At 39.3% G+C, this 229,686-nt stretch overlaps 4 protein-coding genes across 6 annotated transcripts; 1 reads left to right on the top strand and 3 right to left on the bottom strand.

The window, feature by feature from the left end:
• Positions 1–6,634: 6,634 nt before the first annotated feature.
• FUNDC2 (FUN14 domain containing 2) lies at positions 6,635–19,382 on the bottom strand. Its single transcript, XM_053917332.1, has 5 exons — positions 19,216–19,382; positions 15,398–15,536; positions 14,369–14,444; positions 9,852–9,983; positions 6,635–7,149 (listed from the first exon to the last, which is right to left on the bottom strand). Exons 1-5 carry the CDS (start codon positions 19,346–19,348, stop codon positions 7,072–7,074), a joined length of 558 nt encoding a protein of 185 aa, XP_053773307.1. The 5' UTR covers positions 19,349–19,382; the 3' UTR covers positions 6,635–7,071.
• A 113-nt stretch (positions 19,383–19,495) lies between these two features.
• On the top strand, positions 19,496–222,242 carry F8 (coagulation factor VIII). Of its 3 annotated transcripts, XM_053917164.1 has the most exons (27): positions 19,496–19,558; positions 28,640–28,735; positions 53,048–53,169; positions 55,757–55,879; positions 61,480–61,692; positions 68,524–68,592; positions 77,939–78,055; positions 80,745–80,966; positions 99,522–99,783; positions 100,077–100,248; positions 118,267–118,360; positions 129,970–130,184; positions 131,731–131,881; positions 137,400–137,609; positions 141,948–145,077; positions 164,993–165,146; positions 166,392–166,604; positions 166,890–167,118; positions 167,334–167,516; positions 169,006–169,122; positions 169,862–169,933; positions 171,141–171,226; positions 180,615–180,770; positions 212,337–212,481; positions 212,891–213,039; positions 213,857–214,033; positions 221,029–222,242. In XM_053917164.1, exons 3-27 carry the CDS (start codon positions 53,094–53,096, stop codon positions 221,182–221,184), a joined length of 6,891 nt encoding a protein of 2,296 aa, XP_053773139.1. In that variant the 5' UTR covers positions 19,496–19,558; positions 28,640–28,735; positions 53,048–53,093; the 3' UTR covers positions 221,185–222,242. The 3 variants fall into 3 exon arrangements, with proteins under 3 accessions (XP_053773139.1, XP_024420138.2, XP_053773140.1); XM_024564370.3 differs by lacking the exon at positions 19,496–19,558 and having other exon boundaries at positions 28,417–28,735; XM_053917165.1 differs by lacking the exons at positions 19,496–19,558; positions 137,400–137,609 and having other exon boundaries at positions 28,417–28,735.
• On the bottom strand, positions 201,077–204,376 carry F8A1 (coagulation factor VIII associated 1). Its single transcript, XM_053917166.1, has one exon. The coding sequence runs from the start codon at positions 204,116–204,118 to the stop codon at positions 202,976–202,978; it is 1,143 nt and encodes a 380-aa protein (XP_053773141.1). The 5' UTR covers positions 204,119–204,376; the 3' UTR covers positions 201,077–202,975.
• On the bottom strand, positions 204,826–205,344 carry H2AB1 (H2A.B variant histone 1). Its single transcript, XM_053917167.1, has one exon. The coding sequence runs from the start codon at positions 205,342–205,344 to the stop codon at positions 204,991–204,993; it is 354 nt and encodes a 117-aa protein (XP_053773142.1). The 3' UTR covers positions 204,826–204,990.
• Positions 222,243–229,686: the final 7,444 nt, after the last annotated feature.

Here is a 229,686-nt window from a genome sequence, read left to right as displayed (position 1 = left end):
AGAATTTTGAGTTCAATCACCACTAGTCAATAATTTAATCAAATAAGGTGTCAGGTGAAAACAGTCCTCCAGTGTCACAGTCGTGACACCTTTCATAGATTAGGTGCTATATTCAAAGGTTTCTCTAACCCAACCCAATACCTGTTGTATTTCCAATAACTTAGAGCAGTGTTTTCCCAAATGCAGGTAAGAATGTTTCTGTGTTCGCATCGCCATCATGTCATACTTACTTAGTGTGTAGTAGGAAAGGCATAGAAATGATTCTTGTTTAATGACCCCTAGTCTATCAAGACAACTTTATTGGAAGTCAGGCAGGCAGCAACAGAATTAGAATTCTTAGATGGTTTATCTGTCTTTGTATCATTAAAATGAAAGCCTATTACAGCAGATCCTAATGTTAATAGAAGGCTGCCAGAGGAAACCTGTTGACAGTTGTCAGTGACTCCATGTAGTGGATGACGGATGGGGTGGGGAGTGACAGCATCAAACAGGCCATTTGCTTTCCTCTTTGCCCCTCACCAAAAAAAAGAAAAAGACTTCCTAAGCAAGAGCAGAAACAAATTCTGACAGACTCTGGTCTTAGTCCGTTCAAGCTGCTGTAACAAACTACTACAGACAAGGCATTTATTTCTCACAGTTCTGGCAGCTGAAAGGCCAAAGCCAAGGCACCACAGGTTCAGTGTCTGGTGAAAGCCTACTTCCTGGCTTGTAAATGGCTGCCTTTCTCGCTGTGTCCTCACATGGTGGAAGGGGCGAAGGAGTTCTGTGGGGTCTCTTACAAGGGTACTAACCCTTCACGAGGGCTCCACCCCCGTGAACTAATCACATGCCAAAGGTCCCACAGCCAAATACCACACCAGGATAGATGCTTCCTTGCCTCTCCAGCACACTAGAAAAAGCCTACATTGCTATGAATCGAGTGAGATAGTCGCTGATGTTCAAATACCATTATTATTTGAGACCAACTGTTCTTTAAAACAGCATTCCCCAAAGTGTTTCTAGGAATTACTATGACAGGGAAAAAAAGCCTGGTTAGATTAGTCTGGAGAATGCTAGGTTAGAAGAAAACAGGTTTCTTTCCTGTAAGATTTCAGAGCTTTTCATATGCTAATGTGAGTTAAGATTCTTTGGGGAGGATTATTGTACGCAGTACTTCCCAAAGCGTACCCAGCAAACCTACCTTGCAGACAGCATCTCTCAGGGTGAATGTTCTCCAGAGAGACTTGGAGAAATGGTGCCTGAGAGATGTTTGGTCCACATACCAGGTTAACAGTGCTACACGTTCATGAAATCATTTAAATGAACTCTTGTGTTAATGAAACAATAAAGTATTTCAAAACTATCATACACAAATCTAAACTACATTTAAAATTATCAGTTGATGCGCTGACCAGTGTGGCTCGCTTGGTGTGTCATCCAGTAAACCAAAAGGTGGTGGGTTTGACTCTGGTCAGGGCACATGCCGAGGCTGCAGGTTCAGTGCCTGGTCGGGCGCATACAAAAGGCAACCAATTTATGTTTCCCTGGCATATCAGTGTCTGTCTTCCTCTCTCTAAAAGCAGTAAGCATGTCCTCAGGAAAGGATTAAAAAAGGAAAAATAAAATTATCACTTGATAGTGGTGCTAGGATTTACATTAGGAATCACATGGTCAATAAACAGATGGCTTCCCTGTGCTTTATTACAAAATTATTTTTATTGAGTTACCTGCTCAAATTTCAGACTTTCAAAATTTTCCCTAAGGTATATTACTTTATTTAGGGCTTTTAAAGCTTCAAATCAATCATTCCTTCCTATCTTTAAATTCAGTCCTGTCTCAGTTTAAGTCAACATCTATTGGCAGACATTGATTTAAATCTTATTCTTAGCTATTATGACATACAGAAAAGTAGCCATCAGACAAGGTTAACATTTAATGATTGTTTCTATGTGTTAGGGACCATGATTGGTTCTGAATCTCAGTCTTCATGGAAGAACTGGGAAGGTAGGAACTATGATCTCATCTGCATTTTAGTGATGAAAAAGCTTGTAAGTAGGTTTTTAGTGATATTAAGTTTAATCACTTGGTTAAGTAGAGACTGACAGACCTCTTCTCTGGAAAGGTAATTTTCCCTTTGTAATGGATAATATGTGAAGTGATATGTTGGTGCCCTATATGTTGATCCCACAACCTTTCACCTAATAGCTTTGGCATCAACTGATGATAAAAGCCCCTGCTCTGCCATTATGCTACAGTGTGACAATGCTCTTCCCAGCATGCACTCCAGATTATTCCTGTAACATTTAATAAACTGTAATTCTACACTTATGTTCAGCATCTGAAGTTACATGGCACTTAAAAGGCTTTAAAAGGCCAGTTAAGCAGTCACTTTTAACAGCAGAACTATAATTTTATTAGCACTAGCTTCCAACTCTGTATTTCAGATATTCTCAACCTTGGCTACTCATTAGAAACATCTAAGGCATATTAAATACTCAGTCTGTCTCACTGGTGCCCCAGACCAGTGAATCAAGAGTCTCTAGAATGACAGCCAGGTGTCAGTAGTTTTCAAAATTCCACAGGTTGATTCCCATGTGTGCATGTGCAGGCAAGGACAAGAACCACGGCTCTCAATAATCCTAGTGACATTTCTTAGCATTTCAAATTCGGAAAGGTAGACAGTTTGTGTGAGCCATAAGCTGACTTACATTTTATATAAAAGAGAAAAAAGTGAAACACTCAGTTTTCCTTAGAAAAACAGTGATCTTAAAATTCATGATTCCTTAAGAATCAAACATCACAGATACAAGCCACACCTGGGAAATCAGGTCCAGATATATTTTCTGCCCAATTCTCCAAGAGATCTCACGAACATTTCAGAAGTGATTAAGAAGGCCCCAAACCTGGACTTCATGACAAAGAAACAAACTGGTAGGGTGGCGGAGGAAGCAGAGGGCAGCAGTCTAGTTTTCGCTACAGGGTCTAAAACTGGCCTTAAGTGAGTTTCCCTCAGAGAAGACACAGAGATCCTCATGAAAACTAATGATACTCAGAAATTTCAAATCCACCCCTATACCACTTTTTTCAACCAGAGATTTATTGTATTTTCCCAAACTATACAAAAGTAGAATTTCAAATAAGAACCCAACCATTAGTCATGTCCATTTTTCTGGCAAATGCCAAACAAAAGGATGATGGTGAAAACATTCTTATAACTACACAGTAACTATTTCAAAACCATAAGCACCCTCCCAAAGAGTTTAACTACAATTATGTAAGATTCATTCCTTCAAAAAAAAAAAAAAGAATAAGGGAAAAAGGGAGGGAAGAGAAAAGAGAGGGTGGATAAAGGTAGGGGTGGTGGAGGGAGGGGGAATGGGAGAGGGAGAGAGCATGAATATGAATAATCCAATCCTTTCTTCTATATCTGTTAAGTGATGTGAACAAATCCATATGTGAGAATAATGTTAGCTAATTTTATTATACAGTAAAACGTTTGAAACAATAATAATAATTCTCAAACTGTAACACCTCCTGTCTTCTGCCAGCATCCATGAGATGGGTCCAGTAGGGAGGGTTTTCACCCAAGTGCTAGGCCACATGGGAAGTCAAGCCCCGCCCCGCCAGTCCTGTAGTGAAATGTCCTAGGCTGAGTGGTGAGAGGTTGAAGCAGAGAGCAGCAGGAGCAAAATGTTATTAGTATGTTACAATGGCAGTGACACTCATTACAATAGGGGTGGTCAGGCAGGAATCCCGTGAACTCAAAACTGTGGAACCAATGAGGAGTCTCTCCTTAAGGAGACTGAAAACATTGGAGTATTTGTTGAACCTGAACGCAGCCATGTAAAACGAAAACCCCCCCAGCTCCCTCTCCCCTGGCACCAGGAAGAACTTTGAGGAGAAGGGAGTCAAGCATTATAGCTCTACTGCACCTGGCCCCAAATCCCCACCCTATCCGGTTCCATCGCAGGAGGGACGCTGGGTTAAAGGGTGGCCCACAGTGGCGAGGACGCCGTGGTGTGAGGAGCCAAAGGAAAGAAGAGCCTCATAGAGGTTCCAGCCACCAGTTGTGGATGGATGAATGTGTTTTGTGCCAGAGGAGATTCTCCCAATCTGGGTCAAGCTAAATAAACCGAGTCCGGCGTTACCACATCCCTGCCAGCAGGGGGCGATGAAACTCTGAACATGTTCAAAATGAAGTTGCTGGGTTAGGAACCTTACCCAGCACACTGAATCCCTCAATTTAATCAAAGTAAAACTGCTGTTTCTTCGCCCCACTCCCACCCCCACCACTCAAAAGGACGCCTAGCACATAACTGGACTCTGGAGAAAAATACGTGCCTCGCTAGTCAAATGAAAATGGTGAATTCATGGCTGCAGTAGCCTGGCCCGGTATCTTGTTTATGCATGAAGGGGTGAGAGCTCTTCTTTTGAGAGAAATCTCCCATTTCACCACCTGAAGCAAAGCTTGCTGGCAATAGGGCCTCAATTTAGAGGCTCCCCTAAAGCCCGGGCCTACTTCACTGGCGGTTCATCTCAGCTGAAACCCAGTGTGCCAGAGTACTGCCACTGTTCAACCTCAGAACCAGCCCTGCACAGCCACAAGTGGGCAGAACTCAAGGCCATTCTCATAGCAGCAGGCTGAGGCCAACATGGAATATTAACCTCAACCATTCCCCTCAGGGTCCCAGAAGCAGACACCTGGGAATAAACTTTAGGAAGGACCTACTGATCTTATTTCAGCCTATTATCTACTGTTAACAACTCACTCAAAGCAGCTTAGACCAACCTGCTAATCTTTGTTGTCATCGCCAATAATCACAAGATAAATGGACAACAGGCAACCCGCACCTTACTGGAGAGGCATTCAGTGGCAACTCTTCCCCCACATGCAACTCAAAGGTACACAGGGCACTTTAGTTAGGTTTCAGTCACCATTCCATCGGTCTAGGTGAGTCACATGAGTAGGGTCATCAAATGGCTTCAGCCTTGATTGCCATAAGGCAGGCACCCAGGCATCAGAAGCAGAATGTGGGAGATTAGGGAACCAATAAATCAGTGTCTTCAATAAATATAATGGAAGTCAAAATAAAAAGAACATATAAAAAAGAGACTTAAGAGACATATCCAAATTCAATGTGGACCTTATATGGATGTTGATTCAAACAAATCAAATGTAAAACTTAAGATAATCTTGAACACTGACTAGATATTTGATGATATTAAAGAAGTATAGGGTTTTGGTATGATAATAAGGTATTACATTTATGATTTTTAAGGAGTTCTTACCTTGTAGACATACATGCTAAATATGGTAAAATGACACATTTGGCATTTATTTCAAAATAATTGATCAAACAAGCTATAATTTGATTATCATTGTAGGTGGGTGGTGGATACATAGGGGATCACTGTGCTATTTTCTCTATTTTTGTTTATGTTTAAAAGTTTCCATAATAAAATGTGAAAAAATTTAAGTTCTTGTATAAAAATATGCAACAAAGAGGCTCATAGTATTATTGGGGACAGTTCATTAATATTATAAGCAAAATAGCTTATGCTGCCTTAAAGTACTACTGTCATGTAATGAGAAAAATGTGAATGCATGAATTCTAAAAACTTGCACAAATCCACGGGTAGCTATAATATTCACATTCACCACATCATTCCCAAGCTAAGTTAAAAGGCAAACATTTTAAAAGGCAGGCCTTAAACTTGCAAGGGATCACCTGCAAGTTTACAAATTAATTCCAAATTTTCTGCATTCTCAGAACCCATAGTCTCACTTTTTTGCATCAGTCCCTTTTCCAGGCACCTTTGTATGAGGTCATTATTCATATATTCAACAAATAGTGAGTACCCATTAAGTGCCAGCCCCGATAGATATAATGGTGAACACACAAGCCTTGCCCTCTGGAAGCACATATTCTAGATAGGGTTGCAGACGTGGTATCAGGCCACGACAGCAAAATGTGCTAAGATTCTAAGCGTATGTGTTTCTATAAACTTTTATTTTAAAGAATTAAGTCTAAGAGTCAGAGTCATCATGAGACAGGTTACAATTCATGATGTAAATAATTTATTTTACATGCGCTATTGCCACCATTCTCAATTCTGAAAACCTAAAATGCTATCTCTTTAAAACTCTGGTTCAAATGTTATGTATTTTATGCTAACTGGATAAAGAAATAGAATTTGCAGAGGAGCTATGACCATCCAATGATTTGACAAGTAAAGAATACTTCGTATTTCAAAGCTTAAAACCTTTTTTATGAAATAATCCAAAAGCTTCTTCCTTCTCCCACCTAAAAGTCACTTCTTTTACCATAAATAAACCCTTTGGGAAGAGACATGAGCACTATCCTGTGTGGTGGAAACCCCCACCTCCGGAATAATATATCTTAATGCCCTGAATGATTAAGTCTGACTATCCAACGATGCACCTATTGGTTGATTTCCCTAAAGATTTTCCCACCAAACACAGTATCTTCCGTTCAGCATATATACCTTTAGCACAAGTTCATTCTATATTCATAATTTTTCAGTTATAGTGCTTATGCCACTATTCTGTCAGGATAATTTATCAGGTATAAATATCTTTTTCTAAAATCTAAAACCAACTAAAAAGGAAAGTAGACACCAAGATACCAAAATCTTTCATGCTTAAAGGCAAATGTATTCAGTTCCTTTCCATGCAGCATATAATATGGTATCTATGCACTTGTTATGCCTTTTCCAAATCGTTTGGGACCACTTTTGAGGATCCACTCATCCTCCACCATAAGCCATCTTGCAGTATGTTCTAGTAAGTATCTTACGCAGGGGGAAAGGAACATTCTTGCTGACCTACAGACTAGTCAAATGGGGAGTGTTCTGGGAGGAGAGTTAATGTCTATTGTCTCTTCCGTTGTTGTCATGAGGCCCACAGTAGGGCCGTATCAGTTTGTACCACCACATGCCTACAGAAGCCGTTCAGATATGCTGCAGCAGGGAGGAAGGCACAGGAGAAGAGGAGGAAGAGGAGACTCGATGTCCTACGATGGAGTGAAGAGGCTGCTAGTTGGAAAAAGCAGGAACAATGAGTCGTCCTCCTTAGGATGCCATGCCAAGCAGAAAGCCTCCAAAAAATCCTCCAGTCACTAGAACGTTCTTCTTCACAAATGACACCACCTATGAACAGAAGATAGCACAATGGGCTATTTTACTAAGGATATTAGTATTAGAAACCATCCCTATTATCTCTGTAATCCTGACAATGTGGATACCCTCATGTGTTGTTTGGACTTTAGCCACAGGGCAATACTAGCCATGAACAGACTAACATGTGACAATGACCCCTGGCTGCTGTGGGGAGCCCAAAAGGAAGCAGGTGAGATGACAGGTCTTTGGATCAAGGTGGTAATGGAGCTGCTAGTACACAGCGATCAAATTCAAGTGCTGTTTTCGGGGCAGGACTCTGTGTAACCAGGTAATGGCCACATGGGGGCTGAGGAGAAGTCAAAGGCAACACAATGGATTCCCTCTTAAGTGACAGAGCTAAGAAATACGCCGAAAAGTTCATGCAGGCACAGGGAAAGACAAAGTTCTCGGGGGCAGTTATGGGGAAAGAGTAAAGCTGCATTCAATAAACTGGTTACAGAGGCGATTCATGATTTCCAATTTTACTCCTTCCATTTTCTATACCTCCTCTCCAGTGGAGGCTCTTCACTCTAAGGTCTCGCCTCCAAATTTCTCCATATATTCATCCTATCCATTCGTCTGTCCACCTATCCACCCACCCCCTCTGAGACCTCATCTCAAGTAGATGCTCTCAATTCTTATTCTCAATACTTCACATCACAGGACAATTAACAGGAGAAGTCCTTATTTTCTTAAATTCCCAAAGCCTCCAAACTCCTATAAAAGTTTCCACTCATCTGAAACTCAGAGAATATACTCAGCACCCTTTGGCTCCCATGTCCCTACTCTATAATCTTCATTTCAGAGAGAACTTTCTTCCAAGTACAACCACCACCTTAGAAGGCGTTCATAGGGACAACACATCTGGCATTCTAGCCTAATCATTTCTTCAACTCAAGTACAATGACCTCATCATCCAACCATTTAAAGCCACTCACATCCTGACCTTCCCCTGACCTTTTCCACATTCTACTCCATCCTCCTGGGAACCTCTAGCCTCCTCACTCCCACTGAGCCTCTTTCCCTCTTTCCCTCCCTCCCCTCTCTCTAAAAAAATAAGAAATATGTTTTAAAGAGAAAAGAAATACAGAAATTTGTGGAATAGACCAATTCCAAACCTTTTGGTTAGTTTATAACAAGTTCCCCCTGTGAGTCAACAGTTAGTTCTAATCAAACATTAACCTTATCATGAAAGACGTTTTCAACAATCATCTTTTACTTTTGTAACTGTTTGAATAACAAAGTTTTGGCAAAATGAGAAACGTATAACTTTTGTAACCTGAGCTTGAAGAAGATGGATAGAAGAAGGGAAGGAAGGGGAGGGACTATCTGTGATCCTGGGCCCTGAAAAATGCCACTTTCCACTCTGCGTAAAGGACCACCTTTAGCCAACCATTCGCCACCACATAAACTGTCATCCTGTACTTGGTGGAGCTCTTGTTCAGGATTTTTCTAGTCTGCTAAGTCATTTACCACTCATCTGCTTTCCAACTCCCCAATATTTGCTGACATTTGTTGTCTACTGGTATTCCTCTCCTGTGCTTTTGTTCCTTGTGGGCTTAATGAATTTTATTTTGTTTATATTTCAGAAGGAAGCAGAGATAAATGCATGTGTTTAATCTGCCATGTTTAACCTAAGTTCACCTACTAACACCTATTCTATCTGATTATACGACTTCCTCCTTTCATGGCTACTGGAGTGTGAATGCCTCAAACCAAGGGGGAGGGTGGAGGTGGGGGAGGGAGGGGGGTTCAGCTGGGGTAGGGTGGAGGGATGGGGAGAAAAGGCACACAACAGTAATGGAATAACAACAAAAATTAAAATTAAAAAAATAAAAGAACAAGGCCTATTTCAATCTACCCTTAAATCAAAAGTCCCTCCTCTTTTCTCTGTGAATCCAGAACCCCATTGCTCCGGCTATAAAAGGTGCCAGCAACCTTGATGCTGCTTTATTTCCCTCAAGTTCACGGCACTTATGTGTTTGGGACATTTGACATATTTCTAAAGGTAATAAAGCAGCAGCAAAATGCATCCTTTTAAAAAGGAAAAAATTTCCGTTTCTCCTGTGCCAGCCAATACAACCTAACTTGCTTTTTATGCATTAGACCAGGAGTTAGCAAACTACACCCCATGGGCCAAATCCAGCTGGCTGCATGTTTTTAAATAAAAGCCCACTGCAACAGAACTGCACTCAGTTGTCTACATATCATCTATGGCTATTTTCTTGCTACACAGTGTAGGTCAGTAGTTGTAAGAGACAGCACGTGGCTTATACAGCTAAAATTATTTACCATTTGGCCTTTTACAAAAAAAGGTTGCCAACCTGCGGGCTCGACATCCCACTAGTTCTATGCAGGACAAGTAAAGTACGGACATTTCAGAGATGTGTATGGATATAAAATGATCATATTGGCTATACAATCTGCATCGTTATCCTCCCGCTCGCTGCACTGTCCCCATCCCCACAAGAACCAGTTCAAGAGATGACTGACTCACATACGTGCATATATCACTCTGCATTCTCACTCATTGACAAGTCACCAAACACTTCAATTACCGAACTTTTAAAAAACATCTCTGAGGTGAAGCTGTTCTTTCCAAATCTAGCAAGTAGGTGTATCTAGCCCCATTTTTATACATACAAAATTGTCTGCACTCTTCACACACTTCACGTAAACAAAACCAGTCTCACCTCCTCGGCTTTGCTTTTCACCTCTGAGGGTAAGTGGTTGCTCTTACGGATCTTCAGCTGTTCCTTGGCTCTCTTCATGTCCTTCTCTACGCGTTGCCAGTCAACTTTGATGTACCCGGTATGGTTTGCAACCTATAGTTTCAACATCAGCAAGAAATAAGGAACATGGGCTTGTTGTTTCTTTTTGTCAGGATAAATCACTGAAGTACATTATCAAAAACCCTTCTGACTTTCCATTTTTGGAGACATTTGACATCCAGTTCTTTTGACAATGACATTACTCAACATCGTGCAAGGCCCTATGTCTGATGCCAGAAATCAATAAATTGACTCTCATTGACTGCTGACAATTCTTCTATTTTATTTATACTCTTACCCCTCTCTAAAGTTTTAAATTAGCTTTAAAAAATAAAATGATAAAAAATCAGAATTGGAAGTCAAGATGAAAGAGTGCCCTGTCTGGTGTGGCTCAGTGGACTAAACGCTGACCTAAATTCCCAGTCAGGGCACACGCTGGGGTTTCAGGCCAGGTCCCCAGGAGAGGGCGAGAGAGAGGCAACTGATTACTGTTTCTCTCGCACATCATGTTTCTCTTTCTCCCTCCTTACCCCTCTCTCTAAAAATAAATAGAATCTTTTTTAAAAGACATAAGGTTAAAAAAAAAACTTTACAGCCAACGTAAGTCTGAGTTTTTTTTTAACACAGCAAGGCTGTCAGGTAGTAATTATGACTGCTTTAGAAAATGTAGCACATGGCCCCACAGAGATTTCTCACAAACGACTTCATATAAGGGGTACTGGGAGAAGTACACCCAAATATAACTATAGAAAATGCCTATTTCCCTTGGCAAAGATGGCAGGCACAAACACTAAAATTCAGCTAAAATAATTTCATCGAGAATGTGTGAACTGGAGAAAACATTCAAATATGCAGTTTTCTGGTGGATTAGTACTATCCATGGAACCAAGAAACTGATGACAGTCTATCAATCAATCCTCCATCAATATCACTTCTCTCCACTGAATTTTTGTTAAGTCATATCTACCTAAATATCTCTAAATATCTAAAGCTCTTCTCCTGCATTGCTGCTCTTCCTCTAGTCCAGGGGTGTCAAACTCATTTTCACCAGGGGCCACATTAGCCTCCAAAGGGCTGAAATAATTTTAGGACTGTATAAATGTCACTACTCCTTAAGTGTTAAGGAGTTGAAATTACATTCGGCCCTTTGATGGCAACCACGAGGCTGATGTGGCCCCCGTGAAAATGAGTCTGACACCCCTGTGTCTAGTCTCTATTTTAGTTAATGGTACCGCCAACTAAGTTACCCGAACCAGGCTGGAGAAATTATTTGCAATATATATAATCAACAAGACATTAATATTCATACAAACAAGCTGGTAAGGAGCTTCCAGCCAAGATGGAGGCATAGGTAGACACACTGTGCCTCCTCACAACCAAAACAAGGACAACGACGATTTAAAAACAAAAAACAACCAAACTGACAGAAAATCAAACTGTATGGAAGTCCAACAACCAAGGAGTTAAAGAAGAAACATTCATCCAGACCGGTAGAGGGGGCGGAGATGGGCAGCCGGGTGGGGAGGACTCGCTGTGTGGCGGCAGCTGGCAGACCCTGCGGCCCCACATTCCCGCACAGATAAACCGGGAGGAACAGTGGGAGAGTGAAGCAGACCGTGCAACCCAGGGCTCCAACGCTGGGAAATAAAGCCTCAAACCACTGATTGAAAACACCCATGGGGGTTGGGGCGGCAGCAGGAGAGACTCCCAGCCTCACAGAAGAGGTCATTGGAGAGACCCACAGGGGCCTAGAGTGTGCACAAGCCCACGCACTCAGGAATCAGCACCAGAGGGGCCCAATTTGATTGTGGGAAGCAGAGGGAGTGACTGAAATCCACAGAGGGGAGCAGGCGCCATTGCTCCCTCTCGGACCCTCCCCCACGTACAGCGTCACAGCGCAGCCACCAGCCTTACCCCACCCCCGTGAAACCTAAGGCTCCGCCCCTTACGTAACAGGTGCGCCAAGACAAAAAAAAAAAATGGCCCAAATGGAAGAACAGATCAAAGCTCCAGAGAAAATACAACTAAGCAGCGAACAGATAGCCAACCTATCAGATGCACAGTTCAAAACACTGGTAATCAGCATGCTCACAGAATTGGTTGAATTTAGTCGCAAATTAGATGAAAAAAATGAAGGCTATGCTAAGAGAAACAAAGGAAAATGTACAGGCAACCAATAGTGATGGGAAGGAACCTGGGACTCAAATCAATGGTGTGGACCACAAGGAGGAAAGAAACATCCAACTAGAAAAGAATGAAGAAACAAGAATTCAAAAAAATGAGGAGAGGCTTAGGAACCTCCAGGACATCTTGAAACATTCCAACATCCGAATTGTAGGGGTGCCAGAAGGAGAAGAGGAAGAACAAAAACATGAAAACTTATTTGAACAAATAATGAAGGAGAACTTCCCTAATCTAGCAAAGGAAATAGACTTCCAGGAAGTCCAGGAAGCTCAGAGAGTCCCAAAGAAGCTGGACCCAAGGAGGAACACACCAAGGCACATCATAATTACATTACCCAAGATTAAAGAGAAGGAGAGAATCTTAGAAGCAGCAAGAAATAAGGACACAGTTACCTACAAAGGAGGGCCCATAAGACTGTCAGCTGATTTCTCAAAAGAATCCTTGCAGTCAAGAAGGGACTGGCAAGAAGTATTCCAAATCATGAAAGGCAAGGACCTACATCCAAGATTACTGTATCCAGCAAAGCTATCATTTAGAATGGAAAAGCAGATAAAGTGCTTCTCAGATAAGGTCAAGTTAAAGGAGTTCATCATCACCAAGCCCTTACTATATAAAACGTTAAAGGGATTTATCTAAGAAAAAAGAAGATAAAAAATATGAACAGTAAAATGACAGCCAACTCACAGTTGTTAACAACCACACCTAAAACAAAAACAAAAGCAAACTAAGCAAACAACTAGAACAGGAACAGAACCACAGAAATGGAGATCACATGAAGGGTTATCAACAGGGGAGTGGGAGGGGAAGAGAGGGGGGAAAGGTACAGAGAATAAGTAGCATAAATGGTAGGTAGAAAATAGACAGGGGGAGGGTAAGAATAGTGTAGGAAATGTAGAAGCCAAAGAACTTCTAAGTATGACCCATGGACATGAACTATAGGCGGGGAATGTGGGAGGGAGGGGGTGGGCAGAATGGAGTGGAGTGAAGGGGGGTAAATGGGACAACTGTAATAGCATAATCAATAAATATATTAAAAAACAGGGAAATGGGGGTGGGGGGAGGTAAAAGAGGGTAAAGAGGGGGATAAATGGTAATGGAATGAGACTTGACTTGGGGTAGTGAACACACAGTACAATTTAGAGAAGATGTAGTATAGAATTGTGCACTTGAAGCCTATATAATTTTATTAACCAGTCACCCCAATAAACTCAATAAAAAATTTAAAGTATAAAAAAACCCAAAACATTAATATTCATAAAAAGTGAAATTCTCCTAAAGATTGGTAAGAAAAAACCCACTAGAAAAATGGGTAAAGGAAACTAACAGAAGAAAGTGGCCAATAAAAGGAAAAGTTCAACTTCACAAGTCATTAAGGAAATTACAATTAATGTGCAACTATTAATTTTTATCAGATTGGAGGCAATTAAAAGATTGAAAATATCCAGCATTCATAAGGATGTGAGAAAATAGACACTCTTTTTTAAAAAAGATTTTATTTTATTTATTTTTACAGGGGAAGGAAGAAATAGAGGGAAAGAAATGTCAATGTGTGGTTGCCTCTTGCACACCCCAAACTGGAGCAGAAGCCATACTAGCCGGGGCAGAAAATAGACACTCTTATCCACTCTTACTGAGAGAGTTACCTATCAATTGGGAGATACCCTTAGGACTGAGGACAAGTGCACAAGGAAAGCCACGAGAGCAACTAAAGCTATCAGGTATCTAGAAATAAAATCGAAGCACAGATATACAGGAACTATATGGAAAAAAATCAATAGCCCTGGCTGGTATGGCTCAGTGGATGGAGTGCTAGCCTGTGAACCAAAGGGTCACTGGTTCGATTCCCAGTCAAGGCACAATCCTGGGTTGTGGCCAGTCCCCGGTAGGGGGCATGTTAGAGGCAACCACACATTGATGTTTCTTTTCCTCTCTCTCCCCCTCCCACCTCTCTCTCTAAAAATAAATAAAATATCCTAAAAAACAATAAAAGTCTATGCAAAGACATTAAAGAAGACCCTGTGAGGGATCTATAAGAAATATGTACTTATGTCCCCATTTTACAAATGACAAAATAAAATGCAACTAGTAATTGGTGAAGTTTGACTCAAAGGTCACTAGCATTTCAAATAGTACATGTAAACAAGTGCCAAGGCTGTTCTAGTGTAACAGACCCAGGACTGTATTACAGCTCCTCATACCACATCCCTACAGTCAAATGGAAATTCCAAACATCTAACAATGTTTCACATACAGACCTGAAGGAGAAAAAATCCTCCTCCCACAGCTGTTGCAGCCAACTTTCCAACCTTCTGGAATATGAAACCCGTACACCTACAAAAACCAAACCAACAAAAGACAAGTTGACAGGCTATCAGGTACATGGAAACAGTTGTGAGATATATGCATTAAGTATATAAATATTTTATATATATCAAATATTATTCAGCCATAAAAAAATAGAAAAAATTCTTACCATTTGCAACAACATGGATGGACCTAGAGGACATTATGTTAAGTGAAGTAAGTTAGAGAAAGGCAGATACTGTATGATCTCATTTACATGTGGAATCCTAGAAAAAGGGTTAAGAGGGCAAGGGGAGGGAGAATTGGAGGAAGGTACTCAAAAGGTAGAAACTTGCACTTATAAGACAAGTACGTACAAGGGATATAATATCCATGATATATAGGAAAGTTATTAAAAGAGCAAATCCAAATAGTTCTCATCATAAGAATTTTTTTCTTTCCTTTTCATTATGTCTATATGAAAGGATGGATGTTAACCAAATCTATTGTAATCATTTTACAATATATGTAAATCAAACCATCATGCTATATGCCTTAAAGTTATACAGTGATGTGTGCCAGTGATTTCTCAATAAAGCTGGGGTAAAATGAAAATAGATAATAACAGTACCAATCTTAGAGTTGTTGTAAGAAGAAAAAATATATATATTTTATAGATCGTATAGTATTATACACAATATTATATATTGTCACATTATGAATACATATACTATATAATATATATTATTACATATACTATATAATATTATATAGTATATGTAATAATATATATTATATAATTTTAAACAGTACTGGGCTTGTCGTAAAATCTACATGTGACCATTAAATGGCACTTAAACATGATGTTTAGATAAATGCTACACATTAAGTGATTTCACAGAAGTCAGTGTGCTTTTTATCGGTTAAAGAAAATGATTCCTATAACCGCAACACTAAACCATGTAAAAAAACAGACACTGGACATCTTTCACATTACTTACCATCCAGTGACACCTCCAATTAACAGCTGGGTTGCCACGCTATACTTTTCAGCTGAGGGCCCAGACTCCTGGCCGAACAGCTTGCGCCACCATGGCTGCTTTTTAGCAAGTTCTGCAAGGTCTAGTGAGTCAAAATTTCCTACAATAATTAAGATATTGAATAAGAAAATATTTACTTTTACAATAAATCACTACCATTCCCAACTAGATTAAGAGATTTTTTAAAAGGCAGTTATAGTAAAAACCTCCAAATATTATTCTAATTTAAATAGTAAATTAACTCTGAAATTCTGACTGGCAATTTTTAAAAATCAGACTAAAATCAACAGATAATATCTGTTCGAGGAAAAAAAAAAACCAGACAATAGAGAATCAATATTCTAGCCTTTCCTCTCAAATTTAAAAACAGCCAAGAGGATCTAGGAAAAACTGCTAGTAATTTTTAATAATACATCCTAAATGAAATGGATTTTCTTCCTTTTCTTCTCCTTTTCAGGAGTAACTCAATACTATTCCATAGCCCAGAAATTCACAAATTCTCAGTTATTATGAAGATCTCTAGTGATAATGAGGTAATGTTTCATTACGCTCTTACTAGTTACCAGAAAATGTGCTAAGCAATAAAAATGTGTATCTAATTAAATCCACAGAACAAGGTGCTATTTATTAATCCCATTATATAACTAAGAAATGGAAGCTCAGAAGTTATTCACCCAAGAAGGGAAGACTTAATAAAATAAAATGTCTAATCCCTTTTCTCTGTGGTAAGATAAAATAGGAATAAATTTAATGAAAGATGCACAAGACCCCTACACTGTAAAATAACAAAATACCAGACAGAAACTGAAAAATGACTGAATGAGATATATAATACATTTCTATGTTTTGCAAGACTCTATTTGTAAGATGTTCATTCTCTCCATATTGATCTATAGACTCAATGTCATCCCAATCAAAAAGCAGGTTTTTATCTAGAAACTGACAAACTGCTTCTAAAACTTATGGGGAGATGCAAAGGGCCTAGAGTACTGTTTCAGTTACTGTGGCTATACAACAAATTATCCCCAAAACTTCATGGAGCAAAACAATTGTTTATTATGCTCTCAGACTCGGTGGATCAGGAATTCAGACAGGATACGGCATCACAGCACGTGTTGCCTGATGTCTGGGGCTTCAACTGGAAGACTTACAGGTAGGGGTCTGGAATCATCTACCAGTCACACACACAGTCTGCCCCTGTATGTGGGTTCGTTTAGGCTTCCTTAAAGCATAGTGTCTAGGGTCAAGGGTAGCATGGTGTCTAGGGTCAACGGTGCCTGTCCCAAAGGAGGAAGTGAGAGAGCGAGGGAGTCCGAGTGGTGGGCAGAAGCTATATTACCATTTGAGACCTAGCCTCTGAAGCCAAGCAGTATTACTTCCACTGCACCCTGTTGCAGCAGTCACAAACTCCCCCTCAGATTCAAGAGGAACTCTGGACCCCATCACTCAGTGGAAGGGGTGTCAAAGCCACAATGGGAAAAAAAAAAGCATGTGGAATGGAAGATATTGCTGCAGTCATTCAGGAAAAGACAATGTGCCATAAGTAGCCAAAGCACTTTTTGGAAAAAAAGAACAAAGGTCAAGGGCTTTCAAGACTTACAAAGCTACCATATATGACACAATGTACACCTCACCTAAGGATACACAAACATATAAATGGAAGAGAACATAGAGTCTAGAAGTGGATCTATACATACAGTCATTTGATTTTCAAAACATAGCCCCCAGGTAATTCAGTGTGGGGAAAAAGTCTTTCCAAATTGAACAATGAAATAATTTTTTAAAAAAACACTTTTCAACAAATTGTGTTAGAACTATTAAGTATCTGAAAAAACAACCACCTCAATCCCCACCTTACATATATCTACAAAATATAATTCAAGAATTAATTCAAGATGTATTATAGATCCCAATTCAGCAGAATCAAAATATGAATGTAAGGAACTGGGCCTTCTATGGCCTTACAGGTAGTTAAATGAAAAAAAAATTCTAACATAATAACAAATTATATTAACAAATATTACTGCTATGTTGAAGGAACTCTCTCTGTGGGTTAAGTATCAATGAAGGGAAGAGTGAGTCTTGAGTTGTGCTTTCATGTAGTTTTACCAGGCCCCTTACTCAAAAAGAGCTCCAGTCAAAGGGGGGATCAAATTAGACATTTAGTTCACACAACTTGAGTCATTCAACAAACATACAAAGTACTATATAGACAAAAATAAGTCACTAGCCTTGCTTATGGGTATCAATGATCACAGTGTTATGTGATCATCACGAGGATGAAGATTGAAATTTCTCCAATTTCCTAGGGGCAAATACTTGGTCAACCTACACATTTTAAGTGAATAAAAGCAGTCTGTTTTGCAGGAAAATAATTATATTGTGTATTCCAACCCCTTAGTCACCTATATTCAGTGGTATGCTGGTAAATGTTTACAAACTGGTTTGGGGAGAGGGCTGATTTGTAGTGTATGCCAATTTCCATGGTGTGTTCATTCACTGTGTGACATCACTGAATTGTGACATCACTAAACAGAGTTTGGGAAGAGATGCTCAGTAGCGCTGCATACTATTGTCACCACATAGACACAATAAATGTAAATAGCCTTAAGAGTATAGTAATAGTAAAACATGGCAAACAAGTGGTGAGTTTTGAGTATTTTCACTGCTTTTTAAAAATTCCCCCCTCCCCCGACGAAATGCTTACTATTTAATTTTTCATGGTATTACAGTTGTTCCTGCTTTTTCTCCCTTTCCCCACTGCTACCCGGCCCCCCGCCAAATCAATCCCCATATTTTTGTCCGTGTCTAGGGGGTGTATGAAAATGCTCTTCGGTTAACCCCTTCACCATCTTTCATCGCGTCCCCCACTCTCCCCTCCGGCAGCTGTCCATCTGTTTCGTGTGTCTAAACATGCTTATTGATTTTAGAGAGAGAAGGCAAAGGAGGGAGAGAGAGAGGTAGAGAAACATAGATATGAGAGAGAAATATAGATGGGTTGCCTCTTGAACGCGCCCGGACCGGACCGGAACCGTATCCCATGCATGTGCCCTGACCAGGAATCAAACCCACAACCTTTCGGTTTCCCGGACGGCGCTCCAACCAACCGAACCACACCGGCCAGGGCCACTGCCTTCGTTTTAAACATAATTTATGCAATTTTAAGTTTACATAATTAAATTTTCGATGATGGCTCTGTTCAGTAATCAGTTCTTGTAAGCAAGTACTGAGTTGAATATAACCATGAAGCATTCAAAGAAGTAGGGTAAGAAGAACGATATAAACACGTGCTCCACTGCGCAATATATTATTGGAAATCTTTTGGCTAGTTAGACTAAATAAAAGACTATTTCAAAGTACCATCTAAAGTGTACTACTCTTTCAAAATCATCAATAGCGCCAGGGAAAGCGCCTCGCACGCAAACACTTGCCAGGGGTTTGTGATGAACGTCCAAAGTGATAAAGTAGCCGCCTTAGCCTCAACGTGCCAGAGCCTTCCGAGAACAGTGACGGAACGTCCCGGGGCTTAGGATTTTGGGGACGGCGCCAGAAGTCTGAGCCCAATAGGAGATAACACGCTGGGGCAGTTCGCCCCAGCCTGGCGCCTGACCTTGGCCGGACCCTGGGATCGGCAGGGCCGGGACAAAGCCTGGCCGCCCTCCCCTCCCCTGAGCTCTTTAGGTTCCCTGGGGACTCTGCGGGCGTGTGGAGCCATTCCCCGTGCGCAGCCCAGGAAGGCGCCTCCCCGCGGCGCCGGCGGCGCGCGCGCCCGTCCCTACCTTGAGTGGACACGGCCATTTCAGCGATCTCGTCTCGCGAGGACTCCCGCGGAGGCTCAGCGCCGTAGGACACTGAGTGGCGAGCCGTTTTCGCCGCAACCTGGCTTCCGGCACGTGGGGCAGATGTTTCCATTCCCAGGGCCGCAGCGGAAGAGGGCGGGCTGGACTCCCGGCAGTCACTCCCTACCCCCCCTCCCCCGCGCACAAGTGCGTCACAAGGCTCCCGGGGCGGTGTCACAAGCCCCAAGGCCCCGCCCAGCGTCTCCATCGAGACGCGCATGCGCAGAAAGCCTCTCCCGAGGAGTTTCTCCGTGGAACCTTGATGAGCCTGATACGCACTTAGGTAGGAAGTTTCATGCGCGTGGTCGTGACTCAGTCGTTCACTAGTAAATGTTATTTTACCTATTTACTAAAAATAAAGGAAACAGGCTTGTCATCTTTGTTCATGTGAACATTGAGCGGATATTTACCAGTACCGGCTCTGTGCCTAATGCTGTTGTAGTGCAGGAAGACAGTCGTTTTAAAAACATAAATGATAACAGAAGCTCTCTGAAAGAAAAGAGCTTCATTGTCTGCAGTGTCTACGGGGGTGCTTTAACTTTGTGCCAGGGCACATCTCCCCACCTTACCCCTAAACTACCCTCGCTGTCACCCTATCCCAGTTAGTGGCAACTTCACCATTCCCAAAACGTTGGTGTTATTCTGAACTCCTCTCAAAGCCCACAAATCCAATTCATGAGCAACCCCATAAACCCTACCTTTACAGTGAATCCAGCCATTTTTCACTCCCCCATTGCTACCATCTTAGCCCAGGTCACAATCATGTCTCACCCCAGTTACCAGGTTGACCTGCTCTTACTCTTGTACCCCTTTTAAAATCTATTTTCTCCACCATGACCAGAAAGATCAGTCTAAAAGGTAGTGGCGATGAAAAAGGTGAAGACATTTTTAAAAACGCATAGACAAAAGCTGGGTGAGGGGAAGGTAGAAGAGGGTAAATGGGGAATAAATGGCGAGGGAAAGACACTTGACTTTGGATGGTGAACACAATACAATATACAGATGATGTGTTATAGAATTGTACACTTGAAACCTGAACCAGTCCACAGTGCCTGAAGAGTCCCCTTTTGGGGTACTTACTAGTTGGGAGGAATTTGACCCTGAGTCCCTGAAGAATAAGGCTAATCTTTTGTAACATGGCCGGCCTGGTCTTAATATAAAGTGGGCAATGGAGAGGTTTGGCCAGTCAATGACACCATTAATTTCGATCCTATCTTACAACTGGACCTGGACAGAGGTTTCATACATTTATGCTTGTATGGCTCTCAGAAATGACCCTAAGCTATATGCTGTCAGTAAACTGGCAAAATATACCCAGATGTAAAAAGCATTTCAAATACAGGTAAATGGATTTGTCAGTTCTCTTCAAACATTTGAGTGGCCAGCCGAATGTTGAGGTATTAAAAATAACTCTTTGTTTTATGAATAAAGTCTTTACGGGGCCAGAGGTGTGGCTCCAGAACATCAAAGCCCACCAAACCCTTTTTCCTTTCCAAAGCCTACCCTCTTCACCTTGAAAAACTTACAGGTAATTGGCTTTATGAAACCAAAGTCTTCCTAGGAGAAGCTTGCTTTTCTTTCCCTACATGTGTGAAATCACACACCTGGTCTTCTTCTGGAACTCTTGTCTAGGCCACCTTTTAAAATACAAATTTGGGGGAGATAATTCTTATCAAAAGGGGAGAAACCTTAGCCATATCTGAGCAAATCAATTTAATTTATTTCAGCTATTCCTAAGTTAGTAAATTCTAATAAAAAGTTATTGAATGTCTAGGTATTTTGAAATAATGTGAAATACTGAAACATTGATTGCTAGACATGCTTTTGGCTGTTTATTACACAGAGGCTGTAAAATGGATTTGGAGCTGTAGATAAATATCTTGTGCTTTGTTGGAGGTGTATTTCTTGAAGGTGGGAATGTGTTTGCTAATAAATCAACCTATGTTTCTAAAGGTCAAAGGGTGTGTTCATGAAAGCTAATCTATGGAATGCCGGTTGCTTACTTTTTAGTCACTATTGGCAATTGAGAGTTCTAAAAGTTAAAATTAAGTTGGAAAGAAGTTTGTATGGTTTTAATAATAGAAGGCATAAGGCATGGAGATGCAATTTTGAAGGACAGGGATTGAAAGTGAGTTATTCTAAAGATGGTTATTTCTAAAGGGATAAGAAAGTGTGAAAGTTGCAGAAAGGTTTGTGAAAATTGTAGAAGTTTGTAAAAATTTGTAAAAGTTTTAAATTTGTAAAGAAAACAACCTCAGTCTGACTGCAATATCTTTCCTCCACCTAATTTCTCTCTGGTGACATTCTCTGATGACTCTGGGGGTACCTGGAGTTGTTTTCATTACACTTTCTCTTGCCCTCATCAATGTGGGGAAACCTTCCTGTCAACTGTGGAGTAAATCCTTCATCAAAATGCATTTTGTCAATGCTGAAATAGAAGGTAAGGCCACCCTCAGGGCATGGGGTAAACACATCCACGGGGAGGTGTGGAGTTGAGTCCCCTGTATGAGTGGAATAAATCCATTCCCAGGGCATCTGGCTGGTGTCCTGGTCATTGGTAAGGGCACAATCAGGGCATGGGGTAAACACATCCATGGGTCAAACAGGCTTTCTCTCTCAAACATGCTTTCACTCTCCTCCAGTGTGACTCTCTCAAATTGGCTTTCTATGGAATCCCCAGTCTGTGTGGGTTAAATCCATCCCCAGGGCATCTGGCTGGTGCTCTTGTCATTGGTGAGGTCACCCTCAGACACAGGGTAAACACATCTATCTCTTTGCATTTCTCTGCTGGTGTAGATTGTAACTCTTGGTCCTCCATCTGCAGCATATATCTTCTGTCACCAGCTTTCTGACATTTCAGGGGCCAAAGCAACCCCTCCCAGGCTCTTCGCTGCTGCTAGACTCTTGGAGCCAAGACTTTATTTCCATCACTCATTAGCAGTCCTTAAAGCTTTCATTGAAAGTCCTAATAGGTCTTCTTGCTTGGTATTTAGGACCTTCTATCCCTTTTTAAAAAAATATTTTATTTATTTATTTTTAGAGAAAGGGGAAGAGAGGGAGAAAGAGAAGTCGAAAAACATCAATGTGTAATTGCCTCTTGAGCGCCCCCTACTGGAGACCTGGCTCACAATCCGGGCATGTGCCCTGACTGGGGATGGAACTGGTGACAATTTGGTTTGCAGGCCAGCGCTCAGTCCACTGAGCCACACCATCCAGGGCCTTCCATCCCCTTTCCAGTCTTCTTAAAAGTTGTCAAAAGCAAATAAGGGAAATCTAATACTTTCTCTACAAAAATTAGTAATTCAAATTATGTATATGGTCTTTATGTGTTCAGTCTTCATGTGTGTGGTCTTTATGTGATATGTATTTGTCTGTGTGTTATATGTGGTGCGTTTTCTGACTCTGGAAGACATAACTAGGGTGTAATATTTTACTGGCCTAATATATTAAGTACTTATATAAACTAAGCAAGATCTTATGTTCTGGACCAAATATTTGATATTACAACCAGTTTTAAGTTTAATTAATGTCTTTTAGAGTTATTACAAAAAAGTGTTTTACAAAAAAATTTATATTATAATCTTTTGGTTAAGTATATTTGACAACATTCCCAAAGTTAAAATTTAAAAAAACTGAGAAATAACTTTGAGTTATTCCAATGGGCCCCTGGAATACTTCAAGGATTTGTTCCCTCCTTACAAAAGAGAAGTTTTTGAACTAATTAGGCCTATTTAATATGCTTGAAATTACATGGGAAGCTTTGCCAAACAGAATAATAAGAACTATTTTATTTGTATACATATATTTTTTTTATCAAAATAGATTTTCTAGCAATTTCAACCTACCCCAAAAAGGAGCTTGCAAAGATTCAGAACCAAGTCCAAACAGGGTGTATTCAGGGGTAGCAGGGGTCCCGTCAGTGACACTGGACAAGCCAAGAGTGATGTTCCCTGTGGGGACATCAAGCAGTGGTGCTCTGGGTGTCGTAGCCAATGCACTGGGAATGTATGAATTGTGTCCAGTGCTCGATGCGCACTTCCAGTGAGTCCTGTACAACATCTTAAAACCTTGCATACTGTTTGGTCTTTATATATATTAAGATTGTGTGTTAAATCTAAAAATATACGTTTTATATTGTTCTTCTATGTCATTTCATAGTAAGTCTTATCAAGAAACTGTTATCTTGAAATATTATATCTTACAAAGAAGCAAAGTTCTTTATCAGTTGCATTTTAATCAAATCTATAACCATGTCATTTTAAATTTGGTCATTTATAAACAGTCACTGTTTTCCTTTAATGCATTCGTGAATGTACTTTGGATAGGTTCATGAAGAAGACTGAGTTACTCTAAATTGCAGGTATCTAAGTAGGTCATATCTTTAAAGGAAATGAAGATTTATGGAATCCTTAGAATAACTGGGTTCATGGAAATACTGGCAAATAGTTAGCACAAACAAAATTGGTTATATGGGCCTGAATGAACTAAAGATAATTGTTATTCTTATTACTTTGTTCAAACTATTGCTAATTTTAAATCTTTTTGTTTTCCAGATGTAATAAAACCTGTTTCTTTCCTTAGAACAATTTGTAAGTTATACCCCTATAAACAATATTGAGAAATTTATATTTTTCTCCTACCTAATCCCTCCAGAATTCGGCAACTCTTAATGAGTGAGTATTGTTTTCATGGCAACGTGTTTGTTTGCATAAACCCAATAAGAAACTGTTCTCTTTATAATAGCACCAGTTTTCAAATGTGGTTTTATTAATCAAGTCTTTGTCTGGAATGTCATAACCAAGAGAGTCATGCCTGGACTCTGGATGTCACCAGGAAGCCTTAAAGCATTAAGATTGACTTTTGAAGCCAATAAGAGCCCCTTGGAGAAATGGCCTGGTGCCTCGCTAGGTCACGGTGGTTCATGATAGTCTTTCTAGGTAAGGAACAAAGGCTGCGTTCCTGAAAGATGGCAAAGAAGGAACCTAAAGACGTTTCAAGGACGTCAAGAATTTGAGGAATCCAACCAAACCTATAGGGATTACAGGCAAAGCCATATGTCAACTGTGTGGCTTGGCTTCTGTGCCCTGAAGGGCTGACTAAAGCTCAATCTGAAGGTTCCTTGCAAAATTCCAGCAAAGCAGATTTGAAAGAGCCTATATGGTCAATTACTATTCTTGTTGTATTCATGCAAATGATCAGGCCAAATTGAAACTGAACTTAATACAGTCTCTTTGATAAAATGAAGGTGATTTTAGGGAGAGAAATTGTGATTTGATGGAAATCACAATGTCCAATTGTCACCCACAAATGGATTGAATCTTAGTTTTCCTAGTTTTCTTCCAAGCTAATGTTTCATTTTTTTCTTTCATCCTTTGACTTGGAATTATTGGGAACTACTGATGCAGTGTCATCCATACAGAATTCACCTGCTATTCTGTCTCTCCCTTTTGGGGATTTTAAAAGTTCAATATCTGGTGTTGGTTTTCTTGGCTAATTCCCTTCCTAGGACCTATAGCAGCCTTTTCCTTTACTTTTGTTTTTAGGCCTCCTAAATATATCCTATCCTCAGATGTCTCTTATTCTCCTGTCTCCTCAAATATCTCATATCCTTCATACAACAGAGTGTCCGGGCTCTGAAAGATTCCCTCCACAAATGGCCTCCAGCCACAGCTTTCACTTTCCAGACTGTCCAATCCCACCTCTTCTCCTTAACAACCCAGAACCGGACCCCCAGGTAGGGACAGCTCTACACCCCTAGCCCATCTGAAGTAGTTACAGAAGAAGAGAGCTTTGTACCTACTCCCCAGAACCAAAACTGGGCCAGGTCATTAAGAATAAAGCCATTTTAAAACCAGAGGGGGGAAAGAAAGGACAAAGCCAGCGCCATTTGCTATCGTGGTACCATTTGCTGAGCAGGCCTGTGACCTTGTTAGACATGACTGCCGTTCTACTCTTCTCAGTTAATGTCCCCAGGACTGGAAATTACTGGAAAGCAAAAACAGACCACAACTAATTGCTCCCTACAGCCACAGGCAGGAGATAACATTGGGACACACTGCAGCCTTGTGTTACAAGTCTCAACAGCCCAGGGGCCACACAACGGCAACCTCCCACCCTTTTTAAATCCAATTATAATCCAATAAAAGCTCAAAGCCCCCACCCCTCAGTGCCGGTGTATCTCTCCACACCATGCCCTCTCCTTTCTTGGAGAGTAAATAAAATCTTTACTCCATACACTTTCTTCTTTTTGTGAATTCTTTCACAGCCCACATCATCAACCACCCTAACAAAACCTGTATAGTTTTATTAACCAATGTCACCTCAATAAATTCAATAAAAGATAAAAATAAGAGGTAATGTGATCAGATCCCTCCTGTATTCAGAACCCTACCCTGGCTCCCTCTTGCCCTCAGTGTAGAAGCCCCTTTGCTGCAAGTCCCTTTGCTGAAATGTGATCTTCTCAGCGAGATCTTCCATGACCCATCCTCATTTAAAATTGCAACCCGGTACACCCCTCCTTCTCCATCTCCTGCTTGAAGTCATCCCTTGATATCCACAGGAGGTTGGTTCCAGGGCCCCCACAGATACCAAAATCCTCAGATGCTCAATTCTCTTATGTGAAATTGTGTAGAACAATGCTTTCCATTGGCTTTCCCGCAACTGAGGATTCCCAACCCTAGGAGGCAGAACCTATGGATAAAGAAGGCTGACTGTACTTTCCTTTTGTGCATAATACTTATTTTACCTTCTAACGCAGTGTATAAGATACTCATGTATTATAAATATTACAATTATGACTTATTGTCTCTCAATTGTTTTTATTTTTCACTACTGTGCACCCAGTGCCTGGGACGGTGTCTGGCTAGGATAAATTGGTAGATGCGCGGCCTTACAGGCAAACCATTCAACCTCTCTGCACCTCAGATGATTCAACTGTACTACTCACTTTGTAGTCTCATTGTGACAATTAAATCAGATAATGTGCAAAGTATCTGGCAGAGAATTTATCACCCTGTACTGTAACTTTGGGCTACCTTTATGTCTCCCCCACTGGACTATATCTCCCAGAAGGTAGGAACTGGATTTTATCCATCTCTGAGGCATAGGGGTTAGGATCATGACTTCTGGAACCAGATTACATGGGTTTAAATGCTACCACTTACAAACTGTGTGACTGAAACCAGAAAAGCCAACATTTGTGCTGCCTGTTACTACCAGAACCAGTAAGTAGAGACAAGGATTGAATCTTTATGGGTGCTTTATTCAGATGCTGGCATTCTGAGAAGACGGTGAGTTATGTACCCTCAAAAACTGTATTAGCATCTCACTTCAAACTGACCTTTTTATAAGGAGAAGAATAGATAGATAAGGGGCTTGAAAAAAAGTTTAAATGGATAAGAGTTGCGGTTTGGCTGTGATTTTCCTAGTACCTCTTTATCTGTTGATCAGTAATTCTTTATCTGCATTGTGACCTTTTCTCCCTGGAACACAATAGCTCAGATATCATCTCCAATAGCTTGCAGACCCCCTGGAGCACAAAGGTGGAATTGCTTGTCAGCCTCCTGGAGTCACATATGTCATGCATTCCAGTTCCTGGAATCACAGCTTTCCTCACGCATTGATCACTTAAGCCTATCAACTATAATTAAGGCTAAAATCTTTAACTCTGAGTTCCCCTATCATGACAATGGCCAAGTTGCCTAACCTGTCTGTGCTTCAGTTTCAACACCTGTAAAATGAAGACAAGAATAACAGCTGCATTAGAAACCACTTAGAACTGTTCCCGGCATGTAGTACATGCCGGCTATTACCTCTGCATCCTAGTGCCTGGCAGAGAGAAGGTACAGCAAATTTTTAACAAAGCACCCTCTTCCAGCTTGTTTCCAAGCTGGACAACATTTCACTAATTGCTCCCAAACACATTCTTACTCATGTAGAACTGGACTCTCAGTGATAACATTTCTTAATGCAGTCCTGGCCAAGTTTCTTCTTATCTCCTATACTTTGAGGCCCTTGGAGAGTCCCTCACTCCTCCTGATATATATTAACCTGAGTAGGGTCTCTGCTTGAACTAAGCATGGCTACATTCTCACTTAAGGAGATACAGTATCCTATACCTGGGCCAAAGTAAACAACCTTAAGAAGCATCAAGTAACAACAATGAAAGATAAATAAAATATTAAGTCTGTATGGTTATGAGGTCTATGTAGAAGAATGAAGCCAGGAGGAATATCAGTAGTGTCAGTGCGGGTAGACAGCTTACCATGGAAGTGTGGTCCATATTTGAGCTCATTGGGAAGGCAAAATTTGAGCCAAGACTTAAAGGAAATGAGGGAGTGAAATGCGTGGAGTCTGGGGGGGGAGAAGTTTCAGGTAGAGGAAATAGCTAGTGCTAAGGTCTAGGTGCAAGAGGCCAGTAGCCAGAGTGAGATGTGACCATGGAGGTCAGAGAAAGGGACATGCAGATCATGGCAGATGCTCTAGGCCCTGGTAGAGACATAGGATTTTACTACAAGTGAGGTCAGAAGCCGGTGGAGGATTTTGAGCAAAGGAATGACAGGATCTGCTTTATAGTTTTGAAAAGTCACTTTGTGGTGGTTATGTGAGGTACAAGGGTAGAAATAGGGAGACTATTACGATACTCGTTACTCTTGCTTACGCAAGTGGATTCCAGAACCTGCTGCTACAACTAAGGAAGAGGGCTGGAGTAAGCTAAGAATATGGGTACAAAGTAAAGATCCTTGCCGTGGCTGGTGTGGCTCAATGTGTTGAGTGCTGGCCTACAAACCAGAGGGTCGCCAGTTCAATACCTAGTCAGGGCCCATGCCTGGGTTGCAGGCTCAGGTCCCCTGTTGGGGGTGTATGAGAGGCAACCACACATTGATGTTTCTCTATTTCTCCCTCCCTTCCCCTCTCTCTAAAAATAAATAAATCTATTTTTTAAAAAGATCCTCTTCACCTGGACCTCCCCCTCCCTCTCTTCTTTTCCTTAAAGGTTCCGATGAAAGCAGTGTTCTTGTGCACCTACTGCTCTCAGAGGTGAATGGGTTAAGCTTTAGCTCAGCCACCCTTTCCTATTCAGTTCTTCCTGTGGCTGCTTCCCACTGCCAAAAAGGAAGCAATCCTATCCCTTACTGTTTAGTGCTGCTGCTGTCACATCCAGCAAGTAAAGTTCCCTAAAATTCTCAGCAAAACTTTTGGAACTTTTCATTAAATCATAGAAAATTTACCTTTTCTGTCTTGGGAGCCAAAGATATTTTAGAGAAGAATTAATCTTCTTTTCTCCAGTTGAACATTTCTTAGCCTTAAGAGCCATGCAAACAGAGCTCTCCACCTGCTTCTTTTTGTGTCTTTTGCCGTTCAGCTTTAGTGCCACCAGAAGATATTACCTGGGCGCAGTTGAACTATCTTGGGACTACGTGCATAGTGAACTGCTCGGTGACCTCCACGTGGATACGAGGTAAAGACATATTCTATAGGGTCCAACCAGGATTGTGGGGATGTGACTCTAGTTGAAGGAAGGTGCAGACATTAGGTTAGAATGGCTATGATGCTAGTTAAGCCTTGAAAAGCATTTCCAGGAAGGGATGGCCATCTGTGCTATTAGCACAAACGCTAACTGCCAATCCTTTTCAAAGATCTGACCTATGCATTGATATTTTGTTCTGTTTTGTCTACAGATTTTTTCTTTTTTAAGTATATTTTATTGATTATGCTATTACAGTTTTCCCATTTTTTTCCTCCCCTTTATCCCCCTTCCACCCTGCACCACCCCACCCTCCAGCACTCTCCCCCCACCCCTTAGTTCATGTCCATGGGTTGTACATATAAGTTCTTTGGCTTCTTTATTGTCTATTGATTTTTATTGTCACATGCTGCCACTCTGGAAACTAGAGAGTGGAGTAGAGAAAGGGCAAAGAGTCAAGGAGCATAAGAGAGAACAAAGTTTCCATAGAAGGAAGCAGAGCAATGAGATCCCATCAATACTGCACACAGTTTAGTCTCTAGTTCTATTGTGTGTGTGTGCGCTATGGTTTTGATTTCTTTGCCCAATTTTGGTATAAGGATAGTGCAAGCCATGAGTTCAGAAGCTTTTCATCTTTTGGGGGCTCTGGTGCATTTTGGGAAAATAGTATTAAATAACCTTTTCAATATTATCTATGGGCATTGATTTATTCAGATTTTTGTACCTCTTCTTCAGTCAAATGGGGTTATATATATTTTCCTGGAAAGCAATTATCCCTACATTCAATAATGTATTGATATGAAGTTACATAATAGTCTTGGGATACTGTTAAACTATTCTGTGTCTGTAGTTATACCTCCTTTTTCATTTTGATTCTTTTTTTTTAAAAGGAAGGAGGTTTTTTTAAAAAAGATTTTATTTTTTTATTTTTAGAGAAAGGGAGAAAGAGAAGGAGAGAAACATCAATGTGTGCTTGCCTCTCCTGCACCCCCTACTGGGGACCTGGCCTGCAACCCAGGCATGTGCCCTGACTGGGAATTGAACCAAGGACCCTTTGGTTCACAGGCCGGCACTCAGTCCACTGAGCCACACCAGCCAGGGCTCTTTTTTCATTTTTGTATTGTGTGTATTCTCTTTCCTGCTCTTAAAAATAATCTTTCCAGGAACTTTCTCAGTTCTTTGCTGGTCTTGTCAGGAGCCATATTTTGGTTCTGTTGTTTCCTGGTTTTACCTTTATTGTTTCATTCCTTCTTCTTAAATTCCTTTGGTTCATTTTGTTGATCTATTTTTTGCTTATTAAGTTGTCTGCTGAAATCATTTATTTTAAATTTTGTTTTGTTTTCTTTAAATGTGTATTACAAAGATTTAGATTCAATACATACGTAATGACCATATAAGTATTAGATGCCATGTCATACAAACTTTATAGTCATTTTTGTTCTTTCTGTTTGGTTCTCCACCCTCCTTCTACATTAGCCCCCTTCTTGCTTATCCTCAGTCAGGTAACCTTAGTATAATAATATATATTCATGCACACACACATATACATGTATTTGCAAATAAAGGTTTTCTCAGTCATTGGGGTTTTCTCACAAATATAGTATACTACAACACTTTTATTGCTCATTAACACGTAGCGGAATTTTGTCCAAGTCATTTGGCATAGCTTCAGTTTATTCTTTTTAATGGCCGTATAAGATTCCGTATTATTCTAGGGTTTGGGGGTTTGTTTCGTTTTGTTTTGTTTTGACATTATGCCTATCTCATTACATCGTGGTGCTTTTATTCCTATGGGACAGATTCTCAAAAGTGATGTTGCTGGAATGAAGGTAATATTTCCTTTTTAGTTTTGATTTCCAAAAAGGTCAGAACTCTTCAAACATTTATGCCATCAGTGTATGGAAATGGCCCGCTCCCTGCATTTGCATCAGCAATAAGTTTTATCTTGCTTTTTAATGTTTGCCAGTCTAGTAGGTATATAATGATATTGCATCATTAATCACATTCTTTTTATTTCAGATGAGATTGAGCATCTTTTCAAATGTGTTTTGGCTATTGCATTTATATTTTGAGATTTGATTATTTATATGTTTTGTTCATTTTTCTTTGGGCTTTTCATTTTCTTAAATTATGAGAACACTTATTTTTACAAGTGTTAACTTTTTGTTCTTGACTTTGTTTATAACCTTTATGAACAAAAGTTTTTAATTTTTACAGATATATCTATATTTTCTTTCACAGCTTCAGAATTGCCAGTGTTGGCTAAACATGTTTTCTGCACATCAAGATTGTATGTGTATTCTTTCAGATTTTCTTGCAATAAAATTACTGTTTTGCTTTTTACATTTATGGCTTCAATTCACTTGATAGTTACTTTTGTGTATGGTATGGGAGTAGGGTGAGTCTAGTCTTACTTCTTTCTAGATGAATAGCCTATTACAATGGCACCATTTATCAAATAATACATCTTTTGCCACTGATCTGAATAGGCATATTCACTATATAAAATTCTCATATACATTACTCTCTATTTCTGGATTCATTGGGCTGTCTGACTGATGTACTTATATCTTGCTATGTGGATACCATACTGATTTGATTACAGTGGGTCTATAATATCTTTTAGTATCTGGTAAGTGAAATCAACCATTTCTTGGTTTTTTGGTACTTTTTCTTTTGGCATTTCTTAGGAATTTTATTTTTTCCATGTAAAAATGTTAAAATATTTTCCAATCAAAAAGAGTCAAGCCCTATTATGATTCTAATTTGTATTTCATTTCATTTACCCATAAGTTTAATAATATAATAAATGTAAGTAATTTGTAATTACATTTATTTCAATGCATTTTATAAATGTGTTTCTATCATTAATACATTGTTTTCTCCTATTTCTATTTCTTGATATTTAGTATCAGAATAGAGAAAAGCTCTTTGTTTGTATATATTCACCTTTAATCCAGCTACCTTAACTGAATTCTCTTAATAATTCTAGTAATTTTACTCTAGAGTCTCTCTGGGTATTGAATCATATCCAAAATGAGTCAGATTTTAGCTCTTTTCCAATTATTTTTTCTTATCTTACTGAATAATTAGAAATACAATAAAATGTTAAGTGATACTGGTAAAAGCAAGCATTCCTAACTTGAAATATTCTTAATATTTTGCTTTTTAGAATAGCACTTGCTGTTTTTTTTTGACAGTCTGTGTTACTTCTGTTCCCATTTGGCATGCATTTTTTACTGGAAATGACTTCTCAGCATTTAGCATCACCTGAATTTTACTCTTCAATATGTCGATACACAAATAGATTGTTCATAGATTTCCTGATATTGAATACCCTTACATTTTTGGAGTACAATCTAATGTTCATATAATGTCATTATTGCTGAGGTCTATGTCCTAATATTTCTTTAGATACTGTGTCCTTTTATTATGTGAGATTGATCTATAGCATTATTTTTTGTTATTTTTATTAGATTTTAACATTAAACGTTTATTGGGTTTATCAAATGAATTAATGAATGTTCCATCTTTTTCTATCACCTAGAATAGCTCAAATAACATTAAAAGTTAGGTAAGACTCAATTATAACTTCATGTGGTCCAAGTGACTTTGCAATATCTCTAGTCATCTCTTCAGGCTCTTCTATCATAATTAGTCCAACCAAGTTTCAAATTTTTTGACTCACCTTTAATAACTTTATACTTTTCCAAGAAATGATTTCCTTTGTTTTTCAATTTTGTTTCCCCCATGTTGCCTATAGCAGGGGTCCCCAGCCTCTGGCCCAAGGACTGGTACCAGTCTGTGGCCTATAGGACCTGGGCTGCACAGCAGGAGGCGAGCTTGGATGTAATGCACTTGAATCATCCCAAATGATTGAACCATCCCCCACCCTCAGTCCATGGAAAAATTATGTTCCACAGAACCAGTCCCTGGTGCCAAAAATGTTGAGCACCACTGGCCTATAGCACTCTCTCATGATTCTTTTACCTCACAGTATCTGTAGTTACGTGCCCTTTCTCATTCTTAAATTCCTATATCTTTGCTATTTATCTGTATCAATGAACAGTTTTGCCAAGGATTTGTCTCCTTTGTTATTGATGACGCTCTTTTGAAAACATGAGCCTTTGGGTTTCTTTGTTCTTCCTAGTTATTTTTAATATTTAATTCATTTTTTAAGATTTTTCTCTTTATCAAAGATCTCTTCTTAGTTTCTTTTGGTTTATTGAGCTGTATTTTTCTAGTACCTTAGGAAAAGTGATATGTTCTTTTCTCTTTTTTTGTCCTTTTTTCAATGGTGAAGGCACAGAATGCTATACATTTTTCTCTGAGAACAAGGTTTCCCGTAGGTTATGGTATGAAAAGTTTTCTTTTCATGTTTTTAGTATAGTTTGTAATATCCTCTTTGATTTCATTTAGAAACACGATTTTTAATTGCATTTTTAATTTACTTGTCAAGTCATTTTTAATATTTAGATCAATTTTGAGTATCCTCTTAGTTTTCTATCACTGTGTAACAAATTACCTCACATTTAGAAGCTCGCAAGAAAACCCACTTATTATCTCACAGTTTCAGTGAGTCAGAACTGGGTACTCTGCTCAGGTTCCTACAAGGCCAAAACCAAGGTGTCGACAGAGCTGTGTTCCTTACTGGAGGCTCTGGGGAGAGTCCACTTCCAGGTTTATTTAGAATTCATCTCCTTCTCTCAATTTCCATGTAATTCCCTCCATCTTCAAACTAACAAGAGTACATCAAGTCTTTCTCATGCTTTCAATCTGTCTGACTTAATTTTCCACTCCATCTCTCTGACCTTTTCTGCCTCCCTCTTCCACTTTTAAGAACCTTTGTGATTACATTGGGCCCACCCAGATAATCTCTTCTCCCAAGGTCAGCTAATTAGCAACCATAATTTCATCTGCAAAGTTGTTATGGTTTTTTTTTTTTTTTTTTGCCATGTAACATATTCATGGGCATAACAACAAAGGACAAAGGTCATTAGGGACAACATTTTGCCTACCTCAGGTATAATTTACATACAATGAAATGCACAGATTTTAAATGTGTAGTTTGGTAAGTTTTCAGAAATGCATAACCACCACCCTAATCAACATATAAAACATTTACATCAACCATCCTGCAATGTTACAGTGAGTCCCCCTACCCTGACCCAGCCCCCAGGAAACAAGCTGCTTTGTGGAATGACAGACTCATTTTGAAACCGGAAAAGTCAGTGTTTGTGCTGCCTGTCACTACCAGGACCAATAATTAGAGATTAAATCCTTATGGGCACTTTATTCAGATGCCAATGACCTGAGAAGACAGTGGGTTATGTACCCTCAAAAACCATCTTAACATCTGATCTCAAGCTGACCTTTTTCTAAAATTTATTTATTTTTATTGTATTTTTTCCATTACCATTTGTCCCCTTTATACCCTCTCCCACCTCCACCAGCCCCCCTTTCCCTGACAATCACCACACTGTTGTCCATGTCCATGAGACCTTTTTCTTTTTTGTTGGACCCCTCCACCCCCAAACCCCCCACCCACTGTTCTTAGCCCACTCTCTGTCTATGAACCTGTCTCTGTTTTGCCTGTTAGTTCAGTTTGTTCATTAGATTCCACATATGAGTGAAATCATACAATATTTGTCTTTCTCTGACTGGCTTATTTCACTTAGCATAATTTTCTCCAGATCCATCTATGCTGTTGCAAAGGGTAGATTTTTCTTTTTTATGACTGAGTAATATTCCATTGTGTAAATGTGCCATAGTTGTTTTATCCACTATCTACTGATGGACACTTGGGCTGCTTCCAAATCTTGGCTATTGTAAATGACACTGCAGTGAACATATGTGTGCTTCTTTTCTTTTCTTTTTTTAAAGGTTTTATTTATTTTTAGAGAGAGGGGAAAGGAGGGAGAGACACATCAATGTGTGAGAGAGAGAAACAATCAATTGCTTCTCACACGCCCCCAACTGGGGACCTGACCCACAACCCAGACATGTGCCCTGCCTGGGAACCGAACCAGCCATCTTTTGGTTCATAGGTGGGCCCTCAATCCACTGAGCCACACCAGCCAGGGCAGCTTGTTTTCTTTTGAATTAGTGTTGTGGGTTTCTTTGGATAAATTCCCAGAAGTGGAATCACTGGGTCATCAGGCAGTTCCATTTTTAATTTTTCAAGGTAACTGCATACTGCTTTCCACAGTGGCTACAGCAGTCTGCCTTCCCACCAGCAGTGCTAAAGGGTTCCCCTTTCCCCACATCCTCGCCAGCACTTGTTGTTTGTTGATTCACTGATGATGGCCATTCTGACAGGTGTGAGGTCATGTCTCATTGTGGTTTTAATTTGCATTTCTCTCATGATTGGTGACATTGAGCATCTTTCATTTGTCTATTTGCCATCTGTATGTCCTCTTTGGAGAAGTGTCTATTCATGTCTCCCCTGCCCATTTTTTATTTGGGTTGTTTTCTTTTTTTTGGCATTGAGTTCTTGTGTGTGGCATAAGAAGGTAGTCTAGTTTCGTTTTTCTACATTTCTCTCTCCAATTTTCCCAACACCATTTATTGAATAAGCTATCTTTTGCCCATTGTATGTGCTTGTTCCTATGTCAAATATTAATTGACTATGTAGGTGTGGGTTTATTTCTAGGCCCTCTAGTCTGTTCCATTGATCTATGTGTCTGTTTTTATGCTAATACCATGCTGTTTTCATTACATGGCCTTATAGTATAGTTTGAGAGCTTTTTATAAGGAGAAGAAAAGGATAGGTAAGGGGTTTGAAAGGAAAGGTTAATCAGATAAGAGTTGAAATTTTCCTAGCATTTCTTTATCTGATGATCAACAATTCTTTATCTGCATCAGGCCCTTCCCTCCCTGGAACACAATGGCTCAGATCCATAACTTCCAGACCCCCTGGAGCACAAAGGTTGAATTTCTTGTTCACCTCCTGGAGTCATGTATTCCAGTTCTTGAAGTAACAGCTTTCCACAGGCATTAATCATTTAAGCCTATCAATTATAACTACAACTAAAATCTTTGACTCTTGAGTTCCTCTATCAATTCTTGACTTTTCAAGACTTTTATATCAGTAAAATCATGTATGTACTCTTCAGTGTTTGGGTTTTTATATTGAGCATCATGATTTGAAAATTCATACAGGTTGTTTCATGAAGTAGTTCTATCCTTTTTGTTTAAATCCTCACCCAAGGATATGTTTATTGATTTTAGAAAGAGGGGAAGTGAGAGACAGACAGAGAGAAAGAGAGAGTGAGTGAGAGAGAGAGAGAGAGAGAGAGACCTTGACATGAGAGAGAAACATCAACGGTTGCCTTGCTTACATACCCTGACCAGGGATCAAACCTGCAGCCTAGATATATTCCCTGACTGAGGATTGAACCCACAACTTTTGGTGGACAGGACGATGCTCCAGCCAACTTAGTCATGGATCCAGGGTAATTCTGCCCTTTTTATTGCTAATTATCTCTCCATTATGGGAATATATTATAATTTGTATATCTGTTCACTGTTCACATGGACCTTTGGAGTGTTTCTGGTTTGGGTGCTAATATAAATAAACCTGCTATGAATATTCCTGCACAAGGTTTTGTGTAGACATCTGCTTTGTTTTAGTTAAATATCTAAGAGTGAAATTGCTGGATCATATGGTAAATGCGTGTTTAAGTTTATACAAGTCTGCCAGCAGATTTCCGGAACCATTGTTCCTTTTATACTCCCACGAACGTGTGAAAGTGTCAGTTTTGACACATCCTGGACAACATTTGACGTTGCCAGTATTTAATTTTCACCATTTTAATCACTGTATAGTGGTATCTTGCTGTATGTATATGGTATGAGAAAGGTTTATAAGTTCTTTCTATAGTTCATTATAGCTGGAAGTTGAGCAATGTTAATGATCTAGAAGTAGAGGTCCAGATGGTCAATAACCTCGTATCTAACTGAACATTTAGCCATGTATCCATTAATGTTGGTCTTGTTAAAAATTAATATTGAGATAACTCTACTTATACATTGTGCTTTGTTTTGTAGCTTCCATCTAACATGCAATCTGTGGCATAGTGAATAGTAGTCTGAGTGTAAAATTGAACTGAATGGAAAAAATGATTTATTTGTTATCTAGCTTTCTGTTCTTGTGTAGGCAGTCACATGTATTTACCAAGAAAAAGTTGATGCAATTTTTAATTTGATGACACCATTTTACAGTCAAGATTATTTTGATACTGATTAACAGGATAAGCTGACTCTGGACACATCCTGACAACCTCTGCCAAGGTTTGCAATAAACATCTGGGAAAATTCAGTTTCATATTATCTGTTCCTGCAGCTGCTCAATTCTTCTCAGCAAGGGTCAGGGAATATAATAGGTCTTCTGATTGGTTTTAGATAAAATGTGAAAGAACAGTTCATGTCAAGGACATTGTTGCCAAATATATTTGGCAAGTTTTATATATCAAATCCCAAAGGAAATACACACAAAAAAAAATCTCCACAAAACTTAGGAAAGAGTAAAACCTGTGAAGCATGGAACATTTTGTCACTTACTGTGTAGATTATCCTGAAACTGAGACAGGCACATAAATCACGTGTTTTTGTTCCAGTAAAAAATATTCACTCTAATGGCAGAGGTCTCAGGTCGGGGTGCTATATGATCCTGATAGGCTCATCTCTGAAGCGAATCTCACACCTGGATGGTGCTGATGCCCTTAGGAGACTCTAGTACGTCCCTTTGAATAGAGTCCTACTCTGAACCTAGTCCTGGGCCTTCTGTTTCTCTGTCTCACAACCTTGTTTCTTCATCTAGCTTCTGTTTTTTTCACTCTTCCCACAGGAGAAAAACGTGTTTCTGTGTACTCTTGATCCTGTTCCCTCCCTGCTCTTCCAAGTTCTTGTTCTAGTAAATATTTTCTATGTGTCATCTTTTCCTTTTAGTCAGAAATATTGAACTGGGATAGTGTATGTCAAAATACCTATCTTTGGGCATGGATCTGAGTCTTGTTAGAAACCAATGGAAACTTTGGAGAAACTGGCTAAGGTAGACTCAGAAGAACCTAGGAGACAAAATGGGAAAAGAGGAAAAGGAGCAAAGTAGGGATGAGTTCATATGTTTGGAAGGACATAAGTCTCAAAATGCTCAGGAGATAGGACAAATGGACAGAAGGGAGGAGTGCACACAATGATATAGGCATCAAATAATGTTGTGAAATGACTAAAAGCCATGTAGGTCTATGCCAAAGCTAGTGTCATGGAAATTTTAGAGATGGATGAATTTAGAGCACATATAAATATGAATTAATATCACTGGTTGTAATCCACGGAAGCATATGGTGAGACAGATAAATGTGCAGAAAATTTCTTTGGAGTGCTCTGAGGACCATCACTAGGGGAGAGAAGGATAGGACAGGGAAGACAGGGGTGGGCAGAGGGAAAAGCTGGGTTGCAGTGCAGGCTGACTCTACAGGGAGCTGAAATGACCCTTCTGAGTTGTCCCAAGTTGGGTCAACCTGGCAAGGACTTCATATCTCTGCACTGTTTGGTCATTAAGCACTGGTTATCCTGGGAAGGGGCATGGCATGGGCCTCCTGGTAAGGGGGCATGGCCTGCTCTCATAAGCGATGTAGCCTTCTCGGGGAAGGGCCTGTGGGCTGCTTTGGGAAAGGGAGGGGTTCTCAGGTCCTTACCCCAGGCCAGGAGGCTCTGTGAAGAAACCTCAGCTGAAGGCCATCTTCCAGTGACCTCCTCCTCGAAAGTGCCTGGGGGTCGAGTTTTTTCCTGGCCATCCCATCCCTGTCTCCATCACAGCCCTTACTCACTCACTGTCCTTACTTGTAGTGGGAGCAGCTTTTCCAGGTCCCAGTGGCTGTGGTACTGTGCCCATCAGGTGACATGGCTGTCCTTGGATGCAGTACATCCCCCATCTCTCCTGTGTGATAGTGGGCCCCCTCCTCATGATCACTCCCTTGGGGCTCCAAATCTGGCCTGACAGCTCTTTGGTACTTACGAGTAGCCCTGGGTGCCCAGGGGGCGCCCCTAGCTTCTAATTCAAAGAGACTCTTGTGTTTCTGCTGTGGGACCTTCTAACCTGCTGAGCCCAGAGCTGCAGGGAGGAGCGCAACAGACTCCCAGGTGGGACATGGGCAGTGATGGTAAGTAGAGCTTTTTTGCTGCCACTCTTTGGTTCCTAAACCCATGTGTTGGGGACACAACCATCTTTGAAATAATGCATATACAGCAACATAGAAATTACCCTTCCATCCTCACAGGGTCTTGCACAAGCTGAATCTTTACCTGTACCTTAAAGAGGTCATTCCACTGCTCTGTCTGGAAGCTTCTGGGTAGAGCAGCATGTGATAAAGCCAGTGGACACCATGGTCAGGGCCCACTCCAGCACATACTTTGCTGTACAGTTGGTCCCCTGCTCTGACAGGATGTTATATGGGATCCCACATCAGTGACTCAAACCCTCTGTAAGCCCTTAGATAATGGTGTGGGCTGAAGCTTTGTAGGCAGGGAAGGCTAACATATACCTAGAATATGTGTCTCCTCCAATCAGAATCAAGTGCTATGCCTTCTAGGGTGGAAGGGGTGGGTCCAATGCGGTCAACTTGCTGGCTGGACTCCATGATAGACAGTGCTATATTGGGAACTCAGCATTGGTTTCTCTTGCTGACAGGTTGGACTTTGGGGGGCAACACTAACTACATTCGCCTTCATCACTAGGAAGCAATGCTTTTCTTTTTTTAATTATATTTTATTGATTATACTATTACAGTCGTCCTGATTTTCCCCCTTTGTCCTCCACCCAGCAAGCCCCATTCCCTCAGGAAAACCCCACACCATTGTTCATGTCCACGGGTCATGTGTATAAGTTCTTTGACTACCACATTTCCTATACTGTACTTTACATTCCTGTGGCTGTTCTGTAACTACGTATTTGTACTTCTTATCCCCTCACCTCTTCCTCCCCTTCTCCCCACCCCCTCCCATCTGGCAACCATCAAAACACTCACTGTATCCATAACTCTGTCTCTGTCCTTGTTTGCTTAGTTTGTTTTTCAGATTCAATTGTTGATAGGTATATATTTTTACCATTATACTATAGTTTACTATACTATACTATACCATAGTTTCGATCTTTTTCTTTAAAAAATCCCTTCAACATTTAATATAATAATGGGTTGGTGATGATGAACTCCTTTAGTTTTTTCTTGTCTGAGAAGCTCTTTCTCTGCCTTTCAATTCTAAATGATAGCTTTGCTGGGTAGAGCAATCTTGGCTATAGGTCCCTGCTTTTCATGAATATTTTTTGCCAATCCCTTCTAGCCTGAAAAGTTTCTTTCTTTTTTTAAATATATTTTATTGATTATGCTATTACAGTTGTCCCATTTACCCTCCTTCACTCCACTCCATCCTACCCACCCCCTCCCTCCCACATTCCCCCCCTATAGTTCATGTCCATGGGTCATACGTATAAGTTCTTTGGCTTCCACATTTCCTACACTATTCTTACCCTCCCCCTGTCTATTTTCTACCTACCACTTATGCTACTGATTCTCTGTACCTTTCCCCCCTCTCCCCCCCTCCCACTCCCCTGTTGAAAACCCTCTGTGTGAGCTCCATTTCTGTGGTTCTGTTTCTGTTCTAGTTGTTTGCTTAGTTTTCTTTTGTTTTTGTTTTAGGTGTGGTTGTTAATAACTGTGAGTTTGCTGTCATTTTACTGTTCATATTTTTATCTTCTTTTTCTTAGATAAGTCCCTTTAACATTTCATATAATAAAGGCTTGGTGATGATGAACTCCTTTACCTTGACCTTAGCTGGGAAGCAATTTATCTACCTTTCCATTCTAAATGATAGCTTTGCTGGATAGAGTAATCTTGGATGTAGGTCCTTGCCTTTCATGACTTGGAATACTTTTTTTTTTTAATTGGTACTCAATTACAGTTGTGTGCCTTTTCTCCCCATCCCTCCACCCCATACTTCTTTCCAGCCCCTTCTTGCCTGCCAGGTCCCTTTTGAGAAATCAGCTGACAGTCTTATGGGAACTCCTTTGTAGGTAACTGTGTCCTTTTCTCTTGCTGCTTCTAAGATTCTCTCCTTATCTTTAATCTTGGATAATATAATTATGATGTGCCTTGGTGTGTTCCTCCTTGGGTCCAGCTTCTTTGGGACTCTCTGAGCTTCCTGGACTTCCTGGAAGTCTATTTCCTTTGCCAGGTTAGTGAAGTTTTCCTTCATTATTTGTTCAAATAAGTTTTCAATTTTTTGCTCTTCCTCTTCTTCCAGTACCCCTATAATTCGGTTTAAAGGTTTCCTGGAGGTTCCTCAGCCTCTCCTCATTTTTTTGAATTCTTGTTTCTTTTGAGAGGTCATCTGACGGTCTTATGGGAACTCTCCTGTAGATAACTTTTTTTCTCTTGCTGCTTTTAAGATTCTCTCTTTATCTTTAACCTTTGACATTTTAATTATGATGTGTCTTGGAGTGGGCCTCTTTGCATCTATCTTGTTTCAGGCTCTCTGTGCTTCCTGGACTTGCATGTCTATTTCCTTCACCAAATTAGGGAAGTTTTCTTTCACTATTTCTTTGAATAGATCTCTAATTTTTGATCTTTCTCTTCTCCTTCAGGAACCCCTATGATGCAAATGTTGGACCTGTTGAAGTTGTCCAAGAAGCTGCTTATACTCTCTTCATTTTGGGTTTTTTTTTTTTTTGATTCTTTTTGCTTCTAGTTGTTCTAATTGGTTGTTTTTTGCTTCCTTATGTTCCAAATCATTGATTTGATTCTCAGCTTCATCCACTCTGCTGTTGTTTCCCTGTAAATTGTTCATTTGAATTAGTGTATCCTTTGTTTCTGACTAGATCTTTTTTATGCTGCTGAGGTCCTCACTAAGTTCCTTGAGCATCCTTATAACCAGTGTTTTGAACTCTGCATCTGATAGATTGCTTATCTCCATTTTGTTTAGCTCCTTTCCTGGAGTTTTGGTCAGTTCTTTCATTTGGGCCATGTTTCTTTGTCTCCTCATTTTGGCAGCCTCCCTGTGTTTGTTTCTATGTATTCAGTAGAGCTTCTTTGACTCCTTGTCTTGGTAGTGTGGCCTATAATGTAGCAGGTGTCCTGTAGGGTTCAGTGGCACAGCCTCCCCTATCACCCAAGTTGGATACTCAAGGTGCACCCTTCATGTGGGCTGAATACACCCTCCTCTTTTAGTTGAGCCTTGGTTGATATTGACAGTACAATGGAAGGGACTTGCCCAGGTCAGTAAGCTGCAAGGATTGGCTGTGACCACTGATCACCAACCTCTGCCCTCTGTGGAGGATCAGCTGTGCAGGGGCAGAGTGGTGGTGCTCTGATGTGGTCTATAGCTGTCCACTGGGTGTGCTGGCCCTAGGGGTTTCCCAGGTGGTGCAGGCCAAGGTCAGTCCCAACGTGTGTTTTGCCCGGGACCACCCTGCTTGAGCTATAAAGCAATCTGAGATGGCTGCTATTTGTGCTGCTCTCGGAGATTCCCAGCAAAGCCAAGTTGTGAATATAGGCTGTTTGCTGCTAGTGATGGGCCTGGGGCTCATGGAGGCCAGCTGTTGCTTGTTTGAGAGAATTTACTAAGTGTGCAGTAATACCAAGAACCAGCCATTCATGTTGAAAAGCAGTTTGGGTGGGCCCGCAAATTGGATGGAGCAGAATCTCTGGGGATTTCCAAGGTGGGCCAAACAATGTTAGCCAGGTTGATGGAGTCTCAGGTATGGCACTAGCTTGCTGGCCCATTGGCTCTGTTGGGAGAGGGCTCAGAAAAGGGACAATGGACTTTGCCTGCCTTGATGCTAGACATCCCAGTTTCTCCCAGTATGCCACTGGTGCCTTTCAAGCTGATACTCTGGTGCTGGAGCTCAGAGGGAGTGAGTGTGAGTAGGTGAGTCCATGTGTGGGTTCTTTAAGAGGAACTGCTTGGGGCTTCAGAAGTTTCTTCCACTGACTCAATCCCCACTAGTTTTTGAAGTCAGAAGTTGTGGGGAGTTATCTTCCTGGCACTGGAACCCTGGCCTGGGAGTCGTGGTATGGGGCTGGGACTCCTCACTCCCAAGATATCCCTCCCAAGTTTTTATGCACTAGTAGTGGATGACACCAGCTGGTTCTATGTGTCTGCCCCTCCTACAGCCTGGATGGATGTGTTGTTGTTTTTTTTTAATTCCATAGTTGTCAGACTTCCATTCAACTCGATTTCTGACAGTTCTGAGTGATGGTTGTTCTATATTTTAAGATTTTATTTCTTTATTTTTTTAGACAGAGGGGAAAGGAGGGAGAAAGATAGGGAGAGAAACATTAAAGTATGGTTGCCTGTCACATACCCCCACTGGGGACCTGGCCTGCAATCCAGGCATGTGCCCTAGACTGGGAAACGAACCGGTGTCCCTATGGATTGCAGGCCAGTGCTTAATCCACCTAGCCACACCAGCCAGGGCATGTTCTATATTTTAGTTGTAATTTTGATGTGGTTGTACAAAGAGGTGAGCCATTTCTGCCTATGCCGACATCTTGACTGGAGGTCCAGGAAGCCATATTTTTGTGTCCATGCATAAATTCTCTCCCTGCCACCATAGACACTTAGCTCATATCTTGCTAGCACTGTGAAGGCCCATGTAGAGGCTGGCTGATGTTAATTGCTAGTCATTTTGTCCACATTACTGTTATGTGCTTCTTCCATGGTAGATGCTCTGTGATGGCATTAACATATGACATGAAGATCTTTCTATTTTGTGCCCTCTCACTAACAAGCCTTTACCAGAGATGTCCTTGTCCCTGAATATTCCCCCTTTTTTTTTTTTCTTGTAGGCTCTTGGCCAGACAGCCAAGCCATTTGCTGCTGTCCATTAGTCTGTATATATTTGAAACTTCAGCCATTTCTTTCTGCACAAAGTGGATAAAATCAACAGCAATTGCCAAAGTTTGGCCTTTTGGGGATTTACAACAGTCAATTTTTGGCTTATACCTGCATATGAAGATATAGCTCAGGATTTTTCTTACACTAGTGATTGGTAAGCAGGGATCTCCATATGGCCATGGTTGTGAATTGAAGTAGAGGTGGCAGTGTAACAGGAGTGCGCAAGATGTGCCTCTGACAACATGCTCCTGCAACATGCTTGCGCCCCCTGGTCAATGCACATCCCCATTCCTCCCTCCATAAATCAATTCCTTTTACTGGAAGAGATTTCTTATCAGTACTCTGGCCTCTGGCCCTCAGCCAGTACTGAAAGTCATTTGTTGTGGCCTTGGGTTGGCAGAGCTGCTCCTGCTACGTGCTTTCTCAGGTGCCCTGGAAACCCTGGAATGGAGTGAAATGCAAGGCTCTGTGGGAGGGGAGGGAGCCTAGAGAGATGGGAACTAAGTCATCTTCACCTTTGCCCCAGTTGCTTGGTCTCTGAGAGACGTCTACTCAAAACAATGCACGAATTCAAGAAGCCTTTTCAGCCAATCCGCCACTACATCCCTCGAAGGGTGTTCAGGTCTTCCTCTGTGACTGTACACTGGCCAGTTTCTTCATGTGCTTCCAACAGTCTTTACTTTAAGTGAGTAGATGCTGTTAGGTGTAGGCTCACCATTTTAAGGCTCACTCAACCCCTTTTGTTTTCTTCCAAGGCACTCTCCCTGGTTTCCTCAGCTAATCCTTTCTGCCTCGGTTTCATTGACATTGTCTGGGGCTCACAGAGCCTCCTCCTGGGAGCAGCTGTGTCCATCCCTGTCCTTTCACCCATTCAGTGCAGTTCGTGGTAGGTGTGACTCACGTAGAAGGGTCTGCTCTGTCTGCAACCTGATGTATTTTTACTTTTCACTAGAATAGTTCAAACATACGTCTCTGGGCCACAATCTTCATCAAAACTCCAGGGGCACAAATTCGGGGACCTATTCATGTTTCACCCTGATGTGTGCCTGGCTGCATTTTCCCACCCTTCCCACAGCGCTTGCTGGTTTGGGGGGGGGGGGCGGCGGAGGGTAGCTGTGTGCTTCACTGAAGAGGCCTTATGGCCTCACAGCTACCCTTTCCTTGTAAAGCACCTTGGTGCATTTTACGTGTTCAGTCATTCTAAGCAGTGTTCTGCTAATCACATCTGCTGACCTCGGGTGGCAGCATCTGCACAAATTTATAGCTGTCACTGAAGTGTCTGAAAGCACATCAGATGAAAAACAATGTTTCTAATCAATATTGTTCAAATATTGATATTTATTTTACCTTATTTCTTCTGTGTTCGTTACTTTGTTATATACTTATTGAATGCCTGAGGGGATGAACCAGAACAGAAATACTTGGTCCATGTGCCAAATGCGTGTTTGCCCTGGTGACACTGGCAGTCCCCTGATCATTTTGGGGGGCCCTCTACCACTCCCTGCCTATCTTGTGTGTTTGAACCTTTGAGGTTCACCCTGGGCCTCAGACTTTCTGCTCTGCCCACTGCAGAGGGGCCTGTGAGCTCTGTGAAGGGATGGTTGCTCTGATTCTTCTGTGCTCAGGGGGTATATGTTGTTATCATGCATCCCTGGGAAGGTCTTCTCCTGGTCCCTACATTTTCGCCCCCTCTGAGTACATTTCTGCTTGGCTGCCTTGTTCTGGCAACTCCTCTGCACTGAGTGGTATCCAGGCTCCTCTGACTGTTTTCAGGCCCATGTGCTTGTTGCCCTTCTTAATACCTGTGCCGCCACTGTAATCATTAATAGCACTCCCGTTTTCCCCTCAGAATCTTCCCTTAGCCCTACCCACAGCTCTGTAAACAACTCCTTCATGAAACCTTCCTCCAAGTGGCATTTCATTGCCCACCTCTGTCTCTCTTTGCCGCAACACCATCACCCTAACTTCTATCATCTCTCACTTTCCAGTCTGCCTCCATATATTCTGCCCCCTGCTGTTTGTTTTACACAACGCAACCATAATGCGTATCTGATAGCTTGCAAAACACAGATCTGATCCTTTCACCCTTCACCTAAAAGCCCTGCAGTGGCCACCCAGTATTCTTAAGAGAGTGTCCAAACTCCCAACATTGCCTTTAATTTAAGATCCTGCATTGCCTAAACCCTGTCTACTCTCCAGCTTCATCTCACTCACATTCCCCTTTGCCCTCTCTAGCAACATGGTTCCTCTTTATTCTTGGTCTGTGTCATATGCCCTTCCTGGGGCCTTTGCACATGCTGTTCTCCGACCTACAATGCTCATTCCTCTCCTCTTCTTCTCCTTATCCCTTAGATGTCCTTCATTTCTCAGCTTAACTGCTACTTTCTTCAGGAAGGCTTGCTTCCCCAGCCTCCCTGACTTGGTCAGACTCCCCTGCTTAAACACGGAGTATCCAGTACCTCTCTTTAATAGTACTTTTCACAACTTTGATTTTACATTTCTTCATGCGATTATTTGGTATGTCTCCACCCCTAGACCTGTAGACTAGACCTTCTCAGGTCATGAAGCCTGGAAACAGGTTGTTTTTGCATGTGGCTGTATCCCTCGTGCCTTGTATACTGTTTGTCAATATTTTTTCTTGAAGAGTAAGTGACTGGATCAGGAGAGAGATGGTGGAATTTATAGAACCCTAATGGGGAACTGACCTTATGCCAGAAGCCCACTTTTTCCATCTGCAATGGGAGTAGAGAATGAAAAGATGCATCCACATTCGGTCAACAAATATTATTTACTGCACGTCAAGCACTTAAGATTCATCAGTGAACAAAACGGGGGAAAAAACCCTGTCCCTGTGCACATTTGTATTCTATTGCCAGGAGACAGTCAAAACACATACAAAGAAACAAACCTATAATTTGAATAAAAATAAGTGAAGAAAAAGCATAGTGGGGGTAAAGAGACTGTTGCTAGGCACTCTTTTATGTAGGGTAGTCAAGGAAATCTCTGTTGAGGAGGGGACATTTCAGCAGAGACCAGAAACCGTGATTACATTGCTACCATCAGTGAGATTCCCTTTTTTCCCCTCTAGCTCTCAGTTTCTTTCTCTACCTTTCTCCCTCTTCTCCTTAATGTTTTACTTAAATTTATTTTACGATCATGTGATTCTTGAAGGAACCACAAATAATAAATGATTTCAAGGCCAATGTATTCTCCAAAGAGGATAGGCAATTTGGTAGTTCTTTGATCATTTTAAGAGACTTTTGCTGTTGTTTTTTATTATTTTTTATTGTTGTGCAATTACACTTGTCCCCATTTTCCCCCTAGTACTCTCCCCAACCTTACCCACCCCCACTTCCTACATTCAGTCCTCCCTCCCCGCATTGTCTTTGTCCATGGGTCCTTTGTACATGTTCCTTGACTTGACCCTTCCATTTCTGTCTCCCATTATCCCCCTCCTCCCTCCTCTCTGCTCGCTGTCAATTTTTCCTTTTTTTTCCCAGCATTTTTTAAAATTTTTTTATTGTTATTCAATTACAGTTGTATGCCTTTTCTCCCCATCCCTCCACCCCACCCAGGCCAAACCCCCCTCCCTCCCCCACCTCCACCTTCCCCCTTGATTTTGTCCATATGTCCTTTATAGTAGTTCCTGTAATCCCCTCTCCCCACTGTCCCCTCCCCACTCCCCCCCAATTTTTTCGTTATTTCAATGTCTTTTGTCCTATTTTGCTCACCTCTTTGTTTTATTGATTAGGTTCCCCTTATAGCTGAGACCATACAGTATTTGTCTTTCACCACCTGGCTTATTTCACTTACAAAAATACTCTTGGGTTCCATCCATGCTGTTGTGAAGGGTAGGAGTTCCTTCTTTCTGTCTATTCCATTGTGTAAATGTACCACAGTTTTTTGATCCACTCATTTATTGATGGGCACTTAGGTTGCTTCTAGTACTTTGCTATTGTAAATTGTGCTGCTATGAACGTTGGGGGCATAGGTACTTTTGAATTGGTGTTTCAGGGTTCTTATATAATCCCAGCAGTGGAATGGCTGGGTCAAAAGGCAGTTCCATTTTTAGTTTTCTGAGGAATTTCCATACTGTTTTCCACGGTGGCTGCACCAGTCTGCATTGCCACCAACAGTGCACTAGGGTTCCCTTTTCTCCACATCCTTGCCAACAGTTAATGTTTGTTGATTTGTTAATGATAGCCATTCTGACCGGTGTGAAGTGGTATCTCATTGTGGTTTTAATTTGCATCTCTATGATGGCTAGTGATGTTGAGCATCCTTTCGTATGTCTCCAGGACCTCTATATGTCCTCCTGGGAGAAGTATCTGTTGATGTCCATTGTCCATTTTTTTTTTCTGCTTGTTTAATTTTATTTTCATAAGCCCTTTCTATTTATTTCTTTTTTTTAATTAAACATTTTTATTGTTGTTCCATTACAGTTGTCTGCCTATTCTCCCCACCCCTCCACCCTACCCCAGCCAAACCCACCTCCCTCCCCCGCCTCCATCCTCCCCCTTGGTTTTGTCCATGTATCCTTTATAGTAGTTCCTGAAAACCCTTCTCCCCACTATCCCCTCCCCACTCCTTCTGGTTATTGTTAGATTGCTCTTAACTTCAATGTCTCTGGTTATATTTTGTTTGCTTTATTCTTTTGTTGATTAGGTTCCATTTAAAGGTGAGATCATATGGTATTTGTCCCTCACTGCCTGGCTTAGTTCACTTAGCATAATGCTCTCCAATTCCATCCATGCTGTTGCAAAGGGTAGGAGCTCCTTCTTCCTCTCTGCTGCGTAGAATTCCATTGTGTAAATATACCATAGTTTTTTGATCCACTCATTTTCTGAGGGACACTTAGGTTGCTTCCAGTACTTGGCTATTGTAAATTGTGCTGCTATGAACATTGGGGTGCATAGGTTCTTTTGGATTGGTGTTTCAGAGTTCTTAGGGTATAATCCCAGCAGTGGAATTGCTGGGTCAAAGGGCAGTTCCATTTTTAGTTTTCTGAGGAAATTCCATACTGTTTTCCACAGTAGCCTCACCAGTCTGCATTCCCACCAACAATGTACTAGGGTACCCTTTTCTCTGCATCCTCTCCAACATTTGTTTGTTGATTTGTTTATGTTGGCCACTCTGACCAGTGTGAGGTGGTACCTCATTGTGGTTCTAATTTGCATCTCTCTGATGGCTAGTGATGCTGAGCATCTTTTCATATATCTCTGGGCCCTCTGTATGTCTTCCTTGGAGAAGTGTCTGTTCAAGTCCTTTGCCCCTTTTTTAATTGGGTTGTTTGTCTTCCTTGAGTGCAGTCGTGTGAGTTCTTTATATATTTTGGGGATCAGACCCTTGTCTGGGGTATCCCTGGCAAATATGTTTTCCCATACTGTTGGTTCTCTTTTCATTTTAATGCTGTTTTATGTAGCCATGCAGAAGCTTTTTATTTTAATGAAGTCCCATTTGTTTATTCTTTCCTTTATGTCCCTTGCTTTAGGGGACGTGTCTGTGAGAATGTTGCTGCATGGAATGTCTGAGATTTTCCTGCCAATGTTTTCCTCTAGGACTTTCATGGTGTTGTGACTTATATTTAAGTCTTTTATCCACCTTGAATTTATTCTTGTGTATGGTGTAAGTTGGTGATCCAGTTACAGACCAGTAACACCTGATGAAATTGAAACAATAATCAAAAAGCTTCCGGCACACAAAAGCCCTGGACCAGACGGCTTCACAGGAGAATTCTGCAGAGCATTTAAGGGAGAGCTAACCTCCATCCTCCTCAGATTATTTCAAAAAATTCAAGCAGATGGAAGACTCCCAAACTCGTTTTACGAAGCCAACATCATCCTAATCCCAAAACCAGATAAAGACATAACAAAGAAAGAAAACTTCAGGCCAATATCACTGATGAACAGAGATGCTAAAATCCTCAACAAAATATTGGAAAACCGCATCCAGCAATACATTAAAAAGATCATACACCATGATCAAGTGGGATTCATCCCAGGGATGCAAAGATGGTACAATATTCACAAATCAATAAACATAATACACCCATAAACAAAAGAAAAGACAAAAACCACATGATCATATCAATAGATGTGGAAAAAGCATTTGATAAGATACAGCACCCATTTGTGATAAAAGAAAAACACTCAGCAAAGTGGGAATAGAGGGAGCATTCCTCAACATAATAAAAGGCCATTGCCCATTTTTTAATTGGATTGTTTGTCTTCCTGGAGTGGAGTTGTGTGAGTTCTTTCTATATTTGGGAGATCGAAGCCTTGTCTGAGGAATCATCATTTGCAAATATATTTTCCCATATGGTTGGTTTTCTTTTCATTTTCTTTTCATTTCTTTAGTTGTGCAGAAGGTTTCTAATTTGATGTAGTGCCATTTGCTTATTCTTTCTTTTATATCCCTTGCTCTAGGGAACATCGGTGAAAATATGGCTGTGTGGAATATCTGAAATTTTCCTGCCTATGTCCTCCGCTAATACTTTTATGGCGTCAAGGCTTATATTTAATTCTTTTATCTATTTTGAGTTTATTTTTGTTTATAGTGTAAGTTGGTAGTTGAGTTTCATATTTTTGCATGTAGCCGTCCAGATCTCCCAATACCATTTGTTGGAGAGGCTATTTTTACTTCATTTTATACTCCTGCCCTCTTTGTCAAATATTAGTTGGCAATAGAGACTTGGGTTTATTTCTGGGCTCTCTGTTCTGTTCCATTGATCTATGTATCTGTTCTTCTGCCAGTACCAGACTGTTTTGATTACCGTGGCCTTGTAATACAGTTTGATATCAGGTATTGTGATCCCTCCTGCTTTGTTGTTCTTTTTCAAAATGGCTGAAGGTATTCGGGGTCATTTATGGTTCCATATGAATTTTTGAAATGTTCTATATCTATGAAATGTGTCACTGGTATTTTATTTTTTAATTTTTTTTAAGATTTTATTTTATTGATTTCTAGTATATTTATTGATTATGCTGTAACAGTTGTCCCATTTTTTTCTCCCCTTTATTCTCTTCTGTCCTGCACCCCCCTCCCACCAGCATTCCCCCACCTTAGTTCATGTCCATGGGTCGTGCATATAAGTTCTTTGGCTTCTTCTCCATTTCCTGTACTATTCTTAACCTCCCCCTGTCTACTTTCTACCTACCATTTATGCTTCTTATTCCCTGTACCTTTTCCCCGCAGTCCCTCCCCACTAATAACGCTCCATGTGATCTCCATTTTTGTGATTCTGTTCCTGTTCTACTTGTTTGCTTAGTTTGTTTTTTTTCTATTTTTTTAGGTTCAGATGTTGAGAGTTGTGAGTTTGTAATCATTTTACTGTTCACATTTTTGATCATCTTGTTCTTAGATAAGTCCCATTAACATTTCATCTAATAAGAGCTTGGTGATGATAAGCACTTTATCTGCCCCTCAATTCTAAACAATAGCTTTGCTGCGTAGAGTAATCTTGGATGTAGCTCCTTGCCTTTCATGACTTCAAATACTTCTTTCCAGCCCCTTCTTGCTTGTAAGATTTCTTTTGAGAAATCAGCTGACAGTCTTACGGGCACTCCTTTGTAGGTAACTGTCTTCTTTTCTCTTGCTGCTTTTAAGATTCTCTCTTTATCCTTAACCTTGGCTAATGTAATTGTGACGTGCCCTGGTGTGTGCTTCTTTGGGTCCAACTTGTTTGGGACTGTCTGAGCTTCCTGGACTTCCTGGAAGTCTATTTCCTTTGCCAGTGTACGGAACTTTTCCTTCATTATGTTTTCAAATAAGTGTTTAATTTTTTGCTCTTCCTTCTCTCGTACTGGCACCCCTATGACTTGGATGTTGGAATGTTTGAAGTTGTCCCAGAGGTTCCTAAGCCTCTCCTCATTTTTTTGAATTCTTGTTTCTTCATTCTGTTCTGGTTGGATGTTTATTTCTTCCTTCTAGTCCAAATTTTGATTTGGGTCCCAATTTACTTCCTGCCACTGTTCGTTCCCTGTACATTTTCCTTTATTTCACTTTGCATAGCCTTCAGTTCTTCCTCCATTTTGCAACCATACTCAACCATCTCTGTGAGCATTCTGATTACCAGTGTTTTGCATTCTGCATCAGATAGTTTGGTTATCTATTCATTGCTTTGTTATATTTTTGGAGTTTTGATCTGTTCTTTCATTTAGGCCATATATATATATATATATTTTTTTTTTTTTCAGCATGCCTGTTACGTAGTAAGTGGCAGAGCCTTAGGTATTCCTCAGGGCGGGGCAACCCACATAGCAGTGTTGTCGGGCTATATGTGGGAGAGGGGTAAAAGAGTTACTCAGCTTTTGACTGGCTTTCAGTCACTTCCCCCACTACTCAGAAGCAAAGTGGGCCCTTCTGGTGCTGACTCCTGGGTGATTTGTGTACATTCTAGGTCCCTGTGGGTCTCCCCAACATACTCTCCTGTGAGGCTGGGAGTTTCTCCCACCATCACAACCCTCACAGGTTTTTATTGCCAGAGCTTTTGAGGTTTTATTTCCCTGCACTGGAGCCCTGGGTTGCGTGGTCTGTCTCGCTCCCCAGTTGTTCCTCCCAGTTTACCTACACACAAATGTGGGATCACCTGGTCCTGCAGCTACCGCCTTGCCATGAGTCCTCTCTATCCCAGCTGCCCATCTCCATCCCCTATTACTGGTCTGGATAAATGTTTCTTCTTTACTCCTTGGTTGTCAGACTTCCATACAGTTTGATTTTCTGGCAGTTCTGGTTAATTTTTGTTTTTAAATTTGTTGTTGTCTTTTTTTTGGTTTTGTGAGAAGGAAAAGTGTAATTACCTATGCCTCCATCTTGGCCAAAATTTCCCATTTTAGTCTGTTTTAAAGATGAAATTGAAGAATGCTGTAGTTATTATTTTGGTAAAAGATTTTTTTTTTTGGCTGATTCAGTGTATGGGTATCAATTTTATGATTTATCTTTTCATATGGAACCTAAGGTATCAGATGACTTTAAAAAAGAGGGTTTTGCTTTCATAGATGTTAGGGATCATATTAGTCAGTTCAGGCTACTATAACAAAATACCACAGACTGGGTTGCTTATAAGCAGCAGTCATTTATTTCACACAGTTCTGGAAGGTGGAAGTCCAAGATGAAAGTACTGATTTGGTATCTGGTAAAGGCCCTTTTCCTAGTTCATAGATGGTCATATTTTTACTGTAACTTCATATGGTGAAAGAGGTGAGAGATCTCTCTATGGTTTCTTTTATAAGGCACTAATCCCATTCATGAGTGCTCTGCACAGAAACATTCAGTCTATAGTAGGAATTCATATACAACTTCCGATTTGCTTTAACAGTCAAGGAGAGTGGGGTGGAAACATTACTTCCAGCTTCCTTTCCAAGTGGGTTCAAAGAAAGTCTACTAAATGAATGACTTTTTCCTTTCTTCACACAGGTTTCCTCCTGGAGTGCCAAAATCTTTCCCACTCAGCACCTCAGTCATGTACAAAAAGACTGTCTTTATAGAGTTCACAGATCACCTTTTCAACATTACCAAGCCCAGGCCACCATGGATGGGTAATGAAAGAAATATTGACTGCTTATTATAAAACTGAGTGTCTTATTTCCAAGAGAGGATTTATCACTCTTGGGCCTGCAGTTGAAGTGAACAGCTGCCAAAGAAAATGTTTTTCCCTACTACCACATCTCAGGGAAATACCTTGGCTGAATGTTCTCAATCTTTTTGCTGGACTCTCCTCCTCTGCTTATTCTCTATTTACTGGAGTGCTCTGGGTCTTGGACCTGAGTTTGTTTTTTTTTCTTTTCTCTCAACCTTCAATCTCTAGATGATCTTGTCCAGTCTCATAGCTTTAAAATATCTCTATGCTAATAACTCCCAAGCTTATATCTTCTGTTCAGACTGCTTGCTTGATACCTTCACTTAGATGTCAAATAAGCATGTAACAAGACATTAAGATGAGACATTTTCTACCTTAGAATTATTGCTTAAACTTATAGGTGACAAGCATCCCCAAATTCTAAAGAGAGACATCAGCCCATCTATTTAGGACTTGTTCATTCAGGTTGTGGTCCAAAATTGGTTTTGCCACCCTTTGCCTCTCATGCACCACCAGCCTATATATACAAAAGCTAGGAACTTATAAAAGCGTTTAGATTTGAGAATTTCTTTGGAAAAGATTTTTCATGTTTCGTATGTCCCCTACCCATGAGGGGAGGGAGGCTTCCCCCTCATATCAAGCTATAGTGAGGGAGGCTTCAGGAGAATTATTTAGAAGACTTGAAATAGGACCTCTGGAGTTTAGGAGAAAATGACTAGTGGACTAGTGCCTGGTTTTATTTGGAAAAACCTTTAAGGCCAGAGTCTTGAGGGAACTTCCCATAATGGCATAATAAGGAGAGTAGGCTATAGCAGAAGTTAACTGTACTTCCACTGTTAGGTGTGAAGCCAGGAAGGTCACAGGACAAGATTTGTGTCAAGAAGACCTTGTCTGAGAGGTCTTCCTTCCAGAGCTAGGTGACCCCAACAGAAAAAAGTTATACAATGTGATTGTATTGCCAGAAACAAGAAGTGAGAGGAGAGATACAAATGACAAGTGGAGAAGACATATCTCATGCCAGGGGGTGGTAGAGTGGGGTACACATATATTTGAAGGGAGAGAATCTCCAAAGAACACATGTAAGTTCCCTAAGAAAGAAAGAGCCAGAATTTTGGCATGTGCCACAACTAGGGGGTACCAAAGCCACTTTGCCACTGCTCCTTCTAAGAAAGATCTTGTCATCACACTTCTTTTTTCATCCTTGTTCTTTTTCGCACTAGCTCCAACCTTAGAGGGTCAAGAGTCAGTAAGGTGAGTGGGGGAGAAGGATTAGGAGACAAAGGTGAAAACCAGTGAAACTACCAACCAAACAACCTTTTTCCCATTAAGTTTTCTGTGCCTGTCAGAACTTAGCTGGAGGAGGGAGGAACCCTTAAATTGCAGGGGAGATCAAAAGTTTTGTATTAGACTGGACTGGACTTATTAGTACCTAAAAATTATACTGTTGATATGTAAAGGTTACTGTAAAAAATTGAGAATTTTTCAAATTGCAAGAAAGGGAAATTCCACCTAATGCAATGAAAAATAAAGCATTTCATATTTTCATCCCACTGAATTCAGTTCATTCAATAAGCCATTTCTAGGTATCTTATACTTAATATGTCTGTAAGTCAGGAGTCTGGATTTCTCTCTTAATTTTCTGTATCACAGCCTGACTACCAGTTGCACAAACCAAAATCACAGCAGTCACCCCTGGATCCTCTCTCTTTTTTTTCTATCTCCAACATCCAATCCATCAGCAAGTCTTGTCGACTCTTCCTCCAAAACAAGTCCTAAGTCTGCTTACTTCTTTGGTTTTTTTTTTTTTTTCATTTTTTTCTCTCTCTCTCTCTTTTTTTTTTTGCTTGCTTCTTATAAATTCTAAATTCCTCCAAACTCCCATGGCCTACAAAGTCCTACATGTTATGTTCCCTGCCTGCCTTATTTTCTGTTACTCCCCTGCTTGTTTCAACCACATGTATTCAACTATGTGAAGCTTATTCCTGTCTCAGGACTTTTGCATTTATTTTATCTGTGTTGAATGCTCTTCCACCAGATCTTTGCAAGTCTTGCTTTTTTTATAACTTGTATCTCTGCTAAAATGCTACATCCTCAGAGAGGTCCTTCCTGATGACTATACTTAAAGTATCTTTCACCTCCAGCCTCATCATTTTCTAGCATATCACCATATTTTCTAGTATTTATAACCTGGAACTTTCTTGTTTATTTCTTTATGTGCTTAATGTCTCTCAAATGTGATCTCCATGATGTCTTACCGACTACTGCATCTCCACTCCCTAAGACAGTTTCTAGGATATAGTAGGAACTCTAACTAGTATTAGTTAAATGAATGAATGCATTGAATGAATTGCCAGAACTCTGTCCTCAGAACAACCATGAGGTTGAGCTGATGACAGCAGTTTCTATATTAATTCATTTAACTACTTTTTATCAATAATCATAGGGGCATGCTTCTTCGCTTTGACTTTGCCCATGACTTTCATAACAATAGGTTTTCTGGAGTGACACCATCCAAGTGACCTTTGGAAACCATCTCATTCTTGCAGGTCTGCTGGGTCCTACCATCCGGGCTGAGGTTTATGACACAGTACTCATTACACTTAAAAACATGGCTTCTCATGCTGTCAGTCTTCATGCTGTCGGTGTATCCTACTGGAAAGCTTCTGAAGGTGAGTCAAATGTCCTCCTATTGTCCTGTCATCTAGATATAGAAGAATATTGAGTATAAGGTCATGCAACTAGTGAACAGTAGAATTGGAATTCAAACCTAGGCCCATTTCATGAAGTTAAGAATATTGTCATTTTAGTCTCATCCCCAAAGTTTTGATTTGGTCCTCTGTTTTCCCATAGGGAGCCAGGCAACAGATTCTAAAATGCCCACTTCATCTGCCTTCCTATGCCCAGGAAACTTCCTAGGGAACAGTCAAGACTCATGGTATAAAGTTGAAACAGAATTCTCCTTCTTCCTTAGATTCTGACTTTTCAGATATTTCCTCTCCTTCTCCTACTCCCAATTTCTAAATATGGTTGCCACCATGTGATGAGAGCCAAATAGCAGAAGCACAAGCTGACCTTGATAAAACAAATGACCTGTTTGGCCAAAGTCCCCACTTCAACTATCTACTCCTTAAATTTCATAGTTCAGGAAGGGAGTGAAGAGGGTGCCACAATTGACTATGATATTGTCCAGATAGATTATAACATATATAGATCAAGAAGATTCCAGGAAATCATTAATAAATTATTAGAGCACAGGCCCTATGTTGCACAGCCTAACTGTGCTCACATGTTGACTAATTTCTCCTTCTGAAATTGGAAGGCCTTTTCCGGATTGCACTCATGTGGCCAGGGCCGACCTGGATTGGGGGAAGGATACAGGATGGGCAGGTAATAAAGAGGAGAAGTCATCCCAGGTTCTGGCTAGAGCCTGGCTGGCTACTTCCATGAGGTTTATACACTTGGGAGCTTCTAGAACAAATCTAGGGGCATTTTAGAGAGGCCATGGTTCTCACAACTTTGCAGCTGGGGACTGAGCATAGAGATGACTCTTTTCTACCCCAATCCAGGTGAGGTCTGGGAAAATGGGTGATCTAATCTCTCACAGGGCATCTACAGTGGTTCTGCCCAGGAACAACACTGAGGTGATGGCATAATGCCCATGTGATTTATGTCCCATCACAAGCCTTTATATTTTTATGTTATGATCCACAAGCTTATGCCCTTCTTATACTAATCTGGGGGTCCCATATTGTTAAGTAAATCTGTGATGATGTTGAATATCAGTTTATATGTTTGTTGACCTTTCTAATATCTTTTGGTAAAGTATCTGATCAAGTGTTGCAGTGTTTGTCCTGTTGAAAACCAATGAGTTGTTTATCATTTTCTTCTTGATTTGTAGAGGTTCTTTATATATTCTGACTATAAATGTCATGACAGATACAAATATTTGCTTATCTTTTTCTAGTCTGAGGGTTGAATTTTCACTGTCTTTTTTTTTTTTTTTGGTAAACAGAAGTTCTTAATGAAGCATGGAAGGTTCAACATTTAATGAAACACAAAAATGTATCACATTTACCTTTTATTTTAGAGCTTTGTGTCCTGTTAAGACATTTGCCTGTCCCAAAGTCATGGAGAGTTTCTTCTGTGCTTCCCTCTAGAAGTGTTATTATTGTACCCTTCACATTGAGGTCTGTGATCCATCTCAAATTAACTTTTGTATATGACTACCTCGTAGCATTTTTAAACAGCTTTATTGAGGTACAAATTAAATACCACAAAGGTTACCCATTTAAGGTAGTTTGATGTCTTTTAGTAAATTTAGACAGTTGTGTAGTCATCAGCACAATCTAGCTTTATGATACTTCTGGCACTTCAAGAAGGTCTCCCTTTGCAGTTCAAGCCTCATTCCTGCTCCCGGTCCCAGGCAACCGCTGATATTCTTTGTATCTCTATGGCTTTGCAAGCCTGTAGTTTTTATCTCCCAAGCCAACTCTGGTAAAGTGTATTACTGTTCGGCAAATAGTCATCCCCTACCCTAGAGTAGGAGTACGTTTCCCCACCATATTGATGTTGGGCTTAATCATATGATGTGGTTTGGCTAATAGAATATAAAAGCACATGATTTAATCCAAGATAGTTCACATGAAGTGTCTGTGAAAGGAGCCAGAGCTGAAAAACTTTGAGGGAGATCTGAAGGACAGCATGCGGACACACAACTCAAGAAGTATCAACACAAAGCTGCTGAGTAGAGATCAGGCAAAGGATAAATAGCTGAAGGCACCAGAGAGTAGGGTGGAGTAGCCCCTAAAGCACAGCATTTGGATTGTGTTGGAACAGTTGTGCCCAGGGGTCACTAAGCTGTGGCCCTCCAGGACTGAGACCAACAAAAATCTCTGGCATGTGGGCTCAGAATGTGTTGCAACTCCTACTGGACACAGGAATTTGGGATGTCTGAGCAGGCTAGCATCCAGGGGCCTGGGCCAGGCCAGGGGCAAGGCTGACCCACCAGCTGCAGGGGGGTGAATAGAGGGTTATCTAGGACAGACAGTGCGGCAGAGGCAGAGGGAGGATGCAGATAAAAAGCCATAGACAGACATCAGAGGACACAAAAGGATTAGGATTGGGGTGGAAGGTGGAGACACAATTCCCATGGCCCCTAACCACAAGGTCTTTGTATAAAGTACCCAACACTCTTGGTTACTGAGAGTACGTTGATTGCTGAGACACCTGTCAACTTCAACACACAAAGGTTGCTCGTTTTCACAATGCCCTGGTGTGGTGGTTTTAAGACATGGTAGCAGGTACCTTGACACACCTCCCATCAAAAGCAAGAATCTATATTCTTCCCCTTTAGTCTGCAGTGGGCTTGTAACTGTTTTGACCAATAGTGTATGTCATGTGACTTCTGAGGCTGAGTCATAAAAAAACATGCTTCTTCTAACTTGTTTGTGGGAACATTAACTCTTGGAATCCTGAGATTCCATGTAGGAAGCCTTAGTCCCTAAGGTTTCCATACTGTGAGAAAGCAAAAGTCAAATAGAAAGGCCATGTGTAGATGCTCTGGTCAACAGTCCCAGCTGCATCCAGTTTTCAAGTCATTGCAGCCCAGTTACTAGATATGTGAGTGAAAAAAGCCTCCAGATGATTCCATTCTTCAGCTATTTGAGTTATGCCAGGTGATGCCCTGGACATCATGGAGCAGAGCAACCATCTTGCCTGTGTCCTGTCTGAATTCTTGACCCACAGAATCAGTGAGCATGATATAATAGTGGCTGTTTACACCATTACATTTACGATGGTTATTCAGTTTTCTCAACAGGAAGTCCCATGATTTCCTACTCAACTTTTCTCTTTTTATTGTGTATCTCAAACCTACAAGCACTTAAAAAGGCTTTGACTGGCTCAAGGGATAAAATGACTTCCTTTCAGAAGTGGATTTCTGTTTTTTCAGTATACTCCTTAGGTTATCTTCCATGCAAAAGGCACATTGGAAGCAGACAGTCAGACTCCCTGAAGTCTCAAATGTGTGAACAGTGTTTTTCCTTGTATAATAGAAGATGAAAATTACACAAAACACATTCTACTTAGAATTTGTAGGTGGCTGATATATAAGTTCAGAAAAGACTGATGGAGGCAGAAATATCCAAACGAAATACACATTAAGTAGGTATGTAAACTTTAAGGGCTGTGCACAGTGCTTTTTCCCAAGCACCACTTACTTCACTTGGTCTTCACAATCAACTTTGTCTTCATTAAAGGATAAACATTGTTATTAGCAGCTTGTACAGCCCCTGAAATTTCAAGTTCAAGCCTTCAACATTTTGAGTATCATCTCCTATTTTTTTCAGCTCTCATTCTCTTACTGCCCACTCCAAAAACTCTTTATTCTCATTCAGACCTACCACCCACTGATCCTTCATTTTTTTCACCATCACTTTGCCCCTTAATTTTTCATTTCCCTCCTTGCGCAGTTTAAATGCCCCGGCTCATCACAACCATGGTTCCCTTACATGCATTCTCAAGTTCCTGGCCTCCTTGATCTGAATTCTGTTCACTTGGCTAAACCTCTACCCTGGCTAAATCTGTTCATCACCTATTCTGCTAGCCATCAAAGTGAATAGCATAACTGAAATAAAAATCACACAACCAAATAGAGTTGTATCACTAAGTTCATAATATCTTACCTGAAGTGGTTCCTCAGCACTGCCTGACCGTCCTAATGCTACGTTTCTCCCAATCCATTCACTGTCCTTCTCCCCAAGAAGGCTATACTCTTTCACACATTCTTGGCCTCTCATCAAACCTCTTATACCCCTCTCCCAACCTTAGTATTAAGAAAAAGGGTATTCTTTTCTTAATTAAATATTTCAAACAAAGAAAATTATAGGAAATAATATTGCAAACAAACATGTGCTCATCACCTTACTTTGCCAAAACTTAACATTTGGCCATCTTTATTAATTTAACATTATAGATATAGTTGAAGCCCCTTCAGTACCCCTCCATGATCCCCTCCCTCCCTATTCAAACATATCCATTATCCAGAACTTCATACTGACCCACAATCACATAGACAGATGAACCACACTCTCTGTCCCCAGGTGCCACTAGGTTTTTCTAAATGTCCACCAAGCTTTTCCAAGCACAGGTATTGGTCTGCTGTTGCTTATCGATGAAACCAGTTGTCCCTAGTCCCCACTGGAGGGGGTTTCTCTATACCCCAGAGAGGCTGACTTTATAGTGGGGACCACCCATCTGGACTTTGGGGGTGGCCTTTGGCTGCTGAGAATTTGTAGTAAAAATATTGGCAGAAGAGGGGCAGTACAGGGGTCCCTTGCGCTGCTGTGTTGGAGATGGTGTACAAATATTGTGGGATAAGATGGGGTACAACTGAAGAGTACCCTGAATGCTTTTGCTGCTGTGGAACTTCAAGGACCATTATAAAGCTATGGTTAGTTACTAGTAAAATGTTTCAATAGAAGTAATAGAAGACTTAGATGCAATGACACTTCACTAGCAATGAACACATACAGTGCTCAATTTACAATAGAAGTATCAGGCTAATCCAGGGATCAAATTTAATATCGCTAAAGACAGGAAAGACAGAAGATATCTGCCCCTTATGCGATCTGCCCCTCTAGAGAGAACCAAGTTAAAAACATTTTTAAAAATGGCTGTATCTAGCCCTGAATGGTGTGGCTCAGTGGATTGAGTGACAGCCTGCAAATCAAAGGGTTGCTAGTTCAATTCCCAGTCAGGGCACATACCTGGGTTGCGGGCCAGGTCCCCAGTTGGGGACACATGAGAGGCAACCATACATTGTTTCTCCCCCTCTCTTTCTCCCTCCCTCCCTCCTCTTCTCTCTAAAAATAAATAAAATCTTTTTAAAAAATCTCTGTATCTTCTCCTTCCCTGACCCTCCCCAGTGCTTACTAAAGAGTCTGAGGCAAAGTACATACCCAATATGTGTCTGTTGAGTTAAACTGATTTCAGTTAGGTTAAAATATGCAATAATAAAAGCAAATAGTTGGTTAGAGTGTGGAGGTCTCATTGAGAAACAGTCAACCACTTATGTTTGCATTAGTGGTCTAGAACTCCCCTGGAGTACATGAGGCTTCTCCCCATTTATAGCTGCTCCTTGCTAGTCTTCTAAATTAAGTTGCAGAAAGTCTGTTTCTTGTGTAGAATCTACTGGTGACAATAAACTTGATATGTTTCCCTGAGTGGACAATGGGCATAAAAATGACAATTTTATGCATTCTTGCTTTAGGTGCTGAATATGAGGATCAGACCATGAAAAGGGAGAAGGAAGATGATAAAGTCATTCCTGGTGAAACTCACACCTACGTCTGGCAGGTCCTGAAAGAGAATGGTCCAATGGCCTCAGACCCACCGTGTCTCACCTACTCCTATTTTTCTCATGTAGACCTGGTGAAAGACCTGAATTCAGGCCTCGTTGGAACCCTGCTGGTTTGTAGAGAAGGTAAGTGTAAGAAAGGGTAGGAATGAGAGGAAATAAGGAGGGAAGTATCTGGGTCTATTAATAAAAGATAGTATTTATGTTCTTTAATGTGTAAGAGGCTCCCTTTCTCTAGCATCATGCCCATAAAAAGGAGAATAATCTAGTTTCTTAAAGGAACAAATGCCCACCCTATGTTGCCATACTGCACTTTCACGGTCAAGAAAAGCCAACTTCTTGAATTATGTCTCTCCTCTTAAACCACTGTCGCTTTCCACTTCAAATACCCTGTGGACTATCCCAGTAGTGCCTTTTATAAATTTCGTGTTAGGTTTCTTGAAAGCTGCATGAAGGTGGACATGACCAAGTGTGTGATCAATGGTGTACAGACTACTTTGGGAGGTTAGTTTGTCATCTCTAACCCAAAAGCATATAAAAATCTGAGAAAATAAGCATTTGTTTATGTTTATGTTGTTATTTTAAAAATAATCTTAATTTGAATTGTCTTCTTTTAATTTATAGTTTCATAGTATAAACTAAATTACAGAAGAAACGTTGTATAATCTATCTTAATCTTAAATTTTTAATGGTGAATTCAGCTTCACTGGACTTTATTTTGTCCCAGTTACGAATCTGGGAATTTATGGGAAGATACGGTACTACCTATCCCTGCAATTTTTAAAAATATATTTTATTGATTATGCTATTACAGTTGTCCCATTTTTTTCTCCCCTTTATTCCCTTCCACCCTGCATGCCCTGCCCCCCCCCCAGCATTCCCCCACCATGTCCACGGGTCGCACATGTAAGTTCTTTGGCTTTTCTGTTTCCCATACTATTTTTAAACTCCCCCTGTCTATTTTGTACCTATCATTTATGCTTCTTATTCCCTGTACCTTTTTCCCCATTCTGCCCCTCCCTCTTCCAACTGATAACCCTCCATGTGATCTTCATTTCTGTGATTTTGTTCCTGTTCTAGTTGTTTGCTTAGTTTGTTTTTGTCTATATTTTAGGTTCAGTTTTTGATAGTTGTGAGTTTGTAGTCACTTTACTGTTCATATTTTTGATCAGCTTCTTTTTCTTAGATAAGTCCCTTTAACATTTCATTTAATAAGGGCTTGGTGATGATGAACTCCTTTAACTTGACCTTATATGGGAAGCACTTTATCTGCCCTTCCATTCTAAACGATAGCTTTGCTGGATAGAGTCATCTTGGATGTAGGTCCTTGCCTTTCATGATTTGGAATACTTTCTTTCAGCCCGTTCTTGCCTGCAAGATTTCTTTTGAGAAATTACCTGATATTCACCTGAACTCCTTTGTAGGTAACTGTCTCCTTTTCTCTTGCTGCTTTTAAGATTCTCTCTTTATCTTTAATCTTGGGTAATGTAATTATGATGTGCCTTGGTGTGTGCTTCTTTTGGTCCATCTTCTTTGGGACTCTCTGAGCTTCCTGGACTTCCTGGAAGTCTATTTCCTTTGCCAGATTAGGGAAGTCTCCTTCATTATTTGTTCAAATAAGTTTTCAATTTTTTGCTCTTCCTCTTCTCCTTCTGGTGCCCCTATGATTTGGATGTTGGAATGTTTGAAGTTGTCCCAGAGGTTCCTAAGCCTCTCCTCATTTTTTTGAATTCTTGTTTCTTCATTCTTTTCTGGCTGGATGTTTCTTTCTTCCTTCTGCTCCAAATCGTTGATTTGCGTCCCAGTTTCCTTCCTGTCACTGTTGGTTCCCTGTACATTTTCCTATATTTCACTTTGCATAGCCTTCAGTTCTTCCTCTATTTTGCAACCATACTCAACCATTTCTCTGAGATGCTGATTACCATTGTTTTGAGCTCTGTATCTCATAGGTTGGCTATGTCTTCATCACTTAGTTCTCTTTTTGTAGTTTTGATCTGTTCTTTCATTTGGGCCATATATATATTTTTTGTCTCAGCATGTGTGTTATGTAGTAAGTGGTGGAGCCTTAGGTATTCACCAGGGTGGGGCAACCCACGTAGCTGTGTTGTGGCACTGTGTGTAGGGGAGGGCTCTGAGAGGGAACAATTCCACTCGCTTGGCTCTTGGGTGGCTTTCAGTCACTTCCCCCACTACCCACAAACAAATTGGGCCCTTCTGGTGCAGATTTCCAGGTAGGTGGGCTTGTATACCTTCTAGGACCCTGGGGGACTCTCCAACAGACTCTCCTGTGAGGCTGGGAGTTTCTCCCACCACCACAACCTTCACAGGTTTTTACTACCAGAGCTTTTGAGGCTTTATTTCCCTGTGCGGGAACTCTGGGTTGTGTGGTCTGTCTTGCTCCTCAGTTGTTTCTCCCATTTTATCCTCACCCAAATGTGAGACCGCCCAGTCTGCCAGCTGCAGCCTTGCCTGCCCTGGTCTGCCAGTCGCCACCTCACTGGCATTGGTCCACTGCCTTGCACCGTGTTCTCTCTGCCCCAGCTGTCTATCTCTGTCCCTCCTACCAATCTGGATGAATGTTTCTTCTTTAACTCCTTGGTTGTCAGACTTCCATACGGTTTGATTTTCTGGCAGTTCTGGTTGTTCTTTTGTTTTTAAATTTGTTTTTGTCCTTCTTTCAGTTGTTCGAGGTAGCAAAGCATATCTATGTACACCTCCATCTTGGCCAGAAGTTCAATAGTCTTAAATTCTCATTGAAGCAGAGAATGTAATAGTGGTTGCCAGAAGGTGGGGTAGAAGAAATGTCGAGTTGGTATTCAAAGGGTATGGTGTTTCAGTTATTTTAGATGAGTCAGTTCTAGAGATTTGCTGTACAACAGTTTGTATAGTTAACAATATGATATTGTACACTTCAAAATGTTTTAAGATGGTAGATCTCCCATTAAATGGTCTTAATACACACACACCCTCTAAGAGGCACAAAGAGACCCTGGGAGATATTGGATATGCCTATTACCTTGATTTGGTGATGGTATCATGGGGTGTTTTCCTATGTCCCAATTCATCAAAGTATACACATTAAATATGTGCAGTTCTTTGTATATCAATTATATCTCAATAATGCTGTTAAAAATAAATTGCATTCTATATACTATCAATTAGTAACTGGAAATCAAAATTTTAAAAAGAATAATATTTGCAGTAACTCAAAAAATCTAAAACTTAGGTAAATGTAACAAAACATATACATGTGTGGTAAAAACTACAACGTACTGATGAAAGAACTGAAGCGGACCTAAGTAGAAAGAAATACTGTTTTTGAACTGTAAGATTCAACATAGTGAAATCCTTAATTCTCCCCAATCTATAGATTTTTTAAATGTTTATTTATTGATTCTAGAGAAAGAAAAGGAGGAATGGAGGGAGGGAGGGAGGGGGAGAGAGAGAGAGAGATTTGTTTTTCCATTTATCTATGCATTCATTGGTTGCTTCTTGTATGTGCCCTGACTGGGGATCAAACCCTGAACCTTGGTGTATTGGGACAGTGCTCTAACCAACTGAGCTATAATTTCAATCAAAATTCCAAAATGATGGGGGGTTTTTGTAGCTATAGAAAGCTGATTCTGAAATTTATATGGGAAGGCGAAAGTACTAGATTAGTTAAAATGATTTTGCAAAAGAAGAATAAATTTAGGAGAATAATTCTACTCAATTTTACAACTTACTGCAAAGCTGCATTAATCATAACATGTATTGGTTAATGGAATAGACTCATAAATTAATGGAACAGAATAGTCTAGAAACAGATCCATATAAGTGTGCCCAATTGATTTGGTACAAAAACCATTCAATGGAGGAAGGATAGACTTTTCAACAAATGGTGTTAGAAAAATTGGACATCTATATGCAACAATTCTAAGCCTTACTACTTATACAAATTAACTCAAATGGATTGTAGATATAAATGTAACATCAAAACCATAAAATTTTTAGGAAATATAACAGAAAATGTTCATGACCTGGGGTTAGGAGAAGGGTTCTGAGAAGACACCAAAAACACCATTCATTTAAAAAATTGATAAATTTGACCTTATCAACAATAATAACTTTTGTTTTGTAAAAAAAAAAAAAACACTGGTAAAAGAATGAAAAAAACAAGCTACAGACTGAGAGAAAATATTTGCCAATCACATATCTGGCAAGGGACTTATATTCAGAATATATAATGTGCTCTCAAATCTCAACAATAAGAAAAAAACAACCTAATTTTTTAAATGAGCAAAAGATTTGAATAGATACTTTACCAAGGAAGATATACAAGTGGCAAATAAATATGTGAAAAAATGCTCAATGCCATTAACCATTATAAAAATGCATATTAAAGCCACAGCAAAATACTGCTACATACCTATTAGAATAGCTAAAATAACAATTTTTAAATTATCAAATATGCTGGCAAGAATGCAGAACAACATTGTTCATGGGAATTCACAATGGTAATGCTACTCTGGAAAACAATTTAGTGGTGTGATATATGATTTAAAATAAAAAATATGTATTTGATCTTCATCCCATTCCTGGCAGAGCTCCTAAAACTCTTGTAATGTCCTATGATGATAGCAATAAATGTTACAATAATGAGGTGACTTTTTGAAAAACACCTAAGGTTGGGAGCTGGTTGCCAGTGGAGCCAACCATGTAATTAGAGGGTTGGAACTTTCAGTCCTACTTGCTTGATGGGGGGTGGTGGTGGAGGTTGAGTCCAATTGCCAATGGCCAGTAATTTAATAAATTATGCCTATGTAATGAAGCCTCTGTAAAAACCTAAAAGGGTGGGGTTGGCGAGCTTCCTGGTTGGTGAACGCCTGAAGGTACCCTGAGAGTGATGCACCTAGAGAGGGCATGGAAACTCTCATCTCTTTTTCCAGTACCTTGCCCTATGCATATCTTCTGTCTGGCTGTTTATTTTATAATCTTTTATAATAAACTGGCAATCTAGTAAGTAACATGTGTCTCTCAGTTCTGCGAGCCAATCTAGAAAATTAATGGAACCCAAGGGAGGGTCACTGGAACCTCTGATTTACAGCTGGTTGATCAGAAGCAAAGGTAAGAACCTGGACTTGCAGTTGGCATCTGAAGTGGTGGAGAGAGGGCTGTCTTGTAGGACTGAGTTGATTTTCCTGAGTCTTCCTTGGTAAAGTATCTATTCAAATCTTTTGCCCATTTAAAACATTGATGTTTTTTTTTTTTTCCTTATTGTTGAGTCCTTAACCCGTGGGGTCTGATGCCAACTTCAGGAAAATAGGGTCAGAATTGAGTTGAATTGTATGACACCCAGTTCATGTCCCAGAATTGCTTGATGTTGGGGAAAAACCCCCACACACTGAAATTGGTGTTAGAATTGTAGTCAGTGTCTTATAAAATTAAATACAAACTTTGTTTCCATTCCTCAGTATTAACCTAGAGAAATGAAAACTTAACCTTCATACAAAATCTGTATTTGAATGCTCACAGCAGCTTTATTTGTAATAGCCAAAAAATGGAAACAACCTAAATGTCCTTCAGTAAGTGAATGGTTAACCAAATTGTGGTACATTCGTATCACAAATTACTACCTAGAAATAAAACAAATATAGTATTGATACATGCAACAAAATGGATGAATCTTAAAGGCATTATACCAAGTAAACAAGTGAGATTCAAAAGCTTATATATTGTGTGATTCAATTTATATCACATTCTCAAAAATGCAACTATATAGTGTGTGTGTGTGCATGTATACACACACACACGCACACACACTCCAGGATATACACATACACATACTAGATATATGAGTTAAAGGGATTAAAGGGATAGAAGGAGGGAGTTTGGGAAGCTTTGGGAACTGTTCTGTATGCTGGTGGTGGTAGTTTCATGAATCTATACCTGTGTTAAAACCCATAGACTTATTCACCAAAAAGTGAAAGTCAATTTTACTATTGGATAATTTAAACAATAAAATAAGAAGAATTAAAATGTTTTCAGACAGCTTTGCTTGTATTTTTAAATTTGTATGAGTGAGTAACTTTCTTTATTCAATATAACTTTTAACTTTCCAAGCATCAAGGGTACAAGAGACACAAAAGCGGACTATCATAAGCAAAAATCTTGCTACTTGAAATAAGCTTTCAAAGAAAACTTTTCAATAAAGTGAAGAAATACAATGTTAAGAAAAACAACCAACAGATTCAACCTATGAAAGCATGAAGCAAGCTCATTTTTAACGTTAACAATTTAAATATTGGTGTACATGGTGTTCATTTGAAGTGTGGCTACAGGTGTTTAATACGGACAGCTGTTATTTTGCTCATAACTTTTTGTTTATTTACAATTACAGAAGTAAAAAAATATTAAAACATAATAGAAATTCTCTATACTAATTGCTTATATGTACATTTTCCATGAACAGTGTGCATTGTTTTTATAACTTTGCTTTTCCTCTTTTATACTTACTCTGAACACATACATACATACAGGGCGGGGCAAAACTAGGTTGTAAGTATGGGAAGCACAGTTTATTCTTTTATTATTTATTATTGTATTGTTTTCCATATAAACAACTGTAAACCTACTTTTGCCCCACCCTGTAAATAAGATATGATTATATGGGCTTATATTTTGTATGTCTCTTGAATTTCATGTTTTAATAATTATTTTTATTGTATTTTACAAAAGTAGTGGTCTGCAACAAATTTGAAAATTAAAAAAAGGTCTTTACCCGAAATAGTTTTAGAAGCAATGATAAAGGAGACCTGTCATTAAAGAAATGATGTTATGGTAAAGTTAACAGAAGACAAAGGACTATATTTGTAAGGACTTACTTTTAAGCTGTTGATGAAGTAAGGTCTCCTCTTGGTGTCAATTTGCTATAAAATGATTTTTAATAGAAGATAAATGCTCTCACTTCTTTTCCAGGGAGTCTGGCCAGAGAAAGGACACAGACCTTGCATGAATTTGTACTACTTTTTGCTGTATTTGATGAAGGTTAGTGAGCTGCGATCTGAATGTTGGGCTCCTGAAAGAAAATAAATAAAATAATTTATTCTGGTATTTGAGATAAGAGCTGCAATTGTTCAGAGGAAATGATTATAAAAAGATCATAAACTACATTTCTATTCAGGAATAAAGGAGATGCAAATGATAATGAATGCCCCCTCCCCAAATGCACCCTTAGTTTCATTGGCAGCTATGAGGTAAGAAGATACAGGAGCTGGGTAACTGGTTAGCTTCATCCCCCTCATAAATCCACTAGCAAAGACTTTTTACTCAGCTTAATAAAATTTTAATAAAAGTTGTATATTGTGTATATTTAAGGTTTACAACATGATGATTTGATATACATATACATAGTGAAATGGTTGCTACAGTCAAGCTAATTAACATCTATCTCCTCAGTTACCATTTGTGTGTGACAAGTGCACCTGAAATCTACTCTCAGCTTATTTCCAGTGTTCAGCACACTATTTGTAACTATACTTATCATGCCTATACCTTAGATCCCCAGAACTTATTCACTGTAGAACTGAAAGTTTGTACTCTTTGACTAATATCTCCCAATTTCCCCCACCCCCAGCTCCTGGCAGCCACAGTTCTATTCTCATCTTCAATGAGTATACCTTCTCTTATCTTAATTTATTAACTTTTAAGTAACCTTGGCAAGTTACTTAACCTCCCTGTGTCTCAGTTTCCTCAAAATTTAAAATTGAAATATTACAGTCGACCCTTGAACAACATGGGGGTTATGCGGACTCCTTGTGCAGTCAAAAATCCACGTATAACTTTTGGCTCCCCCAAAACTTAACCATAGTCATCCCTCGGTATCTTTAAGGAATTGGTTCCAGGAGCCTCCCTCAGATACCAAAATCTGTGAATGCTCATGTCCCTTATATAAAATGGCAAACAAATGCACACAGTAGGCCCTCCACATCCAACTGTACCATTTTCAGCCCATGGTTGGTTGACTCCAAGGAGGTGAAACCCACAGATACTGAGGGCTGACTAGATATTATTGAAAAAAAAAATCTGTGTATAAGTGGATCCGCATAGTTAAAAACCTATGTTATTCAAGGCCCAACTGTATTTTTTCATAGGATATTTGTGAATGATTTCAATTAGTAGCTTAAAACACTATGTGGCACAGAGTAGGTCCTCAATAGTGTTAGTACTTCTACCACTTTCTCCTCCTAATCATCATATAACCAACAATAACACCATGATCATCTATTTTCTCATCCTCCTACACTGCCATCTTCTTTTTCATTAAAGATTTTATTTATTTATTTATAGAGAGGGGAAGGGAGGGAGAAAGGGAAAGAAACATCAATGTGTGGTTGCCTCTCGTGTACCCCCCACTGGGGACCCAACCTACAACCCAGGCACATGCCCTGACTGGGAATTGAACCAGTAACCCTTTAGTTCGTAGGCCAGCACTCAGTCCATGGAACCACATCAGCCAGGGCTCATCTTATGACTTGAGGCCCCCATAATCTCTTTCCTGACTGGTCTCCCAGTCTTTTTGCGTGTCCTGACACTCCATTATTACTATAGCAGCCAGGGGGAGCTTACTGAAATGCAAAACTGATCTTGCCACTCCAGCCTTTAAAATCCTTCCATTTTACTTCAAGGAAAAATGCAAACTTGTTAACACAAGGATGCCTAAATTTGTTCCTCTTCCTGCCTCACTCTCCAGGCTCCAGCCACACAGAACACATTTTGTATTTCACTCAAATGTGCCATGCTTTTTCTTTCATCCAGACCTTTGCTTATGTTGTTTCCTCTCCCTGGAAAGCCTGTTTCCTCCTTCACAACAAGTTAGTTTCTCCTTCTGAAACCAGAAAAGTTGGCGTCTATGCCGCCTGTCACTACCAGAACCAATGAGCAAAGACAGGGATTGAATCTTTATGTGCAGTTTATTCAGATGGCTGGAGATCTGAGAAGATGGTGAATTATGTACCCTAAAAGACCATCTTCCATTTCCTTTCAAGCCAGCCTTTTTTATAAGGAGGAAATGGTGTAGGTAAGGGGTTTGGAACTCAGGAAAGGTTAAACAAATAAAAGCTGCAGTCCAGCAATTTTCCTAGCCTCCTTTCATTTGTTCACCACTGATTCTTTATCTGTGTCCTGGGCCATTCTTTTTATCTGTGTCCTGTGTCCTGTGTCATTTTCTTTATCTGTGTCCTGGGCCATTCTTTTATCTGTGTCCTGGATGGCAGATGTCTCTCCCTGGAACACAATGGCTGAGGTACCATCTGGATAGCTTGCAGTCCCCTCTGGAGCACAAAAGTCAAATTGCTTTCAGTCTCCTGGAGTCAGGGTGAGCCATAGTGTCAGTTCCTGAAATAATAGCTTCTTACATGCATTAACTACTAAGCTTATTAACTATCACTTAAAACAAAAAAATTTCAACTGTTGAGTTCCCCCATCATTCCCCCACTGTTAGTTTAAACTATCTTATTTCTATGAGGTCAGTTTCATGTGGAAGTAATCATCTTTCTGTTGAGCAAGTATCTTAGCATTACATAGTCTGGAAGAGGGTTTAAGAATACAATTAATTGCAGATCCATATAAAACAAGCTATGATACTGAAAAAAAATGAAAAGAATAAAAACAACAAATGCCTCTCTAAGACCAGTAATACTATACTAGACAGCCAGCAGGTTAGTTTAGATAAATCAGTATCAAAGAATTCCTCTCTTTGTATTATATAGGACACTACTTCATTTACTTGCTTTACTTTATGCTTCATGAGCTGTAAATTACCAGTCAAGTTGAAACAGCAGAATTCTTTAAATTCTTCACATCTGTGATTATGTCTTAAAAGGAGGTAGTCTATAGCTGCACAATTTTCTAATACTACTTCTCTAACTTGACCTAGTTCTTGACTGATGGCATTAATGGCTGTGAGGTGGCATTCAAAGCTTCTGCCATAATGCAGGCCAGTCTACTTATTTCTATATTCAAAGAGGTAACATGGCTTGCATTAAAAATATAGTCAAGGATATATATTCAGCAGGGCTAAAAAAGTGCAAATCACTGTTACAATCAGGTGCAAGGTAGAGTTCCCATCGAGCCTGGGCGGTGTGTGGCTTTTGAAGTATAAACACCATCAGTCTTCCCAGAGAGCACAGTCCCCTTGAACTGTTTGCTGGAACATAGGAACATACAGTCCTCCCACATATTAGAAACCATCCTACCATCATAAACAAATCAACAAACAACTAGTGCTGGCGAGGTTGTACAGAAAAAGAGAACCCTAGTGCACTGTTGGTGGGAATGCAGACTGGTGCAGCCACTGTGGAAAACAGTATGGAATTTCCTCAAAAAACTAAAAACGGAACTGCCTTTTGACCCAGCGATTCCACTGCTGGGAGTATACCCCAAGAATTCCAAAACATGAATGCAAAGGAACTTATGCACCCCAATGTTCATATAAGCACAATTTACAATAGCCAAGTGCTGGAAGCAACCTAAGTGCCCATCAGTAGATGAGTGGATCAAAAAACTGTGGTACATTTACATGATGGAATATTACACAGCAGAAAGAAAGAAGGAGCTCCTACTCTTTGCAACAGCATGGATGGAACTGGAGAGCATTATGCTAAGTGAAGTAAGCCAGGTTGTGAAAGACAAATTCCATATGATTTCACCTATAAGTGGAACCTAAGCAACAAAACAAACAAGCAAGCAAAATACAACCAGAGACATTGAAATTAAGAACAAACTGACAGTAACCAGAGAGAAATGGGGAGAGGGATAATAGGGGATAATAAGGGAAGGGCCATCAAGGAACATGTATAAAGGACATATGGACAAAACCAAAGGGGGTAGATGAGAGTGGTGGGGCGTGGTGGGGTGAAAATGTAGACAACTGTACTTAACAATAAAAAATAAAGAAATCATCCTGCAAATATTAAAATATTCAGGGTCAAATTGTGACAAGTCTAGAACAGGTACCAAAGGCATTATAAACATTCCTTTAGCAGCCTCTTTTGGTGCTCAATCAGCCAGATTGTTTTCTCTAGGCACTTTGTGTCCTCTCTCTGATGCCCTGGGCAGTGCATAACTGCCACCTGTAAAGGTACCTGAACAGCTTCTAATAATTTTAAATTTTCTGCTGCATGCTTAATGTTTTTATTGAAGGCTAATAGTACTCTTCTTCCCAATGGAACCATGTGCATGCAAAATTAGGAAAGCTTACTTTGAGTCGGTGTACACATTCACTCTCTTTTCGTGCAACAATTCCAGCACCCTCATCAATGTAATCAGTTCACCTTTCTGAGCAGAGTTTCCCGGCGGCAAGGCCTTGGCCTGTACTATTCCTTCAAGAATCGCAACTGCATACCCAGTCTTTCTGTTTCCTTTGTCCATATAACTGCTTCCATCTTCATGGAGAGTCCAGTCTACCTCTTCTACATGATGGTCCTGTAAATCAATTCTGCTAGAATACACTTCATCAATTATCTCAGCACATTCATGTGTTAGCAAAGCCAAGTCAGACTCTGGGAGAAGAGAAGCAGGATTTAACTTACTTATAGTTTTGAGGAAGATTTTGGGATTGTCAAGAAGAATTGTTTGGTACATACCCACTCTTCCAGCAGTGAGCCACAACTTTCCCTTTTGCTCCAGCAGGCTCAGCACTCAGTGGGGTGCATAAACGGTTATAGGCTGTTCCAAGGAACATTTTTAGTTTCCTACAAGAGCTCACAGGTGGCTGCCACAGCTCTCAAGCAGGATGGCCACCCCTGGACAGTGTGATCTAGTTTCTTTGACAAGTGTGCAATGGGTTGAGGAATGTCACTAAGCATTCAGGTGAGGACTCCTAGGGCAATGCCCTCCCTGCCTTTTACGAACGTATAATTGAAAGGGCTTTAGTAGGTTTGGAAGTCCCAAGGCTGGTACATTCTGAACCTCCTCATTTACCTTATCCAATTCCAGCTTGCACTCATCCCCCCTAAGCAAAATATATAGTAAGGCTTGTATGAGTCTGTCCCATTGGGATGGTGGGTGACAAAAACTGATGTAACTAAGTCAGTCATTTTAGTAGGATCATCCCTATAAGAAGGATTTGAGCTTTTCCAGTTTAGCAGATCTGATGTAGAAAATGGAGTATGTGCCCAATAATATCCAGTGGGCTGGCCCTCTGGCCCTGCTCCCACTGGTGTCTTCGCAAAGGGTATTGCCCTGCCCCGGTAGGGGCTTGTCCTGCACTGAATTTGGTTCCCTGACTGGTTTGAGATAGACCAGTTCAGGCTAACTTCCCCCGGCTCCCTCAGCTGAGTAAGGAGGAAGATCCCCCAGGGCTGGACTGGCCGTGGGAACCCTGACCATGCTCACAGCAGCCATATCTAGATCTTCCTGGTCCCTCTCGTCTGAGCTTCTGCTATCTGCCACAGACTAATTCCCTTTTCTCTGGACTATTAATTTTCTTTTAATCCTGTGTCTTTATTATGTAAACTCATAAAAGCTTCCATGTAAAGCATTCCATCCCACTTCCCTGATCTTTGACAGAACAGCTCTAATTGCAGAATAATACAGTGATTTAGAGACCCATTCAGCAGCCAGCACTCTCTTGAGGCCAGATTATACATAAGCCAAACAGTATTACAATAAAAAACTATTTTCTTTTTAGTCATAGGTTTGTAAGCATAGGTTCACCAACTAGCCAAAACTCGTCCCAAAGGGCTGTTTTCTGGAACGGAGGCTTTTCCCTCCATTCTATTGGCAGATCTCTATAAGATCACACAAACCAAACAAGAAGGCACCTTAATTTCTGATGATCCAAAGTCATGATCCCAGACTGTAATCCTGGACCAGAAAGTGCAGTGATTCAATCTAAAGGTGAAGGCAACAGGTAGTGCTGAGAGTTGGATAGAGTCCCCAAGTAAAATCACTTTCAAGCTGCTAGGGAGTCTCCAAATCTGCTCCCCAGGGCTGCCCAGTCCAGGCAGCCAACAGGACTCCCCACCAAATACCCAGATTTACCAGAAAGTCCCAAAGCTTGTCCTGGAACAGAGTCACCAGAATATGAAACTGGAAAAGTCAGCATTTGTACTGCTTGTCACCACCAGAGCCAATAAGCAGAGACAGGAGTTGAATCTTTATGGGCACTTTATTCAGATGGCCAGCGATCTGAGAAGATGGTGGGTTATTTACCCTAAAAGACCATCTTCCATGTCTTTTCAAGCCAGCCTTTTTTATAAGGAGGAAAAAGTGTAGTAAGGGATTTGGAATTCAGGGAGAAAAACGTGGAGGTCGGGGATTTGGAACTCAGGAAAGAGATTAATCAGATAAAAGCTACAGTCCATCAATTTTCATAGCATCCTTTCATCCGTTGACCACTGATTCTTTATCTGTGTCCTGGGCATCTTTGACCTGGGGATTTTCTTTTCTTTTTTTAAAAGATTTTATTTTTATTTTTAGACAGAGGGGAAGGGAGGGAGATAGAGAGAGGGAAACAACAATATGTGGTTGCCTCTCACATGCCCCCTAATGGGGACCTGGCCCACAACCGAGGCATGTGCCCTGATCTGGGAATCAAACCTGCAACCTTTTGGTTCGCAGGCCAGCACTCAATCCACTGAGCCACACCAGCCAGGGCTGTCCTGGGCAATTTTCTATCTCTGTTCTGTGTCCTGTACCCTGGGTGATTTTCTTTGTCTGTGTCCTTGGAGGGAGATGTCTCTCCCTGGAATACAATGGCTGAGATACCACCTTGATTGCTTATGGTCTCTTCTGGAGCACAAAGGTCAAATTTCCTGCAGTCTCCTGGAGTTAGGGTGGACCGTACCTTCAGTTTCAGGAAAAATAGCTTTTTACATTCATTAACTACTAAGCTTATTAATTATTACTTAAAACTAAAATTTTCCAGCTTTTGAGTTCCCCCATCACTTCTAGTTGTAGGTTATGCCTCTTTATATATTTCCACAATACCTTGATTTCTTCCTTAACATACTAAATCACCTTTGCCTGCTTTATTTAATATTTATCTTCTTTGACAAAGTAGGAAGGATCATAATACCTGATATCAAACTATATTACAAGGCCACAGTAATCAAAACAGTCAACTACTGGCAAAAAAAACAAACACATAGACCAATGGAACAGAATAGAGAACCCAGAAATAAATCCAAGTCTCTATGATCAATTAATATTCTATAAAGGGAGCACAGACATAAAATGGAGTAAAAATAGCCTCTTCAACAAATGGTATTGGGAGATCTGGACAGGTACATGGAAAAAAATGAAACTCAACCACCAACTTACACCATACACAAAAATAAACTCAAGATGGATATAAGATTTAAATACAAGTTGCAACACCATAAAAGTCCTAGAGGAGAACATAGGCAGGAAAATCTCAGATATCCCACGCAGCAATATTTTCACCAATCTGTCCCTTAGAGCAAGGGATATAAAGGAAAGAATAAATAAATGGGATTACATCAAATTAAAAGGCTTCTGCATGGCTAAAGAAAATATCAGCAAAATGAAAAGGGAACCAACCGTATGGGAAAACATATTTGCAAATAAGACCTCAGACAAGGTTTTGATCTCCAAAGTATATAAAGAATTCACACAACTCCACTCCAGGAAGACAAACAATCCAATTAAAAAATGGGCAGAGGACCTGAACAGACAATTCTCTAAGGAGAACATACGAAAGGTCCAGAGACATATGAAGGGATGTTCAACATCACTAGCCATCAGAGAGATGCAAATTAAAAACACAATGACATACTACTTCACACCAATCAGAATGGCCATCATAAACAAATCAACAGACAACAAGTGCTGCTGAGGTTGTGGAGAAAAGGGAACCCTAGTGCACTGTTGGTGGGAATGCAGACTGGTGCAGCCACTGTGGAAAACAGTATGGAATTTCCTCAGAAAACTAAAAATGGAACTGCCTTTTGACCCGACAATTCCATTGCTGGGACTATACGCTAATAATCCTGAAACACCAATTCAAAAGAACCTATGCACCCCAATTGTTCATAGCAGCACAATTTAAAATAGCCAAGTGCTGGAAGCAACCTAAGTGCCCATCAGTAAATGAGTGGATCAAAAAACTATGGCACATTTACACAATGGAATACTATGCAACAGAAAGAAAGAAGGAGCTTCTACCCTTTGCAACAGCATGGAGGGAACTGGAGAGCATTATGCTAAGTGAAATAAGCCAGGTGGTAAGGGACAAATACCATATGATCTCACCTTTAAGTGGAACCTAATCAACAAAAAAAGAAAGCAAAATATAACCAGAGACATGGAAATTAAGAATAAATTGACAGTAACCAGGTGGGGGGAGGTGATAATGGGGGGAGAGGGGAAAGGGGTTTTCAGGAACATTTATAAAGGACACATGGACAAAACCAAAGCAGGGTAGGATCGATGGTGGGAGGTGGGGATGGCTGGGGTGGGGGGAGTAGTCAGGGGGGGGGAATTGGGGAAACTATACTTGAACAACAACAAAAAAAGAAAAATATATATTTATCTTTTTGACTTTATGTCCCTTTCCTTTTAAGCAAAGTGAAGTTTCTTATCCTCTCTGTTCCCATAGTACCCTGTTCTCAACTCTATCACATCACTCCTCACTTTTTATTATACTTGTCAGCTTCTCTGTCTATTCAGGCTAAATTGTAAGTACCTTGAAGGCAGAGGCTGCCTTCTCTGTTATCAGGGCCTAGCACTCAGTAGTGGTCAGTAAATATATTTGGATGAATGAACAAATTAGTGGATGAAGAGATAAATGAAGTTATGAGAATTTCCTCCTAAGACTGGGTGCTTCAGGAAGTTTCAGCATTGGCTGCCAGTCCTTCACACAAAAGGCCAACTTTAAGAACCTATTGTCCAGTAATGAGGTTTACAATGTTTTCATTCTTACTAATTTCATGGAATAGGTTGGGAGGTTTTGGGTTCTTGGGCTTTTGTTACTATGAGCTTTATGAAACAATTAGGGCAGGGACAGGAACTGACAGACCTTTCCTAGGATGATTTTACCTCCTTTCCTTTTAAATAAGCTAATGAATAGAATGAAATCCTTATGGGGCAAATATTCTCCCTTCTCCTAGTTATCATGTGTCATTATCCCTTCCCTGTCACGGGCAAATAGAGAAATCATCAGTTTGAGCCAGAAATGTCTGCCTTTTGGTAATTGTCTATTCCCTTTCTCCTACTGACTTTGAGGACAAGTCATCCATTCCTACTGTGCTGACAAAAATGCTTAAGGTGTGAGCAGTCTTTGCCCTGTGTGAGAGAGGGAAGGAGAAAGGGAGGGCCAGTCACGAGACAAACACTTAGCTAGCCCTGCATTTGCATCCTCTCTCATCAGGGAAAAGTTGGCATTCAGAAACATATGAGTCCTCCGCACAAGCTATGGATCCTGTATCTGCTTCGGCCCGGTCTGAAATGCACACAATCAATGGCTATGTAAACCGGTCTCTCCCAGGTATGTACACACTTGCTCAAGAATCCTCAGGGTCTTCAGCATTCACTACCAGAGCTCTTTTCTCCAGTTCTCCACACCAGAGGAAGGCACACTGAATCCGGGCCTCTGGTGGAGGGTCCTAAAGTACAATGGCTGATTCCTCTTCCAGATTCCTAAAAATGAAGGCCTGCCTATGTACACAAAGCTCACAGATTTCTCTTTCTTTTTGCTTAAATGACGAAGAGGTATTTTTAAAAAGTCTGAAACATAAAAAAGATATTCAAAGATAAACAAAGAAAATAATAATCCCAGAAGAAAAAGAGATAATACTTGGAACAGAAGAGAACTTTTCAAAAGCTCTAATTTGTATTTGCATAAAGATTCAATGAAATAGTGCATCAGGGAGGGGTATATAAAAGGACTAAATGGTAATGGAAAAATACATTAAAGATTAAAAAAACAAAATACTGCATCAATAAAGTAATAATAGGATTCTATAAAAAACAATCAAAACAAAAATATGCTCACAAAAATTAGGAATACAATAGTCAAAATATGAACTCAATACAAGGTAGGTAGAATAGAGAAAATCTCCCAGAAAGTAAAACAAAAAGAGATTGATAAAATATTTAAAAACAGATTTTGAAAATTAAAGGAATGTGTTAAGAATGAAAAGATTTGAGTCTTTATATTAAAATTTCCCAACAGGATAATTTTTTTAAAAAAAGATCTCAATACAAAATAATGATTGTGGAATTTCAGAGAACACAGAGAAGATATTTAAGCTTCCCCTGGGAGAAACAGGCCACATACAAAAACATGAGAATTAGACTGGCAATATAATGAAGCAATACCTTTAAAGTTCTACGGTAAAAGTAATTTTCAACCTAGACTTCAGAGCCAAATTATAAATCAGCAATGTGAGAAGAATAGAGACATTTTTAGAAATGGTAGTCCTTAGAAGCCATTGAAGATGTACTGCAGTATAACTGGAGTGTAAACCACAAAAGAGGAAGTTGGAAAATTTAGAAACACAAGAAAATAATAAAGGACAAGGATGGATATTTTCATAACTCTTTTCTGTATTTCCAATAATTCTACAATGACATGCATGATTTTAGAATTAGAAAATAAACTTTCAAATCATGCGAATCCCTGATCTCACGTTAGCTTATAGCATAATAGGCAAAGGTAGTAATCAAATAATTATAATAATAAATTCAAAATTACAAACCAAGAATTTCTTTGAAGGAAAATTACATAATTATATGTGAACATATAATAAAGGAGACTGAGCTAGACTGGGGAATCAGAGAAGGATTCCCTAAGGAAGTGCCATTTAAGTTGAGCTTTGAAACAAGATTGTTAACAGGGAAATGAGATGATATGGGATGAGACTGGAGAGGTACTAGGGATCAAGCCATTTAGGGCTTTCTAGACCTTCCTAGAAAGTTTGGACTTGATCCTATATGGAATGGTAGCCACTGAAGAGTTTTGGGCTGAAGGATGCCATAATCATCTGAAATGCAAACATATCACACTAGTTTCCTTGTGGGTGAAAAGTTTAGAAGGGAGTATGACAAGATGTGGAAAGACCTGTAAAGAAGCTATTCCAGTGGTTCAGATAAGAGTTAATGGTAGCTTGCTAGCTTGGCTCCAGATATTAGGGATTGTAATGGCAGTAAAATGTCATTTTTTTACTGTAATTACTGACAGTAATGATACACACACATATAAAAGCTGCAGGAGCCAAAATGGAAAACAGATGTGCCATGGAAGTTAACAATATGAGATCTAAACATACAGCTGCTTGGGTTCAAATTTGAGCAAGTTGCTTAACCACCCTGAGCATGAGTTTCCTCTCCTCTAAGAGAAGGATGATGATAATAATTTCTACATTCATAGGGTTGTTGTGAGGAGTGAATGAATTAAAACTTATAAAATTTTGGACAGTGCTTGAAAGAAAACAAGTAAATATTAGTGTTATTAATTACATTGTCATAACTGGTGTTAGATTAGATGTGAGAAGTGAGATTGCAGACAAGAATAACTCTCACTTGAATAATTGAATACAGGATGGTGCCACTCACTGAAATAAGGAACTCTAGAAGAAGATGAGGTAATGAATATCTCAAATTTGCTTTTTGGACATGTAGGTTTTATAAAATATCCAGGCAAAGATATTGAAAGGTTATAGTATGAGTCCGGAGTTATAGGAGATGTCTGAAACAGGAGAGTTATTAGCATATGGATGATCATTAACACCACAAGAGTGGATGATATTGTTTAGGGAGAAAATATTGGTTAACAAGAGAATAAGGCCAAAGCTGAGCACTGAGGTGATCTGTCATCTAATGGGTGAGTAGAGAAGGAAGGATCAGGGAAGGAGACAGAAGGAGTAATCTAAGCAACAGGGGAACAAAACCCAGAGAGGTGTTGGCATGGAAGCCAAGGGAGGAGAGAATTTCAAGAAGGAATGAATGGTCAACAGGTGTAAATGAAGACTAAAATTTATCCATTGGATTTAGCAGCATGATAGTCATTGATGACTTTGGCAAGAGCTGTTGCTTTCACCCCAGTGTCCTTAGAAAGTTTGGTTCCAAGTCAAGATAATAAAATATATAAGGTCAATTTGTTCATCCTACCCTAGGAAATGTTTCCCGTTTCAAATTCTCTTCATGATCATAGCTATCTTATTCCTATTTTACAGGTCTAATTGGGTGTCACAAGAAATCAATATATTGGCATGTGATTGGAATTGGCACCACCCCCGAAGTGCACTCAATTTTCCTTGAAGGTCACACATTTCTTGTGAGGAACCATCGACAGGCCTCCTTGGAGATCTCACCAATAACTTTCCTTACCGCTCAGACACTTCTAATGGAGCTTGGCCAGTTTCTACTCTATTGCCATATCTCTTCCCACCAACATGGTAATATCTGTGGATCTTAAAAACTAATAATATAAGTCTCTAACTCTTATTTATTGGAATTTCCTGTCCACTGTCCACTATAGGATTATGTTAGTTTGACCTCAACTGAGATTCCCTGGTTACCAGGTTTCAGAGTAAAGATTTTGCCTTGGGTAGAAGAGGGCTTGAATACAGGTAGGACAGATGGTTTATGGATAAATTAGGTGGCAAAAGTGAGGACAGCATATTACTGGTTTTCCAGCCAAATCCCATTAACTAGACTTTGATCCTGTGGGGAGAGAGGCAGGTCATACATAGCTGAAGAGGTGCTTTATGAGAAATTTAGGGAGATGGAAAAATACCAGCACTGCTCAGGTTGTAAACACAAGAGCTCCAGGATATCAGCAGAGATACTCAGAACAATAACTAGCAAATGTAAGAGGATACTGCAACGCTCAATATGAGACACCAGACAACTAGTGCGCATGGAGGCACGCTGCAGATACCTGGTCAGAGGTGAGAGACAGCTGGAAATCTCAGATCATGTCAGGGGATAGTGGATATTGGGAGAAGCAACATGGGAATAGAGTTGGTGAGTATACTTGAAGTACCACATGAAGCTTTTAAGGACTACATGATGGGGACTTTGCAAAGGGTCAAAGTTCCTCTGAAATCACTTTCGAACAATGGTACCTAGAGTTTCAAATTATTGTTAATATGACCTCATTTGTAGATACAGGCTGTAAAAGTTCACATTATATAATCACCTCACCCCCATTTTCCTTATATATTCATTATGCTAACTCTTAATTTTGAGTCAATCAATCAAGACTCTTTGCCTACTCCTCTGTTGTGGTCATTGGGGGCTCTTGGAGGAGAAGGTGGAGGAGGCCTAATTTCCATGTTCAATAGCACTTGTTTCTCCTATCATTCTTTTTATTTCCTTATTATTCTCTGTTCTTTTCTTTTCCCTTTTTCTCTTTTTATTGTTGTTCAGTTACAGTTGTTCCAATATTCCCCCATTGTTCTCCTCTACCCTGTCCAACCCCCCACTCCCAAAGACAATCCCCACCCCATTGTCCTTGTCCATGGGTCCTTTACGTGTTCCTTGACTTGACACTTCTTTCCCCCATTATCACCCTCCCCCCTTCCCTCTGGTCACTGTCAGTTTGTTCTTTATTTCCACATCTCTGGTTCTTTTTTGCCCATTTATTTGTTTTATGGATTAGGTTCCACTTACAGGGGAGATCATATAGTCTTTGCTTTCCACTGTCTGGCTTATTTCCACTGAGCATAATACTGTCCAGATCCATCCATGCTTGCACAAAGGGTGGGAGTTCCTTCTTTCTTTCTTTCTGCTGTATAGAATTTCATTATGCAAATGTACCACAGTTTTTGGATCCATTTGTTTACTGATGGGTACTTAGGCTATTTGCAGCACTTGGCTATTGTAAATAATGCTGCTATGAACATTGGGGTGCATAGGTTCCTTCAAATTGGTGTTTCAGGATTCTTAGGGTATAATCCCAGCAGTGGAATTGCTGGATCAAAAGGCAGTTCCATTTTTACTCTTTGGAGGAGATTACATACTATTTTCCACAGTGGCTGCACCAGTCTGCATTCCCACCAACAGTGCACTAGGGTTCCCTTTTCCCCACAATCTCACCAGCATTTTTTTGTTAGCTGATTTGTTTATGATGGCCATTCTCACTGGTGTGAAATAGTATCTCATTGTGTTTTTAATATGCATCTCTCAGATGGCTAGTGATGTTGAACATCCTTTCATATGTCTCTGGGACCCTGTATGTCCTCCTTGGAGAAGTGTCTGTTCAAGTCCTTTGCCCATATTTTAACTGGGTTGTTTGTCTTCCTGGAGTGGAGTCATGTGAGTTCTTTATATACTTTGGAGATCAAACCCTTGTCCAAGGTATCATTGGCGAATGTGTTTTCTCATGCAGTTGGTTCCCTTTTCATTTTGCTGATGTTTTCTTTAGCCATGCAGAAGCCTTTTAATTTGATGTAATCCCATTTGTTTATTCTTTCCTTTATATCTCTTGCCCTAGGGGACATATTGGTGAAAATATTGCTGCATGGGATATCTGAAATTTTCCTGCCTATGTTCACCTCTAGGAATTTTATGGTGTCATAACTTATTTCTAAGTCTTTTATCTATTTGGAGTATATTCTGGTGTATGGTATAAGTTGGTGGTCTAGTTTCATTTTTTTGCATGTACCTGTCCAGATCTCCCAACACCATTTATTGAAGAGGCTCTTTTTACTTCATTTTATGCTCCTGACCCTTCGTCAATTACTAATTGACTATAGAGACTTGGGGGTTTTTTCTAGGCTCTGTATTCTCTTCCATTGATCTATGTGTCTGTTCTCATGCCAATACCAGACTGTTTTGATTATAGTAGCTTTGTAATATAGTTTGATATCAGGTACTGTGATCCCTCCTACTTTGTTCTTCTTTCTCAAAATTGCTGAGGCTATACAGGATTGTTTACTGGTCTGTGTAAATATTTGAAATATTTGTTCTATATCTATGAAATACATCATGGTATTTTAATAGGGATTGCATTTAATCTCTCAATTGCTTTGGATAGTATGGCCATTTTGATGATGTTAATTATTCCAATCCATGAACAAATGTGCTTCCATTTATTTGTGTCTTCCCTAAGATTTTTCTTCAGTGTTCTGTAGTTTCCTCCATATAGGTCTTTTACCTCTTTGGTTAGGTTTATTCCTAGGTACATAATTTTTCTTATTGCTATGGTAAATGGGATTTTTTTCCTAATTTCTGTTTCTGACATCTCATTGTTAGTGTACAAAAATACCTTCTATTTCTGAATATTGACTTTGTATCCTGCTGTTATGCCAAATTCATTTATTAGGTTGAACAGTTTTTTGGCGGAGTCTATAGGATTTTCTATGTACACTATCATGTCATCTGCAAACAGTGACAGTTTCATTTCCTCCTTTCCAATTTGGATGCCTTTTATTTCCTTTCCTTGTCTGATTGCTGTGGCTAAAACTTCCAGTACTATGTTGAATAGAAGTGGTGAAAGCAGACATCCTTGTCTTGTGCCTGATCTTAGGAAGAAAGCTTTCAGTTTTTGCCCATTGAGTATGATGTTGGCAGTAGATTTCTCATATATGGCCTTTATTATGTTGAGGAATGCTCCCTCTACTCTCACTTTTCTGAGGGCTTTTATCATAAATGGGTGCTATATATTATCAAGTGCTTTTTCAGCACCTATTGATATAATCATGTGATCTTTGTTTTTCATTTTGTCTATGTGATATATTATGTTTACTGATTTGTGAATATTGTACCATCCTTGCATCCCTGGGATTAATCCCACTTGATCATGTTGTATGATCTTTTTAATATATTGTTGGATCCAGATTGCCAATATTTTGTCGAGGATTTTAGCATCTATGTTCATCAGTGATACTGGCCTGTAGTTTTCTTTCTTTGTTGTGTCTTTATCTGGTTTTGGAATTAGGATCATGGTGGCCTCATAAAACAAGTTTGGGAGTCTTCCCTCTTCTTGGATTTTTTGGAATAGTTTAAGCTGTATAGGGGTTAGCTCTTCCCTAAATGTTTTATAAAATTCTCCTGTAAAGCTGTCCAGTCCAGGGCTTTTGTGTGCTAGGAGTTTTTTGGTTACTGCTTCAATTCTACCAGCTGTTATTTGTCTGTTCAGGCTTTCTGCTTTTTCCTGCTTCAGTTTTGGAATATTGTATGTTTCTAGAAATTTGGCTACTTCACCCAGGTTTTCAAATTTCCTGGCCTATAGTTATTCATAGTAACTTCTTACAATCCTTTGTATTTCTGCAGTATCAGTTGTAATTTCTCCACTTTTATTTCTGATATTGTTTATTTGGTTCCTCCATCTTTTCTTCTTAATGAGTCTGGTTAAAGGCTTGCAAATTATGTTTATCTTTTCAAAGAAGCAGCTCCTGGATTCATTGGTCTTTTGGATTGTTCTTTTCATCTCTATGTCATTTAATTCTTCCCTCCTTCTACTTGCTCTGGGGTTTATTTGTTGTTGTTCCTCTAGTTCTAGTAGATGTAGGGTTAGGTTGTTTATTTGTAATGTTTCTATCTTTTTCAGGTAGGCCTGTATTGCTATGAACTTCCCTCTCAGGACTGCCTTCGCTGTGCCTAATAGCTTTTGGGCTGTTTTGTGTTCATTTTCATTTGTTTTCAGAAACTTTTTGACTTCCTTGATCTCATTGTTAACCCATTCATTGTTTAATATCATCTTATTCAGTCTCCATCAATGTGACTGTTTTTTTTTCCTCTCCTCTGACTTGGTTTTATTTTTTATTTTTTTAACAATTTTAATTATTTTATTGTCATTCAGTTAGTGTGACTGTTTTTAAGTTTTTTTTCTTTTAGGTTGGTTTCCAGTTTCAAGCCATTGTGATAAAAAAAAATGGTTGATATGATTTGAATTTTCTTGAATCCGTTGAAGCTTGTTTTGTGTCCTATCGTGTGGTCTGTCTTTGAGAATGTTCCCTATGCATTTGAAAAGAATGTGTATTTTGCTTCTTTGGGGTGAAAGGTTCTGTATATATCAGTTAAATCCATTTGATCTAGGGTGTCATTCAGTATCACAATATCCTTGTTGATTCTCTGTTTGGAAGATCTCTCCATTGTTGACAGTGGGGTGTTAAAGTTCCCTACTATAACTATGTTGCTGTCTATATCTTTCTTGAAGTCCTCCAAGATCTTCCTTATGTATTTGGGTGCTCCTATGTTGGGTGCATATATGTTTACAATGTTTAGATCTTCTTTTTTTTAATTCATTTTTTAAAAGATTTTATTTATTTACTTTTAGAGAGAGGGGAAGGGAGGGGAAAGATAGGGAGAGAAACACTGATGTGCAAGAGCTACATTAATCTGTTGCTTCTCACCTGCCCCCAACTGGGAACCTGGCCTGCAACCCAGGCATGTGCCCTGACTGGGAATCGAACTTGAGACATTTTGGTTAGCAGGCCAGCACTAAATCCACTGAGCCACACCAGCTGGGGTGTTTATGTCTTCTTGATGAATTCTTCCCTTCAGTATTATGAAGTGAATTTCTCTGTCTCTTTTTATGGACTTTGTTTGGAAATCTATTTTGTCCAATATAAGTATTGCTATGCCAGCCTTTTTCTCCTGTCCGTCTGGGAATATTTCTTTCTAACTCTTCACTTTCAGTCTGTGTAGGTCTTTTGTTCTGAGGTGGGTCTCTTATAGGCAGCATATGTGCGGGTCATGTTTTCTTATCCATTCAGCTACCCTATGTCTTTTGATTGGAGCATTTAACATTTACATTTAAGGTTATTATTGATAGGTACTTATTCATTGCTGTTTTTCCCCTTTGTATGTGTGTTCTTCTCTCTCTCTCACTCATTCTATTCATCTTCTTAAAGCAGTCCCTTTTGCATGTCTTGAAATGGTGGTTTGGTGGAGGTGTAGTCTTTCAGCCTTCTTTTGTCTGGGAAACTCCTTATTTTGCCTTCCATTTTAAATGAAAGTCTTGCTGGGCAGTGTAGTCTCGATTGCAGGCCTTTGCTTTTCATTACTTGGAACATTTATTACCATTACGTTCTGGCTTGTAGTGTTTCTGTTGAGAAATCTGCTGCTAGCCTTATTGGAACTCCCTGGTATGTTACTGTTTCTCCCTTGCTGCCTTTGAGATTCTTTGTCTTTAAATTTTGCCATTTTAATTATGATGTGTGCTCTTTGGGTTCATTTTGATTGGGACCCTCTGTGCTTCCTGGACTTGTGTGACTTTTTCTCTCATCAAGTTAGGGAAGTTTTCTGTCATTACTTTTTTTTTTTTTTTTTTTTTTTTTTTTTGGTGCAACTTACATTTATTTTTTTTTTTTTTTTAAATTTATTTATTGTTATTTAATTACAGTTGTATGCCTTTTCCCCCATCCCTTCACCCCACCCCAGGTGAACCCACTTCCCTCCCCCCTCTCCACCCTCCCCCTTGGATTTGTTCATGTGTCCTTTATAGTAGTTCCTGTAATCCCCTCTACCTACTGTCCCCGCCCCCACCCCCCACCCCCGCCCTTGCTATTGTTACATTGTTCTTAACTTCAATGTCTCTGGTTATATTTTGTTTGCTTTTTCCTTCTATTGCTTATGTTCCAGTTAAAGGTGAGATCATATGGTATTTGTCCCTCACTTCCTGGCTTATTTCACTTAGCATAATGCTCTCCAGTTTCATCCATGCTGTTGCAAAGGGTATAAGCTCCTTCTTTCTCTCTGCTGCGTAGAATTCCATTGTGTAAATATACCATAGTTTTTGGATCCACTCGTTTGCTGATGGGCACTTCGGTTGCTTCCAGTATTTGGCTATTGTAAATTGTGCTGCTATGAACATTGGGGTGCACAGATTCTTTTGGATTGGTGTTTCAGTGTTCTTAGGGTATAATCCCAGCAGCGGAATTGCTGGGTCAAAGGGCAGTTCCATTTTTAGTTTTCTGAGGAAATTCCATATTGTTTTCCACAGTGGCCTCACCAGTCTGCATTCCCACCAACAGTGCACTAGGGTTCCCTTTTCTCCGCATCCTCTCCAACATTTGTTTGTGGATTTGTTTATGTTGGCCATTCTGACTGGTGTGAGATGATACCTCATTGTGGTTTTAATTTGCATCTCTCTGATGGCTAGTGATGCTGAGCATCTTTTCATATGTCTCTGGGCCTTCTGTATGTCTTCCTTGGAGAAGTGTCTGTTCAAGTCCTTTGCCCATTTTTTAATTGGGTTGTTTGTCTTCCTGGAGTGGAGTCGTGTGAGTTCTTTATATATTTTGGAGATCAGGCCCTTGTCTGAGGTATCATTGGCAAATATGCTTTCCCATATTGTTGGTTCTCTTTGTAATTTGGTGCTGTTTTCTTTAGCCATGCAGAAGCTTTTTATTTTGATGAGGTCCCATTTGTTTATTCTTTCCTTTATGTCCCTTGCTTTAGGGGATGTGTCTGTGAGGATGTTGCTGCGTGGAATGTCTGAGATTTTCCTGCCAATGTTTTCTTCAAGGACTTTTATGGTGTTACGGCTTATATTTAAGTCTTTTATCCATCTTGAGTTTATTTTCGTGTATGGCGTAAGTTGGTGATCGAGTTTCATTTTTTTGCACGTAGCTGTCCAGATCTCCCAACACCATCTGTTGAAGAGACTGTTTTTGCTCCATTTTATGCTCCTGCCTCCTTTGTCAAATATTAGTTGATCGTATAGATTTGAGTTTATTTCTGGGCTCTCTATTCTGTTCCATTGGTCTATGAGCCTGTTTTTATGCCAGTACCAGGCTGTTTTGATTACCGTTGCCTTGTAATACAGTTTGATATCAGGTATTGTGATACCTCCTGCTTTGTCCTTCTTTCTCAAAATTGCTGCTGCTATTCGAGGTCGTTTATGGTTCCATATGAATTTCTGTAATGTTTGTTCTATATCTGTGAAATATGTCATGGGTACTCTAATAGGGATTGCATTGAATCTATAAATTGCTTTGGGTAGTATGGCCATTTTAATGATGTTAATTCTTCCAATCCATGAACATGGTACATGCTTCCATTTGTTTGTATCTTCCTTAATTTCTTTCTTCAGTGTTGTGTAGTTTTCTGAGTACAGGTCTTTTACCTCCTTGGTTAGGTTTATTCCTAGGTACTTTATTTTTCTTGTTGCTATATCGAATGGGATTTTTTTCCTGATTTGTGTTTCTGCAGTTTCGTTGTTGGTGTACAGGAATGCCTTTGATTTCTGGGTATTGACTCTGTATCCAGCTATTTTGCCAAATTCATTTATTAGGTCGAGTAGTTTTTGAGTGGAGTCTATAGGGTTTTCCATGTACACTATCATGTCGTCTGCAAACAGTGACAGTTTCATTTCCTCCTTTCCAATTTGGATGCCTTTTATTGCTTTTTCTTGTCTGATTGCTGTGGCTAGGACTTCCAATACTATGTTGAATAGGAGTGGTGAGAGAGGGCATCCTTGTCTTGTTCCTGATCTTAGTGGGAAAGCTCTAAGTTTTTGTCCATTGAATGTGATGCTGGCTGTAGGTCTCTCATATATGGCCTTAATTATGTTGAGGACTGCTCCCTTTATTCCCACTTGGCTGAGTGTTTTTATCAGAAATGGGTGCTGTATCTTATCGAATGCTTTTTCCGCATCTATTGATATGATCATGTGATTTTTGTCTTTGCTGTTGTTGATGTGATGTATTATGTTTATTGATTTGCGAATATTGTACCATCCTTGCATCCCTGGGATGAATCCCACTTGGTCATGGTGGATGATCTTTTTAATATATTGCTGGATGCGGTTTGCTAATATTTTGTTGAGAATTTTAGCGTCTATGTTCATCAGCGATATTGGCCTGAAGTTTTCTTTCTTCGTTGTGTCTTTATCTGGTTTTGGGATTAGGATGATGTTGGCTTCATAAAAAGAGTTTGGGAGTCTTCCATCAGTTTGGATTTTTTCGAATAGTCTGTGAAGGATAGGGGTTAGTTCTTCCTTAAATGCTTTGTAGAAATCTCCTGTGAAACCATCTGGTCCAGGGCTTTTGTGTGATGGGAGTTTCTTGATGACTGCTTCAATTTCCTTTGCTGATATTGGTCTGTTCAGGTTTTCTGCTTCTTCTTCAGTCAGTTTTGGAAGATTATATTTTTCTAGAAATGTGTCCATTTCATCTAGGTTTTCAAATTTCTTAGCATATAGGTCTTCATAGTAATTTCTTACGATCCTTTGTATTTCTGTGGTATCAGTTGTAATCTCTCCACTTTCATTTCTAATTCTGTTTATTTGGATCCTCTCTCTTTTTTTCTTGATAAGCCTACTTAAAGGCTTGTCGATTTTGTTTATCTTTTCAAAGAACCAGCTTCTGGATTCATTGATCCTTACAATTGTGCTTTTAGTCTCTATGTCATTTAGTTCTGCTCTGATCTTGGTTATTTCCTTCCTTCTGCTTGCTCTGGGCTGTCTTTGTTGTTGTTCCTCCAGTTCTTGTAGGCGTAGGGTTAGGTTGTTTGTGTGAACTGTTTCTAACTTCTTAAGGTAGGCCTGTATTGCTATGAACTTCCCTCTCAGGACTGCCTTAGCTGTGTCCCATAGGTTTTGGGTTGTTGTGAGTTCGTTTTCATTTGTTTCCAGGAAGTGTTTGATTTCTTCCCTAATCTCGTTCTTGACCCATTCATTGTTTAATAGCATGCTATTCAGTCTCCATGATTTTGAGTGTTTTGGGTTTTTACCCTTGGGGTTGGTTTCTAGTTTCAGACCCTTGTGGTCAGAGAAGATGCTTGATATGATTTCAATTTTCTTGAATTTGTTGAGGGTTGCTTTGTGTCCTATCATGTGGTCTATCTTTGAAAAAGATCCATGGACACTTGAAAAGAATGTGTATTTTGCTTCTTTGGGATGAAAAGCTCTGTATATATCAGTTAAGTCCATTTCCTCTAGGGTATTGTTAAGTGACACAATATCTTTGTTAATCTTTTGTTTGGAAGACCTGTCCATTTTTGATAGTGGGGTGTTAAAATCCCCTACTATAATTGTGTTGCTGTCAATATCTTTCTTGAAATCCTCCAAGATTTTCTTTATGTATTTGGGTGCTCCTATGTTGGGTGCATATATATTTATAATGTTTATGTCTTCTTGGTGGATTCTTCCTTTGAGTATTATGAAGTGACCTTCTGGGTCTCTCTTTATGGCCCTTCTTTGGAAGTCTATTTTGTCTGATATGAGTATTGCTACCCCTGCTTTTTTTTCCTGTCCGTTTGCTTGGAAAATTTGTTTCCAGCCCTTCACTTTCAGTCTGTGTGAGTCTTTTGTCCTGAGATGGGTTTCTTGTAGGCAGCATATGTGTGGGTCATGTTTTCTTATCCATTCAGCTGTTCTATGTCTTTTGATTGGAGCATTTAATCCATTTACATTTAAGGTTATTATCGATAGGTAGTTATTCATTGCCATTATTTCCTACCTGTGTTCCTCTGTCCTTCTCTTTTCCTTCCTTTCCTTAAAGCAGTCCCTTTAGCATCTCTTGCAGAGCTGGTTTGGTGGAGCTGTATTCTTTTAGACTTCTTTTGTCTGGGAAGCTCTTTATTTGGTCTTCTATCTTGATTGAGAGCCTTGCTGGGTAAAGTAGTCTTGGTTGGAGGCCTCTGGTTCTCATTACTTGGAATATTTTTTGCCATTCTCTTCTGGCTTGGAGCGTTTCCATTGAGAAGTCAGTTGCTAACCTTATTGGGGCTCCCTTGTATGTTACTTCCTTTTTCTCCCTTGCTGCCTTTAAGATCCTCTCTTTGTCTTGGAAATTTGCCATTTTAATTATGATGTGTCTTGCAGTGGGTCTCTTTGGGTTCCTCTTGTTTGGGACTCTCTGTGATTCCTGGATTTGGGTGACTTTTTCTCTCCTCAGATTAGGGAAATTTTCCATCATTACTTTTTCAAACAGGTTTTCTATCCCTTGCTCTTCTTCTTCTCCTTCTGGTATTCCTATTATACGGATGTTGTTACGTTTCATGTTGTCCTGCATTTCCCTTATTGCCTCTTCATTCTTTCTGAGCCTCTTTTCCTTTTCTTGTTCCTTCTGGGTGTTTTTTTCTACTTTATCCTCCAGCTCGCTGATCCGATCCTCTGCTTCATCAAGTCTGCTTTTAATTCCTTCTACTGTGTTCTTCAATTCAGAAATTGTATTCTTCATTTCCTCTTGGCTCTTGTTGATATTTTCTATTTCCTTTTTCATGTTGATATAGTTTGCAGTGAGTTCATTGTAGTTTCCTTGTAGTTTCTGGTAGTTCTCTTTGAGCTCAGAGAGCTCAGTGAGCTTCCTGATGACCATTGCTTTGAACTCAGTATCTGATAGTTGACTTGCCTCTTTTTCGGTTAGTATTCTTTCTGAGACTTCCTCCTTTCCTTTCATTTGGGAATTGTTTCTTTGTCTTCCCATTGTTTGTGAGGCTCTTCTTGTTGGCCTCTGCTTCTTAAATTGCTTTGTTCTGAATCCCTGGGTTTATGATATGACCTTCTATGGTAGAATGCCAATGGGATTCGGTGGTGCTGTCTCCTTACTCTCCTGTGCTCACTGGTCTTGAGCTGACGTTTATGTGTTTAACACGGTCTAACTCTAGTCTTTTCAGCACTCCAGGTTTTGTTGTCGCACCTGTGGGAAAAATAGAAAGGGGGGGAGAAAGAAAAGGAAAAAACAAACAAACAAACAAAAAAAAACCAAAGATGGGAAGGAGGGAAATAGGAAATAGGAGAGGAGGAAAGGGAGGAAGGAGGGAAGAAGGATTAAAGAAAGATCGGAGGCAAGATAAGAAGGAATTTTAACAAAAATTAAAACATAGAAATAGATAAAAGAAGGGAGGAAGAAGACATAAAAATGGTAAAGGATGGGAGGAAGAAGGAATGAAAGAAAAAAAAGAGAGAGAGAGGAAGAAGGAGTTCAGGGGGAAAGGAAAAGGGAAAAAAAAAAAAAAAAAAAAAAAAAAAAAAGAAAGAAAAGAAAAGGGAAAAAAAAAAAAAAAAATCTTCTGTTGGCTTTAAACCGTTCAGGTTATTTCTGCTGTTGTCCTGTCTGTGCAACGGGAGGCGGTGGTTGGAAGGATTGGTTTCACTTTTCTTCCTTCCTGGGTCACACTCTTCACTGTTTTGTAGGTGTGGTCCCTGGCAGGCAATCAGGCCGTTGATCAGCCAATCCAGCAGCTTTGTTCTTGGGACTCTCGAGTGGCCGCTCCAGCCGCTTTGGCTCCGGACGCGTGCGCGCGCAGCAGGGGAATCCAGCCGCTTCGGGTTTGTGACGTTATTTGGGCTCTGAGCGCGCAGCCGGCCGACCGATCGAGCCGCCCAGGCTAGGGAGGCTGGCGCGCCGCAAACTGCTGGTTCAGCCGCCTTGGTGTTACGTCTCTCGCCAGCCCCTTTGTGCTTGGGAAGTGCGCATCCAGCCGGCCCTACGCTTGGTGAGCGCGCAGCCCGCCGCCGAGCCAGAGGCTCTACGCTTGGGGGCCCGATCCAGCTGTCCGGGGCTTGAGACTCTCGGGTGGGCGGGGCCGCCCTGGGACCGAATCACGCGGTCCTCGGTTCCGAGGTTTTGGGTCTGTGGGTGGAGCAGCTAGTCTCTGCTCCAAAAGATCTCGGAGGTTTCAGGTGTGGGCGCCCCTCCGGGGTTTCATGTACGGCCCCGTTCGCTAATCTGCGCGCGCGCTACCGCGCGCAACCGGACCTCAGGTGAGCGCCGGTGCTGCTTATCCCGCGTTCCCCGTTCGCAGTCCAGGGGCGGAGGGGGGAGGGGCGCCAGGGACCTCGGCCACCACCGAGAGTTCTCTAACTAGCCCCTGAGTGTCTCTATTTTCTTTTTCTTTTTGAGAAATTCCTCCTTTTCAAGCCCCCCTGGTCCAATCAAGCACCTGGCTGCTCACAGCGCAGCCTGGCCCTCTCTCAGGACTCCTGCAGCAGCCCCTGCGCCAGGGCTGGCGCCTCTGCAGCCCTTGTACCGCGCGGTCCCGGGTCCCGGGGACCTTATTGTCCTTGAGCACTCTCCTTACCGTCAGATCTTTCAGTGTCCTCTATCTTTGGTCTCTAATCTTCGTATATGCTGGAGTACTGTTGGCTGTTCGCTCTGCTCCTCAGATCAGCTAGGTATTTCCCTGGCACTGAGGGGAAGTGAATTCTGCTCCCACCTATGTTGCCGCCATCTTCCAATCCCCTGTCATTACTTTTTCAAACAGGTTTTCTATCCCTTGTTCCTTTCCTTCCCCTTCTGGTATCCCTATTATCCAGATATTATTATGTTTCATGTTGTCCTGCAGCTCCCTTTAACCGCTCTTTGTTCTTTTTGAGTCTTTTAAAATTTTTGTCCTCTGTCTGGGAATTTTTCTCTGGCTTGTCCTCCAGCTTGCTGATTAGATCCTTTACTTCATCTAACCTGCTTTTAGTTCCTTCTACTGTGTTCTTCATTTCAGATATTGTATTTTTAATTTCCTCCCATCATCTTATTGATAATTTCTATGTACTTTTTCATGCTGGTGTAGTTCATAGTAAGTTCCTTGAAGCTTTCCTGGAGTTATTTGAAGTTCTCACTGAGCTCCTTGAGTGTCCTTATAACCATAACCATTAGTTTGAACTCAATGTCTAATAGTTAGATTGCCGCCATTTCATTTAGCAGTCTTTCTGGGAATTGCTCCTTTCCTTTCGATTGGGGGTTGTTTCTTTATCCTCTCATTTTAGGTGACTCTTCCTGTTTGTTTCTGCTTATTAGATTTATCTGCTTTGACTCCCTGTCTTCATGGTGTGATCTTCTGTGATAGGAGATCTGTGGGACTCAATGGTGCAATCTCTTTGACCACCTGTGCTTGATGTTCTTGCACTGACCTTTATGCCTTTTATGTGGTTGTAATTGGGTTTTGGTTGTTGGGTCACTCTTTGGGGGGTCCTTCCCTCTGGCTGACTGACTGAGGGTCACTCTACCCTCTACATCTTGTATGCTGTTGTACAGGTTCTGCCAGAATAAAAACCAAACAGCCCAGAAAACAGACCCACACCACAAAGATATCCCCCACCCACTGTTAGACTATCAACAGCCAATGTGTCAATAAAGGTGTAAAGAGATTAAGACTACTATAAGAAAGGAAACACAGATATGAGATGACTAACTGAAAGAATGGAGATTTTTGCAAGGGTAGAGAGAGGGACAATAATAAGAATAGGGAATAGAGACAAAGCAAAGTGGGAAATAAAATAAAATTTACTTCATAACTAAAAAAGATAGGAAGGAAGGTGGAATGGAGTAAGAGAGAAGTGTGTATTATTAGGTTAAACCCAAAATTTAAAGAAATAATATATATTTGTATATATCTAGTGAGAGAAAAAACAGAGAACCACAACAAAATATATAATTGCAGAAAAATCTGCACCACAGAGATATCGACAACCAATGAGCTAAGATTTATATAGGTGGAATGGGAATCAGAGGGCACAAGGACAGAAAGAAGAGTTTAAGAGATGTCTAGAGGAAAGAGAAGTTATTTTGAGATGATTGAGGGAGAAGGAATATTAAGAGTGTGGGATGAAAACACCGCTAACAGGAAAAAATTAACCTTTAAAATGAAAAAAGGGAAAGGCAAGAGGAAGGCAAATGGAAATATGAGATTTGAAATACAGAGATAGTCATTATCTAGAAATAAGGTTGAGGAACTGTAACAACAACCACCTTATCCACTACCTATGAGTAAAGATTGATAAAGGTGGAGAGAGAATAAGGGTATTTAAGAATGGGTGAAGGAGTGTGAGATGACTAATGACAATTACAAGTCGTTTTGAGAGGCTGGAGGGGGAGCAATAGTAATAGTGTGGAATAGAAACAAGTCGCAGCAAAAAAGAAAATAGAATTTAAAACAAATATATGAAGGAGGAGGAAGGAGGTAGTGTGGAGTAAGAGACGGGAAAAGCAATATATGAGATTTGAAATAAACTATATTAGAAAACCTGAGTTTTATGCCCAGAGTTGAAGGATATGAAACAAACGTTAAACAGCTATGCAGGAGCAAAGATAGTGTCTTGTTGTGCCTGTGTCTATTTTCTCTGCTCTGATGGGTTTAGTAAATCAGGGCCAAGGAGCTGTGTAGCATGTAGTGGCTGGTGAAGGGCCTTTTTCTTCTTTACCCTGAGGAAATGTACGCTGCAGGAAACTCCTGGGCCTGACTTTGCTGCTCTGCAGAGCCTCCCACAGGTGGGGGTTGGGTTTGCTTGTCTGTGAAAGGCTCTCTGACTGACTAGCAAATCTCAGGCATTCAGCTCCTGCCTTGGAGATCAAGCCTGCTGCTCTCTCACAAGGGGTTTGGCCTGAATTCTCCACTCTGTTCTGCCCTCTGTTTGCAAGCTGTGTTGGGTCGGATCCTCCCGTTCCTTCAGTGTATTTGTTGCCTCTGAGTTTTTTGGTTAGCAAACCTGCTGTGTGCCACTGGCATGCACAGGCCTGCGCACCCAGATCCCTACCAAGCCTCTGGTATGTCTCAGTGCCCCTTTTAAGTGTTTCCCTATGGCCCTCACGCTGCAGTGCAGATCCCAGGGGGTCCTGTTTTCCTTGTGCTCCCTCTCTCCAAAAATCACATGATCTCTTTTGGTCAGGGCCGGCCACCTCCTTACAGGGCCTCCAACAAGTTCAGGTAAAGTTTCTCTCTGAATCATTTCCAGATGGCGTTGGGGAGATTCCCTCAGCTCTACTATAGAACAAGGCAGTGACGGCCTGCTGTCCCTGCTCCCTCCAGAGGTCTCCAGCCTCAGGCCTGCCTGTTCCCACTGTGCTATTTCTTTTTTTATTTTTAATGGAGCATTAATGGTTGATTTATAAATGTAAATTGCTGACAGGAATCCCAACTGTTATAATTTAAGGATATGCTTTCATCTTAAGTTGACATTACTTTTTTTTAAATTTTTATTGTTATTCAATTACAGTTGTCTGCATTTTCTCCCCATCCCTACATCCCAACTCAGCCAATCCCACCTTCCTTCCCCGCCTCCACCCTCCCCCTTGATTTTGTCCCTGTGTCCTTTATAGTAGCTCCTGTAAACCCCTCTCCCCACTATCCCCTATGCAGCAGAGAGAAAGGAGCTTATACCCTTCGCAACAGCATGGATGGAACTGGAGAGCATTATGCTAAGTGAAATAAGCCAGGTGGTGAGGGACAAATACCCACTATGCTATTTCTGGAGCCCACACCTCCAGGCCTTCTCTCGCCGCCCTGGTAGTTCATGGGTCCTGACTGGATCTACAGCCACCCCACTCTGGGCAGCCAGCAGTGCCAGGCTGGGTAGCAGTGGCAGCCCACCTAGAAAGCCTGGGCCATCAGCCCCCACCCCCATGCACCTCGCAGGTGGACCAGTTTCTGTGTTCTCCTGCACACTCCCCATGCTGTCCTCCATGTACCCTCTCACTCATAGATGCATTCACTCACTCTCCCCTCTGTGTTCTGACTTCCAATCCAGTCCATGTCTGACAGCTGAAGAACAGAGCTGCCAGCTACCCTGCTACCATCTTGGATCTGTCCTATCACTCTTGAATTAACCCTCTCTTCAGGTTCCTTGGTTGTCTTCGATGAAAGATTTGATCCTGCTATGCAGCCAGCATTTTGTCCTTATGTTTTGTGAGTGACACAATATAGTGATGAAGAATAAGGATACCTTTTCTTCATCTGTTATATAATATTTATGGAATTTCTGACAAAACATAGGGGACAAAGTGTGTCTTACTGGGTGAGTGACAGGAAGTTGATCATATAGGCACAGAGGAATAAGTCATTCATTTGTATACAGTTTGGTCATTGTCTAGTCTGAGCCAGATTCAATTTAAGAGGAATTTGTTTTATGTCCTGTTTTATTTTATTCTTTGATAACTTGTTTTCACTGACTTTAATCCTTGTTTTTCAGAAAAAAAAAAGTTTTGCCTTATTGGACCTCAAATAAACCCTTCATTTTTAGATTTACAATAAATTATATTTAAAGCTATATGAGCCCCAGACTAGTGTTTTGCTGCTTCTGAAGTCTTCCCTGTTCCCAATCATCCAGTAAATGGATTTCCCTTGTTAGTATTGATCTTCAAAATAGCCCTATGGTATAGATAGGGTAGGAATTATTATCTACATTTTATAAAGCATAAAGATGAGATTGATAGGGCTTCCAGCTGGTCACAGGCAGATATGCTCTTCAAATATACAACAAACTTCTTTTATTTTATGTTCTACCTTTTCATGATTTTATGGACTTGGAATGCATCTTGAAATTTATATCTACCATAACATTTTTCCAGATAAGCTGTTATTAAATCAATGTTTTGTGTCATACTTCAATGGAGTAAATATATTTTGGCCAAAAGTTTTACTTGGTATTAAGTAAAAATAAAAGGCATATTTTGTACTTTCACTAATAACTTTATTGAACAATTTATTCACTATTTTGTTCCACTACCGTCTGCCATCCTTCAGTCAACTTCATAATTCCATCTTCCCCAAATTTTTTATCTTTTTGAGCAAAGAAATGTTCCAGGTGCCTTTTTCAGTCTTCCAGAGAATTGAATTTTTTTTTCCTTTAAGAGAATTTTATAAAGACTGAAATAAATGGAAATTGCAGGTGCAATGTCTGGTGAATACAGCTGATCAACCAGAACTTCCCAGCCAAGCTGTAATAGTTTTTGCCTGGTCATCAAAGAAACATGCGGTCTTGTGTTATCCTGATGGAAGATTATGCATTTTCTGTTGACTAACTCTGGAAACATTTCACCGAGTCTGCTTTCAGTTAACCTAATTGGGAGCAGTACTTGTTGGAATTATTTGTTTGGTTTTCCAGAAGGAGCTTTTAATAGAGGACTCCTTTGCAATCCCACCGTGTACACAACATCACCTTCTTTGGATGAAGACCGGCCTTTTGTGTAATTGGTGGTGGTTCATTTCACTTGCCCCTATGATCTCTTCTGTTCCACATTATTACAAAGTATCCACTTTTCATCACCCATCACAATTTGTTTTAAAAACAGAATGTTATTTTTACATTTAAGTAGAGAATCTCGTGCAGAAATATGGTCAAGAAGGTTTTTTTCACTTAGGTTGGAACCCAAACATCAAAGCAATTAACATAACCAAGCTGGTGCAAATGATCTTCAATGCTTAATTTGGATATTTTGAGTATATAGGCTATCTCCCACATGGTATAATGTTGATTGTTCTCAATTCATGTCTCAATTTGATTGCTATCAACTTCAACTGGTCTACCTGACTGTGGAGCACAGTCCAGTGAGACATCTCCAGCACGAAACTTCTTAAACCACTTTTGATATGCTCAATCAGTCACAGCACCTTCTCCATACACTGCACAAATCTTTTTCGTTTTGCATTTCAGTTGCATTTTTACCTTTCTTTAAATAATAAATCATAATATGCCAAAAATGTTGCTTATTTTCTTCCATCTTCAATAGTAAAATGGCTATACAAAAATTCACCAATTTTGATAAGTTTTTTTTAAGTACATGATGGTATGACAGCTGTCACAATACGGTGTAACAAAATTGTTTCAAATGAAGTTAAAGACAACTAAACACCACTAGAACCATTTTATAGGGAAAAAATGAACTAACTTTTTGGCCAACCCAATAGATATCATTAGGTGACAGTGGGAATGCTTAGGTTTGACCGAAGCTTCTAGGTGTTGAAAATATGTAGTTCCTCAAGTCTCCTTGTTTATAATTTGGGAGTTGTGGAGTGATAGGCTCAGAGCCAGTTCCACAAAGGAAATATTCACATGTATTACAAAAGCAAATGAGTGAGTCTTGAAAAGGGGGTAAAATGTATATTGAAGGAGAGTCAAGTAGAAGGGAAATGATAAGTGCAAAGACCACAGGAAGAAACCAGGAAGTACCAGATATGGCAAAGGTCATCCATGTGGAAGAGTGGCAAGAAAGAGTATTGCTGTGGAGAAGAGAACACTTAAGAGAGAGCCTTGAAGACCTAATGAGAGATAATAATGTCATAGAAGTTAAGGCAATAAAATTTTGTAGGAATCTGACATTGTTTGGTTTGTCTGACACCAGACGGTATGGAAGCTTATGTCAAAGTGGATAGTTGCCCAGAGGAACCCCACCTACGAATGAAGAATAATAAAAAAGAGGAATATTATGATGATGATTTTTATGACTCTGACATGGATATTGTCAGGATTGATGATGACAACTCTCCTCCATTATTCCAAATTCGCTCATCTGCCAAGAAGCATCCTAAAACTTGGGTTCACTATATTGCTGCTGAAGAGGAGGACTGGGACTATGCTCCCTCAGTCCCCACCTCCAACAATGAGTAAGTACCTTTTGACTCTTGATACTATCTCTTCCCCATACTTCAAAAGGTTCTTCCTAGTTATTCAAAAAGAGAAATCCTCAAACCACATTTAGGGAAGATGCAGGTATGGAATCAATGTCCAGACAATTGATGTTTTCAAACTAAAATAGCTAAGCATCAAGGATGCTTATATTTTTCCCACTCTTATCCTTAATTAAATCATATCAGCTGTTTTAGAGTTGGATTTTAGCCACCTATCATCTACTTTGAATTCTCCATTCCAACCTCTCATCATTTTGTGTCTCATACAGAAGTTATAAAAGTTTATATTTGAATAATGGTCCTCAGCGCATTGGCAGGAAGTACAAGAAAGTCCGATTTATGGCATACACAGATGAAACATTTAAAACTCGTGAAACTATTCAGTATGAATCAGGAATCCTAGGACCTTTACTTTATGGAGAAGTTGGAGACACACTATTGGTAAGTTGAGGAAAAGATATGAGGTTGGGTAAGATGAAAAAGTCTGGAAGGTTTTGAGTTTCTTAAAACTTTGTAATTCAGCCTTATCTCTAATGGGCATCACTTTTTATTTTTTTATTTTTATTTTTTGAGTTTTCTTATTCATGACTTTTTAAATCTTCATTATATATTTTTTAATTTTTATTGTTATTCAATTACAGTTGTCTGTATTTTCTCCCCATCCCTCCACCCCGTCCCAGCCAATCCCACCTCCCTCCCCCACCTGCACCCTCCCCCTTGATTTTGTCCATGTGTCCTTTATAGTAGCTCCTGTAAACCGATCTCCCCACTATCCCCTCCCCACTCCCCTCTGGCTATTGTCCTTTAAAAATTATGTGTTGCACAAACAAATGTGGATTATAAATTTATTTTAAAATATGAGTATATAAAATACAAATTTATTGACACCCTCTAAACCTGCCACACTTCCTTGAAATATTCATTGCTTAGACTTTGATACATATCCTTCTGAAACGTTTTCCACCAATTACATAGTACAAGAATCAGCAAATTTGGTTCATTGGCTGTTTTTGGATAGCCTATGAATTTAGAAGGATTTTACACTCTTAAAGACTCGTAAAGAAAAGAATAAGAAGGAGAAGAATATGTGACAGAGACTAGATGTGGCTCACAAAGCCTAGAGCATTTGCTGTTCAGCCATTTCCAGAAAATGTTTGTTGACCCTTGATATAAGGTATTAAGAATGCGTATGCTGCAAAGAATAAAATACTCAATGAACAGTGGTTTTAAAAAAGAGGGTTCATTTTAAAGAGGCCCACTGCAAGACACATCATAATTAAAATGGCAAAATTCCAAGACAAAGAAAGAATCTTAAAGGCAGCAAGGGAAAAACAGGAAGTAACATACAAGGAGCCCCGATAAGGTTAGCAACTGACTTCTCAATGAAAACGCTCCAAGCCAGAAGAGAATGGCAAAATATATTCCAAGTAATGAACACCAGAGGACTGCAACCAAGACTACTTTACCCAGCAAGGCTCTCAATCAAGAGAGAAGGCCAAATAAGGAGTTTCCCAGACAAAAGAAGTCTAAAAGAATATACCTCCACCAAACCAGCTCTGCAAGACATGCTAAAAAGGCTGCTGTAAGGAAAGGAAGGAAAAGAGAGAAAGAGAGAAGAACACAGGTACAAAGAATTGGCAATGAATAAATACCTATCAATAATAACCTTAAATGTAAATGGATTAAATGCTTGAGTCAAAAGACATAGAATAGCTGAATGGATAAGAAAGCATGATCCACACATATGCTGCCTACAAGAGACCCACCTCAGGACAGAAGACCTACACAGACTGAAAGGGAAGGGCTGGAAACAAATATTCCAAGCAAATGGACAGGGAAAAAAAGCAGGTGTAGCAATACTCATATCAGACAAAATAGACTTCAAAAAAAAGGGCCATAAAGAGAGACCCAGATGGTCACTTAATAATACTCAAAGGAAGAATCCACCAAGAAGACATGAACATTGTAAATATATATGCTCCCAACATAGGAGCACCCAAATACATAAAGAAAATCTTGGAGTACTTCAAGAAAGATATTGACAGCAACACAATTATAGTAGGGGATTTTAATACCCCACTGTCAAAGATGGATAGATCTTCTAAGTGAAATATCAACAAAGATACTGTGGCATTGAACAAGGCCTTGGATGAAATGGACTTAACTGATATATATAGAGCCTTTCATCCCAAAGAAACAAAAATACACATTCTTTTCAAATGCACATGGAACATTTTCAAAGATAGACCACATGATAGGATACAAAACAAGCCTCAACAAATTCAAGAAAATTGAAATCATATCAAGCATTTTCTCTGACCATAAGGGACTGAAACTAGAAACAAATCTCAACAAATCGAAGCCCAAAACACTAAAAAACATGGATATTGAATAGCATGCTATTAAACAATGAATGGGTGAAAAATGAGATTAGAGAAGAAATCAAAAAGTTTCTGGAAACAAATGAAAATGAACTCACAACAATCCAAAACCTATGGGACACAGCAAAGGCAATCCTGAGAGGGAAGTTTATAGTGATACAAGTCTACCTAAAAAGAATAGAAACAGCTCAAATAAACAACCTAACCATATGCCTACAAGAACTCAAGGAACAACAACAAAGACAACCCAGAGCAAGTAGAAGGAAGGAAATAACCAAGACCAGAGCAGAATTAAATAACATAGAGACTAAAACCACAATTGTAAGGATCAACGAATCCAGAAGCTGGTTCTTTGAAAAGATAAACAAAATGGACAAGCCCTTAAGGAGGCTCATCAAGAAAAAAAGAGAGAGGACCCAAATAAACACAATCAGAAATGAAAGAGGAGAGACTACAGTGGATACCACTGAAATACAAAAGATTGTAAGAAATTACTATGAAGAAATGTATGCCAGGAAATGTGAAAACCTAGATGAAATAGACAAATTTCTAGAAAAATATAACCTTGCAAAGCTCAGTGAAGAAGAAGGAGAAAGCCTGAACAGACCAATAACACCTGATGAAATTGAAACAGTAATGAAAAAGCTTCCGACACACAAAAGCCCTGGACCAGAGAGTTTCACAGGAGAATTCTACAGAGCATTTAAGGGGGAGCTAACCCCCATCCTCCACAGATTATTTCAAAAAATTCAAGAAGATGGAAGACTCCCAAACTCATTTTACGAAGCCAACATCATCCTAATCCCAAAACCAGATAAAGATATAACAAAGAAAGAAAACTTCAGGCCAATATCACTGATGAACATAGATGCTAAAATCCTCGACAAAATATTGGCAAACCGCATCCAGCAATACATTCAAAAGATCATACACCATGATCAAGTGGGATTCATCCCAGGGATGCAAGGATGGTACAATATTTGCAAATCAATAAACATAATACACCACATAAACAAAAGCAAAGACAAAAACCACTTGATCATATCAATAGTTGCCAAAAAAGCATTTGGTAAGAGACAGCACCCATTTCTGATAAAAACCCTCAACAAAATGGGAATAGAGGGAGCATTCCTCAACATAATAAAGGCCATATAGGAGAGACCTACAGCCAACATCATTCTAAATGGACAAAAACTTAGAGCTTTCCCACTAAGATCAGGAACAAGACAAGGATGCCCTCTCTCACCACTCCTATTCAACATAGTATTGGAAGTCCTAGCCACAGCAATCAGACAAGAAAAAGAAATAAAAGGCATCCAAATTGAAAAGGAGGAAATGAAACTGTCACTGTTTGCAGATGACATGATAGTGTACATGGAAAATCCTATAGACTCCACCAAGAAACTACTTGACCTAATAAATGAATTTGGCAAAACAGCTGGATACAAAGTCAATACTCAGAAATCAAAGGCATTCCTGTACACCAACAATGAAACATCAGAAACAGAAATCAGGAAAAAAATCCCATTTGATATAGCAACAAGAAAAATAAAGTACCTAGGAATAAACCTAACCAAAGAGGTAAAAGACCTGTACTCAAAAAACTACACAACCCTGAAGAAAGAAATTAAGGAAGACACAAACAAATGGAAGCATTGTCCCATGCTCATGGATTGGAAGAATTAACATCATCAAAATGGCCATACTACCCAAAGCAATTTATAGATTCAATGCAATCCCTATTAGAGTACCCATGACATATTTCACAGATATAGAACAAACATTTCAGAAATGTATATGGAACCATAAACGACCCTGAATAGCTGCAGCAATTTTGAGAAAGAAGAACAAAGCAGGAAGGATCACAATACCTGATATCAAACTGTATTACAAGGCCACTGTAATCAAAACAGCCTGGTACTGGCATAAAAACAGGCACATAGACCAATGGAACAGAACAGAGAACCCAGAAATAAACCCAAGTCTCTACGGTCAATTAATATTTGACAAAGGAGGCAGGAGCATAAAATGGAGCAAAAATAGCCTCTTCAACAAATGGTGTTGGGAGATCTGGACAGCTATGTGCAAAAAAAAGAAACTCGATCACCACCTTACACCATACACAAAAATAAATTCAAGATGGGTAAAAGATTTAAATATGACTCGTAACACCATAAAAGTCCTAGAGGAAAACATTGGCAGGAAGATCTCATACATCCCATGCAGCAACATCCTGACAGACACGTCCCCTAAAGCAAGGGACATAAAGGAAAGAATAAACAAATCAGACCTCATCAAAATAAAAAGCTTCTGCAGGCCTAGAGAAAACAGCATTAAAATACACAGAGAAACAACAGTATGGGAAAACATATTTGCCAATGATACCTCAGACAAGGGCCTGATCTCCAAAATATATAAAGACCTCACACGACTCCACTCCAGGAACATAAACAACCCAATCAAAAAATGGGCAAAGGACTTGAACAGACACTTCTCCAAGGAAGACATACAGAGGGCCCAGAGACATATGAAAAGATGCTCAGCATCACTAGCCATCAGAGAGATGCAAATTAAAGCCACAATGAGGTGCCATCTCACAGAAGTCAGAGTGGCCAACATAAACAAATCCACAAACAAATGTTGGAGAGGATGTGGAGAAAAGGGAACCCTAGTGCACTGTTGGTGGGAATGCAGACTGGTGCGGCCACTGTGGAAAACATTATGGAATTTCCTCAGAAAACTAAAAATGGAGCTGCCCTTTGACCCAGCAATTCCGTTGCTGAGATTATACCCTAAGAACTCTGAAACACCAAACCAGAAGAACCTATGCACCCCAATCTTCGTAGCAGCACAATTTACAATAGTCACGTACTGGAAGCAACCTAAGTGCCCATTGGCAAATGAGTGGATCCAAAAACTATGGTACATTTACACAATGGAATTCTACACAGCAGAGAGAAAGAAGGAGCTTATACCCTTTGCGATGGCATGGAGGGAACTGGAGAGCATTATGCTAAGTGAAATAAGCCAGGCGGGGAGGGACAAATACCATATGATCTCACCTTTAACTGGAACATAATCAACAAGAGAAAAAAGCAAACAAAATATAACCAGAGACATTGAAATTAAGAACATTGTAATAATAGCCAGAGGGGAGTGGGGAGGAGATAGTGGGGAGAGGGGTCTATAGGAGCTACTATAAAGGACACAAGGACAAAATCAAGGGGGAGGGTAGAGGTGGCGGAGGGAGGTGGGACTGCCTGGGGTGGGGTGGTGGGATGGGGAGAAAATGCAGACAATTGTAACTGAATAAAAATAAATAAAATTTTTTAAGTAAAAAAAGAAAAGAAAAAGAAAAAACAGGGTTCATTTTTCCACAATGACTTTGGAGCTAGATGGTTGGTTACATCAATTCAACAGCTCCGGAATGTAATGAACGCCCTGACTGGTATGGCTCAGTGGGTTGAGCGTCATCCCAGAAAACAAAAGTTCTCTGGTTTGATTCTGGTCAGGGAACATGTCTGGGTTGTGGGGTTGTCCCTGGTCAGAGCAAGTGTGAGTGGCAACGAATCAGTGTTTCTCTCCCTCCTGTTCTCCCTTCCTTCCCTTCTCTCTAAGAATAAATAAATAAAATCTTCAAAAAATAAAAAGAATGTCACAAAGGATGCTGATTATTATACATAGAGTTTTCAGCAAAACACCATGCACTAGTTATCTATGCCAGAGGAGGACTCTACATGGGGCATAGCAAATATCACTGCTATACTAGCCATCAGGAAAAAAAATTCCAGACACCTCTGTCCACTACATCTTGAAATTGGAGTAGCCAAGGTAGACACAACATAGTCAAACACTGGATGGAATAAGGCTTTTACTCACATACAGAAGAGACATATTAGAGCAAGATCAGCTCCAATAGTGTGCATGAGTTCCCATGGCTAGCGGATCTCACCTGGCAGCCAACACAGGGCAGTTTGCCTATGTGCACCCCTTTCCTACTGCAGCAGTGGGATCCCAACCACTCCCTCTTCCCCCCACCCCGTGGAGTCTAAAATACTGAAAGTTGGGGGCATGACTGAGGCCCACAGATACACATGCTTATGCAGAACAAAAGAAAATTCATTGAGACTGAAACAGAAAAAGATATACTCATACAAGGTGACAAGCCTGGAACAGGCTGTGTGGGCTCTTTATTTCCTAAGAAGTAAAAGTTCCAGGCCCAAGCCCATTTTTATGTAGCTAAGCGAGGGTCAAAAGACTGTGCACATGAGACTGCCATTCCCAATATGGAATTTTGTTAGATATTGTCAAAATGCCTTTCAACAGTTCTGTGTCAATTTATACCCTCACTGAGACTATACAAGGGCCCCTTTTCCCACATCATTGCCAACAACATATATTATAAACCTGCATAATATTTTCTAATCTGATAAGCAAAAGATTATATATTGTCTTCATTCACATTTGCTTGGTTAGTAGTGAAATTGCCAAGTGTTTCATATTTGTCGCCTATTTACATGACACCCTCCAATAAGTTTCCTTCTTTTAAGTTTTGCCCAGTTTTCTATTAGAATGGACATCTTTGCTTATATATTTGTAAAAGGCTTTATGCATATAGATATTGGCACACTATCTTTCAAGTGTTTTTCTTAGTCTGTCACTTGTACTTTAACTCCTTTATGATGTATTTTGTCCTACAAAGATTTTTGATATTAATATAGTCTTTTTTCATATTTTACATCAGGGTTCACACTTGATGTTGGACAAATGTATAATGACACGTATCCATCATTACAGTATCAGACACAGTGGTTTCACTGTCCTGAAAATCCTTTATGCTCTGCCTATTCATCTGTCCCTCTCTCCAATCCCTAGTAACCACTAATCTGTTTACTGACTTCATGGTTTTGCCTTTCCCAGAATGTCACATATTTAGAATCATATAGTATATAACATTATCAGAATGGCTTTATTGCTTATTAATGGTTAGTGATGAATAATATTCTGTTGTTTGAATGCACAAAAGTGTATTTATTCTCCTACTGAAGGACATTTTGATTGCAACAAAGGGTGGTGAGTTTTGGAGCAAGAAGGACTTGCATTTATTGCTGGTAGAAATTAAAATGGTGTAGCCAGTTTAGAAGACAAATCAGCAGATTCTTACAAAGCTAAAGATAATTTTAACAGCTTCCAGGCAAGATGGAGCTGTAGGTAGACACACTACGCCTCCTCGCACAACCAAAAGAAGGACAACAATTTAAAAACAAAAAACAACCAGAACTGACAGAAAATCAAACTACATGGAAGTCCGACAACCAAGGAGATAAAGAAGAAACATTCATCCAGACCGGTAGGAGGGGCAGAGATGGGCAGCTGGGGCAGAGAGGACTCGTGGCAAGGTGGCAGCTGGTGGACGCAGCAAGGTGGCAGATTGTGGAACGGGGCACGCAGTGTGACAGCTAGCAGACCCCACGTCCCCACATTCGTGCATAGATAAACCAGGAGGAACAGTAGGAGAGCAAAACAGACCATGCAACCCAGGGCTCCAGCTCAGGGAAGTAAAGCCTCAAACCTCTGATTGAAAACACCCATGGGGGTTGAGGCAGCAGTAGGAGAAACTCCCAGCCTCACAGGAGAGTTCGTTGGAGAGACCCACAGGGGCCTAGAGCATGCACAAGCCCACCCACTCGGGAATCAGTACCAGAGGGGCCCAATTTGATTGTGGGTAGCAGAGGGAGTAACTGAAATCCAGCAGAGAGTGGAGCAAGCGCCATTGCTCCCTCTCGGGCCCTCCCCCACGTACAGCATCACAGCACAGCAACCAGCGTTACCCCACTCCAGTGAACACCTAAGGCTCTGCCCCTTTATATAACAGGCATGCCAAAACAAAACAAAAAAAAAATGGCCCAAATGAAAGAACAGATCAAAGCTCCAGAAATAATACAACTAAGCAACGAAGAGATAGCCAACCTATCAGATGCACAGTCCAAAACACTGGTAATCAGGATGCTCAAAGAATTGGTTGAATTTGGTCACAAATTAGATGAAAAAAAAAATGAAGGCTATGCTAAGAGAAACAAAGGAAAATGTACAGGGAACCAATATTGATGGGAAGGAAACTGGGACTCAAATCAACAGTGTGTACCACAAGGAAGAAAGAAACATCCAACCAGAAAAGAATGAAGAGACAAGAATTCAGAAAAATGAGGAGAGGCTTAGGAACCTCCAGGACATCTCAAAACGTTCCAACATCTGAATTATAGGGGTGCTAGAAGGAGAAGAGGAAGAACAAAAAATGGAAAACTTATTTGAACAAATAATGAAGGAGAACTTCCCTAATCTGGCAACGGAAATAGACTTCCAGGAAGTCCAGGAAGCTCAGAGAGTCCCAAAGAAGCTGGACCCAAGGAGGAACACACCAAGGCACATCATAATTACATTACCCAAGATTAAAGATAAGGAGAGAATCTTAGAAGCAGCAAGAGAAAAAGACACAGTTACCTACAAAGGAGTTCCCATAAGACTGTCAGCTGATTTCTCAAAAGAGACCTTACAGGCAAGAAGGGACTGGCAAGAAGTATTCCAAGTCATGAAAGGCAAGGACCTACATCCAAGATTACTGTATCCAGCAAAGCTATCGTTTAGAATGGAAGGGCAGATAAAGTGCTTCTCAGATAAGATCAAGTTAAAGGAGTTCATCATCACCAAGCCATTATTATATGAAATGTTAAAGGGACTTACCTAAGAAAAAGAAGATAAAAAACATGAACAGTAAAAATGACAGCAAACTCACAGTTATTAACAACCACACCTAAAACAAAAACAAAAGCAAACTAAGCAAACAACTAGAACAGGAACAGAACCACAGAAATGAAGATCACATGAAGGGTTATCAATAGGGGAATGGGAGGGGAAGAGAGGGGGAAAGGTACAGAGAATAAGTAGCATAAATGGTAGGTAGAAAATAGACAGGGGGAGGGTAAGAATAGTGTAGGAAATGTAGAAGCCAAAGAACATATATGTATGACCCATGGACATGAACTATAGGGGGGGAATGTGGGAGAGAAGTGGTGGGCAGGACGGAGTGGAGTGAACGGGGGTAAATGGGACAACTGTAATAGCATAATCAATAAATATATTTTTTTAAAAGATACTGTTAACATATGAGCCAGCTGTTTGATATTTATGCAGAGAAGTTGAAAATTTATGTCAACACAAAAACCTGTGCACAGATGTTGTTAACAGCTTTATTTATATATAGTCAATCTTTTATTAATCTTTTCACTTATGTTTTCTGCCTAAGAATATCTTCACCACCCCCAAGAGATTAAAAAATAGACTATTATTTTTATTCTTTTACTTTTATAGTTTTATTTTTACAATAAGCAATTTAATTGCTCTGGGAGGTTCTTTTGGGTGTAGTGCCTAGTGTCAGATAAGGATCCCCCAAATGACAGCCAATTGGCCAATCAGTTCTTTCTTTGCTAATTTAAAAATTCCTTCTTCATAAAATACTAAATTGCTAAAATTTGTTCTCTTTAAGTGATCTATTATCACACTATTTTAATGACAATAACAATTTGTAATATGTCTTCATATTTTTAGGACAAGTCTTTCATCATTGTACTTCTTCAAAATTTTAATGAGCTATTCTTATACATTTTTTCTTCATAAATTTTATTTACTTATTTTTGAATTAGCCACTAAGAATAATTCAAAAGGCAAAAAAAGAGCATACAATGAAAATCAAATTATCCACTCTCTCAGACTTCCAATTCTGTAGTCTGACAAGCAATCATAGCAGTCAGTTTATATATTCTCATCCAGAAATAGTATATAAATATACAAGTGTATGTATATATATTTTACACAAAACAGGAACAGCATAGAAATTGTTCTGTACTTTGACTTTTAAAAATTTAACAATATATTTTGGATATCATTTCACATAAAGAATACAGATCTACCTCATTTGTTGCTTCATGTAAGTTACCCTCTGCACACCTTGCTGAATCCTATTGAGTTTTTATTTTAATGTAAGAATTTGAGGATTATTCTTTACACTTTATGTAGAAATTTTCAAACATATCCAGAAGTAAACAGAACGGTAAAATAAACTACTTTGAACCCATCACTCAGCTCCAAAGTTATCACCAAATGGCTGTTTTTTTAAACAACTGAGTGCCACCCAAGATGTAGGCATAGGGAGACACACTGTGCTTCCTTGCACAACCAAAAGAAGGACAACAGCAAATTTAAAAACAAAAAACAGCCAGAACTGACAGAAAATCAAACTGTATGGAAATCCGACAACCAAGGAGTTAAAGAAGAAACATTCATCCAGACCAGTAGGAGGGGTAGAGATGGGCAACTGGGCAGGGAAGACTCATGGTAAGGCAGTGGCTGGCAGACAGGGAAGTCCCACATTCACGTGCAGATAAACCAGGATGAACAACTGGGGAGTGAGACAGACCATGCAACCCAGGGTTCCAGTGCAGGGAAATAAAGCCTCAAAACCTCTGGCTGAGAAAATCTGTGAGGGTTGAGGCAACAGGAGAAACTCCAATCCTCACAGGAGAGTTTGCTGGAGAGACCCATGGGGTCCTAGAATGAACAGAAACCCACCCACAAGCAAATCAGCACCAGAAGAGCCCAATTTGCTTGTGGGCAGCCGGAGAAGTGACTGAAAACTGGCAGAGAGCAGAGCAAGCAGCGTTGTTCCCTCTCGGACCCCTCCCCCACATACAGCTCCACAACGCAGCTACATAGGTTGCCCCACCCTGGTGAAAACCTAAGGCTCCACCCCTTAACAGGCCCAACAGGTGGACCGACACACACACACACACAAACACACAAATGGCCCAAATAAAAGAACTGATCAAAGCTCCAGAAAAAATACAACTAAGTGATGAAGAGATACCCAACCTATCAGATGCACAGTTCAAAACACTCGTAATCACAAATCTCACAGAAATGGTTGAATATGGTCACAAATTAGAGGGGGAAATGAACGCTATGAAAAGTGAAATAAAGGAAAATGTACAGGGCACCAACAGTGATGGGAAGGAAATTGGGACTCAAATCAATGATTTGGAGCAGAAGGAAGAAAGAATCATTCAACCAGAACAGAATGAAGAAACAAGAATTCAAAAAAATGAGGAGAGGCTTAGGAACATCCGGGACAACCTTAATCGTTACATCTGAAGCATAGGGGGGCCAGGAGACGAGCAAGAGCAAGAAATGGAAAACTTATTTGAACAAATAATGAAGGAGAACTTCCCTAATCTGGCAAAGGAAATAGACTTCTAGGAAGTCCAGGAAGCTCAGAGAGTCCCAAACAAGCTGGACCCAAGGAAGCACACACCAAGGCACATCATCATTAAGTTACCCAAGATTAAAGATAAACAGAGAATATTAAAAGTAGCAAGAGAAAAGGAAACAATTACCTACAAAGGAGTTTCCATAAGACTGTCAGCTGACTTCTCAAAAGAATCCTTGCAGGCAAGAAGGGGCTGAAAAGAAGTATTCGAAGTCTGGGGTGGGGTGGAGGGATGGGGAGAAAAGGCATACAACTGTAATTGAATAACAAAAAAAAAAAAAAAAAAGAAGTATTTGAAGTCATGAAAGGCAAGGACCTACATCCAAGATTACTGTATCCAGCAAAGCTATCATTTAGAATGGAACGGCCAACAAAGTGCTTCTCAGATAAGGTTAAGTTAAAGTAGTTCATCATCACCCACCCTTATTCTATGAAATGTTAAAGCAACTTATTTAAGAAGATGAAGATAAAAAATATGAACAGTAAAATGACAACTCACAGCTATTGACAACTGAACCTAAAAAAATCCCAAAAAACCCCAAAACTAAGCAAACAACTAGAACAGGAACAGAATCACAGAAATGGAGATCACATGGAGGGTTATCAGTGGGGGTGTGGGACAGGAAGAGAGGGGGAAAGGTACAGAGAATAAGTAGCATAAATGGTAGGTAGAAAATAGGGGGAGGTTAAGAGTAGTATAGGAAATGTAGAAGCTAAAGAACTTATATGTATGACCCATGGACTTGATATAAATTGGGGGAAAAATGGTGGGAGGGGGTATGTAGGGTGGAGGGGAATAAAGGGGGGAAAATTGGAAAACTGTAATAGCATAATCAATAAAATATATTTAAAAAAACAACTAAGCATAACAGCCATCTATAGAAAGTTGACACAACTCCAATAGAATACACATTCTTTTCAAGTGTACATGAAACATTTTCAAGGATAAACGATACCTTACACCACAAAAAATCTCAAAACTTTTAAAGGAAACTGGAGTCTAATACCCCTTGTGAATATAGATAAAAAATTCTCTACAACACATTAGTAACCCAAATCTAGCAACATTTTTAAAAGATTATACAATGATCAAGTGGGATTTATCCCAGGAATGCAAGGGTGGTTCAATATATGAAAATTAATTAAATATATCATAATTCAATAAAAGACAAAAAGCACATAATCATATAATAAATAGGTGGATAAAGGGACTTGACAAAATTCACTACCCATTCATGATGGAAACACTCTCAGTGAACTAGCAACAGGAGTCAAGGTCTTTAAGTGATGAAGAATGTCAAAGAAAAATTTATAATATGATAAAAAACTGAAAATTTTCTCTTTGAGATTGGGAACGAGCTAAGATATCCACTCTTACCATTTTATTTAATATTGTATTAGAAGCCAATGAAATGAGTCAAAAAAGAAAAGGAATTAGAGGCATTTTAATTGGAAAGGAGGAAATAATACTGTCTTTATTTGCAGATAACATGATCTTATATGTAGAAAGTCCTACTAAAAAGCTGTTAGGACTAATAAACAAGTTTAACAAATTGTGATATACAAAATCAATATTAAAAATTAAGTTTTATTTCTATATATTTCTGTATATTCTTATCAATGAATACTCTGCAAATGAAATTAAGAAAACAATTTTATTTAATGTAACATCAAAAAGAATAAATAGAGGCTTCTCAAAATGGAGTCATAGGTAAACATGCTTAACCTTCTCACACAACCACAGAGAGAATTACAACTATTTCTCAAAACGAATAACCTGAACTGTCAGAAACTTGAACTGTATGGAAGTCCAACAACCAAGGATTTAAAGAAGCCACATTCATCCAGACAGGTAGGAGGGATGGAGTCACAGAGATGGACAGAGAGGCACAGAGACACAGTGTGGCATGGAGAGGTGGCACAAGCCAGAGGCAGTCCCACATTCATGTGTGTTGGATGAAAATCAGGAGGAATACCTTGGAAGTGAGAGATCCCAGTCCCAGGCCAGATTGCACAGCCCAGGGTTCCAGTGCCAGGAAGATAAATCCCCATATATTATGGCTGTAAAAACCAGTGGGGGTGGGGTTGGTGTAGTGGAAGAAACTGCCGGGTTTCAGGAGAGTTCATTTAAGGGCCTGCACCAACTTAGAATGCAATCCCACCCACTCTGGGATTCACCACCAGGGCAACATTTGGAAGGATGCCAGTCACATATGGGAAGTGGGCAGTGTGACTGGAAATGGGATGAATAACAGGCAAACCTCTAGAAAACAGACAGCAGCATTGTCTTCTCTCCAAGCCCTCCCCCTCCCTCACAGAGCCAAAAAGCAGTGAAGCAGGTTGAACCACCATGGTGATTACCTCAGGCTCCACCCCACACAATTACAGGTGCCTCTTACAGGGCAGAAGCTCTACCTAATACACAGAAATAAACACAGAGAGGCTACGGAATTGAGGAGACAAAGAAATATGGCCCAAATGAAAGAACAGGAAAGAAAAAAAACAAAAGAACTACACGAAACAGAAATAACCAACCTATCAGATGCAGAGTTCAAAACACTGGTGATCAGAATGCTCAAGGAACTCACTGAGTACAGCAAAAACACAAGGGAAGAAGTGAAGATTACACTAAGTGAAGTAAAGAAAAATCAACTTGGAACCAAAAGTGGAGAAGAGGAAGTTGAGAATCAAACTGATGATTTGGAACACAAGGAAGGAAAAGGCATTCAATCAGAACAGCAGAAAGAAAAAAGAATTCAAAAAAGGTGAGGATAGGCTTAGGAACTTCTGGGACAACTTTAAATGTACCAACATCCAAATCATAGGGACGACAGAAGAAGAGGAAGAGCAATAAATTGAAAACTTATTTGGAAAAATAATGAAAAAAAAAACCCTTCCCTAATTTGGCAAAGGAAATAGACATACAAGTCCAGGAAGCTCAGAGAGTCCCAAACAAGTTGGACCCAAAGAGGACCACACCAAGACATATCATAATTAAAATGCCAAAATTTAAAGATAAAGAGGGAATCTTAAAAGTAGCAAGAGAAAAGCAGTTACCTACAAAGGAGTACCCATTGTGCTTGAACAAAAATAAAAAATAAAATAAAATAAAATAATTTAAATACACTAAAATTTTTTTAAAAGACTATCAGCTGATTTCTCAAAAGAAACATTGCAGACAAGAAGCATTCAAAATGATGAAAAGCAAGGACCTACAACCAAGATTATTCTATCCAGCAAGCTATCATTTAGAATGGAAGGGCAGATAAAGTGTTTCCCAGATAAGGTCAAGTTAAAGGAGTTCATCATTGCCAAACCCTTATTATATGAAATGTTAAAGGGACTTACCTAAGAAATAGAAAAGAATAAAAAAGTATGAACAGGCTCTGGCTGATGTGGCTCAATGGATTGAGTGCCAGCCTACGAACCAAAGAGTCACCAGTTCAGTTCCCAGTCAGGGCACATGCCTGGTTTGCAGGCCAGGTCTCCAATAGGGGGCGTGCGAGAGGCAACCACACATTGATGTTTCTTTCCCTCTCTTTCTCCCTCCCTTCCCCTCTCTCTAAAAATAAATAAGTAAAATCTTTTTTAAAAAAAAGGGGAAAAAAACTATGAAAAGTAAAATGACAACAAATTCATAACTATCAACAACTGAACCTAAAAAACAAAAACAAAAACTAAGCAAACAACTAGAGCGGGAATAGAACCAGAGAAATGGAGATCACATGGAGGGTTTTCAGTGGGGAGTGGGAAGGGAAGAATGGAGGGGTAAAGGTACAGGGAATAAGAAGCATAATTGGTAGGCATAAAATAGACACGGAGAGGTTAAGAATGGTATAGAAAACAGAAAAACCAAAGAACTTATATGTACAACCCATGGACATGAACTAAGGGGATGGGGGAATGCTGGAGGGTGGGGGGATACAGAGTGGAGGGGGGATAAAGAGGAGAAAAAATTGGGAAAACTGTAATAGCATAATCAATAAGATATACTTAAAAAAGAAAATGAAATATAGTAATCTACTATATTAACACATAAAAGGGCAAAATATCATCTGTTAATCTCAATAGTTTCAGCAAAACATTTATCAAAATTCAACATCCATTCATAATTAAAACTCATAAGAAATGGGGATTGCAAAGGATGTCCTTATCCTGATAAAGATCTGCAGAATACCTATAGTCACCACCATACATGGTGGTGAAACTCGGAAATTCTTCTAAGATCAGGACAAGACACCATTTACAGGTAACACTAACTTTATTTAATATTTTACTAGAAATCCTAGCAAGTGTTCTTAGGAGAAAAATGATGGGACAATGTCAAAGTCATAGAGGAGACAACTTAAAGAACTTCTAATGTCTCAGCTGGAAGAATTTGAGCATAAAATAAATAAGTATCAGATTATACCCCAAAGTATAAAATAAATATCCCTGAGTCTGTAGTGAAATAAATAAATGATTGAATAAATAAATAGATGGGGAGTAGAGACAAATCTTACATACAAAAGAATTCCAAAAAAATTATATAGGTCTTTGATCCATTTGGGATTAATTTTATGAATGATATAAGGTCTGTAACTAGATTTTTTCTTTGCATGTGGATGTTTAGTTGTTCCAGAGCCATTTGTTAAAAAAAGACTATTTTTGCTTCATTTTCTTTTTTAATTTTTTGAATATTATATATTTTTTCAGGTGTACAGCATAGTGGTTACACAATCATATACTTTACAAAGTGTTCTCCCTGATAATTTTAATACCCATCTGGCACTATATAGTTATCACAATATTATTGCCTATATTCCCTATGCTGTACTTTACTTCCCTGTGACTATTTTGTAACTTCTTACTCCCTTCACCATTTCGACCCATTCTCACACTCTTTTCTCTTTTTTCTTGTCTTTTTTCCTTTTTAAAATTTTTAAAAGGAAAATAGTTTACAGTCAATATTTTTAAAAGATTTTATTTATTTATTTTTAGAGAACAGGGGGAGAAAAAGAGGTAGAGAAACATCAATGTGTCGTTGCCTCTCACGTGCCTCCATCTGGGGACCTGGCCTGCAGCCCAGGCATGTGCCCTGACAGGGATACAAACTGGCAACCCTTTGGTTTGCAGGCCAGTGCTCAATCCACTGAGCCACACCAGCCAAGGCCACAGTCAATATAATTTTTTATTACTTTCAAGTGTTCAGTATATACTTTACAAAATGTTCCCCCTGATATTTCCAGTAACCCAACTGGCACAATACATAATTATTACTCCTTTTTATGGTCTTCTTCGTCAAAGATCAGCTTGAGTCTATATATGCATGAGTCTATTTCTGGGCTTTCTGTTCTATTCCAATAGGAATTTTTTTCAATGGAAGATGCTACAACCTTATTGTGTACTAATACAAAAGAAGAGATGTTGGCATTAGATAGGAGCTGATTTTAACAGGAGAGAATATGGCCTGGGTAGAGGTGGGTAGATTTGATGGTAGGAAGATGAGGAATGTCTATTCTCAATGCTTCTCTTCTCAATGAAAAAAGAAACAACTGAGAATGAGAATCAGGAAGCAAATAGTCAACTAAGTAAGTGAGAAGGTGAACTTCTAAGAAAACATAATAGGATGGCTACGTAGGTTGAGTGCCCATTTGAGATTGATGATCATAATTTTTTATTATTGACACTATTACAGATGTCCCTTTTTGCCCCACTCCACCCACCCCACCCCCTGGACTTCACCACATTGTTCTCTGCCCGTGGGCTATGCATTAATGCAGAAGGTAGTTGCAGAGCTGTGTGATGTTTTTTCGACACCATTGTTCTGCTTAGGTGTAGGTAAGAAATAGGCTGTTTACTGGGTTTTACCAAATGAGTGGGTTTTAAGACAAGAATTCAAGTGGAAGTTCATTTTTAATCCTCATATCTAGAGTCTGGGATAATGTCCTCAGGGTTCTCAACCGCTGTGTCTGTGTTAATGCTTTCCACCCCTCCTCTCTTTTAAACCTCATGCAATCAGATGATGATGACTTGCTTAATGCTGTAATCAACTGTCCTTCTGGTCATGCTTGCTCATTCAGTGAATATTTTACTACCTGAATCATTGTTTCCCTCTCCACTGTATGTTTTATTTTGTGATTTATACCTCAAAAAGGTTGATTTTAAAATTTCTGTATTCTGACACAAACATTCTAGGAGCTGGGAGAACATGTTACTAACATCAGCAGGAGCCTAAGACTAAACAAAGTTCTTTTTCTTAAGTGTATTTTATACTTTACTTTTATTTAAAACGTACTCTTATTAAGAGCACAGTTCAAAAAAAAAAAAACAAACCCAAAAGCTTCTTTGCATCTACATTACAGCAGTTTGAGTATAGATAAAGCTCACATTATTTATTCTTTTCACAAGATTGCTCAGACAGCTACTTAGGTTTCTCAGTAAAGGCCCCTTTCCATTTCTTTTTTTTTTCACATTTTTTTTTATTGTTGTACTTGAACAACAGTAAGAAGCTTTTGTTTTCCAGAGCTAGGCCACATTTTTCTTCTTGATCCTAGTTGTTAAGACTTGATCTTTTTTTTAAATTACTTTATTGTTGTTCAATTACAGTTGTCTGCATTTTCCCCCCACCATTCCCCCCCACCCCAGCCAAACTCACCTCCCTGCCTTGCTTTCACCCTCCCCCTTGGTTTTGTCCATGTGTGGGGGGAAGGGTTTTCAGGAACTACTATAAAGGAGACATGGACAAGACTTGATCTTATAGTTCATTTATACTTTCAGATTATATTTAAGAATCAAGCAAGCCGACCATATAACATCTTCCCTCATGGAATCACTGATGTCAGTCCTTTGCACTCAGGGAGATTGCCAAAAGGTAAGTACATCCTGAATTTTATACTTCTTACTTACCTATAGGTACAGATGAAGTCACAGTCTCAATAATAACTAAAATTATGCTGGTGCTTTCCCTGAGTAATGTACCATGTAGGCATATTTGTCACATACCATCCTTTATACTATAATTTCTAGATGTATTATATCTATGTGATTTATAGTACCCAGAAGAAAATGCTATATTTTTTGCTTTAAAGTTAAACATACATATGTAGTCTTAGAAAATTATGACGAAAAGCATTCCTTGACATTTATCCAGCTATTTACCATTGTCAATGCATTTCACGCCTTCCTGGAGATCCAGATTTCTCTCTGGCATCACTTCCATTCAGATCATTTCCCTTCAGCCTAAAATTCTCTTTAACATTCCTTACAGTGGAAGTATGCTAGACATGAATTCTCTTAGTTTTATTTTATTTGGAAGTGTCTTTTTGTCTTCACATTTGAAGGATAATTTCACTGGACATAGAATTCTGGATGGAGAGGGTTTTTTCCTTTTAGCACTTTCAAAATATCATTTTATTGGCCTATTCAAGCTATGTCTAGATTCCATAGATTCCCCTATATGTCATTTTTCTCTGTCTGTGATTTTCTTCATATTTAATCTATTTGAGGTTCACTGATATTCTTGGGTCTATAAATTAATGTTTTTCAACAAATTTGGAAAAGTTGTCGTCCTTACTTCTTCAAATATTTTTTACTCTGTCCTCTGTCTCCTTTCCTGGGCCTACATTTACATGTATGTTGGATCTTTTGGGATTGTCCCACATACCTTAATGTTTGATCATATTTTTTCTTTCTCCTTTTCTTCTGTAGATTACATAATTTCTATTGATACATCTTCAAGTCCACTGACCTCAAACTGGAATTTCTAAGTCACAGTATTTGTATTTTTATTTTTAAAGGATAGCCAGACCTATGTTCCCAAATGAAGTAATAATTTGTACTTCTGCCAGTTGTGTATGAAAATATAATTTCCCATATCCTCGACAGCTAGACATCAATACTATTTAAATACTGCCAATCTGGTGGGTGAAAAGTGGTATCTCATTGCTGCATTAATTTGAATTCTTTTTTTTAAAAAAAGGTGTTATTTATTTATTTTCAGAGAGGGGAAGGGAGGGAGAAAGAGAGGGAGAGAAACATCAATGTTTGGTTGCTTCTCAAGCACCTGCTACTGGGGACTCGGCCCACAACCCAGGCATGTGCCCAGACTGGGAATCTAACCAGCGACCCTTTGGTTCTCAGGCCAGCACTCAGTCCACTGAGCCACACCAGCCAGGGCTCTAATTTGAATTCTTTAATTTCTTGTAGAGTTGAGCATCTTTTCACATTTTTATTGGCCATTTGGGTTTCCTGTACTACAAATTTCCTGTTTATTTCTCCTTTATCTATCTATCTAACTATCTATCTATCATTTATCTTCTTAGTTTCCTTAATTATACACATTATTTTTTCCTGGTAAATGTATATATAAGGGCATAATTTTTTTCTCTGAATACAGTTTTTTACTGCATTCCATGCTTTTGATAATTAGTACTCTCTTTACATTTCATTTTAGAATAGTTCCCAACTTTAGTTTTTATTTGTTATGTTGTTTGTTGTTTGAAGATTCATGATATATCTGTCTCATGGGTTGAAGCCTTTATCAATTACAATACCTTTCTTGGGAAGCAGAACCAAATTAAAAAAATAAGAAATGAAAGAGGAGAAATTACAACTGAAACCACAGAAATACAAAGAATTGTAAGAAATTATTATGAACTATATGCCAAAAATTTGAAAACCTGGGTGAAATGGACAAATCTCTAGAAAAATATAATCTTCCAAAACTGAATGAAGAAGCAGAAAGCCTGAACACACTGATAACAGCTGATAAAATCAAAGCAGTCATCAAAAATCTTCCGGCATCCAAAGATCTGGACCAGATGGTTTCACAGGACAATTTTACAAAACTTTTAAGGAAGAGCTAACCCCTATCCTTCTCAGATTATTCAAAAAAATCCAAGAAGAAGAAAGACTCCCACGCTCTTTTTACAAAGCCAGCATCATCCTAAATTCAAAACCAGATAAAGACACAACAAAGAAAGAAAACTACAGGCCAATGTCACTGATGAACATAGATGCTAAAATCCTCAACAAAATATTGGCAAACCGCATCCAGAAATACATTAAAAAGATCATACACCATGATCAAGTGGGATTCATCCCAGGGATGCAAGGGTGGTACAACATTCACAAATCAATAAACGTAATATATCACATAAACAAAAGGAAAGACAACAATCACATGATCATACCAATAGATGCAGAAAAAGCATTTGATAAGGCACAGCACCCATTTATAAGAAAAACTCGCAGCAAAGTGGGAGTAGAGGGAGCATTCCTCAACATAATAAAGGCCATATATGAGAAACATACAGCCAACATCATACTCAATGGGCAGAAACTAAAAGCTTTCCCACTAAGATCAGGTAATAAGACAAGGGTGTCCACTTTCACTACTTTTATTCAACATAGTATTGGAAGTCCTAGCCACAGCAATCAGACAAGAAAGAGAAATAAAAGGTCTCCAAATTGGAAAGGAGGAAATAAAACTGTCACTGTTTGCAGATAACATGATAGTTTACATAGAAAACCCTATGGACTCCACCAAAAAACTACTTGACCTAATAAGTGAATTTGGCAAAACAGCAGGATTCAAAGTCAATATTCAGAAATCAAAGGAATTTTTATTTTTTAAATTTTTTAAAGAATTTATTTATTTTTAGGGAGAGGGGAATGAAAAGGAGAAAGAGAGGGAGAGGAACATCAATGTGTGGTTGCCTCTCATGCACCTCCATCTGGGTACATGGCCCTCAACCCAGGCATGTGTCTTGACTGGGAATTGAACTCACAGCCCTTTGGTTCACATGCCCATGCTCAATCCACAGAGCTATACCAGCCAGGGCAAAAGCATTTTTATACACCAACAGTGAAAGATCAGAATCAGAAATGAGGAAAAAATTCCATTTGATATACCAACAAGAAAAATAAACTACCTAGGAATAAACCTAACCAAGGAGGTAAGAGAACTGTACTCAGAAAACTACACAACACTGAAGAAAGAAATTAAGGAAGACACAAACAAATGGAAGCATATACCGTGTTCATGGATTGGCAGAATCAACATCATCAAAATGTCCATATTACCCAAGGCAATTTATAGATTCAATGCAATCCCTATTAAAGTACCTATGACATATTTCACAGATATAGAACAAACATTCCAAAAATTTATATGGAACCATAAATGACCCCAAAAAGCAGTGGCAATTTTGAGAAAGAAGAACAAAGTAGGAGGGATCACAGTACCTGATATAAAACTGTATTACAAGGCTACTGTAATCAAAACAGCCTGGTACTAGCGTAAGAACAGACACATAGACCAATGGAACAGAATAGAGAGCTCAGAAATAAACCCAAGTCTCTATGGTCAATTAATATTTGACAAAGGGGGCAGAAGCATAAAATGGAGTAAAAATAGCCTCTTCAATAAATGATGTTGGGAAATCTGGACAGCTACATGCAAAAAAAAGAAACTCAATCACCAACTTACGCCATACACAAAAATAAATTCAAGGTGGATAAAAGAGTTAAATATAAGTCATGACACCATAAATGTCCTAGACGAGAACATAGGCAGGAAAGTCTCAGATATCCCAAGCAGCAGTATTTTCACCAATATGTCCCCTAGAGCAAGAGATATAAAGGAAAGAATAAACAAATGGGACCTCATCAAAATAAAAAGCTTCTGCATGGCTAAAGAAAATAACACTAAAAGGAAAAGACAACCAACCATATGGGAAAACATATTTGCAAATGAGACCTCAGACAAGGGTTTGATCTCCAAAATATATAAAGAACTCACATGACTGCACTCCAGGAAGACAAACAACCCAATTAAAAAATGGGCAAAGGACTTGAACAGACACTTCTCCAAGAAGGACATACAGAGGACCCAGAGACATCTGAAAAGACACTCATCATCACTAGCCATCAGAGAGATGCAAATTAAAACCACAACAAGGAGAACCAAGATGGCAGCGTAGGTAGACACACTGCGCCTCCTCGCACAACCAGAACTGACAGAGAATCAAACAGAAAGGGGGACCAACACCAAGGAAATAGAAAATAAACATTCATCCAGACTGGTAGGAGGGGCGGAGACGGGCACCAGGGTGGAGAGGACTCACGTGGCTGTGGCGGGACTGAGACTGGCGGAGTGTGGGACAAATGGCGCAGGCAGTCTGAGCACTAGCAGACCCTGCGGCCCCACATTTGCACAGATAAACCCAGAGGGCCGGACTCAGAGTGGCGGAGAACAGGGCAGGCAGAGCAGCGGGTAGCACCCTGCAGCACCACATTCGCCCACAGATAAACCGGACGAACGTCAGGGAGCGAAGCAGATCGCGTAACCCAGGGCTCCAGCTCAGGGAAATAAAGCCTCAAACCTCTGATTGAAAACCCCCGTGGGGGTTGGGGCGGCAGCAGGAGAGACTCCCAGCCTCACAGGAGAGGTTGTTGGAGAGACCCACAGGGGCCTAGAGTGTGCACAGGCCCACTTACTTGGGAACTAGCACCAGAGTGGCCCAGTTTGATTGTGGGTAGCGGAGTGAAAGATTGAAAGCCGGAGGAGAGTGAGGCGGGCGCCATTGCTCCCACTCGGCCCCTCCCCAATGTATAGCGTCACAGCGCAGCGACCAGCATTACCCCGCCCCCGGTGAACACTTAAGGCTCCGCCCCTTAAAGTAACAGATGCGCCAAGACAAAAAAAAAAAAAAAAAAAAAAAAAAAGGCCCAAATGACAGAACACTTCAAAGCTCCAGAAAAAATACAACTAAGCAAGGAAGAGATAGCCAACCTATCGGATGCACAGTTCAAAGCACTGGTTTTCAATATGCTCACAGACTTGGTTGAATCTATTCGAAAACCAGATGAAAAAATGAAGCCTATGCTAAGAGAAACAAAGGAAAATGTACAGGGAACCAATAGTGATGAGAAGGAAACTGGGACTCAAATCAATGGTGTGGACCAGAAGGAAGAAACAAACATCCAACCAGAAAAGAATGAAGAAACAAGAACTTGGAAAAATGAGGAGAGGCTTAGGAACGTCCCGGACGCCTTGAAACGTTCCAACATCCGAATTATAGGGGTGCCAGAAGGAGAAGAGGAAGAACAAAAATTGAAAACTTATTTGAACAAATAATGAAGGAGAACTTCCCCGATCTGGCAAAGGAAATAGACTTCTGGGAAGTCCAGGAAGCTCAGAGAGTCCCAAAGAAGCTGGACCCAAGGAGGAACACGCCAAGGCACATCATAATTACATTACCCAAGATTAAACGCAAGGACCTACATCCAAGATTACTCTATCCAGCAAAGCTATCACTTAGAATGGAAGGGAAGATAAAGTGCTTCTCAGATAAGGTCAAGTTAAAGAACTTCATCATCACCAAGCCCTTATTATATGAAATGTTAAAGGGAGTTACCTAAGAAAAAGAAGATCAAAAATAGGAACAGTAAAAATGACAGCAAACTCACAGTTATTAACGGCCACACATAAAACAAAAACGAGAGCAAACTAGACAAACAACTAGAACATGAGGGTTGTCATTAAGGGAGTGGGAGGGGCAGAGGTGGGGAAAGGTACAGAGAATAAGTAGCATAGATGATAGGTGGAAAATAGACAGGGGGAGGGTAAAAATAGTGTAGGAAATGTAGAAGCCAAAGAACTTATAAGTATGACCTATGGACATAAACTATAGCGGGGGAATGTGGGAGGGAGGGGGGTGGGCAAGATGGAGTGGAGTGGGGGGGTGGAATGGGACAACTGTAATAGCATAATCAATAAATATATAAAAAAAAAAAAACCACAACGAGATACCACTTCACACGGCTGAGACTGGTCATCATAAATGAATCAACAAACAAGTGTTGGAGAGGCTATGGAGAAAAGGGAACCCTAGTGCACTGTTGGTGGGAATGCAGACTGGTGCAGCCACTGTGGAAAACAGTATGGAATTTCCTCAGAAAACTAAAAATGGAACTGCCTTTTGATCCAGCAATCCACTGCTGGGATTATACCCTAAGAATCCTGAAACACGAATTCAAAAGAACCTTTGCACCCCAATGTTGAGAGCAGCACAATTTACAATAGCCAAGTGCTGGAAGCAACATAGGTGCCCATCAGTAAATGAGTGGATTAAAAATCTATAGTATATTTACACAATGGAATATTATGCAACAGAAAGAAAGAAGGAGCTCCTACCATTGTGACAGCATGGATGGTACTGCAGAGCATTATGCTAAGTGAAATAAGCCAGGTGATGATGGACAAATACCATATGATCTCACCTATAAGTGGAAACTAGTCAACAAAACAAATAAGCAAGCAAAACACAGCCAGAGACATTGCAATGAGGAACAAACTAACAGCAGCCAGAGAGGAGGGGGGAGAGGGATAATGGGGGATAATAGGAGTGGGGCCATCAAGTAGCATGTATGGAGGACACACAGACAAAGCCAAGGTGTGTGGGTTTGAGGGTGGGAGACAGTGATGGGTGTGGTGGAGCGAAAATGGAGACAACTGTACTTGAACAACAATAAAAATATAATAAACATAAATAAATACATACATTTTAAAAATTTTAAAAATATATCTTTCTTGGTTCTGTTTTATGTTCCTTAACTTAAATGCTAGTTTTCTAATTTTAGTATTGCCATACATCCTTACCTAGTTTATCTTTTCCATGCTATTATTTCTCCGTATTTTTATTTATTTTATATTAGAGCTGGCCCATGTAAAGAGCATACAAGGGTGGGAAAAAGTAGATTTACAGTTGTAATACAAATAAATAATACAAGAATTAATAAATGATAATACAAGAATAAACTCACATTTTCACAACTGTAAACCTAATTTTGCCAACCCTGGTATATCTGAGTTTTGTTTTGATACCCAATCTCCATTTTTTAATAGGGGATTTTAGCCCTATTTAACACATTTGTGTTACTACTGATATGTTTGTATGTATTACAGTAATTTTATATTTTATTTACAATTATTTTATCATTTTATTTCTTTTGTAAGAAGTTTTACTTGCTATATATTTTTTTATTTTAGTAAATTAGCTGTTATATATATTCTTTACTTTGGGGTGAATATTTACTTTATCAAAATAATAGAATGACTTCTGGCCAAGATGTTAGCATAGGTAAACATGGCACTCACCTCCTCCCACAACCACGTCAAAATTACAATGAAACTACAGAACACCATCATTCATAACTGCTTGAAATCTGACTGAATGGATGTCCCACAACTAGGGAATTAAAGAAGAAGCCCCATCAAGACTGGTAGGGAATAAAGAGACTTGGATGATCTGGTGCCACACCCACATGTGGCAGATAAAAATCTGGAGGTATAGCTCAGCTGTGGAGGTCCCTTCTGAGGAGGAGTCCTAGTGCCACACCAGGCCCCTCAGCCCAGGTTTCCACTGCCAGAAAGAGAAGTTCGCATAATCGATGGATGTAAAAACCAGATGGGATTAAGGTTGAGGGAGACCAGAGGGTTGCTGGAATCCGGGCAGTTTCTCTTAAAGGGCCCATACACAGAATTACTCAGACTCACTCCTTCTGAGCTCTGGCACAGGAGCACTAGCTCAAAATACACCAGAGACATAGATGAAAGAACTGAATTGTCTGGCATCGGGGTACGAGCTGGGGTGGGGGGAGCAGCTTTCTCTCTGACAGAAGTGCTGGCAGAGGCCATTGTTCTTTTGATGAATTCTCCCCCAACAGAGCCAGAAGACAGCAGACCAGCACCATATCTGAGACTCCATCATCCTGGCTCAAACTGTTTGCCCCACCCTAGTGATTCCCTAAGACTCTGCCCCACCCAACATTTAGGCCCACCCAAGCTATTTCCAGTGTCTTTTCCATATGAATAGCCTGTCTTGGCTCATGCTTCAGATTTTCCTAAAATCTCTCAAATAATCAGTATCTGGCCTTAGTGTGACCCATACCTCTCACTTAGTGGCTCCAGACCCAGCACTAGCAGCAGCTGACCTTGGTTCACAGCTTGGCCTCACCTGGGCACCTCCGAGCCCAGCACAAGTAGTAGCCATCTGCAGATCACTTTGTAGCTAATGCTGGATGGTTCTGGACAGAACATAGGCTGTGTCTGGCCTTGACCTGCACCTACTGGGAGGCCCCAGAACCAGCACACCCAGTAAACAGCTTCAGACCACATTGACGCATCACTCAACAACCTCCACAACTGATACACTCAAGGGGCCAACTCATGGGCATTAGAGCCCTGCTGAAGTAAGTCCTGCCCTATGGGGTGGGCCCCTGCACAGCTGATACTCCATGGTGTTTGGAGGTTGGTTGTTGCAGCCAGTCCTTCCTGCTTATCAGCCTGGGGGGAAATCCACCCCTTCCAAATGACATGCCAACAGAAATTAAGGCTCAACTACAAGAGGAGGTTGTATACAGCTTACAGAGGGGATGCGTCTTGAGGGCCCAGCTTGGATGACCAGGTAGGTTGTGCTGTTGGACCTTACAGAAATACCTACTACATTAAGCCATTCTGGGAAATGTAGCAACTCTACCTAATACATAGAAAAAAAAATAAAGAAAAGCTGCAATATGGGGAGACAAAGAAACATGTCCCAAATGAAAGAACAAAACTCCAGAAAAAGAAGAAAAAAAAAAAACAAAATGGAAACAAGCAATCTACTAGATGCTAGAGTTCAAAACACTGGTTATAATCATGCTCAATGAACTTAGTGATAAACTAAACAGAATTAAAAAAAGACCAATCAGAAATGTAGGATACACTAACTGAAGAATAATTTACAGAGAATCAACAGTAGAGTAGATGAAGCTGGGAATGAAATCAGTGATTTGGATTATAAGGAAGCAAAAAACACACAATGTAAATACCAAAAAGGGAAAACAATCCAAAAAAAGTCAGGATAGTGTAAGGAGCCTCTGGGACAACTTCAAGCATTCCAACATGCACATCATGGGGGTACCGGAAAGAGAAGAGAGAGATCAAGAAATTAAAAACCTATTTGAAAAAATAATGATAGAAAACTTTCCTAACTTAGTGAAGAAAACCACAAGTCCAGGAAATACAGAGTCTCAAACAAGGTGAACCCAAAGAGGCCTATGCCAAGACACATCATAATCAAAATGCCCAAAGTTAAAGACAGCCAGAATCTTAAAAGCAGCAAGAGAAAAGCAGTTAGTTATGTACAAGGGAGTTCCCATGAGACTGTCAGTGGATTTGTCAACAGAAACTTTGCAGGCCAGAAGGGATTGGCAAGAAATATTCAAAGTAATAAAAAGCCAGGACCTACAACCAAGGTTACGTTACCCAGCAAAGCTATCATTTAGAATTGAAGGACAGATAAGGAGCTTCCCAGACAAGAAAAAGCTTAAAGGAGTTCATCACCACCAAACCAGTATTATATGAAATGTTAATGGGTCTTCTTTAAGAAGAAAGAGATAAAACTAGGAACAATAAAATGGCAAAAATACATATGTATCAACAATTGAATCTAAAAAACAAATGAATAGCAGAACAGAAACAAACTCATTGATACAAAGAACATTTTGATGGTTCCCATATAGGACGAGGGTTGGAGGGATGGGTGAAAAAGATGAAGGAATTAAGTACAATTTGTTGTTACAGAATAGCCAAAGGGATATAAATTACAGCATAGGGAATATAGTTAACAATATTCTAATAAGTATGTATGGTATGAGATTTATCAGGATGATCACTCAGTAAGTTATGTAATGTCTAGTCACTGGAGTGTACCCTGAAACTAATATAATAATGTATGTCAACTGTAATTGAAAAATTAAAAACGATTTAAAAAATAGATACTTAAAACTACAGAGAGACTAAATCCCACTCTCTAGAGGCCTCCATTTTTAAGTATTTCTGCATTATATTTTTGATGGTCATCTCTAAAAAATTACTTATATGATAATATTTTGATTTTCAACTTTACACATTATATATTTACTTTATTTTGTGTTAAATGAGGATTTAGCATTGTGCTTCTTTCCATTCCAGTTCTTTTAGACTTTTGTCAGTGTTTTTAGTTCCTCAAATGGCCATTATTAGAACTTTAAAAATATACTAAACACCCACTTTTGTATTTTCATGATTGAATAACTCTTGGCTCTATAATTTATAAGGTAAGTGTATTAACAACAGTGCCCTTTCCCTGTCTCTCATTATTCCATTTCTCAACAGCTGCCAGCCATACCTTTACTTTTATAAAACTAAAATTGATAACACTTACTTTTGTACTGTATTGGTGAATAACTTCCTCCTTTGTCTATGTATTTATTCTAAAGTTTAAAAATTAAAAAACAGCATTGATATTATTTTAGTATGTATTTCTTATTATAAGTTTGTGAATTTAATACAGAACCATGTGATATGCTGTGATTGTTCTTTTGTCTAAAGTTCCAATGATTTTACTATTAAGGTCAAACATATTGTCCTTCCTTATTCTCTATGGGTAGTTCAAAACCATGTTACATTTTAGTTTGCTTTATATTAGAGCCATGCTGATGTCATAAGTTTTGCGTTTGTATTCCTGAAGGAAGATTTTCTTTTCTTTTATTAGAAGAAATGTATACCTGTTCACCATATTCCTTAGGTCTTCCAGATTCTTAAGCATTCTATTTATTTCTTTTTTTTTAAATTTTTATTGTTATTCAATTACAGTTGTATGCCTTTTCTCCCCATCCCTCCACCCCACCCCAGCTGAACCTACCTCCCTCCCCCACCTCCACCCTCCCCCTTGATTTTGTCCTTGTGTCCTTTATAGTAGTTCCCGTAATCCCCTCTCCTCACTGTCCCCTCCCCACTCCCCCCTGTCCATTGTTAGATTGTTCTTAACTTCAGTGTCTCTGGTTATATTTTGTTTCCTTTTTTTTTTTTCTATTTATTATGTTCCAGTTAAAGGTGAGATCATATGGTATTTGTCCCTCACCGTCTGGCTTATTTCACTTAACATAATGCTCTCCAGTTCCATCCATGCTGTTGCAAAGGGCATATACCACATCTTTTGATGCCAAATTTGAGTTAAAACTTCAGTGCACAGTCCGTTGGCACATATTCAGGCCTGAAAGTCTTATGGTCAACTGGATTATCAAGTGTAGCTTCCCCTCTGACATTGATGTCTCTATTTTAGCACTTGAGATTTTTTTTTAAAGATTTTTTTAGCTATGTATTTAAAATATACAAAATTATTATTTATTATTTCTATATATTTGTAATAGTGGGTAGACCTGCCCATGTCAACTCAAACGAACATACTAACAGAAATCTCCTGGGCTCATTTTTATTGTAAAAAATATATATAAATCTTAAACTTATGATAAGTACTAATTTAGTTTCCATTTATTGAGAAATGTCATACATACATATAGTTTTGTAGAGCTCTTGCAATACCAACATGATTACTAATATGTGTCTTGTTATACTCTAATCAAGCTATTTTGTGGTTTGGATGTGGGTAGGTGTGAAACATCTGAAAGATATGCCAATTCTGCCAGGAAAGATATTCAAATATAAATGGACAGTGACTGTAGAAGATGGGCCAACTAAATCAGATCCTCGGTGCCTGACCCGATATTACTTGAGCTCTGTTAATCTAGAGAGAGATCTAGCTTCAGGACTCATTGGCCCTCTCCTCATCTGCTACAAAGAATCTGTAGATCAAAGAGGAAACCAGGTGAGTTCTTCTCTCCCCCAAGTGCTGGATTTGAAGCTAAAAATGGAATGATGATGTATATGAACTTCCACATAATATTTCCTACTCCTTCAGTGTATGTCTCCCAGTAGCATGCATGCAGAAAATATAGTCATCTGCAATATTGACCAATAAAAGAAATGAGTTGGGTCTCTCACAGCTGTTAATTCATTTTGAGTTTGGTATAATAACCTTGCCTGCTGGATGCATAGGAGACCTGGGCCCTAGATCATTTCTATAATACTCACACCCAGTCCAAAATTCCACTCCCTGTAATAGACCTTGCCCATTTTAACATGCTCAATTATCACCTATTTTTAGATGACACAAATCTATAACACAGCCTAGACTTCTCTAGAGTTCAATGAATATTTGTTGAGCAAAATGCAAGGAAAGATATATAATATTTCAGAATATGACTAGAATTGGACCACTTCTGCTACTTTAAAACATGAAGTTAAATTCTCTGAATAAGAAAACCTTACTTACTCACAAAAACTCATTGCCATATTGCTAAGGCTTGACGACATGTCCATTTGGGCATTTATGATATATAGGATTCCTATAAGTCTGAAAACATTTCATTGGTTCAGAGACTAAAGCACATGAATTTTAATGCAGGAAAAACGTGGCACACAAACGCAGAGAGGCGTAAATTTGGCCAAGTACCTATCTTGAAAATATATTCCTAATTATAGTTTTTCCACTAATTTTGGGGGAAGGGCTAAAATGTACCTCTATATTCTTCTCTTCTCCCCAGCATTTTGGTTTCTGTAATAATAGGTTATGCAAAACAAAATTGATAAATTGATACATATTAGTGAAGTTTACACATTAAATCTTAGAAGATTCAATTATCAAGTGACTAACTCATAACTTTAGTTCATATACAAACTGCTCTTCTGAAAAATACTTTAAATTTTTTAAATAGGAAACTTAAGGTATTCATGTTAATTAACATTTTATGATTCATCTTATCTTTGTTATTTGGTCTCTGTTTTCTATTTTTAATTTTTTAATAGATTGGTAGCATTGTGGAAGGGCAGTTGGTAGATGGACATTTAGGGAAGGCATTAATCTTATTTGGCATGACTAACTTTTTAAGAAAGATACCGAATAATCAACTGAGTCTTTTAAGAGTAAAACCCCTCCATTAAGAACATAGAAAGAATGAACCTACAGCCTGTACCGAAAAATCAGCCAGCATTTGGCTTTGGGTCCAGAATAAATGAAGTTTAATGGGTCCAGTCACCCTCTTGCCCTAAGGACACATTTGGTCTAGACATACACTTACTGCTCATAGTACCCACTCCCACTCCCAGGCCCTGGTATATGCCATAATATTGACCCTATGGAGAAATGGAATTGAACTAAAGGATTGTAGGTATATCCCATGCATACCATCGTTTCTATTATAGACTGCAAATTCCTACCTGATTCTTACCTGATAATTCATAAGACTACTTATGAATTCCTACCTGGAAATTCATAAGTAGTATTTCCTTCTTTCAATGCATGTAATTAACAGATGATGTCAGACAAGAGAAATGTCATCCTGTTTTCTGTATTCGATGAGAATCGAAGCTGGTATCTCACAGAGAATATGCAGCGCTTCCTCCCCAATGCAGAAGGGGTACAGCCCCAGGATCCAGAGTTCCAAGTTTCCAACATCATGCACAGTAAGTAAAGCAGCACCTGAGTCTAATGGGTAATAGATAAAGGGAAATTGAAGCCAGCAAATTGATGCCCATATAAGGGAGTAATTCATATGCCATGCAGGAGTCATAGTTCCTTAAAAATTGTTACATATGAACATATATAATTTTATATAAATGTATATGATCATGAAATATATTTTTATTTTTTTAATATCCAGTTAACCTTATTTATTTTTTTAACATTTTTTATTGTTGTTCAAGTACAGTTGTCTCCATTTTCCCCCCACCACTCTCCTCTACCCCACACAGCCCCACCTCCCATCCTTGACCCTACCCACTTTGGCTTTGTCCATGGGTCCTTTATATGTGTTCCTTGATGACCCTTCCTCTATATTCCTCCATTATCCCTCTCCCATCTGGTTACTGTCAGTTTGTTCTTAATTTCAATGTCTCTGGTTATATTTTGCTTGCTTGTTTGTGTTGTTGATTATGTTCCAGGTAAAGGTGAGATCATATGGTATTTGTCTTTCACTGCCTGGCTTATTTCACTTAGCATAATGCTCTCCAGTTCCCTCCCTGCTGTTGCAAAGGGTAGGTGCTCCTTCCTGCAGGGGCAGAAGCATAAAGTGGAGTAAAAATAGCCTCTTTAACAAATGGTGTTGGGAAATCTGCACAGCTACATGAAAAAAAATGAAACTCGACCACCAACTTACACCATGCACAAAAATAAACTCCATATGGATAAAAGACTTAAATAAGTCACAATACCATAAAAGTCCTAGAGGAAAACAGAGGCAGGAAAATCTCAGATATTCCATGCAGCAATATTTTTCACCAATATATCCCTTAGAGCAAGGGACATAAAGGAAAGAATAAACAAGTGGGACTTCATCAAAATAAAAAGCTTCTGCATGGCTAAAGAAAACATCAGCAAAATGAAAAGGGATCCAACTGTATGGGAAAATATATTTGCAAATGATACCTTGGACAAGGGTTTGATCTCCATATTTTTTTTCTTTTAGAAAGTGTCAAATATTCAAAGAACGTTATTTTTAAAGGATAAATCAAATAAGGCACGGCTTCCATTTACACAAACATGCGTAATTCATACTTAATATAAAATACACTAAACTGGTAAATTACACATGAAATATAAAGGGAAACAATTTTACATATATAAAACAATTGCCAGCTATAGCAATTTAACAGTCAAATTAATCAAGATATTGTACATTTAAAAAAGCCAACATCTTTTTTTCCACCTTTATTGATACATAATGGACAAATAAAAAATTTATATATTTAAGGTGTATAATGTGATCCTTTTGATAATCACTTGATTGTCCCCTTCTTTTTATCTCTCCATCTCTTTCCATATTACACCTTTCTATTGACCATTCTGTATTTATGTAGCCTGTGTTAAAACATTTTCTCCATCATTATATAATTCTGTGCAAGCATGTATATATGTTGTATTACTCTGCTAGGCCTGCCATAACAAAGCCTGGCGCCACAGACTGGATGGCTTCAACAACAGAAATTTATTGCCTCACTCACAATTCTGGAAGCTAGAAGTCTGAGAGATCAAGGCGTTCTCAGGATTGGTCTGTTCTGAGGCTTTTCCTTGGCCTGTAGATGGCTGTCTTCTCCCTGGGTCCTCACATGGTCTTTTCCTCTGTGCATGAACATGCCTGTGTACAAATTTCCTCTTCATATAAGGGCATCAGTCATATAGAGTTAAAGCCCATCCTAATCACCTCATTTGAATGAATTACCTGTTTAAAGACCTATCTCTAAATGCAGCCACATGAGCCACTATGGGTTAGAACTTCAATATGTGAATTTGGGTGGGAGCACAATTCACCCTATAGCATACATACATATGTGTGTGTCTATATAAACACACAGATAGGAATGGTAAAAAATATGATAAAAATTTTCAATCTCACAGGGAAATACAAAATAGAATACCAATGTGATAGCACTTTATACCTATCAGACTGGCAAAATTATAAGACGATTATTACTCGTGGGTTTGTGAGTGAAAGGGTATTCCCATATAATGTTAGTGGAAAACAATCTTATTGAAAGCATTAAGTTAAAAATATATGCTTCTTGGGGTTCTGGTTCTGCTTAAGATGGAATAAGCATGTGTGACCCTCTGTAACCCACTGAACTTAGTTAAACATCTTTAACAGAACAGAATACAGAGCCCAGAAACAAACCCATGTCTCCCTGGTCAAATATTTGACAAAGGGGGCACGAGCATACAATTGAGTAAAAAATAGTCTCTTCAACAAACAACAAATGGTGTTGGGAGAACTGGACTAGTACATGCAAAAAAAAAAAAAAAAAGGAAACTAGACCACCAACTTACACCATCCACAAAAATAAACTCAAAATAGACAAAAGACTTAAATATAAGTCATGACACCATGAAACTCCTTAAGGAGTTTTAAAACTCCTATGTTTATAGGCAGGAAGATTTGAGCTATCCCACATAGCAATATCTTTGCCAATATATCTCCTAGGTCAAGGGAAATAAAGGAAAAATAAACAAACGGGACTACATCAATTTAAAAAGCTTCAGTCCTGGCTGGTGTGGCTCAGTGGATTGAGCACCAGCCTGCAAAAAAAAAGGGTCACCATTTCAGTTCCCAGTCAGGGCACATGCCTGGGTTGTGGGCCAGGTCCCTAGTATGAGGCGAGTGAGAGGCAACCACACATTGATGTTTCTCTCCCTCTATTTCTCCTCTCCTTCCCCTCTCTAAAAATAAATAAAATCTTTTTTTAAAAAAGCTTCAGCATGGCTAAAGAAACCATCATCAAAATGAAAAGGGAACCAACCATATGGAAAAATGTATTTGCCAATGATGCATTCGACAAGGCTTTGATCTCCAAAATATATAAAGAACTCATCTGACTCAACACCAGGAAGACAAAAAATCCAATTAAAAAAATGGGCAAAGGACCTGAGCAGACACTTCTTCAAGGAGGACATACAGATGGCCTATAGACATATGAAAACATGCTCAACATCACTAGCAGTCAAAGAGATGCAAATTAAAACCGTATTGAGATATCAACTCACACCTGTCAGAATGGCCATCATTAATAAACCAACAAACAACAAGTGCTGACAAGGCTGTGGAGAAAAGAGAACCCTAGTGAACTGTTGGTGGGAATGCAGACTGGTGCAGCCACTGTGGATAACAGTATGGAATTTCCTTAAAAAACTAAAAATGGAACTGCCTTTTGACCCAGTGATTCTACTGCTGGAAATATACCCTAAGAATCCTGAGTCACCAATTCAAAAGAATTTATGCACCCCTATATTGATAGCAGCGCTATTTACAATAGCCAAGTGCTGCAAACAACCTAAGTGCCCATCAGTAAATGAGTGGATCAAAAAACTGTGGTACATTTGCACAATGGAATACTATGCAGCAGAAAGAAGGAAATCCTACCTTCTGTGACAGCATGAATGAAACTGGAGAATATTATGCTAAGTGAAGTAATCCAGTTGGTGAAAAACAAATACCATATGACCTCACCTATAAGTGGAATCTAATGAACAAAATAAACTAACAAAATTTTAAACTTTTGCTCTCATACTGCCAAAGAGAATGAAAAGACAAGCCACAGATGGGTAGAAAATATTTGCACATCACATGTCTGAACTGGGAGACTCAACAGTAAGAATACAAACAAACTCCTAAAAATGGGCAAAAGATTTGAACAGACACATCATCAAAGAAGATATATGGAAGGCAAAGTGTTACATTGAAAAAACTCATTAGCCATTAAGGAAATGCATATTAAAACCACCATCATCACAATTGCTCCCCATGTACAAAAGTTAATTCAAAATGGATCAAAGACCTAAATATAAGATCTGAAACAATAAATTACATAGAAGAAAACATAGGTACTAATCTTATGAACCTTCATCTTAGAGAAAATTTTATGAATTTGACCCCAAAGGCAAAGGAAGTAAAGGCAAAAATAAATGAATGAGACTATATCAAACTAAAAAGCTTCTGCACAGCAAAAGAAACCACCAACAAAATCAAAAGGCAAGCAATCAAATGGGAGATGATATTTGCAAACAACAGTTCCAACAAGGGGTTAATATCCAAAATATATAAATAACTCATTGAACTCAACACCAAACAAACAATCCAATTTAAAAATGAGCAGAGGACCTGAAAAGGCACTTCTCCCATAAAGACATACAAATGGCCAACAGATATATGAAAAGGTGCTCAACTAGCTACTAGGGAAATGCAAATCAAAACTACAATGAGATTCCACCTCACATCTGTCAGAATGGCTGTTATAAACGAGACAAGTAATAACAAGTGTTGGAGAGGTTGTGGAGAAAAGGGAACCCTCATTCACTACTAGTGGGAATGTAAACAGGTACAGCCACTATGAAAAACAGTTTGAAGGTTCCTCAAAAAATTAAGAATACAGTTACCATACTGACCTAGCAATCCCTCTTTGGGGTATCTACCAAAAAAACTCAAAAATATTTATTTGCACCCTTATGTACCCTTGTGTTCATTGCAGTATTATTCGTGGTAGCCAAGAGATGCAGACAACCAAAGTGTCCTTCATTAGAGGATTGGTATTGGATAAAGAAGATGTGGTGCATATATTCTGTGGAATACTACTCAGCCATAAGAAAAGATAAAATACTGTCATTTGCAACAACATGGATGGACCTCGAGAATATTATACTAAGAGAAATAAGTCACTCAGAAAAAGCTAATATAAAAGTGGAATTCATAGACAAAGACAACAGTATGGTGATTACCAGAAGGAAGAGGGTGGGAGGGTAGTGAAAGGTAAAGGGGACCAAATATATGGTGACAGAATAAGATTTGACTTTGGGTGGTGAGTACACAATGCAATATACAGAGTATGTATCATAGAAACCTACACTTGAAACCTATATGATCTTATTAACCAATGTCACCCCAATAAATTCAAGAAAAACACAGTGAGATACCTCTATACTCCTATTTTAATAGCTAAAATAAAACAAACAGACAATATTAAATATGCTAGCAAGAGTGCAGAGAAATAGGAACCCTCGTATATTGCTGGTGGAGATTTGTAATGAATGATACATTCTGGAAGACAGTTTGACAGTTTCTTTTATAGTTGAACATATACTTACCGCATTACCACCTGATGGAGATTTGTTTGCTTTTTTTCCTGGTTTTTCCTCTGTGTGGTTACTACTTCCCCCCTTGCAACTAATAAGCAGTTTGTAGGGAGACACTTTGAGACCATACAAAAGCCCTGCTCCTTCCCATCATATAGCATCCAAAGCCATCTTTACCATGATGGTAAAGACTCTCCTCACCTTGGTATTAGGACCTAGCTGATCAAATATTAACAATCTACTTTTCTGGATGATATAATGCTCTCTCTTCTTAGGCATAATATAATCTTTTTAATCCTATTATGACAATCCAAAATAATAAATCCTGATATTGCTAAGACCTCTTGTTATCCATTTGTTTTGCAGGCATCAATGGCTATGTTTTTGATAGTTTGCAGCTGTCAGTGTGTTTACATGAGGTGGCATACTGGTACATTCTAAGTGTTGGAGCACAGACTGACTTCCTTTCTGTCTTCTTCTCTGGATATACCTTCAAACACAAAATGGTCTATGAAGACACACTTACCCTATTCCCATTCTCAGGAGAAACTGTCTTCATGTCAATGGAAAACCCAGGTTAGTTATTTATATTATTCTTTTGCTAACAGCTGTGATGGCTTCACTAGTTATTCATAAGCACTTTTTTTAGTTATTTTTTTAATTTTTTTATTGTTGTTCAATTACAGTTGTCTGCATTTTCTACCCACCCTTCCACCTCAAGCACTTTTGCCCACTAAATATATTTGGGCAGATACTAAGTAGTGTAAATGATTTTTGCTATTTGCAAGGTATTTTAATGACAGCACCACATCGAGTTTTTTGTCTGTATTAGTAACTTATTTTCTAATTATATTTTATTGACTATGCTATTAGAGTTTTCCCAATTTTTTCCCCTTTATCCCCGCTCCACAGTGCACCCCCAACCCTCCAGCATCCCCTCCCCCTTAGTTCATGTCCATGGGTCGTACATATAAGTTCTTTGAGTTCTCTGTTTCCTATACCATGTTTTATCTCTTCCTGTCTATTTTATGCCTACTAATTATGCTTCTTCTTCCCTGCACTTTCCCCCCATTCCTCCCTTCCCCTTCCCCACTGAAATCCCTCCATGTGATGTCTATTTCTCTGATTCTGTTCCTATTCTAGTTGTTTGCTAAGTTTTTGTTTTCATTGTTTTTCTTTTCTTTTAGGTTCAGTTGTCAATAGTTGTGAGTTTGTTGTCATTTTACTGTTCATATTTTTATATTATTTTTCTTAGAAAAGTCCCTTTAATATTTCATATAATAAGGGCTTGGTGATGGTGAACTCCTTTAACTTGACCTTATCTGGGAAGCACTTTATCTGCCCTTCCATCCTAAATGATAGCTTTGCTGGATACAGTAATCTTGGATGTAGGTCCTTTCCTTTCATGACTTCAAATACTTCTTTTCAGCCCCTTCTTGCCTGCAAGGTTTCTTTTCAGAAATCAGCTGATGTCCTTATGGGAACTCCTTTGTAGGTTACTGTCTCCTTTCCTCTTGCTGCTTTTAAGATTCTCTCTTTATCTTTAATCTTGGGTAATTTAAGATGATGTGCCTTTTTGTGTCCCTCCTTGGGTCCAATTTTTTGGGACTCTCTGGGCTTCCTGGACTTCCTGGAAATCTATTTCCTTCACTGGATTGGGGAAGTTTTCCTTCATTATTTGTTCAAATAAGTTTTCAATTTCTTGCTGTTGTTCTTCTCCTTCTGGCACCTTTACGATTCAGATGTTGGTGCATTTAAAGTTGTCCCAGAGGTTCCTAAGCCTCTCCTCATTTTTTTGAATTCTTGTTTCTTCATTCTGTTCCAGTTGCATGTTTATTTTTTTCCTTCTGTTCCAAATCATTGATTTGAGTCCCTGTTTCCTTCCCTTCACTTTTGGTTCCCTGTATATTTTGCTTTATTTCACTTATGGTAGCCTTCCTTTCTTCCTTCGTTTTGCAACCAAGCTCAATAAGTTCTGTGAGCATCCTGATTACCAGTGTTTTGGACTCTGCATCAGATAGGTTGTCTATCTCCTCATTGCTTAGCTATTTTTCTGGAGTTTTGATCTGTTCTTTCATTGGGGCCATATTTCTTTGTCTTGGCACACCCATTATGTTGTAAGGGGGCAGAGCCTTAGGTATTCCCCTGGGTAGGGCAACCCTCTTTGCTGCCTAGTGGCGCTGTCCGTGGGGGAGAGGTCAGAGAGGGAGCAATGCTGCTTCCTTGCTCCACTGTAGCCCCACTTTCCAACAAACTCTTGTGTGAGACTGGGAGTTTCTCCCACCATGGCAACCCCTGCAGTATTTTAAAGCTAGTTTTGAGTCTTTAGTTTCCCATTCAGCCAGCCCCACCTTACCACACATCCTCTCCACTGGGCTGCCCATCTCCCATCTCAGCCCCTCCTACCAGTCTGGGTGAATGTTTCTTTGGCTCCTTGGTTGTTGGAGTTCCATGCAGTTTGATTTTCTAACACTTCTGGTTGTTTATTGTTTTTTAATTGGTTTTTATCCTTGTTTTGGTTGTGCAAGGAAGTGAAGTGTTTTTACCTATGCCTCCATCTTGGCCAGAACTCCTGTTTATGAAGTTTCATTTCCCCTTTTCTCACTCAATTAATGTCTGCCTCAGGAAAAGGAAGGTATTACTTTTGCCTAAATTATAACAGTGATATTTTAAGAGTCAAAAACCTTGTTTAAATTACTCATCTTGGCTCTAATCCTGGTCTACTCTGACCCAACCTGATTGTATACCATCAGAAATATGCTTTAAATATCATTAAACTGTGCTTTCAGTTCCCAAACTTATGAATAATGATATCCCCATTTTTAGTGAAATCACAGTAAACTACATAAATGTTCACTGTAGAACCACATAGGATTAGATTTCCTATTTTTATAACTTGTTTAACTGAAACTTCTAATTGCTTTTCCTGTTCTTGTAATGTTTCCTGTGCTTTTCCTTTAATTATCTTTTTTTTCTATAGTTCCATCATATAAAATATTCTTTCTTGCTTAGATACTGACCTCCTAGACCCATGCATCCTCCTACTCCAGTGTGGGCTGGGTGTCTTTAGGTATGAGGCTAAGTTATCAACTTGGGACTTTTGTTCATCCTCTGTTAGGATAGGTGCCTGGTTCCTAGATCTCATGTCTTCCTATGTTTTTACTGTTGTTCAGTTATAGTTGTCCCAATTTTTCCCCTGTCACTCTCCCCACCCCACCCACTCCCCCTACCCTAACCACCCCACCCCCTACTGCCTCAGTCAATCCCCAACCTGTTGTCCATTACCATATGTGTTCCTTCATACATGTTCCTTGATTAGACCCTTCCTCCTCTTTCTCCCATTATCCCTCTCCCTCCACCCCTGTTGTCACTGTTTGTTCCTTATTTCCATGTCTCTGGTTCTATTTTGCTCATTTGTTTGTTTTGTTGGTTAGGTTCCACTTAAAGGTGAGATCATATGGTATTTGTTTTCACTGCCTGGCTTATTCACTTAGCATAATGCTCTCTAGATCCACCCATGCTGGAGGGTAGGAGCTCATTCTTTCTTTCTACTGTGTAGTATTCCATTGTGTAAAGGTACCATAGTTTTTTGACCCACTCATTTACTAATGGTCACTTAGGCTGCTTCCAGCACTTGGCTATTGTAAATAATGCTGCTAGGAATATTGGGGTACATAGGTTCTTTTGAATTGTTTTTTCAGGATTCTTAGGTTATAATCTCAGCAGTAGGATCACTGGATCAAAAGGCAGTTCCATTTTTACTTTTTGGAGGAGATTCCATACTGTTTTCCACAGTGGTTGCACCAGTCTGCACTCCCATGAACAGGACACAAGGGTTCCTTTTCCCCACATCCTTGCCAGCCCTAGAAAACATTCTCTAATCACTTCCCAAGGATGGTTGCAGTAGAGGTAGATTTTCTTAATGTTTGTGTGTTAGAAAATGTCTTTATTCTCATTTCCCATCTGATTGATTATCTGGCTGCACATAGAGTGTAGTGCGCATTAACTCCAAAATGTGTTTGACCATAGAGGCCTTTTCCATGGGGTTCCATAGTTTTCAAAGGGCTCTTTGAAGAAAGTTTTCCCTTTGAGGGAAAGCTGGATTCAGCTGATTTTGCTTGCAGATATTTTGTCAGATGATGAGACTGTTTAGGTACCTGATGGTTGTATTTTTCACTTATATTTATGAATCTATTTTACTACCATGAAATTCCTTCACTTGGATAATCCTGTCCACAGCAGAAATTAATATTGCTAACATTGTGATGGGATTTGCATGTGTATTCTAAACCTAAGTCCTGCTCTGTTGTGCTTACTTATTCTGTAAATTAGTGATGGTGGATGCTAGGCAGTGTGATATGTGATTACAATGCATTATATGATGGGCTGGATACTATTAGCCTCATTTATAAATTAGAAAACTGCAACTCAGAGAGCTCAATTGACGTGCTTGAAGTCACACAGCTGGTACATGGTAGAACTAGGATTTGAACCCAGGCAATATGACTCTAGAACCTGTGCCACTATGTTATATAGCAATAACAGCTAGTCTATATAAACTTTCCTCATTGTCATTGTCATCATCAGAGTTCTATGTGACTATTAAGACTCTCTACTATTGTGTATGTTAATTACATTTCTCCATTTTTATTCCAACATCTATTCAATTTTAATTATAGCCCTTTCTTATGGTCACAAACAGATATACCACCACAGCAGCAATGCAAACACCACTTTTGCTACCGTTGCTTAACTACTGTCATAGATTTCACCCAATTACCTGTAATTTAATGGTACCAGCTAGGGTTTTTTTTTTTTTTTCATTTATCTTGGAATAGGAGATACCCTCTAACAGAAAACTAACTTGGGATCTGGGTTATGAGTAACCAGAGTCTTATTCTTCTTCATCTCCAGGTCTGTGGGTTCTGGGATGCCACAACTCAGACTTTCGGAACAGAGGAATGACAGCCTTACTGAAGGTTTCTAGTTGTGAAAGAAACACTGGTGATTATTATGAGGAAACATATGAAGACGCTTTAACTTCCCTACTGAATGAAAACAATGTCATTGAACCCAGAAGCTTCTCCCAGAAATTAAGGCACCCCAGCACTAGGCAAAAGCAATTTGAGTCTACTACAACTCCAGAAAATGATATGGAGAAGATTGATCCTTGGTCTGGAGAAAGAACACTGGTGCATGAAGTACAAAGTGTTTCCTCTAGTGATTTGTTGATGCTCTTGGGACAGAATCCTACTCCACAGGGATTACCCTTACCTGATCTCCAAGAAGCCACATATGAGGCTGATGATCATTTACCTGGAGCAAGAGAAAGAAACAAAGGCCCACCTGAAGTGGCACATCTCAGACCAGAGACCCATAACAGTGGGGACAGAGTATTTACTCCTAAGCCAGAACTACAATTAAGATTAAATGAGAATTTAAGTTCAACTATAAAAGTAGAGTTGAAGAAACTTGATTTAACAATTTCTAGTTTATCAAACAATCTAATGACTTCACCAGCAATTCCACCAGAAGAGCTGGCAGCAGCTACTGAAAAGGCAGCTTCCTTAGGACCCCCAAATATGCCAGTTTACTTTAGTAGTCAATCGGGCACCACTGTATTTGACAAAAATGCATCTCATCTTATTGGGTCTGGTGTGCCTTTGGGTTTGAGTAAGGGAGATAATGATTCTAAGTTGTTAGAAGCAGCTTTAATGAATAGTCAAGAAAGTTCATTGGGAGAAAATGTATTATCAATGGAGAGTGATAGGTTATTTAAAGAGGAAAAATTTCATGTACCTACTTCATTGACCAAAGGTAATTTTTTATTCAAAGATAATGTGTCTTTAGTAAAGTCAAACAAGGCACCAGTTACCTCAACCACAAATAGAAAGACTCACATTGATGGCCCAACATTATTAATTGAGAATAGTACATCAGTCTTGCAAGATATTATATTAAAAAGTAATGCTGAGGTTCAAGAAGTGACTTCTTTGATTCATGATGAAATGGTTATGGACAAAAATACTACAGCTTTGGGGCTAAATTATTTGTCAAATAAAACTACTTCATCAAAAATTATGGACATGGTCCACCAAAAAAAAGAGGGCCCTGTTCCAGTAGGTGCAGAAAATCCAGATACAGCACACTTCAAGATGCTGTTCTTGCCAGATTCAGAAAATTGGATAAAAAGGACTGATGGCAAGAACTTCCTAAGCTCTGAACAAAGGCCTAGACAAAAGCAATTGACATCTTCAGGATCAGAGAAATCTGTGAAATATCATCAGAATTTCTTGTCAGAGAAGAATAAAGCAGTAGTAGAAGAGGATGAATTTACAAAGGACCCTGGACTCAAAGAGATAATTTCTGCGAACAGCAAGAGCATATTTCTTACTAACTGGACTAATATCCAAGAAAATGATACACACAATCAAGGGAAAAAATCCCAGAAAGAGATAGAAAGGAAGGAAAAATTAATCCAAGAAGATTTAGTTTTGCCTCATGTGTATACAGTGAATGACACTAAGAATTTCCTGAAGAACCTTTTCTTACTAAGCACTAAGCAAAATGTAAGTGGTTTAGATGAGGGGACATATACTCCAACACTTCAAGACATCAGGTCATTAAACAATTCAGCAAATAGAGCAGGGATTCACATGCCCCATTTCTCAAAAATAAGGGAGGAAGCAAATTTGGAAGGCTTGAGAAATCAAACAAAGCAAGTAGTAGAGAAGTATCCAAGCACTCCAAGGAGAGCTCCTCCTAATCCAAGTCAGCAGAATGTTATTGCTCAACGTGGTAAGCGGGCTTTAGCTTTAAAACTATTCAGACTCCCAAAAGAAGAAATCAAGCTTGAAGTGGGGGTGATATTGAATGACACCTCAACACAGTGGCCCCAAAACATGAAGTATTTGACCCAGGGCACCATCACACAGATAGAGTACAATGAGAAGGAGAAAAGGACCATTACTCAGTCCCTCTTATCAGATTGTTCTACAAGAAGTCATGGCATCATTCAAACAGATGGCTCTGCAATACCCATGGCAAAGTTATCGGAATTTCCGTCAATTAGACCTACAGATCTGACCAAGACCCCACCCCAAGACAACTCTTCTCATCTTCTAGCATCAGCTAGTAGTTATGCCTTTAAAGAGAGCAGTTCTGGGGTCCAAGAAAGCAGTCATTTCTTACAAGGAGCCAAAAGAAATCTTTCTTTAGCCTCCCTAATCTTAGAAATGATTGGAGATCAAGAAAAGATTAGCTCCCCAGGGGAAAGTGGCATAATCTCACTCATTTACAAGAAACTTGAGAACACTGGTCTCTTGAAACCGAGTTTATCTGAAGCAACTGGAAAAGTTGAAGTAATTCCTAAAGTTCATGTTCATCAGATAGACTCTTTCCCTACAAAAATTAGCAATAGATCTTCTGGCCACCTGGATCTAAGAGAAGAGATCTTCCTTCAGAAAACACAGGACACTATTAAATTTAATAAAGTAAATAGACCTGGAAAATTGCCCTTTCTGAAAAGGGCAACCAAAACCTCTGAAAAGACTCCCTCTAAGCTGATAGGTCTCCTTGCTGCAGATAATCAATATGCTACCCAGACACCAAGAGAAGAGGGGAAATCCCAAGAGAAGTCACAAAAAAACGTAGTTTTTAAGACAAAAGACACCATTTCACCCCTAGACCCTTATGAAAACAATCATTTGATAGCAGCAATAAATGAAAGACAAGATAAGCCCCGAAAAGAAGCCACTTGGGCAAAGCGAGGATGGACTGGAAAGTTGTTCTTTCAAAACCCACCAGTCTTGAAACGCTATGAAAGGGAAATAACCCTTCCTTCTCTTCAGACAGAAGAAGACAAAAGTGATTATTATGATGCCTTTTCAGTTGAAATGAAGAGAGAAGATTTTGACATATATGGTGAGGAAGAAAATCAAAGCCCCCGCAGCTTTCAGAAGAGAACACGACACTATTTTATTGCTGCAGTGGAGCGGCTCTGGGATTATGGAATGAGTAAATCCCCCCATGTACTGAGAAACAGGTATGGGTACATTGATTATTCTTTTGTCCTGCTCTTGTGACCTTTGACTTTACCAGGTGTTGAAACAATAGGAAAGGCACAGCCAATCTGTAGCAGTGAGACTCCAAAGAATGCTTTATAGAAGAACCCTGAGAACTAGATGGCAAAATCTAGATGAATCTGCAGAGTAAAGGGAAAGTTGGAGGATGACACCAACAACGAAAGTTAGAGGATGGTAAATCCAGATGGCATGAAACTCTTACTCTGGTGGGTTGGAGGAGGACAGGATCTTACAAAAGGGTAGGAGTCAGAGTGAAGAAGCAGCAGTGGAGAGTGGGAAAAAAGTCAACTTTACCTATTAGCCTTAAGAGCTGCAGTAGAAGGCATAGTGACATGAGAGAGCCCTGAAGAGACAGGAGGAAGAAGAGAAGTGTGTAGTAAGAACATTGAGGATATAGGAAACATTGTTTTCTGTGGTACTAGGGGTACAGAGGGCAAAGTCAGGGGAGCAGAAGGAGGTTGGGCAGGGGAGAGAAAGCACAAAGAAATTTGGAAGATAAACATAAGGAGAGTCAATCAGTCAATAAATGTTTATTGAGCACCTTCTATTATGCCAGGCAATTTTGTAGGCATGAGTGCAGCAAAGCAGGAGCTGACATTCTATTGGGGAGAGCAAAAGATAATACATTAGTAGAAAAATAAATAGGGGAGTCTTGATGATGCTATTCAGAAGATAGAATTGAATAATATGGTAGAGTAACATTGGGGTGTTACTTTAGCTGTTGTGGTCAGAGAAATCCTTTGTGGAGTTAAGACCTAAATAATGATAAGAGACCAGCTAACAGAGCTCTGAGAGAAGATGTTTCCAGGCAAAGGGAACAGGAATTGCAAAGGCCCTGAAAATGGAACATATTTAGCATGTTTGAGGAATGAAAATAAACTAGTATGACTGAAGTACAGTGAAGAACCAGTGGGGGGTGTTATTGGAGATGATGTAGTAGAGATGAGCAGTGGTCAGATAATACAGGTGCCCTCTTCAGTACTCATTGCAACTTTCCAATCTTGCTTTCTGCTTAAGTGTGCCCTGATTGCTGCACAGCAACCATGCAATATTCCCTAGTTCATTGACTTCCCATTCTCCTGGACTTCTATCTTACATTTTCTGCTTTTTCCTTAAATCTCCAATACCTTTTGCCCATCCTCAAATACCCCTTGTCACTCTTAGCTGATGCTGTGCAATGAACCTCCACAGACTTCCAACACCATATTTATTGACATCTGTACCCATATACTGTCTTCATGCCTATGACAATAAATGGACTGTGTTCCTAAAAACCAAACACTCCATCTTTTCCCTCTCATAAAAACTGTTGCTTTAGCAATTCTTTGTTTTTTACATCATCAGTTTCTCCCTCTCCACTGAGTCTCATCAGTATCAATCATACTATATTTTTTTCTCCCCTTGTCTTTTTCGAAAACATTTTAAAATAATTTCCCCTACTGGCTTCCTTTGCTTCTTTTTCTCTTATTCTTTCTTTAAGCCACTCCAAGGGAGCTTTTTATCTCCATTATTCCATAAAAACTATATTTTCAAGGTCATTGTTGATTTTGACTAATTCTCAGTCCTCATCTTAGTTGAACTCTCAGTAGTGTTCAGTAGTTGATTACTCCACTTTTTATACATGTTCTCACTTTGTCTCTCTGACACCACATTTCTTTCATTTTTCTACTAAACTCACTGTAAATCTTTCTCTGTCAACTCTGCTGGTTCTTCATCTCCCTAACCTTTAATTGTTAGAATGCTCTGGATATTAGTTCTCCAAACTATCCTCTTTCTTGTTTACACCCACTCTTGTGATGATCTATCTATCCTTATGGTTTTATGTACTATGTATATGACAATTTCCTGTTGTTTATCTCCATCTCACATCTCTCCCTTTACCTTGAGATTCAAATATCAAGTTCATATATTAATGTACAAAATTATACTCTTAATTTATGCCCTTTCCTAAAATCTGTTTGCCCAGGCTTCTTAAAGGCAGTCAATGACCATTCCTTCCTTTTAGTTACTCAAACTCCAGAACTTGAAGTTATTCTTAATTATTCCTTTTTTCTCAAAACCACATCTAATCCATCGAAGAACCCTGTTGGCTGTAACTTCAAAAAAATAACCAGAATTTGATTATGAACTAAGGATTGCATAAGATAAAAATGTACTGAAATGGAAAGTTAGAGATTGTTGACTGGGAAAAAAACAGTAACAAAACAAGAGAAAACATAATAAATAGCCACTCTGGATTAAAAGTAATGTTTTTAATTTTAAAAAGGTATGTGTCTATATTTTCAAATTTCTTACAATGCATGTGCACTGTTTCTATGATAACAAAAATCTATTTAAAGTAATAAAATCAATTCTATAAAAATACACGAACACACACAAAATCCAGCTACTTCTTTCCACCTCAGTGGCTACTATCTGATCTAAACTATAACCAACACTTATCCAAAATATTGTAATAGCCTCTTTTTTTGTGATCAAATGAGATTTATTCCAGGAGTGCAAGTTTAGTACAACATTCACAAATCAATAAATGTGATTCACCACATAAATATAATGAAGGATAAAAACCACTGAATTATATCAATAGATGTAGAAAAAGCATTTGATAAAATCCAGCATCTATTTATGACAAACGTAATAGCCTCTTAACTGGCCTTCCATCTTCTAGCCTTGCCTTCATACAGTCTTTTTCCAATATAGCCGCTAATTTTTCAAATTGTATGTGATTATTGTTCTCCCCCAGTGCATTTTCATCTCACCCTGAGTAAATTCCAAAGCCCTAATGATGGCCTTCAAGTTTCTATGAGATGTGACCTTCTGAAACCTCTCTGCCCTTATCTCCTACCAGTGTTTCTCACTCACTCTACTCCAACAACATTGACCTCACTGTTCTTCCTCAAAAGAAACAAGTATACAGCTATCTCTGAGCCTTTGTACTTTCTGTTCTCTGCTTAGAATTCCTTCCCCCGATAGCCTAATGTTAGTTCTCTTACTTCCTTCAGGTTGCTGATCAAATTTCATTTTATCAGTGAGGCTTTCCCTGAACAATGTGTATCGAAGAACCCATATATCTCCCACCACTCTTTTTTACTGAATTTTCTAGCACCTGAAATATTATACATTTATTTGTTTATTTTTTATCTTCCCCAATAAGAAAGTAAACTCATTGAGAGCACAAAATTTGAAGGTGTTGTTCAATAATATATCCCCATAAATTTCAGCAGTTCCTGGTACATGGTAGATACTTAAACATATATATTTGTTAAATTAACTAGCATATGATGGATGCACTGAGGCAAAAGCAGATGTTTCACATATGTCCAAACTCCAAGGAATACCACTTAAATTAAGTTGCGTAACACAGTTTCCAAAGGCAAGAACTGAGGCAGGGAGACTAGTTTCAGTCATCCAGGTAAAAGAAGACAGTTGTTTAGACCAGGGTTGTGGTGGTAAAAATCAAAAGAAATGGAAGGATGTTGACCAAAATGTGAAGATAAGCAGATAGAGCTTGCTGTTAGATTGAGTATAGGGAGAATGTGGAGAGAGGAGTCAAAGAAGGTTTTTAGTTTTTGTTTTGAGCAGCTAGGAGAATGATGGTGACAATTAATGAAATGTGGAAGGCTTGAGGTACAACTTATTTATTTGAGGAAACACTCAAGGGTCTGTTTTGTACATATTTAGTTTGAGGTGCCTATTAGATATCCAAATTGGGATGATAAGTAGGAAGTTGGATATGAGACTGGAATCCAAGGAAGAGGTCTGTTTTAAAGATATAAATTTGTGAGTCATAAACATGTTGATAACATTCAAAAAGATTTCATGGGATCACCAAGGGAGTAAACGTACATATAAACCACTCCCATTTTAACTAGATCCCCAAAGGGCTACATACTCAAGGTAATGGTGAATCAGTTAACTTGCACTTCATTGACTTATGTACCAGTTTTCTGTAACCTGTGTTGTCCATGAAATCTTCATTCTTGATCGTGATTTAAGCCAGTCTTGAGTTGGCAGTATGTGCAGACATGTGGCAAAAGAAAACATAAACTTCTCTAGTAAAAGAAACCAACATCCTAGGCTTCAACTTATTTTCACAAATATTTCAGATACAATGTCTAGAACACAGAGATACTGGGTACAAAACAAAATAAAAAATAAGCAAGAAGCCACAGAAATGATAGAGAGCCAAAACAATCTAACAGACTTGAGATCAAAGAATCATCAAATAGTCATTAAAACACCTATGCAACATATAGAAAGAATTGGTAAGCTAGTATGTTAGGTAAAAATAAATAATATGAAATGCAGTATACAGAGATTTTTAAATGGAAAATACAAAAGACTAACCTATTTTTCATTGAAATCTCAGAAGAGCCCTGGCTGGTGTAGCTCAGTGGACTGAGTGCCGGCCTTCGAACCAAAGGGTTGCCGGTTCGATTCTTGGTTGGGGCACATGCCTGGGTTTCGGGCCAGGTCCCTGGTGGAGGGCATGTGAGAGGCACCCCATATTGATGTTTCTCTCCCTCTTTCTCCCTCCCTTCCCCTCTCTCTAAAAATAAATAAATAATTTTTTTAAAATCTCAGAAGGAAAAGAAAGAGTGATTAGAGAAGTAATATTTGAAGAGGTAATAGCTCTCTCAATAGGCCATTTAAATTTAATAGTAAAACACTGGTTAATGACAAAAGTCATAAAACTTCAGAAGAGGACTTCCAGCCAAAATGGAGGCATAGGTAGACACACTGTGCCTCCTCGCACAACCAAAAGAAGGACAATAACAAATTTAAAAACAAAAAACAACCAGAACTGCCAGAAAATCAAACTGTATGGAAGTCCTACAACCAAGGAGTTAAAGAAGAAACATTCATCCAGACCAGTAGAGCGCGTGGAGACAAGCAGCTGGGCAGAGAGGACTTGCAGCAAGGTGGCGGCTGGTGGACCTGGCAGTCCCACAGTTGCATGCAGATGAACCAGGAGGAACAACTGGGTAGCCAGACAGGCTGCACAACCAAGGGTTCCAGCATGGGGAAATAAAGCCTCAAAACCTCTGACTGACAACACCTGTGGGGGTTGAAGCAGCAGGAAAAACTCCCAGCCTCACAGGAGAGTTCGTTGGAAAGACCCACAGCATCTTAGAAGGTACAAAAAACAAAAACACTCATCCAGAAATCAGCAGCAGAAGGGCCCAATTTGCTTGTGGGGATCCAAGGAAGGGACTGAAAGCCCATGAGAGCTGAGGAAGCAGCATTGTTCCATCGTGGACCCCTCCCCCAAATACAGTGCAGCAACACTGCGAGGTGGGTTGCCCCATCCTTAGATGAATACCTAAGGCTCCATAGCACTGAGGCAAAAAAAAAAAAAAAATGGCCCAAATAAAAGAACAGATCAAAGCTCCAGAAAAAATAAAACTTAGCGACAACAAGATAGCCAACCTAACAGATACACAGTTCAAAACACTCGTAATCAGAAAGCTCACAGAATTAGTTGAGTATGGTCACAAAATAGAGGAAAAAATGAAGGCTATGAAAAATGACATAGGAAAATGTACAGGAAACAAACAGTGACAGGAAGGAAGCTGGGACTCAAATCAACAGTTTGGACCAGAAAGAAGAAATAAACAGTCAACCAGAACAGAATGAAGAAACAAGAATTCAAAAAATGATGAGAGACTTAGGAATCTCCAGGACCACTTTAAACATTGCAACATCCAAATCATTGGGGGGCCAGAAGGAGAAGAGGAAGAACAAGAAACTGAAAACTTGTTTGAACATATAATGAAGGAGAACTTCCCAAATCTGGCAAAGGAAGTAGACTTCCAGGAAGTCCAGGAAGCTCAGAGAGTCCCAAAGAAGTTGAACCTAAGGAAGCACACACCAAGGCACATCATCATTAAGTTGTCCAAGACTAAAGATGAGAGAATCTTAAAAGCAACAAGAGAGAAGGAGACAGTTACCTACAAAGGAGTTCACATCAGACTATCAGCTGATTTCTCAAAAGAAATCTTGCAGGCAAGAAAGGACTGGAAAAAAGTATTCAAAGTCATGAAAGGCAAGGACCTACATCCAAGATTACTCTATCCAGCAAAGCTATCATTTAGAATAGAAAGACAGATAAAGTGCTTCCCAGATAAGGTCAAGTTAAAGAAGTTCATCACCACCAAGCCCTTATTGTATGAAATGTTAAAGGAACTTACCTAAGAAAAAGAAGATAAAAAAATATGAACAATAAAATGACAACAAACTCACAACTACCAACAACTGAACCTAAAATGAGAACAAAAAACATAAACAAACTAAGCAACTAACACAGGAACAGAATCACAGAAATGGAGATCACATGGAAGGTTATCAGTGGGAGAAGTGGGAGGGGAGAGATGGGGGGAAGGTACAGGGAATAAGCAGCATAAATGGTAGGTAGAAAATAGACAGGGGGAGGGTAAGAATAGTGTAGGAAATGTAGAAGCCAAAGAACTTATATGTATGACCCATGGACATGAACTAAAGGGGGGGAAATTCAGGTGGGAGTGGGTGTGCAGGGTGGAGGGGAATAAAGGAGGGGAAATGGGACAACTTTAATAACATAATTAATAAAATATTTAAAAACTTCAGAAGAAAAGAAGAATGTTTTGTGGACCACTTGGTTTTTGTGTTTTGCAGTTTTAAGTTATTAGTTTTTAAAATCAGTACTTTTTAAAGTCTATTTTACTGATTATGCTATTACAGTTGTCCCAATTTTTTTCTCACCTTTATCCCCCCTCTTCCCTGTACACCCCCACCCTCCAACATTCCACTCCCCTTAGTTCATGTCCATGGGTAGTGCGTATAAGTTCTTTGACTTCTCTATTTCCTATACTATTCTTAATCTTTCCCTGTCTATTTTATGCCTAACAATTATGCTTCTTATTCCCTGTACCTTTCCCCATTCTTCCCACTCCCCTTCCCCACTGATAACCCTCCATACGATCTTCACTTCTGTGATTCTGTTCCTGTTCTAGTTGTTTGCTTAGTTTTTGTTTTTGTTTTTAGGTTTAGTTGTTGATAGTTTTGAGTTTGTTGTCATTTTATTGTTCACAGTTCTTCTATTTCTTAGGTAAGTCCCTTTAACATTTCATACAATAAGGGCTTGGTGATGGTGAACTCCTTTAATTTGACCTTATCTGGGAAGAACTTTATCTGCCCTTCTATTCTAAATGATAACTTTGCTGGATAGAGTCACCTTAGATCTAGGTCCTTGCCTTTCATGACTTCAAATACTTCTTTCCAGCCTCTTCTTGCCTGTAAGGTTTCTTTTGGGAAATCAGCTAAGTCTTATGGGAGCTCCTTTGTAGGTAACTCTCTCCTTTCCTCTTGCTGCTTTTAAGATTCTGTATTTATCTTTAATCTTGGGTAATGTAATTATGATGTGCCTTGGTGTGTTCCTCCTTGGGTCCAATTTCTCTGGGACTCGCTGGGCTTCCTGGACTTCCTGGAAGTCCATTTCTTTCACCAGATTGGGGAAGTTTTCCTTCATTGTTTTTTCGGATAAGTTTTCAATTTCTTGCTCTTCCTCTTCTCCTTCTGGCAGCCTTATCTTTCAGATGTTGGAGAGCTTAAAGTTGTCCCAGAGGTTTCTAAGCCTCTTCTACCAGCCTGGATGAATGTTTCTTTAACTCATTGGTTGTCAGAGTTCCATGAAGTTTGCTATTCTGGAAGTTCTGGTTGGGTTTTTTTGTGTGTGTGTGTGTGTGTATGTGCGTGTGAACTAACCAAAGACATCTGTTATTTTATTCATTAAAATTTCAGTATATTTTTAAAGAACTCTAAAAAATATCATACTGTAGCCACACTACAAAACACAAGCAATAATTTCTTACTATCACCAAATATTCATTACTTAGCATTAAAAGTCCCCTGAATGTATCATAAATGTTTCAAGTTTATTTTAATCAAGATCTAAAATAAGGTCAGTAGGTTATAATTATTTAATTTGTTACAATGTTTGTTTTCTATTTCAGAAAGTATAAATTTTTCATTCTAATGTTTACCTTTATATTCACATATATTTTGAAATTATTGTTCTCTTCTTTTGCATCTGTAACTTATCACTTCCATAGTAAAATCAATGTTAATATTAACTAGTAACCTCATTTTCTTCTTTTTCCCTACCCCTTCTCTAAATTCCTTCCATAAATTCTTTTTCTTAACTTATTTTTTATTGTTGTTCAAGTACAGTTCTCTCCATTTTCATCCCACCACGCCCCCTGCCCCACCTTCCCCCACCTCCCACACTTTCCCACCTGACACCCTTGAACTTACTAACCCCTTTGGCTTTATCTGTGTGTCCTTTATACATGTCCTTTGATGGCCCTTCACGTATTTTCCTCCATTATCCTTCTCCCCACTCTCCTCTGGTTACTGTCAGTTTGTTCTTTATTTCAACATCTCTGGTTATATTTTGCTTGCTTGTTTATTTTGTTAATTAGGTACCACTTATAGGTGAGATCATATGGTATTTGTCTATCACCATTTTGCTTATTTCACTTAGCATAATGCTTTCCAGATACATCTGTGCTGTTGCAAAGGGTAGGAGCTCCTTCTTTCTTTCCGCTGTGCAGTATTCCATTGTGTAAATGTACCACAGTTTTTTGATGCACTCATTTACTGGTGGGCACTTAGGTTTCTTCCAACACGTAGCTATTGTAAATTGTGCTGCTATGAATATTGGGGTGCATAGGTTCTTTTAAATTGGTGTTTCAGGATTCTTAGGATACAATTACAGAAGTGGAATTGCCAGGTCAAAAAGCAGTTCCATTTTTAGTTTTCTGAGGAAATTCCATACTGTTTTCCACAGTGGCTGCACCAGTCTGCATTCCCACCAACAGTGTACCAGGGTTGCATTTTCTCCACAACCTCACCAGCACTTTTTGTTTGTTGATTTGGTTATGATGGCCATTCTGATTGGTGTGAAGTAGTATGTCATTGTGTTTTTAATTTGCATCTCTCTGATGGCTAGTTATGCTGAGCATCTTTTCATATGTATCTGAGCCCTCCGTATGTCCTCTTTGGAGAAGTTTCTTTTCAGGCCCTTTGTTCATTTTTTAATTGGGTTGTTTGTCTTTCTCAAGTGGAGTTGTGTGAGTTGTTTATAAATTTTGGAGATCAAACACTTGTCCGAGGTCTTATTTGCAAATATGTTTTCTTGTATGGTTAGTTTTCTTTTCATTTTAATGCTGTTTTCTTTACCCATGCAGAAGCTTTTTATTTTGAAGAGATCCCATTTGTTTATTCTTTCCTTTACATCCCTTGCCCTATGGGACATATCAGTGAAAATATTGCTGCATGGGATATTTGAGATTTTCCTGCCTATATTCTCCTCTAGAACTTTTATGGTGTCGTGACTTATATTTAACTCTTTTAATCACCTAGAATTTATTTTTGTGTACAGTGTAAGGGTGATCAAGTTTCATTTTTTTCCATGTACCTGTCCAGATCTCCCAACACCATTTGTTGAAGAAGCTATTTTTACTCCATTTTATGCTTCTTCCCCCTTTGTTGAATATTAATTGACCATAGAGACTTGGGTTTATTTCTGAGCTCTCTATTCTGTTCCATTGGTCTATGTGTCTCTTCTTATGCTGGTATCGGGCTGTTTTGATTACAGTGGCCTTGTAATATAGTTTGGTATCAGGTATTGTGATCCCTCCTACTTCTTTCTCAAAATTGCTTCATCTATTTGGGGTCATTTACAGTTCCATATAAATTTTTGGAATGTTTGTTCTATATCTGTAAAATATGTCATTGGTGTTTTAATAGGGATTGTGTTGAATCTATAAATTGCTTTGGGTAATATGGACATTTTGATGATGTTATTTCTTCCAATCCATGAACATAGTATATGCTTCCATTTATTTGTGTCTTCCTTAATTTCTTTCTTCAGTGTTGTGTACTTTTCTAAGTACAGATATTTTACCTCCTTGGTAATGTTTATTCCTAGGTACTTTATTTCTTTTTGTTGCTATAGCAAATGGGATTTTTTCCTGATTTCTGATTCTGATCTTTCATTGTTGGTGTACAAAAATGCCTTTGATTTCTGAATATTGACTTCGAATCCTGCCGTTTTGCCAAATTTGCTTATTAGGTTGAGTAGTTTTTTGGTGGAGTCTATAGGATTTTCCATGTACACTATCATGTCATCTGCAAACAGTGACAGTTTTATTTCCTACTTCCCAATTTGGATGCCTTTCATTTCTCTTTGTTGTCTGATTGCTATGGCTAGGACTTCCAGTACTATGTTGAATGGAAGTGGTGAAAACAGACATCCTTATCTTGTTCCTGATCCTAGTGGGAAAGCTTTTAGTTTTTGCCAATTGAGTATGATGTTGGCTATAGGTTTCTCATATACGGCCTTCTTTTACCTGGGAAACTCCTTATTTCGCCTTCCATTTTAATTGAGAGCCTCATAGGGTAGAGTAGACTTGGTTGCAGGCCTTTGATTTTCATTACTTGGAATATTTCTTGCCATTCTCTCCTGGCTTGTAGTGTGTTTGTTGAGAAGTCAGCTGCTAGCCTTATCGGAGCTCCTTTGTATGTTACTTCTTGTTTCTCCCTTGCTGCTTTTAAAATTTTCTTTTTGTCTTTAAAACTTGGCATTTTAATTATGATGTGTCTTGGAGTAGGCCTCTTTGTGTTCATCTTGATTTCCTCTGTGCTTCCTGAACTTGCATGGTTTTTCTCCTCTCCAGGTTTAGAAAGTTTTCTGTTAGTATTTTTTCAGTTTTATATCCCTTGCTCCTTTTCTTCTCCTTCTGGTATTGCTATGGTTCGAATGTTGTTGCATTTCATGTTGTCTTGCAGTTCTTTTAAGCTTTCTTCATATTTTTTTAAGTCTTTTTTCCTCTGCTTCATCCTGCCTGCTTGTAATTATTTCTAGTGTGTTTTTTATTTCAGAAATGGTATTCTTCATTTCTTCCTGGTTCTTCTTTATAGTTTCTATTTTCTTTTTCATTATGTTGTAGTTCTCACTCAGTTCCTCTGTGAGTTCCTCGAGCATCCTTATAACCATTCTTTTGAATTCTATATCTGATAGTTTGCTTGCCTCCATTTCATTTAGCTCTTTTAGTCAGGAATCTTCCATTCCTTTCAATTGCAGGTTCTTTCTTTGTCTCCCCATTTTAGGTGAGTCTTTTTGTTTCTATGATTCCTGATGCTTTGCTTTGCTAGCTGTCTTTGTAGGGTGAACTTCTATGTTAGAGGATCTGTGGGACTCAGTGGTGCAGTCTCTTTGATCTCCTTGGCTGGATGCTCTAGGGTTGCCCTTTCTTCCATTTGTGTGGGCTCTCTTGTTGTACCTGGGTTTTACCTGTTGGTAGCTCCTTTGTTGATGGGTTCTTTCCTCCAGCGGGTTTACTGGTACTCACAACTCCCACCTTATCTTGTATGTGATCAGGGGCTGGGTAAAGGTGAAATGGATTAAGACAATAGGAGACTATTTTAAGGGGTTTAACGTACCAACAAGTAGAAAACAGGAGATCCTTTGGAGAAGTACAGCAATAACCATGAAAATTTATCCAACTAGCCAGTTTTTATAAAAGGTAAAAAAGAGATAAGACTCTTATTAGAGGGGAAATGAATGGGAGCTGACTCCAGAAAGCAGAGCACTAATGTGAGGTTAGATGGTGGGATATAGTGACAGTAAGGGATAGAAACTTGGCTTAGCAGTAAGAGAATAAAGTTAACCAAACAGTAATAAAGCTCAGGAAGATAGTGAAATGGACCAAGACCGGGGAAGGGTACTGTGTGGGAGTTGAAACAACAATAATGTGATAAGACATACATGATCCGAATAAAAAGAATAAAAAGTAAAAGACCAAGAGTAGTGTGTTATTGGAATACAAGTGAAGTGAAGGAATAGACATTAAAATGTAATATGAAAGGGAGAACAAAGAAAACCAGTCACAAAATGGTATCAGAAAAAACAAAGCACACTAAACAGAAGGAAGAGAAATTTAAAATATAAAATAATAATGAAAAATAATAACAAAGATAAAAATTAAAAATAAAATGCAAGTTCTATAGGACAGTAAAATGAATTTTTGTCAATTGTTGGCATTAGCCTTCTGATCTCTCTCTGGATCTGTCTTTGGTCCTTTCACAGCTCCAGGTATTATTGTCTCACACTTGGAAGAAAAAAAAATGCCTCCTACAGACTTTAAATCTGCCAAGCAGGTTCTGCTGGTCTTCCTGGATGCTGTAGGCAGAGGGAGGCAGGGCTCTGATTTTTTTTTTCCTTTCCTGTGGTTCTGTGTTGGGGGCTCAGTCTGGGTCACAATATTCATAGGTGTCCAACCTCCAGCCAAAGCCCTGAGAGTGCTGCATGACCCCCACTGTCCATATGTGACAGGCCAGCACCTTTAATCCACCCTGTTGTGCCACCCTTTTATTAGTCCGTGAGGTGCACGAAGTGGAGGCAATTGGCACCCCTCCTCCTCCTTTGCTGGCCTGAGTACTGCACATGCACAAAGTCCATTCAGGTCAGTTTAGTTCCCCTAATAAATTAAGTCTCTCTGGGGCCTGCTACTCCTGTGAGCCCCTGCTGACCCACTTTGATCAGTTGGTGAGGCACCCTGATTTGGAGCAAATCATGCCCCTCCTCCTCCCTCTTTGCTGGCCCAGTCACAGGGCGGGAGAGTTCCTTGCCTAGCGGCTGAGAGCCCTTTTTTTTTTTTTAAACGAATTCCCCTTGGTTGTGGCTGACAGTTCTTAACAAGCTCAGGCTTTTCACACAGCCCAACTCTCTGACCAGTCCTGAGACTACCTGGGTCAGGATCAGTCGCAGCCCACCTCTTCTCCCATCTCCAGATGTCACCCAGCTCCCCAGTTTCTCTGGTATTGTCCCGGCCAGCGACCACAGTCCCAGCTGGGGAACACCGCCTCTGTGGGTCTCCCACTGAGTCTTTATTCCCCCAGTGACTTCAAGCATTCAGGTCTCTCCTGATATGGAACTGACTTCCCTGCTCTGGGAGGGAAGGGAGCTGTGAAGTTACAATCACTGATCCACCTCTCCTCCAAAGCTCCTGCTGCATCCATGGTCCCTGGCACTGCAGGCACGGTCCGCAGCAGCCATCATCTCCAGCGCAGGTCCCAGGGACCTTCCCGCGGGCCTACCCAATCTCCTTACCATCTGTTTTTAAATATCCTCTGCAATCTTTGGCTTCCAAAATTCATATCAGCTGGGATTCCATTGGCTGTTCAATCTGTTCTTCAGAAGATCAGCTAGGTGTCACAGTTGGGTTCACGAGCAAGTGAGTTCAGTTCCCACCTACCTCGCCACCATGGTTGTTTATTGTTTTTAAAGTGGTTGTTTTCCTTCTTTTGGTTGTGCAAGGAAGCCAAGCATTGATATCTATGCCTCCATCTTGGCCGGAACTCCCTAAAATCAGTATTTTTTTATGGAAACAACTTGACTAAAATCTTAACAGGATTTTGAGATGCATTAAAACGTTTTAATGGGAAAAAGACATGTAATAAAATTATACCAAAAAAGAGCTTATAAGTGATGTAGGGTTAAATGCCCTTGTATTTATTGTTCAGAATAACAGTAAAAATTGATTTAAAATGTTTTGGAGTGATAAACATGTTCATTATATTGATTATTGTGATGGGTTTATAACTGTGTACATATATAAAAATCCCATCAAATTGTACACTTTAAATATATGTAGTTAGTTGTATGTTTTTTTTCTACCACCCCTGTAGTTAGTTGTATTTTAATTACATCTTGGTAAGGCTGGAAATCTTTTTTTTAAAGATATTGATTACATGAAGACTTTGCTAAGTTAAAGACACATGTTGCAACTTCTAAGGTAAGCACTAAAATGATAGACATCAAGTTTGCAACTTTTTGGAGTAAAGGAAAAATGAAATGATATAAAAATAATCAATACAAAAATTCAAGAGAGAGAGAAAGAAACATGGAATAAGAAAAAGAAGATGGTAGATACAAATCTATATGTATTAGAAATAATATTAATTATAAATGAACTAAATAATCCAGTTAAAAGAGTGGTATACCTGACATTGAAACAAAATACAAGTAGATACTGTTTCCAAGCTACGGATCTGAAACATAAAAGTATAAAAGGTTGAAAGCAAGAGAATGGGAAATGGCATGCCATTTAAATGTTAATCAAAAGAAAGCTAGTGTAGCTTTTGCTTCTGGGTGGAGACTAGGTAACAGAAAGCCAACACTCCTGCTGCAACAACTATAAAGACAAGAAAAGTTTTAAATCCATATCTTAAATAATCATGGGAAGCTGTGGAGCAATAGGAATAAGGCAAATTAAAATTTAAGTGGGGAAAATTTAAGTGGGGAAGTGATCATCACCTCAAGTAGGTGTTTTCTATATGATCACTATATGTTTTCTTTCTTGGTGGCCTTTGCAGAAAGGTCTTAGTGCTGAGAGAACAAAGACTTTCTAAACTCTCAATCAAAAGTCTGGTAGGGCCATGCCTTAAAAACAGCAATAAACCAGAGGTCAATTGTGTTGTCCACAGCCAGAACAACACTGAGCTACTGTGCACACATGTACATCAGTCTGCTCCAGCAAAAACCCACTCCTTTTGATCAGAAGGCCTATCAGGCACCACATGCACCCGTCCTGACTACAATCAACCTGCCAAAGCCATCTGGCACACAGTCTACACAGAGGCCACTTTCCAAGATTAGGAAAGATAAGTTATCTAACTCATGGGAACAAACACTGACAGCCAAACAAAATGGGGAGACAGAAGAATATTCCCCAAATTAAGGAACAAGAAAAAAACAGAGAAAAACTCTAATGAAATGGAGATAAGTAATTTGCCTGATATAGAATTTTTTTTTAAATCATAATTATGCTCAACAAACTTGAGAATTGAATAAAGGAAATCAGAGATAACTTCAACAAGAGTTAGGAAATATAATAAATACCAGTCATATATGAAGAATACAATAATGAAAATGAAATACATTAGAAGGAATCCACAGCAGATTGGTTAATACAGAAGAATAGATTAGTGACCTGGAAGACAGAATAGGGGCAATCACCTAATCACAAGAGCAAAAATGAAAAAAGGATTTTTTTTTAAATAAGGATAATATAAGGGACCTCTGGGACAACATGAAATGCTCTAACAATCACAATATAAGAATTTCAGAAAGAGAAGAAAGAAAGGAGCAGAAAGTATTTTTGAAGAAGTAATGGCTGAAACTTTCTTAATCTGGAGAAGCAAACAGTTATTCAGGTCCAGGAAACACAGTTCCAAACAAGATGAACCCAAAGAGGCTCACACCAAGACATATTGTAATTAAAATGGCAAAAGTTAAAGAGACAGCCTTGAAGGCAGCAGGAATGAAACAACAAGTCACATACAAGGGAAACTCCATAAGGCTATCCCCTGATTTCTCAGCAGCAACTCTATAGGCCATAAGGGAGTGGTAGGAAAGATTCAAAGTGCTGAAAGAAAGAAACCTACAACCTAGAGTACTCTATTGGGCAAGGTTATCATTCGGAAATGAAAGGGAGATAAAGATTTTACCAGACCAGCAAAAACTAAAAGAATTCACCACCACTGAACCAGCTTTACAAGAAATGTTAAAAGGTCTTATTTAGGCAGAAAAAAAAGGGCATAACAAGAAATAAGAAAATACAGGAAAGGAAAAAATCTCACTCTTAAAGGCAAATATGTAATAAACACAGTGAATCAGCCACTTAAAATACCAATATGAAAGTTAAATACAAAAGTAGCAAAGTTAACTATAACTATAATAAATAGGGAATGCACAAAACAAAAAGATATAAAATATGATGTCAAAAACATAAAGCAGGGAGGGGGGAGTAAAAATGTAGTGCTTTTAGAATGAATTTGAACCAAAACTTTATAGTGTCTACAATAGACACATTTGAAATAGGACTCAGATTCAAAGTCAACTTTAAAGCAAAGTTTCTAGAGATAAAATGGAAATGTTATAATAATATAAAGGTCAATTCAATAGTCAGATATAACATTCTAAAATTTGTATTAACCTAATAATATAGCTTCAACATACATAAAGCAAAACTTGGCATAATTAAATATAGAAATAGGTAAATTCAAAATCATATTTAGAGATAACTGATTTAAAGAACACCCAAACATCAATAAGAATATAGAAGATTTGAACATGATTAATGGAGCACACCCAACAACTGCAGGTTTAACATTTTTTTCAAGTTCACATGGGACATTTAATAAGTAGACAACATGCTGTGCCACAAAACAAGAAATTTTAATGAATTGAAAACATAAAACATAAAATATGTTCTCTAATAAATTAGACATTAAATCAGTTAGAAGATTAATTAGAAATTAAGCAACACACTTCTAAACAATGTGTTTGTCAAAGCAGATATATTTTTAACCAAATGAAAATGTAAATATCATGTATTAAAATGTGTGATATGTAGCTAAAGCAGTGCATAGAGAGAAATCTTGAAGAGGAAAGAATGACATTGTCAGATATCAGGAGTTATTGCAAAGCTACAATAATTAATAAAGTGTAATGTTGATATAAGGATAGACAAATATGTCAATGTAATCTCTGAATTGCAAGGTTAATTTAACATTTTTTAAATCATTATAATTTGTCATGTTAACAAGATAAAGTAGAAAATACATATAATTTTCTCATTTCATGAAAAGAGTGCTTAAAATTTGGCATCCACACATGATTTTAAAACTTTTAACAAATTAGAATAGAAAGGAATTCCCTTATTCTGAGAAACAGTATCTACAAATTCTACACCAAGCATCATATTTAATGCTGATCCATTGAAAGGTTTCCTTTGGAGGTTAGGAACCCTTCTTTATGATCACTTCTATTCAGTACTGTACTGGAGGTGCTAACCAACACACTAAAGCAATAAAAATATATAAAAGGTATAAAGGTTGGAAAGGGAGAAACAAAACAGTCCTAAGTTACAGATGATATGAATTGTGTACATAAAGTAAACATCTACATGTACATGATTAGAATTAACTAAGAAGGTTAACACATTTGTGGAATGCAAAACCAATATAAAAAGATAATTATATATCTATATAATAGTCGCAGACAGGTAGAAAATAAAATTAACAGCACATCCCATTTACAATGGGATAAAATAGTCACAAGTACCTAGAAATAAGTATAACCAATTTTCTCAAGACCTCTATGGAAAAAAATGGAAATTTAATAGGAAACTTTAAAGAAGAGTTAAAAGCCAAGATGTCCCATGTACATGAACTGAAAAATGCAATATTGTAAAAATGTAAATTATCCCCAAACTGATCTATAGATTCCATACAACCCAAATGAAAATCTCAACAAGTCCTTTCTCTTCTAGAACTCAACAGGCTGATTTTAAAACACAAAGGGCCAAGAATTGCCAAGACCCTCTTGAAAAAGAAGAACAAGGTGGAAGGAATTGCTGTATAACATACTGAAACTTGATTTATAACAAAGATGTTATAGAATAGCAGCTTTCAATAAAAGTTGCTGGAAATTTTTGATACCCACATGAAAAAAACATTAAATTGGATGTCTAACTCACATCAGACACAAAAATCCACTCACATTGGTTTACAAGTCTAAATGTGAACATAAAACCAAAAGTCTCTTAGATGAAAAAAAGTGAGTATCTTAATAACCTCAGAATTGGGAAATAAAGAGAATTGGCATCAAGATACAAAAAGCAGTAACCAGAAAGGATTTTTGATAAATATCACCACATAAAAATTATGAACTTATGCTCTTCGAAAGATAAGGAAATAGAATTAAAAGATTGGTCACAGAATAGGAGCTATTTGCATCATAAATAGCCAACAAAAACTCATATCAACAATAAAATGACAAGAAACTCACAACTATCAACAAATGAACCTAAAAGAAAAGAAAAACAATGAAAACAAAAACTAAGCAAACAACTAGAACAGGAACAGAATCAGAGAAATGGACATCACATAGAGGGATTTCAGTGGGGAAGGGAAAGGGAAGAATAGCGGGGAAAGGTACAGGGAAGAAGAAGCCTAATTGGTAGGCATAAAATAGATGGGGAGAGATAAAAAATGGTATAGGAAACAGAGGACTCAGAGAACTTATATGTACAACCCATGGACATGAACTAAGAGGGGGGAATGCTGGAGGGTTAGGGGGGCAGGACAGAGAGGAGATAAAGGGGGGAAATTGGGAAAACTGTAATAGCATAAAAAATAAAAAAATAATTTTTAAAAGTTAAGTAAAGACTACATGCAGTACTCCCTCGAAACAATAAGAAAAAAAGCAGGTTATCCCATAGAAAAATTGGCAAAAAAAAACCCTGCAAACAAACTTGGATAGGCATTCCACAAAAGAGGAAATCCCATGGCTACTACTCATAAGGAAATATGCTCGACTTCATTATTAATCATGGAAATGAAAAATAAAACAACAGATGCAATGCTATGCAGCCACAAGAATGGCCAAAATGTAAAAACACAGTTAATACCAAGTGTTTGTGAAGATTTGGATCAAATTGAACTCTCATACATTGCTAATGAAAATGGAAAATGGCTCAAAAACTTTGGAAAACAGTGTGGTAGTATCTAACAAGCTGAACATCTACTTACTCAGCTATTTCACTCCGAGATATGTGCCCAGCAGAAATGCATATATACGTTCAGCAAAATGCACTTACAAGAAGGTTCATGGCAGGACTTTGTGTAAACACCAACAATTAGAAACAACTCCAATGTCCATGACTGTGGTATATTCACATAACAGAATACTATACCACAATGGGAATGAACAAACTATAGATACACACAATGTACATGAATCTCACAACCATCACTCTGAATGAAAGAATCCAGAAACCAAAGAATGCATACAATATGGTTTTACTTACTTCAAAAACAGGCAAAACTAAACTATATTCTTAGGGATGTATACATAAATAGTATGATTATGAAGAAAAGCAAAGAAATAATTATCATAAACATTAAAATGGTGGTTACCTTTAGTGGGAAGGGAGAGAATGTGATTGGAAAGGTACACGGAGTGAGTCTTCTGTGTTGCTGGCAATATTCTTAATCTAGATGATGGTTGCATTTTTGTACCAAAAGCATTTGTTTTATGCAGCTTGTTTTACAGTTTTAGTTCACAATTTTAACAGAATATTTTAAGTAAAGAAAGTAGATCCAAGGACTGAACCCTAGAGCTCTCTTATATTTAGAATATATTTATAAACCCTACATCCATTCAACACTCAAGAAAGAGTTTTTGAGCACCAACCTTATGCCAGGCACTTGGTCCAGCTACATGGAATATGGCAGTGGGCAGAACGGAGAAAAACCCCTGATTTCATGGAACTTACATACTAGTGAAGCCTAGAGAGAATGTGTCAAGGAGGATGGAGTGGATAACTATTCAAATGGTTCTTAGATGGAAAGTAAGATGAGGACATAACAAAATTGACTATTGACTTTGATAAGTCACTGAGATGATTTGGATACCACCTAAATATGAATGAGCTTCATCTAGACCTCTTTTGTGATCTCCCAATCTCTGTGTATTTGCCAGTTTAATACACACAGATGACCTGTGTGTCCAAAACTGTAAACCCCAACCTACTCCTCATCTAGGGTTCTTCATCTCAGCGAATCACATCACCATCCACCCATTTGCCCAAATCAGAAAACTAAAAGTTATCTTTAATCCCTCTTCCCCCCCTTCCTCATTACACTTCCAATTTATAATCAGTGCTTCTAAATGTATCTCAAATGTAGAGAAAGCAAGAATGTGAAGTGTTTCTACATACCTAGCCCATGAGGATATTACTTTTCCTCTGTTTTTTTTTTCTTCAGGGCTCAGAATGGAAATATCCCTCAGTTCAAGAAGGTGGTTTTCCAGGAATTTACCGATGGCTCTTTCACTCAGCCCTTATATCGTGGAGAACTAAACGAACACTTAGGACTCCTGGGTCCGTGTATAAGAGCAGAAGTCCAAGACAATATCATGGTGAGTTGAGGACAATGGAATCACAAGAAAATTAATCCTGTACATTTTTGTCTCTGATTATAAAAATAATGTATTCTCACTTCTGAAAAATTTTAAATATAGAAAATAAAGAAATTGTAAAATAATCTCACAATTACCATTTTGCTGTATGTTCTTATCTTTTTTCCAAAGTATTCTTCTATTTGTGTGTTCAGAATTATACAATGTATAATTCTACTACTTTTTTGACTAAATGTATGTCATAAACATTTCTTATGTCATCTAAAAACATTTCCTAACTATCTTTTCAAGTGAAGATATAATAGTTTACTACATGAATTTATGATCTACTTAACTATTTACTTTGAATAGTTTTTTCACTGTTTAAAATAATGACAACTGTAATTGAACAGCAATAAAAAATGTTTAATAAAAAATTTAAAAAATAAAATAAAATAAAATAGAAAAAATAATAATAATGCTGCAATCACAACTCTTTCCCTAGGATAAAAATTCTAAAAATACAATGTACTCAATACATGGATATTTTAAGACTTTTTGTACTGAATTATCCACTAATGTCCTTTTCACATTTGACATTTTTGGAGGGCATGCTTTCCTTATTAATTTATATTACCTCATATATATTATAGATAATTGATGTATTAATGATCATTGATCATTTTAGTGAATAGTAATTTTCCATGTTTGTTTTCTCAACTTTATATGTAGTGGGGTTTTTTAAAAGATTTTATTTATTTATTTTTAGAGAGAGGGGAAGAGAGAGAGAGGGAGAGAAACATTAGTATGTGGTTGCCTCTCACACACCCCCTACTGGGGACCTGGCCCACAACCCAGGCATGTGCCCTGACTGGGAATCCAACCAGTGACCTTTAGGTTCGCAGGCCAGTGCTCAATCCACTGAGCCACACCAGCCAGGGCCTTAACCTAGGTATCAAGTCCCGAGATTATGGTCTCTTAAACGTCCTATAGTGATATTTTCCCTTTTACTTTGGGATTACTTTTCAGTATTTAGGAATTTTTCTCCTTTGCAACTTTGAGTGCATGTCTTCAAATTTTCTTAATCCAAAAATTCTCCATAGTTTCTTTTATAGAGCTTTAAGTTTAGGTTCTAACAACATCCATCCTATGTACCACTTCCTCTGGGTATTAAAATATGGATAAAGCACCCCAAAATAAACATTACTATTAGGGATATAAACACTAAAATGCTTGCATTCTTTTTTTACATTTTTTGTTCTGCAGGTAACTTTCAAAAACCAGGCCTCTCGTCCCTACTCCTTCTATTCTAGCCTTATTTCTTATGAGGAAGATCAGAGGCGAGGAGAAGAACCTAGAAAAAAGTTTGTCAAGCCTAATGAAACCCAGACTTACTTTTGGAAAGTGCAACATCATATGGCACCCACTAAAAATGAGTTTGACTGCAAAGCCTGGGCTTATTTTTCTGATGTTGATCTGGTAAGCAGGTCTACATTGTGCCGGCCACTTTCTGGTTAGAAGAAATGGTCTTTGCAATATCTGCTAAGAATTTTGGTATTTATCCTAAGCATAATGGGAAGCTTCAAATAGGGGAGGTCGCATCAAATTTGTTTTACAAATACTATTCTGGAATATACTGAGGAGGATGAATTGTTCTATGAGAAGATGAAGAGTAGGTTGAAGTAGCATAAAAGATGATACCAACCCACTCTGGCTCATAGGTGACAGAGCTTCTACTCATGGAATTGATGTCTTCCCTCTCAGGAAAAAGATGTGCACTCAGGCTTGATTGGACCTCTTCTGATCTGCCGCACTAACACGCTGAACCCTGCTCATGGGAGACAAGTGACAGTGCAAGAATTTGTTCTGTTTTTCACTATTTTCGATGAGACCAAAAGCTGGTATTTCACTGAAAACATGGAAAGGAACTGCAGGGCTCCCTGCAATATCCAGATGGAGGACCCCACTTTTAAAGAAAATTATCGCTTCCATGGTAATATATCCCACACCCAAATATTACTCACTGTGAAATGCAGCATGCGCTATGACAAGTGAGCCTTGAGTCTGAGGCTTGGACATTGCATGAATTGAGAGTATGTGTATGGGAGTGGAATACTCCTAGAAATCAATATTTTTGACTGGAGTGGAGGAAAAGAAACTTCTACGATAGATGTTTAAGAGCCTTCTAACTATGTTTTTCTTCTTCAGCAATCAATGGCTATGTGATGGATACTCTACCTGGGTTAGTAATGGCTCAGGATCAAAGGATTCGATGGTATCTGCTCAGTATGGGCAGCAGTGAAAACATCCATTCTATTCATTTCAGTGGACATGTATTCACTGTACGGAAAAAAGAGGAGTATAAAATGGCAGTCTACAACCTCTATCCAGGTATGAGCTAGTTCGTGCTCTTCTACCTACTCTACTGGTTGAGTATTTATTTGAAATGGTCTAGGGCACTGGGGATATGATCAGTGAACAAAGCAGACAAACTTCCTGTTCTTGGGTAACTTACTTTTCAACTAACTTTACCCTACAGAGAAATAATAAATAAGTTAGCAAATGAACATGAAAATTTCAGATACAGATAATGTGCTATAAAGTAAATAGAGCAGAATAAATGAATAATGTCATAGCACTTTCCTAGGAAAAAGGGGATTTTTTTTTTCCATCTCAAATCTCACATAGCACCAGTAGTTATCCAAGGAGTGATTTGTTTATGTCTATTACCAATATGTCGATTAAACACTACTTACAAGGTTGATCAAAACACAACTTCATTTTAGTTCTTCACCGTCCCTTTAAAACAGATTTAAGAGTGGGAGCAAACTTGCCCTATTTCTGCATAAAACTTCTGTTAAGACCAGTGACTTTTCTGCTCGCTCTCAAGTAATAAGAAGTCCTGTGGTCACTTTACATCACAAATATAGTTCATCAGAAATTACAGTGTTCACTCTAAGATATTTATACAATTTCTGAACCTGATTTAACTTGAATCTCTCCTCTAATTTGAGCTTCCACCAGGCTGAAAGCTTGCCTTGGGGAAGGGAGGCACAGTTGAGTCCTCTGTTTCTCTAATCTATGCTTATTGTGCTTCTCCCAACTCCTTGCTGGCTTCTGCTTTGACCTCCAGTATGCAAAGGGTTAAGGTAAGGGATAGGATAGATGATATTTACTTATAACTAGCACCATTGTTGTAAGCAAGCTTCACACTTTGCACACCTGGCAGGATTTTTTGTGTTTGTTTTTTTTTTTTACTTTTTATTTATTTATTTTCTGTTTTAAATTTTTAAATTTTTTATTATTGTTGTTCAAGTACTGACTCATCTTCTTGCAGACAACTTTCAGGGGCTCTTCAGAGACTCCATTTTGGGACCCTCTCTGATGAAATCCCTTTGACCTGGTTGGTTCCACCTTTACTCCAAGTGGTTAGCCACTCATTCGTCAAACCCTCTGCATTCTCTTCCAGCTTTCTGCTGCTAGGGTTACTTTAACCCTTAAGGCAGCCTTACTAGACTAGATCTGGGAGGACCTCTCTGACTTTTCTTTCCCAAGGAGCCTGCATCTGGTCAATGAGAAATAAACCTGTGGCTCTGAAAAACCCTAAGGGAACAGGCCTAATGAAGTAGCTTCCACCTGTCCCTATCACCAAAGCATTCTGATGCCATTTCTCCTATTTCCCAGGGTGGGGAGCTGTCAGAACTCAATCTCTAGTGTCTGCAACTGTAGGGGTCTGACCACAAGCACTTTGGGTTTCAGGGGTCCAATAGTGGTGGAAATGACTTAGGTAGATTTCCATCAATATTCTATATAAGCTAAGGGTCTTGTTCTCATTTCTTTAGTGAAAAGAAATTTTTTTGTTCCTTTTGTTTTTGTTAAGGTGTTTTTGAGACAGTGGAAATGCTACCATCCAAAGTTGGAATTTGGAGAATAGAATGCCTTATTGGCGAACACCTACAAGCTGGGATGAGCACTCTTTTTCTGGTGTATAGCAAGCGTGAGTAGCAATGTGGGCAGAAGCTCCCTGCCTACTCAGCATACATCTATACAGCTTTTCTTCCTCCTAGAATGGTTGCCTTTGTCAAGACATAAGTACAAGCTCAAAGTCATCAAATCTGAAATTCATATTGCTGGTAGAAATCATAAGAGTCTTCAGAGGAGGGCTTAAAGCTTTGAACACTGGGAACCTGATGCTCTAAATACACTGTGGGGCAAAAGTAGGTTTATAGTTGTAAGTACATAAAACAGAGTTTATTCTTGTATTATTATTTATTAATTATTGTATTATTTTCCATATAAACAACTGTAAACTGACTTTTGCCCCACCTTACATTTAACAAATGGGTGCTAAAAATGTCTCTTCATTTTCACAACTTTGTGAAGCTCCAAGATCTCCAAGAGCAAATTTCGAAACTTAATTTTGGTTCAATTACTTAAGATAACTTACAAACATTGCTTGGAAGAGCTTGAGATTTAACCCTAAACAGGAGAACCACTGGTCTACTTATGTATGGACCCTAGTATCCTCAGCTAAAAAATGTGAATAGTTCTAGCACTTTCTTGTTGGGATGACTTAAATGAGATTATATAATAAAATATTTTATATAATTCTTGGCACATGGTAAACACTAAAAAATAAAAGTATTTGTTGGCATTCTCCCATTTTCATTGACTTGCACTTGTGAAGCTCAGTTTTCTGCACTTCTAGCTATTGTGTCTCCCTCATTTGATTACAGAGTGTCAGATGCCACTGGGAATGGCTTCTGGACGCATTAGAGATTTTCAGATTACAGCTTCAGGACAATATGGTAAATATTATTATTTTCTCTCTCTCTAAGAACTGGACTAATAATACCTTCCTTACTTTTGTTAGAGAAATTTAATTACCATTCCATGTCCATCATCTATTAATTTTACTCTATAGGTGCCTCTCAAATCTGTTTTCATTTTCCACTGTGAGCTGTCCTAATTTAGGCCACCATCACTTGTTTACCTTGGTAAAACCACTGTATCCTTAAATGTCCTGCCTGCCTTCAGTGTTGTACCCTTCAAGTCCATTCTTTTCACTATAACAGGAAGCTACCCTTTTCTATGAATAGTGATAGTTAAACTTGAATAGGATCTGTAGAGAGTTCTCAAACACTGTTTTAGATCAGGGATCGGCAAACTGCAGCCTGCTGGCCAAATCTAGCCAATCACTTGTTTTTGCATGGCCTTCAAGATAAGAACAATTTTCTATTTTTAAATGATTGGGAAAATACAAAGGAAGACTAATATCTTATGACGTGTGGAAATTATATGAAATTCAAACATCAGTATTCATAAGTAAAGTCTCTTATTGCCATCCAACCACATCCATTCATTTACAATCATATGGCTGCTCTCACTCTACACTAGCAGTTATGTAATTACAACAGAGACCAGAGACCAGATGATCTGTAAAGCTAACCCCTTTACAGGAAAAATTTTGCCAACCCCTGTTTTACAGGGAAAAAAATTCCTTTGCAGAAGAGGCCTGAGTGTTATACACCAAAATAGTATTGTTTTTCTCTGAGTGTAAGGATATTTTTTCTATTTTTATATTTACTTCTATTTTATTTTTCATTTTTCATTTTCTAATTTTTCCACAATGAAAGTACATTGTGTAATAAAGAAATAATATTTGGGGAGGGAGGTGGGTTCGGCTGGGGTGGGGTGGAGGGATGGGGAGAAAAGGAAGACAACTGTAATTGAATAACAATAAAAAATTTTTTAAAAAGAAATAATAGTTGGTAGTGCCGGTAACACATTCCAGTATCAGCTAATTAGAGGTGCTAATGATCAACAAAACTATTAAATTTTAGAAAATAAAAAGGGCAAGGAAAGCAAAACACTTAGCTAGTTAGTAATTGGTATTACTGTGCTTGATGCCTTTATCTTCTTCACAGCTAGGATTAACCTTTCTCAAGAGAGTAATTTTATTCCTGTCTAGAACCAACCCAACTGAATCTAATCTCTCCCCTTTCTTGGGAAAAGGACAGTGGGCCCCAAAGCTGGCCAGACTTCATTATTCTGGATCAATCAATGCCTGGAGCACCAAGGATCCCTTTTCCTGGATCAAGGTTAGAAAATACATCACATATTCCTCTTGCAAGCTCACAGCACAATATATCTTTTATATATTTTCATCAAACTCCAGGTGGCAAATGAGGAAAGAGCTCAAGAATAGAATTGAGCATGCTGATGAGTTTTATTTATGTGTTTTTAATCTTTTACCGGGATTAGAACATCTGAATACTTCTCCAACACCAAACTCACCACCTCCCAAGATCGTGCATTCTATTGTTCGATGTCTCCAACTGCCTAGGTGTCCTATGGTACTCCTATCTCTTTATTTTAACACAAAAACAAATGGCTCAATCTCTCGTCACACAATCCCCCAAAAGGTGGCTTCTTTATTTTAAAGAACTGAATCCATCTTCTTCACAAATTCTATACCACCAAGTAATAGAAAACACTTACTAAAGTTAGTCCAATCTTGTAAACTAACATTTTTTCTAGAGAAGCACTGTTAAATAGAAATATAATGCAAACCACATGTGTAATTTTACATTCCCTAGTACACACATTATGAAAGAAACATGTGAAATCATTTTAATAATGTTTTATTTAATACAACATATGCAAAAATATTATCATGTCAACATGTGATCAGTCAGGACAGTGGCCTCTGCAGGGGCATACGTATGGGAATTTCTGGATCTCTTCCATGCCACATGAGAGCTGAGGGCAGCTTGGAATCACCAACTCAACCTCTCTGCCTAACCGCGAGGGTAGATTCCTTCTAGAGCCCAAACAGGAAAAGGGAGTAAACTTTTCTGCTTACAGCTTTTCTCTCAACCTGTCTAACATGCCTCCCACCTCTGATACTTACAGCCTGAAGGAGGACTAATGTACACACGTTTTACCACCTACTTCCCACAGCTCTATCCACTTCTAATAATGCAGCAGCTTTCTTCTTTCTCTTCTTAGTTGCCTGAGGACATTCCCCTCCATATTTTCTCCCTTGTGAGATGGCATCTGCTCTTCTATTTCTCCTGAGGTCAAAATAATAAATGGAAACCAGGAAAAATAAAGTGGCTTACCACTAAACAGATGCAAAGAGCACATCTGTTAATGCAACATCAACTTCCAGACAGCCACATCAGCTCATTCTTTTTTGTTTCCTTTGTAGGCACTGCTAATTATGACCCAATTTCAGAGGACTGTTCAGTAACCCCTAAGTATTTTTGTTTGTTCGTGAGGCTGCCAAAACACGTTCTCACCTTGTATTTCTGTGTTTATTACTCATTCAGCCTTGCATATACCCCTGTGTAGTTGACATTTCAATCTATTTGGCTGCCCTGCATCTATTCTATGTATTTATTTTTTGTAATAGCATCCTCATTTCCATTTCCATTATATTTCCCTCACTGAATATAATCTGATGAAACGAGTAAATTTTCTTTTCCACACCAAAGAACCCTGAGTGATACACTCTGTTAAGATTCTGCTTATTACAAAGTGGGAATAAAGGGAGCAGTCCTCAACATAATAAAGGCCATATATGAGAGACCTACAGCCAACATCACACTCAATGGACAAAAACTTAGAGCTTTCCCACTAAGATCAGGAACAAGACAAGGATGCCCTCTCTCACCACTCCTATTCAACATAGTATTGGAAGTCCTAGCCACAGCAATCAGACAAGAAAAAGCAATAAAAGGCATCCAAATTGGAAAGGAGGAAATGAAACTGTCACTGTTTGCAGACAACATGATAGTGTACATGGAAAACCCTATAGACTCCACCAAAAAACTACTCGACCTAATAAATGAATTTGGCAAAACAGCTGGATACAGAGTCAATACCCAGAAATCAAAGGCATTCTTGTACACCAGCAACGAAACTGCAGAAACAGAAATCAGGAAAAAAATCCCATTTGATATAGCAACAAGAAAAATAAAGTACCTAGGAATAAACCTAACCAAGGAGGTAAAAGACCTGTACTCAGAAAACTACACAACACTGAAGAAAGAAATTAAGGAAGATACAAACAAATGGAAGCATGTACCATGTTCATGGATTGGAAGAATTAACATCATCAAAATGGCCATACTACCCAAAGCAATTTATAGATTCAATGCAATCCCTATTAGAGTACCCATGACATATTTCACAGATATAGAACAAACATTTCAGAAATTCATATGGAACCATAAACGACCCCGAATAGCTGCAGCAATTTTGAGAAAGAAGAACAAAGCAGGAGGGATCACAATACCTGATATCAAACTGTATTACAAGGCCACGGTAATCAAAACAGCCTTGTACTGGCATCAAAACAGGCACATAGACCAATGGAACAGAACAGAGAGCCCAGAAATAAACTCAAATCTATACGGTCAATTAATATTTGACAAAGGAGGCAGGAGCATAAAATGGAGCAAAAACAGCCTCTTCAACAGATGGTGTTGGGAGATCTGGACAGCTACGTGCAAAAAAATGAAACTCGATCACCAACTTACGCCATACACGAAAATAAACTCAAGATGGATAAAAGACTTAAATATAAGCCGTAACACCATAAAAGTCCTCGAGGAAAACATTGGCAGGAAAATCTCAGACATTCCACGCAGCAACATCCTCACAGACATGTCCCCTAAAGCAAGGGACGTAAAGGAAAGAATAAACAAATGGGACCTCATCAAAATAAAAAGCTTCTGCATGGCTAAAGAAAACAGCACCAAATTACAAAGAGAACCAACAGTATGGGAAAACATATTTGCCAATGATACCTCAGACAAGGGCCTGATCTCCAAAATATATAAAGACCTCACACGACTCCACTCCAGGATGACAAACAACCCAATCAAAAAATGGGCAAAGGACTTGAACAGACACTTCTCCAAGGAAGACATACAGAGGGCCCAGAGACATATGAAAAGATGCTCAGCATCACTAGCCATCAGAGAGATGCAAATCAAAACCACAATGAGGTATCATCTCACACCAGTCAGAATGGCCAACATAAACAAATCCACAAACAAATGTTGGAGAGGATGTGGAGAAAAGGGAACCCTAGTGCACTGTTGGTGGGAATGCAGACTGGTAAGGCCACTGTGGAAAACAATATGGAATTTCCTCAGAAAACTAAAAATGGAACTGCCCTTTGACCCAGCAATTCCGCTGCTGGGATTATACCCTAAGAACACTGAAACACCAATCCAAAAGAACCTGTGCACCCCAATGTTCATAGCAGCACAATTTACAATAGCCAAGTACTGGAAGCAACCGAAGTGCCCATCAGCAAACGAGTGGATCCAAAAACTATGGTATATTTACACAATGGAATTCTACGCAGCAGAGAGAAAGAAGGAGCTTATACCCTTTGCAACAGCATGGATGAAACTGGAGAGCATTATGCTAAGTGAAATAAGCCAGGAGGTGAGGGTCAAATACCATATGATCTCACCTTTAACTGGAACATAAGCAATAGAAGAAAAAAGCAAACAAAATATAACCAGAGACATTGAAGTTAAGAACAATCTAACAATAGCCAGAGCGGGGGGTGGGGGGGTGGGGACAGTGGGTAGAGGGGATTACAGGAACTACTATAAAGGTCACATGGACAAAACCAAGGGGGAGGGTGGAGGTGGGGGAGGGAGGTGGGTTCACCTGGGGTGGGGTGGAGGGATGGGGAGAAAAGGCATACAACTGTAATTGAATAACAAAAAAAAAAAAAAAAAGATTCTGCTTATTAGATTTGACCCATTTTTCCAGCTTGCCAAGATTCTGTCTCCAAAAGTATTTCCTAGTCTTCCCCATTTCACGTAGTTTATTGACTTGATCACTAGACTCTTTTATATTTTAGCAGTCATGATCAAAATATTGAAGTGACCAGGGCTTCCTTACTATGTCCTTAAAACAAAGCAAGCTATTAAATCCTCACCACAACCTTATGAGGCAGATTTTATTATCATCCTCATTTCAGATAAGGAAGTTGAAGCAAAAAAAGTTATAAATATCTTGCCCCAAGTCACACAGCCAGTAAGTGGCTGAGCCAAATTAACACCTTGATAGTTGGGCTCCAGAGCCTTATTTTTTTGTGGGGGTGCAAACCATTGTATCGTAAGTTGAAGGGCTGGGAGGATGAGATCCAATGTGCTTGGCCCAGCTGGGATCTCCCCAGCTTCACAGCCACAGAGAAGCCAGAGACTTAATTCATAACAATTATACTATCCCATTTCCAGAATGCTATTTTTAGGTTGATAACCATCTATTAACTACCACTGTTTGCTTATGGAAATTGAACCAGTTATGAATTTACTTTATTGCATTATCATCCAACCTGTATTAAATCAACTGATCCTTAAGGTGTTTTTTGCCATCTGTCCTACTAAAGTTCACATACATATTTCCTTGATCTGGTAACTTTATAGAATAAAGAAATATAATAACTAGCCCTGGCAAGAGTGCTGGCCTGTGAACCTAAGGGTCACGGGTTCGATTCACAGTCAGGGCACATGCCTGGGTTGCGGGCCAAGTCCCCAGCTGGGGGCATGTGAGAGGCAACCAATCTGAATCTCTCACACATCCATGTTTCTCTCCCTCTGTTTCCCCCCTCCCTTCCCTTCTCTCTAAAAATAAAATAAAAGTGAAATCTTAAAAAAAAAGAAGAAATATAATTACTATGTGTGGTGCCAGGTGGGTACTAGAATTATCAGGGGGACTGCTTCATAAATTATATAAATGTCTAACCACTATGCTTTACACCTGAAACTAATATAAAATAATATTGAATGTCAAATATAATTGAAAAATAAAAAAATTAAAAGCAAAAAAATAAATAAGAAATAAAGAAATGGTTCCAGAGAGCCAGCAGGTAAGAAGTCCATGTTGAAGAGGGTGCTGACAGGAAGAGGAGTTGGGGTAGGCATCTATTCTAGCGATAAAGCCTGACAGGTGCATAAAAGCCAGGCCACCAGGCATGAGAACACTGGACTGGCTTGAGGGGCATCAGGTGACCAAGACCAGGCAATCAGCAGCAGGCAGTTGGCCATGGAGATATCCCACTGTAATGTTTGTATTTATATGCTATGTGACTCATTACCACCTTGCTTACTTCTTCATAGAGATGTGTCTTGCTGTTATATTCAAATACTTGGATGGGTACATAGGTAAAAATATTGAATCTGTAATTGCTAAATTGCTCCAACATTCCAATTATAAGGCAGAAGAGGCACAACAAGAAAATGAAATAGATAAGATTAGCAATTTGCCAAGAATTCATCAGTTACAGAATATAAGTGGAAAGGGGGACTGGTGAGGCTTTATTCAACAAGTATTTATTTAAAGATTTTATTTATTTACTTTTAGAGAGACAAGAAGGGAGTGAGAAAGAGAGGGAGAGAAACATGAAAGAGGTACATTGATCAGTTACCTCTTACACGCCCACAACTGGGGACCTGGCCCGCAACCCAGGCATGTGCCCTGACTGGAAATAAAACCAGCGACCTTTTGATTGGCAGGCCAGTGCCCAATCCACTGAGCCACACCAGCCAGGGCTGGCAAGTCTTTATTAAAACTACTAGGAGGTACAATAGTCAGGGGTCCAAAAAAGACCTCTCATATGCTCCATGAAGAAAAAGTAAAGCCAATTCAACAAAAGCCATGATTTTTGTACCTGGCATTTTCAGTTGTTTATGCCACAAGACCAAGAGGAAAAATGAAGTGTCTTCAGTTGGAAATACTATCTAATTTGGGAAAAGACAGCACTGTAGCTCCTGAAGATTTGCTACTCTCTGTCTCGTTACCCTGCCTCATTTTTCTCCGGCACTTGTTACTACATGATGCTGTAAATAAAAACATATATATGGCCCTGGCTGGTGTGGCTTAGTGGATTGAGCACTGGCCTGCGAACCAAAAGGTCGCTGGTTTAATTTCCAGTCAGGACACATGCCTGAGAGTTGCAGACCAGGTCCCCAGTAGGGAGCATGTGAGAGGCAACCATACATTGATGTTTCTCTCTTCCCTTCCCCTCTAAAAATAAATAAATAAATCTTTTTTACAAACATATATTTGGGGGGAGAACCAAGATGGCGGCGTAGGTAGACACACTGCGCCTCCTCGCAAAACCAGAACTGATGGAAAATCGAACGGCAAGAAGTCCGACACCAAGTAAATAAAAAATAAACATTCATCCAGACCAGTAGGAGGGGTGGAGACGGGCAGCCGGGGTGGAGAGGACTCGCGTTGCCGTGGCGGGACTGAGACTGGCGGAGTGTGGGACCAACGGGGCAGGCAGTCAGACCACTAGCAGACCCTGCGACCCCAAATTCGAGCACAGATAAACCGAGACAAACGGTGGGTGGGGAGCGAAGCAGACCGCGTAAACCAGGGCTCCAGTGCGGGGGAAATAAAGCCTCAGACATCTGATTGAAAGCGCCTGTGGGGGTTGGGGCCGCAGCAGGAGAGACTCCCAGCCTCACAAGAGAGGTCGATGGAGAGACCCACAGGGGCCTAGAGTGTGCACAAGCCCACCCACTCGGGAGCCAGCACCAGAGGGGCCCAATTTGATTGTGGGTAGCAGAGGGAGTGACAAGGTCTGGTGGAGAGTGCAGCGGGCGCCATTGCTCCCTCTCGGCCCCTCCCCCACATACAGCGTCACAGCGCAGCCACCAGCGTTACCCCGCCCTGGTGAACACCTAAGGCTCCGCCCCTTTAAGTAACAGACGTGCCAAGACAAAAAAAATTAAAAAGGCCGCCCAAATGACAGAACACTTCAAAGCTCCAGAAAAAATACAACTAAGCGAGGAAGAGATAGCCAACCTATCAGATGCACAGTTCAAAACACTGGTTATAAAGACGCTCCCAGAATTGGTTGAATTTGTTCAAAAAGTAGATGAAAAAATGAAGCCTATGCCAAGAGAAACAAAGGAAAATGTACAGGGAACCTATAGTGATGCGAAGGAAACTGGGGCTCAAATCAATGTTGTGGACCAGAAGGAAGAAAGAAACATCCAACCAGAAAAGAATGAAGAAACAAGAATTCGGAAAAATGAGGAGAGGCTTAGGAAGCTCCAGGACATCTTGAAACGTTCCAACATCTGAATTATAGGGGTGCCAGAAGGAGAAGAGGAAGAACAAAAAATGGAAAACTTATTTGAACAAATAATGAAGGAGAACTTCCCTAATCTGGCAACGGAAATAGACTTCCAGGAAGTCCAGGAAGCTCAGAGAGTCCCAAAGAAGCTGGACCCAAGGAGGAACACACCAAGGCACATCATAATTACATTACCCAAGATTAACGATAAGGAGAGAATCTTAGAAGCAGCAAGAGAAAAGGAAGGACACAGTTACCTACAAAGGGGTTCCCATAAGACTGTCAGCTGATTTCTCAAAAGAGACCTTATAGGCAAGAAGGGACTGGCAAGAAGTATTCCAAGTCATGAAAGGCAAGGGCCTACATCCAAGATTACTGTATCCAGCAAAGCTATCATTTAGAATGGAAGGGCAGATAAAGTGCTTCTCAGATAAGGTCAAGTTAAAGGAGTTCATCATCACCAAGCCCTTATTATATGAAATGTTAAAGGGACTTATCTAAGAAAAAGAAGATAAAAAATATGAACAGTAAAAATGACAGCAAACTCACAGTTATTAACAACCACACCTAAAACCAAAACAAAAGAAAACTAAGCAAAGAACTAGAACAGAAACAGAACCACAGAAATGGAGATCACATGGAGGGTTGTCAATAGGGGATTGGGAGGGGGAGAGAGTGGGGAAAGGTACAGAGAATAGTTAGCATAAATGATAGGTGGAAAATAGACAGGGGGAGGGTAAGAATAGTGTAGGAAATGTAGAAGCCAGTGAACTTATAAGTATGACCCGTGGACATGAACTATAGGGGGGAAATGTGGGAGGGAGGGGGTGGGCAGGATGAAGTTGTATGAAGGGGCGGAAATGGGACAACTGTAATAGCATAATCAATAAATATACCAAAAAAAACATATATTTGATAGTCTTTTTCTGTAATGTGAGTTCCATGAAGGTAGGACTTTTTTCTTGTTCACTACTATATTCCCAGTACCTAGAACAGTGCTTGACATGTAACAAGTACAAAAAATATATTCTTTGAATGGATGGGTGGATGGATGGATGGACGGATGGACGGATGGAACTTACAGTCAACTGAAGTACGCAGTCATTAAGCAAAATAGTCATGACCAATCCAGTTTGAGTGTGCCAGGCTTCTGTAAGAAGTTAAGCCTCACCTGCTTGTTAAGGCAGTAACTAGAGCCAAAATTCCTGTAGTAGATACCCCATTTTAATGCGTGCATGGTCCATGCCCTCTTCATTAAAAGCCAATCATTCCGCCCTGGCTGGTGTAGCTCAGTGGATTGAGTGCTGGCCTGCAAACCAAAGGGTTGCTGGTTCAATTCCCAGTCAGGGCACATGCCTGGGTTGTGGGCTAGTCCCCAGTTGGGGGCACATGAGGGACAACCACACATTGATCTTTCTCTCCCTCTCGCTCCTTCCCTTCCCCTCTCTCTAAAAAATAAATAAATAAAATCTTTTAAAACAAAAAAATCATTCCCTACTACTCTGCCATTTCTCACTCATTAATTCCAAACATTTGCTAAACATCAGTATTATAACAGGTGCCATGTTAGGTAATGGTGCTAGAGAGAATATCGAAGCTAACGTTCATTGCTTAGTATGTGTCAGGCAGTGAACTTAGTGTATTACATTTATTAACTCTTTAATCCTTCTGGTAACCCTTTGAGATAAACATCATTATTATCTCCACTTTACAGATAAAGAAGTTGAGACACAAAGAGGTTAGGTGACTCAAACAGGTTCACTGCCTTAAGGATCTCAATCTAACAAGGAAGGCAGATAAGCAAGGAAACCTTTATAATATGGTGCAATAATTTGATGTAATGAAGTTGTTATACAAAATGAAGTGGAAGCATATGAGTAGAGCAGCAGCATTAAATTTGCCTGAGTCAGTCAGGAAAGGCTAATGAGGAGACATGGTTTCTGAACTAACATTTGAAGAAGGGGTAGCAGTATATCACTGATAGAAATGTTAGGATGGAAGCTGGTCTGGACAGAGGGGAGAAAATTGGCTTTGGCTAGGCTGAGGTACAGACAAAGCATTAGGTTATGTGAGTTCATATGTGCAGCACAAAGGATGTAAGTAGAGGAAATGGGGGCTCAATTATTTCAAAGTGCTCTGGTTTTACAGGAAGTAGGCTGGGAACTCAATAACCACCTTCCTTACTCATTCCCATCATATACCCCACAGCTTCACACACACCCTCATTTCAACATTGGTATCTGCTTTACCTGAACACCCAAGGTAATACTGGACAGATCTGTGTCAATATAGATTCTTCTTGAGCCAATACTTAATTTCAGAAGGTGGGATATACACTTAAAATAAAGTGTTGTTTTAATTGGCAGGTGGATTTGTTGGCACCAATGATTATTCACAGCATCATGACCCAGGGTGCCCGTCAGAAGTTCTCCAGCCTCTACATCTCTCAGTTTATCATCATGTATAGTCTTGATGGGACTACATGGCAGAGTTATCGTGGGAATTCAACTGGGACCTTAATGGTATGTAATTAGTCCTTTCAAGAGAATGCATGAATCTTTTAAACAGCTTTTGACAGATTTCATATATGGGATAAACACTCCTAGCATCTACAAAGTTAATTCCAAAACAGAGTTTTCCACATATGCATACTAGGAGTGATTATGGATATATGGAAAAAAATGATAGTACCAAGGATCTCATAGATAATAGAAATGAAAAGATGCTCTATTGACAGAAATATGTGATTCAGGACTGGGTAGATTGATAAGATTGTGTTTGCTTGTGGATATTCTAAGTTTGAGGTGAGAGTATGGCAATGAAGTTAAATGTCAAGCAAGCAGTAGATGAAAAGATTGACTTTAAAAGACAAAAGCATGAATGAAGGTGAACATTTTCATCTTCCACACAAAGAGGTGAGTGAAACCTTGGGAAATGGTGAATTCTCTAGGGCCCAGCTAAAGACCCTTAGTTAAACAGGGCTTAAAACCTTATCATCATCGTCTACTCTTCCCTCATTTTTATGCCCTCTAATGAATTGATCCACAAATCCAGACAATTCTTTCTTTGTAATGACTCTTTTGTCTCTTCTGTTTCATTTATGCTTCTGTTACCATAGCCCGGAACCCCACCACTTCACAAGTGACCTATTATGTTCCATTCCTAACTAATCTTCTCCTCTTGTCTCTTCTCTAATAAAGCTGCACATCATTTTAAGGATAATCATCTTATTCTCCTACCTAAAACATTTCAATGTCTCTCTCTTCTCTTCAGGATAAAGTTCAAAGTCCTCAGATGGCCCTGTGCAAGATAACTTCTGTTTGGCTGTCTAGATCCATTTTCCTGCTTCCCTACCTTGCTCCTTGTTCTGTGAGCCTTACCTGTGTGAATACATTAATGGGCTACCTTATTCTCTGGCTTTTGATTTGGTTTCACTGGAAAGAAGTCATAGGAAACAAAGAAACTAAGATCAGGATATTTGTTCCTTTTTTTTTTTTTTTTTTTTTTTGAGAATTTTGGTGAGTTTATTTGAGCCCAACTGACAACAGCTGCCAGGAAGCAAAACCTCAATGGATTGAGAAAGTGCTCCAGAAAATGGCAGTTTTGCACCTTATTTTATACAATACAATCAAAAGAGGAAGGGGGTTATGTAAAATCCATTGCTGACAAATTAGGGAGGTAGGAGAAAGCAAAGCAGGGAAACCTTTGGAACTGAATAAAAAGGTAAAATGATAGACATGTGTTTTTACACGGGTGGGTACAGGATAGTTAACAGTCAACAATAAACATGGTAACAATAACAGTGAGATTTGTAGTCTCCCACTCTGGCATGGTGTTTGTGCCTCCAGGGTGCTTGTGCCTCAGGGGTTTGGAAGAAAAGGGAAGTTGTCTTGGTTGGTGTGACTCAGTGGATTGAGGGCTGGCCTGAGAACCAAAGGGTGGCTGGTTCGATTCCCAGTCAGGGCACAGGCCTGGGTTGCAGGCAGGTCCCCAGTAGAGGGCGAACGTGAGGCAACCACACATTAATGTTTCTCTCCCTCTCCCTAAAAATAAATAAATAAAATCATTTTTAAAAAAAGAAAGAAAGGAGCTCCCGGAAGATGGCGGCAACATAGGTGGGAGCGGAGTCCACTTCCCCTCAACGCCAGGGAAATACCTAGCTGATCTGAGGAGCAGAGTGAACAGCCAACAGTATTCCAGCATATACGAAGATCAGAGACCAAAGATAGAGGACACTGAAAGATCTGACGGTAAGAAGAGTGCTCAAGGACAATAAGGTCCACGGGACCCAGGACCGCGCGGTACAAGGGCGGCAGAAGCGCCAGCCCTGGCGCAGGGGCTCCTGCAGGAGTCTTGGGAGAGGGCCAGGCTGCGCTGTGAGCAGCCAGGTGCTTGATTAGACCAGGGGGGCTTGAAAAGGAGGAATTTCTCAAAAAGAAAAAGAAAATAGAGACACTCAGGGGCTAATTAGAGAACTCTCGGTAGTAGCCGAGGCCCCTGGCGCCCCTCCCCCTCCACCCCTGGACTGCTACGCTCACCTGAGGTCCGGTCGCACGCGCGAGCAGATTAGCGAACGGGACCCACACTTGAAACCCCGGAGGGGCGCCCACACCTGAAACCTCCGAGATAATTTGGAGCAGAGACTAGCTGCTCCACCCACAGGCCCAAAACCGCAGAACCGAGTGCCGCGTGATTCAGTCCCAGGGCGGCCCCGCCCGCCCGAGAGACTCAAGCCCAGGGCGGCTGGATCGGGCCCCCAAGCACAGAGCCTGTGGCTCAGCGGGCTGCGCGCACTCACCAAGCACAGGGCCGGCTGGGTGCCTGTTTTCCAAATACAAAGCTACTGGCGAGTGTCCTAACCCCAAGGCGGCTGAATCCGCCACCTGCGCGCCAGCGTTCCAAGCCCTGGCAGCTCCATTGGTCCGCTGGCTGCGCGCTCAGGGCACAAAATAACGTCACAGACCCAAAGCGGCTGGATTCCCCTGCTGCGCGCGCACGCAAGCGTCACAAGCCAAAGCAGCTGGATTGGCTGATCAACGGACTGATTGACTGCCAGGGACCACACCTACAAAACAGCGAAGAGGGTGACCCAGGAAGAGAGAAAAGTGAAACCAATCCTTCCAACCAACCCCTCCCGTTGCACAGACAGGACACCAGCAGAAATAACCTGACCGGTTTAAAGCCAACAGAAGATTTTTTTTTTTTTTATCCTTTTTCTTTTTTTTCCTTTCCCCCTGAATTCCTTCTTCCTCTCTCTTTTTTTCTTTTTTTTCATTCCTTCTTCCTCCCATCCTTTACCATTTTTATGTCTTCTTCCTGCCTTCTTTTATCTATTTCTATGTTTTAATTTTTGCTAAAATTCCTTCTTATCTTGCCTCCGATCTTTCTTTATTCCTTCTTCCCTCCTTCCTTCCTTTCCTCCTTTCCTATTTCCTTTTTCCCTCCTTCCCATCTTTGTTTTGGTTTGTTTTGTGTGTGTGTGTGGTGTTTTTTTTTTCTTTTCTTTTGCCCCCCCTTTCTCTTTTTCCCACAGGTGAGACAACAAAACCTGGAGTGCTGAAAAGACTAGAGTTAGACCGTGTTAAACACATAAACGTCAGCTCAAGACCAGTGAGCACAGGAGAGTAAGGAGACAGCACCACCGAATCCCATTGGCATTCTACCATAGAAGTTCATATCATAAATCCAGGGAGTCAGAACAAAGCAATTTAAGACGCAGAGGCCAACAAGAAGAGCCTCACAAACAATGGGAAGACAAAGAAACAATTCCCAAATGAAAGGAAAGGAGGAAGTCTCAGAAAGAATACTAACCGAAAAAGAGGCAAGTCAACTATCAGATACTGAGTTCAAAGCAATGGTCATCAGGAAACTCACTGAGCTCTCTGAGCTCAAAGAGAACTACCAGAAACTACAAGGAAACTACAATGAACTCACTGCAAACTATATCAACATGAAAAAGGAAATAGAAAATATCAACAAGAGCCAAGAGGAAATGAAGAATACAATTTCTGAATTGAAGAACACAGTAGAAGGAATTAAAAGCAGACTTGATGAAGCAGAGGATCGGATCAGCGAGCTGGAGGACAAAGTAGAAAAAAACACCCAGAAGGAGCAAGAAAAGGAAAAGAGGCTCAGAAAGAATGAAGAGGCAATAAGGGAAATGCAGGACAACATGAAACGTAACAATATCCGTATAATAGGAATACCTATTATACGGATAAGGAGAAGAAGAAGAGCAAGGGATAGAAAACCTGTTTGAAAAAGTAATGATGGAAAATTTCCCTAATCTGAGAAGAGAAAAAGTCACCCAAATCCAGGAATCACAGAGAGTCCCAAACAAGAGGAACCCAAAGAGACCCACTGCAAGACACATCATAATTAAAATGGCAAATTTCCAAGACAAAGAGAGGATCTTAAAGGCAGCAAGGGAGAAAAAGGAAGTAACATACAAGGGAGCCCCAATAAGGTTAGCAACTGACTTCTCAATGGAAACGCTCCAAGCCAGAAGAGAATGGCAAAAAATATTCCAAGTACTGAGAACCAGAGGCCTGCAACCAAGACTACTTTACCCAGCAAGGCTCTCAATCAAGATAGAAGACCAAATAAAGAGTTTCCCAGACAAAAGAAGTCTAAAAGAATACAGCTCCACCAAACCAGCTCTGCAAGAGATGCTAAAGGGACTGCTTTAAGGAAAGGAAGGAAAAGAGAAAGACAGAGGAACACAGGTAGGAAATAATGGCAATGAATAACTACCTATCGATAATAACCTTAAATGTAAATGGATTAAATGCTCCAATCAAAAGACATAGAACAGCTGAATGGATAAGAAAACATGACCCACACATATGCTGCCTACAAGAAACCCATCTCAGGACAAAAGACTTACACAGACTGAAAGTGAAGGGCTGGAAACAAATCTTCCAAGCAAACGGACAGGAAAAAAAAGCAGGGGTAGCAATACTCATATCAGACAAAATAGACTTCCAAAGAAGGGCCATAAAGAGAGACCCAGAAGGTCACTTCATAATACTCAAAGGAAGAATCCACCAAGAAGACATAAACATTGTAAATATATATGCACCCAACATAGGAGCACCCAAATACATAAAGAAAATCTTGGAGGATTTCAAGAAAGATATTGACAGCAACACAATTATAGTAGGGGATTTTAACACCCCACTATCAAAAATGGACAGGTCTTCCAAACAAAAGATCAACAAAGATATTGTGTCACTTAACAATACCTTAGAGGAAATGGACTTAACTGATATATACAGAGCTTTTCATCCCAAAGAAGCAAAATACACATTCTTTTCAAGTGTCCATGGAACTTTTTCAAAGATAGACCACATGATAGGACACAAAGCAAGCCTCAACAAATTCAAGAAAATTGAAATCATATCAAGCATCTTCTCTGACCACAAGGGTCTGAAACTAGAAACCAACGCCAAGGATAAAAACCCAAAACACTCAAAAGCATGGAGACTGAATAGCATGCTATTAAACAATGAATGGGTCAAGAATGAGATTAGGGAAGAAATCAAAAACTTCCTGGAAACAAATGAAAACGAACTCACAACAACCCAAAACCTATGGGACACAGCAAAGGCAGTCCTGAGAGGGAAGTTCATAGCAATACAGGCCTACCTTAAGAAGTTAGAAACAGTTCACACAAACAACCTAACCCTACGCCTACAAGAACTGGAGGAACAACAACAAAGACAGCCCAGAGCAAGCAGAAGGAAGGAAATAACCAAGATCAGAGCAGAACTAAATGACATAGAGACTAAAAGCACAATTGTAAGGATCAATGAATCCAGGAGCTGGTTCTTTGAAAAGATAAACAAAATCGACAAGCCTTTAAGTAGGCTCATCAAGAAAAAAAGAGAGAGGATCCAAATAAACAGAATTAGAAATGAAAGTGGAGAGATTACAACTGATACCACAGAAATACAAAGGATCGTAAGAAATTACTATGAAGACCTGTATGCTAAGAAATTTGAAAACCTAGATGAAATGGACACATTTCTAGAAAAATATAATCTTCCAAAACTGAATGAAGAAGAAGCAGAAAACCTGAACAGACCAATATCAGCAAAGGAAATTGAAGAAGTCATCAAGAAACTCCCATCACACAAAAGCCCTGGACCAGATGGTTTCACAGGAGATTTCTACAAAGCATTTAAGGAAGAACTAACCCCTATCCTTCACAGACTATTCCAAAAAATCCAAACTGATGGAAGACTCCCAAACTCTTTTTATGAAGCCAACATCATCCTAATCCCAAAACCAGATAAAGACACAACGAAGAAAGAAAACTTCAGGCCAATATCACTGATGAACATAGACGCTAAAATTCTCAACAAAATATTAGCAAACCGCATCCAGCAATATATTAAAAAGATCATCCACCATGACCAAGTGGGATTCATCCCAGGGATGCAAGGATGGTACAATATTCGCAAATCAATAAACATAATACATCACATCAACAACAGCAAAGACAAAAATCACATGATCATATCAATAGATGCGGAAAAAGCATTCGATAAGATACAGCACCCATTTCTGATAAAAACACTCAGCAAAGTGGGAATAAAGGGAGCAGTCCTCAACATAATTAAGGCCATATATGAGAGACCTACAGCCAACATCACACTCAATGGACAAAAACTTAGAGCTTTCCCACTAAGATCAGGAACTAGACAAGGATGCCCTCTCTCACCACTCCTATTCAACATAGTATTGGAAGTCCTAGCCACAGCAATCAGACAAGAAAAAGCAATAAAAGGCATCCAAATTGGAAAGGAGGAAATGAAACTGTCACTGTTTGCAGACGACATGATAGTGTACATGGAAAACCCTATAGACTCCACTCAAAAACTACTCGACCTAATAAATGAATTTGGCAAAACAGCTGGATACAGAGTCAATACCCAGAAATCAAAGGCATTCCTGTACACCAGCAACGAAACTGCAGAAACAGAAATCAGGAAAAAAATCCCATTCGATATAGCAACAAGAAAAATAAAGTACCTAGGAATAAACCTAACCAAGGAGGTAAAAGACCTGTACTCAGAAAACTACACAACACTGAAGAAAGAAATTAAGGAAGATACAAACAAATGGAAGCATGTACCATGTTCATGGATTGGAAGAATCAACATTATCAAAATGGCCATACTACCCAAAGCAATTTATAGATTCAATGCAATCCCTATTAGAGTACCCATGACATATTTCACAGATATAGAACAAACATTGCAGAAATTCATATGGAACCATAAACGACCTCGAATAGCTGCAGCAATTTTGAGAAAGAAAAACAAAGCAGGAGGGATCACAATACCTGATATCAAACTGTATTACAAGGCCACTGTAATCAAAACAGCCTGGTACTGGCATAAAAACAGGCACATAGACCAATGGAACAGAATAGAGAGCCCAGAAATAAACTCAAGTCTATACGATCAATTAATATTTGACAAAGGAGGCAGGAGCATAAAATGGAGCAAAAACAGCCTCTTCAACAGATGGTGTTGGGAGATCTGTACAGCTACGTGCAAAAAAATGAAACTCGATCACCAACTTACGCCATACACGAAAATAAACTCAAGATGGATAAAAGACTTAAATATAAGCCATAACACCATAAAAGTCCTTGAGGAAAACATTGGCAGGAAAATCTCAGACATTCCACGCAGCAACATCCTCACAGACATATCCCCTAAAGCAAGGGACATAAAGGAAAGAATAAACAAATGGGACCTCATCAAAATAAAAAGCTTCTGCATGGCTAAAGAAAACAGCACCAAATTACAAAGAGTACCAACAGTATGGGAAAACATATTTGCCAACGATACCTCAGACAAGGGCCTGATCTCCAAAATATATAAAGAACTCACTCGACTCCACTCCAGGAAGACAAACAACCCAATTAAAAAATGGGCAAAGGACTTGAACAGACACTTCTCCAAGGAAGACATACAGAGGGCCCAGAGACATATGAAAAGATGCTCAGCATCACTAGCCATCAGAGAGATGCAAATTAAAACCACAATGAGGTATCATCTCACACCAGTCAGAATGGCCAACATAAACAAATCCACAAACAAATGTTGGAGAGGATGCGGAGAAAAGGGAACCCTCGTGCACTGTTGGTGGGAATGCAGACTGGTGAGGCCACTGTGGAAAACAATATGGAATTTCCTCAGAAAACTAAAAATGGAACTGCCCTTTGACCCAGTAATTCCGCTGCTGGGATTATACCCTAAGAACCCTGAAACACCAATCCAAAAGAATCTGTGCACCCCAATGTTCATAGCAGCACAATTTACAATAGCCAAGTACTGGAAGCAACCGAAGTGCCCATCAGCAAACGAGTGGATCCAAAAACTATGGTATATTTACACAATGGAATTCTACGCAGCAGAGAGAAAGAAGGAGCTTATACCCTTTGCAACAGCATGGATGAAACTGGAGAGCATTATGCTAAGTGAAATAAGCCAGGAAGTGAGGGACAAGTACCATATGATCTCACCTTTAACTGGAACATAAGCAATAGAAGAAAAAAGCAAACAAAATATAACCAGAGACATTGAAGTTAAGAACAATCTAACAATAGCCAGGGTGGGGGTGGGGGGTGGGGGCGGGGATAGTGGGAAAAGGGTATTACAGGAACTACTATAAAGGACACATGGACAAAACCAAGGGGGAGGGTGGAGAGGGGGGAGGGAGGTGGGTTCACCTGGGGTGGGGTAGAGGGATGGGGAGAAAAGGCATACAACTGTAATTGCATAACAATTAAAAAAAAAAATTAAAAAAAAATAAATAAATAAAAAAAACTGAAAAAAAAAAAAAAAAAGAAAAAGAAAGAAAAGGATGTTACCTGACATTCCAAAGTTATGTTATCTTAGATAAAAAAAAAGATCACAGATAGGTTCAATTAAGGTAAAGACTGACTTTTATCCCCGGAGATTTGAGCCTAGGGCAACGACTGCCCACCATGACCTGCATTTAGTTATTAAGTTTTAATTTCAGACCATCCTTTGTGGTTACTTTAGGTCTCTGAATTTTTAAGGGGTCACACAGGCCTCCTCTGAACTTGTCAGGTTTAGTATGTGGCCTCTTTTTCATCCACGCTTCCCCCTTTTGGTCATAAGTCAATCCGAAGGATGCATTGATGACCAACATTTTGGTTGGATAACGAGGTCCCACTGTGCTAGGAAGGCTCAGTCCTAGGAAGCCTCAGAGTCAGCATTTGTCTTGCTGAATGACGGACCATTGTGGTTGCGGCAAGATTTTAACCTTGGATGGAAGTCTAGGCCAAATTTTTTTCTCCAAAGTGAAAGATAGGTAATTGGCAGGCAGTCAAGTCTTACAGGCTTTATTGAGAAAAACACTCTGGAACATTTCTTTTTTAAATCTAATCTTTATTGTACTTTTTACATTACCTTTTAGTCCCCTTAAGCCCCACTCCCCCCAGCAATCACCACACTGTTGTCCATGTTCATGAGTCCTTTTTCCTTTTGCTCAATCCCTCCACCCCCTAACCTCCTCCACCCTAGCTGTCATCTTGTTCTCCATCTAGAGTCTGTCCCCATTTTCCTTGTTATTTCAGTTTGTTCATTAGATTCCACATATGAGTGAAATCATATGCTATTTGTCTTACTCTGACTGGCTTATTAGTATAATGTTTTCCAGGTCTGTCCATACTGTTGCAAAGGGTAAAATTGGTGTGTGTGTGTGTGTGTGTGTGTGTGTGTGTGTGTGTTACGGCCAAGGAGTATTCCATTGTATAGATGCCCAATAGTTGTTTTATCCACTCATCTGCTGATGGACACTTGGGCTGCTTCCATATCTGGGTGATCTTAAATAATGCTGCAGTGAACATAGGAGTGCTTATGTTCTTTTGAATTAGTGTTTTGAGTTCCTTCAGATACATTCCCAGAAGTGGGATCACTAGGTCAAAAGACAGATCCATTTTTAACTTTTTGAGGTATCCCCATACTGCTTTCCATAGTGGCTGCACCAGTTTGCATTCCTACCAACAGTGCAAAAGTGTTCCCCTTTCTCCACATCCTGACCAGCACTTGTTTGTTCTGAATCATTTCTAATCTATGAGCTATCACAATCCTGGTTTTATTGCCTTTCTCACTTTTATATATTTCTCATCTTGTATAGTTTGAGGGCACACCATACACCTTTTCAGTTTTCATAATTTGACCATGAGATAGGATTCTATTTACTTCCCATTAGAAGCACTCAAATGCTGTTATTAATTTGATTTCCAATAGTTGTACAATCAGAGGATGTAACGTTAAGTTTTAATCAGGACTACAGCTATAAAAACACAATGCTTCAATTTACAATTACCATATGAAAAATTCCAGAGGCCAGGAGAACAGGAAGAGCTTTGTAAATAAATTTTCCTGTGCCTCAGTAGCAGTTATAGACAGCCATGTTTTTATAGTCACTTCAGCTTTTATCTGACGTAATGTAGTTAGTAGTCTTTGTACAGTTATGGAAGCATTTTCAGGACAAACTATCTCCTTTTAACTTCTCCTAAAATATATATACATATATTTTATATATATCTTTTATATATTTTTTCCTTCCTTTTGCAATAGCATTTCTTCTAAATTTCAAAACAGGAACCATAAAAATAGTATTGTTGATAATACAAAAATTATCTTATAAACCTTCAGCAATTAACAGTTGGGCTATTTGTACAAGGTTTGGGAAAAGTCTAAAGAACAAGTATAATTATTTTTTTAAGATTTTATTTATTTGTTTTTGGAGAGAGTGGAAGGGACGGAAAAGAGAGGGAGATACATTGATTTGTTGCCTCTCACACTTCCCCATCTGGGGACCTGGCCCACAACCCAGGCATGTGCCCTGACCGGGAATCAAACTGGCCACCTTTCGGTTCACAAGCCGGCACTCAATCCACTCAGCCACACCAGCCAGGGCTAAAACAAGTATAATTATTAATATTAGCAGACAGGTAAAGACAAACAAAGTTTAACATTAATTTGTAGGCCTTTTGTGTCAAAAGCAGGGGCAGTTAAGCCCCTGATAAAATGCCTTCCAACAATGTTGGAGAGTCTTTAATGCCTTTTCCAATGGAAAAAATCTCCTGGCTATAAGTCGTGGTCTTTGAAGTCTTCGACTCCTGGAAGCACAGTGTGAAACATTAGTAATTTATTAGTCGCTATAAGCTGGTTAATGAGCCCTTGATAATAATGCAGAATGCCTCCTTTTAGCTAAGTTGATTCCTATGTCCCTTTATCTAGATTCATAGGGTGGCTGGTGACAATTTCATGAAGAGAAAGGTTGTTTACCATAGATTTCGGTTTGAGGAGTACCATAAGGAGAGCTTCTGGTCAAGGGAGATTAAAGGCTTCTGAAAATTTACCTAGTTGAGTTTTAATTGTGCCATTTGTATGTTCTTCCAATCCAGACAACCAAGGGTGATAGGCACAATGAAAATACTGTAGAATAGGACAAATATTGCAAAGAGATTGCATTATTTGTCTAGTAAAGGAGCCTCTCAGTCACCAATTCAGAGGGAATTCCTCGATTGGGAATTAATTAATTTTTAAAAAATTATTTACTGCCCTGGCTGGTATGGCTCAGTAGATTGAGTGCTTGCCTGAGAACCAAAGGGTCACTGGTTCAGTTCCCATTCAGCTCACTTGCCTGGGTTTCAGGCCAGGTCCCCAGTAGAGGACACATGAGAGGCAACCACACATTGATGTTTCTCTCCTTATCTTTCTCCCTCCTTTCCCCTCTGTCTAAAAATAAATGAAAAAAATTCTTTAAAAAAATTTACTGTCATGGCTGGTGTGGCTCAGTGGATTGAGTGCCGACCTGTGAACCAAAGGGTCTCTTGTTCGATTCCCAGTCAGGGCACATGCCTGGGTTGCAGGCTAGGTCCCCAGATGGGGTGCATGAGAGGCAACCACATATTGATGTTTCTCTCCCTCTCTTTCTCCTTCCCTTCCCCTCTCTCTAAAAATAAATACATAAAATCTTTTAAAAAATAATAAATAAAAATAATTTACCTACCATTGAAGGTGTTGCTCTCTTGCAAGGAAATGCCTCAACCCATACAAAATCATAACTAATAATTTTTTGTATTCTTGAGATGGTGGCATTTGGGTAAAATCCAATTACAATACCTCAGTTGGATCTAAAGGAAGTAGGAAATGTCCTTGGGACCAATGGAATGATTGTCCAGGGTTATATTTGGTCAGATAGAATATCTGCTATATACTTTATGAGGTACAGTAGCAGTAATATTGTTCACTCCGTGAAATCATCTTTTAGGACTCTAATTTTAACTCATCTACATGTTAAAGTACAGTGTAGGTAATTAAACTCCTAGAAGTAACATTGGTTTCTGATTGGGTCCAAGCCATATCCCTTTGTCTGGGACAAAGTTTCCCCCTTTTGTTGCCATGTTCTCTTTTCCTCTACAGCTGCCCATTGGAACTGTAAAGAGTGTTTTTTATGGATTTAATAGAAAGCAAAGGGCATTCTCAGGTAATGTGGCTGTTTAATGCTGCCTGTCTATCTGTAACATCGGCTAAATACTGTCCTTTTGCTTCCATGGTGGCAGCTTTAGAAAGCCCTGGAATTTTGATAATTGCCAACTGTTTCAATTTCTGTATGACATTTAATAACTTTGCAATCTACTTTCTACTCTTTATGGGCTGTCCTAAGAAAATTAAGAAGTCTCACTGCTTCAACAATATTCTTAAGTTGTGAGCTACACCAAAGGCATAGCTATTATCAGTGTAAATGTTGGCTATTTGGTCTTGGGCCAGTTGACAAATCCAAGTTAAAAAATTAATTAGCCTTGTTGGGCAGATCTTACTCAGGTAAATAAGAACTTTGTTACATCCACCATGGAAGTTATTGCATATCCAGCTCAGTAAGATTCCTGTTTATTTTTCATGGATCTATCTGTAAACCAAATTACATCAGCATTATCAGGCAGTTTCCTATAAACCATTCCTAGGAAGAAGAAAATGGTCAGGTCAATTTGATTTTAACAAGACATATAGAAGCTGTGCCATTAATAAAAAATTGGAATTCAACTGTGACAATGTCCAGTCAAACCCAGGAATCCTCTAAGCTGCTTTCTTATTTTTGGAAGAGGAAAAGACAGGATTCCTCTGGGTCTCTCACGGTTAATTAGTAACTCATTATTACATATCAGATAACCAAAGTAATTTCCTATAGTATAAACTAAATTATCCACATATTGGATTAGAGTGGAATCTCTAGGAAAGTTAACATCATCTAAATCAGCTTTTAGTATCTAAGACAATAGGTGGGACTCTCCCATATATACCTGGGGCGTTACTGTCCAAGTAAACTTGTAATCTTCCCACGTGAAAACAAAGAAGTATAAAAATAGAATGTTATTATTATTATTATTATTATTAATTTGGCAAAGCTTCCCATGTAACTTCAAGCATGTCAAATAAGCCTAATTAGTTTTAAATTTTTCCTCTCTAAGGAGAGAGAATAAATCCTTGAGGTATTCCAGGGCCCCTTGGAATAACTCAAAATCATTTCTCAGTTTAAAAATTCTCTTAAAATTTAAACTTTGGGAAGGTTTGTCAAACAAACTTAACCAAAAGACCATAACATAAACCGTTTTTGTAAATCTGGGTAAAATAAGCACATATTTTATGGTAATAACTTGAAAAGACATCAATCAAACTTAAACCAGCTCAAATATTTTGTCTGGACCACAAGATCCTGCTTAATCTCTTCAGGCCAATAAAATATTGCACCCTAGTAATGCCATTTGGAGGCAGGAAAAAAAACTACACTACACATAATATACAAATGAACACATCAAGACCATACACATAATCTGAATTACTAATTTTTGTGGAGAAGACCCAGATTTTTCTCATTTACTTGATAACTTTTGAGAAGACTGCAAAAGGGAGGGAAGTTCCTAAACACCAAGCAGGAAGACCTGTTGAGACTTTCAGTAAAAGTTTCAAGGGCTGTGACTGTGTGGTGGAAAGAAAGGAAAACTCAATCTAAGGAATTAAGCAACAGGAGAGAGACTGGCTGGAGCGGGGGACAGTCTTTACAAACTTTAAACTTCCACAAACTTCTATAACATTCACAACTTTCTACAAACCTTTTTACAACTTTCATATTTTCACAAACTTCTTACTCATTCAGAAATAACTATCTTTATAACAATTCACTTTCTTCCTTTTCCCTCAAAAGTATTTCCCTACCATGCCTTCTATCACCAAAGCTATGCAATTTCTTTCCAACTTAATTTGTTTTTTTCTTTCCAACATAATTTAAATTTTTAATTTTTAGAAACCTCAATTTCCCATGATAACCAAAAATAAGCAGTCAGTATTCCCTAGGTTGATTTTGATGAATACATTAATAACCAATAGAAACATAGATTCCTCTATTGGCAAATACACTCACTTTCAAGAAACACACCTCTAACAAAGACATTTACTAACAAGACACTCATTAACAGCTCCAAATCCACTCCACAGTCTCTCTTCAACAAAAGCCAAAAGCAGGGGAACCCAAGACTTGTCTAGCAATCAGTGTTTTAGCATTTCAAAATATCTAGATATCCAATACCTTTATTTCTTATTAAAGATTTATTTATTTGTTTTTAGAGAGAGGGGAAGGAAGGGAGAGAGAGAGGTAGAGAAACATCAATGTGTGAGAGATACATCAATTGGTTGCCTCTCACATGCCTCCAAATGGGGACCCTGCCTGCTACCCAGGCATGTGCCCTGGCTGGGAATTAAACAGGCAACCTTTCAGTTCTCAGGCTGGCACTCAATCCACTGAGCCACACCAGCCAGGGTGTAGATATCCAATAACTTTAATCAAAATTCACTAATTTAGAAAGGAATAGCTTAAATATATTAAAATTGATGTGATCAGATATGGTTAAGGTTTTTCAATTTTTCTGACAAGTATTACCTTCCAAAATATTTGCATTTTAAGAGATGGTCCAGTTAAGAGATTTTGCAGCATGGATGGACCTGGAGAACATTATGCTTAGTGAAATAAGCCAGTCAGAGAAAGACAAATACCATATTATTTCACTCATATGTGGAATCTAATAAACAAACTGAACTAACAAGCAAAATAGACACAGACTTACAGATGGAGAGCAGGATGACAGCTGAAGGGGGTGGAGTTTAGGGGGTGGAGGGACAGCAATAAGGAAAAAAGACTCATGGACATGGACAACAGTGTGGTGATTGCAGAGTGGAGTATAAGGAGGCTAAATGGTAATGGAAAAAAATACAATAAAATTTTTTTAAAGAAAGAGTTTTTGGAGACCAGGTACACTGTATTTGCATTTCAAACACAGACTCACAGACTTTGGTTTCAGAGTTGTAGAGGGGAGAAGTGAGGTACTGGCATTTATTAGCTTCAGAAGCCTTTAGTTCAGAGACGGTCTGTACAATTTCTTAGTAACCTTTTAAAAATTTATCTGTGCTCCTCTAGAAACTTTTAATTACCAAATCAATATGTACTTCTCATTCATTGTTTAGTTTTAGAGCCAACATTTTCTAATTTTGCATGCAAAAAAATTAATTTAGGCACCAAAAGAAAACTGCATTTGGGCCATTTTAGGTTGATATCACTTCTAGTTAAATCTTCCCATTTCTGTACAGTACTTGCAAGTCAAGGCCTCTTACCAGGAGTATTAATGAGGGCTAGGGTCTGGGAGTTCTGGCTTTTGAAGCACAATTTGTCATGTTAATTTTAGTTTTATGTTGGGATCTGTAGAGTCTGTACTTCAGACTCTCAGAAAGCAATTCCAATTGAAAAGCCAAAGTTAAAAACCAGCCACTCATTTTTTCCTCCAGTCCTAACTTAGCCTGGGTTCTGTCAACGCTTAATCTCAGTTGTACCTCGAGTATTTAAAAAGACAGCTCAAATAAAGTCAGGGCCTCTTATCTTAAAGCAGGTAGGTCTGGAATTCCAACTGAAACTCACCCAAGTTCACCCTTTGCAAACAAGGAGCCTGTGAGGCACAAGTACTCATGCTACTGGTACCTAGCATGAATCTGGGTCTACAAGGTGGTCCTGGATGGGCTTCTTTGGAATCCTGCTGACTACGGCAAGTAAATGTCAATGTAAGAAACATTGAAACCACAGAGAATTTTTGAGTTTGAGCCAAACTGACAACAATGACTGGGAAGCAAAACCTCAATGGATTGAGAAAACATTCCTAATATTTATTCTACAGGCTCTCTCCTTGCAAAGGACTTGGCTGTATCTCTATACTGAAGGTCGCACTTCCCCTCAAAGTGTCTTCCTGTGCTTGTTCCAGTTATTGCTGAGAACTAAACCACCTCAAAACTTAGTGTAGTAAAAACAACCATTTTGTTTTGTTCATGGATTCTGTGGGTCAGGACTTTGAACAGCGCACAGCAGGGATAACCTGTCTCTGTCCCACAATATTTGGGGCCTCAGCTGGGAAGATTAGACAGTTAGAGGCTGGATCATCTGGCAGCATCTTCACTTGCATGCCTGGTGGTTGGTGCTGACTAACCTAACTAGGACAGCATCTGAGGCTGTTGACTGAAGTGACTTTAAATGACCTTTCCATGAGGCCTGGGCTTCTCATAGCATGACAGTCTCAAGGTAGTTAGACTTCTTTTTATGTATTGTTGTTCAGTTACGGTTGTACCAATATTTCCCCCGTTGTTCTCCCCTGCCCCACCCATGCCCCCTCCCTCAGTCAGTTCCCACCCTGTTGTCCATTACCATAGGTCCTTTATACATGTTCCTTGTCAAGGTAGTTAGACTTCTTATGTGGCATCTTAGGCACTCTAAGTGTGAGTGTTCCAGCTAACAAGGTGGAGAATACATTACCTTTTCTGATCTATTCTTCTAAGTCACGTGGTATCACTGTCAAGACATTCTATTGGTTATAAGCAAGTCACACATTCACCCAGATTCAAGGGGAAGAGTTATAGACCCCACTTCTCAATAGGAGTAATGTAAAGAATTTGTGGTCATTTTTGTAAAACACTACAAGAATCTACCTAATTCTCTCCTTTAGGATCTGCTCCTTCTCTCATCCCTCCAGGCCTAGAAATGGTAAAACCATGCCCCCACCTTCCTACCTAGAACCTTCATTAAACTTTCCTCAAATTATCCTAACTTGAGTGTTACCTGTTTCTTGTTAGAACCCTATCTCATACAATAATTGGTGCCAGATGTAGTCCTAGGAAACAGACTTTCAAAATGGAATTCTAGGATTATGTTGCTAATATATTCAAGGGATGTAGGCATAATTTCCTTACTTAGGGAGAAGGTTGGGTGTTGGGTAATCCGTGACATGTGGTGGCATCACAATTTCCCATGGCATCAGTAGTTATATTATGGGATGAGTTACAGATGGTGAAGAAGACATTGGGAGATTAAATTGGCAGTGGTGTTTAGTCGCTGTGGCAACAAGTGTAGCATCACCTCATTACAGAATGACTTTTCTTTTTATGGCCCTTCTTTTTATGGCATACATAGGGAAAATGAAATTAAACATTGTGAATATACATTAAAAAGAACACCGATGAATATACATGGAGAATCAGGACACATCCATGGAGCTGTGGAGGAGTCTTCCATATCCTGTGGTTATAGGCAGATACTTGGACTTAAGACCAAGTCTAGGGGCTGAGCATATGAATTGCAGAGTTGCGGAGACAATTAAATGCTCAACCCCACAAGGTCTATTATGCTAGGGTAAGGGCACTGCTGGAAAGGAGTAGAACTCTGAGACCTGGTATGGGTACTTTTAGGTAGGCATGGATGAGGCTGAGAATTGCAAACCTCCATATTCCCCTGAACCTCCTTTGCCTAAGAAGGCAACCTTTCCCCAGTCTCTGAAGCAGTCATCCTTTCTCTGCATAAAAGTCTTTAAGTGACTGTACCTGGAAGAGTTGACTAGCAGCCCTGTTTGGTTACTATAAAACCCAGAAAAATCATGGGAAAATGACAGATCATCACAAATTTAATCAGGTGGTGATGAAAAAAAAATTGTAATTCCAGATGTGATATCTTCTCTGGAACAAATTAACACAGAACTAGGCAACTGATGTGGAACTTTTGACTGGGAAAATGTTTTTTCCTTCAGAACTATTTGCATTTATAAAGTAGGAACAAGAGCAATACTAACTTTACTGTTCATGCCTCAGGGTGATGTCAGCTTCCTTGTTCTTTGTCATAATATAGACCCAAATTAATCCAAACATCTTGATACCACACAAAACACCATACTGGTCCGTTACATTAATGACATTATGCTAATAGGACCTGCTAAGCAGGAAATAGCAAGCAACCTAAATGTATCTATGATTAATATATTAATCTACATACACACAGACACAAGTCTCATACACAGATACACAGGGTCCTGCAGAAGTAATGCCTGCTTGACTGTGGTTAGTAGGGTAATAATATGCGTGTAATAATTTATAGTTTTAATTTGAATATTTCACCTAAAATGTCACATGGTGTGCTTAAGTGTGATATTGTTATGTTACAGAATTACATGCTTATGATTTTGTAATAAAAGATTTTGTAACAGAAAGGGGCATTATTTGTGCCAGACCCTGTATGTAATGTATGTATATAATAAGACTATCTTGTTCCTGACTTTAATGGGGATGGATCCCATATTTCACTGTTTAATATAATGTTCACTGTTAGTTTCAAACAAATACCTTTCATCATGTTTAAAAAGTTCCCTTCTATTCTTACTTTGTTTAGAATGGCTGCAGAATTTCATCAAATGCTTTTTGAGCATCTTTCATATGATCACATTTCAAACTATACTTACACTCAATGGCGTACTGGCAAAGGTTCAACAACTGGCTCTGGGGCAAAATGCAGGGGGGCAGCTATTAGGGGGAAAGGCCTTATCTCTAGCATTTGCTGATCTATGATGTAAATATTCCCATCACACCAGGTTCCAAGCTGCTGGTGTAACATCCCTGAATGTAAATTTGGAACACATGAGCATAACTGCCTCTCACAAGCTGGTACTAGCAAGCTCCAGCACAGTACTGTGCTACATCCCTGGGAAAGCTGCCCTCTGTCACAGTGTGTTAATCATTTAAAACTTATCTGGATCTAATTTGCCTAATTTGCTAGCATCCTATCTAGAATTTTTCTATTTATACTAATCAATAAAATTGGTTTACCTTTTTCAGAGGCTCTATTTATCAGGTTTTGGCATGAAAGTTATACTAAACTTGAAAATAAAGTAGAAAAGCTTCCATTTTCTTTTCCATTAAACTATTACTCTAAAATAGTTTAATTAATGTAGTAATCATGTGTTTAATGAAAGTTAGATGGAAAAGCTGCTCAAGCCTTGTGCCTTATTTAGTGGTAGATACTTCGTTATTGGCATTCTCATTTTGTTACCTGTAACTAATTGCTATAAATGTATACATTAGAGTCCTATCTCCCTTCCCATGCTATATATCTTTAGCTACATACACACATACATATCTCTTTTTCCCCCTTTATCAGAGTTAGTGAGTGCTTGTCTATTCTTTTGGAAATTCAAAGAATCAACTCTTGGTCTAAAAATGAACATAGACTTTTAAGGTGTTGTTTTATAATTCAGTAATTTCCGTTCAAAACTTTAAAAACTGTCTTTCACTTTCTGTTGGTGTATTTTTGTTTCCTAAAATCTGCAGTTGAATGAGTAGTTCATTTATTGTCAGTCTTTCTTGTTCAATGATAAGGATAAAACTGTTATTAACTACTCTCATAAGGATCATTAGTTTAAGTTATTGAGTATGGTTGACCCTTTGACAACTAGGAGGGTTGGGGTGCCATGACCCACGCAGTTGAAAATCCATTTATAACTTAAAGATGGCCATCCACATACCTGGAATCCCAATTGCCAATTGACCTTTGAATGATGTGGGTTTGAACTACATGGGTCAATTGAAAATATGCGACTACAAGTGGACCTGTGCAGTTTGAGGGTCAACTGTAGTATGTTCTAGGTTCAAGCAAAGGGGTGAGCAAACTAGAACCCATGGATTTGGATTTGTGTGCAACCTGCTTTTATATGGACTGTGAGTTAAAAATGGATTTTTACATGTTTAAAGTTGCAAAAACAAAGAAAACTATGCAACAGAGACCATTTGTGACCTGTAAAGATTTAAATATTTCCATCTGGTCCTTTACAGAAAGTTTGTGGACTGGTGATCTAGTCTAATGGCAGTAGATACCAGACAGTTAACATTATCTGGAACCCTTCCAACCCAGAGCTTGCCTAACTTATAAATTTCAGTCGTAGTAATCTTCCTCCAGTGTAGTATTTCTCAAATGTTTTTATATCTTTGTACCACTCACATATAAAATATTTTTTGTAAGAAATATTTTTTATCATAGAAGTCCCTCATAAAGGAGGGAAAGGGGAACCCCCAATACCCTTCAAAGGTCAGTGATTTACTGCCTCCATTTTTTAAAGATTTTTATTTATTTTTAGAAGATGAAGAGAGAAGAGGGAGAAAAACATCAATGTGTGGTTGCCTCTCCACATGCCCCCTACTGGGGACCTGGCCCACAACCCAGGCATGTGCCCTGACTGGGAATCGAACCAGCAACCCTTTGGTTTGCAGGCCTGCACTCAATCCACTGAGCCACACCAGCCAGGGTACTGCCACCATTTTCAAGTTTATAATATTTTAAATGTTAATTTTGAATTATCAATGAATTTTTCCATGATGCAGATCTTTCCCTCTGGTTTTCAAGTTAAAAAGAAGACTGACCATGTCCTTTAAAATATTTATTTTTGGTCATGTTAGAAATCAGTGTTAATTTTGATATTAAATTGATAGGTAGCAAGAGAACTCTGTCAAAACCACTAAAATCCAACCTTGGTCCAGCTATCCCTACTATAAAATTTCTGAGGGACATAAATAAATGAGGCAATGACAAATGGAAAACAATCTTTAGTGCTTCCTAAAATTATACTTATATACTCAAATACTTGCCTCTCTGGTAATCCCCTCCACCCACCTCCTCAATGGAAGTTTATATCAGAGGCCTAAGGACTTTTCTTAAGCCCCAAACCAACTATCCCCAGTCCCATTACATAATTCTTAAGCACTCCTGTCATGAGACAGTAAGGCAGCAGGCCAGGCCTGCAGCCCAGGGTGAGAGGAGTGTACCAGAAAAAGAAAAAGCAAAAAGAAGCATGCACCCTTACCACTTTTTCAGTAAGATGGACTAGGATTTTAGGGTTACCCTAAAGGACCTTTCCTGGCAGCCAAGTGAGAGCACAGGAATTGTGGCTCAATCTGTCTCAAATAGGTGTGCCCTGTAGATCCTTACCTATTGCTTCCACACTTTTGAAATAGAATACCCCAAAAATCCCACCCATTTTGAGGCACTTAACTCATAGTGACAACTGTCCACATATCTGCTCCCCCCAAAAATTGCAAAACAAAAGCCTACTCCCGAACTGTCCTTAAATATTATCCTAAAAGATTAGTACTGTATACAACTTCAGCTTAAAAAAATGCATTTTCTCAAAATTGAATGATTGAGAACCAGATTATACTCTGAAGAGTTCTTGTTATCACTCTTGAAACTGTAAAGAAAATAAAACTGAATTTTAAAAAAGCAGCTAAGTGGGTTTGCATGTAACATTTGGACCAAAAAGCCTTGGATATTTGGTGTTTCAAAATGGACCACCATTGTGGTTTTGGGGAATGATGACACTGGCTTGCATATAAATAATCACACAACACCAAAGAACCATGCTGATTTTACATATTTGGAATAAATAAAAGTTGCAGAAAGATCCCTACTACAAATTAAAATGGTCATGTGGATTAGAGGTACCTCTCAGAATAGAACATATATATGAATTTCAATGCACACCTCACACATATGTTGGGCCCCCCACCCTCTCAATCCACCCCCCCATCCCGACCTTAACCTAGATACACTTGTATTGAAGCTGTCTCAGTAAGGACCACATCACAAATTATCTCTGTAGATTCCTTGACTGGCATAGCCCACACACTAGGCACACTGTCAATTTCAAATAAATAAATAAATACATCTCGAAACTAAAAAGGAACTGTTTCTGCTTTCTGACTCTTGACAGGTAGATGTTATACCCACTTTATAGATTAAGGATATCTAAACCACAAAATAGTATTGTAATGGCTTTATCACAGATTTAGGGCTATAGCAGTGATTGTACGAATCAAATGATTCCCATGAATACGTATGGGGCAGATAACAAAGAAACGGGTGATCACATAGCCAGATATATAAATACACCAAGAAATTAGTCACAATTTTAAAAAATCACATAGCTTAAATATTTCGACAGCTGTGCAAAATAAAGTCCTGACAATGAAATGAAGATTGCGGAGGGTGGGGGCGTGGAGCGGGGCAACGGGTGGAAGAGGAAATGGATAAAAGAATTCTCATATTTATGTCGCAGTTTTGGGGAAGCGAGGCATGTGTTCTATTCCGATCTTATCATATTGTCTTTTTCTCCCACTACTGTGGAAATAAGTCTTTATGGTGGCAAGAAGAATAAGCTAAACCAAGGTAGAACTGCTGTGATCAATGTCTTTTATTTTCCCCCAAATGGAAAGGCAGGTGCGTGAGGTTGGTAACAGGCAAAAAGTCACTTGGTTAATGTGAATCATCAGATCCCCTGTCCTGAGGGGGAGATGGTTTCTTGCAGAACGAGGTGAAGGAGGTGGTTCTGCTCGGCACTCAACAGTGGCCACATCTCCACCTGCAGCGATTTGATGGCTTCCGTGTCCTTTTCGTGGGTAGCCATGACCAGGGACTGGAGCAGCAGGAAGAGCTCCTCGGGAAGCTGGCCACTGGTCTCCTGCCCGTGGCTGTCGAAAGCCTCCCAGGAGTACTTCTCCAAGGTGTGGGCATGCTCCGGGAGGAGCTTGGCGGGCGGTGGTTGCAGGAGCAGCAGTAGCAGCACGCGGGACACCTCGCAGCGGACTAGGATGTCTGAGAAGGCGCCCAGTACTGCGGGAGAGGGCGCGGCCGCAGAGCCCGCATTCGGAGGGAGCAGCGAAGCCTGCAGGGTGGGGGCCGCGCCGAGTCCATGCTGGAGGACTAATGGCTGCGGCTGTACCTGAGGCTGTGGCTGCAGCGGGACCGGCGGCAGCGGCTGCACCGGGTGGCTGCCGTGCTCGCGCGCCAGGCGTTGCAAGCGCGTGAAGAGCGCCAAGGCGCCATTGTAGTCGCGCGCCAACAGCTGGCAGGAGGCGGCATCGCCGAGCGCCTGCAGTGCGGCCAGGGGCAGCTGGGGCAGCTGCAGCTGAGCAGCGCGCTGGAAGTGGACAGCGGCAGCGGCCGGCTGACCCAGGTCGCGCAGGGCGGCGGCCAGCTCCAGGCAGAGGGCGGCGGCGGCGGCCGGCTGGCCCAACTCAAGGTGCAGGCGCACAGCGGCACCCAGGGCGCTGGCAGCTGCCTGCAGCGGCTCCCCGTAGGCGGCGGGGCAGACCAGGCGCTGGCGCGCCTCGCGCTCCTGCCGCAGGAAGAGGCGGGCGGCCTCGGTGAGGGCCAGAGCTTCCCCGGGCCCGTGGAAGAGCGCCTGATGGCAGCGCGCAACCGCCAGCTGGCACCAGGCCGCGTAAGGCAGGCACTCCTGGGCTCGCAGCTCGCGGCCTAGTTGTCCGAACTGCTCGCCGGCCTCCGCCACGTTAGGTTTACGCAGGAACCGTTTCTTCAGCTTGTTCGACACCTGACGATACCTGGCCAGGAAGTCCCCGGCATCCGGCCCCGGTCCCCCACCGCCTAAGCCGCTCGCGGATGCCGCCATGTTCCCAGCCCGAGAGCTTCCGGGCGCGCCTACGCAGCTGGTGGACGTGCAACTGCTGGCACTTGGCTGCGACGTGCCCTGCGTCTGGCTCAGGCCACCGCGCGACCTCGCCCGCACCTAAGCCCGGAGCCCCCACGTCGCCCTAGTGATATGCAAAATATCAGGTTCCTGGGGCGGGGCCTGGCCAAGCGCCCTCTGTTGCTAGGTGACAGCTTGTTATCTCGGTTGCTATGGTATCTCCCAGCATCTCTAAGAAAACAAGATCAAAGCTAAACTCCTGATCCCGCGTGACCATCATTCCGATTTTGCATGTTTCTTGATTGCCCTCCACCCCCACTCCTCAATCTTCCCGTCCATCCACTGCCCCATTGCAGTCCATGCCAACCCCTTTGTCCCCTCCTCCATCCCTCGCCCGAGTCGGCCTGACACATCCACCCTATCCCGATGCCTCAGTCATGGTCTTGCACTCCACCCCAATGAACACCGTCCTTCGGGGGACTGTGATGGGCTTTGACGCGCTCAGAGGCAATGGGGGAGTCTTCCATACCCCATGCCCATCCCCATCTCAGGCAGCCTCTCCCATCCAGGCCGGCGCCCTGCACTGTCAGCTCCCGAGGCCGCTCCTGTCGCCATCCCTGACTCCACCCTCACCCCCTGGCAGACACCACCCCACCCGCAACCCTCCAGGGGGTTCTGTCCCTCCACCACCACGCACACACAGTGACCGAAGCAGGCACATGGGTTTCTTTGCAGTGTAAACAGTTTATTGGCCATGACTGCCCAAGGCACCAGCCAGGCCCGGGCTGCTTGGGCTGCGAACAGGCCTGGCGCCCTAGGGGGCAGGCCCGGAGAACCCCTGTCCCGTCGGGCAGCTACTGCCAGCCCGGGGCCACTAGGGAAATGGTGGTAGTTCCGAAGAAGGCACTGAGCTGCGCGTTGTTGTGCATGGCCATGTCCACGAGCCGTGAGGTGATGCGCCGGCAGCCACTTCTCCGGGCCTCGTTCCCGGCCAGCTGCAGGACCGTGGCGAGCAGATACTGAACGATGGCCGCCAGGAAGATGGGTGCGGACGAGGTCAGGCGCTGGGCGTAGCGGCCTTCCCGCAGCAGGCGCTCCACGTGGCTCACCGAGAAAAGCAGCTGGGCCCTGGCGGTGCGGTTGCGGGTCCGCCTCTGGTGATGGCGACGGTGACCGGACGACCTCCTGCGGCTCCTCTGACCAGGCATGCTGGGCGTTGGGTGCTCTCTGTCCGACCGGCCGAGCTCTGCAGTGCGCTGCGGGGTGCTGCGGGGTGTCTCCGTGCGCTAGGGTGCGGTGGGGTGCGGTGGGGTGCGGTGGGGTGCGGTGGGGTGCGGTAAGGGAGATTGGGCAGCTGGTCCCAAGCTCTGTAGACAGCGGCTCCACAGGCCCCTAGTCCGTATCCCAGCGACCATGGAACGGCCCCTGGTTGGTGGAGGCACACGCGTGCGACACAGAAGTTCCATGAGGTCACCGCTTCCCCAGGGGCCCCGGCGGCCCGGCCTGCAAAGGAAGGGCGCTGGCGGCACCCTGCTCACGCGGCCCACGCCACCCTCTCTTCGACGGAGCTCTCTCCTTCCACTGCACAGGAACGTTGTACGGAAAAAGCCACAAACGTGTGGGATCCGCTGACACCAGGTAAACACTCGTGGTGTTGGACGGCCAGCACAACATCGACTTCCACAACGTTGGGACCACCCCAAAAGAAGCCCCTGTAGCCATCAGGCAGTCATTCCCCGCTGCCCCTGGCCAACCACCTCTTCTCTCCCCCTGACCCAGGCAAATAGGAGCCTGCTTCCTGTGCACAGACGTTTGCCTCCTCCAGAGACTTCTAGAGACGCAACCGTACAATAAATCGGCGGCCTTTTGTGTCCAGCTGCTTTCACTTAGCATACCGTTCTCACTGTGGCTCACTCACATGATAGCATGCACCAGCACTGGAACCTTCCACTGTAGGGATGGAGTACGCGATGTGCTCCCGCTCATGAGCTGATGGCCATTTGGGTAATTTTCACCTTCTGGCTGTTGTGACTGGCGCTGCGGTGAACATTCCTGTCCACAGTTCTGTTTGAACACCTGCTTTCAGTTCTTCTGGGTATGTATCTAGGAGCGGAATTGCCAGGCCATATGGCATTTCTATGTTTAACTTACTGAGGAAGCGCCCAACTGATTTCCACAGTGGCCCTGCCATTTTGCCCTCCCAACAACACGAACTCCATACCGAAGGTCCCACTTTCTCCACATCCTCACCAAAACTTGTTTATTGATTTATTGATGATATCCATTGTCACAGGTGTGACGTGATACCTTATTGTGATTTTAATTTGCATCTCTCTGATGAGTGGTGACATTGAGCCTCTTTTCATATGTCTATGGGCCATTTGTATGTCCTCTTTGGAGAACTGTCTATTCAGGTCCTTTAACCATTTTTTAAATTCTATTGTTCGTGTTTTTGTTTGGGTTTGTTTTGGGTTTTGTTTTGTTTTTTTTTTTGATGTTGACTTTTGTTAGTTCTTTACAAAGCTTGGATATTAACCTCTTATCCGATGTGTCACTAAACATGTTCTTTCATTCTGTGGGTTGTCTTTTTATTTTCTTGATGGCTTCCTTTCTTGTGCAAAATCTTTTTAGTTTGAGGTAGTCTCATTCGGAGATTTTTGTTGTTGTTTTCCTTGCCTTAGGAGATATATCAGTAAAAATATATTGCTATGAGCAATGTCCAGCATTGTACTGCCTGTTTTTTCTTCTAGGATTTTTATGGTTTCAGGTCTAACATTTAAGTATTTAATCCATTTTTAATTTATTCTTGTGTGTGGTGTAAGAAAATGATCTAGTTTCATTTTTCTGCACATATCTGTCCAATTTTCCCAATACCATTAATTGAATAAACTATCTTTGTATGTGCTCGCTTCCTCTGTTGAATATTAATTGACTGCAAAAATGTGGGTTTATTTCTGGGCTCTCTATTCTGTTCCATTGATTTATGTGTCTGATTTTATGCCCATTCCAGGCTGTTTTGACTACCATGTCCTTATGGTATAGTTTGATATTAGGTAGCGTGATTCCTCCAACTTTGTTCATTTTTTCTCGGGATTACTGTTGCTATGTAGGGCCTTTTGTGGTTCCATATACATTTTAAAAATATTTGTTCTAGTTCTGTGAAATACAGGAAGGACTTGGGGACATGGACAAAAGTGTGGTGATTGCAGCAGTAAGGGAGGTATAAGGGGACTAAATGACAATGGATAAATAAATAACCGAAAAAAAGGGTCATACATCATGATCAAGTGGGTTTTATTCCTGCAATGCAAGGTTGGTACAATATGCACAAATCAATAAATGTGATACATCGCATAAACAAATGATAAAATCATATGATTATATCAATAGATGCAGAAAAAGCTTTTGACAAAATGCAGCACCCATTTATGATCTGAAAAACTCTCAGCAAAGTGGGAATAGTTGGAACATATCTGAACATAATGACAAATCCACAGCTAATATCATATCCAGCAGAGAAAAACTAAAAGCATTTCCCTGCAGATCAAGACCAAGACAGGGATGTCTACTTTCAACACCCTTATTTAACATAGTATTGAAAGTCCTAGCTACACCAATCAGACAAGAGGAAGAAATAAAAGGCATCCAAACTGGAAAGAAAAAAAGTAAAACTCATTATTTGTAGATAACATGATACTGTATATAGAGAACCCTAAAGAGTGCACCAAAAAACTACTAGAACTGATAAATACATTTAGTAAAGTAACAAGATATAAAATAAATATCCAGAAATTGGTTGCATTTAATACACCAATAGTGAACTATCAGAAAGGGAAACCAAGAAAACAGTACCATTTAAAATTGGATTAAAAAACATACCTAGGAATAAATTTAACCAAGGAAGTAAAATACCTGTACTCAGAAAATTATAAGACACTGAAGAAAGAAATTTAAGAAGATACAATAAGTGGAAACACATGCTGTGTTCACGGATAGGAAGAATTAACGTTGTTAAACTGTCCGTACTACCCAAAGCCATCTATAAATTCAATGCAGTTCCTATCAAAATAGCAATGATGTATTTCACAGAGGTAGAACAAATGAGCCAAAAATTTATATGGAACCACAAAAGACCCTGAATAGCCTCAGCAATCCTGAGAAAGAAGAACAAAGTTGGAGGAATCATGTTATGTAATATCAAACTATACTATAAGGTCATAGTAATCAAATCAGTATGGCATTGGCATAAATACAGATATATAGATAAATTGAACAGAATAGAAAGCCCAGAAATGAACCCATGCCTGTATGGTCAAATATTTGACAAAGGAGGCAAAAACATACAATGGGGTAAAGACAGTCTGTTCAATAAATGGTGATGGGAAAATTGCACAGATACATGCACAAAATAAAACTAGACCAGCTTTTGCACCACATAAAAGAATAAACTCAAAAGTGATTAAAGACTTAAACTTAAGACTCAAAATAATAAAATTCTTAGAAGAAAGCACAGGCAGCAAAATCTTAGACATTTCTCTTAGTAATATTTTTTCTGATATATCTCATCAGGCAAGGGAAACAAAAGACAAATTAGACTACATTTAACTAAAAATAAACCATCAACAAAATGAAAGACAACTGAATGGGGGAACATATTTGCTAATGATACATCTGATAAGGAGTTTATATCTGAAATTTATAAAGAATTCATACAACTCAACACACACAAAAAAAACCCCGCAAACCTCAAACAATCCAATTAAAATATGGGCAAAGGACCTGAGTAGACACTTCTGCAGAGAGGACATACAGATGGGCAATAGACATATGAAAAGATGCTCTACATCACTAATCATCAGAAATGAAAAGTAAAACTACAATGAGATATTGCCTCACATGTGTCAGAATGGTTGTCATCAATAAAACAACAAACAACAAGTGTTGGCAAGATGTAGACAAAAGGGCACCCTCATGCACTGTTGGTGGGAATGCAGAATGGTACAGGCACTATGGAAAACAGTATGGAGGTTTCTCAAAAAATTAAAAATGAAACTGCCTTATGACCCAGCAATTCTACATCTGGGTATATATCCAAAGAAGTCCAACATATTAATTTGAAAAACTGTATACACCCCTATGTTCATTGCAGTATTATGTATAGTAGCCAAGCTATGGAATAAATCCATGTTCCCATCAATACACGAGTGCATAAAAACCTGTGGTACAGGCATGCAGTGGAATATTACTCAGTCATAAAAAAGAACAAAATCTTACCATTTGCAGGAGCATGCATGGACTTAGAGGATATCATGCTGAGAAAAATAAGTCAGTAAGAGAAAGACAAATACCAAATGATTTCACATATAGGTGGATTCTAAAAATCAATATAAACAAACAAAACAAACACATCCACATATACAGAGAACATACTGATGGTTGCCAAATGTGAGGAGGTGGGACATGTGATGAAAAAAGTGGAAGGGATTGAGAATTATACATTGTACCAGTCAGAATGGCCATCAAAAACAAATCAACAAACAGCAAGTGTTAGGATGTGGAGAGAAGGAAACCCTACTACACTGCTGGTGGGAATCAGACTGGTGCAGCCACTGTGGAAAGTAGTATGGAATTTCCTCAGAAAACTGAAAGTGCCTTTTGACCCAGCAATTCCACTGCTTGGGATTATACCCTAAGAACCCTGAAACACCAATCCAAAAGAACCTGTGCACCCCAATGTTCATAGCAGCACAATTTACAATAGCCAAGTACTGGAAGCAACCTAGGTGACCATCATTAAATGAGTGGATCAAAAAACTATGGTACATTTACACAATGGAATTCTACGCAGCAGAGAGAAAGAAGGAGCTACTACCCTTCACAACAGCATGGATGGAACTGGAGAGCATTATGCTAAGTGAAGTAAGCCAGGCAGTGAAAGACAAATACCATATGATCTCACCTATAAGTGGAATCTAATCAGCAAAACAAACAAGCAAGCAAAATATAACCAGAGACATTGACATCAAGAACAAACTGACAATAACCACTGCGGATGGGGGAGGGGATAATGGGAGGAAAAAGGAGTAGGGTCATAAAAGAACATGTATAAAGGACACATGGACAAAGCCAAAGGGAGTATTGGGGGGGAAATGGAGACAGCTGTACTTGAACAACAATAAAAAAAAGAGAATTACATACTGGTAGTTTAAAAATAGTCACAGGGATGTGAAGTACAGCATAGGATATATAATCAATAACATTGCAATAACTGTGTATTGGTACTGAAAATATCAGGGGGAACACTTTGTAAAGTATATGATTGTCTAACCACACTGCTGTACACCTGAAACTAGTACAAAATAATATTGAATGTAAAGTGTAACTGAAAAAAATTTTAGAAAAGTAATGGAACCCATATAAAAAAAAAAAAACTTATCAATTGTTGAAGAACTGGAAAGCTGAAACTGTCATTTCCTTGGTCAAGAGATGAGCTTATCCATTTCCCTCATCTTTTAAGTGAAATAAAGACATAGTTTGAAAATACAAAAAATAAAATAAAATAAATGCCAAATTAAAAAATCATAAGGTTTTGTAAGTACTGTCTTAGTAATGGTATCCACCTGGTTTAATGTAAAAGGGTATTTTCATATCATTTAATGACTTATTTGTCTTGACTTCTTACTTTTATTATAATATTGCCACTTGTTTATTTGTGTGATGTTACTTTTGTTGCTTCTGTAAGCATTTCTCTTATGTACCACTAACTTTTCTTCAGTTAGCTGGTAATCTAGGGAGGGAGGGAAAAAAACAGAAACCCAATCACTGTGAGAGGTTTTTTAACAACGGTAAGTTAAAAACAAACTCAAAAGAAAATAAATGATCCAATTAATACTAAAAAAAAGAAAACATTTAGTAGAATTAACCAGTGAAACCATGTAGCACAGTTCCTGGCACAAATATAAAGAATCTAGATTTTGTGTAGTCATTAACTATTTGTTGACTTAATACATTGTCTCTCTAAGAAGGTTTCTATTCAAGACACAAGGACTGAGTAAAAAATGAAGCAGATACATTTATCAAAAATAATGCCGTAATTTATGGGAAAATGCTATACACTTTTTAATGTTTTTTCTCCCATAGGAAAAAAAATTTGTTACATGACAGAACAAGTTTTTTAAATTCTTTGTAATACTGTAACTATGATATGTGGTTCAGGGTGGGGCAAAAATGGGTTTACAGTTATGAGTACGTGAAACAGAGTTTATTCCTGTATTATTGTTTATTAATGATTGCATTATTTTCCATATGAACAGCTATAAACCTACTTTTCCCCACCCTGTATAACAAACTTATATTGATTCGTATATTAGTGTATTCAAGCAGATACAGAGGACCAGGTATTTTATGAGATATAATTGTCAACTTTTCTTATACTATATGCCATATATACTGTATGTTTTAATTCTAGGTCTTTTCAATTGGCATTACTACCATATTTCAAACTGTGTTCCTTTTCCCTTAAATACATCATGTACTTTTCTCTAGAATATAGACATGTCAAGGTCCTAAGTTCCACATGTTGGATATTAACAATTTTCTCATGAATTCATACATAAGGAATTATTAATTAATTAACCCCACAGTTCACACACACAGAGCCCACATTCTTTTTTTTTTTTCAATTGAGGTGACATTGGTTGGAGCATTTGACTGCAGAGCCCAAATTCTTAGAAGATTGTTGAGACTAGTATGATAAGCTGCTGAGTCCCAGTCCTATTTCACAGCTGACTGCCCTAAGCTAGTGCTTCTCAAATTTCATGTTCTGATTTGGTAAATCTGGAATAGGGCCCAAGATATTACATTTCTAACTGCTCCGAAGTGATGCCGATATTGCTGGTCTGTAGCCCACACTGGATTAGCAAAGCCCTAAACGGCTTCCTCAGCTGTTGGTGAACCTTTTACAGGGCCCCAAAATAGACTGCTTCACCTGCACATACCTACTCTTCCTTTTTCCATTCCTGTTCCTGGTGTTTTTCTCCTTCGTGCACTCTATCCTAACACCTGTCTAGCCAGAAGGGTTTTGAGTGTTGGTTGCTTTTGAGAAATGCACAAAGCAAAATTAGAAGGAAGATATAATTGGGAGGAATTGTTTTTTGCTCTGTCTTCATTTTCCATGTATCTGTGGTAATCCTCTCTACAGGTTTTCTTTGGCAATGTGGATTCATCTGGAATAAAACACAATATTTTTAACCCTCCAATTATTGCTCGGTACATACGTTTGCACCCAACACACTACAGCCTCCGCAGTACTCTTCGCATGGAGTTGATGGGTTGTGATTTAAACAGTAAGTGCCAAGTCATCTCATGTCCTGCCGTCTCCCGACCATGAGTAGGATAATTCATTAGTGGTCCTAGTTTTCCAGAGACTGGAGGTTTTCTCTGCACATAGAACTTTCATGCTAAAATCAGCCCAGTCCTGGGCAAATCCAGGACTTGGTCATTCTAACCACGGGATTCCCCATGGGCAGCCACCTCCTACATTATTATTAATATGGCAAATCAAAGTCAAACAAAGCTGAGCAAGGCTGACCGAAAAACAGGGGGCATGTTAACAATGACAGGATCAGTGCAAAAGTTAATACCTGAGAAACGACATCATGGTGACAGTAGTCCTAGAGTTCCAGGAGAGACAGGTTAGTGGAACCAAGGCTGCCTCTTGTCCTTGTGATTACATTGTGCTTTCATTTCTTTGAGGCTGCAGCATTCCACTAGGAATGGAGAGCAAAGCAATATCAGATGCACAGATTACTGCCTCATCCTACTTAAACAATATGTTTGCCACCTGGTCTCCTTCACAAGCCCGACTTCACCTCCAGGGGAGGACTAATGCCTGGAGACCCCAGGTAAGAGGCAACAAATTTTCTATTTAACTGATGCAGAATGGGAAGTAGTAGGTGGGAAACAATAAGGAAATCCCTTGATTGTTTCTTCAGAGGTATTTCTGTCACCTGGTTGTTCCAAAAGAGTGTCAAGGAAGGTTGACTGTGAACAGAAAAACCCATAGATATTTAGTGGTGCCATGTGATTTCACACAGCATTTATTGGGAGAAACGATCACTAACTGAACCATCTGGAAACAGAATCTCTATATGCAGTAATAGGCTATTATCTGTCAAAGAACTGTAGTAGCTAAAGTCTGGTTTTACAGAGAGAAATATCAACAATTAACTCTTTGCAGGTTTCTCAGTGCCTCAAAGAAAAGGGTCACAGTGGTGTAGATTTCATTGGGCACAGTTCTTTCCCAGAACTACTCAGTATGTGATTTTTCAATCACTGAATAGCTTTTTGGGATGAATGGAGTTAATGGTCTCTGCTTATGTTATGGTATTTTATTTTATTTCCTCCAGGGGCTTATTTTAAACAAAACAGGTTATATAACACATTGCTAAACTTGCAATACTGTAGTCAGTCTCTATATGGCTCATATATTCATTCAGCAAACATTTACTAAGCACCTTTTAAATAGCTGAGCCTGGGGATACTGAAATAAATAAGGAAAATTTTAGCCCTCAAGTAACTTAGAGTCTAAAAAGGGAGACTGACAAGCAGACGATTAAAATGCAGAGTGTAAGTGCTGTGACATGGTTAATAACAAGGGATTTGGGTATCTCTGGGAGCAACTAGTGACCAACAGGATACTCGTCTAACTAACTTCCTCAGGTGAATAACCCAGAAGAGTGGCTGCAAGTGGACTTCCAGAAGATAATGAAAGTTACAGGAATAACCACCCAGGGGGCGAAATCTCTCCTTACCAGCATGTATGTGAAGGAGTTCCTCATCACCAGTAGTCAAGATGGCCATAACTGGACACCATTTCTTCAGAATGGCAAAGTCAAGGTACGTTGCTATCATAGGAAAAGCACAAATCTGTCCTAAAGCTTGATATTTAGAGATATAGCAAGGTTGATATATGATCAAACTTTCAGGATAAACTTCAGAGTATCTATAGTAATAGAGTGACACCACGAAAAGCATTTTTGGAGGACACAGTGACTCCAAGCAAGGGTATATAACCCCTACCAACAACTGCAAAAAAAAAAAAAAAAAAAAAAAAAAAAAAAAAAACTTTTATTTTAAAATAAGGATCTTAAATCAGAGCAAAGGGAGGTGAAAATGAGACAATGTAAAATAGAGAAACTTTCCTAAGGGAAATGCTTATATTAGTGTTGTTACTGGGACACAAAGCTTTGAGCAAAATGCAAGGAAAACTGAATGTGAGACTTCGGCACTGAGTAAGTACTGAACCCAGAAGGAGCTAAAATAGATAATGGTGGAAAGAAGGGGAACGGGCTAGTCAAAGAATGTGTATGAATGACCCACGGACATGGGCAACAGTGTGGGGATTGACTGTGGGAGCGGGGGTGGGCTAGGCGGAGGGTGGCAAAGGGGGAAAAATGGGGACAACTGTAATAGAATAACAATAAAAAAAAATTTAAAGAAAAAAATAAAGTAGTTGCAAATACGTAACACCTCCCGAGATCTGGAAGAACCATTTTCAAGTCCACTCTAGAAGAAAGCACTCCTAGTTTAGGTCTCAAGGATTCCCACATATTAAAGTAATAAGATCGTAAACATAGATCAGCAATCATAAAACACAACAAAACTACTCGACTACAAGTGAGCAGAAACAATCAGTACAGATTTAGAACCTGAACAACGTCCAATTGACATTATCAGATATATATTATGAAATAGTGATGCATAAAATCTTTAAAGCAATGAACTATAGAAACATAAAAATAAATGATAAATTATCTAAAATTATAAGGTAGTTTCTGGGGGAAAACAGTACTTTTAGAAATAAAAAACCTAATTGTTGAAGTTTTAAAATCAAAAGACAATAGCAAATTAGGCACAAAGAGAATCTAGTCAATTGGAAGATATATCTGAAGAAATTACCCAGAACAGCACAGAAGATGAAGCGTATAAAAAATCAGTTAGGAGAAATATGGCATGGAGAGAAAGCCTAACATACATAATTGGAATTTCAGAATGAAAGGAACGAAATAGTGGAGAAGTGGCAAACAAACAAGGATGACCACTTTTGTCATTTCTATTCAACATTGTACTGGAAGTTATAGCCAGAGAAATTAGGTGAGAAAAAGAAATAAAAGGCATCCAAATTGGAAATAATCAAGTAAAACTATTTCCCTTTGCCAATGATATGATATTATATGTAGAAAATCCTAAAGAATCCACAAAAATAAAACTTTTAGAGCTAATAAATGAATTCAGCAAAGTTGCAGAATACATGATCCACACACAAAAATTAGTTGCACAAGCAATGAAAAATCCAAAAAGGAAATTAAGAAAATAATTTTATTTATAATAGCATAAAAAAGAATAAAATATTTAGGAATAAACTTAACCAAGGAGGCGCAAAGCTTGTACACTGAAAACTACACAACAGTGCTGAAAAAATTAAAGATGACCTAAATAAATAGAAAGATATCCCAGGTTCATGGCTTGGAAGACTTAATAGTGTTCAGATGACAATACTATCCAAAGCTATCTACACATTCAGTGCAATCCCTATCAAAATCCTAATGGACATTTTTGCAGAAATGGACAAGCTGTTCTAGTAATTCATATAGAATTTCAAGGGACCCAGACTAGCCAAAGCAATTTTGAAAAAGAACAAAGTTGGAGGACTCACACTTCCCAATTTCAAAATTTACTACAAAGCTGCAGTTATTAGAACAGTGTGGTGTTGACATAAAGATAGACAGATCGGTGGAATAGAATTGAAGTCCAGAAATAAGCCTACACATCTATGATAAGTTGATTTTCTTTTTTAAAAAAAATTCGGTGTTTATTTAAGATTTTATTTATTTTATTTTTAGGCAGAGTGGAAGGGAGGGAGAACAAAAGGAAGAGAAACATCAATGTGTGGTTGCCTCTCACGCACCCCCTACTGCGGACCTGGTCCACAACCTAGGCATGTGCCCCAATTGGGAATCAACCAGCAACTCTGTGGTTTGCAGGCCAGCGCTCAATCCACTGAGCCACACCAGTCAGGGCGATAAACTGATTTTCAATAAGCATGCCAAGACCACTCAATAGAAAAAGATTAGTCTCTTCAACAAATAGTGCTGGGAAAACTGGATATCCACATGCAAAAGAATTGTTACCACACACCATATAAAAACTAGTTAATGGATCAAATACTTAAATATAAGAGCTAAAACTCTGAAACTGTTAGCAGAAAATATAGGGGTAAATATTGATGACCTTGAATTTGACCATGGTTTCTTAGGTGTGACACCATGATCACAAACAACCAAAGAAAAATAGATACAGTAGACTTCTTTAAAAAAAATTTCATGCATCAAAGGCTACTCTCCACAAATTGAAAAGACAACCCACTCATTGCGAGAAAATATTTGCCAATCATATTTGATAAAAGGTCTAGTATCCAGGATATAAAACAACTGTTAAATTCAATAACAAAGTAACAACTGAATTTAAAAATAGACAAAAGATTTCAATAGGCAGTTCTCCAAGGAACTATACAAATGGCCAACAAACACATGAACATCAACATCACTCGTCATTAGGAAAATGCAAATCAAAACCAAAATAAGATCACTTCACACCCATTAGTATGGCTATAATTTTTTTAAAATACAGAAAATAAAAACTATTAGAAAGGATGTACAAAAAACTGGAACCCACATTGCTGATGGGAATGGGAGATGGGGCAGCCCCTGTAGAAAACATTTTGGTGGTCCCTCAATAAGGTAAACATAGCATTATCATATGATCCAGCAATTCCACTACTGGGTACACACCCAAAAGAATTCAAAATATGAAATTAACAAAAACTTGGACATGAATGCATTTAGCAGCTATAACAAGATAAAAGTACTGATACAAGCTACAACATGGATGAAACTTTTAACCATGCTAATTGAAAGAAGCCAGACATAAAAGGCCACATATTGTATAATTCCATTTATATGAAATACCCAGAATAGGCATATACCTACAGGCAGAAAACATACTTTAAAATGGGCAAGATGGTAAATTTTATTTTATATACATTTTACCACAACAAAAAAACAAATGAGAAGACACATACATTACCATAATGAGGGTGACGAATTGACAGCTGATTTCTAAACAAGAATGAAAATCAGAAGATAGTTAATAATATTTACATTAAGGAAAAATATGAAACCTCCCTGCCAAAACAAAAAAGTCAGGTGAAAATTTCTTTAATGCATTAAAGCAAAAGCTAAAAAATTTTCCTACATACATGAGTGATTTTACCACCCAGTAAAATCCTCCCAACATAAAAATTAATAGGATATTTACTAACCATTTATCAGTAAATTTGAAAAAATTGATTAAATTAATTAATTCATAGTAAATATAACTTATTAAGGGAAAAGGAAAACTTGGAACTCCTAAACCCTTTAAGAAATGGCATTGGTGTTCAAAAATCTTTTTACAAAGAAAACTCCAGATCCAGATCAAGTTTTCAAGGGAGAAATAATACCAATATTCTTTTAGAAAAAATGCACATTATCCAATTTCTTATGACGACAACAAAACCCAACAAGGACAATTTTATTAGAAAGGAAAATAATAGGCCAATTTTATTCATGATTATACATCTAAAATAAAAGATAAGCAATATGTATCCAAGTTGGATTGATCCTAGGAATGCAATGTTGGCTTTAACATTGGAAAATTAATATAGTCCATCACATTACTGGGCTGAAGGATTACATAAGCAATAAATGCTGAAAAAAAGCCTTTTATAAAATTCAACATCTATTCTTAATGAAAAAGTTAGCAAAATGGGACTAGAGGGGAAATTTTTTTAAAGATTGCATTTACTTATTTTTAGAGAGAGGGGAAGGGAGGGAGGAAGAGAGGGAAAGAAACATGGATCAGTTGTCTCTCGCACGCCCCCAACCAGGGACCTGGCCCGCAGCCCAGGCATGTGCCCTGAATGGGAATAGAACCAGCGACCTTTTGGTTCTCAGGCCCGCACTCAATCTACTGAGCCACACCAGTCAGGGCTAGGAGGGAAATTTCTTAATCTGATAAAGGGTATTCACAAAACTTACATTGTGAATACATTTTAGGTGAAACACAGAGAACTTTCCCTTTGAGATTGAGAATAAGATAAGGATGCCCACTGAACCAATTATGTATTGCTGCATAACAAACTACCCAAAAACTTGGCCAGAATTTTATGGGTGAGGAATTTAGGTCAGTCTGGCTGGCTGGTTTGTCTGTGATCCATGTGCCATCAGTGGGAATAAAGAGATAGATCCACTTCCTAGATGGCTTCCTCCCTCACAAGTCTTGATGTTTCTATCCACACGCTATCTCTTCAAGACCTAAGTCTTTCCATATAGTTTTCTCATATATATATATATATATATATATACATATATATATATACATACATACATATATATAAAATAAAACCATTGATAACTCACCTACAGAATAACTAGAAGACAGAAAATACTAAAGTTTTAATTTGCAAGTAACTAGGAAATAAACCTCCAAAGCTAGCTGACCTAGCTCCAGAACTCACCATGAAGAGAGTTCAGAAAAGACTGTGAAAAAAAGAGGAAATGTCAGTGTAAGACCTAGTAGTGGCAAAACACAGATAAAATCACTTCTAAAAAGAGAAAGTCACACCCTGAGTGAAGAAACACCAGTATTTGAGACCTGCTGGATCGTAGCAATGGCTTGTGGAGAACTGAAAACAGAGATTGAAAGTGTGTGGAACTGGAGGTGGCAGATTTGCAAAGGCACTTTTTTCTGTTGAAGGGAGATACATATCTTGGAGGCTTGGCGATTAAAAAAAAAAAGTCAAATGGTGGAAATTAAGTGTCCTGTAAAACCAAAAACAAATCACAAAATCACAAGAAACAAGCCTCTTAAGCCCCATCTATTAAAGAAATAAATTGCGTTTCATTTTATCAACAGTAGGGGGTACTCCTGTACTGAGAAACCTAATACGTCTCCCAAACCTTTTACAAAAGCACCTCGTATTGCTGGAACAAGAAAATATAAAGAATTTCTAAACGTGATTATGTGTTTGATTCAGTCTCTTGTGCCTCTGCCTTCCGCCATAAGATACAAATGTGGAAGAAATGACAAGATTAGAAAATCAATTTGAAACTATCAATATACTATGTAATTCTTGTAAGGAACTTAAATGGATACTAAAACCTTTGGATAAAATTAGCTTAATGGGAAACAGATTATTTACAAGGTCTCACAGATTGTTTGTTGCGAAAGGGAAATAGCCACCTTTTAACAGAGAGATCTGGTAGACACCCCCTTAACCAAGTGATCAAACTTTGTATCAATAGTGGGACAAACTTGTATCATGTGTCCCCGGATGTGATGTGGTAGGAAGGACACATCACATACTATAGTATTCTCTAAAAATGTTTAACCAAAATCTAATAATGAGAAAACAGGCACAGAAATTTAGAATGTGGGACATTCTACAGCACAATGTTCCTGGACTTTTTTAAATGTCAGTGCCCATCTCTGGCTGGTATGGCTCAGTGGATTGAGTGCCAGCCTGCAAACCAAAGGGTCTCTGATTGGATACACAGTCAGGGCACATGCCTGGGTTGCAGGCCAGGTCTCCAGTTGGGAGCACGTGAGAGGTAACCACACATTGATGTTTCTCACCCTCTCTTTCTCCCTCCCTTCCCTGCTCCTTAAAAATAAATAAATAAAATCTTTTTTTAAAAAGTAAGTATCCAAAATTTCCAAAGTAAATCTCCCAAATACAAATAAATAGATAGATAGATAGATAGATAGATAGATAGATACATCGAAATATCAATATCATGGAGAACAAAAAAAGACCAGAGAGGAGGCTCTGCTACAATAGATTAAAGAGCAACGTGTGATCTTTTATCAAATTCTGGATTGGAAAACCTATATAAATATATCATTGTGATATCAACATCACATTTGTTAGGTACACTAATGTTATGCTGTGGTTATGTATAAAATGACCTTATTTTTAGGTTTGGTTTATTGAAGTATTTGAGAGTAAAATGCCATGATTTTTACAACTTCCTCTCAGGTAGTTCAGAAAATGTGTGTGTGTAGAGAAAGAAAGTAAATATATCAATATGTTAACAATTGATGATCCTAGTTGAGTGTTTAAGTGTTCATTTTATTGTTCTTTCCATTTCTTGAAGTTGATAATATTTCAAAATAAAACCGTGAGGGGAAATAACCAGAAACAAGTCTAACTGATATGCAAGCCTCCAAATATAGCACAAACATTTCTCAAACAATCTCAGAACAGGAACCTTAATGTTTCTCAAAATTTTCTCAAGCTTCAACTGATGTTTACAGTGTATTTGCCATGTGTATACATTATGCTTTACATTCTATAGTGAGTAAGGTCTCTGCTCTCATGGGACTGACATTTGGTGATGAAAACAGGGAACAGTCAATAACCATGTAAACGAATGAAGGAGAAAATACTGAACGCTGTGAAGAAAGTGAAGTTGAGGTTTAGAGTCAACAAGAGTCCTGTTTTACGTGGCATGGATCTCTCTAAAAAGATGGCATTTAAACCGAAACCCAAAAGATAAAAATGGAGCAACAAAAGGCATAAGAGCGTTCTGAACACAGAGAACCACATATACAAAGGCTCTCATGATAAAAAGAGTTAACATTGTCCAAGAATTAAAGACAAAGGCCTCTGCAGCAAGCAAGCAGAGCGCTCTTAATTCTAGATGTCACACCCACTTTCCCTGGCCATGTCGGGGAAACATCATTTTTTTTTCCTGTCGGACAACTAATGAATGTTATCATTACTCTTTCAGGTTTTTCAGGGAAATCAAGACTCCATCAGACCTGTGGTAAACTCTCTAGACCCACCACTGCTGACTCGCTACCTTAGAATTCACCCCCAGAGCTGGGTGCACCAGATTGCCCTGAGGCTGGAGGTTCTGGGCTGTGAGGCACAGCAGCTGTACTGAGCTTAACATGAAATAAAGTATGAGACCTTTGGCATTTTCAAGGAATAGTTCTGAGACCTTCATAAATTCTCCTGGTCCAATAAAACAACTATAATGTAGAATTTCCTCCATAAAATATAGTGAAATATAATTGTTTATATTTTATTATAATCATAGGATTGTCTTAAGTGCCCCCTCCCACCCCTGTTAACTTGGTAGCACTAGCATAACCAAGCCTCCCAGTTTGGCCTGGACTGTCCCGGTTTAAGCAAAGCCCTCGCCGGCCCCCTTCCTTCCTTCCTAGGTCCAGACCATTCCCTAACTCCAGTCCAGCATGCCTCTCAGACTTGCCTTCTACCCCTGATCCTGGCCTCTGGGTTACTTCCTGCCCTACATTGCCTTAGCGCTATCATTTTTCTATGTATTTCAAGTATGCAGTCCAAGCAGACACTGCCCTGAAGCTTCCCGAAGGAGTTGTCATTAATCCAGCATTTTATGGGAGTGTTGCATCCTATTTAACTCCTAAGCTTTTCTACAGCTGCTTGAAGACTGATTTTATATATATATATATATGGAAACCCATCTGGAAAGCATTCTCCTGCTGACAAATTAGGTCTCTCACATAGCCACCACTTCCTCCTCTGTAGAAAAACAATGTATTTAAACTTGGCAGAGATATTCATGATGTAAGCATTTCAGATTAGGCTTTGAATATTTAAAATAAAACTCTCACTTTTTTTATTATCCTAGTCAAGCATGGAACAAAACATATTTGGGGATCATATCATCACAGCCTTGAAGCTAAAAGGCAAAACATTTGAACAATCTGCAAAATAGAGATAATATAAGAACTACTATATTAAAGTCTGTTTTTGACCCTGGATGGGTGTCTCAGTTGGTTGGAGCATTGTCCTGTACACCAAACGGTTGCAGGTTCAATTCTTGGTCAAGGCACACACCTAGGTTGTGGGTTCAATCCAACTGATCGAAGTTTCTTTCTCCCCCCACTCTCTCTCTCACCCCCATTCCTCCCTCCCTCCCCACCCCTCTCTCCCTCTCTCTCCCCCTCTCAAATTAATAAATATATACTCAGGTGGTGGTCTCTAAAAGTTTATTTTTGCCTCCTTAAAAATAGACATAATTATCTTATTTAGCTATCTTGGATCACTGTTAGTGGCACAGTCTTACCTCAAAAACTAGTGTTATTAAACTGAACCTCACAGATGGGATTCAAGAGCCTCCCCCAAACCCACTGGGTCAGATACATTATCTATGAATGCATATGCACCTTTTTCAGACAGGAATGTGCAAAGATTTAATAAGAGTTTAAGGGGTGCATAGCTTTAAAAAATCTCGGAAAGAAGTAGAAATAAAGCCATTTGGCCCTGGCTGCTGTGGCTCAGTGGATTGAGCATCAGCTTGCAAACCGAAAGGTTGCAGGTTTGATTCCCAATCAGGGCACATTCCTGGGTTGCGGGCCAGATATCCAGTTGGGGGCATGAGAGAGGAAATCATTTGATGTTTCTCCCCCTCTCTTTCTCCATCCCTTCCCCTCTCTCTATAAATAAATAAAAAAAATATTCTTAAAAATCCATGTGGTGTTAATTCTAATCAACAAAAAATATATAATGTTAGAATCGCAGAGGTAATAGGAACCTTGAAATAAAATGACTATATCCCCTTGAAATGGTAGTGACCAAGAAAGATAACAATAATAACAGGCTTCTAAAGTACATATTTTTCATATTTCTAGAGACAAATGAGGAAAATCCATGGCTATCTGGGAGAGGAGATACACCACTGTAATTCTAATAATGCACTCATTTTAGTTCTTCCGTCAGCTAACTTTCTGCTGAACTGACGCAACAAGAATGTCACAGGGGGGAATTTTATACCAGGACTAAAAACTAGAGTCCCATTTAGATAGTTGAAATATCAAGTCAGAAGAAATTCGAGCTGGTGAAAACAGAGAGAAAACACTCCAGTCTGTCACATCCACCACACAAGAGGAAACTGCCCCCACTTGCTCCATGGCCAACAGATAAGGTTTTAAAGGGCTTACTGCTTCTCATATCTGCCTGCTCCCTTCACTATGACACACCAACATCTCCTGGATGGTAAAGGGGGCTACAGGCAGGGATATGCCCTAGAGCAGGTGGAAGAAACATCCAAAGTTTGCAATCCAGGGCAATTTGAAAACAGGAGTTAATAGGAGAGAGAAAAAATGTATTGCAGTCCCAGAAAAGGCAACAGAATAGTTGTGGTTTTATCTATGCTAGAGCATTTTCTAATAATCCTGCTTGACCCTAATCTCATCTTTTGGGGGGACTATGCTGTAGCCGTCACAGCGCATATAACCACATTGCGCAACTGATCAAGGTGCAAGTGGTTTATAGTCCCATAAGATTCTTTTGAGGTTAGAGGTTAATTTACAGAAATCAATAAACTGTTTTGCTTTATAGCCTGATAGAGAAGTTAACCCCAAAGGTAATATGGTTTTATTTTCTGTGAAAGGTTAAGCACTCTTATGTCTAATTTAATAATCCTTTTTTTATGGGTTCCAAAGGGTAACGCTATTGACTATTTCATTGATTCACAGTAAGTTTTGTTAGAGAATATTCAGGGAGCTTTCGCCACAAAGTACATTTATAAAAGGCAATTGCTACTCAAATTATCTTTGGTTAATCTGAAATAGTATAATTTAATAATCTCATTTTGGCATTCTTTTTCCATTGACTATATACATCTCTATTTCCCAGATGTTGTCAGAATCAGCTCTTTTGTCTTCCTGCAGGTTTCCTCAATAAGCGATTAAATAAGACGTTGACACATACAAACAAATAGACTTTGGGAGTCGTGTTGTTTCACTTGAAATAAAAATGTGGACAATGATATTTATAATATAGAGGCACTGAATAGCACGATGGACACTTTCGAAAAACAAATTACTGAGTTAGAGTAAGTTGAACTCAGAGTAAAAAGTGATATGATTTATGAGATGCAAAATAAAAATATTTTAAATTAGAATGAAGCCATGATCCAGAAGAAGAGCTTGTATAGACGGAGACTGAGAGAGCAATGAGGAGTTTCTGTTCAGTCGGTATAGTTTCAGTTACGCTGGATGAGTAAGTACTAGAGATCTGCTGTACAATGTAGTTTCTATAGTTAATAAGGTATCGTGCACTTTGAAATTTGTTAAGAAGATAGATCTCATGTTAAGTGTTCTTATCACAATAAAAATTGAAAGCCCTGAAGGAAAGATCAGAGGGGATATGGTCAAATAAAATGATAGAAAATATTCTTTGAGGTAAAATAATAATAACTTGAAAAATTTGAATCTTCAGGTCAAACAGAGTCTCTTAGTACAAGGCAGAATTAAAGAAAGACCACAACAGAACATAGCCTAGGACCAACGTTAAAGATCCAGGGATATTAAAGAAGAAGGAGATTGTGCATTGTTTACTGGCATCAACCCATTCAAGAAGGAAGACAGACACTTGTTAACACCAAAAAACCCACTTTTATCATGCTGGTTGAGTTATTAATAAGATCACTGAGAACATAGCGAGTTAATTATCAGATTGGTAAGCAAATGCAATCTCTATGACAAATAGAGTTTGCAACTTTAAGTGAACCAATACAATTTTCTGTCACAAACATTTATCAAACAATCTCAACATTACAAGGCAACACTCTTTGGAAGATACATATTAAAACAAGTCTATCTCTCAGTGTTATGGAAACATTGTATACTTTTTGGAAAACAAAGTATGTAGAAACCCAGCTTTCTGATGACAGATTAAGTACAGAGTTAACTTTAATGTTTATGAACTGATTGTAACTATTCTTAACCTCCTTTTTTGGCTATCTAATTCAGGGGAATGACTGACAGAGCACTCCCAGAAACTTGTGGGTGTGATTTAATCCATATTGCTTAACCAACACTGAGACTTTTAGTCACATGCTTGTCTATTTTATAAGAATAACATGTTCAAAACAGCCTCTCAAGATTGATCACCTACAAACAGGAAGAATTAGAGGGATATCAATGGTGGTCACCTGTTCTTTGTCCAGCTAGCATTCCTGCATGTGGGAAACTGCCCTTCTCACATTCCTACTTGGTCCTTGTTTTGTGATCCAAGATTCCTTTTTGGTCCTAAGCAAAAAGTTGGGTTTCTGTCCATTGCAACCCAAACAATACTTCTAAACTTCATAATTCTCAATTGCAATCTTCAATTCAACAAGACAATGAGAAAATATTTACAGAGATGTGAAGAAAACATTTCCTCAATGCAATCCAAGATTTTTTCCAGCCTAAGTATATATATTCACATACTTCTATTTTCATGCCGACCTTTCTCCTATGCACATCTAAATATGCCAGTGCCTATTGTATACTTTGCCTCGAATGTCCCACATATTATATTAATTGTCCTCTCTACTAGATCTCCACGCAGTATTTGATATGACTATTCACCAAACCAGAAACTCAAGTTTTATCCTTAACATCTCCCTCTCCCTCAGTGCACCATTTCCTATAATTAATTCAATAGGCGCTGTCCATTTTCCCTCAAATATTTCTTAATTCACATCCAGCTTCATCACACATCACTCCTCCATCTCCCACTTTGCAATTGCTCCCTCTTGGCCTCATCTTTTATTGTATAACACTGTTCCTTCTGTAACAGTTTCTTCCTGCCCTTTCACCAATCTAGCTAATTCCTATTCATCTTTTAGGTCTCAACTTAAATATCACTTAAATATAATTTCCTCTGAGGAGCTTTTTTGTCCCATGAATCCTGCTCATATTGGTTGCATGACACTCCTCCCGATGCTCCTCCAGCACCCTGTTATAGTTTTAAAATTGCTTGAGGACTTCCAACTAAAGATGGTAAATTGAATGAAAGCCTTGACCTTCAGTCTCCAATAAAATAATCATAAAATTGTTTAAAATTGGGGGGAGGGCTTCATAAACTCTTAAGGAAGAGGAAACCAGGGTAATAAAATTTTTGGAACTAGAAAAAATAAACATAAGTGGAGACTAACTTAGAAATCCCTAAGCAGAACCTTAGGCTGCCAACTGGGAAATTCAAGAAGAAGCTGGATTTTCACTATAGAATCTTCCAAAACAGCCGGGACTTGGTGGCTTTGAATAATTCTGGGAATGGAGGTACAGGTGGCATGCTAAACTAAGGGAAATTACTTGAGAAACTGTTCAATTAGACAATTTGAAAACTGATCTAATACTATAATCTGCAATGTCCTGTTCACTTCCACACAGCAACACTAGCAGAAGCCTGGAAGTTTATTCCATCAAGAAGGTAGGAGAGAGGATCTAAGAACTGGGAGATGCCATACATGATCAAGAAAGAAATGCTTACTCAGCACACTGTCCTTTCTTATCTCACAGATAAAGGTTACCATACTGTCAGGAGTAGTTGGCCCTGATACTCATGAGGAGGGGTTGGGGCTTGTGCTACACAATAGGGACAGGGAGTAATATGCTTGCACTTAAGTGACCCAATAAGGTATCTCTTAGGACTAAATGCAGCAGTGGGAACTGTGGCTTCTCCCACTAACCCTCCTTTTATAAGTTTTCTAGAGGTTGTGACCAACCAGGATCCTGGAGAATCTGTCATATATGTTAATAAAATGCATTACTTAATTTGTCATTAATCATCTATCTTTACAATATTTTGCTGTGTGAAAGCTTCACATTTTTATGCAATATGAGGTAATTTTACCAGTGTTTTCATTTATGGATTTTGGATTTTATGACATGCTTATAAAGTAGCTTTCTCCACTCACATATTTTAAAGATTTTGTTTGTTTGTTTGTTTGTTTGTTTTTAGAGACAGAGGAAGGGAGGGAGAGAAACATTGATGTGTGAGAGATACATCAATAGGTTGCCTCTCACACGCTCCCAACTAGGGGACCTGCCCTGCAACTCCCTGTCTGGGAATCAAACCAGCAATCCTTCAGTTTACAGGCCAGCACTCAATACACTGAGCCACATCATCCAGGCTTCATATTTTATTTGTATATGGATTAATTTTTGTTTGGTCCTTAATCCATCTAGAATTTATTTTTGTGCATAGGGTTCCCACTTTAGTGCATCCAAATGGATAACAAATTGTAATATTTTTTAAGTCACCTGTGTTTTTATTTTTACTTTTTTAAAAGATTTTATTTATTTTTAGAGAGAGGGGAAGGGAGGGAGAGAAATATCCATCAGTTGCCTCTCACACATCCCCAATTGGAGACCTGGCCTGCAGCCCAGACATGCGCCCTGGCTGGGAATTGAACCAGTGACCTTTAGGTTCACAGGCCGGAACTCAATCCATTGAGCCACACCAGCCATGGTGCAAATCATAATATTAAACCATCTCTCTTTCCCCCACTGATATAAAATGCCACCTTTATCATCTATTAAGTTCCATATATATGCTATTATAAATTGTAGTAGATACCATGTAGTAGATACCAATATCTTTGAATTCTTCAAGCCTAAGAGGATACAGCTACTGTAAGGACCAGTTTTGGTATCAACACAGATGTTTAGAGCAAGAAATGGAAAACTTATCTGAACAAATAATGAAGGAGAACTTCCCTAATCTGACAAAGGAAATAGACTTCCAGTAAGTCCAGGAAGCTCAGAGAGTCCCAAACAAGTTAGACCCAAGAAAGCACACCCCAAGGCATATCATAATTATATTATCCAAGATTAAAGATAGAGAGAGAATCTTAAAAGCAGCAAGGGAAAAGGAGACAGTTACCTACAACGGAGTCCCCATCAGACTAGCAGCTGATTTCTCTAAAGAGACCTTACAGGCAAGAAGGGGCTGGAAAGAAGTACTCCAAGTCATGAAAGGCAAGGATCTACATCCAAGATTACTCTATCCAGCAAAGCTTTCATTTAGAATGGTAGGGCAGATAAAGTGCTTCCCAGATAAGGTCAAGTTAAAGGAGTTCATCATCACCCACCCTTATTCTATGAAATGTCAAAGGGACTTATCTAAGAAAAAGAAGATGATCAAAACTATGAACAGTAAAATGACAACAAACTGACAACTATCAATAACCGAATCTAAAAAAACAAAAAACAAAAACAAAAACGAACTAAGCAAACAGCTAGAACAGGAACAGATTCACAAAAATGGAGATCACATGGAGGGTTATCAGTGGGGAGGGAGGGAGGATAATGGGGGAAGATAGAGGGAATAAGGAGCATAAATGGTAGGTACAAAATAGACAGGGGGGTTAAGAATAATATGGGAAATGAAGAAACCAAAGAACTTATATGTACGACCCATGGACATGAACTAAGGTGGGGGAATGATGGTGGGGGTGGGGGTACATAGCAGATGGAAATTAAGGGGAGAAAAAATGGGACAACTGTAATAGCATAATCAATAAAATATATTTTGAAAAAAGAAAGAAAGAAAAATGTCTGTATGCTTAGCTGTCAGATAGAGACTGGGGGAGGGTCAAATGCAGTAAATGATATCATAAGGAGTGGTAGAATTCTATTTAGAACTTCAGAGACTTGAGGGGAAGATTCTGGCCAGCTTCTTCTGCTGTACTTTGAAGACTGAGGCCTAATTCACTGGCTTCTTTGGACCCCTGGTGCTAAGTTAATTTTCAGGTAAGTAGCTTCTGAGCCAACTCGGTTCACTTTAAACCCTGTCAGTGAATGAGTATATCTGTTATAAACGTCTTAAGTAACTTGAGCCAAATTATAATGATTCAAATAGGAATTTATTTTTCTCATACCAAGCAATCAGGAGGTAGGCAGATAGACATGTTAGTTTGGTGGCTTGAAATTGTCAGAGCCAGAATAGATGTCATTTCCTTGGCCTTTCTCTCATGTACATTGCCTCATGGTGACCAGATGACTCTTCCGACTTCGGCTAACACCTAAACAGTGCTCAAGGCAGCACAAAGGAAAAACAGTAGCACTGTCTCTTTGATCAATACAGCTAAAAATCTTCCCAGAAGCTACCCACCAGATTTCTGTTATACTTTCTCGTCCAGAACTATGTCAACATAGCCATTGCTGGCTACAAGGATGGCTCGAAAGGGAAGATCCAGCTTTTCTCTTTTCTAGTTATATGTAGTAAATGAAAAAAGGGTGGGGATAACTACCCTTGGGGCTCAGGCAGTGAATAATATCTGCAAAATTCACCATCGATTCATTTATTTTTAAAAAATTATTGAGCACCTGAACACCCTGTGTGGGAGGTACCGTTCAACAGTGAACAAAATGGACAAAAGTCCCTGCCCTCAAGTAGCTGACATTCTCATCAGGAAAGGTATATAATAAAATAAAACAAAAAAGTTATATATGTATAACTGTTATTTTATATACGTATAAAATCTGTTCCGAGAAAGGATATGGAGAAAGATAAATCAGGGAAGATAATTACGAAGTTTGTGAGAGAATGATACAATTTTAATAAAGGGTTCTTGGGAAAATACTCATTGAGGAGGTGGCATTTGAGTACTTTAAGGAGGTGAGAAATG

Source organism: Desmodus rotundus, chromosome X (genome assembly GCF_022682495.2).
Source record: "Desmodus rotundus isolate HL8 chromosome X, HLdesRot8A.1, whole genome shotgun sequence".
NCBI classification, from domain to species: domain Eukaryota; kingdom Metazoa; phylum Chordata; class Mammalia; order Chiroptera; family Phyllostomidae; genus Desmodus; species Desmodus rotundus.
Note: the sequence above shows the minus strand (reverse complement) of the source record. Positions and strands in the feature narration are given on the sequence as shown.

Coding starts and splice junctions, on each gene's coding strand:
- F8A1 (XM_053917166.1), bottom strand. CDS start 204,118: ATGGCGGCATCCGCGAGCGGCTTAGGCGGTGGGGGACCGGGGCCGGAT.
- H2AB1 (XM_053917167.1), bottom strand. CDS start 205,344: ATGCCTGGTCAGAGGAGCCGCAGGAGGTCGTCCGGTCACCGTCGCCAT.
- FUNDC2 (XM_053917332.1), bottom strand. CDS start 19,348: ATGGAAACATCTGCCCCACGTGCCGGAAGCCAGGTTGCGGCGAAAACG. Junction 14,445..15,397: donor ATTGGAGGTGTCACTGGATG/GTAAGTAATGTG, acceptor TGGTTTTTGTAG/GTGTACGGGTTTCATATTCC. Junction 9,984..14,368: donor GAGGATTTTTTCTCCTTCAG/GTCTGTATGTGA, acceptor TTGAAACTATAG/GTTGCAAACCATACCGGGTA.
- F8 (XM_024564370.3), top strand. CDS start 28,590: ATGCAAACAGAGCTCTCCACCTGCTTCTTTTTGTGTCTTTTGCCGTTC. Junction 166,605..166,889: donor ATTTTTCTGATGTTGATCTG/GTAAGCAGGTCT, acceptor CTTCCCTCTCAG/GAAAAAGATGTGCACTCAGG. Junction 171,227..180,614: donor ATCCCTTTTCCTGGATCAAG/GTTAGAAAATAC, acceptor TTTAATTGGCAG/GTGGATTTGTTGGCACCAAT.